Genomic DNA, 257,945 nt, shown 5'->3' on the forward strand with positions numbered 1-257,945 from the left:
CCCAGCACTTCGGGGTGCTCACCAGTGACATGCTACGTGCACGTAGTCCATGTCTACGGCTGGTGCCACAGCTGCCAACCTGCCACTGAGCCTATGAACACAGTGTTGAACTTCCTTCACGAAGTGAAGCCTTGGATGCTATCCTCAAATTAACTTTGATCTCCTAGGCTTCTGGGAAAAAAGCAAAAAGCAGCATCATGAGAATAATTTCCAGCTGGTTATCCACCTTTTGTCACCTCCTGAAAGATGCAGCTGTTCCAGTAAGGAGAGGTGTTTCATAAAGGTATCGAAACACATCACTGCACTCAAACTTGTGGTGAGATGTCTTCTCTGATGGTAGCTTCTTGCAGGAAGGGAGGAGCAGGGAAGTAGTCACTGAAAATAACCTGCCTTGGAGTTACTCCATTTCTCATCCTTCCTAGCTGCCTGCTTTCACATCCTAGAGCTGAGGGGAGGCAGGAGCAGCGTCTGCTGCCCATGCCCCTGCCTGCACCATCAGAAGCTGGGGCGAGCTCATCTGCAGCCCAGGTTCTGCTCCAGGTACGTTGTGGGCTTGTACCCTGCACAGCTCCTCCTTCACAGGGGGAATCAATCTTTAAAAGCAATTCACAAGGGTTTATGGTTAATTTTATTGCTGCTGTAGTATTTGAAGTAGTCTGAGGTGGAAAACACAGCTGGCAGGGTTTTGCTGGCTTTTGCCCTTGCAACTCACCAAACAACTATGTTTAGCATTTACTGCGTGGTTCCAGCCAGGCTGTATTTGTGAGGAGCGATCACACACCTTGTTTCAGGACCTGTCTCACCAACAGCATGATTCCCAGTTACCATGCCTGCCTCTGGGGAAGAGCTCTCACTCTACACACACCTGTTCAACAGTGGGAGAGATAGAAGTAGGTAACTTTTTAGAGCACTTGAAACCCAGTAAGAGCTAAGTTTTCACTTTGGCCTGTTCCCTTATTCCCTCACTATACGTGCACATGTCTGTGGAAGGTCTTGGAGGAAGCGATGAACTTGACAGGTAATTCTCAGCTCTCATGCTGCTAAAATGCAAATATATTGCTGTGACAGTCAGGTTGGGCTCAGTTCAGCTGCTGAAGGAGCCCAAAAATCACATGGCAAAGGGATAGGCTGCTTGCCGGGTTGTTTGCTGTTATGCCACAAGGTCCAGGAGTCTTCCCCACTGCTGGGAGACACGGAGCAGAGTGATGTGGGAAAGGAGGAGTCAGTCTGGATGCTGATGAAGCAGAGCTGGAAGGCAGGGTCCCCTGAAGAGGTGACTTAAACAAGCATGGGAGAGAGGGAGAAGGAAAAGGACCAGGAAACAAAGCAAATATGGAGCAGCAGGAGAGCTGGAGCTGGGGTCACATCGGGTATGTGAAGCACCAGGGCACTGCTGGGTGAACTGGGAGAGCTGGGAGGTGAATGAAGCAGGTGCCAGCTCCTACAGCGGGTTCTGACGTCTCCTGGGGGCTGAGGACATACCCTGGCTGGAGCACTCCTACTCTGGCTCTCAGCGTCCCCAGAGACACATTCCTGATGTGCGATGCAGGACACCTCCACTCCTGGGCACTGGCTGCTCATGCAGAGCAAAGACAGGGCAGCTCAGCACCGATGTGGCAGTGCGGTGACAGCACTAATCCCGGGGAAGAGCGTGCGGCCAGGAGGTGAAGAGCAGTGGAAACACTCCAGAGTCACATCTCTGCTGACTTGGCACCGCATGGAGAGTCCCTGCACCTGGGTGGGTGTGGAGGCACCTCAGGGCTTTGCCCTTTGCTGGAGGGACATTTCCTGGGGGTCTGACTGCTCAGATGTTGCTTTGATCATACCAAACCCTAAGGCAGAGGGTGAAGCTGCCTTGCTGTTTAAGCATGCTCCTCATGCAATGTGACAAGAGAAAAGTAGGAGGGAGGTAAAGCGGTGCTAAAATTGGTGAGACAGCTGTGGGCCGAGGAAGCCTCACAGCGTGCCGGAGCGGCAAATTACCGCCTAGCCTGGGAGGGCGGTGATGCCACCTCACTCCTCCTCATCCTCACGAGCGAGAGCAAGCCGTGGGACAGGGATGATGTGCGTGTCAGAGGCAAGCAGCAGCGGTGCCAAGGGATGAGCCAGTAACGGGGATCATGGTCTGCAGATGGTTGTGCTGCCCACGGCCCCAGCCCCCGAGGCTGCTGCCTGAGCTCCAGAGTCAAGTCGCCCAGGGACTCGTTGCTACAGCCAACAGCAGCAAAAGCCTCCACAACTCCTGATAAACAATGTCCTGGGTTCAAATGAAATAATTTCATATTGGCTTTGCAGGTTTTTAATCCTGAGCTTGTCTATTTGCCAGTGAAACACAAGGCAGGGAAAGACTCATATACAGATGTGTATTTAAATCATGTTTCAAACTTTTTGCTCTCCTTAAGATGAGAAAGCAGCATGAACCATGGACCATAGGCCAGGTGCTGTGTCTGGGGGCTCTGACCCAGGCTCTTGGTGTGCTGATGGGAATGTCCATGGGATGCTGGGCTCTGACACCCACCATGACACAGCTCCACACTGCCAGGTGTCTCAGCCCGCAGCACAGAGGCAGGGGGAGCCATCTCTTCCAGCCAACAAGTCTGTTGCTACTAACAACTTGAATTTTATGTTACTCTAAGGGTAAGAATTACTCAGCTTCTAAAGCTTGAGATGGCATGAAATTAACTCTGCTCTTAGACAGCTTTTTTAACTGAGTGAAAATGCAGGGAGATACAGTCAGCTGAGAAAATCCTGGGGCTCTGTAAGTACCAGCCAGCCACGGGTGTTGGTCTGTAAAAGCTACACTATATTAAATACCCAATAAATACATGTTTCTATTCTGTGCCACAGAGATAAGTGTTGCTTTCAAACATGACTTTAAAAAGCATCAAACAAACAAGCCCCCAAACAGGGGTATGGGCTTCCTGGCGTAGCGATGCCATGGAGCGACTGCAGAACCCCACGGCCATGGCATGCTGTGGCAAGTACAAAAGCACTGTCTGCTGAGGGAAGGCAGCAACTTCCAAAACCATCACTCCACCCCAGCATCCCAAAGGCTGTGCGGTCCATACCTTGGGCTGCTGCCTTCCAGCTGAAGGTCACGTGCAGCATGCAGGGCACACTGTCATGTTTTGTGGCTGAAAAGTGCCGTGCATCATGCCAGGCACTATGGACAGGAGCTGTAGTATCTCACTCTCCAGTATCTCTCCAGTGCAAGGCTGCTGCCATCAGAGCTGCAGCCAGCACTCGGTGTGGTTTTGGGGCAGTAAGTGCTCCCACCCTGTGGCAGCACACCCAGATCACGGTAGCCTTTCTGTCTGACAGCGAGCAAATTGTTCTCATGGCTGGTCAGGTCATTTCAGAAGCAAAGAACTGTGGTGGTTTGGCAGAAATACCCTGTAAATGCACCAGAAGTGAAATCTGTGACAAGCTCCTTTCCCACTCTGGATCATTAGTGTATAATACTCTAGCTCACATCCAAGCCCAGACTGCGGGAGGGGAGTGTCTCTGGCAAACCCCCTGCCTTGTGCTTGATGGATGGAGATGTCGAGAGCACTTCAGGAGTGGCGGATCTGCCTGGAGACACCATAAATGGCAATGATAAAGTCCCGCTGCCTGCCGCCGCGGCGCAGTGCAAACCCCGCGGGCTCGGGGTCTGCGCTGCTGCGGGACCGTCACCCCGGCACTGCCCCGCGGGGCTGGGGTGGGACAGAGCTGCCTGGAGGAACCAGCGGTGGTGGAAAATGTAGCTCACACAGGACTCCTGCCTGTGCACAGGTGTTAGCTCTGTGTAGCGTGCAGGTACAGCGTGAATACAACACTCACCGTGCGGGCCTCAGCGGGTGTGAAGCGTGCAGAGAGGCAGTACCAAAGAACACCCAATGCTGGCCAATGAAATGGCCATGCAGCACGAGGACAAACATTTGCTGACCCTGCTTGCAGCACTCTATTGTTTCCTCTGCAGCTTCAATGAACAGTTAACCTTTGGCATGGGGTGAAGCCATGGTGCTTGAACTAAAACGGCGCGAATGAACCTGAACAGTTCATGGACATCTGCTGTCCCCATCACTGTAATTCTCTCTTTTTCTTTTCAGAGGGACCTTTGGTGCCCAGCTGAGGTTTCCCCCACAAGCCAGCAAGCAGGCAAGGTCTGTAATCATGCTGAGAGGAGTTTTTGGGGCTAGGGCAGCAGCTGCATCCCACCAGGACTCATCCTGGCGCGTCCCCTCTGCGGCGTGTGCCACACAGTGCCACAGACAGGCAGATGCCCTGCGTGGGGAAGCCTCTGAATCGCCACCCCTGAGCTTGGCCCGGCACTGCCGTGCTCTTTGCCGGCCTCACACAGCTCCATGTGCCTGAGCACCACACGTCCGTCCTCTGCCTCGTCCTCTGCTGCGTGTTGAGCTCAGCTGCCTCTCGACGGCTCGCTTCCTCGTGGCCGCCCAGCCCCCCTGCTATTAACAGGATTTAGCTAATTAGTGGCAAGCAGGGCTGCTCTCCCTCAGCAATGTAAAGGGTTTACTATTTTTGTCTGACCCTGGATGTTTTTGGCTCCCGGGGGATTAAGGTCAGAGGGCACGTATTTATTCAGATGCTGGAATTCTGACATGGTTTTTCCATGACTTGGCTGGGAAGGAGGAGCCTCGCTCAGCGCTCCTGTCCCTGCTCTCCTCTGACATGCCCTCCTCCTCCTCAGCGTGGGGAGCCAGCCCCTCTGAAACCAGCCTGGTTTTTACTTTCACTAGCAGTACGGAGACTTGTGAAGTGAACCTCTGATTCCTAAGCACGAGTGGTGTCCAGGGAGCGAAGAGCCGTGCAGTCACTTCACTCAGTGCCCTGTTGTTTATCTGCAAGTAGGAGAGTTTATCCCAACGTGGTTTGGAAGCTATTACTTCCATCTGTTGCCTGAAAACAAAGATGCTGCCTTCTGGGATGATTTTATCTTCCTTCAGGAAAATTCTGCATGGGTGCAGCCCAGAAAACCTCCACAGCCTGAACTGAGGGTATTGCAGGAACCCCAGTACTCTGAGGTACAGCCTTAAAACAGTCCCAATACAGACACATCCCCCCCTTTGGGGATGTTTAGCCTGGAGAAGAGGAGGCTGAGGGGAGACCTTATCACCACCTACAACTACCTGAAGGGAGGTTGTAGAGAGGTGGGCGATGGTCTCTTCAGCCAGGTGACAGGAGATAGAACAAGGGGAAATGGCATGAAGCCGTGCCAGGGCAGGTTTAGATTGGATATTAGAAAACAATTTTTTACTCAAAGAGTTTTCAGGGCCTGGAACAGGCTGCCCAGGGAGGGGCTGAGTCACCTTCCCCGAGTGTTCAAAAAAAGGGTAGATGAGGTACTTAGGGATATGGTTTAGCATAGGATGGGAATGGTTGGACTTGATCTTTGAAGGTCTCTTCCAACCTTGTGATTCTGTGATTCTGTAAGTGAATCATAGTTTAGCCGATGCCTTGAAGCTGGACTGCTGGAAATGTTTTCATCAGTAGTTTTACAAACAGGGGAATCAAAGCATCCTTTAGAGCTGCCACTATTGGCTGCTGACATTTCAGTACGGATTCCCCTTGGTGCTTAACTGCACTTAGCGAGGGGATTAGCTGCTGTCATTTCATTTGCCTTCTGGTGGGAAAAAAATACCCATTATGAAGCATTTTCTTCTTGCATGGGGATTTTAACATCCATGTGGGCTATGGTAATACCCACTTCGTGGGGTACAGTAATCTCCCCTCTAGAAATGCACGTCTTGCAGAAAGATGGTGAGATTTGTGAAGAGCCTCAGGTCCTGCAGGAATTTCTTTGAGACTCTCAGGCTGGTCCCTGCTGTTACCCCTTCCACTCTGAATTTAAAGCTATACACATATTTCCATGTGTTTTGCTGGAGGGGCACAGCTACTGCTCACCTGAAGCAGCGGAGGGCCTCAGGACTGGTGATCCTGAGCATGGCCTGGCAGCAGCTTCCCAAAGGCTGTGGAACATGCTGGCTGGCCGGCCGTGCTCCTGCCTCACTGCGGGGATGTGCCACAGGCCCCATCTCCAGCCAAAATTCCCTGCAGGCTGCTGGCTGCAGCTCAGGCACACTGCACTGCCACGGCTCAGGGACACTGCACTGCCACAGCTCAGGCACACTGCACTGCCACGGCTCAGGGACACTGCACTGCCACAGCTCAGGCACACTGCATTGCCACAGCTCAGGCACACTGCACTGCCACGGCTCAGGCACACTGCACTGCCACAGCTCAGGCGCACTGCACTGCCACAGCTCAGGCACACTGCACTGCCACAGCTCAGACACACTGCACTGCCACAGCTCAGGCACACTGCACTGCCACAGCTCAGGGACACTGCACTGCCACAGCTCAGACACACTGCACTGCCACGGCTCAGACACACTGCATTGCCACAGCTCAGGCGCACTGCACTGCCACAGCTCAGGGACACTGCACTGCCACAGCTCAGGCGCACTGCACTGCCACAGCTCAGACACACTGCACTGCCACGGCTCAGACACACTGCACTGCCACGGCTCAGGCGCACTGCACTGCCACAGCTCAGGGACACTGCACTGCCACAGCTCAGGGACACTGCACTGCCACAGCTGAGACACACTGCACTGCCACAGCTCAGACACACTGCACTGCCACGGCTCAGGCACACTGCACTGCCACAGCTCAGACACACTGCACTGCCACAGCTCAGGGACACTGCACTGCCACAGCTCAGGCACACTGCATTGCCACAGCTGAGACACACTGCACTGCCACAGCTCAGACACACTGCACTGCCACGGCTCAGGCACACTGCACTGCCACAGCTCAGGGACACTGCACTGCCACGGCTCAGACACACTGCACTGCCACGGCTCAGACACACTGCACTGCCACGGCTCAGACACACTGCACTGCCACGGCTCAGGCACACTGCACTGCCACAGCTCAGACACACTGCACTGCCACAGCTCAGGGACACTGCACTGCCACAGCTCAGGCACACTGCATTGCCACAGCTGAGACACACTGCACTGCCACAGCTCAGACACACTGCACTGCCACGGCTCAGGCACACTGCACTGCCACAGCTCAGGGACACTGCACTGCCACGGCTCAGACACACTGCATTGCCTCAGCTCAGGCACACTGCACTGCCACAGCTCAGGGACACTGCACTGCCACAGCTGGGAATGTTTCCAGAGAGGTTTCCCCTCCCTCGCCCCCTCCGCTCTCGCAGCGTGGGGCTGTCCCCTTGCCTCGGCCCGGGCATGGACGTGCCGGGATGCTGGGAACACGTGGGAAGGGCAGGAGTTGAGCGGTGTGCGTGGGCTTGGGGCCCTGGGAGGCGGATGGGGGCTGTGCTGGTTGCTGCCCTGTGCAGAAGGACCCTTCCTTGGAGAAAGCCCTGGCTGGCAGCATGCAGGTGGCATCCTGCAGCCTTTCCACAGGGCAGCTCTCCCAGTGACTCTGGTGGTTCCAGAGACAGGGATTCCGCCCTCAAGTTGAGTTGGCGACTCACCAGCAGCCCGTTACAGGTTTCTCTTCTGTAACACCACTTTGGCTGAGAAGCTGCAGCCTCACCGAGTCTCAGCCTAGCCCTGACTTTCTGCCCATGCTAAGCTCACCTTCTGTGGCACAATAATTTAGAAATAATGACCCTTTCCCTCCCATCTTCCCACACAGCAAGGCACAGGGGTCAGTGAGCCAGTTCAGAGTCTTCTTTCCATCTTATCCACGCTGTAAGGCAGGCTACAACATAAAAATGATGGGGCTAAGAAGGCAGAGGAATATGGTACACATCCAACAAAACAATTTCTATATAGAATTCCATAGTGTATTAATCTATTTAATGAGTTTTCTAGATTAAGCTGAAGTCTGGGGAATTTTTATTATAATGCCGTATCCCATAAAAATATCTATGGTCCCGGGAGGACAGGCACCATGTTAATCTATTTCCTTACTGTTAGGTGGTTAGGTAACAGACTTTCTGCCGCAATGATACTGACACTGTCACTCCTTGTATCATTCCAGTAGAACCGATCCCATGCCTCAACACTTCCCCATCCCAGCCCCATGGCACGGTGCGAGCAGGGTGTAAGCGGAAGCGGCTGTGCAAGCCATGGGGTGTTCGCTCAGTACCAGCCCTGGTTTGAACAGGGCAGGTGACGTTTGTGTTTTCACACCAAGCCATGGTCTGTCATGAGAGGATGGAGAAGACCTTCCCAGAAGGAACAGCTCCCACCCCTGTAACAGCCCCAGGCTCTGGTGCTCTCAGGCTTCTCCTCCTGCAGCAAAGCACATGGGGCGGCGCATCCCGGCCCGGCTCCTTCGAGCCGCTTCCAAAATGCAGGGCGGGTGCACAGCCGGCGTTATGTCCCTACCCCAGCAGCCCTCCACTGTGCTTCATCACCCCGGCTTTGTGAAGAAAACAATTTTCTAGAAAATTCTGCATGCAGGAAAAGAAGGGGGTTTGTTATGTGGGCGTACCGGACAGCTTCTCTTGGGCAGTGAAGGGTTAGGAGCCCTGCGGAGACAGCGGGATCAGCCTAACCACGGACGCACGCCCAAATTACATCATGCTCCTAACTGAAAAGAAACTCTGAGAAACATTAAGTGGCTTAAATTATAAATGGATCCCTTCCCCGTGTGAGATGTGTGTCTGCACTGTTTGCTTATTACCTGGGAAAGCTGCAATTTCCTTGTGAATACACCTTGGGAAGGGGTTGAGCCAGCCCGATCGATCCCTCGCTGACCCAGTTCTGTGCCAGCAGCACCCAAACCCAGTCCCCACTGCCCCTATGCAGCACCCAAAGGGACACAGCCCCCCCACCCCGTGTTTCCCCATGGGATCATGAGAACCATCCAGACCCTTCCGGGGTGGTGGGACCCCTCTGCAGCACCAGCCCCCGGCCCTGGCAGCTCCAGTTTGGTGCTGGGCGGCATCATCCAGCGCGCCCCGCTGTCTGTCCCAGCAGCGAGCAGCCACGTGCTGCTTTAACACCAGGGCAGAATTTATTTAAAAAATAAAAACACCCCCTCCCTGGCAGCCCACTGCAGACGTCAAAAAACAATTTAATAATTTAAAATGACCAGAGGACAGGTAATCCTTCTTAGGATGAAAATCGTCAGCCTTCTGGGATGAGGGTTTTAAAAATGTTCATTAGGAAATCGCTTAGCACAAGTCATTAGTGTGCTGCCACACAGCTCGTCGCTCCCCTGTGGTCTGCTGGTTTTTCCTTTGTTTTTAGGAAAATGTTTGTTCTGCCAGGCAGTGAAACAAAATAAACGTTCCCCAGGGCAGAACCTGCAGCTGCGTGTGGTGCAACACCTATTTCATGGGAATATCCACACCCCACATGCTGTGGGGGGTTTTCCCCACAGAAAGATCTGAGGAGGCGTTATGTTAGTACGTTAGTTTCAGACCCTACAGAGGGGGGACAGGGGAAATAAGGGCCGTTTTCTGGCACGCCACAGCCAAAATGCTGTGCTCAGCAGCACTGCAGCCCCTGCCTGCCCAGCCCCTCCGTGGTTCTGTCGGTGATAACAGACTCAGTCCAGGAGCAGCGAGTCGAGGGGAACATTCCCTTGCCCCAGACATTGGTGTCCTTGTTAGCTTTCTCGGGCTTGACAAGGTTCGGACGTGGGACACTGGAAGCAAGGCCTGGTGCTCGTGTATGAACGCCTCCGTGCTGAAGCCAAGCCCTGGCACAACCACACGGCGAGCCTGATGATGGCTCTGGTGATGCTGGTCTGGATCGAGCCCCCGTCCCGCAGTCCTGGCAGGGACACAGAGCTCGGAGCGCTCAGGATGACCCAGAACCAGGACGGCGGCTGCGGCATTTACTGCTGTACCGGAACAAACCACCGCTCGGGCCACGCTCCCACCGAACAAACAGGCACCCGGAGCTGCAGCTTTCCAACGCGCAGGCCCAACCTTTCCCAATTCCTGTTGTTCCGAACGTGGCTTCCTGCCCCACGCGCCAACAATGCTGGGAATGGCGCGCGTGACTTCCCGGGGCACTGTCCTGTGGCCTGACACTGCTTCAGGGGGTCAGGGCCACGCCACAAACCCCGTCACGGCCTTCTGCAGGGCTCGCTGCACGTCACCGGCAGAGGGAACACCCCAAACATAAGGCCCGATTGATGTTTTAGGATTTCCCAGGAAGTGCTTGCAAGGTATGGCTGTTTATGAGCTGCACAAAGGTAAATATTTGGATGGCCTTTAGCACTGGGGTAGCAGGCCAGGTGGATCCACCCGGAGCTAAATCCTCCTAAGGGAAAGAGCTATAGGAACAGAATAAATATGGCAAACGTGGGGGGTTGGAAGGATGCACATCTTTTATCCTGCAGGAAGGTTAAAAGCAGGAGTTGCAAACACAGTTTGGGGGGAGGGTGGTTGTTAGCTTCTATAATAATATAGGAGTTAGTATATAATATATAATAGTTTATATATAACAAATATTTAAAAGTGAATATAATATACAATAATCCCCAGACTAGAGCTGCCCCAAGCCAGGACGATGCAGCCCCGTGCCAGCGCCGAGGTCGCAGCCTGAAGCCCCGTGGCACGGAGCCACTGAGGAGATGCTCAGGAGCCACACACTCGGTCCTGGTTGCTGATTGCCAAGCTGAGACGAAATCTGCGCTCGTCCCATCGAGCTGCTACTGCATCCCCAAGAGAGAGGTTCCTGAAAAGGAACAATTGGGGTTGTTTCTTGTTCTGTTTTTGAAGTGACCAGGAAAGCATCTTTCTGCAAGGGAGACGCTTTCTGTTTGCGGCGCCACTGCAGCAGGCAGGGTCCCAGCTGGCTTCTCTTTCTCAGAGGAACAGGCTTTTCCCGGCGGGTGGTGTGACATGGAAAGATGAGCTCTGTGGATGCTCCCTACCCAGACACACAGCTTGTCATTGTTCAGGTTTCCTACTGCCCTCCGACACGCAGCATTTACCCTGGCCGTGCCCCCCAGAACCCCAACCCCACCTCACGCCCGGGAATGGGAAGGGGACGCAGTTCTCATCTCACTGTGCTTTATCTTAACCCCACCAGGCTTAAAGCAGCTGCACTTGGCCAAGCCCGGCACATGGGACATGAAGGGAGGCTGAAGCTCTTACCCAGTGTGGCAAGCAGAAAGCAAGTACCAAGAGATGACATATGCTCAGGAATCACCTGCTTTTGTGTTTAATCAATCACTTTTCTGGTGTGGTTTTTCTCTGTGTGTATACTTGGATTGCTGATAGCCTTTTCTCTCCTGCAGGACTGTCATTCATATTTGTATTCCATAGAAACACATTGATGCTGACTTTTTTAGCCAGATCTATTAATATTTTCTAAATATTCTCCACTGACTTTGTGAATCTGAAAGTGCAGGACAAACCCCTACCCCTTTGTCCTGGTTCTGGCCAGGCCAGAGTTAACCTCCCCAAGCAGCCAGCACAGGTGAGCTGAGTTGGCCCGGGCTGTTTTCCACACCACCTGACACCACTTCCCTATAAAAGCAGCTGGTTGGGGAAGGGCCTGGCTTTGTTGCCTCTGGGACTGTCTGAGTGTGGCTGGGATGTCAGGTCAGTTGGTCGGTCGGTCGGTTGGTCCTTGCTGTCAGGCAGCCCTTTGTAATTGTTGGGTCCATAAGATACTCTGTGTTAGCACTGGGTGCCAGTGTAACTGACCATTACTGTTCTACATTCACGGTGATTTTTGTCAGTAAACTGTCCTTATCCCAACCTGTGGAGGCTCTGTTTGTTTCTCCTCTGGGACTGAGGGTCATGTGGTGTTCAGCCATGGGCTGGGGCTGAACCCCCACACCCTTAACATCACCAGCAGTGCCAGAGCAGCACTCTGCTGAGGCCAGGGCTAAGAAGTTGCCTATGAGAAAGCTGGGAAGAACTGTTCCTGAGGGCATGGAGTGACAGGATGAGGGGGAAAGGTTTTAAACTCAAAAAGGGGAGATTTATGAGTTGGATGAGTGGTGGATCCCTGGCCCAGGGTGCCCAGAGAGGTGGTGGAGGCCCCATCCCAGGAGACATTCAGGTCAGGCTTGATGGGTCTCTGAGCAACCAGCTCTAGTGAAGATGTCTCTGCTCATTGTAGGATGGGAGTAGAGTGCCTCTAAAGGTCCCTTCCAACCAAACGGATTCTGTGATTCCATGATAGTAACTCCCATGTGCAGGAGCTCAAGTGGTCAGCTTGGGGTGCCACTGGCATCACAGGGAGAGCTCCATGTGTCACTGCCAGGAGACACTTGTGTGCCAGAGGTGGGCTAAGTAGTTCTGCCTGGTTTGCGGGCTCCTCTGCAAGCCCATGGCAAGACAGGGAGAGATGCAAAATGAGGAGCTGAAGGCTCCTTTTGCTGTTACACTCTCCTGTGGTTTCACCAACACTGGTGCACAGCAAGTCCTTATTCAGGGTATAGGAGTCAGGAAGCAGCATGGGTGCTGCAGGGGAACCCAGCACAGGGCAGTGTGAAGGGCAGACTTCACTGTCATCAAACTTCACTTCCATCAGCTGCTGTGCCGTTGCTGGCAGCAGAAGCAGCGGCTCCCTTCCAGCATTGTGCTGAGCGAGCTGCCTGAGGAGCAGCAGCATGGGGATTTGCTCTGCTGAGGGATGAGCAGCGCAGGGCTGGATTTCCTCACACAGCAGCAGTCCCCATCGCTCGCTGGGGCAGAGCCCCCAGCTGCATGTTCATGGCTGTAACCCCAAATTCCCCTGGGCTCCTTCCCTTTGGAGCGGACATAAAGCGATGGGAAGTGTAGGAGCAGGTGACTGGAGAGGCCAACTGAAAGGAAATAGATTTTTCAGGATTTGGCTGCAGGGCTGCTTTTAAGGCTCTTGGGCTTTTTTCCTGCTGCCAGTCGTCCCTGTCAGGAGCAACTGTGGGACTCCAGACTTCATCGTGCAGTTCTGAGGTGCCCAGGACAGACATTCATTCATCCCAAGACCAATGTGTTGAAGGGCTAGAGGAAAAGGGTTGTGCTAAAGCAAACACCTCTGACTTCTACAGCCCTCAAGCAGCTGAAGGAAAGAATTTTGCTGGGGGCGTCAGTCTGCAATACCCGTCCTGCTCTGATTTCCTCCTGCATCTGTATGCTCAGCATAAACTAATCTCATCCCACTCATTGCACGGGTGTGCATTGTCTGTCCTGTGAATCGACTCTGCCACAATGCCGTGAGAACAGCAACAATAAAGCAGTTCTGGGCATGCTGGAGAACACACCAGTGCTCCTGGACATCATCTTGGATAAAAAAAATCAGTAGCTGCTTTTGATGGGCTTTTTTCAGCACACAGTGGTGACTGTCAGCGGGCTTGGTGCTGCTTGGGGTGAGCGCTGTTCCTTCTGGAGCATCATCTCACGCTCAGGGTTATGAAAGAGCTTTCAGGCAGCGAAAGATTACATTGCATTTAAGGGTTTTAATCTGATACAGTTTGGGGTTTTGTTGTTTTTCCTGCCAGTATAAAAAGCTCTTCATAAAGATCTAATAAAAGCATAATACAGTTAGTAAAGCCATAAAGACAGCGATGAAAGTTAAGTCAAATACGATTACAGAGAACTGCGTAACCAGCGTGAGTGCTGCCTCTGCTACCCCTCTGTGATGGGCAGGAGCAGGAGCTCTGGTACCCACAGACCTGCGTGATCCTGGGGAGTGACATGTCCCACCTGATGGTGATGGCAGACCCCTGACATAGCACCAGTAACTCCTCATATCTGCTTAAGGAAAATAAATTATCTGTGCCACTGACTGCATACTTTATTCGGGACAGAGTAAACCAACAGATGTTGGGCAGTGGAGCTTTCCCCCCAGTAGTGCCTCTGCTGAACACCCCTCAGTCTGCCATTGCTGTGCAGGGAGTGCTTTTCCTTTCTCTTCTGCTTGCTTTCTTCTTGTGTGTGAACATGTCAGGTTTTATCAGGATGGTATGTTTGATCAACTCGCCTTTGGTGTATCTGACTCTTCCAGGCAGGATCGTGGTGTCTACAGAGCAGCTGTATGCAGTCGTGTCTCAGGAGCTGCACAGAACCTGAGACCTCTGGTCCAGAGTAGCACCGAGTGTCTCTGGGCACGGCAGCACCCACAGGCACCGCTGTGGTAGCGCTGCGTTGCGGCGGCTGGTCGGTGAGCACACCATGGCATTTGGTGGAGCCTGATGTTCACAGGGACCCAACCGGAGCTGCAGGTCCGGCTGCTGGTCCCTGTGCACCGTGACCCACGGCAGTTCTGTGGGAGCTGGGGCTCCTTCCCTGAGCGCAGGGGCAAGCGGGAGGCGCCGGCCAGACACCCCCAGGTATTCTGGAAACTGGAGATCACCAGAGGTGTGGAACTTGTTGTGTCGCTGGTGAAACCCCTCTCTGCAAGCGTGAGCAGACAGACTTGTTTGCCCAGCACCTTGAGCCTGGGAGAGACTTGTCCACTGACCGTAACCACGCTTCACCGACTACGATGCCAAACAAAGCGGTTGTTGTGTAAACCACACCTGAAGGCCTGTCTGGGCCTTGTGTGTTCTCTGTCCTGTGTTCAGAGCCGTACATGGGCGCTTTCCACACACAGCCAGGAGCTGGGGACAACTACCGCCCTGCTGAGGAGCGGAGCAACCCGTTCATTGCTCTGGCAGGGTGATGCGTTGGCAGGATCAGCTTCGTTCAGAGTGATGTCTTCCCACTTGGTGTGATGGGCTGTTCAGGCCCCAGGGACCGTCCTCGTCACCCCTGACTGTGCCTGTATCACCTGTTGGCCTCTGCTGTCCATCACACTCCGTGCCACAGCACCCCCAGCTCTGCCTCCAGGCGTTGTTCTCCCCTCAGTGTCACCCGTTCGCTGCTCGGATCTCGCGTGGGTTTCTGTGCGGGCTCAGGCATCCCCTGCCCGCAGCACTGGGCGCTCTCACCATCGCCTGAACCCCGCCACCTCTCCGCACGCTTCCTAAACGAGCGCCCGCACGGCTCGTTCCCGTTATCAGCCACGGAGCGCTGATAACCTCCGGGGCCAGCGGGGCTGCGCAGCCTCGCGAAGGCCAATTTACCGTTTCGCCGGCGCTGCCCAACGCCCCCTGACAGCGGCAGCCCGGGCAGACTCTGCTCGGCTGTCCCGCCCCGGCCTGCACCGCACCGCCGTGCGCGGGGGTTGCGAGTACCCCTGGGGCCCGGCCTGAGACGCTCTCGGGCCGGTTCCCGTCACCGGCGGCCGCGCTTCCCGTGAGAGATCCCCCCCTCCGGCTGCCCGCATGGGCCGGCCCCGCCGCGGGAGGCAGCGCCCGCGGGCAGACCGGCCCCCGCCCCGCCGGGACGCACCTCGCCTCACCCCGCACCAGCCGGCGGCCCCGCGCGGGTGAGCGGGCGGCGGCGGGCGCGCCCCGCCCGGCGGGCGGCGCTCGGGGAGCGGTGGCCCGGCCCTCTCCGCGGGGACGGGCGGCGGCGAGCGGAGCCCCGCGGCGAGCGGAGCGCGGCGGCCGCTCCCCGTGGGCCCCCACCGGCGCCGCCGTTGCCCCTTTAAGAGCCGCGCGGGGCCGCTGTGACGTCGCGTGCGCACAGCCCTACCCGGCCCGCCCGCCGCGCCGCCAGAGCCGGGAGCGGCGGCAGCAGCAGCGGCGGCGCCCAGCCCTGCCCAGCCGAGCGCAGCCGGGAGCGCCGAGCTCAGCCGCGCCGCTCGGTCCCGTCCCGCCCCGTCCCGCCGCCCTGCCATGCGCCGCGGCCCGGCGCCAGCCTCCGCCGGCGGGAGCCGTCCCGGCAGCAGCGCGACGACGACGACGACGGCGGCGGCGGCGGGCGAGCGCTGAGCGCCGCGGCCCCGCAGCAAGCCGCAGGGCGGCCGGCCCGCCGCGGCGCGGATGTCCGCGGGCTGCCCGCGCCGGGAGGACTCGCCGCCGCCCGCGCTCCCCGCCCGCCCGCCCGCGCCGACGGGGCGGGCCAGGCGCCCCGCTCGCCGCAGCGTCCCGCGCCCGCCCCCGGGCTCCCCGCAGCGCCGCCGCTGCCGGCCGCGCTCCGCGCTTCCGCCCGCCCGCCGCCGGCGCCATGGCGGTGAAGGGGGCCGCGGCCGGCGCCGGGGTGCTCCTGGTGACGGCCAACGTCGGGTCCCTCTTTGACGACGTAAGTGCCGCGGCCGCGCGCCCCGCGGGGGGGACGGGGACGGGCGGGGGGGGGGGGGTGGGAGCCTGGGGTCTCCGCGGGCGGCGCCGCCTCCCCGCGCCGGTCCTAGCGCCGCCGCGCCGCCCCCTGCCCCGTCCCGCGCGCTCCGGTCGCGGCCGGCCGCGGGTGGCGGCGCCGGGGGGCGGCTCTGCCCGCCGCGGAAGGGGAGGAGGGGTAGGGGGTGTCCCGCAGCCGCCTACCGCCGGTCTGCCGGGGTGCCCGGCGCTTGCCGGGGGCGGGGCGGGGGCTCCGCCGTCTGGGGGATCCGCGGCCGTCCGGGGAATGCCCTGCGTCGGGAGCGTCCCGCCTCGGGGGGGGCTTCGGCGGCGCCGTGCGGGGCGGCCCCGTCCGGCGGGTCGGTCCCTGCAGCGTCCGGGGCCGAGGCGCGGGGCTCCCCGCTGCGGGGGCTGCGGCCCGGGCTGCCCGCGGCTCTGCGCGCTGGGACGCGGGAGCAGCGTCTGGGCAGCGCGGCGCGTCGGGACGGTGTCGGGGCATCCCTCGCGCTGCTGCCGGCAGCGCAACAGTTGGTACCTCCGCAGGTACGTGGAGCGGGGCGAGTGCAGGCTGGGGCGGCTGTTGGCAGCGCCGGGGGCGCGGCCGGGCTGCGAGTTCTCCTGGGCTGCGCCCCGTGAAGCCCGTTTCTGTCGTGGTGCGAGACGTAGAAGCGCTTCTGGAGCCGAGTAATGCCTGTGTGCTGTGTCCCAGCGAGGGAGCTCCGGGGGCCTGCAGTCCCTGAGGCAGGGAATGGGGCCTGAGTGTGTCGCTCTGGCTGCGGGTGTGCGGGGTGGTTAGCTTCGTGTACCAGCCCTCCACACAGGCCGTGAGGGGCACCCCAGTAAGCAGCTGTGCTCTGTGTGTGCTCCCTACTACCTTCAAACTTTGCTTTCCCGTCGCCCCTTGTGCAGCATCTGCCTGTGAGGGATGCTGCGTGGCGTTTCGTAGGGCCTGTGTCCGTCCCATCGCTGGAGCCTGCGGTGCCCGCAGCCTCCCGTGCAGGGCTGGGGGTCAGAGGGCTCTCCTGCCTGCTCTCCCCACCCAGAGGGGTGGGAGCAGATGCTCTGGAGCACTGCTGCTGAAGGGATGCTGTGCTGTGGGACCAAACGGCTTCCTGGTTGTACCTAGTTAGTGTTTGGGACACGCTGGCCTTCCCGGGGAAGGAGATGCCTGTTTGCTGTTCATCGTTCAGCATGACCAAAGAGGGGAACGCTGCTGCTCCAGCAAGCAGCTCAGCCTTCCTTGGATGGGCTCTGCTACAGGGTGGGCAGTGGAAGGACTAGTCTGAGCTTCAGACAGTGTGCTGCTGGGTCGTTGCAGTTGGAGCTGGGACTGGTGCCTGCCCGGCCAGGCTTCGGGAGCAGCGCTGGTGTGACTGGGGTGCAGTTAAGATGTCATTAACCTGGTGTGTGGACTTGGCTTCCGAGTCACGTGTTGGGGCTGTCGGCGACTCTTTCTGCTGGTTGGGCTCTTCCTGCTCAGTTGAGGAAAACGCTTCTCTGCTGTGGCCTGAAGCGGTTTCAGTTGTGAACGAGGACTTGTGCTGTGAGAGACTTCACCTGAGCTGCCCTGGAAAACCATTTCCCATTCCTTTAGCCCAGTTTTTCCATTTTCGACTTCAGGTTTCGGGTAGAGATGCCTGCTGTAGCTAAACACCATGTTTGTAGTTAGTTTTAGCTGGGCTCGAGGGTAGTGCAGAGGTGTGCTTTTCCACAGCGCAGAAACCCTGAGCGGATGGGATGGCCGGGTCCGAGCACCCTGCGCTCACACAGCCCTTCCTCCTGCTCTGGGGATACGACTCGCTGCGGGCCGGGAGCCCCCGTGAAGCATTCCCAGCACCCGTGCCCCCATCAGAGGCTGCTGTCAGCAGGCTGGGCTTGCAGGTTTCTGGATGTGGATCTCCTGCAGCTGCCCAGCCCCTCTGGGGCGTCTGCTCCCATTTCCACGCAACGGACCCTCGAGAACTGGCTCTGTGGTGAGCCCGTCTCCCATCTGTGTGCAGAAGCCTGGACACTGCTGCGTGGCAGCAGCATGATGGGTTTGGTACGAATGCTCTCGGCTTGGCTGGCACATGCTGTACCTGCAAATGCTCTTCAGTCGAGATCAGTATTCTATAGAAGAATAAATTAAATTGCTCTTTGGTAGACAGGTTCACCTGGGTGGGATAGCCTCTCCTACATCCCTGGTGTTGCAGACCAGGCTATACTTTTGCCAAGAGAAGAAAATGGCTATTTCTCCCCGCTTTGATTGGCAGAAGTGAGTTACCATAACACACCGGTTTGCCTCTGTTGGCCGTCCGTGCACATTAATGCCCAGGTACAGTGCTGACCTGGGAGCTCATGAATAAACGTTTTACCAGAAGGAAGGACTGTGCTGGGCTTGTCTCATTCCTCTAGTAGCTTCACTGCTTCGTTACAGATGGCAACACAGCATTAGGTCTACAGAGACTCTACCGAGCTCCACAAACACGCGTGTCTCATGAATATGAACATGTCTGTTCATATTCATGTTCATGTTAGGCATCTGATGTTTGGTTGGCTGTATAAACAGTTCTTGGTGTTACCACAGCAGACTCTCACCGACAGATGAAGATGGAGTTCAGTTTACCTGTGGGTCGGTTACTCTTTCTCTCTTCTCCCTCCTCTGGTGCCTGTGGCAGGGGAGTTGGATTAGGTGATCTTTAAAGGGCCTGCCAACCCCCATGGGTCTGTGATCCCAGCCTCTCCCCTCTTTCCCCCTCCTGTTCCCCTGCTTTCTCCGCTTCCTCTGCCTGCATGGACAAAATCTTATAGTTCTGTTTCACGGGGACGGCTGCCAGTCGGGCTGCCCGGCGCTGCACCGCACCTACGGGATGGGGTTTAAACCATGCCTGTGTGCCGCCTCTCTCCTCTCCCCATCTGCTGCTTCCATTCTTTTCTGATGCTCTCCAGGCAGCTGGCTGCTGTTGGGGCTGCCCTTGGGACAGAGCCCTGGGGCTCGGTGTGAGCTGGCGCTGGGGCCGGGAGAGCTGTCGGGCCGGAGCTCATCCAAGGGACATGTGCAGGTGGCCAGGAGAAGGATGCACTGACAGTGGTGAGATGCTGTGAGCCGCCTGTGTAACACTGGGAAGTGATGCTGACGTTGTCCACAGGACTCTGTTTGCGAGGGGGGAAGGGGGAATGTTGGTGGGGTTATGTCAAACGAGTGTGTCAGCACGGGGAGTGTTTGGGCCTCGTGCAAGGCGGTTCAGCCCCCGTGCAGGGCGTTACTGGTGCTGAGCGGAACGGCCGGGCTGCTGATGCACGGCAGAGCTGGTGGTGGGACGTCGGTCCTCTGCCCGGCAGGTACCCAGGCCCTCTGCCCCTGCCTCTGTCCCTCCCACCCAGCAGATGCCTGGGAGAGACCATGGGGCTGTGCTTATTGGGGAAATTTCCCTGACCCCGTGGTCGCTGTTGGTGCTGCAGGTGAGCTGGGGTTGCTCCTGCTGGCTGCAGGCAGCTGGGGGTCTTTGGCACTCGATTTCTGGTCCCATCTCAGAAGCTTTGTCACACATTGATGGGTGCAGCCACAGATAATAAAAAAAGGGCTTAGTGCTCGTGCTTGGAAGCTGTGTCTTGCTCTGCCTCAGGTTTAGGTGGGGTTCACAGTCCATGTTGTTTGGGCCTCCGGGTGTGGATCTTCAAGGTGAAGGTTTCCAGCATGCTCAGCAGATTTCAGCCACGCAAGTTCCAGCGTTTCTGCTTGGGTTGGAACAAAGTTCATTTCTTCTGATTTCCTTTGGAGTTGGAGTGCATGAGCCCAGGTCAGGTCCTTCTGGAAACTGTTCCTTCATACCGCTGAGCATACGTGGTTCCTCTCTGTGGGAGGCTGGGGCAGCCCTTTAAATTCTCGGGACACGCTTCAGCCAGAAGAGAAGTGTGATGATGCTGGGAAAGGTAGAAGCTAAACAGGATGTGTCACCTTATTAATTTAGACAGAAGGAGGGGAGAAAGTAGGTTAAGGAATGGCTGGCGTGGTGCTGGGGTACTGATCTGGGGGATCTTGCGATGAGCACCAGCCCCACGGTCCCAGCATGTGTCCTGTGCCAAGCCCCAGCCTTCACGTGGTGGTGCCGACACGGGGCGTGAGGCTTTGAGGCTTTGGCTGGCCTTGGCCAGTCGAGGCAGGTCAGTGTCTCCCGTTCCCATGCACACACCACTGGGCAGGGGTGGGGATTTGTCATCCCCAGCCCTCTTTGAGGCAGCAGTGGTAGCGTCTTGTTGCTTTAACTCTGAGTGCAAACCTGGAGTATCCCGTGCTGCCCTGAAGGGCTGATGTCGGTCAGTTGAATCTGAACTAGATGCACTTCCCATGATGATTTCTAAAACCAGGCTCCTCTTCTGGTGTGTGGTGATCAGTGTAGAGGGCTCCTTATCACACCTCATCTTGACTTTCTGGTCTTGAAACACTGGGCGTGGGTTTATTTTGATGCTGGATATCTGTAAATTTAGGTGGTATTATGTGATAATGATAAGGGTGGTTTTGCTTTCAGTTTGGGTTTTTTTCTGGTTCTTCCTCCCCCCTCTCCTCCCCCCCAGTAACTATTTGAAGTTTGTGGAATGTTTCAGTTGTGGTAGGATGGAAAACGCACTAATTAGGCTTTGATTTCTAAATAAACATTGAGACTAGCATGTTGCAGGAGCCCGGCCGCGGTGCAGCCGGTCCGGCAGACCCAAGGGCCCCCCGGGGTGTCTTCCCTGTGCTCAGCAGCGCTGGCTGGTTCCCCGGGGCGCTGCCCCGAAACCTGCCTGGCTCATTGCCTTCCTTTGGGTGATGCTGTAGAACCCCATGCCCCTGACCCAGGGCTTCCATTTTAGGAATACGTGCTCTGGAGTGATAACACACAATGCCAAGGAAAAAGTATTTTTCAGTGTTCTCTATTGTGGGAACCCTAAAAATAAGTGCTCCTGTCATCTATCTATTTCTGTGCTCCTGCTTGCTATTCTCTGGCTGTTTTTGTGTTCTCTTTCCCATGTTAATTTGTTGTTGTTTGAGTGCTGCTGGCAATTTCTTAAACAGTGTTGTTGCCTTCTGTTTGTTTGGTTTTCTATGGCAGCATCTCAAATCAACGTTTTTCTTACAGCTCCTGCTGTATTCGTGCTTATGCTGCTTTTTGGGAGGCTCTTGTTTTGCTGGACTCCAAACCCACTTTGCAGGAGATGAAATTCTGAGATAGGCCAGAGTTTGGTACTAGCTAAACCGGCTTGAGCTATGTGAGAATCATGGTGGGGAGGAGGAAACTCTCCCCTTGCCCTCTGCAGTGCTTGTGCATTAAAAAAAGCAATACTGGAGGGGTCTGTTGTGTCTTGAGAAGGAATATGCTGGTGACGTATTGCCAGCAGGACACAGCTGTTGGCCCAGATGTGCAGCCGAACAGAGCTGAGCCCAGCGTGACGGTGTCTGGCTGCTGAGCAGCCCTCACATCGTCTGCAGCTCTTCATCTGCTCTGGGAAATGGGGCTTTGGCTTCAAACTCCTCTGCTGCCTCTTGTTCTCTTCTGCTTGTGCAGCCAGGGCTGAGCTTGGGGCACGGGCAGCCACACTGGCTGGCTTCAGTGCCACGAAGGAGTGACACCAGCCCTAACGCCCGTGCTGGCCTCCATCACCAAGTGTGCTTCCCAGGGGCATGGGGATAACTTGCCTCAAAAGAACCCTGGGACAGCGGGGGGAGCATTGTCTCAGCTTGCAGCTCTTCCTGCATTTAGCCTTAGGTCGGTGATGATGTCAGATGTGTGTATGGAGAGTGAAGCCTGTGGCTTTAACAGGGTCTTCTGAAACCCTTCACAGCCTGCTTGAAGATGTAGATGTCCATGCTGATGTACAGCTTCCTAGGTGTTGGCTTCCCAGGTGGTTTGGCTGGTGGCACCCCTGCTTGGGCACAGTGGTGTGCCAGGGGGGTTATTCGTAAGTGCTGCGCCTGCTTGGGCAAGAGCATCCCCCCTGCCCTGCTCTGTGCTGTGGTACAGGGCTGCAGCTTCCCCGGGCCTCAGGTGGCTGCTGCCCAGGTCCTGCTCACAACCAGCCCCGTGAGGGGTCACAAGCGGTGAGAGCTTGGGGTGAGTTGCAGAGCAAATTCCCCTTTTTAACACAGATGAGGACCAAGACCCAAGGGAGCCATGTGCTAAAGCGCCCTCCTACCTCTGGAACTCGGAAACTCTCTTCCAACTTGCCAAAGAAGGCTGGAGCAGTAATAGTGGTGGCACACGGGGTGGGTTGTTGGGGTTTTCTCCTCCAAAGCAGAGTAGTATGCTTTAAAAACTTTCTCAAACAAATAATAACAAATTTTCTTTTTAGCAGGAGCTCTTACAATTCTCTGGGCGAAGAGCTGTAATTATGTGCTTCTCAGTGTTTAGTCTCCCTTAAGCAGGAAGCTCAGGTTATCTTGCAGACCATCTTTCCTCTCCTTTTGATTGTGTTTATCATTAACAGCAGGAGCCGGTGTTTACATGCGGAAGGAATAGTGGCAAAGTGCACATACAGTTCTCTGTTAATGTGGCTTGGTAGCAGGCAGAATTTCCACTTCAGCTTGTTGTGTTCCACAACCCCCCGGCGTATCAGTGTGATGGTTTGAGAGGATTTCATTCCCCAAATATTTGAATATGAAATTATGCAGTGGGAGCAGGGTACTGTGCTTGACATGGGAGTGGGAAGAATGCTCTGCATGTGAATCTGGTACCTTATTAACTTGTATGAGCACTCTCACACGGTTCAGATTTTAAAGGCTTTGTTGCTGTTTTAAAGTTCCCATCATAAATTTTTCTAGTACAGAACTTGACTTCAGAGGGAGTTGCACCTAGAATACCCTCGGACTGCATGAGTTCTCTAAAAGGCTGATCTGTTGTTTATTTGCCATCTCCCTGTTCTGTTACGGATTTCATCATGCTGTTTTTATCTTCCACCCCCTTCAAATTTATTTCCTCTTTTCATCTCAAATGCTTTCATTCCCTTTTTCGTTCTGTGCATGCTTATCTCGTCCTGAAAGCCCTCCCCTCATTCCTCATTTATTATTTAAAGCGAGGATGTTGCTGGGAAGAGCAGCCTTTCCACTTGCAGCTTTGCCTGTGCCTTGAAAGCCACCAAGCAGGGGAGTTGGGTTACCCTGAGCATGTTGTTCATTGCCCCTGGAAGCGGGAGCTGTGTAGCTGCACCAGGGACTGAGTGTGCACGTCCTTGGGGTGCAGTGGGTAGAGTGCCTGTTGAAGGCACAGCCAGTACAGCGTACCTCCAGTGTGGTAACGTCCATGGTCCCACAAAACCATGTGGAGTTTGGGCCTCGGAATGCTGTCGTGCTCCTTTGACACAACAAGCCCGTTGCTGCCTGTCAGAGGCGTCACGCAAAGGTTCTTCCCTACTAGGGTAGACCAACACACAGTTCCTTGGCACACGGGTGGGAAGAGGAAATCCAGTTCCTGACCTGCCTTGGGAGCTGGGCTGGCTGTGGGCGTGCGCCCTGGGAGCTGCCCCCCCAGAAGAGCAGCCGCTCTGGCTGTGGCTTTGCCTTGGCCTCTGCCCGGGGCTCTTGCCTTCGTTTGAAGCAAAGGGCAGGTGGGTCTGGCCACAGGCCAGCGTGTGCCGGCAGCCAGCAAAACATCTCTCTCGGTCTAATACTTCACTGACTATTGTCTGATGTTCTCTTTCTGCTGTCCTGGCAGAGAGTAGGAAATCATTGCAGAAACACAGACTTTCTGCCTTTGGAGAGCAGTTGAACGGCTGATCACAGCGTCACCAAGCATCACTTCATGGCTTTACTACTGTAGGGACAAGGGGGATCCCCCTGATGAAAGTTCCCAGGAAATATTGGGGAAAAGGTCAGGTTAAGCACAGCAATCATCAGACCGGGGAAGAGAACTAAAATGTTTCTTTTACTGCATTTTTTCCAGTGGTGTAAAGCCGTTACTTGGCATGGTCTCTCAGTGCTATTTTCATCCTTTGTACGTAATTTTTTAATGTAAATGTACAGTTTCCTCACTTTAATTTCTGATGTTATTGGAAAATATGTTAAAGCATTTACTGACAGCAAACAAAAACCATCGTTGCTTCTAGATGACATTTTGAAGGCGGATATAATTAATAATACTGTTTGCATTCGTGTCTTCAAGTTGTTAAACTCTTGGTTTCATGAGTCAGTCAGCTTAACAGATAATATCCTTGAAAGCAGAAAATTAAAGGTAGGGAAAGTAATTAAAAAAAGCCCTGACAACACTGATGGTATAGACAGATTATGTGCCATTCAGACTGCTGAGGTGGTCTGACTGTTGCCGGTAGCTCAGTGTTTACCAGTGAGCTCAGCTTCAGACCCATGTGCTGTATGTCGAGGCGATGGGGACAGCACAAATGTCAAGTTGCAGCAGGAAGAACTTGAATTTAAAGTTGTGGTTTGTGACTGGAAGGATTTCCACTTCAGGTTGTGGTTTGTCCTCAGTAGAACATCTTCTTGTGCCTTCTCCCAAGTCAGCGACAAGCTGTACCGCTTGCATGCCTTGCCTGACCGATGCTTGTAAACGCACTGCCATCCCTAGCTTGTCGGTCTCCTTGGTCTCCCTCGGTTTCATCTCAATTTCTTTTCTAACAGAGTTTGCAGTAGGAAGCTATTGTAAGGAGAGACTGTGATGTGACATGAAACTGTAGCAGGGGATAGGGAAAAAGCATCGGCTGGAAACAAGTGACTGAGCAGGAGCAGCGAGGCGATGCTGTGGTCACATGCCCAGGTGTCCTGGCTGCTGTGGGGCCTGGTGTGGCTGGGGCTCGTGCCAAGGCTGGGCACCAGGGAGAGGCCAGTGCTCTGCCAAGGTCTCTGGTCAACCAGCTTTAGGACAGAGGTGTCCCACAAGAAAGAGAAGCCCTGGCCTCTCACACGTGTGTGCTTTGAATTTGCCCACTTCCATGTGCACACCGGGGTGTCCCCACCAAGGCATTGAGGGAAGGATGGCCGGGGCCTGGGGCTGGAGCCAGGCCTGGTGCTGGTCAGTCGGGGGGCTGTCGCTGGGAGATGTGGCAGTGAGGTGAGCAGAGGAGGGGTGCCTGTGTGAGTTGGGGCACTGCACAGCCACAGAGGGTGGCTCGGTGTCCTCCCTGCCCACAGAACTGAATAGGAGACCTCGGCCATCCTGTGTGAGGCCACTGGAGAGAGTTTAAAAAAAGAATCTGGAGCTGCCCACTGTTCTTCAAGCCTGCCTGCTGCCTGCAGACAGCTCCAGGAGCACCAGCAGCCTGGCATCCAGTCACTCAGAGGGACCCCGGCTTGTTCAGTGCTCACAGAACCAGGACTGAAAGGTATTGGTTTGTAATGGATTGCTGCTGCATGTGCAGGAGCTGTGCACTTCTCTTCTTGGGGATGCAGGAGTAAAGTACACTGAATGGCACTGAAAAGAAGTTGTTCAGGAGTTTTTCTTTGCAACACAAAACACGTGGTGTTAAAAAAAGTAAGCACAGGTTTGGAACTGACAAAGCACAGGTTGGAACATTCCTGGCTGCACAGGGATACCGGTCACTGACACAGTTCAGAGAGGGACCGTGTGCCTGTTGGGCAGAGAAGTGGGGCAGCAGCTGCCCAGGACTCTGTCCCTCAGAACAACCTGGATAAAACGTTGCTGCTTCGGGACAAAAGGTGTTTTCCAGGCATTATCAGGAGGAAGTGATTCAGTGGTGGGAGTGCTGGTCTGGGCTGTGGAGGCCAGGGTTCAGTTTGCATTCAGCCATGAGCATCCTGCCTGACCCTGGGAACCAGGGTTTGCTTTTGGAAGGATGTTGTGAAGTTGACAAGGGTGAGATGGGCAGCCGTGGGGGTGTGCAAGGTGAGAGGAGCTCCTCAGCTGGAGTAGACTGTGCAGTGTTTCCTCCGGAAAGGCTGCGTGCCCGCGGTGAGCGGTGAGCGCCATGAGGGTAACTGGACAGTGCGCCTCGTGGGTGAGACCAGGGTGATGGTTCAGTCTTTCCCCTTTGGTTTGAGGAAGGCAGAGAAGCGCTGAGTAGTGACTTTTAAGGCAGCTTGTGTGGGCACGCACCACCTCTTGTTACTGGAGAGGTTCCTGGCTAAACAAAGCCTTGGTTAGCACAGGCTGTGTGAGCCTCCTCCCTAGCGCCAGGCTCCTGTGCATATGCAAGCTCCAGGGAAGGACAAAGGGAGCTCTGTGGATGGAAGGTTCGTAGGAAAGGGCTGTACTTGGGGCAGTAAGTACAAGCAGGGCGAGATGCTCCATCTCTCTTGGTTTTGGTGAAGCTCACAGAGGCTGTTACAGGATGTTAGGTAATGTCACCTTTCTTTAGAAAGTTCCGATCTCGTTACAGGGCGTCAGTAGCACGCTGCAGAAGGAGCAACCCAACACTGGCATTAAGTGCCATGGGAATGCAGCGTATCCAGACGTGCTGCCTGTGCTGGGCATGTTGCAGAGCTGCCTCTACTTGTTCCCCCTTCGTTTTCCAGGTCCCACTGCGTTCTTGAAAAGAGATATATTTATATATATATATATATAAAATTTATTGCCCTTGAACGTGTTGTCAAGCCAGCACATAGTAATGGATGGGTTCTTCGGAGCAGCCGCATGCCGTGCCGCTCGCACTGCAGTACATGCACAGTGAGCAGCAGGCTTTGGGAGCAGGATGTAATCCTGAATTCTTTGGTTACAGCCTTTCAAATGATCTTGTGGGAGCTTGTTTTGAAGCTGTGTTTTTGTTTGTTTTCTCTGGTGTGGCAAACTCTCTAATTTTAGAGGCCTCACCAATCCCAGTGGGAAAGGCAAAGCTCCTTTTCCCATAGGAACCTCTCAGAAATGTGTGCTGAACTCTCTTTGGCAGTGTTTATTTACGTGTCAACCAAACATTAAAAGAAATAGCTCAGAAATAACTCAAGTTTGGTATTCATTAAGTACCATCAGCTAGCATTAGCTGTTTTTTAATTATTTCAGAATTCTTGTTTGTTTGGGGATAGAATTACTGCTTTCCCTGGGATAACTGGGCAGTGAAGCCCCTTCTGTGTGGTGCTGGGCAGGCAGCTGTCGTTGCTGCAGCACCGGGTCCAGATTTGCACAGGGAAGGTTCCCTTTGACACAAGTGTTGGCTGTGTCTGACCTCACCATCCAAAAAGTCTTTTTAAAACAGCTGTTCAAAGTGGAAGCGTTGGTCTAGAATTCTTATCACCTTACTCCCTCCAGCACGAAGTGGAAGAACTCTTTTACTATAATTCTTTAAATGTATTTTTAACTTCAGATGTTGCCAGGCACACGATGGAGTCAGGAACTGGGTGGAACAGCTTGATAGGACCAACCCTCTCGCTTCAGAGAACTGGACGCAGCCCAGAAATCCTCTGCTAAAGCAAGTTTGTTTTTGTGAGCTGGAAATGTTGTTTTTCTGGGCTGGAAGGACAGACCTTATTCAGGCTTGGCTCCTTGCGAGCCCCTGAAGCCAATTCTCATTTGTCTTGTGGGACAGCAATTTTTAGCAAAAAGGAAGCGAAGCCCTTTCTCTTCAGCTAGCGGCTGAACGTCGAAGTATCTGTGATTTGCCACCTCTGTGCATATTTCACTTGTCTCCGCAAACAAAGATCTTTAACAGAGTTCAAGTAAAAGCGGGAAGGGAACTGATGCTGTGTGGATCCACTTGTTCGTCCAGGCTGGCTCTGCCAGTATTGTCTGACTGCAGTGAGCATGTGGGAAATGGGTTTGCCAGGGTGGGTGAAGCGATACATCCTCAGTAAGCAGGTGGCATCTTGGTGCAAGGTGTGTTGATTAGAGTGAACTTCTGCCAAACGAACCAGGTTTTCATGTGTACTTGAATACTCAGTGCTGTAGCGTGGAGATCCCCCTGAAGCAGGTGAAAGGCAGTAAAGGTACATGGGGAGACATGGGGAGGGTGGCTGAGCACTGGCACTCCGCTTGTGGGGCCTCCATTCTTGAAGTGTTCATAAGCTCTCTGGGCATGGCCAGGGTGACCTGCTTGAGCAGGGACCAGGAGACCTCCAGAGACCCCTTCCAGACCCTGACAGCGTGCAGCCACACTCTATACTCTTATCATCCTTGTCATTCTGTTGCTGATGCTGTTGCCTGTTGCTTTCCACTGCTTGCAGAAGACAGCTGCCTGCTTCATCTTTTTGTGGCAGATCTTTGTTCCCCTTTTAGCTGATTTTCTGTTGAGGATGGAGACACATTTCCAGGTGCTTTGAGAAGGCCTCTGGTCCAGGAGCTGGAGCATGTGCATTTGAAAGCAGAGCCTGTCCTGATTTCCTGAAAACTCGGAGAATGTGGACATCTTCTGTCTCTAAATCTTTCGAAAGCTTCCTCACGCGCTTTATTAGTGTGCTGGAACTGCTGTCTCTAAGCCAGGCTTTCAGCCCACATTGGTCTTTGTTTCTTGCTGTTCTGTTACTCCTCCAGCTGTGAATAACCATGCTGCTCCTGGCTGCGTTGGGCTGGGCAGCGGAGGGAGTGCAGGAGCTGGGGAGCAGGACGGTCAGCGCAGTGGATCTGCAGGCTCGCTGGCTGCTGCTGGCCGTGGCATTTACCCAAGTGAAGTAACAGGCGCAGGATGGGGCGCGGTGACGTAGCAGAACGGCTGCTTCGCTTACATGTCAGTGTTACCTGCTGCTGCTGTGTTTGCAGTGCTGCTGTTGGTCACTTGAAGCATGGCGATTCTGAGGAGCTGGGAAGAGATGTTGTCACGGTGCAGAAAGGAAAACGGAGTGTTGCTCTCCTGCGATTTTGTTGGGTCACCTGCTAAGGGAAGGCAGCACAACCTGCTGATCGCGCCTGCAGGAACTCGTGTGGAGCAGCTGGACTGTGGAGTGAAACTTCTGCCGGTGTTTTAGATGTCTCAGTGTTGCTTTTGAGAAGCGTGTGTCATGGGCTGTATGGAGTTGTCAGCCCTGAGCCCAGAGGCCCATGGCAGAGGTTTGCTTGGCAGGACCGGGCTCGCCTGGCGCGGTGCAGCTGCCCAGCCTCGCCGCCGGCAGCAGGGCAAGTCCAGACACTTCCCTGCGCCCAGGAAAGTTCCACCCCGGATCCCAGATTTGACTGCAGCATGGCTTAGCAGCTGTGTCCCAGAGCTGTGCCTCTGCTCTCAGCTGCCCTGTGCTCAGTGCCCATACTCCCAGGAAGCAGGGAGGCTGAAGCCTGGGGAGGGGCATGCAGCCCTCCGGGGAGGGGCCAGCAGGCACCAGCCAAGGCTGTCATGGCCGTGTTAGGGGGCAGGTGACTCCTTGGGGTGAGTTGCTCCATGGGACCTGAGAACAGTGCAGGCAGAGGTGGCAGGTTTCGAGGATGCTCTGGGTCACGGCCAAAGGTGAGGTCTGTGGGGTCTCTGGAGCCTGTGGATATTTGCAGCACCACCTCTCAACCTCCCTGTTCACTCTCCAAGCTCAATGTTTGAATCTCAGCTGTTCTCCTGCAGATTTTGCAGCCTTAGACAGCACTTCCCCAGCCACCCCAGCAAGTCTGGCTGCCGCAGAGGGGAGGCAGAGGGAGGGAAAAACACTTTGGCCAGCCCTGAGAGTGGGGCTTTGTGCCGCTGTGCCAGGCAGCTGCTGCTGTTAGTGTGATGGGCTGTCCGGTGCCGCAGTCGCAGGAGGACGGTGGTGTGGGAGGGCTGACGTCCCCTCTTTGGAGTGTCTGTGCAGTGCTCCATCACTGCCAGCCCATGGCTCCGGGGGGCTTCTGCTTCGCCTCTGTCTTGTTCTGGTTTCTCTCAGCTAACAGGCGGTTCCTGGGCAGGAATCCCATGGCACGGGGGGAGCTGGATGCTGGGGGAGTGGTGCTTCACCATGCGGCTGGACCAGGAGCAGCGGAGCTCACCACGTGGGATGTGCTGGAGGCAGATGGACGGTCTTGAATTTCAGAAGCGATTCTGAAGTTTCTGGGTGTTATAGGAGGGGATGTTCCCAAAGTCTTCACTGGAAAGACCCGTCATGGTTTTCCCTGGTCAGCCAGCAAACAGCAAACCCTCTTTGCTGGAGGAGTCTCTGAGCGGCTGCCTGAGGTTCCAGGTGTGGCTGTACCAGGACAGCCTGTGCAGGGCCATATTCTGAGCACAGCAGCAGTGGGGGACCCTGTTGTGCTGAGCCCCATCAATGCCTGGAAGGCTGCTGTATGTCAACTGGTTGTGATTTTTAGGTTCAGTTCCTGCAGCAAGGTCCAGAAGCAGGAACAAGGACTGGAGCAGGGGAGGATGGACAGTGTTCCTGTGAGAATCGCAGCCGCTTCACTGGAGTGTCACACAGAGACAGATATCTTAACCAATATCCTGGATGACACACATCTGAAATAAAAACCAACAACAGACCAAAAAACCCAGCCCACAAACCCAACCAACCCCACAGCACCTGACCAGCCCGGTCCCAAGTTGATGTTGTGTAGCCTCCTCCTTGGAAGGAATATTGTTCCTGGCCTTTGTCACAGATAAGACTAAACCTGTGGTGGGTTTCCTGTAGCGTTGGTGAAAAGCTAGTGTGGCTGAAGAGACTGTAAATGCCTGCACCACTTCACTGTGCTCCTCAGACGCTTGTTGGCAGCTGGAAAGTATGTTAGATAGCACTTTAACTTCATTTGCTTGAAATACTCAGATTTACATTTCCTTGCAGGATGCTGTCCTAGAGGGAAGCTCCTCCAGCCGATGGGTTCTCAGAAGGTTTGGTGGCATTTTAATTAGCTGTAGAATGTACAGACGTTATCTGGAGCTGTCAGCAGAACTGAAGCTCTTCCTTTGCCTTCGCAGCTCTTCTTTCAAAACCTCTTCATTAAATCTGTGAACTTAAAAGGTTTAAGAAAGTAGCTGACTGTTCTCATTAAATGGGTCTGTAAAGTGGGGAGATTTCTGAAGACTTTTTTTTAATGTGGGAGTTTCCAGTAATGTTTCTGAACTGTGACGTTCCTTACAGACAGCTTATGAGGCTGTTCTGTTCCATTTTCAGCAAGGAAAAGCATGACAAATGAGTGTTTTTCCTTTCATAGTATATTTTAAACTAAAGAACAGGAAGTTTATGGTGTCAGTAACAGATTAGAGGTGTTCACTGGCACTCTGGACTGTTTGCCTGATGCTTCAGACGAATGAGCTCCTTCCCCTCCTCTGCCCACCCTGGTGCATATCACTTTAGTGTCATTGTGTTGTGTAAAGTAACTGGGACTGTGCATGTCATCTCTCTAGAGCAGTAAGTGGGTCACAGTGTGGAAATGCAGTGGGTACACTAATAAACAGCAAACCTAGAATTGGGGAATTTGCTTTAGTTGACTTTTCCATCTCTCTCTGAACATCAGCTGTGCCTTAACGCAGGAGCCAGATGTGAGCTTTATCCAAAGTGTTTAACTAGCTGTGAGCTCAAGTGGCATCTTTTAATTCATTTGGGAGAGAGATGCCACCAGGTCCTGAGCAAGGGTGGCAGAAACCCAGCCCTCCCAAGCTGCTCAGCTCTGTATTTGAGGGGAAAAGGGCGTTTTCGGTTCTGCACTGGAACCCCTGAGTGAGAGCTCCTCGCAGTCAGTGTACCATCCAGAGACCCCTGAAAAGCTTGTGGTGAGCATCGCTTCCTTCAGAGGTGGGAGGCACACTGGGTGAGTACTGAGGGAGAGCACCTCTGCTGTTCTACCTGGCATCCTCTTTGGCTGGGCTGGTGAGTCTGTAACATCTTCCCTCTCCAGTTGCTGAGCCAAGACCTCTGCAGGCAGATTGGCCTTCAAAAAGCAGCACACAGAGTCAGTTATGGGATGTCACCAGTAAGAAGTACTGGAGAAGCCCTGGGGCTGGTATCTGCAGGTGCTTGGTAGTGCAGCTGAAATGCTGCTTCCATTGAATGTGACAGACCTCGTCTTTGGTTCAGAAACTCTCTGCATTGTGGCACTTCTGACTGCTATTCCTGTCTGTGTCAGTGCTGCTGGGACTGCTGCAGAAATAGTCAGAAAGCCAGTCTGTACCCTTTGTTTACACCTGCTTTTTATTCTGTGTTACCCCTTGTTACAGCATCGTGCAGGCAGCTTGGCAAACATGCTCAGCCTGTGCTGAAGGACCGGGAGGTTCATGGGACCGGTGGTGCCTTGGGCATGTGCATCAGGGAACAGGGTGATGGGGGCTGAGCTCCAGAGTTCAGAAATGTGGCTCGGTTGTTTGGGGGGTGGTGTGTGTGTTTTGGGTGGGGTGTTGGTTTGTTGGGGGTTTTTTGGTGATGGTGGCTTGGAGAAGGAGTTTTTGTTGTTTTGTTTGGGCTTTGTAATATTGTGGAAGGGACTGACTCTTGGCAATAGACATCAAGAAAATGCAATGTGTACAGGTGGTGATCAGTACTTCCCTGGGAACTCTTATTTCAGAGGTGCCACAAGAGATGGTAAAGCTCTTCTGTCCTCTTTTTTTTTTTTTTTTTTCCCCCCTGCTGGGTTGGGAAGGTAGCCTAGGCTCCATGGCAGTGTGCTTTCCTGGATCAGTGCTCTCCTCTCTGGCTGTCTGGCACCTTTTCTCCTCCTTCTGGTGCTGTCTGTGCTTTGAAAATGGATGAAACTCAAGTTCTCTTGTCTGAAGCTGTGTTGCAGAAATATTTCTGAAGTATCTTGCAAGATCTATCTGTTTAGAAACCTAAAGTGGGAGTAGCAGCTGAAGGGAGCTAAGTATGCATTTGTGATTATTTAAGCCCCTGTGGAGCCCAGTGACAGTACAATGTACAGCACAAGTGCATTGTAGATGGCAACATCTACTGAGGAGTCAAGGTGTAAGTGTGGAAAAACAGTGTGTGTGTAAAACCTTCCTGAAATTTGGTGGTGATGCAGGACCTGGAGCACAGGGAGTGTTTGACCTGGGGGAAGGGGCAGTGCAGATGCCAGCAGATGCAGCATTAACAAAGCTCGATTGACTTTCCGGTGCAGCTGACAGGTCAGAAGTGGCCCTGTGCTCGGTTACAGCTGCAGGTTGCTGGTGCTTTGTGTTTACACAGCCTGCCTGACAGTTCTGCTCTTTTCTGATGAAATGATGGGTTTTGTTTAAGTCATACAGGTGATTGTAAAAGTGAGATTAGCTCGGGAATGGCTGCACGGCCACTGAAGTGGCCACAGTCAGCGCCAGTGCCAAGAGACCCTAATGCTGTGCAGCTCAGTAGCTCTGCTAACGTGGCGTCTCCGAGTGCTGCCTGGTGCCGAGTGTGGTCTGAAGGGGAGATCCAGCATACAGCCTGTTCTGGATGCAGGAGTGGATGGTGGTGAGAACCAGCTCTCCAGAGCCTGTGCTCCTCGCGGGTCTCGGGAAACAGCCCCTGCGGGTGCCTGGCTAGTGGCACCGAGCATCATGCTGTCGGTGAGGTCGTTCAGCAGCTCAGTGGGCACACCGGTAACAGTGGGAATGCACCAGAGCCTGAAGTGGCCTTTGGAGCCGCTTTCCTTTGGGGAGATGTCCCTGGCTGGCCCAGTGTGGAGTACGAAGCTGATGCAGGGGCCTGATGGCTTTCGCTGCAGTGCTTCAGACTTGTTGCTGTGTCTTTACCTGAGCCTTCTTTACAAACACTGGCAGCTTCAGATGGAAGCTCAGAGGAGAGTGGTAATGTGTGAATTTGTTCTACCTGGTTTTGTTTAACTGAGTGTTCTTTAAGTATGTCTGTCATCATTGCTCAGTGAGGCCTCCTTAAGTCTCAAGCTGTGAGAAGTGCTCCTGCCATCTGTGAGACAGGTTTTTTGTTGGGTTCTTTATTTTTGCTTCCCCCGAAGTTTTTTGTCCTTCTTTTTTAAACTCAGAGCAGATGTTCCCAGCAGTTACAGGAAAGTCACCCCACTTCTCTCAGCAGCCACACAATGAAGCTGATGGATGCTGCTGGGAGCTGCTCCGTTCCCTGAGCCACAGCGTGCTGCCTGGAGCCCGTCGCTGTTGATGTTAGATGTGCTCCATCATGGAGCACTGGAGATAACAGGGAAATGAAGACACACAAGCTCCTGGATTTCTACCAAGGAACTCCTAATTTTGCTAGCTTAACAACAGTTAGAGCAAGTGCATCTGGAAATGGGTCTCTTCAACTTGTGAACGGGAGGGGTTGGTTTTAAGACCTTATTTAAAATAAGGTTAATGCTCTGCGAGCTTTAAACCGGCACTTAGCTGAGGAGGACAGGTCCCACGTGCAATCACTGCTGGTTATCTCCCCTCAGAGTGGTTTTATTTAGTCTTAGCCAACGTGTTGCTGCAGTGTGTTCTGTGCTAACACCAGTCTGTCCTGCCAGTGAGGAAGATGAGCTCTGTTACGTCCACGGTTCCCAAGGGGGAGGGCAGGAGTGCCGGGCCAGGCCTGAGTGGGCCGTGCTGGGCGCCGTCGCTTTGTAGCGGGGCCAGACTATGGCCAGACCATAGTCTCCAGAGGTGGTGCCAGAGGGATTCCTGACAGCGCTGGGGCTTGGCCGTGTTCTAGGTTAGACATGCACTTTTAATGGCCGTCCTTCAGCAAGATGCTTTGAAACTGTTACCTCAAGCTTTGGCCTTAACGTGAAGGCCTCAGTTTCTCATGTAACTCAGAGGCTCTTTATTCAGAGCCACAGAAGCTCTGTGAGGGTGTGCAAGGGGAGACTGGAGTGGGAGGGCTGTGGGATGTGTGTGGTGGTTCTTCTCTAAGCCTCACTGGTTGGTATGAGGCCGTTAAGTCCTGCACTGGTTTGTCCAGTACAACTGTTTTGTTTGTTGTGATGAGAGATTTCACATGAGCTGAAGCCTTTTATCTATGTGAGTAACTACAGTGGAGCCTCAGGCCTTTCGGGGAGAGCAAAACAAATGGGATTTTCCACAGATACAAAGAGGGAACCAAAAATAGCCATTTTCAAAGAGAAACTGCTCAGAATTGGGTTGAGGAGTAAGGTGGTTCAGGAAGGAAATGGGAAGCGTTTGAGTGTGGCTGCATGTGAATTCTCTCACCCCCTGTAGAAGGATAGCCCACAGAGGTGGTGTTTCCCTGTATTGGCAAATATTTATTGCGTGGGGTGGATTGATACTGTAAACAAAGTAGAGCACTCCATGAAATTGAGTGTGAGTTTCCATATGGAAACTACGTCAAACATAATCAAAGTAGACATGCAAAGTATTAACAGTTGTGCTTAGCAAATCCTTTAAGGTTTTGAGAAGACCTTTATGTGTCTGGATTAAGATGCTTTTTTCAGATACTCTCTGAAATAGGGCTTTTCTTCCCAAAGTGTGTTATTAGTTACTGGAAAAGCGCTTTGTGAAAACAGCCACAGTGCATCCCTGGGGGCGGAGGACTTGCCCTGTGTTAAAGCTCTGCCATTCCCCTTCCTTTCCCCAGTCCTCAGGAGCCCCTCTCCACGCACCGCATTCAGACACACTTTGTGGGGTTACTACAGGTAACGTGGATTTCCAGCTGATCTCCAGGCGCAGATGATGTGGTTGCACTGAGGGGCTGTCCGCAAGTGTCAGTGGATTCTTTTATTTATTTCCTGAACCATTTTCTTGGGCAACTTTAAAAACCTGATAGTCTGAGCTTCATGCTGGCAGTGTGATGTCTGTATTGTCTCTTGCCTGATTTCATCAGGGGTTGAGTGTGATGTCTCCTCAGGGCAAGGCTGTAATAGTAACACAAATAGGGGAGCAAGCTAGCTTGAATTACTACTCCACATGTCCCTCTGGAGGGGTGTGTATGTACCTGTATATGTACCTGACTGTGCAGAGGTGCAAAGACCGGGCAGACCGTTGGGTTGTCAGTGGTGGGGCACGGTCTTTGCCACCACTGAAAGTGCAGCTCTGTTTCCCCAAGCCCATACGGTGTAGCTAAAGTGTTGGCAGTGCTAGTGCTGCTCCATGGTAAAACTGACATACCGAGGCGGCTTTCCTGTCTGCTGTCACCTCCTGTGCTGAGGACAGGCAGTCATGGCCCCAGAGGGGAGCTGTGGCTTGCAGCCATCTTGCCTGCTGCTCCCCAGCACAAAGTCCCTCTGCTGTGCTTCCTTCAGGGAGCAGCCCCTTTGCTGCTCAAGAAAACTGGCGTTACGAGAAGAGGTAATTAACATCACTGGAAGATGGGCTTCCTGGAGCTAGCTGTGAAGTCCTGTTGCTGTTAGCTCAAAGGTGATGTGAAGGGGTGGAAAACAACATGATCTGGTATTCCCAGGAAACGGGAGACTCCTGCCAGCTTTGGCTTTGGGCTTGACATGGCATGGGCAGGTGCTGGCCACCGGACCCGCAGTGCTGGCCACCGTGGCAAATGCAGTCTCCCAGGGTACCTGCTCACACGGGTCCTTTGGCACTTGGGCTGAGACACTTGGTTTTAAAATGCCAGCCCTAGAAGTGAAGCCTGGCTAGTTCCCCTTCTCGAGAACGTTAGGTTTTGTTGTGTTTGTCTGCGTGGTGCCAGTAACAGGAAAGCAGTGTGCTCCCTTGCCCGGCTCCTGATTTACACTGAGAGCTGTTTGGGTTTGGGCGTTGTTTGGGGTTTTTCCCCCCAGTGTTGCATTGTGGGTTTTCTGTTGTTTGGTTGATTTATTTATATATCTCTTTAAAACACATTCTGCCAAGGTTGGTTTGTGCCAAAGTGCCTGTGGACATGCTGAGAAGTCCTTCTCTCTGGAAAGGGCTTTCAGCAGTATGTTCTGTGGGACATACTGCATCTCCACGAATCCTCACTGCAACTCTGCAGAGCGAAGCCCTGCATGGTTAGGTGCAGTGTTGTGTGTCTGAGACACTGGGGTGATAGAATTCTGTTGGGTGGAAAACAGCCTCGTTCAGACAAAGTTTGTTCATCCCACCAACTCGGCAGTGACCTGATGCCTGCTTGTTTCCCTTCTGGCCTTCCTCCCTGCTTTCTCCCACTCTTCATATCTTTACAAACACAGACTGTGCTGTGTGAGTCGATTCTCTCTGCTGGAGTGGCACAACCGAACGGGTCCATGGGGATAGCCACAGGCTCACGCTGAGCTGCAGCTGCCCTGATAGCAGATACTGGTGATGGCAGAGGAGATGGGATAAGAATCATTCCCAGGCTCTGGAGAGGCAAGTGGACCGGTAACTTGATTTCTCTTTACAAGGATGTGGTCATGAAAAGATACTGCTGAGAAGCCTCCTTCTTGCAGGGAGGGAGAGAAGAATAGATTCAGCCTGTCCTATGAGGCATTCCCAGTGCTGCTGATGTACCTGTTTGCCAGGTGCCTGCCCCATGTGTTGTGTGCATGGGCTCTGGGGCTCAGCATGCCTTTGGGTGCGCTGGCAGACAGGCTCTGTGGAGCTTCTCCCCTTTACCCTTTGTATGATCATCTTTGTTCCTATCTCACCCAATTAATTCCCAGCCATACTGGAGCCCTGGGCAGCAGCAATGCTTCCAGCTCTCCTAGCATCTGTTTTCTCTCAAAGATTTGATCTGCTGCAAATTGAAATACTTCATTTATTAGTTCTTCTGCATCCAATATGTGGGAACGTGGGTGAATTTATCATACAGCCTAGCTGCGATCTCATGGTTCTTTAACCTTGTGAAAGCCATCATGGAAGCTTTCTGTGTACTGAGAAATGCTTTTTGAACAAGAAAAAAGGCAGGCAGGCTGCCTGTTTGAAGTACTGAGGAATGAGAATCTGTTAGACAGAGCTGCAGCGTTCTGAGAGTCCATGGAAGTCCAGAAGCCTGTTAAACATCCCTCAGTGTTGTATTCCAACTTCTCACATGTGATACCCAGTAAGAGATTAATTTGAACATTTCCATTAGGTGTGGCTGGTAATGAACACACTGCTCAGGTTAAGACACCCTCAGCTCCTGCTGCTCGGGTTAAGTGACACTCTTGCTGTGGGTTGTGTGTGAACCATTTGGAAGGTGAGCAAAGAAGGAACCTTAAAAATGTGCCCCATGTGCCCGTGCAGAGCGGGTGTGTTTCTGAGGACACTGGGCTGGGAAACACTGGGCTGGCTGCTCCCTGGTCAGCACTGAATGCTCCTGCAGTGCCAGGGAAACTCTGGCTCTTTCCCAGGCATGAACACCCACTCGTGCTCTCTGTGGAGCTGCTGGGAATTCCTCACGTTATCATTGATTGGGGGGGTTGGATCGGTTGGGTTTTTTCCTCCCTTTTTCCTCTGGCTGAGGAAATGCATGCTGAGCTGTTTATGCTGGAGAAATGAATTAAAATGGTTGTTATTGATTATCTCCTTAAAATTCAACTGGTTAAAAGTCTCTTGAAATGGGTGAGTCTTTGGAAACCAGGCCGTGCATGTGGAGGCAGTGTTCTCTGTAGAACAGAGCGGTGACACAGGATGTCTGTTGCCCGGCCTCACCGGGAAGCACGGAGGGAGCGATGGGGCTCGGCAGATCCAGCGCTTTGCTCCGTTACCCCCTCCTGAGGGGTGTTTTGAAGCCTCTTGCTGATGGCTGGAGTGTTGAGCTGCCTGTGAGGCTGCCCAGGGAACACATTCATCTCGTGTGACTCTGCACATCTCCTGTGTGATGATTTCATTCTGTGCTTTGCTCTGTTCCTGTGGTATCACTGTATTGTCAATGTCCTCGTTTTACATTATAGCATCCTTTCTCTTAGCGTTTTTCCTGCTGTTCACGTATCAATACAGCAGTAGGGCTGCAGTTTTCAGGCCCTTGTGCTAAAATAGGACAGATCTTTCAGAAACACACAGATGACATTTTCTTCTTGAACTTTGAACAATTCCAAAGGGCTCAGCTGTGTGTGGTGAGGAACAGCCTGTTGCGGGTGTTCTGAACCTCCCAGCACTGCCAGGAGCCATGTGTGCCTGCAGTGCCTCTTGCTTCTAAGAGCTGCTGCCTTTTACTGTAAGGTAGGAAATGAAATTAATTCTGAATCGTTGGCTTGTCCATTGGGATCGATGGCTCATCAGCGAGATCGTGTATGGAATGTACTGGCACTCTAACCATGGGACACTTTCTGATAGAAAGCCGTGTTTTCTTGGGGGTTGCTGCTGTAGGAAGAGGGGATATTGGTAAGGGCTGATTTAAAAGAGAGTTACTGATAGCTACGGGCATGTTTATCTTAGTGGCTGTTCCCCTGGACTGGGCAGGGTGACTGCTCCTGGGAGCAGTGCTGCTGGGTGGGAGTGGGGGCTCCGTCTGGCTCCCCTCCCCGAGGGCTGGGCCCCCACAGGGTGAGCTGGCCTTGCTATCTGGAGCGAAGAGGAAGGACCCAGCTGTGGCTGCAGGAAGGCCAAGGAGCAGGCCCGCTGGCCCTCAGGGTGTCTCCTTCTGCCGTCCTGGCTGATGCTCCCAGGGGATGGTCACCAGCCCCACATGCAGTGGCTGTGGTGCTGGCTGGGCAGGTGAGCACGGCCGCAGCTGAGCTCTGGTCCTTGAGAGGACTCTCTCAGGGCCCCTCCATCCAGGCACCCTTTGAAGACCAGCTTCCCTCTCCGTGGGGACTGTGTTGTAGCGTCTCTGGGAACAACCGTGCTTCCTTATATGGAAGATGGACTTTGAGAAAGTGAAGTATTTTTAGCTTTCCCAGCGGAGTCGCAGCAGCTGGGAAGGTGGTGGGGCCAGAACAGCGTCACCAAAAACTTGCAGGAGTTACGAGGAAATCCACTCAGGATTTGGGTATGCTGGTTTCCAGCCTTACTAGGACCCTCCCAGCCCTCCCCATGCATCAGTGGAAGCACTCTCTGTCCCTGCTTGTGGCCCAGCAGGTTCTGGCTGCACTGCAGTGGCTCTGCACCATGGCGTGTGCTCCCAGGGCTCCGGCACCATCCTGCCCTGCAGCTGCATCTGGAGGGGATGCCTCATCGCTTGTGGCACGGGTGGGTTTGGGTCCCAGTGCTCGGTGCCTGTCTCTGCTGGTGGGTGTTGGGGAGAGGTGCTGTGCAGGGCTGCCACAGCCGGTTCCCCTCCTGCCCAGGGCTACGGGGTTTGTGTGTCCCCCCGAGGAGCCTGGCTGCTAAGCTCTGGGCATCATTTCTCATGCTGGGGTGCCACAAGTGTGTGGGGAAAGTGGGTGCTTTCACTGGGTAGAGGTACCACTGGCAGCTGTGCAGGAAGCCAGGTGCCTGGCCTGGGTGAAGGGTGAGGGTAGCCCAGGGAGCAGGAGCTGGGGGGTTACTGCGGGAAGGGGTGGGATTAGGGGCCTGCATTCCCCAGGTAAATGGGGGTATGCATATTGCTGAGGGGGCTTCTTCTCAGCTGCATGTTCAGGTTATCTTATTAACACTTAAATGTTTCTACTTTGGGATGTTTTTGGGAAGGTGAAAGGTCCTCTCTAACACAGGGATTATTCTTGTTCCTCTGATTCTTTTCAAACAAAAGTTTGTTTTTAATGTGTCCAGCATGTTAAAAAGCTAAAGCTGGGTACCAGCCAGTACCTGTAGAAATGATGCCTCTGATACAACAGTGCAGAATTAAACCCTAGGAGTAATTAAGAGCTGTGCTGAAGAGCCAGCCATCAGGACACCAGATAAAAATTAAAATCTGCAGTATGCAAAGCAGGGAAATCAGAGGATGCTGAATCTGAAACTTCCCACTGGGACTGGAGCAGCTGGAGGTCCTGCAGGCAGTTCTGGGTGGTGTGTCAGTGCTGGGGATGTCAGACCTCTTGCTGGCATGAGCTGTGCAGAGCCAAGGTTCATGTACAGAAGTACAGGCATGTATTGGACTAGATGATCTTTCAAGGTCCTTTCCAACCCCTGACACTGTGTGATTCTGTGTTTGGTCATGACCTGTGTGCTGACGTTGTGGGGATGGGTCTCTGCTGTTTGTACAGCTGATGAAAAGCTGTACACCCTCTGGTGTGGGGTGTAGCAGCCTCAGGTGCTGCTCTGTTCTATGTTGAGTGCTTTGTGTCTGTGTGAAAAGTAACGTTTATTGGGTAATGTGGAGTGAAATGCAAGATGAAACACTTCAAAAGCATTGGAGTAAGTCTCCAATCTCTTCATTGTTACTCTTTAAAAACTCTTCTAATTGCTATGTTTGCTTTATTTCCTGTGCATTTATTGCATTAAGCCCCACCTCAAGGTATTAGGAGGTTTGCAGTTAAAAATGCTGTGTCTTTGCAGTTGTATGTCATATTAGCAAGCAATGTAGCTTAGTACAAGTGGCTTTGGAAAGCATCAGTTGATCACTGGTGGTCGGAGTAGTACTGGTTTGATCTTGTGGGCCAAACGTCTGCTCTAAGGGCAGAGTGCCTCCTGCCTTTCAGTGCCCTTCAGAGAAGACGCTGTACGTTTCTGCTTATTGACAGCAAGTGGAAATAACCAGGAGTGGTTGTTTCATCAACAGAAGGTTGATAGGTAGGAATGTATTTTTGTGTGTTAGAGCCTTCAGAGAGTGAAGTAAAAACGTAATGCCACGTTTCTGTAGCTCCAGAGGAAAGGCAGGCCCTGGCTGCGTGGTGCCCATGTGAGCTCACACGAGGAGCATGGGCACGGCTTGGTCAGTGTGGGAACAAGATGCTCCGTTCTGGGAAGGGCTGCTGTTTCATGGCCCACTGAAGAGCTCTCAATAGCAGTCTGCTGTGCTTCACAACGTCCTTCTGTCCTGGAGGCGCGGGGCGGCTTCCAGCATCACCTCAGCTGGAACAGCAGAGCATCCCACGAGTAACCTGGGCTTTAAGGCTGCTGACTGCAGCGAGTTTGTCACCAGTGTTGTTGGAACTGTGAATAAAGCAGTAACCCTTAGTTATCTGAGTGTCCTAGGAAACTCAACTTTAAAATACAAATGAAGTTTTTGGTCTTTTTTAAACTAAATTTTTTTTCTTTTGTAAACGTGGAATGATGCTCTTGGACCCTTCCTGCATCTGCTTCAACAGTACAAATATCCAGCCTGAAATGCTAAATAATTGGAAGGAAAATGGATGTAATTAACTCTTGACCTGCCAAGGTGCTTGCCTTCTGAAGGCCTCGGAAGCCTTCACCAGTGATGGTTTTATTGCCCTTGTCTTCCCGCTCCTGTTCCCTGTGAGCTTTCCCTGGGTGTGAAGGCTGCTGCAGGCGCCGGGTGGGAGCGTGGTGGGCGCTGCCGCGGGTGACATGCCAGCAGCCCCGCGCAGCCGCTGCTGGGGCGGCTTTGCCGTGGTGTGGTCAGTTCTCGCTGCGGCTGGAACGGGCTTGGGACGCGGGTTTGGGACCGACCTGGCTCGGAGAAGGGAAATCTGTTTGGGGGCAGAAGCAGATCTTATGATTCGCGATTGTTGTGTGAAGGATACTGATGTGATTGCTGCAGGGTTTGATGGTTGATACAACATTTTCCCCCTACAGTTTACAGCTGTTGTGACGTTCCACAGACCAATCTAACAATACCCAGTGTTACAGGGTAATTGTATCTTCTGTTTTATGTGTCTGCTTTCTAGCTGTTCTTTCCTAAAGGCTGTGTAATCCCAAGTGTTCACGCTAATTCTCAGGGATGTTTTCTCTCTAGGAGAAAGCCAATTGAGTTGTCCTTAGTTATCCCAGCACTGAGTCCCAGGAGTGCATCCCGTGTCGGCAGTGCTCTCAGTAGCCGTGTCCCTGCACGGTGCTGCTCGGGGACAGTAGGTGTTGAGGTGCAGCCGTCGTCTCCCTCTGCCTGGCCTTGAGCGCTCCCCTCACAGTGGGATGCAGCAGCTCAAGCCCCAGGGATGCGGGGTGACTCCCTGGCTCAGCCTTGCCAGGGCAACAGCAGCTGCGGTGATGGCCTTAATTCTCAATCCCAAACGTTAAGGATGGATTTCTTCTTCTGCTTCTCTTGCTACAGTTCCCACCCACAGCATAAATAGATGTTGCCAGATGCCTCCAAGAGCAACATTAACAAACCCCCTGTGACTGTCCCTTTCAGCGTGTGCTCGAGCCGAGCAGTCTCCCACTGCTGCCTCGTGCTGTGGTACCCACCGAGGGAGCCTCGGGTCAGTGTCACACTGATGGTCAGAGAAAGCTGGAGGTGACTTTCCCAGTGTGACCAAGTACACATTAGCAATCCTTACTTTTGTCAGCCCAGCTTGAGCCTGAAGCCCATTTTCCTAAACAGGAAAAGAGCCATTCCAGCGCCGTTCAGAACTGTTGATACTAGGCAAAGTGCACTTCCTCATGACAGAGAAAAATAGAGGTGTTACCTCACTGCAAACAGGATATCTCTTAATAGTTAGGTTTAAATATACTGAATTTTCCACAGTGGCTTTGCATTTCTGGAACCACGAACACAGAATACGCTTTGGCTGTGGTAGTGCTGCTGGCTGGCTGTCAGGAGACCACCACTGACACCTCGGGGTGCTGCATGTTTGGGGTTTAGTGTTGGACCAAGCCTACCGCTTCGTTAAGCTGTCCACAGAATGTTGGTGGAAAATGGCTGTTGTGTTGTGGTGTCATAACTTTGTGATGCACAGGCAGGTGTCCTCACGCCTTACAGGATCTCAGGGAGCATGCTGGCTGTGGGCTCCTCGGGGGGGCTCCAAGAGCTGCTCACCCACCTCCCTTCCTAGGAGTCCATCCCTGTGGCAGATGCACCCTGGCTTCTAATTATAGGGGCTTGGAAATGGGAAGTAGGGGGAAGGGTATCCCCCCATCTGTATTTTCAACAATAGAATTGTTGAAAGTGAATGTTGTTACAAATGACAGTGAATGTCGAGCTGATAGTGGATGTTGTCACAGATCTGGTGACTTGGTTTATTCTCTTTAAGCCCCCCAGGGTAGGCAGGACCCCGAGCACATGTTCCCACAGCACCTGCTCTCTGTCCATTGTCCAGCGTGTCGGTGCCAGGCTGGAACACCCAGCTGTGTACGTACAGGGGCTCAGCAGCTTGGGGACAGTGCGTGTCACGGTGTTCTGGGGCAGCCTGCCTCCTGTGTGGGTCAGAGGTGTCACAGTACGGAGGAGCTCCAGACATGTTCTCTGGGAATGCAGTCTCTGTTCCTGGCTGCCCCCTGAGTGCGTTACTCAGGTGAGCATAGGAAGTGAAGTGCCATGTAATGAGGGGGGGCAAACCCAACCCCTCTCCCCTCTCAAACTCCGAGTTCTCACTGCTCAGCTCTCTTGATTGATGAGCGAGGGGCAGTCTGTCGTCCTCAGCCCTGCTTTTGGGGTGAGGGCCAGGAAGCTGAGCCTGCAATTGCCATGTAGTGTGTGCTGGTGTTTGGAAGTGTAGCGTGGGGCAAGAGGGGAAGGTGCCCAAGGCCTGAGGTGCAGCCCCCCAGCATGGGGAGGTGCCAGGCCATGCACCTACTCTGCAGAGCATGCCAGGGCTGCCTGGGGGCCCTCTGTCCATGTGGCCGTGGTCCCTGCTGGGAGCCCATGGTCGTGATGCCCACTGCCGTGCCGGTGGGAAGCCTGGCACAGCTCCTCTGTATCCCAAGAGCGGGCCTGACATCTGCTGCCCTGTGCTGGGGTGTGAATCCCACAGGGATTTTTGTTCCTATGCTGAGGGGTTTTCCATAGCTGTTAGATAAACTTCCCTGCATTGCAAAACATCTTGCTGACCTCATGAGCTGATTGGGGATCGAAGAGCTGATGATGTCATGGGGAGGCAAAGCTGGCTTTTGGCTCTGTGTGTAAGAAAACGTAGACACAGGAAATGCAGGTCTTTGTGTTTCCTTTCTGACTCCCAGAAATAGTCTTATCCTGGGAACGCTCTGAGAGAATTTTCCATAGTCCCTTACTTCTGTGTTACCACCTATTTAAAACCTAGTGAGATCAATCCGTTCTTCTGTGGGCTGTGTCACTGGGCGTTAAACTGTCTCCTGCTCCTGTCATGTGCTTTAAAGACTGACCCTTGCCGTTGGCCATCCCCACACTGCCTCCCACACTGAGTCCCAGTGGTACAGAGCCCATGGGGTCGATCCATGGTAAGGGAGCTGCAGTATGAACCTGGCAGTGAATCTGTGATCTCCAGCGCGTTCCTGGAGCGGTGCCAAGATTTGAGCATGGGGTATGGCAGGCCAGAAGGCAAGGCATGACGTTCTGTAGCACCTCCTTTGGAAATCCCCTGTTTCCAGAGGCGCTGCCCTGAGCCTGCTGCTGGGGAGTGCCCACAGCCAGGGGCTGGGGCGGTGGGTGCTGGTGTGTCCTGTTGGGGTGGCAGCACGGGGGAGCTCGGCATGCTGTGCATGAGAGATGGAGTTCAGCATGGGAAATACAGCCTCAGCCCTCCTGCTGTGGGAGTTCATATATAATTAAACATACGCATACATGCTGCAGAGATACACAAATGTATCTGTATATTAACAGTGCATGGGGGCACAGGGTGTCCCTCAGGTGTCCATGTGCAGTGCTGGGTGTGCTGGGGTACCAGCCCAGGGCCACACTCCTCCCAGCCCTAACTCAGGGTTTCATAGGGAGGGGGTGAGCTGAGACGGGGTGTTGCTGGGTGAGACCTCTGACAGGGGGAGAAGCTGCTACGTGTTCACCTGGGAAGTGCTGTAGGAGGATGGAGGGGTGCGGTCAGGTGGGATGCAGATCACAGGAACCTTGAAGGAAGGTTGCCTGGGGCAGTGAGCTGGGTAGCAAAGCTTGCTCGCCTTGTGCAGTAGGAGCTGAGCTCTTTGTTCCTGTCTCAACCACCGTGCTTCTTTAAATGCGTGCCAGTATTTGGCAGTATGGAGTAACTTACTCCTCACCCAGCTTGTTGTCCTGCTTTGCCCCTTATGATGTCACTGGCATGAAATCAGTGCTACTTACTGCTATGCATACATCCAGACGATGTTCTTACAAAGCACGGTAAATAAACTGGGTTTCACTCTTAGAAAATGAGACCCTGTTGTGCAGCAGTCATCCAGCACAGCACCGTGCAGCCTGTCAGATCCCCACTTGCCCTGTGAAAAGAGTTTCTGTGCATGGGGCTGGAGTTTGAGGCATTCCTGTCCTGTCCCAGAGTGGCATGGGCCAGCTCTGGGGGCAGTGGGCCCAAGCAGTGGATGCAGTGTCGGGGCCAGGGGAGCATTGCCAGCCCCCAGCCCAGCTGGTCAGTGCCAGTTCTGTAACTGCTGTAATGCACTGAGTGCCGGGGTATTTGGAGGTGACTCGCTTTCTGGTCGTTATACTGCAGGGACCATCGTGTGCATTGTGTCACAAGCTTCTTCCTGTACCCACCAGGGAGAAATCCCTATTTCCGTGGAGACTGAGGTATTCCTCTGGCCTCTGGGAAAACGGCCGAGTGCTGAACAGTGGGCACGGCTGTGGGCAGGAGCCCTGTGGGCTGCACTCAGTGCCCGGTGAGTGCCCATCGGCTGCTTGCCCGTGCCGTGCAGTGTGGGTGGAACAGCAGCCGCCTGATTCCTCCCCTGAGCTGCTCCTGTGAAGGGAGTTGATAAACTTGAGTGGTTTTGCTGTAAAAATGTGTTTAAATCTCTGTGCCTTTCACTTCCTGGCTGATGTGACCCCTCCTGGTACTTGGTGAAATCAGTTGGGACCCGGACGCTGTGGGGTCTGAACGGGAGGTCACTGTGGAGGCAGGAACGCTGCAGCTCCATCCCCAGCTCTGTTGGGCAGCCTTCCACTGAGTAGTGCAAACCCCCGAGTAATGCTGAGAATTACATCATCCCTTCGTTAGTGCTTGTCCTTAGGCTGTTTCAAGGGAAGTTTCTTCCCTAAAGATGGGAAAACTGTGTGGGGAGTAGTGGGAAAGCTTTGGAAGGGCAGTGGGTCGATGAAGCTTGCTGTGACAGCTCTTCTGTCTGAAACACCAGCTTGGTTTTTGGGAGCTTTTACACCACTGACTGTACTTGTTTGGAAATAACTTAATTCACTGATTAATCTGCACGCCTGCAAATGCACAGTCAGCTGGATGGCTTTCTTTGAAAAATTGGTTAATGATATATTAAAATGAAACTTTTCTTCAGGCAGTGCTGGGGCTGCTCTGCCCTGAGAGCAGTGAGAGCTCTGTTGCTTAACTCTGAGGGTGGTCCTACCCTACCATCCTGGCTGCTGTGCCCACAGTGGTGATGAGAGAAAACGGGTCTCTGAAATTCACTCTGCCCTGCTCCACTCCAGTGGCATGTGACAGTGTCATTGGGAGACAAATGGAGATGGGATAGGTGTGTGTAAACACTCAGCGTTCAGCAGGGATCAAAGGCCTGTCTGTAAAGGCAGAGGGGAGAGCCTGGCGTAGAGCAGCGCAGCATCAGAGCTGGGAGGTTGGGGTGGGAGCAGCTGCGGTGAGCCTGCCGCCGTGCAGAGCCGTCTCTTCTGGGAAGGGTGCCTCTCACACACTACCTGTCAGCTCGTGCTGAGCAAAGCCTCGAGGTTTTACCATATACGGTACGACCAGGGACAGGCCAAGCTTCGGTTGTGACCCCTCTTGTACTCAGACAGCCTTTATTTGGCTTCTTTGGGTGGAAGGAAATACTGTTGGACTGGATCTTCAATTGGACTTTAAGTAGACATTTATTTCTACACATTTGTTTTTGATGTTTGAGGGTTGTCTGAGCATCCAACTGGAGGTGTAGGAGCTCGGGAGGTGTCTGTGGCGGGGGCTTGAAGTTTGTGCAAGAGAGGATGTCTTTCTGCAGCTAGAGGAAGAGCTCTGGGGAAGGTGACAGTGATGAGCCAGAGCATTGCTCAGCCTGTGGTACCCGCTGGGGAGCTGGTGCACCCGGGAGCCTCACAGCAGCCCCTTTCTCAGGGGAAACGGCCCCACAGATGGGGCAGCTCCCAGGGCAGCTCAGAATGCTGCCTGCTTGGCCTTTGTGGTGTGGGCCAAGCAGTGCAATGGCTTAAGGCAGAGCTGAAGTCAGATGGCACTGCTCCCGCTGCGGGCTCACCTGCGGAGTCGGTCATGCAGATCTCTTAGGTTGTGTATGGCTTGTTACAAACAAGGGGTTTCACTTTCACAAGCCAAGCAGCAAGTGTGTTGGCTGAGAAACCATCGGCCTGGGGGTGTGAGGAGGTGTGCAGAGGATGGGGACACCAGTTATTTTGTGCCAGTGTTTTTCTGCAGCGTGTGCGACTTCCCACAGTAAAGAAGGTGCAGGCAGGTCCTGCCTTGGGTGCTGACAGAGCTGGACTCAGCCTGTGTGCATGAAAACAAGTCCATATACCCATCGGTGTGAGGAGGAGCAGGCAGGTAAAGGGGTAAGGCCAGGGTGCTCGCAGGCCACGTTCTGTCTCTGTGCTTTGGTTGCTTTGGGGTTTTTAGAATGAACTTTAAGCAGCAGTTAGAGAGGAATCCTTATCTGTGCTGCTCGTTAGCCTGCAGCTTCGTCATGCAGCAGAGTGTGTGCCCCGTGGCCAGGCATCCCTCCCACCGGCCTGTGCCCCTGACACTGCACACAGCATTCCTGCTTCTGTTGTCTGCCTGGTGCTTCCTTCCTTGGGATCTATATTTAGTGTCTGGACAGTCTCTGCTGTGGCCCAGGCCCGGAGGCAGTTGCCTTTCAGGCAAAAGGAAGCGGTTCTCTTCAGGGATAAGAGTGAGCGCAGGGCAGGATTTCCTGTGGAAACTCACCCACGTGAGAGACGACTTTTACTTTGAACTTAATGCTGAGAAAGGCCAAGTGAAAAACCTGGACAGCTTCAACCACAGGAGATCATCTGCTCCCCAGTAACCCTGCCTCTGTACCCCTGTGCCCAGCCTGAACGGGCCCCCCGGGAGGGTGGGCACAGGGCTGTTCCCCAGGCATGGTGGAGCACACGTGTCCGTAAGTGACAGGGTCATTTTTTTGCCTGTTTACAGTCACTCAGTGCCACGTGGCTGGTGTTGAGGGCAGCAGCTCCAGCATCTCGGGTGTCCTAGTGCAGCTTTGTGCCATGTAGGGTGGGGGGAAGGCTGTGGAATCCCTCCACCGAGAAGGAAATACCGCCTCTCCCGACAGAATGGTGGGACAAGCTCTGAGAGCAGGGATGGTTTCCTGGGGAATGTGGTCTCTTTTCCTCTCCCTGATTAAGGGCTCCAGAAATAGCCCATCTCTCAGGATGGAGTGACTGAAAGGCCAAGCTGTCCAGTTGTGATGGGATGGAGCAGCGTGGCTGTGGGGCTGCAGCCATGCAGGGTCAGGATTGCCACCTGTGCTGGGGGACAAACTCCCTTCAGCTTTGCAGGCGAGTTGTTGCAGCCTAGGAGTCTGGGAAGCTGGGCACCTGATTTGTGCCCCCACTGGTGGGTACATGTGGCTGAGGCCGGTGGGATGCGCAGTGTGGTCTGTTCCCCAGCGTGTGCCGGGGATGTGTGTGCAGCAGTGCTACGGACAGCTCTCCCCATGCCCCAGCCCAGCTGTGTCCTCATCCCTGCTCACGCTTGTTTGAAGGAGTGTTGCGACACCAGCAGCATCTCCAGCTGCCTCCTCTTGCGTCACCTGGTTTGAGGAGCATGCTGGACAATGGAATAGCTGAATAAACGTGTTTCTGCACAAAATGTTCCTGCTTTCCTGATGAATGCTTTGTCCTGCTGTGTCTCTGAACAGAACAGGGGCAGTACCATGCTTCACCTGAACTAGCCCAGAGTGTGCTGGGAATACGTGGTTAGTTTCAGTTCTTGCAAGCTCCTGAGTCAGAGGCTGATGGAGGAGCAGGGCCGAGCTGTGGGCACTCTGTACCTGCTGAGCTGTCTGTGTGCGTGATGGAGAACGCGGATTTCCCCATGGGCCTGGCAGCAGGGACAGGCGCCTTGCCCACCCTGCCTCACTGCCCTGCTCCTCCGCACCTCCCAGAGCACTGAGAGTCACATCAGAGGCCAAGCAATGGGACTTTCTGTATGAGATAGCCAGCCTCCTAATGGACTTCTTGTCTTCAGCTTAACCTTTTTTTTTTTTTAGGACTTCTCACAGCCCTTGTGAAGGTAAATTCCTGGTGGTGCTCACGCTGACGTTGTGTGGAGACGGGTGGATGGGTATGCTTACAGCTGTCAGGCTGAGAGATACGATGGTTGTTCTTTATTTCTCCTTTAAAGCAAATTAAAGCTTTCCTTTCTGAAGGAAAGTTACTACTTTGGTCAGGATTCCCCAATCTAATCTGGCAGCAAACAAGTGTGAGCAAGACACTGCTCTGGTGCCCAGTGAGAGGCAGCAGGCACAGGCACGACAGGTTCCCTCTGTGCCCCAGAAAGAGCTCATGCACCATGGGGTGTCTGGGCAGGAGGGCTGCAGGGTCACTGTCCTTGGAGAGGCTCAAAACCCCATACACATCCCTGCGGAGCTGCTGGGACAGAAATCCCCGAGCTGCTGCCCCCTGCCTGGGTCTGATCCTGTTCGGCTGCAGCAGGTACTAACTGAGCTTTAGCTCCCGTGTTTGCATCACCCTCCGTCCTTGCCCAGGACTGGCCAGGGCTACAGAGGGGTCAGGGGCAGCTCCTGCGCCAGCACAGCGGCCTTGGGCACGTCCCAGGGTCATGGAGGTGACCGTGACCCAGACCTGAGTAGGCACAGATGGCTGCAGCGATGGGCTAGCAGCCGGCTGGGCTATCAGCCTGCCTGGCGTCTGCCCCTCCGCTGCCCGGTGGCCTTTCTTCACTCAGCTCAGGGGCTGAAGGAAGGAAGGAGGCGGGCAGAAGGATTGCTGCAGCCACAGCAGCACCTCGATGGGTGCCTCCCCTGCACGGTGGGCTGCATCTGGAAGCTGCCAGGAGATACCCAACTGCCTGTCTGGTTTCAGAATTTACACCTTCTGTAGCTGGCCCTGGCTGCCCTGCGTGGAGGGGGGTGTGAGGGGTGCTGGAGGGTACTGCTCGCCCCGGCCTTGTGTGATGTGGGACAGGGGTCCTTCCCCACGAGTCCCCCCTGACAGCCTGGGTCCTGCTCTTCTCCCTTGGGTGTGACACTGTGACACTGCAGCAGCCTCATGGGAATTAACATCATGCAAATCAGGATTTATAGTGTATTTCTGGTTTTATTTCGTATTTATTGCTTATTTTATTCCTCCGTGAAAGCCAGTAAAACTCCATTTCATACAGTGGGGTTTCTGGAGGGGTGGGGGTAGAGGACCAGGAAACATACTGTGTGTTTGGGGATTTTGGTTGGTTTTCCACTTGGTGAGGACTGAGCTCAGTTGTTTCAAGGCATAACCTGACTGTGCATCTAGCCCTTGTGTGCAGGAGCCCTGGGGCTGTGGTGCTGTTCAGGGGTCTGTACAGCACCGGGCTGCTCTATAGTCAGGGCCCAAACAGCCTCCCTAAGACTGATGTAATGCAGTAGGGACTCAGAGAAATCAGAAGCCTGGGCCTCTAAAATCACTGTGCTAACACTGCTGGATACTGACGTTTCCAAATGGATACCAGTGCCCTGTCAGAAGGTGTTCAGCTCATCAGTGTGCGTATCCTCTTGAGGAGGGAGTGTTAATCTGAGCAGCTGACAGGCACCGCAGTACACCAGCACCTGTAGCTCATGGATTTCAGCTCCTGAGCTCTGCTTCACCAAAGCTCCTGACTGCTAAAGTGAGCATTTACATGATGTTACTTGATCTTATCCCACGGAACACAGCCTGCCTGTATTAGCTGAAGGCAGTGTTTTACACCGGGCTCCTCCTCTGCAGTTACTCAGAGCTGCGTGGCTCCGCAGGTCTCACTGGGCTGTAGGTGTAGGTGGGACATGTGATACGTGTGTCCTGGAATGGCTGATGTGTAACCCTGTCCCCAGTGCGTTTATTTCTCGTACTGAAGGCACTGGGAGGCCCTGGGATGTGCTGCTTCAGTATGCCAGCACAGCACACACATGAGAAGCTGTGCCCCATCACAGGGTTCACACATGACATCTTCAAGCCTCTGTGAGATATACCTTCCAGGAGGGACCATTCTGATCCCTGGCTGCAGTAGCTGCTTCCACTATTGTCTTTCTTGTCTCATCAAGTTTGTAACTATGTCGCTGTCACAGCCTGGACATCTCAAGATGGGACATCTCAAGGCCGGGCTGGATGGGGCTTGGGCTGGGGGGTTGTCCCTGCCCGTGGCAGGGGGGAATGTTTAAGTCCCTTCCCGTGCAAACCAGTCAGGGGGTCTGGGTTCTGGTTTTGTTGTTGGGGGTGGCGGGTTCTTTCCTTCATGTCACTTTTCAAAGTTCATTGGCTCAGTGATTCTTCTGGTGGGATCTGGGGAGATGGGCACCTGATGATGGTGTAGGCTTAACTTTTGAGACTAGATCCTAAAAACGGGGGTGCTCAGTATGTCATGTACATTTAAAAAAGCACTTGTAGATAACAAGTAGTTATCCCCATATTCAACCTGATGGGAGTTTTAAAGACATAATTTAAAACAAGCAAAGAAAGAAACCCCACAGATACATGGGACAGACCATGGTGGGGTGGTTGTGATTGCGAATGTTGCCAGAGCTCTATTTTATCTATCCACGTGCAGGAACAGATAGACTTATTTAAATGCTCTCCTTCTGCACAAGGTTTGTTTTCTTCGTATCCTGATTTCAGAAAGGCACAAAGTAATTGAAAACTGGAATGTATTAATGTGGTTAATCCCTGCTATTTGCTAACAATTACAGTTTGTGTGATGCTGTAAGTACCGGGTGTGGGATTAACTCTTGTTGTTAATACTCTTAATGCTGGTTATTCAAATATCCAGGAGCCTTTAATCTTGCAGTAAAATGTCAGTAATAGGAGTTAAATTCGAAGCACATCAGGAGTTTGCTAGGGCTGGGATTGATGGGATGCCTGGCTGCTTTTAATCTGGTTTCTGCAGTTCCAAGTTGCTGCTGGTGGGTCCCTTGGGATGTGGCCTCAGACCAGCCCTTGGGGCTGTGCTCAGGCCTCTGCTGCCCTGGTGCGTGTGCGCTCACAGCCATGGCGGGAGTAAAGCCATCCCTGTGCCATCCACCTCCGGAAAACACACTGGTTGGGCGCGGTGTAACTTCCCTTCCCCTAAGGGTGTACCTGGGTGTGTGTAGCCCTGCACAGGCCTCGTCTTACAGCTGTCGGATGCTGTGTTACGTTTCACAGCTCTGGCACTCGGAAAGTCTTGTTGCTCTGTGTAGTGTAGTCGCTAAGAAAACTACCTGTAATTTAACCCTGCCAAAAACAGTTCTGAAAGAATGTGTATCTTCTCTTAATTACAGCAGGGGAATCTTGTAATTGGAAGCTGAGCTTCATTAGTGCTGTGCGGAGTCTTTCTCTTTCATTCTCCAATGCTGGATGCACTGTGGAAGGGGAAAGGCTTTGGATGGTGATAATGCTCTGTGTGGAGTGTCTTGTGTGCATGTAAACACACACATGTGTATATCTGTTTGTGTATATGCACACACCTTCCCCAGGCCTGCAGCTTCACAAGCCTTTATTTGTATGTATCTGTGCATCATGAGGCGTTCCCAAGGAAAAGAGGAAATATGGGCTCTTCCCCTTTCTGTTTGCAGCCCACGATTGGCCAACTCGCATTATCTCCGTTGCCCGTTAAGATGCTGTGTGATACGGGTGGTGAGGCTGGGGAGAGGCTGGAGCCTCTGGATGGGGGGGATCAGCCCAGGGTGTAGCATTCATGAAACCAGCCCTATCAGTGATTAACACTGTGCTCTGGGTCACTGGCAGCCAGTGCTGGGAGAGGCGTGGGTGGGTGCCGAAGGGCCGGGGGAGCGCTGTGCGCTGCAGGGATGGCTCTGTGCTTGCACTTGCTCCCTGCTCAGGCAGCAGTGATGGGTTTTCCAGGCGTTTGGCAGGCACAGCCTGTAATTGACTGCGAAAGCCGGTAAGGAAGCATTAGCAGCATAAATCTGGCAGCGCTGCCTATGGAGGAAGTTTGGCGCTGATGACCAGAGCATTAAGCACCTCTCTGTGAAGGGTTTTTCCAGCACCCACACTGCCAGTGCTGTGGGGAGGAGCAGGGGGTCCTGTTACCCCGTGTCAGCTCTGCCTGAGGGGTCCAGTCCGGCTGGCAGCATCCGTGCCCAGCTACTGCGAAGCCTCCCTGGCACTGCCACCTCCACGGTGCCTTTCTGTGACAGAACGCACAGCCCGCAGTGCTGCTGCTTCGCTCCTGCCCGCCGGCCGCCTGGGCAGTGTGCTGGGCGTCACCGCCGGCATGGAGGTCCCGGCACAACTGGGCATCGTGCCCTGGTTTAGCATCCGCTCCACAAAGCGCTGCAGCACAGGCTCTGTAATGCTGCTTTCAGCAGAGACACACGCAAACAGGTTTGAGATGGGCTGCTGGGCAGAGTGTCCGGAGCAGCAGCATGGACAGACAGACCCTGGGCTTCTCTGGAGCGGTTTGTTGGGTGGCACCGATGGTTAGCGAGGAGCTGAGCGAGGGGCCGACCCTGTGCAGGGCTGGTGCTGTGCCAAGGGCTGTGTGCAGTGTGTGGTGCTTCCTCTAATGCTCTGGTGCTGCAATATACCTTGGGTGCAGTTTTATCTTAAACTTGCGAGTTACAAATGGTATGTTACATGCTGTGTGGGGTATGTGAGTCAAACTTTTTCCTGAGCTTTACTTGCTCACATGAATGGTGGGTTGCTCTTGCTTGCTGCTCTTGAATCATCCTGTATGAAATGCAGGTATTGTTTGCCCTGAGTTAGGTGACCGATTTCAAGTTTGTCATGTAAACTTTAGTTTTTTCCACTGATAATGAGCATTCCTTCCCTTCCATCCTACCCATCCCCTCTGTCCATCCTCCCCACCTTCCTTTTCTTTGAATTACACTCTTGGCTGGGCTCTTTTTTTTCTTATCTCATGGAGTTTAGGAAGGGCTCCCAGGTATCCACACTGAGAACCTGAGATATGGCTGCTGCTCAGGACAGGGAAGGAAACTCCTGATCCTGAGCAGCCTGTTCCTGCCACCCCCTCGCTACCATGCTGTGCCCGTGGGGACCTGCTGTTCGCCCTCCCTGCACTGTCCGGGCACCCTCTCCCAGCACCTGTGCCTGTGGAGCACCTGGCTGCAACCAGCTCCCCGCCTCCGCGCCAGCATCTGCACGGCCCAGCTCTGACCCGGGCTGAGGAGCCCACTGCTGTGCGGGGCTGGGCGGCCCAAGGTGCCGGGCACGGCTCTGTCGAGTGGCACTCCATGACAGGGACAAATGATGCAATTTTTCAAATTAGAGAAGCTTTTAAATGGGCTTTATTTCTGTTGGGTCAGGCGAGGATGGGTGAGGGGCTCAGCTGCTTCCCCCTCCCTTAAGGGGCAGCAGTGCTGCCTACCACACTGTACATTCCAACCCCAAAATATTCCAGGTTTGGGGATGGTTTTGACAGGAGCTGTTCTCCAATAGAAAGCGCTGGTTTTAATCCATGTCAGTCAATGTCAGCTGCAGTGGGCACCCACCCCCCCCTGTGGTTCCGGACGCTCCGTGCCCAGTGCTTGTGCTGGCACCCTGCTGCAAGGCAGCCGCCCAGAGCCCCTGCCCAGCGCGAGTGCCCACAGTGAGGCTGAGCCGGGCCTCCCTGCTCTGCACCGTGCCACGGCAGGACTCGCAGCCCTTGGGGATACCCAGCCTTACTTCCAGCACCGGTTCCTTTCTCTGCCTGTGGATGTGTTCGCCCGCTCCCCACAGAAGAGTCCCCCACAACTTCCCCTCGAGTCGGAGGGCTTACGTTGGTGCTCTGCTGCTTCCTCCCAACACAGACTCGGCTGGGTGTCTGTGGTCTCCCTCCCGCTTGTGTTCATGTAGCTGTCTTGCTGCGCTCTGCTGGGGGTAGGATGCTCGCTGGCGTGCTGTACGTGAGCGGTCCTCACTGCTCCGCTTCCTGCGTGCCAAGCTGCGCCTTCGTACCGCTGAGGCTGCACCAGCACCCCGGCCATTCAGGAGCCAGGGGCTTGGCAGGACTGTCTGCGATAGATAGTACAGGGGGTTTCAGCAGTGCAGGGTGCCATTGCTGAGGTCTGGTGCTGGTGGCAAGTTTTTCTTCTGCTTTTTTAAGCACTGCTGTGGCATTGGTCTCACCCACTGAGGCTGCTAAGAAACAGAACTTGTTTCAGCTGCTGTTCATGAGATGTCAGCTCCAGCCATGCTTCAGTCAGGATGTTTGTGATTGTTTGTTTGTTCTGGGGTCTTCTCATAATCTGTTACATTTGTTTCAAATTCGGTGAGGTCCTGAAGGTTTGGAAGATCTTGGGAGCCCTGACAGCACGTGTTACTAGTGCTTTTCAGGAGTTAACAGGCAGCTTTTCCCTCTTCCCTGTCTTGTGTTGTCAGAGGTGAGACTAATTTTGGTCTTGGTATCAACTGTAACGTGTGTGTCTCTTATCTCTGGCTCCTCTGAAGAGATAGGCGCTTGATGAGAGCTGCATCACTTTCTCTGCAGTTACGTCACTCCTGATGTGTTCTTAAGCTGCGGCCAGAATAGTTTGTTTACCCTGCGCTGTGATTGCTTTGGACTCTGTCTCCAATGCTTGAGTGTGCTGCTGGGCTGGGAACGTGGCTGCGACGCCCATCCCTTGGTGTCTGGTGCAGCCCGTGGCTGCTGCTGTTGCAGAGGTGCCGGTGTTGGCACAGGGTAGCTGGTAGGCAGCCGCAGCCCGTTGAAGCACAGAGCCTCGGAGCAGGGGGTGCTCTTCCAGCCGGCGATGCTGGTGACCGGAGGCCCAGGCTGCTGGGGCGTGTGCTGGTGGGCGCGCAGCTTCGGGCCAGGGCTCTGTTATCTGCCTGAGAGCTGCTTTGCCTGTGCCCTGCAGCGTTCCCCGCGGAGGCTGTGAGCTGCATGTTTCCTGCATCACTCCACAGGAAGCCCTAACTGCTTTGGTTTCTTTCTGCCTTCTCACCGTGTATTGTGTGTCAATTCAGAGCTGCTCACAGAGGACATAGCAGGGAAGGCAGACAGTGCAGAGGGCGGCTGCGGGGGTGGAAGGTGCTCAGCTGTCAGCAGCACAGGCTGGGCTGGAGACCAGGAGCTCATTTCCAATGCCCCTGTTGTGCAGGGACCTACCCAGCACCGTGGCAGGCCTGGTGCTGGCCTGGATCTGTCCCGTGAGGCAAGGCTGGGCAGCAGTCCCTTCCTCCTCCTCCTGGCTCCTCAGTCCCTAATGCCTGCTGCTCCGAGTACTGCCGCCTGCCCCGCTCTGTATTTCTCTTCTCTCAGCCTCCCAGGGACTTTTCTCTGCCCAGGAGCAGAACTGCCCAGACTTTGTGCTGAAGGACTTGGCATCCAAAGACTCATTTTTTCTGCCTGTGCTAATTGGCCTGGATATATTCTGTTATTACTTCCCCAGTGCATTTGTTTCTTGGCCTTGGTGACTGCCCCTCTCTAGGGTATAATAGCATCAAGATGGGGCTGTCATTTTTTATACTGCTACTTGGGAGAGCTGTGGGCTTTCAGAAACACTCAGGTGACTCTGGCTTTGTGTTTGGAAGCTGCCTGTGCCAACCTGTGTAATAAAAACATGGTGTTCAAGTTTCTTCCAATTTGGAAGAAACCTGTGTTTTTCTGTAGGCGTCTTCCTTACACTCAGGAGTAATTCTTGTGTTCCTGTTTGGTCCTGGTTGGCTTGTCTACACTGACTTTGAAATCTGGTGGAGAAGTAATGTGAACATAATGTGCAGTTTAATCATATTTTTGTTGGTCAGCTGGGAACGGAAGCGCCACAGTAACAACACCTGTTTGATGTGGGCTCTCTGGAGCGCTGTCTGTACAGTCAGTATTCGGAGCATAGCAAAGGGTACTTCCTGTTTGAAGGTAAGAGAAGACTTCAACCCAGTCGATCTTTGACTGTAAATGTCAAGAAATTGCCAGTAAACTTTTAAAGGTGCTACAGGAGACGAAAAACCTTGATCTGAAATGTTAGTCTAAACAGTTCCAGTGGAATGGTTGTGGTAGTCGTGTCGATGGACCTGAGTGAGGCCTGGTGCTGGGTAAGCCTGGCCAAACAGAGCATGGTGTAGAAAAATGAGGAAAAGCCATCCCTTCCTGACTTTGAGAGTGGCCTGGGACAGGTTGCCCTGGGAAGTCCCCTTCTCTGGGGACATCCCAAACCTGTGGTCCTTGATGGGATCCTGTGCAACCTGCTTGAGGTGACCCTGCTTTGGCAGGGGTGGGACTGGGTGGTCTCCAGAGGCCCCTCCAGTCAGGGATTAAACCCAAATCTGGCAAATGCCAGGGACAACAACTGCTATTTCTGACTTGTTTCCAGTCAGAGGACAGATGGAAGGGATGAAGGTGGCGCCGGGTGCTGCCTGGGACTGCATCCTCCGGCTGTATGACTGTGGCACGGCCACTGTGCCGCTCTGCGGTGCCAAGAGACCTTTGGGGCTCACGGCTCTGGGCAGTCTGTAGCCCACACAGGGCTCCTAGGACTGTTTAAGTCAGACACTTAGATTTGTTTGTACTTTCTGTTCAAGTCAGCATGCAGCATCCACCCAGCCAGTTCTCCTCTGTGTTCATTGTGGAGCCCAGTGGGTTTTCACAAAATGAGCTGAAGTTTTTTCTTTTAGCTTAAATAAGGAGCCCATTCTTAGCTAAAAATAAACTTCAAAAAATAGAACCTGCTTTCTATAATTCATATACTCTTTTCCATTTCCCTCTGAATGAAGCTTAAAAGAAATTTTCCAGGCTGTTAATTTGGTTTCATTTAGTTCTCTTTGCCTTTTTTTCTCCTTCTTTTTGAATGAGCGGCTTCTTACCCCATCTAAATATATTTTCCTCTTTTCAAAAGACTTCTTCCCTGTTGGAATATATTTTTGCAACAGGCTTAAAGCTTTCTTTAGGCTGTTGGGTGTAATTTCATAGGAATGGAAACGCTGGGGAGAAAAGAGACTATTTGTATGTTCATTTTGAAAAGCCGCTTGTTTTCTGGATGTTACCAGCTCATGTGGTGTCCATGTGCTCCCAAGCTTGCTGCTCTTTCATACAGGTCTGGCCTGTGCAGTAACCAGTGTGACACAAACAGCCTTCAGATGGAGACTCGCTGGAAGAGGGATGGTTTCATGGGCTTCAGGGCTCTGGGAAAAGGTCAGGGCGGCTGTGAGTTGGAGGGAGCAGCAGTGCGCAGAGTGTGCCCTGATGGTTTAACACGATCCCACGCAGTTCTGCAGCGCACAAGTGGCGCTTGTTTCGGTGCGTGGGGCCTGTGTGTGGCTCCCAGCCAGAGGGGAGATGGAGCCGTGGGAGGAGGCCGGGCCGCGCTCCCAGGGCTCTGCGCGGGGTGTTGGCTGGGCACAGCCTGGAGCTCAGCGAACTCCCCAGCTCTGCCTGCACTAGGCCAGGCGGCCTGTGCGCGTCTGCCCCGCTCGGGAGCACGGCGCTGAAAGCAGGCAGAGGCTACCATGGCGCCGTGCCGCAGGCTGCATGCTCCCTGGGTGCTGGGCGGTGCAGCTCAGGGCCTGGAGCCGTACGGCGCAGGGAAGATGGTGTGAGAGGAGAAAGAGACCTGCTGAAAGGATGCTGAGGCCTTTTTCTTGCCTCTGACGTCGCCTCTCTGAGTGTTAGCGGAGCCTGTTGCTCCTTGCCGGTTCCCTGGCACATGAGCTGCGGCTGCTGGGTGGGCAGGGAGATGGACCCCAGCAAACAGGGCTGTGCTGGGCTGCAGTGGGAGCCGGGAATGAGCAGCGGGTTTCGGATCAGTGAGCGGTTCTCTCTGGGTGGGTATAAAGGGATTCAGCACTGAAGAGGACAGGGAAAAGATTAATTTCAGTTACATTACAAAAAGAATGAGATAATTTAATGAAGGACAGTGTGGAGAGAAAGGATGGGAAGAAGGCCAAAGAGTCTGGAAGACATGAAATATAATGTCCCTATTTTTAGACAGAAAAATAAGAGGAAGATAAATTATCTTTCCCCTTGATTGTTATCTTCAGTCCTTCAAAGCTTAAAATTATTTCATTTATGTGGAGCTGACTGGGGAGGAGTTTGATGCAGAGTGCTGGACTGCAGACTGTGGGGAGGGGGGCATGGTGGTGGGGCGCAGGATAAGGAGGGGGGCATGGTGGTGGGCCGTGTGGCAGGGCCTTAGTCGCGGTCAAGAGGAGCAGGAGCACTTGGGTCCTGTGGTGCCGGAGCAGTGACCAGCAGCCCGAGCTGTGGGCAAGTCATAGCAACCGTGGGTTTACCGAAACCCCAGCCCTGGGTGGAAGAGTCCTTGTTGCAGTCCCATGACCTCTGCAGCACCTCAGCTCCAAGGGGCTGGATCAGTATCTTCCAGTGCTGCTTCTGTTCCAACTGGTGTTTGTTAACACAGCTTCAAACCTTCCCGCGTGCTGCGGGATCCCAGGAGGGGTTAATCTGCGCTGAACAGGCACAGAATGAAGCTGCTGTTGTGAGGAGCTTTTGCCACCTGCTGTCACCTGTTTCAGAAAGAAATCCCATTTGTGACCTGTGGTGATCCAGTGGCCCCTCACCGCTGCCCTGTGACAGCACAGTTAACAGCCCCTCACAGAGTCTCCTCAACATCCCTCGCTCCCAGAGAGCAGGAGGAAGGGAGGAGGCAATTGGGATGTTCCTGCAGCTCTCGGCACCTTGCTTCCCCCACTGTACCTGGCTTAGTTCTGGAAGTGTTTTTATAAACACAGAGACTTTGTGCCCTCTTGGTAATTAGCTTGAAGGGGCACATGGGCAAGCAAAGTCATAAAGTTGGGTGTACCTCTGAGTGAGTGACCTGAGCTTGCTTTTCCTTTCTCTGTTTGAATGCTGGCCTGTGCCAGCAAAACCAAAATGCAGTGGATGTCAGGAGGGGTTGTACTGGTGGTGGGGTACAGGGCAGTGCTGAATTCTGTTCATCTGGTGTGGGTTGTCCCAGACATGGGTGGGATGGTGTCCTTTCCTCCCGAGTTGAAGGCCGCGATGCACTGAATGAAAGTGCACAGCAACTCCACAAGGACAGCAGGTAGTGACTGCGGGGTTAAGGAGACAAGACAAGAAAGCCTGTTTTAAAAACAAGCAAACCCCCAAACTCCAAAGCACTGCTCCTCTGTGTGGATCCGTTCGCAGGCTGCTCCGTAGGGAGCGCTGTTTCCCCTGTGTCTCCTGGATCGATGGAGCGATGCTCTCTCCATCTGTAGTGTGTCACCCGAGGATCCCAATGCCGTGATGATGACAAGTAAATAACACTGCCCATCTCGTCCCGGGCTGGGCAGTGTAGGGGGAACACCAAATGCATCGTGGGCTCATGGGGCTGCAGGACACGGAAAGGTCCTGTGGTCCCCAAGCTGTGGTGGGGTCGCTGCTGATGGCTTGTAGAATGATTAGAAAAATAATAAATCCTGTGCTGTCTTCCTGCCTTTGGGTTAGGAGTCAACTTGAAATCACGGCAACCCCTGGTTTGTTTCCTGCTTTTCTTATAAAAGCAACAACAAAACCAACAGTCCTTCCTGACTGTGGTGGACTGTCTCCCTAAGTTGGAATGAGTAGAGAAAGGGTTAAGTCACTGAGCAAACAGCACTTTAGAGGGACTGTTTTATTGCCTGCCTGTCTGCCTTCAGGTTTTATTTCTGTCTGCAGCTTCCTTATTCAGGCTTGGAGTGATGCTGTCGGGCGTGGGGAAGGGCATGGCTAGGAGACGTGCAGGTGCTGTTCTGTGTGTTCATTGATGTAGGACGTCCCTGGGCGCAGGCTGGATCCATCCCGGTTGGGCTCCGACACAGAGTGAGGGGCCTGGCCCTGTGCCACCAGAGCACTCACAGCAAACACTGAGTGAGTTCACTGCCAGGAGAAGAGATCGATCCCAAGGAGTGGCACGTTCACTTTCTGACCAGTGATTCCTGATGAGTGTGTGACCCAGGATGGGAGGTGATGGGTGGCAAGGGGCAGATGCAGCACGTGGTCTCCCTGACTCCTGGGCTGACCCCTCACACAACCAGGTGGCTGCTGGAGGCTTTGGGACAAAAACCTTCTTTTGTGTGAGGACTCAAAAATCTCTGTAGGAGGCTGTGGGCGAATCCTCACACCAGGTGCCATCAGTACAGATCAGCGTACGTTAGCAGGAGTGTGTGCAGGGATTTGCAGGACCACTCTGGTGGCAGAACAGGCGCTTCATGCTGGGGCGTTTGCCTCATACGTGAGGTGCTGGGGGAGGATGTCAGAGCATCCCTGGCTGCCAGCGCCCTGTGCCCTGCTCCAGGCCCACTGCTCCTGCTGTGTGTGCAGAGAGCAGCCTCTGTGGGGTCCATTCCCAGCAGGAGGTAGCAAGCACCCAGGGGTCTTGCTGGTGAAGATAGAACTCAGCAAATGTTCCTCTTTAACGCGTGACAATGGGTTATTTTCCCTCGCAGGTGTGTCTGGGGCGGGCAGAACTTTGTACTTGACACAGTTTTGCTGCTTCTGTTTTCCTAACTTCTGTAGCTTCTCCCAGTTTGCCCTTGAGAGGAGCTCTGACGTGCTTAGGCATCCCACAGAAACACAGTTGTCCCTCTGAGTCACATTGTTAGAAGTAAATCCATGTAACCTGGATTTCAGGTTGCCAGAGCTGGGTATCAGCAGCTTATGAGAGTTGCTGATGCCCGGCCAGTGAGTGTACTTCTCAAAGCACATGTTTCAGTGTGTGTCAGGTCCATTGCTCTGCTTGATCTTGTACATGTACAATACTGGCTGGGAGATGTGAAGGAGAGCTCTGGCTGTTGGAGCTCCGGGAGGAGCATCCTCACGTTTGTACTTGTCTGCTAAGTTGTGGGGAAAAAACCTCCCCATTCAAGTGCACTGAGGAAAGCAATAAGTATCAGGGTATTATAAAAATAAAATACTCCTATTCTTAATTAATTTTTGTATTTTGTTTTTCAGCCGGAAAACTTACAGAAGAATTGGCTCCGGGAATTCTATCAGGTAAGGTAAAAACAGGACTTTCTCATGCAGCTCTGTGCACATTTGCTTGTTGGCTTAATTAATAGCATAAAGATCTTCTGCTTTGTCAAGTCAACTGAAGTTGTTATACTTTTTTATAGTTTAAGCCAGTCCTGAAAAGGATGTCTCTCTTCTGGATTTCTAAGTAATGATTATAAAGATTCAGTATATAAATACAACTTGTTCTCATTGGCAGTTTTCTGCCTAAATAGAGGTTTGACACTTCATAGAAGTGGCTTTAGTTTGGCATGAAATGGTCTCTGGACTCTCTTGACTAAGAAATATATTTGATTAATTTTATATTTAAAGAAATCTGTGTGTAAGTCCAGTTGGTGTCCCTGAAATGTGCTGGTCTTGGTGCTGGAGCACAGCAGGACACTACTGCTTTCTGCCCCCCCTCCGCCCCCTGCAAAAATGCTCCTGTTCAGGCCCTGTGAGCGTGCTGAAGCCGATGCTGCATTATCCTGGTCCATGCTTCAGGTGCAGCTTCCTCAGCATCAAAGAGCCACTCTGGGGCCTCGTGTTGTTGCAGGGAGGACCTGTCCAACTTGTGTTTGTGCAGAGACCTGTCAGTGTGCAGTAGGAGATGAGCAGCAGCATCCAGAGGAGGTGCTGTCCCTTCCCTTCCCCGCTGTGGCTTGTGTCGTGTTGGCCGGGACAGATGGAGTCTGAGCCTCCTCTGTGTGTTTTTACATCCCCCCCACAAAAATGGTTAAAGCAACAGTAGCCTGATCGTGGAGTTTCAAAGTGAAACCGTGCTCAGAAGAACCCATCAGCAGTACTTAATTTCTTGCCTTTCCGTACCTGTAATTCTTTACCTGGGCAGGTGCCTGGTGCAGCCCGTGACCTTTCCTGCGGCGCTGTGAGACCCAGCACCTCGCTTCCTCTGTCGGGTGCGGTGGGTTTGCCGAAATCTGAGGTGCACCAGTCACCCCGATGTTCCTTGCTGCCTGCCAGCTCCCCAAACCAGTCATCTGTTTGTCTGTCCTCTTTTGTCTTGATGGGTTACATGGTGCTCTAGCTGTTGGGGCTTGCTCAGCTAAATCTGGTTCAAGCCTCCTCCAGGTCTCCAGGGAAGAAGCAGGGTACACTCACACAGGTAGAAACTCTTCTGTTCAAGGTCGCTGGGTGTTTTTCAGCATCACAGAGCTTGTTTACGCAGCTTTATCAGGGAGACTCCTCGCGTGGTTGCATGACAGAAACGCCTCAAATAGCTTGTGGAAAACAGGAAGAGGAGGGAAAAGGATGAGCTGCTAGTGTCCTGGAGCAGGGCTGCTGGTGTGTAGCTGGAGGGGCTCTGCCGTGGGCCCGTGCATGCCAAGTGGGGGTAGGAAGAGGAGATGCATTAAGATTCCAGTGAAGTGTGGCTAAACCAGACCTGGCCCCATCCCACAGCTGTGCGGGGTTCGCAGCATCCATCTCCCCTCTCTGAGCACCCACCCACGTAGCTGGAGCCTGAGAAACCGTATTTAAGATGAGAAGGGAACACAGAAGGGATAAAACCCAATGTTACCGTTCCTGCTCCTGGCTGGCAGCAGACCTGGCATCCTCTGCATGCTGATGAGCAGGGCAGCCTCGACCCCTTCTTCCTCCCCACAGCAGCGTGACTGTGTGTGTTCCCAAGCGCAGTAGGAAGTGGAATACAGCTTTCTGACAGCTCCTGGGGAAGGGAGCAGAGCCCGTTCCAAAAGCACACAGACCCCCCCGGCCCCGCAGCAGCCTCGCAGGCGCACACCCCGGGCTTGCCTTTCGGGTTGAACCCTGCACGCCGTGCCCAGAGCCTCTGCAGACTGAAGTTCATCAGAAGGACTGGAAAATGATTCTTCATACTTCTTCGTAAACTCGAAACCCAGATAAACCGCAGACCACAATGTTTTTCCATTCTTCTGAGGAATCCAATTTGCATGTGTAGTTGTGTCAATACAGTTTGCATAACTTCTGAGGATGGAGTCCTTCTGTGAGCAGGCAGAATCATCTCCACAAAGGAGGAAGCACAGTCGCCACTCTAAAGTGCTGCTAGGCATTAAATCCACACTGGAAAGGTATCTTTGAGTCAATGTCAAGGAACATATCAGTGAAGAAGCGTTTTGGGGGCTTGTTGTTAAGTTCCCACAAGTTAAAGTGAGGTATTTCAGTTGCTGTGATAGCTGAATACAAGTCACTTAACTGATGTATTATCACTGGTTACATGCTGAAGGCATTCCTCAGAACGTGGGAGCATATGGAGGACTGAAATAACATTCAGATGCCACATGCTTAAACTTTCAAACTTCTGCCATTGATCTACAAGTATCCTGTATTATTAACGTGAGAAATGCAGGAGATCTAGTGCTCTTTTATTAGAGAGTTTGTCCAAGAAATACAAACAGGAAAAAACACTTTAAATAAGCTTTTGGGGCAGTTTTTAATGTCAGCTCACAGCGTAGCAGCCTGTGAAGTAGCATGGTACCTGGCTGCTGCGTTGACAGCACAGTTGGTACAGCTGAGCAGTGATGCCCTGATCTTTTCCTGGGATTCATCGGGCTCCAGTCTTGTAACAGTGGAGCCTGGCGCTCCGGGTGACACTGACTTTGTAGTTTAAAATGGATTTAACTACCAAATACTGTCAGTTCACTGTTATTTGCTGTTTCCCACCCCTCCTTCCCCAGGAAATATAAAACAAGATGAAGGAGGAGTTCAGCTGAGCTCGGTTCTGGGTATTTATAGGTCTTGGCTTTCGCGTGCTCCCCGGGGAGGTGGCGGTGGAGCCTTTCCCAGCACGGGAATAGACAGTGCCCTTGATGTGCTGCTGACAGCAGGCTGCTGGGAGGAAGGGTGGTCTGGATCTCAGACTTGCTGGTTTCCCATCACTAAATTTATAGGGAAGCCTTTCTCCTCACTGTTCTGCTCTTTCCATTCGATCCAGAGGTGAGTACCTGGTATTCATTTTGGGGCCTCGTTAGTGCTTTTCCATACGATACAAACATATTGTAAGGAAACAGATAGAAATAGATGTTCTGTCTTGTCATTGCATGTAGACAAATGGGAAGGCTTGAAGCCAGCTAGCTCTGCAGGCAGGAACAAAAGGGAAGCCTGTGTTCCTGGCAGTGCTGCAGCTGGGAGGATGTGAGGGGCAGGCAGAGGCTCCTCTGCCCTGCTGAATGCCTGGCAAAGGGACTGGAGCACAGCATCGCCATGGACCCTCCCCGGGCGATGGAGGAACACCACGCTCGTTATCTGCTGGGGGTCCTCACGAGGTTAACTTCTAAGTCAGCGTATCTCAAATTGCCTGTAAAGCAGGAAGAAGCAAAGGTGAGGGCTCTCCTCCCACGTTCCTCTCTTCCTCCCCCTCCCAAAGGCAGTGTGACGAAGACCTGTGCTCGAATACGTGTGCTTGTGTGACGGCAACTTGGGGAGAGGCTGAACCTCCCCGAGCCTCCTGCCTCTGGGTCGGGGTAGGTGATTACTTGGACACATAGATTTTTGTGAGCATCTGTTGTCAAGTGGGGATGCTCTTCAGAAGGAGACAGAGCATCTGAATTCGTGACTTGTGTGCTCTGGCACCAGAATTCCTAAACTTTGTGTTTTCAGCTTTCCTCTGTGAATCCAGAAAAATACCTGTCCTATATGAAAGCGGAGGATTAATTGATCTCCTAAAGTTAAGCTTCAGGACCTTGCTGTCTTCAAATACGGTGATTTGAGACCTACACCAGCAGATATATATTTTTTTTCTTCTTCTATATAATCAAGTTTTGTATGCTATTGCCTCTTGAGTTAGCATCACTGAGCTGATTTTTTTTATTGGTAGACATGAATAAGGTGGCCAGGAGTTTAATCTCCTTGCCCTGTCATGTTTTCAAAGTCAGGCCCCCTGAAAGAGCTGCTGGCCAGGGTGTTCCCAGCCCTTCTCACTGAACCTGACCCCACACCACCCCTGCTCCTGCTGTCCCCTTCTGAACCCGACTGCCCCTGGCACGTGGCCTGGGGTCTGGGAAGGTGTGGGGGGTGGACAGGGTGTCCTGCTGTGGTACAGCCCGGGGCAGCAGGACCACCATAAGCCAACCCCAGAGCTGGCAGCTCCTTTACAACTTGAGGACCACAAAGCCTTGGAAGTTGAGGGATGCCCTGTGTGCTAGAGAGCCCAGTGCTGCGAAGGGGTGGTGTGGTTAAGGCAGCTGGCCACGTTGCTTTGTGACACGCTGAGCTCTGAGCTGCAGGGGATGGTGAGTGGGTATACTGACCTGCTGCCTGAAACGTGCTTGATCCGGGGCTGGGGCTAGGGCAGAGCTTGCCAGAACAGATTGAATTGTTTCTTAATTTCTGTCTCTGTTGCTGCAGTGTGGTCTGTCCTCTGTGTGAGGAACCCGGTCAGACTACAGGAAAGGTTTACATACCCATCTGTAGCTGCAGAGGCTGCAGGAATCCCCTGGTGTGTGGTGCTGCTGCCCCCGATAGATCCAGATCCATTTGTAATACGGATCTCGGTGCAGAGTGGAGCATGGCGAGTGCAGGCCCGTGCCTGGCAAAGGTGCGCTGGGTTCCCGTGGTGTGGGGAAGCTGAACCGGCTGGTGGGGTGAGGTGCAGCAGGAAGCTGTGGCAGGAGCTGCCCCCGCTCCGCTGCGATGCCCAGCGCTGGCTTTGGTGGCAGCCCATGCTTTGAGCGGGCTCCTCTCGGCCCCTCGGGAAGGCGAGTGGACCCCGAACCGGGTGGCAGCACAGGGGGGCCCACGGGCACCTTGGCAGCATCTCCTGTGCCGCAGTTACAGTGCAGAGCTGGTTGTGGTAGGGAGGGGGTTGGCAGCTGCAGACGGGCTGCACATAGCGTTAAAGCACCGGTAAAACCATTTCACAGGTGTCCTTCAGAGTCAGAGCTCCCTCTGTCCCAAGTCTGAGGCTTCTCTCCAAGCTCGACTGTCAAAATCCCTCTCAAGCTGCTGGTCAGAGCTGACTTTGTTGAAACCATTGTGGCTCAAAAGAAGGTGTGTTTGTGTGAAAAGGCAGAGCCCTGTATCACAGAGAAATCTTGGGTGGTGTCTGTACCGTCACACCCGAAAATAGAGCAACAGCTTGGCTTCAAATGTGGTCAAGAGAAAAAGGTGGTTTGGGTCAGCTTTTACAGCGTGCTTTGGTTGGACCTGATGTTAAGGAAGCACAATGTCCTGTGATGGACTGCCATCCTTCTGCGGCGTTACCCCACTGGTCACTGGCTTTCATCCAGCACAGCTGTAGTTTTTAGTAATATGCATAAAGTCTTTATATCTTCCCTTTCTTTAAAGAGTTTGAGTATAGAACCCCAGGCTGGTTTGGGGGGCGGCCCCTCAGCCCCCACCAGGGTGCTCTAAGCCCCACCCAACCCGGCCTTGAGCCCTGCCAGGGGTCCCGGGGCAGCCCCAGATTCTCTGGGCACCCTGTGCCAGGGCTTCCCCCCTCCCCGGGAAGGATTTCTGCCTCCCAACTCCCCTCCAGCTGCCCTTCTGCAGCTCAAGGCTGTTCCCCTGGGCCTGGCCCTCCCTGCCCTTGGCACCAGCCCCTCTCCAGCTTTCTTGATCATAATATTTAGGACTCTTGATGATCTCTGTGGTAGCATAATCAGTCATTTTAAAAGCTGTGGACTTGCTGTCTGTGTTTTGTTTTGTTTTAGACCCAGTAGTAAGACAACCGGAGTTTGCAGACGCATGACGTATGAAGCAGATGCCATTTGTTCATGTGAATGCTTTTGGCAGCCCTTGTAGCTCCTTGGTCAGAACACGCTCTAGGCCAGCAAAAGTTTTGGAAGGGGTGGGAATTGTATCTTCAGTGGTTTTATCAAAGACTACTTTTCCTTTTCTCAGTTAAAAAAAATACAGGGCAGAACAGAAGCTGTGGTTGGAAGATAAATGCCCCTGAAGATAGGGAATGGTGCAATGGGATAAAATAGCCATGAGAAAAGATACCCAGCCTCCTGGGCATCGTGTTCAAGGGAGGAGAACAAACCAATGGCAATCACTTAGCTAAAATCAGTTAGATACCCTGTGGGCTATTGAGGATAAGGCAGTTTGGCTGTGGGGAGTGTCTTTGCTTGGGGGGTGGTTGTGATTTGCTTGCCCAGCTGTTGGGTGGCTGCAGCTGTGGCCCAGCCCGGCATGCACGATGTGGGACAGACAGGGTGGAGAGGCACAAGGTTGTGGGTGTCTTCTGGAAGAGCGTAATATGTCCCGTGCTTTGCTTGCCCTGTTGGGCTGGAGGCACCTGAAGGGATTTTGTAATGGCGAGTGGTCCTGCTCCCTGCCTTAGGAAGGGTGTCCTGAGGCCGCTGTGCAGGCACGGCTTGTTAAGGCACTGCTAAACGTGGTGTGGGCAGCAAAATCAGTCTGTGGATAGGAGACTCATCTGCCTGCTGCTGTGTAACTACCCCAGCACCAGCCCAAGCCCTGCAGAAGGAACGGGGTGGCTCAGCATGTGCTGTCGTGCTTTGCTCTCCTGCACGTCCATGCAGTGTCAGGCAACTCCCAGCAGCAAAATCTGTGCTGGTTAGAAGTGGAAGCAGGCATTATGGGGAGAGGATGTTGCAAAATCCCAGGGTTTGCAGAGTTGGCTCTGGCTCGTAATGTTCAAGGCAGAAAATAGAAGTTGCAGTTGAAAGCAACCCGCTGGAATGAAGATAAAACTCTTGTAAGGCGAGTGCGTGTCGCGTCCTCGATGATCAGAAACGGCAGCGAGTGGGGGTCAGAAACTCTGTCCTGGGGGCAGAGCTCAGCTGAGCCCTCGTGCTGGCTGGCGTGGCTCACCTCCTCCCTGCCAGCCCTCCGGGCAGGTTGGTGTCAGTTCAGCCTCCTTTCCTCTTTCCAGCACAAATTCTCTTACCCCCGAAACCAGGAGAGAAAGTGCCTGCTGTGGGGAGAGTGAGAACTGATTGTGAGAGTGGTGGTTTGGAGAGTTTCGGCTGCGATGGGGAAGAGTGTAGCTGAACAAGAGGGTGGGTGATTTGACGAACTAGATGTTATGCAAATTATATTCACATAATATGCAAATTGGTTTATTGTTCCACTTGTGTAAAGTGCTCGGTGCCCAGTCTCACAGCCTGGATGTCAGTTTGAAGGGATAAAAGGCAGGGAAATGAGGAGCTTCAGGAGCATCCCAGAAGCTGTTTGCAGGGGAGGGCCGTAGGAGCACGCAGAAAGGGCTTTTGCTGGTTTGTGTATTTAAGGTTTTGTTTTTTCACCTCCTCCTCCTTCCCCATCCCTTCAGCTGCGCAGGGCGGGAGGGGGTCAGCAGCTGGAGTTACTGAAAACTTTGACTAATTTTAGTGACTTTCAGTTTTTGTAGCATTCAGGGCAAGCAGCTTTAGATGAAAGTGTGGAGACAAGCTTTTTCCTCTAATGCAGTTTCCGTGTTGCTTAATGTCTTTAAGAGGTATTTAGAGCCTTTACTTGTAGTAATACAGAAGTTAAAAGTTTACCTGAAAGCTAAAGGTCATCTTGGTACTGCCGCATGGAAACTTTCTGTATGGCCCTTTTTAAAGAAAGGAGGAGGAAAAAACCCCACCAGCAAAAAACCAGCCACTCAGAAAGTTTGGTCATTAATTACTTTAGTGGACTTAATCCTGTTTGTGTAACTAGGGAGGGTGGTGGGCTGAACTGCTCTGTTACAGCCGCTGTGGGTTCAGCCCGTGGGCTGTCCCCGGTGGGTGCCTGTTGCTGCCTGGGCGCGGTTGGGCCTGGCTGCTGCGTTGGAGCCGCAGCCCGAGGGGAGGGCAGCGCTGGCTGCGCACACACGGGCTGCCGCGCGGCCCTCCGCGCCGAGCCCGCGCTGCAGCCGGTCTCGGCAGGCGGGCTGGAGCACGGGCTGCCCGGGGGACGTGCCCAGGCTGGGTGGGTGCCAGCCGGCCGGCAGCCAGCCCGGCCCTGACATCACGGAAACTTGTGGTATCCTGTGCCTGCCGCCAGCAGAAAACGGGGCTCAGGCGCTCGCCACCTCCCTCTGTGCGCCGAACAGCTCCGAGCCGTGACTTGGCACGCTGTCCCAGCCAGCACGGCAGCTCCCGCCCGTCCCACCCGCGGGGGAGAAGCAGGAGGTGGGGGCGAGCGGCCTGCGCCGTGCCTCCCTGCGCCCGGCCCTCCCCGCACATCCCCGCAGGCGGTGCGGGTGGCAGGTCTGCGGGGGTGGCGGCGGCTCTTGGGGAAGAGCAGCCAGAGCCTCCGTCCTGCGCGGTGCGCGCTGAGCCGGTCCCTCTGCGCGCGTTCCTCTCGCTGTGGTGTGTTAGCGCGTTAGCGCAGCCTGTGCTTGGAAACGCGCTGCCCGGGCTCAGCCCTCCCGACGGTTTCAGTCACATACACCTTGTTAAAGAATAAAGGACCCCACCCTGCTTAAGCTGAACGTTTCCATGTGAAATGCCCCACCTGGGATTTGGAGGAAATATCCAGAAAAAGTGATTCCTTGTTCTGTAAAAGAGAGTTAGAGAAGAGTTCATTTCTGATCTGGCAGTGAGCGGCCCCAGCAAAGGTGTGCTGCCTGCTGGCTTCGGAGCAGAGGAGGGTGGCGGTGGGCAGGCCCCGGAGCTCGCCTGGAGACACCAGCCGTGCAGCAGGCAGTGATGGGCCAGGGATGCTGGGAAGCTGGGGTGCTGTGCTGCAGGGCTGGGGGAGCCCTGCCATGCCTGGGAGTCTGGGAGCCCCTGCATGTCACCCCACCGCTGACAGGATGGTGGAGAGCACGGAGCTGCTTTCCCATCTGGCTCCAGTGGCCCTTGTGTTACTTTGTAAGGGCTTAAGGAAAAACGCTTTGACAAGTCTTGCAATGACACAGCAGTACCGTTAACAGAAAGGGGCGCAGGATGCTGGTCGGGTGGTTACCTCTGCTACTGTACCCGCAAGGTCTCGTCTGCCCTGAGTTGCCGCTTAGCGTTCTGTTGCATTAAACACAACTAAAATGCAAGCAGTGATTGCGAGACGCTGACCTTCCTGGCGTGCGATGCGGTACCGAAGGGGTCAGCTGTGGGTGCTCCATGTGCTTTGCAGCCCTATGGTGGTAACCCCTTCGCACAACCTCCTCTCTCCGTGTGAGGACTGTACGCCCTCAAAACACAGCTCTGCCTCGCAGGCACTGGGGAACACCTCTCCCTTCTCTCGGTCGATGCTGGGGCTGCTTCCCTCACACTGTGGGGGCTTTTAGAGCAGAGGTTCCCTTGGCACAACCTGCCTGGCACCATCCTGCCATAGGGCTGAGTTCAGCCAGTAGTGGCAACCCCCCTTCTCTCTGCTCAGCTCTCCCTGTGATCCTCTACCCGCATCCCAGAAAAGCAGCTTCTAACTGTGGCTTCCTTTACCTGTGTGTGCCTAGCCAGAAGCTGAGAATAACGTCTGACTTTGAAAGCATTCTGCCACTGCAGATGCAAACCGAGGTCCGTGTGGTCGCGCGTATGACCTTCAACCCCTGGCAGCTCTGGGATTTCAGCTCTGAAGTATTCATTACTCATTATTATGTACTGTTTGTTCTCTCATAACAGTCAAAAACTAGTAAAAGGTAATGAAGCAGAGCCAATTTGCTCTTAGTTGGAGGGTATTTATTATACAGGAGGATGTAACTAATATTCAGGTATGTTTTTGTGGGTTAAGCTGCAAGGAATGCCACGGAGGCCTCTGGCTGCTCTTAAGCAACTGCAGATTCCTCATTAAAAATTGGCTTTTGAAAAAAGCTTGTATTTTTTTTAATACCTGCTGTGATTTCAAGCTGTCAAGGATTTGAATGCGAACAAAACCCCTGTGTCCTGCACCACAGTTGGGGGCCTGTAAAGGTTTCCTGTTGCAGCTGCTGCAGCCAGGTGAAGTTGTTGGGCAGCGTTTTCTCAAGGCAGGACTCCAGGTTCAAGGTTGCCTGTTACTCATCGCTCATAACTGAGAGAGAGCTTATGCCTGCATCGTCTCTGAAGCCATTTATTTTACTTTTGTCTTACCAGCGTATTAGTTCTTTAAGCTGCAAAAGAAAGAGATCTTAATGAGGGGAGCTGCTGCAGCAGTTCACATGGATAACACAGTGTGGTCTTGCTGTGTTTGCAATAAGCAGTTACTCCATGTGTTGCTTTGAAACAGCAAGAGTTGGGAATGTTTGCTTTACAAGATCAGTTACAACTGTTTTCTAATTATGGTAATTTCATAGAGCTAAGCAAGTAGATACGATCAGGACTTGTGAGCCAGACTGACTTGGAGCAGTGAAGCACATGGAGAGCTGGAGCTGTGTGCTGTTTGGGGATGGACCGCACGTCAGCTCTGTTAGGGAGTTGGGCTTCACGGGCTCTGTTTGGCTAGTACTTATCTCCAAGTCAGTGAAGAAAATGAGCCAGCTGATTCAGCTCTGTAGGGTGCTTGGTTGTTCATTGCTGACGGGCTGTGGGCTGGGGGTCCCTTAGGGCAGTGCTGCCCCCTGCTTTGGACGTCATGCCTCCCGTTCCGCAGGGGAGCGGCCGTTGTTCTGCAGGATGGTTTCTTACAGCTGCTGTGAGCTGGACACTGCACCACAGGAGGAGCAGCAGGGTGCCCCTCGCTGCCAGCGGCCTGTCCCAAGGCAGGATCGCAGCGTGCTGTAGGTAGGCAGAACCACTGTCGGTGAGTGGGCTGAGGTGCACAGAGATCCACGGGCAGCCTGTGGGAGGCAGCCGGTGCTTCTTCCTTTATGTAGTAGCACGTGACAGGCGCTCACCTCAACATGCTTCACTGAGCAGGTTGGTGTCAAGATCTGTTTCGATGATGGGGAAGCTGAGGTGCAAAGAGGATGTGACTTGTCTGAAGCCGCTCAGAAGCCAGCAACTGTTACCTCCTTTGTGTGGCTAACTGAGCTTAGATGGGAAGTGCTGTAACTTGCTGTGCCACCATGTGCAAGCAGTGTGCCATATTCCCCTTGGTGGTGGTGAACGCTGCCAGCCTTCCCGTGCCTGCTGGGGAGGGCATGGGGCGGCAGCTCCGGGCTCCAAAGGACAGCAGTGTCCAAGGGGTGGTGTGCCAATGGACCTTGCTGTTGGCTCATCTGGGCAGGCACGTGCTCCAGAGAGCCCTTTGAGCAGAGATGGGCAGTGTTGTCCACCAGTGCTCAGGGTCATGGGTGGATTTGCTGCCCATCCCTTACACTGTGCATCCTCAGCTACGCTGCTGTCGTGAGAAGATGGTGGCTAAAAGCAGAGACTGATTACTGTCTGCCTTTTGCTGAGTGGAAAGCTGCTGCATTTCCAACTTTGCCAGCCTTTAGTTCATTGCCTTTGAGCTTGATCTTCTCATGAGATTATTTGTGCAGTCAGGAATGAGGAATTTTGCACCCTGTCATTGGGTCAGATGACAGTTTCTCTCTCTGTGATTTTGAAAGAAACTTGGAGACCCTTTTACAGTGAAATTAGTCGCTATTGATTTGCATCATTAAAAGCACGACAGCAAAGGTTTATCATGCCCATCCCTGTGCAGGGTGTCAGCATGTGGTGTCTCAGCCCCAAACAGTGGCTGCGCACCATGCATAGCTTGCTCACTCCTGGAGGAGAAACAGCCAAAGCCCCTGTGCATTGGCATAAGGACAGTTTACTGAGGAATCTCTGTGACAGGGGAACAGTAACAGCCCTAGCAAACTTCACTCTCACCTGGTGATAACACAGAGCAAACTGCAGGACTGACCCGCTGCCCAGCCGCACTCAGACTGCCCTGGAGGCACCCAGGAGCAGCACCCCTCCCCGACCAGCCCCTTTGATGGGGAGTGATGCCAGGTGCTGAGGAAACAGCCTGGGCTAACTCAGCTCTCCTGGGCTGAGTAACTCAGCTCAGCTGTGCCAGCTGCTGGGGAGGGGAGCTCTGAAACACAGCACAAAAAAGGAAGAAAGTGAAATACAAGTTGTGGAGGCTCAGTATGAACACAGAGACGTTGAGGATGTGTTGTTTGCAGTGCTGAATGATGCATTACATATAGGAATATAAAGTTTATTAGGACAAAATAATATTGAATGTGTGTGTAATGCAGCAGCAAATGTATAAATACTGTACCTTTGATTTGGTGGTTCTGGGCTCTGTGGTTGGTAACTGCATCCTCACGCATCAGGTATTTGAGGCACTTCTGTTACACAGGGAAACACTGGAAATAGCGTGATGGATTTACCTGCTTCCTCTATTAGATCTGTGTGTATATACCACAGTGTGTGTCACTTACATACTTCTGCAAGTAAGATACTCCATAAATAACAGCCATGAAATGTGACAGCTAATCAGTGCTCTGTCCTGAGCTAATCTGATATGTTTCTGTAAGAGTCGGGAAAACAAACACAACAGAAAAACCCACTTAATTTAATCCAGGTGTCTGGATGCCTCTAGCTCCCTGGCAAGAGGTGCTGCTGGTGCCAGGTCCCCTCGGAGGGGAATTGGAAGAGGCTTTGTGTTTGGTTTCATGTCCAGGGAGCAACTTATTCAGAGTTCACAAAGAAAATATTAGCTATAAATACTTGAGATAATTATTGTGTGGGGTGACTAATGGCTCTTCCTTCTGTGCCTGAGGAGCGATGCTGCCCTCCTCGCTTGTTAGTGTCCTGCCAGACACCTGGCTGGGGAGGAGCAGACGGTGCTTCTGAGGCAGCTGCTGGAGGGGGCAGGAGGCTGTGTGGAGAGTCGTGGTGGCACCCGAGGCGGCTGACGCTCGGCTCTGTCTTTGCAGGTTGTACATGCACACAAGCCCCACTTCATGGCTTTGCACTGCCAGGAGTTCGGAGGGAAGAACTACGAGGCTTCCATGTCTCACGTGGACAAGTTCGTCAAGTAAGTGACGGGAGGGAGGGAGGGAGAGAGGGCGGCGGGGCCGGGGCGCGCGGCGGCGGGGGGTCAGCGGGGCCGGGGCGCGCGGCGTGGGGGGGTCAGCGGGGCCGGGGCGGGCAGGGGCGCGCGGTGGGGGGGGTGAGCGGGGCCGGGGCGGGCAGGGGCGCGCGGCGGGGGGGGTGAGCGGGGCCGGGGCGCGCGGCGGGGGGGTGAGCGGGGCCGGGGCGCGCGGCGAGGGGGGGGTCAGCGGGGCCGGGGCGGGCCGGGGCGCGCGGCGGGGGGGGGTGAGCGGGGCCGGGGCGGGGCCGGGGCGCGCGGCGGGGGGTGAGCGGGGCGCTCCGCGGCCCCAGCCCGAAGCCGTTAGAGGCGCAGCATGCGTACGCTGCACTGTTGTTGGGGTTCAGCGTGTGCGACGCCCCGGCCGTGTGCGGGTCAGGGAGGTGCGGAGAGGCGCGGGAGCCCGCTGCGGTCGCGGCCCGGCACGGTGACCCTGCGCCGCACGGAGCGCGGGTACCTCCCGGGCGGAGGCCGCGGGAGCAGTGACACAGCCCCGGCCTTGTGCGGGCGGGGCGAGCAGCGCCCCCTGCGGGCGGCGCGGGCCGGGGCCCGGGCCCGGGAGCTGCGGGCGCCGCCGGGGCCGCGCCGCACCGGGCCTTTGCCGCAGCCTGAGTCTCCCCTTGCTCCTTCAGAGAGTTGCTATCGAGCGATGCGATGAAAGACTACAACAGGGCTCGAGTGTACCTGGATGAGAACTACAAGTCACAGGAGCACTTCACGGTGAGTCCCCGCAGGCTCGCTCGCGGGCTGCAGCGCATCCCTTGTGCTTTGCTGGTGAGGGGGTGATTTTAATTGGTGCTCCCATCGTGATGGCTGCCCGTCCCTACTAGGAGTGTTTGCTCTGCGGGGTAAGTGCTGGTTCCACAGGCGTGTGTCTGGTCAGAAATCTGGAGGACATCAGGACAGGCAGGAAGCGTTTTCTCTGGCTTAAAACCATGGTCTGAGGTCAGTGACCTGTGGTCTGACCCCAACAGCCACCTCGGTGCATCACAACAGGCTCCACTCGCCCGAGGTGGTGCCGGCTCTGGGCAGTGATTAGCTGGGGACAGGGCTTGGCGGGTGTGCAGAGCGTGTGTTCAAGTCGCTGGAGGCTGCTCACAGGCTGCTCACAGGCTGCTCACAGGCTGCTCACAGGCTGCTCGCTCGCCTGCGGGGGCACGGGAAGAGCCTGGGCACAGGCCTCTGCTAGTACACGAGTGGCGTTGGGGTATATGAGAGCATGCGGCAGAGTTGCCTTTGTGCAGAGCAGAAACCATGGTGCGGTCACTGCCCGGACTGTACAGCGCGCGGGCAGCTCTGATGGTTGCTGAGGTGACTGCCAGGTAGTACAAGAAACAACAGTCTGTTAGAGGCGAATCAGTGAGATCTCCCTTCTCTGCAGGACAGCAGCTCCCCCTTCCCGGGGTGCTGCTCGGTGGCAGTGGGCTCTGAGGAGCCCCTTTGCTGGGCTCGGTGCTGCCTGGGCTCAGCTCCCAGCGCATCTGCTGATGCAGCCCGAGGCAGCAGCTGGGGCACACAGGGATACCCAGCACCCCCAGCATGCACGTGCATCCTGGCTTGGTAGTGTATTACCACGGGGAATGAGAACCTGGAAGGGTTTTTATTTACTCATTTTTTAATGGCTCTGGCTGGGAGCCCAGCTAATGTGGACCTGGAGGAGAGATAGCAGGACTCTTTCCACTTTCTCATCAAAGAGGAGAAAAACAAGATGATCAGCTTTACTGAGCCTTAGTAGGACCAGTCTTGTGCCAGGAGTATTGAGAGTCGATGCTGAGGACGTTCAGGAAGCCCCAGTAGATGAAGGGCAGTAGGACAATGCTGTGTGCTAGAGGCTCTTATAGCGGAGAACTGCGTCCAGACAAACCTCGCTAGCGAAGAGTCCCTGGGGTCTGGGCACAGGGCTGTGGGGCACCTGCAGCCAGCACCTCCTGGTATGGTGAGCAGAGCTGTTGGGCTCTGCACAGCCTGATCTACTTTCTGCAGAGGGCTGGACCCCATAGTCTCCAGCGCTCCCTTCCAACCTAGCCTTTCTGGGATTATGGGAAAAAGGGGTGATTATCTCTGATCTCAATGTGGGAAACACGGCATAGAGGACTAATGCAGCCTGTAACAAATGTTGTGAGGTGGTCACAGTAACTCCTTGTGTGGAATTTCGTTTGTTTAACATGACGTACGTGTATTTTTTGATGTCACCGCAGTGGATAGAAGGGCTCTCGGAGAGGGTGACAGCAATCCTAGGTGTATAGTATCTCTGCAGAGCTCTGTGTTTTGAAAAGCTCCTGGTTGAAGTAGCAGGGTTTCCTGTTCCACGTGCTAGCATTATTTTCCTAGGCACTGCCGTTTCTTGCAGTACCCCACAGTCACCTTTGTAATTCTCCCTTTCCTGCCATAAATATTACTTTGCATATTTTTTTCCTTCTCATCCTGTATTTGTCAAAGCTAGGCCTTCCTGGAAAAAGAAATCCTGTCAACAGTCAGTAAAGAGGAAGAAAAGGGCTGCTTGCACCAGGACTGTTTTCCATGGAAAGTGTGCTAACCCAGCATGAGCTTTTATTACTTGATCAAAGGATTGAACTAGAAGCTGTAAAGATACAAACAGGTTTGCAGAGATAGGTGGTGGAGCCTGCTTGTAAGTAATGCTACAGGCAGTTGTAAGGCAGTGTTGAGTGGCTTGGAAACAGCCCCATGGCTCTCAAAGGGTGAGAGTCACCAGGAGAGGACATTTTCCCTAGGGGCCCTTGGATCTCTTCTGCTGTATTAGTAACCTTGCAGAGAGCTTTCAGGTGCTGTTGGTAGATGTGTGTGTTGTTCAGGTGTCCCTGGCAGGGAGGGGACTCCCAGTCTGGGAAGGATTCGGGGGTTTTGTTGGGCAACCTAGAAACGAGCTGCTGTTGCTGTGCTGGAGCTCCAGGAAAGCGACCCTTTGAAGCCCCACCACTGGTGGAGATGGAGCGTGAGGGAGGTGGTGGGTCTGGTGGCCCTGTCACAGACAGGGGGGCTCTGGCATCCAGTTCTTGTGTGAGAACTTCTAAAAGCAGAAGGAAAGGAAGGTGACTCACAGAATGATGTCTCTGACTTTTTTCTGTCTGCCCTTCTTCCCAACCCATAAGAGCCTTCTAGAGCTGAACCAGCTCAGTGTGGAAAAGGGGAAAAAACCCAAAGATAAGCAACGATCCAATTACACTTTATATTACTATCACCAGGAGAAAAAGCAGCGTGCTAGAGGAATGTTTGATCCCTCCCTTGTCAGACTTTTTTAGTGGTAGTGGCATGGAACCAAAGCCAGAAATCCCAGAGGAGAGAGGATATACCTTCATACTGAGCTTCTGGAACAGCTGACTCCTTACAGCCTGTCCCTCGACACTCAGTGCTGACAGTCCTCACACGTGGTTCCTGAGCCTGCTGTTGGGAATCAAAGGTCCATGTCAATGACTCTTGACAGGCATGATTTGACCTGTCAGGCCTTCAGCCCCTCTGCTCGGTCGTGTGCAGTAACTCCTGCATGGGGTGTGACAGTGTTCACAGGGATTTCACCACTGTGGTGTGTCCATTTAGGGTAAAGTTTTTGTCTTATCTCCAGTGTGGTTTGGCTTGCATGATGTTATGCATCTCCCTGTTTCCTCATTAGTTCTGTTTGATTGCAAAGCTCTAACTTCTGTGGGCTTTTTTCCATCCCTTCTAAGGCACGGACTTGGCAGCAGGTGGTAGCCCTGTAATTATTCCATTATTACCTCTCTGTCTCGGAAACATAAACACTTATCACATATGTTGTTGTATAATGCTCTTTTCTTTAGAAAGGGAGAAGCCCAAGCAGTTGCAGTTTGGCTAACCTTTAGCCTTGCTGCTTTCATATCCCCTTTTCTAGCAGCTCTGGCATCACTCCTGCTCGGCGCGCTTGGCGTGGCTCTGCAGAGCCACAGCAGGTCCTGCTGCCCACAGCTGCTCGGCATGGCTGCGCCGGGGCGACAGCCAGACAGGGGCTGTTTCAGTAGCCTGTCCCTTCGGGTCTGCCCCTCGGTCCCAGGCCAAGGCAATCCAGGGGGTGTGGTGTGAAATTAAAGGGCAGGGTGACAACAAGGTGTCTCTCACCCAGTGATTTGGTTTTGAAAACTCTGATTCATTGTGTATTCAGGATTGAAGTGCATTTCACATCATCCCAGGCACAAGTGAAGTCTAACAGCAGACACTGTGTCCCTTAGGGTCATGTATGCAAAATCTGGTATAAACCAGGTTGGGTTTAGGTTTGGCATTTGTGGGGAGAGAGGTGGAGGTGTCATGATGAGAGAGAAGCCTCCGGTTGGGTTGGGTTTGCTGCGGGTGATGGGAATTTGTGTGGCTCAGAATGTACTGAACAAGGTGCCCTCTGGATGAGCAGTGAGTGTGTGGCTGGTGGGAACATGCTGGTCCTGTGGCAGCTTGTGGCAGGTCTGGTCACTGCTCAGCCCCAACAGGAAGGGCTGGGGGGTCAGAACTAGGCAGTGACTCCTGACCCAGGGCTTTGATTAAGGCGAGCAGAGGTTTCATGGGGCGGGTGGGGCAGCAGATGAAGAAGTCCCTATCACACTTCAGAGATGCCCAGTTCTACCAAATTTAAGAATGACCTGAAGATGAATCTCTTGGCAGAAAGCTGCTACATTAGAGCTAATGCTTATCAGCCCTGGGGAGGTGACAGCACCGGAGTTAAGTGCTCCCAGCAGTTATGGATGAGGTTTGTGGGTGACGACCTCTGCCAGCGTAGCGATGGCTTCCTGGAAGTTTCAGATCAACCAAACAAGCAGTGCTGAAGCTGTCCCAGTTAAGACTGGAAATACTGACAGCAAACCAGCGTGGACAAACTGGGTTGTGTGCTAGCCAGATGTGTCCAGATCGCCAGATAGGTTGACAGTGATTTTAAAACGGCCTCCAGTAAACCTCCTGTTTGAAACCATGATGCTGCTCTCAGGTGAAGTGTAGGAAGGAGATTGGGGTTTCTGTTAGAGAATGTGTAAGGAGCGAAGGGAGAAGGCAGGCACAAGAAGGCTGGGACAGGTAGAAGTGTGAAGCTGAAAGTGGGTATTATTCCTTTTCTGGTGAGTATCACCAATGGGCATCACTCTAAGGAAGCAGGGCTTCGTGGTGTCGGTTTCCCAAGGTCCCAGCATCTACCTTTTCTGTTAATCACATTGTGTTTCATCTAAGGGGTAAGCCATAAACCTCAATGTTTTTCTATGTGAAGAAGTACTCAAAGCTAGTTGGGTTTGACAGACTTTTGCCTGCTGATACTTCCCAAATAGCTGAGTTAATTGCGAATAAGGTGCTTTTATTCTGGAACAAGAGCGTTCACACTGCAGCTGAAGAGCAGCCAGCAGTCAGTTGATGTTTTCATCAGACCCATAATTATTTTTATATGAAAACATATCCATATAATCAGTGAAATTTCTGTGTTGTAATTAGATCCAAGCTACTTCTGTTTGGTGCCCTGTATTGGTTGATTTGTTGGTGCCCTGTATCTATCAGGCTCGGCCTGGTGGGTAACCTTGTAATGAACTAGATGCTGTTGGGCTGTATGTGTGAGGTGCTGGATCTCCAGCTTGCTCATCCTAGTAGCAAGTATCACTTGTAATTAGTTCATTACTTAGCAGATTTTTTTCTCAAAAGACAAAAAGAAAGCTCCTTTTGTGAAGGAGCGTTTCTGAGGTCAGGAAGATGTGTTAACAGCACCCAGCCCATAAACCCCCAGGAATGTTCTGCACTCTAAAGCTTAAACAGTCCTAAAAGTTCTCAGTGGTGCTACAAACAAGACAGATGTCGTTCTGTTCAGTGTGTTACTGCACCTGAAGATTACATCTGCTCATTACTGGGGGAGCAGTAAAGTTAATTTTTGTTAGATTAATGATGTTTGAGTAATATTTTTGGTGGAGCTGAGTTCGAATAATTGGCTGTTAATTGAAAAAGGAAATTGGATTGGATTTATCTGGCCCATAAATCCTGCCAGCGTTATTGATGGGCCTTGGAAAACACCCGCCTGTTCCCAGAAGTGAATGGCGTGCGCTGGCGCTGCCGAGCCGGGTACCCGCGGCCGGTGGGAGGGGGGCAAGGGCAGTTAGGGGCGGACGCGTAATAAAGCGACCGAGCGTCCGGGATGCGCTGCCGCCGGTCCCGGCCCCCCCCCTGCGCCCCGGCGGGTCCCGGGCGGGTCCCGGCCCCCCCCCCTGCGCCCCGGCGGGTCCCGGCCCCTCTCTCTCGGCCGCGCGGCTCGGAGGTGGCGCAGTACCGCAGAGTGTCCAGCAGGGGGCGCTGTAGCCACGCTGTGCCCAGCGCGGCGCCGGCCGGGGCGGGGCCCTGGCCGAGGGGGCTGCGGGAAGGGGCGCCCCCGCCTGCCCCCCGCGCTCCTCGCCCCGGACCTTTGCCGTGCACTCGGGGTGTTCATAGGGGTGTCTCTGGAAACGCGCCGAGGGGCTCCGGTTCTGGTCGTAGGCTTCTCCCCCTGTGCCGTCCCCTGACCCGAGCTGCCGCCGCCCTGTGACTCCAGCCTCGCAGCTGCTGCCCCGCGCAGCCCTCCGCACCGGCCCAGGGGCGTCGAGGCCGCAGAGCCGGGACGCTCCTTCCCGGGCTCAGCTCCAGAGCTCTGGCCCTGGGGGGCCGCCCGGGGGCTCCCGCCCTGGCCCCTGGCAAGCAGCGCATACGCCGAGCGCGGTGTGCTGCGTGGCGCTGGGCTCCCGCAGCGCTGGGCTCCGGGCGGCAGAAGCCGTGTCGGGCAGTGGGGCTGCCCGGAGCCCTGCGCGGGACAGGGTGGTTCTGCAAGGGCAGCTGTGACGCAGGAGGGGCCCAGGGCTGTCGCTTGGCTCTCCTAAGCGTCCTCCAGGGACCGATCCTTTGGGCAAGGAAAAGGCCACACACGCCTTCCTCAGAGCACACATGGAAACCTGAGCAGTTTTGTCATCACCAGCCTCCACACATCACCTCTAACCAAATGTTTCCCCTGTCTCGTGCCCCACTTCCCCTCCCAAATGGGTTAGTGTGAGCACTTCTTAGTAACAACTTTCTTAAGCCTTATGGAAGTCCTTGGGATTTCTTCTTGGCGCTCAGGTGTGCAGGGACACATGTTCAGTGCTGGTGGGCTGTGCCAGGGTGTCTGGGGAGGGCAGTGCCGGCGTCTGGGAGACGCTGCGCAGCAGTGACCAGTTTTGTCTTGGGGCTTTGTGCCTGGATGTGTGTTTAATTTTTGCTAATTTCATCTCCTAGGTGAGAATAAAAGGAGTAAAGAATAGGTTAGTCTTGCCTGTGAACGCCCCTAAACACCAGAAGCAAATCTGCATAAGTGCCTTCAGTGGGCCGTATGTGATGGAGAAGGGAAAGTGCAAAAGTCAGGCACAGACCCCCCTGTTAGGAAGATCCGGGGGTGCGAAGCAAGGGGGAGCCCCCCCGGCATGTGGGGTCTCTTTCACTGACAGTGTTCTGCTTTGGTCGGCCTGCGATGAAATGTGTGTCTGGGAGTGGTTTGAAACCCACACTGCAAAGTTTGACCTCTTCATTAGCTTTTATATTCCTTTAATTGAACAAAAATAAGTTAATGAGCCGAGCTGGTGAATGTAGAAGTTAATCTCACTGTGTCTGCCAAAGGCATGGCAAAAATGGCTGTATCAGTGTTGTCATTTCGTGACAGGGACACGTAGCTGCAGCCACCTGAAATTAAATCTCCTGCTTAATTTCTTAGGGAACCGAGTCACTTGTCAGGTAATTGCTTTTGATCTCTTCTGGATGGGAAGTGGGACCTGGAAGGTGTCGCCACAGCGGCGCCTTGTCCCAGTTTGGACTTGTCTTTTTTCCTATGCATTTCTGAAATTAATCTGTAAGACATCTCTGGATTTGTTCCTGCTGTGAGGAATTTCGTGGCTTGTCTTCCACCTGTTTTCTGACACCTCTGTATAATCGTAAGAGGAGGAAAAATCACAAAACAGTGAGCAACATCATGGATCAGTAGCCCAATAATGCAGGCTCGGGTCAATTCCTTGTTTACAAATGCGCCAGTGCCAAGGAAATTGGTGATGTTGCAGCTTCTTTATACATAGAATCATACTGGTTGTATTAGCTATGGATTTACAATTTATATGGAATTACATTTCCTATGGGCTGTGGATTTTATATTCAGAACTTCTACCGCAGCTGTACAACAGAGCCTGCACGGTTAGGAAGAACGTGGGGTTACTGTGAGCAGTAATGATGTGTAACTGGTTTCTGTAGGAGCCCACAGATCTGAACATCAGCTGTAACATTTGAAATGAAATCCCAGGCTCTGGGATCTGAACACAGGGGAAATCAACTACTGCTAAGCTTTTAAAAGTAAAAAGAGAAGCAGTCTTCCTAATTGCTGTTGGAAAGGTGAGGCTGAAGCAGTCAGACTGCAGCTGTCACAGCAGCCCAGGGGCTGTCGGGTGGCTCTTGGCAGGAATCTCCAGCGTGGGACTTGCCAGTGTCCGCGCGGCACCGAGCCCTGCAGTGCTGGTGCCGCCGCTCCGAAGGGTGCAGCTGTTGGGGTGCAGCTCCCCAGTCTGGCCGCAGCTCTGTGGCAGCGCCAGGCCGAGGAAGGCCAGCCGTGGGTTCCTGGAGCAGGGGGTCCTGGCACAGGGCACTGGGGCAGCACCTGGCCCCAAACCTTCCTCGCAGGCTGGCAAGCATGGGGCTGTGGCAAGTGGGGCTCAGTCCAACTGAGCCGTGCTTCCGGGCTGTGCTGGGGGGAGGCAGGGAAGGAGAGGGCAGCACAGGTGATGCTGACCCTAAGAAGGCTGGCCTGGGCCTTTCTGCTTGGGCCCCGTGCCCTCCCTTGCTCCCTAGAAGCACAGGCAGGATTGTGTTCCCCGTTGTGGAGTGTGGTGGGGGAATAACTGGGGCTCCCACGGGAGCTGGGCTGTGGATCAGGAGGTGCTGGGCTCCGGATCAGGAGGTGCTGGGCTCCGTGGGCAGCTCTCTGCTTTGTCCTGGCGCTGGATCGGCTGGCTGGGGATGTGGTGACCTGTGGCACTGCCGTGCGCTGCAGTGGCAGCTGCTGAGGAGGGTAGTGATGGAGAGCTGCTCTCCATCCAGCCTGGCAGCCTGTTGCGGGCTTGTTTGTTTCTGCCTTGTTGCACGTTTAATTATTGTGTTTCTTAAAGTAATTTGTCCAGAGGCTGATGGCAGAAATCATTGTTTGGCTCAACACAAACCTCCAAACTGTTAGTCTTCTCAATTATATCCCATTTATTCAACAACTCTGCCTTGGGCAGTTCAGTCATGCTACAGAGAGAGTCCCGAGGCTTCATCCCCAAGTCCTTTGCAGCATTGTGTCTGTATGCCCGATGCTGGCCTCGCACCACGGGAGAGGACAGGCACACTGCTCTTTGGGGGAGGGTGTTTCACATCAAGGATCGCCCAGTGTTCAGGAAGATGCAAAATGTCTAATGGATGGGGAAGAGCAGTAATGAAAAGCAGAGCTACCTGCTGAAACAGTTGCAGATCTGGCACAAATGGTATAGTAAACGTTGTAATTTGAAGTTTGCAAAGCACCACATGGGTCACTTTTAGGAACTTGGGGGCTGAGTCACCAGGTTTTGTCTTTCTACAGAAAAACCCCATTAAATAGAAGTTTGCAGCATGGGGCAGTCAGATACCTTGCTGGCCAAGGGCAGGACCATTTACACATCGCTCCAGCGTAGCCACGATTTCATTAACAGCTCTTGTCAAGTAATGCCTGTGAGGAATTCTGTTTGTGTGAGGGAAATGTTTGATTTGGAACAGCTCTGACTTTCCAGAAATGATGTGAGATTGGAAAATGTGAAAATAATTGCTTAAGAAATTATGAAACGCCGTTTAAGGAACTGGCTAATGTGTTTGTCTGAGGCACTGAATTAATTCTTCAATAACAGCAGCGTGACTGGGTAGAAAAATAACATGTACACTATTTGCTGATATAAACTAATGGGTTTATTAGTGTTTGAAATAATGGCATAATGCAGTGTTCATAGCTGAAGAGAAGGCAGTGCCCTCGCTCCTGAGAGTCCTGCGGCAGCCAGGCCTCGCGGCACAGCTGACCCGCTCCCCATTCCACACAGCCTCGGGCGTGCACCCCAGTGTTCCCAACTGGGCAGAGATGGGGAGGAGGAAGAGGTTTTCCTCTGTCAGACTCCTAAACAGTCTTGGGATCCTCACGCAGATGGGAAAAGGCAGGAAGCAGCCCGGTTTCCCAGGGCAGGAAGGCGGATAGAAAGTGCACAGCGCTCGGAGGGGCTCTGTGAGCAGGGTATGAGGGCTGCAGGCAGCGGGAGGAGCTGTTGAGGGACCGACGGGGAGGCAGCAGCATCTCCTTCCATGCAGCCCCCAGCTGTGCACCCCAGCGCCCTTCAGAGACAGCATGCAGAGGCACCACGGCCACATACTTCCTACTTTCTTACATTTAACCGTGTTTGCAACGTACAGACCCAAACCAGAACCCTTTGACACTGAGGAAGTGTTTCCACTTAGTTTTAGAGGTCTTTCCAAGTGTCTATTGATCAGTGTTCTCTAAGAGCACAGAAATAATGTGTCTAATTTAACTGGCCACATGGAGGAGTATAGAAAAAACATTAGTTATCCCTTGAAAGGCTTGGAACATCGATAGGAGGACATAACATTAATGACTTTCCTATACACGAGCTTCAAAAATGGCTAAATGAGGAAGAAATTACAAATTTATTTTCCTATAATTTCAGCAGTTGTCTTGTTTTACTGCACCAGTAAAGCATTAAGCAATGAAATGTCACACAAGGAGTATTTTCCTGATAATTTGTCTGACATGCAAAGCATATGAAACAAAAGAGGGAAAGATGGAAATGTGGGGTTTAGTCATTTTGACAAATGCAGTGATTTTTGCTCATGAAGTCTGGCGAAGTCTGCCGCTTCTGTCCAGATAATTTCAGGTGTAGCTGTGCTCTAAGTGGCTCACTGAGCTTTTGTCTCAGTTCTGTCCTTTACCCCGAATGCAGCTTGCTTCCTCTGTGGTAATTCATTAACATAAATCAATGTCTAGCAAAACATATTCAGTTCTCCAGCCTTTGGTAGGTTGAATGAATGGGATAAATACCAGGTCTCCTGAGCTGGGCAGTAGAAGCCCAGGCTGGGAAGGGCTCAGTTGTTCTCAGTTCAAAACTAACCTGATTCTGAGTGAACCAAGATAATCCAGAACAGGAGCTGTGGAACTGACTGGCATCGCTCCAGGATTGCCCACAGACCCTTCCTAGGGCAGTGTCCATCAGTCTGGTGCAGGGTGCCCTCCCTCAGCGTGAGCTGAACCTGGACTGGGTGCTCTTGGTGTGCAGAGGGTGGATAAAAGCAGCAGGCAGCCTTGTGCCCTCCTGGCTCAAGGGCTGAGGTTGTGCCTTTCTCATCATCCAGGGTTAGTGCCGCGGCGTTACCCCAAAGGAGGCTCCCCATCCGCTCGTGGGGATGCTTTCTGTTTCCCTTTGCTAGAAGTCATTCCTGTACGAGGGTGATGAGATGTCTGTTGTTCGTCTGCCCTTAAACTGGAAGGGGTCTCTTTCATACCTTCCTCATGAGAGGCATGGAAAATGCAGCACTAGGTGTAGTGATTGGCAGCCTGTGAAGTGCCTCATCAGTCAACACACGTTATGCACGAGGAGGTGATTGAAAAAACAACCCAACCACAAACCCCTAGACAGATTCACTTCTCTTAATGAGTCTGTGGAAACAAGTAGATGTGGGGACACTCCCGTGCCCCTGGAGCAGGCTGGAGCAGCAATGGCTTGCAGTCTGAAACCAGGGTGGGAGGTTGGGTGATGCCTATGGAAGTTTCCCAGTTGGGGGTTCAGACCACAGGATGAGATGGGGTAAGGGGAGAGGGCATGGAGGGGCGGGTGGTGGGTGGGAATGTCAGAAACAAGGTAGGGAGGGTCAGAAACTGCACAAACCTTTAGGATGGGAGAAGGCAAAGTGAAGGATAACTGTAATGGAAAAAGCAAACAAAACTCCCAACTTTTTTGCAAGAATTTGCATTCAGCTAATTACAATAATGGCTTATTAATCTCAGGCTCAAAAGGCTGCAACCTAAAATGTTTTGCATTCCTGAAAAGGTCTTCAAAAAAGATGGAGCATTGACTGGCTCCATTGTGAAGGCAGCTGAAGTTATAAATCCCAGATTCAAATACTGCTATGACTTAGTCCTGCGTCAATTGTCATTTAAATAACAGGGCTGTAACTTCAGATCATTCTAAAGCTCCTTGTCTCCTTGGGACCTGGTTACCTGGTAAGAGCTTGGAGACTGCTCACTGTCATGAAGGAGGCACCAGTGACCAGGTTTGGATGCTGATGCAGAGTGTGCCTGTCTCAGGAGAAGCAGGAGAAACACCCCCGTGCTCCCTCACCTTTCATTCCGGCCCGGTAGCTTGGTTTGGGTTTAATGCTGGTGCTGGGTGGAATCAGCAGACCCAGATCCCCCCCTGAGGTACACTGGCATGGACAGCAGTGCTGTTGGATTATACGGACACCTTCTTCTGACACACCACTTTTCGGAGGAAGCTGCAGGCTAATCCCCCAGTTAATACGGTACAATGGCAACAGATAATACACTGATGGGCTTTGGGGGGTATGCAGAGAGGGTTTAAGGCTTGATGACAACAAAGCACCAAGCAACATCTGAGCAGTGTGGTGCTATTCTGGGTACCTAACAGCGTGTTTTTAATATTTAGATTACAACTTTAGAATTTAAAAAATATGTTTCCTCTAAAACCAGCAGAAAAATCCCAATATAATACAGAAATACAGGCCAGGATTGAGCGTGGGGAGAAGAGCAGGCACAGGCAGTTATGTACCTCTATTTCAGATGTTGCTTTATTGTATTTCCAGCTGGCTACCCGAAAATTGAAATATTGCTGAAGTGCTGATGGCTTTAAAACTAGAATTAACATTGCTTACTGGTGAGAGTGAATTTACAGGATACAAGCTGCCCTGCACTTGCTTCCGTACGAGCAGAGTGTAAATCCTTGCACTGGAACTCTCCCGCTAACTGCTTAATTAGATCTCACTTCAGACCTCTACCCAAGGTGTATATTTCCTAAGACTTGCCCTGTAGACAGAGGAGCCAGGACCACTTCTGGTGGTACCTATAGGTATCTTTGGCAGTGGTGGGAGAGCATGGTGTGTATGCCAGATGCTCGACGTTTTATGGGTCCGAACAAACCCCAAACCAGGCTATGGAGCTGGGGACGTGTTGCTTGCAAGTGCTCCCTACGATTCCCAGCGTGCTTGTGGTCTGCTCGGCTTCACTGCCCCGAGCCACGAGCCAACAAAGGATCAACCCCAGAGCTCTGTGAAACCCCTGAGAGACTGCAGTGTTTAAGAGCTTTTCATTTACAGGACACTGTGCCCCAGGCCAGTAACACGATGCGTCTTTGTACTGGCCCAGTGGGAAGGGTGATGCTCCTATATCAGGATAACAGCGTGGGGCAGCCTGGAGAGCTGCCCAAAGTCTGTGCTCCCTCAGAGTGTACCCAGAGTGGCCTGTGCTTTCCTTGGGGCCTGGTTCCACGGGGCCTGGTTCCATGGGAGCTGTCCTTTATAGAGGGGGTTTCTGCGCTAAAATGCAAACAGCTGTTTTGTGGTGTCAGCAGTGGCTTTCCAGGGATAGATGTAAATGTGTCGCTTGGAAATAGCTTGGAGGCATCAGTTAGTCCTTGGTTTTGCGTTGAGGTTCCCTGACGATGAGCATACAGGGTCTGTAACTGCAGCAGGGTCTGTGTGAAGCAGCTACGGGGCCGTGCTCACCTGCCCAGGCAAGCTTGTGTCTTCTGAGCCGCGCCAGCTGCGAGCCCCGCACCCCTCATCCTCCTGCACGCATGTCCCGTCCCCCACCTCTGTGTCCCCGACTGGCATACCATAAACCTGCAGTTAACACTCTTCTGAGAAGAAGACATTGCTTTGCCCTGGGAGGATCCGTGTCACTGAGCAGGGAGTTCTGAAGCCCTGAGATGGTCTGTGAGGGTGCTGGTAGGGTCGGTACATGATGGTGGGAAGGAGGGAGCTGTTCCAGCTGGAGTGAAGCTGCTCTGACAAGGCAGGATGCAGTATGTGCCATTTTCTTCTGCCCCTGGCGAGGCAGCACATCCTTAAAGTGCCGCAGTGAAAGAGATGTCAGGGCAGCGGTGCGCTGGCCAGGCCCATCATTCTGCCTGCCTGCCTCCATCAGCCCCAAGAGTGGCGATCGATAGAGCCACTGGGGCCCAGAAGCGATGCCTCTTACCACAGGAGACCGTCCCTCCTGCTCCCCCCGTGTGCTCGGGCCCTTCCAGCCACCAGAACAATATTTTGAAATTTATGGAAAATTAATTACTGGTTACAGATGTGCCCTGGTCTGAGGAAGGCAAAAACGAATGGATGCACTTAGGATGAGGGACGTAATCCGCTTTATGAAACCGATTGTCTTTTGCTCTGCTCCTGCCCTCCCTTTTCCTCTCCTCTCCTCTGCTGCCCCCTCCCCCTTCCGTACGCCGGATAAAAGACAGGCCTGATAAAGTGAGAGAAACAAGATTGGTTTTCTAAGGGCACCAGGCCCTTCATGATCAGCTAAATCATGGGCTGTCTGGCTCTCTGGCTGGGTGATGACCTGCTCCCTGCGCCACGGCACTTGCACCCCCCTGCGGGATGTTATGATGTGCACCCGGGCGGCTGCGGGGGGCTGCAGTGAAGGTGAAACTGTCATATCGATCTTTTTAGCACTAAAATATGAGCCACTTTACTCCGCTCCCCGATGCTGTGATGTGAAAAATAATAACTCGGATCCAAATTAAAAATATTGATCTCTGGAAGGTGTTGAAAGTAAATAAACACCTTCCGAAGTTTTCGGGTCAGCCAAGAAATGGTATTCAGCAATAAATGTGTCGGCGTGTCAGAATCCAGGGTTCTTGATCTGTTTTTCCTTTTGAATTGATTTTTCATTACTTACTTCCTAAAAGTGTTGGAATTTGGTCCTCCACCGTTAAATCCCAGTGTTTGGGCAAATTATTTCTTTGGGGCTTATGAGGTGCTCCTAATCCACTCGCTCATTGATTGATTGATTTTTGACTCAATAAACTTGCATTACCCTTGCTTTATTTAAGGCTTCCATCATAATTTTTTGTACATTTAGGCCTGACTTTTTTATTTCCTTCTAACAGATGAGCTGACATTGGTCTATCAAACATGTGGGAAAACAATTGCCACAAGGTTAATTTTATGGCCGGCTCCATGCATTTTAAGTAGGTGCCAGGTATTTTCCACTACAGGCTGATGAATGGCAGTGGAACCGCGAAGGCATAAGAATGAACAGAAGCACTGTAACAACAACAGGGTCCCCATATAAATGCGCCACAGAGCACAGGCATTAAATGGATTCTTTTTGCCTCGTGGGTTTAAGTTCATTTCGCATCCCGGCAGAGGTGGGAGTGCAGCGCTGTCACCAGCCCGCTGGCTGTGGCGCTGCTCAGGCACCGACGCTGTGGCCTGAGGGATGGTGGGGGCCAGCGCACTTCTCAGTGGAAGCCGTGAAACAGGGGAAGAGCATCTTCCAGAAAGCTGTTTCTCTTGCAGACTGGTCGGTTTGCTTTTACATACCAAAGCGTTCTTCAGGAACAGATGCCTCTCTGCCTCTGTTCTGGGGCTCATAGGAACCTGCTGTGTAAGGCGCTGTGAGGAACAGCATGGCACCGGCTCCGCTGCCTGAGCCAGTAGAAGAGGAACAGTTGCGGTGAGGAGGAGGGAGAGGAGGCTGGTCAGTGCTGAGGAAGGGCGCTAAATGGCCCTCCTAGCCATTGGGTCGTTGCTGCAGAGCCTCAAAGGTCTCCCGGCTGTCCTGGAGTCAGCCCTCCTGCCGTGACAAGTTCCTGTACATGCAAGCTCACACTTTACATTGCCCTTCCTTAGGTTTACTACCCCGTGTCTGGTGGCTCAGGTCTAGTTAGGCTCCTGTGTTCCTTGTGTCTCGTACAATTAAGTGAGGAATAAGACTAGAGCTTCATCAGTTACTTCACAGAGCTGATGGCCTGTTAGTCACTGCCTTCGTCCCTGTGTAACTGCATTTCCTCAGCCGGGTTTTGCTTTGTTCCCATCTCCTGCTAACAGCCAGAGGCTCCCTGGAAGTAGCCAACAGGTATTTTCAGTCGAAGTCTCTCAGATGTATCCCTGTGCAGGAGTTGATTAAAATTCCTAGGGTTCATACTATTTTTTCCCCCATTTTTTAAAAAGCCTGTGTCTGTGTGCCTAGTGTTTGTGTGGCTGGGCACAGATGTCAGCTGCCTGGCTAAGAATACCCACCTAAGGCAGTTTCTGTGGGTTTTGTGTTTTGGATAGATCTGTTCATTAATTTTTCCTTTTAGACTTGATGGGCAGTGAGCTTCAGAGCCGTGTGTCAGTCCCTGAGACCTTTCTGCTGCTGAGGCTGCCAGCTCCATGGCTCCTGCAGCGTACGTGTGCTGGGAAGTGATAATTACAGGGGATGAGGAGGGTCATCAGTCATGTTGGACAAAATTTCCAGTAAGGTTCTAGAGATGAGGAGTGAAGCCTTGGATTTGGCAGGGTACCCATGAGGCATCTGGCACATGGTGGTCGCTGCTGGGCAATGCTGTCGGCTGTGTGGAGGCTCATAGGGATGCTCGGAGAAGGATGTTTTTAGTGCCCACAGCTGGGATCCAGGGTCTGCCACAGACTAGAGCAGTGGGAGACCTAGAGAAGGTTTGTAAGAGACAGGGTGGATGTTGGAACTTTGTTACCAGATGTTGTCACTGAAGTAATTCGTGTGGCAATCACATTTGTAAGTGCGTGCCAAGACACTGATGTCTGTGCCTGCCTGGCTGCACAGAGGACTTGGGATCTGTGAAGTTTTGCCTCTGAGCATTCCCTACTCGCATGGAAGTGCCCGGTGGAGCAGCGAGCCCTAGTGGGGCATCTCAGGGCAGTGGGCGTGCAGCTCCAGCGCAGAGCACGTGGGCCAGCGGGGATCAGCCGGGCTGTTCCCGGGCTCTCTTCTCCAGAAACAGGGGTGAAAAGTGGTTTGTTCATGCACCGGAGCCAGCGGTGCCTGAGATCCCACCCTCAGCTTGAGTAATCTCTGGGAGGGAGCTTCACTGCTTTGGATCGCTCTGGGTCTCAGGGCTGGCACGGCTGGCTGAGCTGAGAGAGGACACCCAAGTGTTAATTGGCCGAGGCTGCTAATGGGAGTGGGTCTCTCTGTGATACCCAGCAGCCTCTGTCCTGCATGTCCTTCTCCTCTCTGACTTGTTTCTGCACAGAGCTTCTCGATCTCTGCTACTCACCACTGGCCACTCAAATTCAAGTTGTCAGACTGAACATTTTTAAGAATTTCTAGGCATGATGTATATCGCTTGTTGTGCCCCAGAGCTTCAGGGCACGGGGCCGTGGAGAGGAAGAGGGGCAGGAGGCAGGCAGCTTTCAGTGCTGACGGTGCTGGCAGTGCTTCCTCTTGCTATTTATGAGCCCTGGTGTTTGGAGAGGTGTGCTTTTACATGTGGATGTGTCTGCTCTTTTAATCGGAGCGCGTGGGCTGCCGTGCGTTGTGGCCCAAGCTGTGGGGCACGCGACACAGCAGAAACAGGGCTGGGCTGGAGTTCTCGTGCTGAAATGCTCGCTGACCATCCCCAGCCCACAGGTTGCTCCTGTGTCTTGGAGGAGCCATTCTGTAACTCGCAGTGTGTTTTGTTTGCTTTCAGATCACTTGTGATGAGAGGAATGGGAAAAAGGGGAGTGGATTTCTCCTCATTTCAGTCTTGGATATGTGGCTGGTAAACCTGATGGTTTCATGTCTGCGTGTGCTCAATAGCACAGATCCCCTATTTGTTTTCAGGGACAAAAAGACATACAACAGATTTTAAACCCCGCACAGACCACCGTACACTTTGGAGTGGAAGCTTCCTGGAGCAGGTTGTGCTGGCAGTTGCTGGGAATGACTTTGAGTTGGTCATGCTGTGGGAGGAGAGGGCCAAATCCCTCTCTTCCCATGGCCCCGTTTTGTCTCAGAAACTAAAGAGAGTCCCACTGCGTGTTTGGGTATTTCTGTAGATTTTCAAAAGTCTTTCTATGGAAAAGGATAATTTGAATTCCATCACCCTGATCACAGTAATTCTTTGGTCTGAGGATGTGTAAAGAGCAGGAGCAGCTGCTGTAATGCTGTGTCATTACCTTAATGACCTCACATTATCCCAAGCAAGCTTCTGCTGGGTATGGTATTAAACACCAGTCAATATCTGTCTGCCTGTTGCTAGCTGTGTTCAGTTTGTCCTTTTAAGTTAAGATCAGTGTTTTGGCCAGAGCATCTTTTAATTCAATCACTTGTCACTAGACTTTCTTAAAGAGTAAGAAAAATATGTAAGTGACACGTTGGCACAGGTCTGACCAGGCTGCATGTGGGTGAGCCGTACATCAAGGGGAGAGACAGATGTGATTGAATGCTGTGTCAGAGTACCACGTGTGGGAAACAAATACTCTGCAAGGAATCCATCGGTGAGCCAACTGAAAAATTGTTAAGCTTTTACAGAGCATCAAGGCTTGTTAGCATTTTGTGACAGAAAGCCACTAGAGCAGTGACCATCAAAAGAAAGAGCCAGCAGTCACTGTGGCTGATGGCGAGCGGAGCCTCATGGCTCCGGTCCTGTTCTGCTCTCTGTAGGGATGCTTAGTTCTCGTCCCCAGCTCGCTCCCTATCCCCAGACGCCGGGGAATGTCGACTGCCACTGAGCCTGTTCTCTCAGTCATCGCAGAACCGCTCCCGCTGCTCAGTGCAGTTGTGCTCAGCGAATTTATCACATTTCCTTTTTTCAAAGCAGAAAAAGGTGGTAAAGTTTTAGTAAGTCAGGAGACGTTGTTCTTTTTACAAAAGACTAGTTTCCTTTGGGTGTTTGCTGAAGGTGCTGACCCCATGATGGCTGGGCCTGGCAGAACCATCTGCCGCCTCACAGAGAAGGGTCTGTTTGCACGAGACTGTAGCTGTGTGAACACCTTGTGTGGAACACCTTGGGGAGAGGCTGCTCGGGGGAGAGGCTCCACATCGCCCAGGTGAAGGCCCCTTCTAAATGAAGCAAATGCACGTAGTACATACGGAGATCAGATGAGATTAATAATCTATTAACAAACTTGGGTTTTGTGTATCTTCTCACAGGATAATAAAAGCCTAATAGAAAACAATAGCTGATGCTGAGCATGGTACTAAAAAGTTACTTTCAGTCATAAACCAATGCCAGTCTGCTCCCAGCAATGTTGCCTTTGTTCCTGCAGGCCAGTGTTGTTTCTCTAAAAGCTTATGGAATGAAACTGTAGAAGCAGGATGAAGCTGAGTGCTCTTCCCACCTTCAGCAGTACAGAGAGGTTTAATAGTTCTGGGCTGATCTCCCAGCAGTAAATTTTACCACTGCTTTCTTTTATTCTTAAAGCACCAAGATCACTGATAATTAATAAGCTTTGTAGAGCAAATGCAGGTCAACATCCGTGTGATAAATGGAGCTATTATTTTACATAGGGAAACAATTAATTTGTTGCTCCATATGGTCTGATGTCCATTAACATGCCCTACTAGTAATGCAGAACGGAAAAGCTGTAAGAGAGCGTAGGTGGGTTCTGGTGGTGTTGGAAGGAAAGGGCTCTGATGCTCTCTTCATACACTTGTTTGAACTTGGTAGTTTTCTTCCTCTCTCTCCAGTAACGAGTTCCTCCTTTGCTCAGGTTAGGCAGCTGTCGTCATCTTCCCTACAGCGGGATCGCATTCTGCTGCTCTGCCTTCACAGGGGGAGCAGCGGTCTCGCTGTTACTGCAAATGCAGGGAAGCTTGGGACGAAGCAGCCGGTTTACTCCATTCCCTGAGCAGGTCACTTCTTTCTAACACGTTCTGTTAGCAAACCTGGAGTACCATACAGCCAGCACTTGGGTCTGAATGCAGCTGTGATGCGTTTTAAGATGTCAGTGCATTTACTGCATGAAAGTGTCAACAGCGACGATGTCGCTGTGGTGTGAGAGCACCGTTACCTCGGATTTCACAGTGTTGTTTAAAAGCCCTCCCAAGAGGCCTGTCCCATGCCTCCTGTAACGTTTCCTGGAGAGCAGTACCTCGCAGTCACACCCTGGCCGTGCCCCATGGCACAGCCCAGCCTTTGTGTGCCTGTCACAGACATGGGAACAGAAGGAAGCTGTGCTGGAGAAGCCCTGGCTTCGCTGGTTCAACGTGTCTTCTCATAGTTTTTTTAAGACAGCAATTTGGTTCTGTTTTGATGCACGAGCTTTAGAATTTAAAGTCTTCAGAATTATCAGAGCAAAACGTAACCTTTGGTTTGTCTCCAAACTTAAAAAACCCAAACCAAACAGCCCATTGAGCGTGGTCCCCCACTTCTGCACGTTGTTGCCTGAGTTTTGACCCTGCTGCTGTTCTTTCAGGAGAAAACATTGTCAGTGAGAGCCAGTGGAAATCAGGAGTTTAATTTGGACTCTGCCACGCCAGCAGCTCTGGTGTCCAGGGAGTGAGCAGGGAAACATCAACTCCACCAGCTTGCCTTAATTTTCATTCCAAAATTCTGTTTGTGCTGGAGTAAATGAATTTAATTAAAAACCTTCCTGTTAAAGTTTAGTTGTTTTTTTAAATTTTCTTAATTATTGTAAAGAAAATTTAATAGTCTTCGGTGACCCTTTCAGGGTTCCTCTTCTGACAGTTCATCCAAGGAAATACGCGATTTGATAGATTTTCTGATTAAATACTTGAGACACCATAGCTGTTTTAATTGTCCTCAGATACATTTTTCTTGCAAGTCTGTGGCAATCTGCAGTCCGCTTTTAAGAAACACTGATTGATGAATTCTGCTGTAATTTAAAGTAAAAGTTAATAAGACAGGCCTACACGGATCCGATGCAAGTTATTAGACCTGCAAGGCACTTTAATATATGCCATTTATTATTCAAAGAAGTGCAAGCCAAAAATGTTTCATGTGCACTAATAAAAATTCAATATAATTATTGCAGAGAACTTCAGGAAATGCGAACAGTCAGACAAACTGAATTTATTAAAACAATGTCCAGTGACAGGAATGCTGATGGACCCTCTCAGGGCGGCCCGCAGAGCGGCCGGTGCCTCTGCCGCAGGGGTGTTGTTGCTCCTTGAACCTCCTTTGCAGAAGGAGCTTGCTGCTGTTCCTTATCGCTGAATTAAATCCATGGCATTTGGTGTTTCACTTCTGCTATCTGCTTCAAAATATCAAATATTGATGGCTCTGTCCAGCGTTCTGCCTAAATTGCCGTGGTTTTCTGTGTCCTGGAGTCCTAGAGATGAGCTCAGCTAACGATGGCCTGGCTGCGTTTTCCACTAGTCAGACTTGAAATCCAAACCAAATCCTATGGCTGTCTCATAAAGTTTAAGGTTTTTCTATTATTAAAATCTTCCTTTGAAATAATAAATGACCAGATGCTGTCACGGCAGGGTCTAGAAAGGCCAGCACGTAGAACGGGCTGAGATTTCATCTGAGCGTAGTTGAGTTTTATAGATCTATTTATGAGATCCAATACTGTAATGATGTAATTTTACTTGTCTAATAAATGTAGCTGTACAAGCAAAGGATGGCAAACATTTCCATTGTGACCAAAATCCTTTAAACTGCAGCCGCTTTGATCTTAGAGCTCATGCTATTTAATAAATGCTGGCTATTCTTCTAACAATCACAATTATTTAAAGGGTTTTCAAAAGGGATAGAGCAAATCAAATAAAACAATTACTGTTGTATCTCATTCTGAAGTTAAGTGTATTTTTTATGTGGGTCTTGTTTAGTGTCTCCTCCCAGTTTTCATCCATTATCACAATAATTGAGTTTGTAGCTGGAATTAAATTTATCAAATTGTGTTATCCTCTTTTGAAATTGGATAGGTATCCTGGCAGTGGGAGCTGGAAGTTAATCTGCTTTGCTAAAGCCTCCAGTGGCACAGCGGCAACAGGATTGAGAAGGCTCAAACATTTTCCTGTCACCCTGGACACGATGTAATTTCTCCTCAATCCCTTGTGCAAATAATGACATTTGAATCGAGCATTAACAGGCTTAATTACTTTAAAATTGTCATTTTAATTTACACTGATATAGTATTGATCATACAAGCAGAGATTAAGCTGTTCACTGGAGCAGATGATGGGGAATTAAACATTAAAGGGTCCTCGTGGGGCTGAGAGGCCGCCCAGAGAGTGCCAGAAGAGGAATGATATTTCTCCGTAATGAACTGGCGGCATGCAGGGACATGAATCTTTGCCCTACTGGAAAAAGGGAAATAATGGGGTTTGGGAAGCATTTGCAGGTTATTCATTCGCTGCCATGCACCAATTCTCCAGTGATTCATCCACCTCACCAACATTTATTTATCTAGCAAATTCAGGAGCTCTGACCTTTCTGCTAAGTACATTTAACATAAAGCGGAGTGGAAGATTTCAGGTGTAACTTTTCACAAATATTAGTTATTGTTTCTCATTTCTGACTGATATCAAAGGGAGTTATTTAATCTGCCATACATACTGGCGCCCGTTTGCGCCACTCACGATGATCGCGCAGACTTCATAAAAAGGCCTGAGTACTGGGGGGATTAAAGGAGGTCTTCAAAGTCCTTGACCTCATTTAGCTCTGCTCCGGCTTTCTTCTTTGGTAAACCTGAATTAAGGTTAATTTACAGCAAGCTGACACCAGTTTAGGTGGCAGATTAAACAGCGCATAACATTAAAAACAATGACTAATGACCGTAAAACCTGTAACCTCAAAATGCCGCCGCTCCTGCACGAAGCTCGCTTTGAATGTCCGGGGAGGTACCGGGGCAGTTCAAGGCCAACACTTTGGTTTCAGTGGTTGGCATTCACCAGTACTTTGCAGGGTGGGTAGGGCACAAACATCCTCACTGTTTGGGTAATGTGCTCTTTAAAAATTCAAAATTAAACCTGGGTGGTCAATTCAACAAAATTAGTGTTTTCATGTATAGCAAGCTAGTATTTTATTTTTCCCTGTCTTCAGCCAGCAGGTTGGCTTTCCCTTCGGCCTCACATTGTAGTTTTATCAGGGAAAGCCATCCACAGTAGCATGGTAAAGCGGGATGCGAGACAAGTCCAGATACCTGCAGTCATTACAGTTTAAAGAACCAGAGTGTCTACTCTCTGAAAATCGTTGTTTTCCCTTTGAGAGGATGTAGGTCCAGATTGCAGACCCTGGCTTCAGGCTGTGATCCTGCTCTGTTGATAAAGATGTAAACTCACAGGGAAATCAATCACCATCGATGGGCTCTGTGGGTTTGTCAGTGTAACTTTCCTAGGGTGTCGTTTCTCTCAGGTGTAACAAAGGGACTGTCCCTCAGAAGTGAGGAAGATGATGCAACACCAGAGGCTGAATTTTCTTACTGCATTTTTTTGCACTTTAATCATGCAAAAGCATTGAACACAAACGTAATCTGTGAGTACATCTGCAAAGGTATGTTTCTAGGGTTCTGAAGTGTGTAGTGATTATATGTGTGTGTTGGGGTTTTTTCAAAGAAAAGTTTTCTTTGAAAGCTAAGGAAAAGTATCTTTTTTATCCGAAAGGATCTTCTGATTGGTTTTGTGGGGGAAGGTGTTAGGGTTTGGGCTTTCTAATTACACCCTCAGGCACGTAACTTGTTGGCTCCCATCACTTGCTCTTGGTTTCGGCTGCTGATGCAGGTCTGGTAGATTATGTTTAAAAATACTACCTTTTTTTGGTTTGTTTTTGTAATTGCTGCGCGTTTCCTGGTTTCTGTGTTTCCCTTTTGCAGTCCTGCGTTTGGGCTGCTGTTTCCCCCCAGATGCTGAAGCGAGTGAACACTGAGCCGTGTAGGTCACGGCTGCTGTCGGTGCTTGCGGCCTGGGCACGCTGCGTGCCAGCGCCCAGCCTGCGGCCTGCGCACGGTGCGAGGCCACGCCGGCCCTGCCCGAGTGGCTGGCGCTGAAAGCTGCACTGCTGCAGTGTGGTGGAGCTGGAGGCAGTCAAGCTGCTGAGGGAACTGAAAGGAACCGGCAGCGTACAGCTGAGGTGGATGACGGAGGATGTGTACTGTAGAGAAAGCAGCTAGGAAGACTGATGAAGCCTCGCAGGGTCTGTGTTTGTACAGAGGAAAATGTCCTTGTGTGGTGGGGACAGGGCTGAGTGACACGCACTGAGCCCGTACAGAAAACCTGCTGTACGTTTCCAGGATGTTTTGTGTTTCCAGTGTGAGCATCCTTACGAGTAACATCAGAGTGATACCTGTGGCAAGAGCGACGTGCGCCCAATCGTACTTCCAGCTGCATCACCTGATGACAGTTACTCTCACTCGGTACCGTATCAGCACAGTGTGATGTATGGAGGCTTTCCCTTATCTTACACCATCATGTAGCTTTCAGTAACTGAGACGAGTAATAGTTTTCAGATCAGATCTTATGCACTTGGGAGATGTCCATCTGGCCACTCTTTGTTGTCTTGGGCTCTAGGTAACATCCTTGTTCCCCTTGGAGGAGGAGCATAGTTCCCGTCTCCGTTTCCCACAGGCACTCTGTGTGAAGTCTGCCTCTGTGTACATTTCCATCATCTTCTTGCTCAGTCATAGAGAGTGTCTGCAGGCAGTGGAGGAAGACCGGAGTTCATGCTACTTTAATACCATGATTTTGGTGTTTCTGAACAATTTTAAGTTTAAATTGTATTCTTGCAGGATATATTAAAATGTGTTTGGACAGATGCAGTTATGTACATGGTACTATGAAGTTCTGTGCAGAGACAGCCCAGGCAGTGTTACACACTTGCACAACAGTGTCCTGCGCTGATTGTCTCCCCAGAGGAGCTCCACCTTCCTGCAGCCACTCAGGCTGACCTGAGCCATGTAGACCCTGTGCACTTCCAGGGAGCAAAGAGTCCACCTGTCTCCTTGGGCACATGTTTGCAGAAAATGGGTAAGAGCCGCCCTCCAAGGTGCCCAACCAGCTCACTTTCCCCTGGGTCTGCTCCTCAGCCTCCTCCAGGTCTGCTCCTCTCCTTCCCCTGGATCTGCTCCTCACCTTCCCTGGGTCTGCTCCTTGCCTTCCCCCAGGTCTGCTCCTTGCCTTCCCCCAGATCTGTGCCTCACCTTCCCCGGGTCTGTTCCTAACCTTCCCCCAGGTCCGTGCCTCACCTTCCCCTGGGTCTGCTCCTCGCCTTCCCCTGGTTTGCTCCTTGCCCACTGCGCCGCTGTCTGTAGGAGCTCTAAGCCCGGGTTGCTCCAGGTGGGCTGCATGTTTCTGTTTTAAGAAGGTACCAGTCTATCTCTGGTCCTTGGGTAGGCTAATGCATCACTGTAGACACTGATGCAGACATCTGAAATATAATTAAATGGCAGGAATGCTCTATTTGTCTAAACAAGACAAAGCACAGAAGGGGTTCATTTGACTTGAAACATGTAATTAGCATAACCCTTCTGGATGCTTGTTTTATCATTTGCAATACAGTAAAAGATGGATTATCTTACTGTACCTTTTGAATTTCATTAATAGAATTGTTTTGTCCACTTGATTAATACGTTCCCTCAACCCCAGAATAATCAGATTGAACTAGGTTGCCTTCTTCCTTTTGACTTGTAACATCCTTATTTTCATACACCAACTTTTCACTAAGGCCCCACATAAATTGGCCTTCAGTGTGTTCTGTCTGAGATGCGTTTCATCACACATCCCCTCCCGAATCTCTCCCCTGGGTGTAGAACAGGTATTCTGCTGTTTGCCTGGATTCTGTAAGCTAAGTAACTGCTGTCTTCCGAGTTCTATCAGTGTGGGGTGTTCTCAGCATGGTTCCATGGACGAATCAGCTCTCTGGTATCCACATAGGCTACAGTCTTTCAGGTATTTTAGGTATTTTTTCACATCATAGATCCACAATTTTGAGTATGTGAGCCTTAAGACATTACAGGTTTGTTTTAATTATCACCTTAGTTTTCTAAAACAAACCAATGACACAAAAGTGTAAGCCTTGCTCTTCTCATGAGTGAGTTTTGAAGGTTTTCAGTCCTGTAATGATGTTAAACATTCATGTTTGCGATTCGTCAGGCTCTGCATTACACCAGTGACAGCCCAACAGCCAGATGGGTTTTGTTGCACTGACAACTGAACCTATTGAAAATGATGTTTCTTTTGTTGAACGCATGTGTTTTTAGGATATTTAGGAGTAAAATCTGTTTAGCAAATCTTTCCTAAGTCCAGGGGAACTAAACTAGGACTAGGACAGGAACAGTCAGGGTGACAACTAAAGCCAAGACCATGGATAAAAAGCTCCCCTTGCCCCTTGTGCTCAGAGAAGCTATGTTTCCTGAGCTGGCCAAAGGGGAATATGACCTGCTGCGTTCAGGGGACCTTGCCCTCAGCCTGCAGAAATCCCCTGGTGCAAACTGCAGTCTCTGTGTAGAGGATCGTGTGTGAGGATGTCACTGGAAGCTGTCACTGTCTGCACAGCGCAATACACCTGCTCTTGTGAAGGTGTCCCTGCCCAGGGCAGGGGGGTGGAACTAGATTTGAGGTCCATTCCAACCCTTATGTGATCAGAACCCCCATCCCCATCTCCCCTGTGCCACAGTGGGTGGAAGAAGGGAGCCAAACCCTGACTCAGGTGCAGTCTGCTAAGAAGGGAGGGGCGGGGGAAGGTGCTTTAAGATCTGGCTGCACTTCTCATCACCCAACTCTGGTGTCACTAGGGGTGCAGGGCAGGGCCATCAATTAGAGAGTTTTCTGGCCTTTATGCTGTGCTGAGTCTGTTCTGCTCGTGACGCTGACTGTGGAATGATCTCTCCTTGTCCATATCTCACTCCTGAGCCTCTTAATAGATATTTTCCAGCTGAAAAGGGGAGTGACAGAGCAGCTTTGGTAGGCATCTGGCCTCCGGCCACAGTCATGCCACCGCAATATCCACATCTCTTTATGTGTGCGTGTGTGCAAAAATACGTGAACACTCAAAATTTCTGGGCAACAAAATGTGAATGAAACATAAACTTAGGCTCCAGGACTAAGATTTAAGTTTCTGTCTACCTGGGTCAATGTTTGAGGTTACTAAAGTGTTTGAGTCATTGAACTTTAAGACTGCATTCATCACAGCTTCCTAGACTAATATAAATTTCTTCCCATTAAGTCAATAAGCGTGGTTACATCAGACAGCAGTTCTGTCTAGAAACTAAGATTAATGTCCATCATAAAAGTGACATGAAGAGACAACTCGTTTGATTTATATGGACTATTTTTGTCTTCTCAGTTTAAAAATAAAATTCAAGTTATTACTCCTATAAATACAGTTTTCTTTCCTGCTTTTCTAAAACATTTTTTTCAAATGGAGGCCTCTCTTTAAGTCAAGTACGAGCGTATGAAAAACCCTTTCCTGAGCTGGACTAACAGTGAACTGACTGATATTTCTCACTTCTTTGGAAGAGCTGCTTCCCGCCTCTCCCTCCCCTCTCTGTCATCCCCCTCCCCAGTTTTTTAGGCTCTTCAATTCATCTGCTGCGGCTTTCATAAGAAAGTATATTCCTATTCAGAAAGATAAATTGGATTTTATTTATTTGTTCTCCAGTTCAGAGGTGAAACTGCAATTTACAAGACTGCAGCAGCACAGTGCGTTCCTGAGCCATACTGTCACTCTGGCTTTGGTGGTCTGAGCTGTTGTCCAGGTCACCTCCTCACCCATGGTGCCACACAGTGCCACGGCATCCATAGCTGCCATTTCACTGACATCACACTGGGTGTGAACACATCTCCCATTAATGCCACTGAAAGCTTTAGGAAAGTTTGGCCTCAGCTGCAGGTTTGAAGGTTTTTGGTTCTCATCTCCTACCCTACCTGTTAGCAGGCTTCAAAAAACATGTTACTGAGCCCTGAGCTTTGTTTTTACAGTGGTCTTTGTTACGAATGGAACAGCTGTACACTGTGCCTTAGGATGCTGTGCTGTTCTTGAAGTGCTTCAGTATATCTTCTTCATCATTTATTAGCTCAAAGCTAGGAAATGATGGTGATAGGTGATGCAGTGTGAGCAAGGCAGGAGGGACAGACTACTGAAGTAATCTTAGGCTTGCTTTTCATATAGTCTGTGGAGACTTTTGTGGAGATTTTATTTGTTTTTAAAAATCAGGCATGGGCATTCAAATGCCACCTTTGTAGGAAAGCCCCCTCCCAAATTGAGATGGTAAGAAACCTTTGGGCAGAGCTGCATTACTGTGCCTAGCACACCACCTCGAATCCCTCTGTGCAGTTCAGCAGCTGAAGGTTCACCTGGGACTGTGAAAAGTAACGTGTCAATGGCAATGGAGAAATACAGCTCCAAGCAGGATTCGGCAAACCTGTTTCTAGCAGTGTCTTCCTAAAATCTCTGAGGTGTTTTCTTTGTGGAGTTCTGGAGCAGGGCGGGTGGCATCCTCCCAAGGCCTTCCTACCCTCAAGCTGGATTTCTGCCTCGGGACACACTGGGAGCTGGGTGCCTGGGCAGGTGGCAGATCAAGGCGCCTCCATCGTAACGCCTCCTTCGTCTTGGTGCTGTCACCAGTAGAAGGGGATCAGAAGGTGTGAGCTGCTTCTGATTTACTTCTGTTTATCTGGTGTCTGTCCGACACAGGAGTGGCCTTGCAAAAGGAATTACATGTGTAGGGACAGAGAACATCATCAGGCGTCTTGCCCAGATGGGTTTATTAGCACAAAGTAACGTCTTTAGGATTCCAAGGCTGAGGAGACACCTTTGCTTGAAGGCCAAACCTTTGCTTGGTCTTGGCTTCTTGCTGCCCATTCTCTGAGACTGGTCTGATCCTCCAAATCTAAACCAAGAAGGAAGCAGTAGGAGTAGGCCACAGCAAACCACATTTAGTCAGGCTTCTTAGGATGTTAAGACAAAGATCTTTAGTTGTGCTGTTTGCTGACTCTTGCCAGTGAATCAGAGGGTAACAGCTTCTTGGTTTTTCTGGAGTAACTCGGTTTGCTCCAAATTTGTCAAAATTTAAAGAGAAGAATGCTGTTTGTCTTCAGAGGAATGGAACCTGCTTGTCTGGAATGAACTTCAAGTGTGCTAAAGATTGTTTTAATTGTAATTAGTCAGGGACACATACTTAACACATTATATGTGCAAACCAGGTATCTGAACAATTGGGGATGTCGCTATGGCTGTGTTGGGGTGCAAAAGGAATAGTGGTGTTTCATAGGACATCCAGCGCAGGCTCCGTGCTGGGCCGGGCATCTGTATTGCAGGCCCCAGCAGCTCCTTTATTTCTCCAAATCTGGGTACAAGCAGAGTACTTACAAACGCAGGGAGCGTAGCATATTACTGAAATGCTGAAAATCAATTAAAGCTTTTCTGTAATTGTCCACAGCCATCGCATGCGCCAGTTGAGTGGCAGTAGGTAATTTGTAAACTGTTAAGGTTCATTGTTGGCCATCTCTTAGAATTGATTGTCCTTTAATTAACTTATATCTATCGTGCATGTAATGCGATTCCCAATAAAAATTACAGAATTTTAATTGAAATTGAGAAGTTCTGAAAGGTAGAAATAGAAATAATTTGTATTATGTATGTGCATACTCCAACTGAGGTGGACATTCTGAAGAGGTTTTAAAAGCAAGGCAGGTTTTCCACATGATTTAATTATCAAGTGACTTGACTGAGTATTTAGATTAGAAGAGTATAATTTGGTTTATTTCATAAAGAAAAGCTTTGTATCTTTATATCCTTATTGATTTGCCAATACTGTTTAATGAGTTTCAGTTCACAAAAGTTGCATTAGTCAAAATCCATCTTTTGAATTGGTAAAAGCAGCTCTATTTTGGAAATAAGACCACTTGACGAAGGCGCTGAGCATAGTTTAAAATTAATTATCACAAAGTATTGCTCCTACATGTGCATGAATAAATGCAAAATGGTAGCAGGCCTTCTGTTACTTTAGTGTAACTATTGCCTGTAATTCCAGGAAAATTATTTTCAGTAATCCCGCTGTTTTCTTATGTTCACTAAGCCAAATCTGCTGGATGAATTTTCATTTATGCTCTTAGATTAGTTTGCATACACGGAATTTATTTTTTTTTTAGTATCCTTCCCAACTTAATTTTCAGTATTTTTAATTAACTTTGACATAATAAGACTAAATCATGATGATATTGCTGCTTTGTTTTATATCAGTGTACCTTTATGGAATCAACGCAGCCAGTGGTGAAAAGGGGGCAGGGACTTACCTAATCACATAAATCATATTGCTCTTCATTTCCATGAAGTGAAGCCTGTTAGGAAATCCTGGGCTGGGCCCCTTGTTATTAGCAATAAGAATTTAAAACCTCAGAACATGTGTCTTTGTCCCTTGCTGAAATGGTGAGGAGTGAAGCGAGACAGTGAAGAGTCCCGGCGCCGCATCAGTGGCGAGACCTTTCCTCTTTTTAAGGTAAAATATGTGGCAATAAGTTGGTAAAAGCCAGTTTCTGTTTTCAAGTATGAGCAATTCTCGTTGTTTAGTACATAACTATGGTTACAGAAACAGGCACTGCAAACCTTACTCTTTTGGTGTCCATGTTCAAGTTTTCAGACTTTTTCTGCATGTTCCAGGGAAGCCTGAGTACCGGTTTAGGGAGTGTGCTAAGAAGAGGGCTACAAGTGCACTCCCCTCAGCCCAGGTACCACTGCCATCATGCGCTGCAGTCCAGGGGCTCCGGGTTTCTCCTGTGCACATCAGATGGCTGCTGCTTTGCTGTCCTGTGCTGGAATTCCTAACACAACAAATACAGGGCATGAGGGTGTGTGTAGGCTTTGCGTAGGTGTGCGTAAGCTTTGTGTAGGTGTGTGTGGGCTTTGTACACCGTAATCATGAGGTTTGGACAGTGGTGACAGTTGTTTGCAGAGATCTGCTGAGTGAATTCCCTGCTCACTGCAAGGGTGGGACTTGATGTCCTCTGAAGGTCCCTTCCAGCCTTACACACTCTGTGATTCTATGGTTCTCTGAGTGTACACGTCTGGCTGCGAGGCACGATGCTGAAGGAGCAGCTCTGTAAGCTGCTTTGCACAGAGCTGCACAGTCTGGACCCAAGTACAGTCTCCCGAGGACTCAGCCGCCCTCCGCTCCGCTCGCTGGGCCGAAGCTGTGCCGGCAGTGTCAGGCTGTGCCGGGGCTGGCCGGAGGTGGCTTTGGCAAGCCCATGCATGCTGCAGCCCTCCTCCCACGTGGTCGCAGTGGGGGCAGCATCGGGAAGGCTGAGGTGAGACAGACTGTGCACAAGACATGGAGGGTGCTCCATGCTGAACCTGGAGCAGAGTGTCTCACGGCAGGGGATGTCTGTGCAGGGCGGCATTCTGATGGGGTTTGCTCGACCATGCGGTTGTTTTCTCACATGGCATGTGGGCCTGTGCGTGGTTCTAGGTCTGTGCAGGGTTCTAGGCCTGTGCGTGGTTCCAGCTCTGACTCTGACGGCCCCAGCACTGTCAGCAGCAGCTTTCCTGGACTGCAGAGTTTGTCGCTGACAGCTCCTTGATTTGCAACCGCATTACGCTTCTGACTGCAGTTGTTTAGACAGGCCATTGCACAGGTACCAGATCTGTGTATCTAGCACAAGAGTAGCAGAGTTTAAATTATTAATCCTAGCTTCTCTGCAGCTCCAGTAGTTGCCTTATCATTACATTTTCCTTCCTCATCTCACGCAAGTAGGCAAATCTGGTGACTGGAGCATCCTCAAGGTTGATGCCCTTGCAAGGAGCTGTTCTCTCCCTCAAACCTGTGCCCCTTTTTTAAGGCTGTCTTGTTACACTGCGGTTCATCTTTGTTATGGTAATTTTAAAATTTAACAGGTTTATTAATCCTGCAGAATTTATTATAGCCAAACATGAGATATTATTAAGTTGCTATTGTACGAAGCATTTACCCTCGCTGTTGGAATGACTTGTCCTCTGCATTGGCAGACACAGAAACATTCATTTTGTTTCCTAATTAGGAGAGCTGCAATCAGGAACCATGACAGAGTTCAGCTCCTCAGTGTACAGCATGCCAGGTTCCATAGTGCAGGCTTTATAAAATTCTCTTTAATTCAGGAACAGAATATCATTAACTTTGTAAGTGGATGAATACAATGGACAAGCAATTTAATTAACTTCTAACATTGGATGTTGGACAGGAGACAAAATGAAATTATGCACATATTTCTTATGCAGGCAGTCAACCTTGAAAGGGGCTTGATTGTGATGGGTCAGACAGGGGGACAGCTTTGTCCAATTATTTGATGTTTAGTCCTAGAATATGAAATTTGAAATTTGGTACTTTGTAAATCAATCATCTCTTATTTTGAGGCAGTTACAAAGGTTCTTTGAGATACAAAACATCCGCCAGTGACTGTGACAAGCTAAATACAACCTTTTACCACATAGTACTTTCCTGTTCGGAGATGACCTGCATAATACTAAATGAAATGGGCATTAATGCCTCCTCATCAAATTGAATTTGCTGTCTTGAGTGTATTATGTAAGAATATATCAAGAAAATACTAAATTTATGTAAAGCTTTAAAAATGAAAATTATTTAGTGTTATTTAAAGCTTTAAAAATTAAAATTACTTAGAGTCAAGTAAATGTGGTGAGTCACCCAGCCTACCAGTTTCCTACAAATGAAGCACTTTTTTTTCCCCTGTAAGTAAAGGAAAGATACAGTAAACTGTTAAACATCCAACAGCCTCTGTTGTCTGATGAAAAGCCATCCACATTGCATCCTGGATGCGGCAGCGCTGCCAGAGGCAAATGGTGCCTTGCACAAGGCAGCGGGGCAGGGCTGGGCACAGGCTGTGACAGCTCGGCGCAGAGCAGCCGCTGTGCCAGGCTTGCAGGCCGTGAGGCGTCCCTGCAGAGCCGGGCTCTGCGCACAGCTCACCCACACCAGCTCTGTGCTGCGGTTTGGCTGCTGGCACAGGAACCACTGGACCGTGGGAGCAAAATGAGTGAAAGAAAATGCCTGGGGCTTCTTTCTGGGCTCACGTATTTGCCAAGCTTTGGTTCCAAACTAGTCAGGATTTCTGCCCTCACGGATGAGTGGAGCGTTCCCAGAAGGATATTCCATGTACTCAGTTTCTTAGTGTTATCAGATACCTGTGACTAGTCTAGGGTAGTTTCAGTGCAGTCAGGATCTGCTCTGCCCAGAAGCAGTGTTGCCCTTCAGCCTGAATAGTTCTGTTCATTCATTCCCTGGTACTGCCCTTACAGGTGGTTTCTTTGCAGCTTTCCTTTGTTTTGCTGGGGTACAGAGCCAGCCTCCTTCAGTCACTTCTTGTAGGACAGGATCTTGTTCTCTAATCCTGATGGCCTTTTCTGTGCATGGGAAGCCTTTCGCATGGGCGCTGGGCATTGTCGGTGTGCTTCCCAGTGTCACACCATCATCACACTCCATGGCTGCAGCAGTGCTTCCCTAGCTACGAGGGCATCTCACATGCCTCCTACTGACATCACCTCTGCCTTTCATGGCTGCCTCCCTTTGCCATTTCTGTGGTGCCCTCCTAAAATAACTACAAAACCAAATCTGAATTAGAATGCAGAATACAGTTTGCTTCTGAAAAATAACACTCTGCACTCCGGTATTGCCTTCTGCAGGCTGAGCCCCCAGCCCAGGTGCTCACAGATCATCAACTGTTGCCAGTACCCACTGGATAAGCCTGGCTCTTTGTGCGGTGTTCTGACTCTGCTGGTGGTGAACTGATTGGGTAGTGTTTCTGACTGTCCATGAGGTTTAACGCTGAAATAGCCGTAAAGTCTCTAAGCACTTAACTGTGTATTCCTGTTTAGGTACACGTGCTCATTCTGTCTGATGTGTTTGCAGATAGGAATTGGGTTATATTTCTATCTCTTGTGACGCTGGCGAGCAGAGCAGCGCAGTGTGTTTTGCTCTGGCTCCCAAGCCGCCGGCGCAGTCCCAGCGGAGGTGCTGGCTGTTGGACAGCACACGCTGCTTGCAGTCAGGTCCATGGAGAAGGTGCTGGGGCAGCATTGAGAGAACGGCCCTGAGTGACGCGTCTGAATCCTGTATTCAACAGCCTCCTGCTCGCACTGGTGCGGAGCCAAGCTGTGTGCCTCTTACCCTGATTGGGGGCCTCTGGAGTGCTTGTGTAATAGCAATATTAAATAACAGCGTGATTAATGACTTTGTGAAGGTTCTACTCTGAGTTTAGGAATATTGATAAGTGGCCTTTTTTTGTAACTGCTCGGCATACACACGCTTCCCTTAACTCGTGTTGGCTCCTTGGGCTGGCCATAGTCTTGTTTTAAGAAAGAACAACCTCTGCATGATATTTTTTTAATTGAACTCATTTGTAATTAAGGTATTTAATCTCTTTGGAAAGATGTCAGTATCAAAAGTGGTATTAAATATTCTTTGTCGGTGTGGTAGGTTTCATGCAGATTAGTCATGTACTCACCAGACATGTTTGTACATAGCTCAGATTTTTTCAGTTATTTTTTTTTCTTTTCTTCTTAAATTCTTCTACTCCCAAAGAATCTTTTAAAATTGAATATGATTTTCCATTTGCTACATTGATGCAGTAAAGAAATTATTGAGAGAAGCTAGTAGAGGTGGGTCATGTTAGCTGGAGATCACTCATTTTGTTAGTCTTCAGAAGAGGGAAATGAAAGCTCCTGGGACTTTGTTTTGTTCCTGACAAATGTACTGTTGATGGTTGCTGTTAGTAGAGAGACCTCTCTGAGGTATCTGTAAAGACCAGGTCTGCAAACAAGTTATTTTTTATGATGGCCTTTTGATTAAGAATCTAAATGACTTGAGATTTAGGTATCTTGGAATTTTTAAAACAGGCGGAAAATAAGAATAAGAAGGAAAAGAGTGAGGGAGCAGTGCTAAATGTTAAAGGTACGTCTGGTGCTGCTAAACTGCAACTTAACAGGAAGGATTGTGGCGTTAAAAGTAGTTGAGTATGTTTAGAAATCACACTGCGCGTTCTAACATCTGTAAACACCGAATATGTGAGGTTATTCAGCTGGCCCAAAGCAGTCAGAAGCATAGCTTCACTGCCTAGCTGCAACAGTGCGGCTGAGAGAGTAGGTTTGAAAAATCAGCAGGTCCATAAATTAAGTAGATTACAAACAAATTAGAGTTTAAGGCAAACCCAGCATGTGGAAATTACTCCAGAAATGCAGAAGTACCTTTGCAGGTACGGGACTAGTATAGTAAACAAATGACCAGGATTTGGGCAGACCTGGCGGTGGATACCTCTTTGTCCCCCACCAGCTGTACCTGCTGGCTTGTGCTGTTGCAAGTCTCCACAGCTTCAGCAGCATTGACTTCACTGGGAAAGGGTCACTGGAGAAGCTGTTAAGACACTAGCTACTGTGCAAGTGAGTTGTGGCACTGCAGGTTGCCTATTTACAACATAGGTGTGTTTATGTTATGATACATAACGTTGTTTCAGTTTTTATAGAGTTAAGAAGGTCTTCAATACCAATCATGTCAGTGGCTTTACTCAAGTGAGTAATTCCACTTGCTTTAATGAGATTATCACCTGTAACCAAGCAGGTAATTTTTAACACAGACCACATTACGGTACGCCGAGTTTAAGTTTGTACATTTCGAGCCCACTCACTTTTACACTTTATTAAAGGTGTAATTATTCAACTGCTGTTGAAATTAAGCTGATACCCGTGTTTGAGATACAAAGCTGCTAAAGGAGTGCGTAATTGTTTGGAATGGTCTGGTTCGGCCCCGGCTGCTGGACGTGGGGTAGCCGAGGCCTGTTTGGGGGGAAGCTCAATAGCAGTTTAATTCTATGTACTTTAGCTGATAAGTCCAATTCAGGAAATGATAAATTGCTGGACACCTAATTTGTTTGCAAATAAAAAGTGATAGACTGCTTTATAATGAGCTGATCTGTGTACCCAGCCTATTTTTTTTTAACCTTGGATGAATAATAGAGGCTTAGTGTTAATTGAGCCATGCTGGGTAAGTAGCCTAGGGACGTGGATGCTGGGTGCATGCCTTCACGGGCTCAGTGCCGTTACTGTTCCCTCTCCAGAGTGTCGGAACCAGCCTGTCCCACCATGGCAGGCCTAGCCAAAGGAGCTTGGTTACGGGCAGGTGTGGCCAGACGTGTCTCCGACCTGCGGCAGGAGCCCCGCGGCCTGTTCCCGGCTCAGTGCTGCGGCTGTGCCCAGTGACAGGGTGCCCGCACCTCAGCGCAGCCGCGCCCGGGCTGTCGGGCTGGATGTGGCCGTGGGCCCCGCCCGGGGCGAGGGGGCTGCCAGCCTGGATGTGAGCCCGGGGCCCGGCCCAGTGTGCGAGGCTGCCGGGCCGCGCAGGCCCCGCCGCCCCTCGTTGGCCCCGGGGCGGGGCGGGGCGGACCGGGCCGGCGGCGGGGACCTCAGCACGGCAGCGGGGCCCGGCCGGCCAGGCGTTGGTCGGGCTTGTGCTGCTGCCGGTGCCTGCGTGCGGCCCGAGAGGCCGCGGCGGGAGCCGGGGCCGGCGCCCGACCCGCCTCGTTTTTTTCTGTTTGAAGTATCTCCCGAAGTTGGTCGCGGTGCGGGCTCGCCGTGCCGCGGTGGCCTCGCCGTGGCCTGCTGCGGGCTCGCCGTGCCGCGGTGGGCTCGCCGTGGCCTGCTGCGGGCTCGCCGTGGCCTGCTGCGGGCTCGCCGTGCCGCGGTGCGGGCTGCGGCAGCGGATAGACTCGGCAGCGCCGCTGGCAGACTGACGCCGCTCTTCATGCCCAGGTTTATAAACATGTAAAATACATTTTTAATTGTTGTTAGCAAAACAGGCAGGTGATCAATAACGCCAGCGTGACAAACACGCTGCTGACACCCAGCGCGGCCAGGAGCACGGGTGGGAGATAAGGGCTTCCTGTCAGCAGTGCCCGCGCTCATTCATATTCAGACATTGTCATGAGCCGTGACAAATGGATTCCCTGAGCTGTATTGATAGAGTAGGTTAAACATTGAAAAAGTTGGGTTGAACTTTGACTTTAAATATTCATTAAAGCTAATTATGGATTTTATGACTACATGAATTACAGTTTCTGTGTCATCATTGGCAATTTATTTTATATTTATTTAAAGCAATCTTTATGTATTAACTTTATCACATTTAGTGAGGTAATGCAGTAAATGTTTACTCTGTACAGTAATTAAACTTTTATTCAGGTATTTCCTTTATGCATTAAATTTCCACAGTTGAAATGACGCACTTTAAAAACAAATTAATGCTGATTAGTTGTTAAAAAAATCTACAGCTGTTTAAATCTTCAGACTCTTGTGGCAAGATTTCTGTATGATCAAAGGAACAGTGTTTTTAGTAACGCTGGATGTGTCATCCCTCAGAACGAATTTAGTTATCTTGCCATCAGTGCCATTTTTCCCAGATGGAATAATGAAAGAAATTTCCAATATTGCACAGACTATTGCTATGGAACCTAATTAAAAACAGAGACTGTTTAACTTCAGTCGATTAACAGGGAGAAAGTTTTTCTCCATAGTAAGTTACCTGGGCAATATGGACAACTCTGCTCATGACCATGTGCTCCAGTAAGTTAAATGTTGGGATCTGTTCTGCAGCTGTCGGTACAGTTCTGTACCCACATGTGGGAGGGGGCAGGCACGTCTGTCAGTCCTGAAAAAAGGCATTTTGTTCCTAACAGTGTTGCCATGAGATAATCAACTGCCCGGCCTCTTCAGCAAGATCCCGAGCACTTCCGCAAGGGCCGTGCTCAGAAAAGCTTTCAGGAGCTCAGAAGTGTTTGACTGTGTACTCTGCAATTAGTGCTCTGATACTGAAAGAGTTTCTGAGAGTTCACAGAGGAAGCTTTCCCTGGCCTACCGTAGGCTGTTGTGTGCAGGTCTGTGTGATTTTAGGAGTGTTAAAGTGAAGCTGTTCAGTTACAGTGTACAGGGGAGGCAGAAGATCATCAGCACTTGGTTTTCATGTTCTTGTGCTGTTCTGTGCTACTTGTAGGAGCTGAAAACTGCAGTTGTGCATGGCTGTCCTATCTGACTTCTCAACGTTGATGCTTTCTGCTGGTTTAGGCAGAGTTTGTATGCCTATATAAATATATCCGTCATTCGGAGCTGCCGAGGCTTCTAATCGGGACAGACTCACCAAGAGGGTCAGGCTTTTGCCCATTTGCTGCTTTGCTGTTCCACAGTCACCAATGTAGAGGTAGCAGAAACTGAGAAAGACAATACATAACACGACTGCTGAGGTAAAAGCACCTGCTGACAGAGGGCATGGAATTTGTGATAACAGCAGAAATGATCAACTGAAATAGTCCTTAAAAGTGGCAGAAATTATAGTTTTCTTTCTCTACGTTTGGAACTTTTCAAAGCTGAACTGTTTGGGGTGGTTTATGTTTTGTGATGTGTTGCTGTGTTACGTTACTGAGATCCTGCGTGTTCCACTACTGCTTTTCCCAGAGAATATGAAAATTGTAAATGAGGAGATGAAGCAAAGTTCTAGACTTTGAATTAACATCATTTAACTTCACTGTTAACCTGCCGTTCTATGAGAAATAAGTTGCAGTAGTGTAATCTCCTCGAGGGTCCAGGCTTTAGGACCTGAAGGAAAGGTTCTTTTTGCTTCCATGTCATTGTGTGAGGGCAGCAAATTGTATAACTGCTCTCCATCATCTAACATTTATGTACATAAACCTGATTAAGGCTACAGCAATGCGGAAGATAGAGATAACTGCAATTTCCATTCCATTATAGTTTTGCTTCTTTTCAGTGGTGTGTTTGGAATTACACAGTTGAAGCCTATCTTAATGTTGGCCATATCAGTTCCTGAAACTGAGCGGTGTTCCTTCATCGCTATCAGAGATTCTTTGTGCACAATTGGTTGACACTCAGTGCTGCTGATGTAGGCTATCAGACCAAAATTTTGCTGCATAATTCTTCAAAATTAGTTTCTAAGAGTGAGATTAAAAGTGTAAGAAGTCAAGCAGTGGGCAAATCGGGATGCTCAGAAATAAAGGTGTAGCTTGAGCACAGGTGGCAGCACTGGTTTTAGTAGAATTACAGCATCCAAATAAAACAGAGATTTTAGAGCATCCTGATTCTTCTTGGTTAATTTACAGACATGTACAGAGAAACTTCATATTTGATATCTTGCAGCCTGGATCTAAATTTTCAACTGTCTTGAAAAGTATTTCTTCCTGACTTGGGTAGTTTACTATTTCCTACTTGTTTGGATGTCCTTACATCCTCACCTCAGCCCTGGCAAGGAGAATAGAAGGAAGAGAGTTTACCCTGAAGGTGGTCATGGTTGGAAATTGGCTTACAAAGGGGAGGCAGTGTCCAACCCTGAAGACTTCTGGACCTCACCGGGGTGATGCTCTGGGCAGCCCAGCTGTCAGCCTGGCTTCAAACAGGGCTGGGCACCCCAGAGGTCCCTTGCAGCCTGCCTGATTCTGAGGAAAAGGAAAGCACCCTTAAAAGCAGTATTTAGATGTTTAACCATAGCTTGCCTATGATTTCAAGACTTTTGTTTATCTCTCCAGGAGACAAAATATGCAGTTCTCTACAAAAACACTTTCTGTAGCCATGCTGGTGTTCAGGAATAATCTGCTGTTGTTAAAAGCCAAAGGCCGGAGCACAGTGAAAGTTTGGCTGAGACAGAGCTTTTCCTATTGCTAATGACAATTTCCTCAGAAATTAAGTATCAGGTGGCAATGTTCTTATCCTGTATCAGGATTTATTTTGTTTCTGGCAGTGTGTCCTTGTTGCAGGACAGTTAACCTTGAGTCCCTTACAAGAGTGTCTCCTGCATTTTCTTTCTCACCTCCTCCACGTTATAAAAAGGCACACCAAAGACCTGCAGGAAGCTGTCTGGGTCGCAGGGAAGTGTGCTCATCGATTAAATGTGTGACAGTGTTTTCTGTTGGATGGACTAATATGTCAAGGAGATGGGCAGGACCTCATGTTTGTGCTTTTGACAAATCAGCAAATGTTTAATCTCGGGATGTGCAGTGTCTCATAAATAATGCAGCAGTTGCTGAACCAAAACACTGCTCTGCCAGGAGGGTCTCTGTCGTTATAGGAGGAAAAGACAAAATGAAACTAAATCATCCTTTTTGTTAAATGCTTTGCTGCTTTTATACTTCTCAATAGGACTTCATCTAGTGGCAGGCTGCTTTTTTTCCCCCTTCAACGTCTGTTGAGTGCATCAGATGTATTTAAAGGCTCATCAAATTCTCAATTAAAATTTATACATTTTAAAATACTCTGCTATAAAGTCTGTTTACACTACTTTTTCCTTTCTCACTTGGTTTTCCTTTACTGTCTTCTAATGTAAGTGTCCTCTCAGTAACTGGAGGAAAACGGTGTATTATGTGACTGTGAAGAAGTAAAAGCAAGCAGCAAGCTCATGGTATGGGTGAAATCTTGGCAACACCTCCACACCTTCAACGGAGCGAGGAAGGGACCCGAGCACCTCTGCTAGCAGCCATCCAGCCCACAGAGGTTCTCTGGAGAAGGAGCTGTGAGGACAAGGAGTGGAGCAAGAAAGCAAACAATCAGCAGTATTAAGGATGCTTTGTCAGGACAGGGAAGACATCCATCAGGGGTCCTGGGTGCCTCTCCTGCAGAGGCTTTTAGGTGCGAGTCAGAACTGTCAGGCATGGCCTAGATTTGTAATTTGGAAAGGCTGTAAGTCATGGTGGAAACACCCTTTCCCTGGAAATAGGGTGGTCTTGGTGTGTTGCCTGGCGTGTGCCTGCAAGAGCTGTGCTGGAGCACACAGGTCCGTGCGGCGCTGCACTAGCTGAAGGATGGCGGTCTCTTCCCCACGTACTGAGCCACACAGCCCTGGCCCCTCGCCATCATCACGGGGTCTGCATCGGCAGGGTGGCCCTGGGCAGTTCACCTGCCATCTTTGGAACCACTGCCGGGCTTGATGGGCTCTTGTGCCTCAGATCTCCACTTCTGCATTGTGCCTGTGTGAGGGGCTGGTTGCAGCAAGCTGTGCTGTCCCTCTGCAGTGATGGGAGTGCTTGGAGTGCAGTGCCAGGCATTAGCGCCTGTTGCTGCTGAGTTCTCTCAGCCCCTCCTTACATACCTGGGTGCCAGAAATCTGAGAGTGGGCACCCAGAAAATGAGGGATACGGAGTGATTAGCTGTGGGAAGATTGGTGGGGACATCCTCATACCTCATGGGAACTCTGTGCCAGAGAAAAGGGTCCTGAAATCCACAGTAGGCCGACTGCCAGCCTGAGGCTGGGCCTGCGTTGTGGTCAGAGATGGCATTGTGGCTCTCCACCTTGAGAGCAAAGCACTGGTGCCTAAGGGGTGCTTCACTGCTGCCTAGGCAAAGATGCTGCTTAAACAGCGGAAGAGGATTAAGATCTCAGAAGTCTTCAGAAGCCAGGAAGGTGCTTCAGTATTTGTGAGGAACAGGTACTAATATTTTGCTGAATGTGGGTGGACTTCAGTAGGCGCTTGGAATCGATCTGCTGAGGTGGGAGTTTATTTGCCTTTCTGAACGCAGCAGAGATTACTTCCATGTTTACATGCTTTACTCCATTGTGGACTAATCATTAAAACTACAACAATTCTGTAGTTGGATGAGGTCACTGTTCTGAAGAGCACTGAAGAGAGCCGTTGCTCAGGAGTAGCTCAGCAGAAGGTGTTGCAAAATCAGACTTTGCCTGGTTAGTGGTGGGCACTACATTCCACTTAGAAACACACTGGTTTTGCCAGTGGCAGGAAATTCCACACGTGTTCAGACATCTGAGCCCCTCTGCTGTGTGTTTGTGTATTGTGTCTCTTGGGGCCAGCTCTCTGTGGGAAAGGGATCTCCCCAGGGCTTCACATGGAGCTGGGAGCAGCAGTTGCTCTCCAGGCATGGCCAGCAGAGATGGACAGAGTGCACTGCTCCGTCACTGTCACGTCACCTGCACAGGGGGAGCAGTACGGGCAGGCACAAGCATTCCCAGCACTCCTGTGAGATCCAGAGTGCCAGGCCTGCTCTGCCGCTGCCAACAACAGTCTGCACGGCTGGATAGGCGGGTGGAGAACCTGTTGCAGGCCCTCAGAAGCTGTGGAATCTCTCAACCCATGTCTTGTTCTGTAGTGCACAGCCTCCAGAAGTATTTTGTTTTGCTCTGAAAGTGAAGCAGATGTCAGGCCTTGTTAAAGAGTTCTGGGGATGGGCTGTTTGTCCCTGTTACTGTTTGTATCCATCTTACTGTCCATCATCCGTCAGCTGGTAGGGAACTTCTTTATAATGGCTTATGCAACAATGGGAATGAGTAGTTTATAGATCTTAGAAAATGTAAAAATTAGTAATTCTATGTATTAGTAGTTAATTTCTTCTTCTTTTTTTTTTTTAACTGGAAAGCATGATTCTGTTTTTGGTTTAGTTAGCCAAAGTAGATATTTTAATAATTTCTTAATTTATTCTTGTTTTCTTACAGGCTCTAGGAAGTTTTTACTTTCTTCATGAATCTTTGAAAAACATCTACCAGTTTGATTTCAAAGGTAAGTGAAGGAATGCTGTTAACTGCCAGTTGGCTTCCCACACCAAGGCAGCCTTTCCATCATCTTTCCTGGCACTTGTGCCTCGCGGTTTTCTCCATGAGGAGCAGACTTCTGTATAATGCATGCAGGTGCACTGGTGCCAGACGTCACTTCTCTTACCTCTTATAGACCTCTTAGAGGAAGTCAATGAGCTGGCCACAGGTTGGAAGCTGTTGCATTAATCATTCCCATGCAGATGGCCCTTCGGATCCATAGAGATCCCTGATGATTTCAAAAGAGCTCTGAGTGGCCACAAGGTTCTTCCATGTAGATCAGATGTAGGACCAAGACCTTAAATGTCCAGCAGTGATGGCCATTTTGCAAAGCAGCTGAGGTAGATTTATGGCTTAAATTACTTGGGAGCAGTGCAGGTCACTAGGAGGGTGTCATTGTTTTTAACCCACATTAATCCATTAGATTGGAGGTCTTGCTAAATCTCAGAAGTGTAAAAGTAGGTACATACATTAAATATATGAAATCCCATAGAAAATTACTGAATGCTTCCTGAGGTGTATGTGGAAAGGAATATGTAAAATTTATGTTACTTCAGTTGAGAAGTGTCTGTGTTAAACACAAAGATCTTGGGAGCTTCATTCAGCTTACTGAGCTGAATCACATTTAATACTACATCTGGCATCCCACTAATTGGAGACACTGTTGAAATGGTGGTAACTGTGGGGTGAACTAGTTGTCTTAATTACATGGATTCATTAGTTTTGTTCTCAGCAGAGACGGATTCTCTCTGCTCGTGTAACTGGGGGTATGGGGTCTCCCTTCCCTGAGATATTTGAACAGTAGCTCTACGTACATAGCAGTTGGCGAGCCAGCCAGCTGAAGTCCTCCTGACATCCTGATCTCCAGTAGCAGAGGCAAGTTCAGCTGCAGCACCATGGGCAGTAGGGAGTAGGTGTTACTTCTGAGAGGGATCCCATGGCTGCAGGGGCTTCTCAGGAGAGGCCATATCTCATCTTCCTCCCTGAGCTGAAGGGTTTCTCAGGCACTGGGCAGTGACAGAGGATGTTCCTTATCAGAGGAATGGTGTGCAGGGTGGGTGTGCTGGAGGAGGTGAGTGTTTCAGGAGGAGCTGGGTGCCAGCCCGGTCCCTGGGTCTGCTGGGACGTTGGTGAGATGGGCACAGAAACATGTGTTTGTGTCTGAGATGGCAGCGTTCCTGACTGCTTATTGCCATGTGAGTGGCTCTGTGTATCAGTAACTCCTCAGCTGTGTCTGCACACGGAATTCCTGACCCCACAATTCCATCGCACCAGCGCTGAACATGGGTGGCTACTCTCTGAATGCTGCCTAAGGGTCCCTCCCACTGCTCACAGATGGGAGGTGTCCTGTTCTAGCAGCATCTCACAGGGCAAAATGACAGCTGGTTTGGGAAAAGAGGGGCTTTTGGGGTTTATTGATCACTGATTGACAGCTTACTTGCTACGGTAAAAATGTAAAATTAAAAAGCAGTGAGGAAATGGAAGGAAGAGCCATAGAGGGAATAAAGGAAAACCAAGCAGGAACTTGTTCCAGAAAAAAAAAACACTTTAGATGTTTGGTGCTTCGTTTTGCACAGCAAAACCTTAGCAAAACCAGGTTTGGTGTGAACCTCACACCTGAAGATGTGTTGGGCTCAGCCATCGCTTTGAAAGAAAACCCTGTTAATAACAGCCCAAGGACAGCAGGTGGGATGCTCAGTCGGTGCTGTAAGTCACCCACTGCTCTCTTAATGTAGAGCAGAATCAGTCTCCCAGTGTAGTGTTGGTAAAATATGGCCCTGAAGGTTCCCATCTTTCAGGGGAAATGTAAAACTTCCCTCTTCTCTCATGACTATTGACATTTTCACAGTGTATTAAGCTCTTAAATCAGAGGAAAAATCCAAATGGATACAAACACTCTCTGCACAAAAATCATTATGAAATTCTGGTTCTACTCAAAAGCATGCAAAAAATGGATGTTTATATAGAGTTCAATATCCCTGTAACGTCACAGTGTCTCTTCAGAATTCAATGCACAGTCGCATCTGGCTGCGCAGAGTCTTTGGAAAAAGGATTGTCTCTGTTTCTCAGTTCTTGGGCAGACACATCCGAGTTACAGAAGGAGAAGGATTTTCTCCTGCAGCCTACGGTGTCGTTGCCTGTGTCACAGGCTGTGTTGGATATTTTTACAGGGCTCAGAGGCCCAAAAGTTGGCTTGTGACTTCAGCACTAACAAGCCCTGTGCTCGGTAGGGCTGTCGCTCGCAGAGGGGTTTGCTGGCCGGGGTACTAGGCCAGCTCCAGTTACCACTCCAGCTTACAGCAAGAGTCTGCTTTTCTCTGGGGGAAATGGGAAATCCCATGGGAGTGGGTTTGCTCGGAGATAGAGGAGAAGTCATGCTCCTTTCCTCCTGAATTTGCCTCTCAGCAGTGATGTAGATGAATCCCTTGCCTGCGCTTAGCCGCGGGGTTGAGGTAAGGCAGCTGATGGCACAGTGCCCCGCTTTGCCAGGCACTGCCCTTTATTGTGGTTCCCACAGCAGGAGCCTGCAGCCTGTACAGTGCTGCCAAACGCTCCTGTACCCTGAATGACATCAGCATCTTTTTGCTGACACTGTTAAACTTACTGAGAGAGGCACATCCATCCATGATCTACTTAGAATGATGCCACATCAGTTTATCAGGGTATTTGTTTAGTCTTCCTGTGGGAGCCAGATCTCAAAGTGATTGGCACATAAAGAATGATGCTTTTCCCCCCACCCCAAAGATATATTGCTACATTACAGTAAATGCTTCCTCAGATTATATAAAATATTTTATCCAGACAACTTAAAGTGACAAGTTTTTATATTGCATGGTATTTTCATTGGATATCCAGTAGAGCTGGACAGTTCAGGGCTCTTGATAATTGCTTGGGAGTTTCTCTTAACGCCTTCCTAGTCAAAACTCAGTGCAGTGGGTAGTTCTGGCTTAACAGTGGCTGTAAGGAAGCTGCCCAAATGCCTGTCAGAGGAGTTTGGTAAATTAAGTCAGGTTCTCACCTTTAGACATACCAATACATTGTCCTGACCAGAAGAGAGACTCAAGAAGCAGAACCTCTTCTTCATGAGCTGTATGGATCCACAGATTGATTGTTAAGGCTGAGAAGTCTGCGTGGTTTCTATCTGCTGTAACCATTCAGTATAGACTTTGGAAAGGGATGTGCTTTACCACTACATCTCCTTTACAAACACAGCTTTAAATTCACATGCGACCTTGGGGCGGCCACGCTGGTAGGTGGGAGCTCCTGAAAGGAGAGCACGGTGAGGGGAGAGCCAGGGTCCTCTCAGCCGTGCCCAGGGGCAGGACAAGAGGCAACAGGCACAAGTTGAAATTCCACTTTGGTGTAAGGAGAAGTGTTTTTCTGTAAGACTGCGGCCAGATGCTGGTCTGGACAGCTTCCCAGGGAGGCTGCAGGGTCTCCTGCCCCCCTCCCCCCCCCGAGGGACCTGCTGTGAGCAGGGCTGGACCAGAGACCCCAGAGCTCCTACCAGCCCCAGCCATCCTGTGGTTCAGTGTTTGTTGATGGCTTTTTTGCCAGTGAGTGCTGTCAGTCACTGATGTTACAGATACATTTGCTAATGACATTTTGTATCTCTTCCTAGCTAAGAAGTATAAAAAGGTTACTGGGAAAGAAATCTACTCAGACACTTTAGAAAGCACACCCATGCTGGAAAAAGAGAAGTTTCCACAGGATTATTTCCCTGAGGTATGTACCATCCCATGGAGCATTCCTGGGTGTTGGGTTTGATTCTCATTTGCTCTGATTGATTACACGAGTGTAAATAAGGCCAGAATCTGGTCTTGGGGTTTTTTGGGCTTGCTTTGTCAGTTTCTTGCCACCTGTAACATATATTTTAAGTCATTGCATGGATTTACCATATTCAGAGGGAGTTGTTTGGTTAGTAGGAAATCCTCCTGAAGGATGGAGACAGCGATGAAGAGACCTGTGTGTTTCAAGGCAAAGAAGCAGCACACAGTGCCAGTTGCAAGGCTGTTGGAGGGAGACTCACTCCTTGGCAGGGCCAGAGCGACTTTGAATGGATTCTGTTTGTATTCAGTGGCAGCAGCTCTGGAATCACAGTGGCAGCAACACTGGTTTCCCTTCAGTACAGCCAGGTGCTGCTGTGGTAACTGTCAGTGGGGAGGGAGGGGATGGTTTCTCATTGGTACAAGAATACATGTAACTTGTCAACATGCTGGTGCTCCCTGTGACGCTGCCCTGGCGCTGCCTTTTCTCCTGGTTCTCCTCAGAACTGGGGAGTGCCCCATGGCTGATGGGGGAGGTCTTGTCAAACACAAAAACACAAACACAGCGAAGGGTTTTCTTCCACTGCACCTGCAAGGGCAACTGCACCTGCAGACAGCCCTTGCCAGCAGTTCTCTTCTTTGGTGGTTACTGTAATTTGCTAATTTTTAGTTTCTTAGGAATATCTTCTAGATGGGTGTTTAGTGATTAGCATTTGCTACAAGCTAAGTGAATGTATTTGTGGAATTGCTGTAGTATTTTGGGGTCAAACAGGCACATTAGTACTTCAATATAAGAAACAAATAATTTTAGAAATTAATTTAGAACATGCAAATATACGTACTTGGAGATATTTATGTAGTGCATGTGGGCTTGGAAGAGCATTGCGTAACTAATTACAGGGTTGATGGAATGCAAGTTACTCTTTTTCTTGACTTTGATATTAATTCTTTATATATTTGTGCAAGATTTAGCCAGGATTGAGTTAATCTTCTTCATGGTAGCAGGTCGAGGCCTTTCCTGCTCCTCACCCCAGCAGCGAGCAGGCTGGGGATGCACAAGGAGTTGGGAGGGGACATGGCTAGCAGAGCTGACCCCAGTGACCAGAGGGATGTTCCACACCATATGACATCATGCTCTGTATATAGCTGAGGAATCCAGCTGGGAGGTGGGATCTCTGCTCAGGAAGCAGCTGAGCACTGGGAGATTGCACTGTACATCACTTGTTTTGTGTCCTCTCCCATCATCATCATCCTTGTTATTATCACTGTTTTTGTTATTCTTGCCATCTTTCCTGCCCTATCTTTATCTCAACCCCTGAGTTTTCCTTTCTTTTCTGTACCTTCATGATTCTCTCCACCATCCCACTGCAGGGTTAGGGGCGAGTGAGCAGCTGCATGGTGGTTCTGCCTGCCAGGAGGTTAAAACATGGCAAGGTTCTGTGCCTTGTGCTGGCAGGGAGGCTCTTGCCATCTCACACACTTTAAGGTTACGTGTTACATCATTCTGAAGGAACTCCAAGCAGTTACTCCTATTTATTTTCCTCCTCCATCAGCAGTAAGCTGTAGCTGGGTGATTGACAGCGCACGTCGGGAAGGTGCGGTGCTGTTGAGTGATTTGATTGTAGCACCAGGAGCAGGGAACAGCCGTGTGTGAGCACTGCCATCACGCCCAACAGCAACAGGCCAAATTATGGATTGTTCATTGCTACCCAGGAAGAATTATTCCCATCGTTATTTCACTGCTGTTGTTTTATCAAGAGACTGGCAAATTTGTAATGTGTTCCGCATCGTTCATTGCCGCCTCCTACACCAGCCATCCCTCACAATCTCCTGGAGATGCTGGAGTCCAGCAGCTTCCACATGCGCTTTTGTGGGCTAGGAAATGTGTTTGATTCTTGTGGGTGCTCAGGGGTCAGTTGTTGCCACGCTGGCTTTTGGAGCTGTAGCTTCTGTACCTGACCTGTAGGTGCAGGACTCGGGTCCAGAGCCCAGGGACAGCTAAATGACTTCTGAGGACCTGATACCTTCATCTTCTTCCCATTGGTTCTCTTTCCTTGAGTGACTGAGCACCGTGTCCTGGTGGTGTCAGGGGTCTGTGTAGAGGAGGATAAATATGAGCAGAGAAACTCCACAAGCCCTCAGAGTTAAGATAGGAATGACCCCCTGAGTCACCTCGGCAGTTCAGTCTGTTCCTGCACACAGCGCAGTTCCCTGTAAGGGTGATGCAGCAAGATGTGTGGAACAGCCAGAGGGTGTTCCTGTTTCATTTCAGAGCTGCACACAGTGGGAGACAGGAGTGACACGGGCTCTGCAGCACTGCAGGAGCGCAGATACCGGCAGCATCAGTGTTTGTAGTTCCCATTTCCATGCTCACTTGGCATGTGGTGTAGCCTAGACCAAGCCAGCATATTTTTCCTGTGACTTGAAAAGCTAGAAAATAATAGTGATGATTCTTGCAGTGCACTGTTTCTCATTTGGGACTGCAGACCAGGGGGTCTCTCAAGCAAGCACGAGCACAGCAACATCAGGAATCCCACAGTGACACAGCTTTGCTTCTTATATCATAGAATCAGATAATATCCTGAGTTGGAAGGGACCCATAAGGATCATCAAATCCAACTCCTATATATGTTTCTATTTTTAAAGCTAAAATTCATCTCGTTGCCACCTATTCCCTTCCCAGCCCAGTGCTGGTAGTAGCAGTGCTAATTAGAAGGCCACAGAACAGTGTATCCTGAACGGCTGTGCTGACACAGGGAAGGCAGAGCAGCTTGCCTGCCCACACATTCACATGCCCTTGTGTGTTTTAGCCAGACTTCTCATATCACATTACCAGGTTTTGTGTGAGAAATGGTTTAAGACTGATTTCTTTTCTTTTTATTACTGCTGCTTAAGGATGATCTAAAAGTAATTACAATGATTGAGGCATAATGCAATTCAAAATAATTACAGCCCACTGCATATAAAACTAACAAAACTTTCTGTCTTGATTTATGGGTCCTCTTGGCTGGGCACAGGACTCAAATGATGCCTCTGGGAGCAACACTCCAGATAATGTTAGGCCATTTAAAAAAAAGCAGATTTGTGTAGTCTATCAGGCCTGAGTAATTTTTTTTTCCCATAGTGAGAAATTGGTTGTTATCATAGATCACAGATACTGCTCAAAGCTCTTATGAAAGATGAATTAATTTCACTAATGCTTTAATGCAAACCTTTCATGGGGAAGGCTGTATGGTGATAACCTTACTGCGGTCTCTCCTTTCTCAATGATGATTTATGTTGTGTTTTAGTAGATGAAACTGCCTGTATTCACAATCCATCTGCTGGCTAAAGGAATCCTATTAACAGAGGATCTGAGAAGAGACTTAGTACCGTAAGGTGAAAGATGTGGCATCCCCTTCCTGGGACATGGAGTAGGAATTCTTTTTCCTATTTTAAAATGTAGATACCTCTCTGGGAATGTGCAGATGATCTATATCATCTCTGCCTGGTTTTGTGCTGGTTTACAGATGGCAGATCAGCTAGTGGCTATCTGTTAACGTCAAAATAAAGATTGCTGCTTTGAAATCTGCAGGAAGAAACAGTTTTCTCTTTCCTCCTTCCAAAGCTATAGCTCTCCTTTAAATTCTGTTTCTGATAGTTTCTTCTTTCCAAATACTGTATTTGGAAATACTAAAGCACCTCAGTGATCCAAAATATTTACGGCATGTTCTTCAGCTGCAGGGTACATGTAGTGTGAAGGATGATGTTTTTATGTTTAAGTTGCTAAATGGTGCTGGGCTGTGTTGAGTCCAGAGCCTACTGACTTCTGCATCTGAAACAGACAAACTATTAATAAGTGAATTATTTACTGAAGTTAAAGGAATTAAGTACATGTGTTCAACTCAGGAGTATCTAAAGGTAATTTAGAGGTTGGGGTGGGGGAATATACACTTAACACAATACAGCAAGTGTCAGTTAATGATACAGAGGTGTAGGTGTCCTTGCTGCATTCAGCCTGGGCTGGGTAATGTTCTCCAGTCTCCTGTGCTGGCATCTTCTGGGGCTTGGTAAAAGGCCCAAACCATCAGGATTCTATTCCTTACCATTGCTTTTGTAACTGCAAAATAATAATTATAATTCAGTTGCACAGGAACTTCTTGAAGGGGATCTTAATTGGAAGAGAACGTGGTTGAACGCTGAGTTAGCAAAGGGGGTGCTACGGGGTTGGGGCTCTGGTTTGGCCGCTTTGGGACGAGCCACGTTACCTTGCTGCTGGCAGCTCTGCGTCACGTTACCACTGTGCTGCTGTTGCCTTAATAGCATGAACTGTGTTGTAATTATTTACTTTCAACGACTGGTTTATAAACGAGGGTTTCAAATGGCTCTGTGTTCTCAGAAGAAGGGAAACAAGCTGCAGAGTTACTATCATCTTTTGGGTTGGGAGTCTGAAATGCGCATCCATTGTTTGTACTCCTACCAACCCTGACTTCTGTGTCAAAGAGAAGAATTCTTAGAGACTGAAAATATCTTTGAAGAGCTTACTGTAATACAGGAGGAAAAAAGAAGGTGCCTTGTTTATCTCTGACAGCAGATAGGAAGTGTGAGAAGAGGCTGGTAGAAGAGGCTGGCAGTCCTTGCTGTGCTTTCACACATGTACTGTTATTTGCAGTTGTTTTTGGCAGTGCCCCAGACTGCAGCACTGCACTCCAGCTGCAGCAGGGTCAGGCCCCTCTGACTTTGCATCCCTGTTCCTCCATTCCCCTTCGTCCACCTAGCCCTCCAAGGGTGCCACGAAAGGGAACATGGGACAGAAAAGGACCCCTGAAACCTCTGCCCCATCACGTGTGTGCTCGTACCTATTGCTTTCACTGCCATTCTGCCAGCTTGACTTCTCTTACCAATAAATACTTAACTCAGCCTTTCTCTCAAAAGCTGCATATTCGTGACATTTCTGTCTTCTAAAAAAGCATTCCTAGTGAAGAAATGCGTTGCTGCTTCACTGCTGGACATGTATAGGAAGAAGCTGCAGCAATGATGAGTTGCATTTCCCATCGTTTTACATATAAAAATAGCTGGAGCAAGTGCTGTATTTATCACATATTTCTTTATATTTGCTGACGTTGTGCAGAAGCACTTTAAATGTGCTCTTCTGATAGATACATTCTTCCTAAACTCTTACTGTATTTTCTGGTAACTAAAGGGTAATGAGAGCATTATGTGAAAAAGCAAATTATCAAATTACTGCACTGCATAATAGACTTTGTCGTTAGAGAGATGGCCTTCATACCCTTAACTCTCACTGCACTTCTGTTGGTGAGTGCCACAGATACTTTCATTTGCAGACTTTAAAATGTGAGTAATGACTCCTGAGAATCTTCAGCAGTGGAAGTATGACAGTGCTGTGAGAATGCTTGATCGTGTCCTGAGGCCAAACTGGACTTGAGTTCCCCGTGTGCTGTTCTGAAGTACAGGGAGTTAGAAAGGTGCTGGGAGCAGTTTGTGGGCAAACTCCTGAAAACACAAGAGCGTCAACACTTCAGTATTCATCCTTTAGGGAGTCATCTTGGGGCAGGGTCTACATTCTGCCTGTTTTCTATGGAAAGTTGTAGTACACAGCCCTCTTCCTGGCTAGTTAAACATGGAGTGTGCTGTGAGTATGTACGTGAAGCACAAGGCTTTGAGGGGGTGTTCTTGCCGTGGGCACGTGGGCCCGTTACTGCCGAGCATCGCTTGGTGCCTCAGTTGTTCTTGCTGCTTCATGGAGAAGGTTTCCTCCAGGCTGCAGTGTTCCTTTAAGCAGCTGCAATTACATTGCAGTCATTGCCACTTTAATATGTCTTTCCCTCGCGCCCCTGCTTTGTATGGCTGAATAAACCCTTGCTGGGTCACTATTTAATTTGATATGGTCCCTCTCAGTAAAATGATGGAGAAAAGATGAATTAAGGCTCTGTGCTAGTCATTATCAATCATGGTTTGTGTGCATTACTTATTGCTCACAGTGCTTTTTGACATTAGCCCTCTATAACCTCTCTCTTCATGTTAATGTTGTCTGGAGGTCCTTTTACCCAATGTAGCAGAGGTTATTTATGTAGGTGGTGTTTCTTGGGGGTTTTAAAAGGTCAGCACCATCTCCTGAGAGGACTCTATTCACAAAGAAAAGGCTGGTGCAACGTTACTACAAGTTTTCAAATCGTGATTTTTTGATTATTTTTATTAAGGCTATCTAATAGAAAGGTGTTGGGATTTCAGTGACACCTACTACACCTTTGGTGAAATAGCCTGCAACCCCTCCTGTTCCCCCAAAACTAGTGTGTGCCAGGCATGGGGAGGAGATGCCAAGCTCCTGCCACACATGCTGTGTTTCACCATGTCGTGGAGTACAAACTGTGGTGCAGATGCCTCTCAGTTGGCTTGTGTCAGCGTCAGCTCATGAGCCTGAGTGAGGCAGCAGTGCTGAGGGCTGGGCACTTCATGCTGGTATCGCTGGTGTTGGTGGGGTCCTCAGGGACATAGCCAGTGTCCTGAGGGATGGCCAGCTGGTGAAGGGGACTGTGATTCACAGCAGGACTCCTGGCCTCAGACACTTGGTTGCACACCCTTGAGTTACTGTATCTGCCTGAGCCCCTGGTGAGAAAGGGATCCAGCGCGAGGCCGCTCGCTGCTGCCCTAAAGGGAGAGGTTCCCCAGGGCTGGGAGGCATGAAGACCGCAGCCCTTTTTAGGAAGGGTCCAGGTGTTTTCTCCTCGTCATGGGAAGGTGATGGTGCACATCTTCCTGGGTGACCAGTTGCATGGACAAGGGGAGCGCTGTGGGAGTTGCGTGCATTGACTCTAGAAGGTTCTCTTACTGCCTCCAGTTGTTGATGGGTGTGCTGGGTAGGTGGAGTACGAGGTGGCTGGAAAGGTGGCCAGCCACCAGGCTCACCAGGTGGTTCACAAATTCACTGGTTGCTGGGGGTGTTCCTTGGAGGTGGACACTGGGATCTGTACCATTCAGCACTTTTGTCCACAGCTCGGATGACACGCTCAGTTTTGCAGATGATAAGTTGGAGGCACAGTCAATATGCTGGAGGGCAGGGCTGCTACTCGGTTGGCCTTCAGCAGGCTGAGGGAGGGAGTGGTCTGACAGGAGCCTCATGGAGCTCAGCGAAGGTTAATGCCAGTGTGAATTACCCCTGGGATGGGGTAACCCCACAGAGCAGTACAAGCTGGAGGTGACTATCCAGAAAACAGATGTGATGGACAGCAAATTGAATATGAGCCACCACTGTACTTTGATGGCAGGGAAGGCCAACAGCATGCCAGGATGTGTTAGGTTCCAGGAAAGGGCTTCTCCATCTATTCAGGACTCCAAGGCTGTGTCACATCTCCAGTCTCCATTTGGGAGCCCCTGTACCAGACAGACATGGGAAACTGAAGCAAGTGTAGCAGAGGCACCTTGGGGACTGGAGTGTGGGGTGTGGGAGGAGAATCCAGAGAGCCTGACTGTGCTGCCAGGAGCTGGAGGTGCTGGGGCACCATGCTGCTGGGTGCTGTGTCCAACTGGTGGCTCTTGAGGGATGGGGCCAGGTGTCTCTGGAGGGTGTGCAGCAACAGAACAAGGGGCAGCAAGGGAAAATCTGGCTGAATCTGGGAAAGAATTTCACCATGAGGGGCCCAGATACGAAGTGGAGTCGCTGTCCTTGGAGATGCTCAAAACCCAGCTGGAACTGGGAACTGGCTCCAGGTGACCTGGTTGGCCCTGTTTTCATGTTACATCTTTTGAAGTCACAGTTATGTTGCCAGGGAGGAAAACAAATGAACAATGACAGCTTGATGGAAGACGTTATCTTGGGCCACATCATAGGCCTGGAATATTTCATTTTACATTCTATCTATTGCTCTTCAGTAATTAAAAGTTCAATACAGTTATTTTTAAGAATGAAATGACAGAGCTACCCTTTTTTTGATTGAGATTAGATTTAAGCCCATTTTGAATGCTTTTAGCATTTAACTTTTTTCATGTTTTACTTTTGAATAAACGTTGACATTTTGCCAAATCCCAGCTTGTGCCTTGTGCTGTCGTGCTCATGGCAGAACCTGTGAGCAGAACAGACCTTACTGGGCTGTGGGGTTTGTGGTTAAGCCGTGAAAACCAGACTATGGGGAAGGTTTTGTGTGTTAACCCTCCTTCCAACCATTCCCTGATTGATTATTCAATGAAATAAACACTTCAGAGTCTTCTTGAGCACATTCTGAATGCAGAAGAACCCCAAGAAGTACAGGAGGGGTGTTGGCTGTGGTTACTGTGCTTGTGCCTGAGGAGGGGAGGTGGGAGACAGGTGCCTGCTCTCTGAAGGGTGGGGAGCAGGCAGCCCACTCAGATTTTGCTTGGCACTTCACTGTCTCAGCAGCCTCTGGGACTTAAGAGGACTGTTTGCAGTGAGGTGGGTAGACACATCCAGCAAGTCTCTCCTGAGGGCAGTGCTCCAGGAGAGCAGTACCCCTGCACGGGGGATGCTCAGCTCTGGCTGGTACTTTACTCATAGTCAGGAGTTGCAGTCTTTTGCTACAGAATCATTGCTCTCATTACTTAGGCCTGTCTGGTGCAATATTCATTACCAGGAGCATTAGCCTAGCCCCACATTCATTGTTAACAGGGAATAAATAGGATGCAGAATCATGTCTTTTTTGTAGGAGGCTGTAATTTATGACAGGGGCTGAGGAGTGGTGCTGAAAAACCCCTTTTGCTGTATCATAAGTGCCACACGTTGGCAAGAGCTGATTTGTGGCTTTCTCACAGATGGTGCAGTTTTGATAAATGTAATGTTTTACCATTATTTAAATTCTTCTTAACTTTTATAGAAATATTGGGTGGGTTGGCTCAGCAGGAGAAATAGCTTTCTAGCAGATCTCATTCATTTTAATTTGATGTAAATCTCGGGTGACATTTTACAGTTCAGGTGAAATTACAGAGAAGCCCAGACACTGGTGTGTAGGCAGGAAGAGTTTGCTGGTTTAGGCTCAGCATAAGTGCAGTTGTAAAGCTTTCCTAATTGGTGATCTTTCATCTATAAGCAGCTACTAGGGCTTGTATTAATTTTACACCGAAGTTTGTAACTGCTGCAGGACCAAATGCCCCTGTATTTCCAGGATCCCTGAGAGACACAGTGTGTGTTTTCCAGGTGCCTCCACGTGTCCTGCGTGTGGCTGGGCTGTGGTTTGTCCTGTCTCTGTGTCAGTGTGGTTCACAGAAATCCTTCACTTATGCTGACAATTCTTACTTCTTGTCTTTCAGTGCAAGTGGTCCAGGAAAGGTTTCATCCGGACACGATGGTGTATTACTGATTGGTAAGTTGCAGCTTAAAAGTTACTTCTGGTGATGTGTGCACTGTGTGTTTTTGTCAGCAGCTGTTTGAGAGATACTCATACCTATAGATCGGCCTGTTCATGCACCAGACAGGTTCCCAAACCACTGGTTTGCCTCACTGTGTATTGAACACATAATGCACAGCATGCTGTAGGTGTGGCAGCAGCCTGGGAATGTTTGCACGTGTATCAGAGGTGAGAAGCAGCAGTCAGAATTGTTCTGGGATCTTAGAGAAAGTAGGATTGCTCAGGTAAAGCCCGGGAGTGCAGACAGTGTTGCACCTTGAGAATTCAAAACTGCGAGTACAATGCTGGGAGTAATTTATTGTAGAAAAGGCTGGAGGGAGGAGAAGTCTAAGGTGGTTCATTATTCTCTTACTGAGAGGTGTTAACAGCTGCACCCTGTGAAGGGCAGGAGGGTGGGGAAGCATGGTAATTCTGTAATTGGGTGCTGCCCAAGCCTTTGATAGAATACTGCACCGTGCTGGGAGTGCTGTGCGTGGGGCGGGCTGGAAAAGGAGCAGGAGAGTCGAGGGCGGTCGAGTGGGAGTTAAAATCTGGCTTGCCAGATGTGGGAGTCTGGCTGCTGCCTGGGGAGGGGGCAGAGGCAAGTCCCTGCGTACAGGAGGAGGGTTTCCCTTAAGGACAGGGAAGGTGTAAACTTGCCCTTTATTAGCAAGTTTAAGGACAAGCAGCTTTGAGGCAGATGGGGCTGAATAATGGATACCTTCACACGGGAGGTGAGCTCATGGTGTGGGGTCTCTCCTGGTCCTACAAGGATTCTTTACGTTCATGCATCACACACACAGGAACAGACATCTTAAGCCTTCACCTCCAGATTAGGTTTTGTAGCCATGTGCTAATTGCATATCTTAATATGAAGGTTGGTAGGACTACTTTGTCATCACAGTGAGGTGGTTCAGAAAGAGACACTCTGCCCTGTAGCCAAAACCAACCCTTCAGTGTCTCTGGAAGAGGCCTTCGTGCCGGATGCTCAGCGAGCTGTGGGTCTGTGTTGTGTGTTGGCTCTTTGGCTGCTGTGACCCGCTGTGCCCTGACCTGTCCCCTTCCTCTGTCTCGGCCTGAGCATCTCCCTGCACACAGCTCAGGGGTTCACTAGATTCCTCTCTCTGCCAAAGTCTGTGCCCATTCTATCGCTGGCAGGCTGCAGACTCCTTTTTGAGCATGAGGTACGTTTGCCTTCTCTGTACCTCCAGGCTGAACTCCCTCACAGGAGATGTTTCTGCACAGGGCTGTTTGTTATCTGTAGATTTTCCATAGAAATCACCTGGTACTTTTCAGAAATCTCTTCTCTCAGACTTTGGCCAGCCCATGAGACAGACCCTGGGCAGTCCTTGACCCAGCGTGTCCCTCCAGGAGGACAGAGCTCCCAAAGCCCTGGCAGCGCTTCCCCCATGGGGTTATTCCGCCCAGAGGCGCTGGCTGCAGGGGTGCTGGGGTAACGGGCTTTGGCTGAGCCAGCCTGCAGCCTGGTGAAAGGATCGCTGCCTGTCTGATGGCTGCCTCACCCTGAAGGAGTAAAGGATGAGTTAATACTCCTGCCGGTCACGTCAGGAGACAAAGATGGGGAGTTGTACTGATTTTCAGTAATTCATCACCCAGGTGCTGTGAGGAACAGCTGAGGGACCTGGGGTGGTTGGTGTGGGAAGAGGGGGCTGAGGGGAGACCTGCTTGCTCTCTGCAGCTCCCTGGAAGGAGGGAGCAGCCAGGGGGTCGGTCTCGTCTCCTGAGGAACAAGCAATGGGACCAGAGGAACCGGCCTCAGGTTGTGCTGGGGAGGTTTGGGTGGGAGGTGAGGGAAATGCCTTCCCCCCCAGGGCTGTGGGGTGCTGTACCAGGCTGCCCAGGGCAGGGGCGTCACCATCTCCAGGGGCAGTTAAAAGCCAGGAGATGTGGTGCTCAGGGACATGGGCAAGGGGTGGGCTGGGCAGTGCTGGGTCAGCGCTTGGGCTGGGCCCTGTAAAGGGCTTTGCCAACCCAAGGGCTCTGTGATCCTGAGGCAAAGTCCGAGTTAAACAGCCTGTGTCCTCCTCCCGACTGGAAGCAGAGCACTGATTGACAGCTGTCATCCTGGCATTCCCCAGATAGGGACAGATTAGTTGCAGTGGTATGGTTTACCCTTTCATGCCAGTAGAATTCTCCTGTCAGGAGCTTTTCATTTTGTTTGTTGCAAAGCCACAGTTCTACCAAGTATTTGGCCACAGCTTTATAAGCTTGAAGTTGTTTGTTTACACATTTTGTTTCAAACCTGTTTCAGTGGGAGGGTGCTGCTTGATTTCTGTGACTGGAACTGACAGAGAGCTTCATGTTTGCATGTTATGTGTATTTTAAGCAAAAGCCTAGATGCAGTCTTACCTGTGGATGAATTGTTGAAAGTCTGTTCATAGCCTTTGACAATTTTCTGATGATGATAACTTAATTTGCAGTCTGTGTGAGTAAATATTAAGGTAACATAAGAGAGAACTCTGTGTTACTGTGCTGATGCAACAAATGTTTTTTTCTTTTATCCTGAATCTTTTTTTTTTTTTCCTTTCTTGTCATAGTGCCTTTGACTTGGTAAACATTCATCTTTTCCATGATGCTTCCAATTTAATTGCTTGGGAAACAAGCCCTTCGGTTTACTCAGGAATACGGCATAAGGCTCTTGGCTATGTGCTTGATAGGTACGTATTGGCCTTTACTAGCCTCTCTCCTCTTCTGTGTTCACAAGCAGTGCATAAGAGATGTTTCAAAAGCCACACTCAAAAATGCAGGTTTTTGTTCTGCAAACTGAAAATGGTCTCTTCGTACTGGAGTTCTCCAGATGGTGCCGATTACAGCTTAGTGTGTGACACTTGTTAAAGCTAAAGTACTGAGGTTGGAGAATTGCTCTGAAGTCGCCAGAGCTCCCAGAGCAGAAAGCAGGTTTATTGTTCAAACGTCTTAGTGACATGAGCACCTTTCCAGTCTGCACAGAGCTTCCTCAAGCTGCTGTTGAGGTATGTTTGCAGCTGCAGGCTGAGTGCTGCGGTTGGAGGGGTCTCCTGTTCATCCTGCTCACAGCAGGGCTGCCTCAGCACCAGAGCAGGCTGCTGGAGGCTCATTCCCCAGAGATGCTCCACAGGTCGTGATCTGCGGCTGTGCTGGGCCTCCCGTGACTGCTGCAGCAGCGTGGAACCTCTTCTCCCTGACACCCAGCCGGTTCCCCTTGGGGCAGGCAGCCCATCGCCCTCGCTGCTCAGTGTGCAGTGCTGAGAGCAACCTGGTGCTGTCCTTCCCGTAACTCCTGTATGGATGAACCTGGCAGCAAATTGCTTCCATAGCCACCTTCTCTGCAACCTGACCAGCCCTGGCTCCTTCTCTCCCCCTAAGCCATGAACTCCGCCAGCACTAAACCCCGTTTTAGTCTCAGTCCTAGACCAGTGCAGTAGGCAGACTGTTTTCAAGCACTAATACAGCATTTGTGCACGGTCATCACTGTCGCTCGTAGCATCAAGGTGTATCATGCTGTTACAGAGCTGATTATGTGAGGGGTGCTACAATACAGAGTCCCAAAAAATCCCCCCATTTACAGCTGCCCTAATTAGCTGTTACAAAGTCAGAAGAAAAGACAAGTGTTTCTGGAATAAGGAAAAATTATTTCTACATGGGCATGTGTGTACGGGCACAGGAACTGGGTGTTTCTCGTAGGAGACACTGCTTGGCTGCATGCTTGCCTGAGAAATGGAGCTTTAGAGCCGTGGCACACACTGCATCCTGCAGCAGGAGATGGTGCTGAAAACAAACTGCTGAGGCTGGAGGAAATAAAAGCCGAGCTGAGGGGAACAGAGAAGGGCCTGGGAGTCGTGGGAGTCACTGCACAACACAGCTTAGCCCGTGGCCGGGGGGCTGAGGGCAAGGACAGGTTGGATGTGCCTCTTCCTTCTGGCAGTTGCTTGCTGCCTTCCCTGTGTGTGGCAGAGGCGAGTTAAACCACAGTCTTGACCCAGACTGAGTTGTGCACTGAAAAGCATCCTTGCTTGTGCAGGGTGGTCATTTTCCCTGTGTAGGTGTTCCCTGGGATGGAGTATAAATGCCTTTTAATCACATTCTGCCCAAATCTTACGCTTTAGCCAGAGACTGCTTTTCCCTCCCGTACGGAGGAGTGCTCTTCCCATGCACCCCAGCAGAGGGCTGAGGAGGAATTTCTCCAAAATAGGCTTTTATTTACACTTCTGGGGGTGATGCAGGGATGAGGAGAAGAAATCCAGTGTGTCTTCAGTCGCATCACTTCCAAAACCTGTTAAATCCTTAGAAGACACTGGGGCCCTTGGAAGGTTTGCAGATAAGGCAGCGCTCAGTCGTTTTAAATGAGATCCCTTATTCAGGGGACGGAGGTGCAGTAAGGCCGGGCTCTACCCTCAGAGCAGCAGAGGCCTCTGTTACCCAGAGCAGTGTGGGAAAGGCCTGTTTTTATTTCATTTTTCCTTGGCTTTGCTCGAGGCAAGCCCAGCAAACCTATATAAGCCTTTTGCATTATTTATTGCAGGCTTGTTTACAGCATGCAGTGTGCTTCATTAGCTAATTTTGGCTTTGGACCTCCCACGATGCCCTGGCAAGGGTAGGGCAGTAAGACTGTAGTGTTATGTCAGCCGTGGGTCAGAGATGTCACGACGGTATATCATTAAACGGTGACACTGCCAAAACCTGCCCCAGCTCCCCTGTCCTTGGAAAAGAAACGCTGCGATTTCGGGCTGCACACCACCGCCGTGAGCCCGCATTCAGATGAATTGTTCATTTTGAGAGCGCAGCCAGCCGCAGATCCGGACCTCCACAGTGAAATGATGGGCTGCCTGGCACAAAGGGGGAGTTCTGTAGGAGCAGTGAATAATGGGAAACCCCTTTCATCGGCATTGCTAACCTTTTGGCAGCCACCAGCACACTCTATTCTGATCTGCTGATTGGGGAGGACAATACACTGAAGCTCACTCTGAATGAATGCTACCACCAACAGTGTCCCCATTCAGAGGGTTTTGGGAACCATCTTGGACCATTGTCTGCCATCCCTCCTTCAGACAGTAGGAAAAGGGAAAGTGAGAGCGGCTATAGGGGGAAAAGTACTTCTTTTCTGGGCTTTAATCTCTCTTTAAAGCTTCATAGATCTACATTTCCAGCTGAGCTACTGGAACTATGCAGTGTCAGATAAATACAGAAGAGAGAGGTTTCAAGCTGAGCTTTTAAATCCCCTTATCTGCATGAACTAATAATGCAGATTTAGTGCTGTTAAAAACAGAGACTGATAAGTCTTTGCCTTTAAAGCCTTTAAACTGCTAAAGAGCATTTAACAGCAATGCAGTTCAAACCCGGGGAACAATGCTGAGAAGGAAAACAGTTTAATGAGCTAAAGCCTCAGTGAATGAAACAGAAACACCTTCTCACAGTTGATTTAGGTCGCTGTGGGAGTAAGTGAAAGCGCGGTGCTGCTCAGCCTGCATCTTCATAACCGCAGTGAAGGACAGCCTTTCATGTGGGGAAAAGCTATCGGAGGGCTTGGAAATACAAAGGAGCAAAGCATTTGCAAATAAAGTTCAAATGCATCGGTTTCACTGTTAAAATCCTCGGGGAAGCCGGTTTCCCCAAAATTCCCTTAACTGCAAGGTTTTCACACGCAGCATCTCTGGGGCTGGAGACTGGAGGGGAAAACAAAGGAGAAAGTGCCGAGGATGGTTTGAAGTAGTGCGAAAAGTTTTGTCCTGAGGGAACCTGTTAATAATCACGGCAGCATGCTCGGGAGTAGACAGGTTTAATTGCACCGTGGTGTTCTGAGGTGAGTTGGCTGTAATGGTGTTAGAAATTCCTCCATAGCAGGAGGAATGCAGCTGGGTGTGCTGTCAGGCCTGGGGTGAGCCTTTGTCGTTCAGCAAATGTGAAGAAAATGTGGTGTTTGACTCTCTGAGTTGGAGTGATGCTCTTGTTAGGCAAGTATTTCCTTGTACACTTACAAATACGTGTACATATGTATATGGAGATAATTGAGGGTGTGATGAGTCTTTGTCAACGCCAGTGTGCACCAGACTAAATGCTCAGAAGTTGGTTACGTTCATCCAGCCACACACAGACACAGTCAGACCTGAGTTTGCTTTCCAGCTGAGAATAAGAACACCTGCTTGATATTTTGTGGCCCATTTTGGAGAGTTACCACAAGCAATTAGCCCTGTTTGTGTGGTACTTGCATTTCAGATTCTCTGAATTTGGGAGTTTAAGCTACACATGAGAGTAAGAAAGGAAATGCCATTTACATATTAGTTCAGCCTTTCATAGATCTGCTGTAATTAATGTTTGTGTATATGTCATATTAATGGATCCTACTGCCAGATCAGTCATGTCCTCTAGAGACTTTCAGGGTAAAGGTGTCCATGAGATTCACTGTCCAGGCAGGGGCTGCAGGATGAGGCCCTTTAGAAGTGTCAGAAGAGAGTCTGCGAGGGATAGGGACGTGAGATGTGAGCCTGATACTGTGGTTCTTGGTGTGCCAGCCTTTTAAACTTCCTGAAATTATCTAGAGCATTCAGATCCATAAAATGAATGTGTTTTTTTTTAAGAGAGTGACAGTGCTCTTCTGTTTCCCCATTGAAACGTTCCCTGGCCTAGTTCAACAGAAACATTTTTACATTACAACTGTGAAATCTTGGCATAAAGCTCCCCTTTGTGCCCTTCATTATTTTCTCACAAATATAGTCCATTGTCACATAGCTGAAGTTAATTTGATCAACATTGGGACATTTAACTTTTATGTCCGGTCAAAGGAGCTGTTTCATGCTCATTTTGGGTATTCAAAAGAAATGATTGCCAGAAAAATAATGTTACTATTAACAATTCAGAGCAATTAGTTTCCCAGGGAGAGGCGATGTGATGCACCGGCTCCACACAACTATTCTTTGTCATTTTATGGATGCTCATCAGTCAACTGTCACATCTTCTCAAAGACCCCTCCAATCTAAATGTTTCTCTTTGGGCTTTTCCCAGAACTAGCAGCTGAATGAGCAAAAGAAAAGCCACTTAGTTTCTAGGCAAAGGAGAACTTCACTCTAAGGATCTGGGTCATTTGGGAAGATCGAGGAGTAGCTGACTTGGGGGGGGGGATTTTTTTATTCTTAATTTATTTATTTGCAACAGTGATTTTAACACCAAGTGAAAACTGTAATCGTGTGCCTTCAAACGCTGAGAGGAATTTCTGTGTGTTCAGATAGAAAGCGCTCCCAGGGCAAATAAACCTTCCACCCAAATGTCTGCTAACAAAGGTTTAAACCCTGGATCACATTCAGAAAGACAGCTTTTCATTAACCGCCCTGCGGCTCGTCTCATTAATATTCAGTTATCCCCCCTTTAAACTAAGGTTAAGTGCTCTCAAAATTAGCATGTTTGTATAATATGCTCTTTAAAGAGTAAATCCAGCAAAATTGTCTTGTTACTTTCGACCTGTCAGATACAAAGAGGCGTTTTCCTGGCTCTGCTCTGCTGGCTCAGCCTTGCCAGGCTGGAGCAGTGTCAGGAATTTAACTCTTGCATCCTTCCTCTTTACACAAACAGTTATTTTAAATTTTTTAATTAAGATTATATTGTTAGCAGGAAATTAATGTTGTGCTGGTATGCCTTGTAATGGGAAATACAGCCCTTACAGGGGATCATCCCTGTAGGGCAGAATAACTGCATTTCTCCTATATTCACATCATAAACTAAAGGTCTGAAGAGAAACCTGTGTCCACAGTGGCAGGTTTGGGGAAGGATGTGCCATGACAGGTTGGGGGGAGGATGTCCCGTGGCAGGTTTGGGGAAGCATGTGCTTGGAGCATCAGCAGTGCAGAGCCCAGAACTCGCCGGTGTGACACAGGGGGTCTCCCTTAAAGAGCAGCGTGTAAGCGTGAAGTCACCCTCCACGTGTCCACCTGACAGAGAGGAGCTGCGGCTCTGGAAGGAGAAAATGCTGAAGTAAAAGCTCCCAGGTCTCTTGGGGGGCTCCCAGGGTTCTTCTCCCAGAATCAGGCTGCCTGTCCTGTGTGCGATCTCAGCCGGGGAGTGCGGGTCTGCTTGTGGGCTGGGGGCCGCCCGGGCCCCCGCCGCCCCTCTCAGGGGCTGCCCCCTGGGCTCCTCTTTGCCCGCCCCGGAGCTGCCTCAGCTGCTGCCGTGCTCTGTGCTGGAGTGTAACCGATGTAACCCCGGGCAAGATTGGATGTGTCGTAAAGTAATGCTGCTCCCCGGAGGGGCTGTGTAATTAGACACAGGCAATTGGAGAAAAGAGAGAATGCCTCTTAAAAAAGAAATAGCTGCAGATAACTTGTTGCCTGCTTGATTTTGCGCTGAAATGGCTTTATATGAGAATGTGCAGAGTGCTTCACGTTCTCATTGAGTTATATTTCTCTTTTTACTGTAATTTGTTCCTTAGAGAGTCTGAAGCTAGATAAAGAGCAGTCATTAGTGTCTAGCTAAAGGTGACACTCACATCAGCATTCATTGCGGTTTGTGTCTTTTGAAATGTTCTATCATATAGCCATATAATCTTCCAGGATAGCTGTGATTCAATTAGGAAGAATCTATATGGGCTGTTGATCCAATTTTTATTCATTTGCCAAGAAATGGAAATAAATTGCTGCTGTGATTTTATTTACAATGCTCACTGTAAGATGATGCTCTGAGTTGATAGTTATAAAACAGAGGAATGGCAGAGAAAGCTCCACTCTGCTTCCCTACCAACCTGTGGGCAGTCGGTGATAACCACCCTAGAGCAGACCTCCTCCCCTGGGAGGGTGGGAGCACAGTGGGAAGGGGGCTTGGGCTCTTGTTCTGTCCTGGGGACACAGATTCTCCCTGATGGGGGATAACCAGGAGTGAGCCACAGCATCTTGAGCCACCATACAAGTAGTTGCAGACAGGCTTGGCAGACGTTCCTCCTGGGCTGGCAGGTAAATGGCTGTAACTGCCTCACCTTTTGTGAAGCTCCTGTATCTTCTGTCAGTGTGTGGTTTGTGAGCTTGCTGCTAAGATGATCCGTGTCTCACTCCAAACAAGGAAGTTATCAGATACGTCCACTACCTCTGTGTCCACTGGAATTCCTTTTGTTTGAACCTGATGTTGACAGCCCTGATACTTGTAATCACTGTGCTCCTGTGAGAGGGGCTTTCCCTTCCCTGTAGCCCTTCAGGTGCTTCTGTCATGTCACCCCTCCTTGATTTCTGCTCTTGGCTCAGGAGCCCGCTGTAGTGTGTGACCTCCAAAGGCAAACAGCTCCTGTCACCCTCTTGGGCTGTGGCCATGGGTATTTTGGGTTGCAGATCCCCCAGCCCCGCTGTTCCCCAGGCAACTGATGGAGGCTGCAGGTTTCTGTCCCCAGCAGCGTGCTGTAGTGGGACATGGCCAGTGTGTGCCACCTCCTGCCGTGCCTGTGCCCACGCGGCCACAGGCAGAGGGTGGGCTGGGAAGGGCGTTGGGTGCCAGTCTGGGGCGATACCAGCCTGGTGAGATTCCTTACCTCTCCTGCCACCGTTCCACGATGAACTGCTGAGACATGCAGTGCCTCTCCTGAATTTTCCTCCATTTGTCTCGAACAAGCCTTAGAATCAGGAGAGCTTTCACACCGAGGAGAATCACTGAATCCTTAGAGCTGTCTCAGCTGGAGGGATCTTTCAGATCAAATCCAACCATCAACCTGACCTGCCAGAACCACCACTCACCCATGTCCCTACGCACCACAGCTGCCCATCTTTTACATCCCTCCAGGGATGGCTTTTCTCAGCCTTCCTGAGCTCATGGATCAGTATTCCATCACTGCACACCCTGGTTGTTTTCTGGCCTGCTGTTTGCACGTGTAACACTGGGTGAGGGCAGGGTTTTGGCTTTGCACCACCACATCCAGGCACTGCAGAGCAGTAAGCAGGAACTGCCAGGACCCTGTCTGCTGGCAGGTACAGCAGCTGCCCACTGCCTGCTGTGACGGGGCCCTGACAGCACCCAGGAGTGCCAGGAGCTACGTGGGAGGATTTTAATCTTCCACAGTAAAGGAGGATGCAGAAAAGGTGCAGGTTTTCTGGCAGCTTCTTGTTGTTTTCTCTTACATCAGATGAAGACCAAGAAAATGTCTTTGTAGCATAACACCACCGCATTGTATTCTCCTGTAGCAAAATTGACAAGTACTTACATCATTATACATGGCTGCTATTTCATTAGGCGAATGTCAGTGTCAGGTAAGATCATGGTTTTGTCAATATAATGAAAATACCAGTCAAGTGAGGAAAAAGTCACAATTTTCCAGCTCTAAAAATTGATTTTTATTGCTCTTCTTGTAATCCTTTCTTTGGATTAAGTATTTATTATTGATGTGGTCTTTCTTTTAATCTTAATAGCTGCTGACATTGTAATTAATTAAAAAATACAATCTTTTTGCCCAAATGGCACTATATTGAGATTAAAAGTGAACATCACATATTAGTTAAACAGCCCTGGCAAATGTCTTGAGTGCTAAGATGATTGCCTAAGCTTCTTGACAATTCCCTTCATCTCACTGTATGCTGCTTGACCTTTGAGATGTTTTGGTGTTATTAATAGGTTTTAGCTATTCTATCAGAAATAAGAGGGCACAAAAATATGATAAACTTTATCTTTTTAATGACAGTCCTCCAACACTCCAGGCATGTCAATGAATGCACTCACATCACACTGCCTCTTGTGAGGCACATGTAGGCAGTGACCAGGGGACTTCTGCTCAGCATCACTGGAGGGTGTCTAGAATTCACCTCTCAGTGTGTGTTGAAGGAGGCAGTGGTGTGAGCCAGGTGAGGGAGGCGATGCGTGGAAGGGGCGACCAGGTCCTGTCTTTGGAGCTTTCCCAGAACCTCTGCTAGAGGTGCGTCCCCACAGACCAGTCCCTGAGGTGCAGGTGTGCATGCTGATCTCTTCAACTAGAACTTGCAAGAGAAGAAATGAGGGTAGGAGCAGCAGCAGTCTGAAAGGCCACACGGCAGTACCGTGTCTGGTTCTGTATAAGCCCAGAGTAACACTTCCATTCTCTTGAGAGCCTTAACGTGGCTGTGGCAGAAGACAGGTTTCGCTGTCATTGTTCCTTGGCTTTCCACCAGAAGTCATGGCAAGAATTGTTATTACCTCTGGCCTTACAGATGTGTGGAACAGAGAGTGCACAACCCTCTTAAGGAAGGTGACCTGCTGCCTCCCCTTGGCTCTCACCCACCCCATGGCCAAGTCACTTTCTGCCTTCCTGGGTTTATAGGCCCTGTCTAAACATCCCTCTTCAGGGTAGGATCCTCTCCTGGCAAGAGAGTGTTGGTTGAGCGTGCTGTAGGAGGCAGGTGTCGCTGCGGGATGCGTGTGGGGCTGCAGAGCCCCTGTCAGTGCTGCCTGCACACCGGGACCCTCCTGGGGACCCTCCCCGCAGCCCCACGGTGGCTCCTGCCAGGGTCTGCCGGCTGTGGCAGCAGACAGCCAGGATGCTGATGGCCCCACTGAAACAGTATGGAGAGGATTCTCTGCCCCATGCAGAGCCACAGGCCCGTGCCATGGGCAGCAGATTGAGATCAGAGCACAGCCCAGCACTAAGCAAGGTTGGTGGTGGTTCAGCCCGAGGAGCGACTGCTCACCAAGGCTTGAGCCATCTCCCCTCTGCACAGTTAGTAGTGACAGTGCTGCTCCTTGGCTTCGGGAAGGACGCTTTGTCCAGGCAGTCACATCTCCTCTGTAACAGCAGCCCTGGTCCCTTCAGTTCCTCAGTGTGATGTGCACAATTAAAGAGGTTGTGGGAAGGAAATTCCGTACCCCAGAAGTTGTAGGAGAAATGCAGAACCACTCATATTAGCTCATATTGGCCAGTATTTCGCTTAAACACATTCAGTTATTATAAAAATTTGCTTACTGAATAAAATATGGCTTGACCCCTGGATTGTTTCTTCCCAAGCAACGTGACAGTGTCCCTCCTTCTCCCCCATTCAGCTGCTTGGCAGAGCCGCACGGTTTCTGTTTTGTTTTGTTATGTTATTGTTGTGTTTAAAAAAAAATCAACAAAAAACCCCTCAAGCCCCTCCTTTCAGCGGTGTCGAGTTAGGATGAATTGGCCAGGGAGGCATGTTTATAGACTGTGTGAAGAACTTTGTCTTTGTGTGGGAATGCTGGTGACACTGGTATGGCTTGCCTGAATGAACTGCGATGACGCGGCTAATAAGGTGTCCCGCTGAGCGCTGCGGCAGCCTTTCTCAGACCTCCCACTTAATGCCATTCAGCTCCAGCTCAGTGTAGCTAATTTTTCCCATTCCCTCAATTCTTTAGGCCTCCTTACAAACAGAAAAGTCAACTTTCACACCGAGGAGAAGATAAGTGCTTTAGGAAATAATCATGTAAACAGAATGTTACCTTCTGACCTGATGCTGATACCTTGGTCTGGGACAAAACCCAGCTGGCTATTGCATTAGACATGGCTATTAAAGGAATAATGCTGCTGATCCTCCTTACAAAGTGCCCTGAGAAATGGTTTAGCCAAATCACAGTGCCTCTTGTCACACTGAATCATGTTCAGCTGCTCTCTTCCATGACCAAACCGCTGATATTTAGCTGCCGCCTTGTCTTCTTTCTTGCCACAGTATGGGAGGGGGGAAGCAGGAAAGCAAGGGAAAGCCCGTCATGTTTCTGATTGTCCTGTTGTTTCTGGCTGAATCCCAGCGCTTCAGAAATGTGTACAGTACACCATACAGCTTTTATAGAGCGGGTGCATTTCATTTGCCTTTAATTGTAACTACTGTACCTAAATGACAGAATTATGTAAAGGATTCCAGTAACATGGGATAATTCCAAGCAGTTCCTTCTGGTGTTCTGTGTAGGGACTGACATTACTAACTAAGACCCACATTTCCAGTAGTATTGAGAAAAGGAACCTCTGCTTCACAGTCAGTTCAGTCTTGGTGGGAATACGGCCTCGGGATCTCCTAAAAGGCTTTGGCAAAACTTGCCTTTCAGACGCTGCTGTCCAGACTGAGAGGTCTGGCTGCCTCCGAGTAATTTGACATATCTGGGTTCCCAGACCAAACCCTGAGCGTTTGCTTTCCTGTGGCATTTGTTTGACTTCTCGTTAGCTTTGACCATCAGACGGGTCCAGCCGGCCCCTGCTCTGAGCTGGGTACCCCTTTCCACACCAGCAGGACCAGTCCAGAAGGCTTCCAGTGTGGAGCCTTCAGTTTAAAATGTAGATTTAGTTTGACATTGGCAAAATAATTAATGTGTTCCAAATCTGAAGAATCAGATCCTGTTATCAATTAACAGCTCTGTGCAGAGCTAGGATAATGGAAATCATCTAGGGCATTTACAGCCTTTAAAGGCCATCTAGTCCAACCCCTGAAGTTCACAAGGCCATCAGTCAATCCAGGTACCAGTGTGCATTTTTTCCAGTCATCCTGATAAGGTATTTCCTTGTCATGTTCTAAGTGCAATAAGCAATGTCTTCTGGAGCAAGAGCAGAGGATAGAAGAATGAATGTGTTCTGCCAGCATTCCAAAAGGAAGACTTCCTTTTCTGGAAGAGAGGGCTCTAGTCTGTTTAAAGGTTCTTGGTTTGTCTGCATTCAAACCCTGGATGCATCTGATTGTCCATCTTCTCTTGATTGCCCTGCACAGGTCACAACACACGACACAGCCAGTTAGGGCATCGATGACCTTCTGTGTGCTCTCACAAGCAGAGTGGTGGAAGAGAAGTATCTGTAGCTTCTCTGCAGTCATGAGCTTTCTACCTGAGCTGCCTGTTTTGTCACAGGCCATTCAGAAAAGTTGTACAGGGAAGAAGAGAGCCTTAAAGGATGTCGGAGCTCTTCAGGATAATCTGGTCATCCGCAAGTAGGAGTTTAAAGGAATGGCAGTAGGTCCTCCCACTAAAAGCATTCCTTTAATGCTGATGACACAGGTTGGCTGCTTCCTTTTTATGTGATTCGGATTTATCACTCCGTTGACTGATTCATGGCAACGTTTTTCCAAGGCTCAGTTGATTCATGGTTAAAGGAAGGGTATTGTTACAGAAACAAGTAGCAGAGTAGAACCACGCAGATTCTGAAGCCTACCCAGCTGATTTGCAAGCACTCATTCTTGTTAAAAAATAAATAAAACCTTTGAGTTCTCATGTACTTGTACACAAGATGAGCTGTGTGTATTTGGGGCTGGGACGCAGAAACAGGACTCTGCAGCCCTGACACTGTCACTGTGTGTCCTTGGTCCTGGTGAGACTCGGAGTTTGGCAGGACACGGTTTCTACCCAGGTCCCTCAGAGCCAGAGGCTTTTCTTTCCTGTTCCTGGGGGAGGAAACACTGCTGCACTCTATCACCATCTCTGCTGCTGACCTGGAGTCTTGATTTTAAAAGAAGAGTCTTGTGCCACCGATGTGGTGGAATTGTGAGCAATTTCAAGTACTTCAACACAGAGTAAGAGTACCAGGTGCTGAAATAATTGTGAGGTTTGGGGACTCCTGAACTTATAATGAGCTCCAATGGCAAGGACAGCAGGCTACATGTAAATATTGAGTCCTGTAAAGCATGCTTTATTGGTAGGTGTCCTACATCACTTACTAAGTGCATATATGTGTGTATCCCTTGCTGTACTGCTGGTGGTGGGTTTACTGCACGCCTCAGTTTCACCACCTGAAAAGCAGATACAGCAGAAGCCGCTCAGAGCATCGTCCCTGAGAAGTGACGTTTGGGCTGTTTTCCTTCAGTCTGTCATGAGACACTATTCCTAAAAGGTCCCACAGGAGAAACTGCAAGGGGAGCAACTGGTTAAAATGACCAGGTTTGAAGCTCGACATTGATTTATATGTGTGTTTAAATCAGGTAACATGCAAGACTATGAAATGGCTGAATTCTAATGAATTGATCGGAAGCAGACTAATCAGCTGTTTTGTTCTCCAGTTAGGAGACGTTTTCACTGGCTATTTTTGGAGCAGTCTGTTTATTTGGAAAATCTGTCGTTGCATAATGCGATCACGGGCATCATTCTTACAATATCAATTTGTTTTAAGGGGCCTTCTCTAGTCCTTGATGTCATTCCTGCAGTATCTGTCATTTCTTTGTCAGCAGCAAATGGCAGTGAGCAAAGCCAGGACCAAGATATGAATCAGGGAAGTTGGCAGCGAAATCGGGTTTTCTTACCTGTAAGTTGCATATCAGATCTTTCAGTGATGGTGTGAGCAAATCCTGGTAATGTGAATGGTTTAACTTTTAAGTTCTCATTTTCCTTTAACGTGCCATGAGGGCACTAATCAAACTAATGTTACGTTCAGGTCAAGAGTGACAGGTTCTTCTCGGTGCTTGGTGGGATCTGGCAGTAGGCAGTATTTATTAACAGTACCTGGAATAATTTGTCAGCTGAATGGAGGATTTGCAGATTTTCCTACCAGTAGAGGGTAAGTCTTTGCAAGAGGTTCTGCTTCAAATGATCACTACCTTAGGTCCAAGGCACATTAATTGTTCAATAGAATAATATTCTGTACGTAATCGATTACAGCTGACTAAAACTATGAGATGATTATAAGAGGAGCAGCACTGCCTGGCTGTAAATCCAGTGTTGTATCTTTCTCAGTAGCTTTGGAAAGTCCAAGCAGATGGACAGTGTATTAAAGCCTTTAAAGCTGTTTGAAGCAAATGCCCCCTTGCTGGGCAGTGCTGTTCCAGGAATCCTGCTCGCTGTGCATCACTCTGTAATCCTTCAGCCACCTAGACGGGTCTCTGCCTCTGGCTGGTTGGGGTTTCTGTCTCAGTAATACTTACGTACCTACCTATATACTCTCAGAACGCACTCAGCATATTACCTTGCATCTGATCCTTCTTAGATACGGTACCTCCCGTGCATCACTCCTGAGTTTTGTAGTTTCTTTCTGTGTACGTTCTCTGCAGCTGTAGCAACTCACTTCAGGCATTGCATACCTTCCTCAGCTACTGGAGGAAGTTAGTGGTGTTGATTCCTGTTCGGAAATTAAGCATGGATCATTCCCAAATGCCAAGATCCCCAGAAACACATAAAATTGCACATTGTTAGGAGGGACAGATAATTGTTGTTGACAATAGATAAGCTAATAATCTAATAGCGGCTTTCAGTAGTGGACGATTTGAAAGATGAGCAGTAATTCTGTGTTTTCATGTCTAGTCCCGAGCAAAGGCTTGAGAACAAAGGCCAGTCTTCACTCCACATGTGGAAAGATCACCTTTGAGGTGTTAGCTACAACCTCTGTGAAATCTGCTTTAAACAAGAAAGAGAACTGCAGCTGAGGCAGGAAACCCCACATAGATCAATCTCTGTTGGCTGTGATGATTAACATTTAGCCCTATCATGTCACTTCTCATATGGAAACTGTAGAGTACTAACAAACACTGGTGAACATCATGACCACAGTCTTGCAGAGAAGTAAGCTCACTCGGCAAGCTCATTGCTGATGGACAGTTCCCATTCTTAGCTGCCCAGTGCAAAGCCACGCACTCAGGCTTTGCTCTGGCAGGGGGTTGAACTGGATGATCGTTTGAGGTCCCTTCCAGCTCCCAATGCTCTGTGATTCCCTGACTCTGAAAGGAGCAGAATGCCTCCGTGACGCCTGCAGCGTGTCTGTGATGCCCAAATGCTGCTTCCGCATTACGTGTACCTACTGCTGGAAAACTTTGTTTCCTCCAGACTGGGGAAGGAAACACCTCATTTTACCAGGGTCAGAGAGAGAATTGCCTAAGCAACAAACACCAGCCCAAATCCGTGGTTAATACATTGTTTGGTACAAACTGGTGGTGTTGATCGTTCCGATGATTATTTCTAAGATTGTGCTTACAAGCTACATGTATGTATGCATGCTTGCCTGTACGTAACACTGAATGACAGGTTTGTCTTGTTGTTTGGTTTTTTTTCCAGAATTATAGATCAGCGGTTTGAGAAAGTCTCGTATTTTGTCTTTGGAGATTTCAACTTTAGACTGGATGCCAAAGCAGTAGTAGAGGTAGGACTTTTATTTTTCTTCTGTTGTGTACCCTACTAGTTTTTATTTCTCAAATATTTTTTCCTCTGGAGAAGCTGTGACTCAATGAACTCATCTTAATAGTGACACCAGACATGGCTTAGAGCACTTCTAAGGAAATCCGACAGAAAGTAAAAGCCACTGCTGTGAACCTGCTGAAGCAGCTCAGCCCACGGCTGATGGGCTCCGTTCTTTCTCAGTAGCAGCGTGTAAAGCCAGTGCTGGCTGTAGGTGCCAATGGCTGCAGAGGCCGAGGTCCTGCAAGTAGAAAGGAGAAAACGTGGGTACCCTGCGGAGAGGCAAGCTGCAGCCCTCACAGTGCACGGGGAGTCTCTTCCTCTGGCAGGCCTGCAGACTGTTAGAAATCTCTGCGAGCTTCTGTACAGGGCACCATGTTTCTCTTCTATGTTGAGGACTTTTGTCACGTTTCTAGATCAATCTTACAGTTGTTGCCTGCAAGCAGAGCAACTGCTGGTTTGTGTTTCTACTCTGCGGAGGAGAAAGAGAGAAATTTCCGTTGTAGAATTCCACACTTTAAAAACACAAGCAGACATTTGTGCAGACCCTTGTGACAGCAGCATCACAGTGTGGAAGGGTGACTGGAAGATTTGTAGGAAGCCAGAAAGAATGCAGTAAACCTTCTCCATTGAGAGTTCACCAGCTCTGCTGCTGAAGCTCAACTCCAGGTAACACAGGGTCAGAAATAATACCGAGACTGAAAACCAATTTAGTCTCGTGTTTTTTCCACTTCAGTTCTCCGAGATAATTTGGTGTCTTTCTCGTGTCCTTGAGGATAAGCATGTATCTTCTAAACCAGAAGCTTTTATTTTGTAAACCAAGCCACGGCAAATAAGTGGCCTATGTGTCAAAGGCTGGCTACCCTCATAAAGGCGCAGCGCAGTTCTTCCTCATATGATGGTTAGTCCTTCATCTGTTGAAAAACAGAAGTTTGACATGGCAGCACTGCCCATGTACCTGATAACATACTTCTTGGAGTTCATTATACCTTGCAATATGTTAACCAACAAACTTAAAGCATAATTGAAAATAAATTCCAGTCACTGATTTAGAATCTGTGGCTTTGTGCTGCATATGTTAAGGACTAAATCCTGCTCTGCTACACTGTGGTTCCCGTAGTTATCATCAGTGCTTATAGATTACTTGGGTATGAAGAAATATGCTGGGGTTTTTATTCACTGGTGGTGTAGTATTGTTATTGAGCATGCTCCTGTCTGAGAGCACCTCTATCAATCACGCTGCTGCAGAATTACCTCCTGCACCCGGTATTGATGAAGGGCACTATAAGTTTTTCCTAACTTACTAACTGCCTAGCAGTTTGCAGGATTGAAACGGCAGAGAATGCTTGCTTTATTACCAATAGATTGCTTCCTACGTTTATATCTGCGAGTTTCAAAGCAATCCACTTCTAAAAACATAATGTCACTAACCATAGATGATGCATTCTGAGGAAATGTGGGGCAGGTGGCATGAGTGCAGGGGATTCTCAGTCCTGACACAGTACCTGCCTTACAGACGCTTTACCGATGCAAATTCATGTTGTTGCATGTGAGCACACAAGGGGTAATTTGAAAATGACTCAAATTAAGTTGCCTATTCTTCCTAGATAAGGTGTATGCGAGCATGTGTGTAAAATCATTAGAATACTACATAATTTGAGAACAGGCATACCCCATTAACCAGAACTTTGCCCAGCTGCATTGCAACATTAATCAAACATAATTAAAGTTGATTGAGAAACTTCCACTTGTAAATTACACATGTGTGTAAAATCATATTGTTTTGAGGTCTCGTGCATTTGGTGCGGTTTATGAACTGGTATGCCAGAAGATCCAAAGGATTTAAGAAATGGTTGCCTCATGTCGTTTACTGCACAGAAGTGATGGCACAGGCAGTGTGTCTCGGACAGCATCTTAACACCAGGATAGTCATGAATGAATCAGTGGTAGGTGTATAGCACTCTGTTTTGACAATAAAGTTTAGGCTCTTGGGAGACACATCAGTTTCTGAAGTAGGATTCGGAAGGGCAGAATTACAGGCCACCTCTAGCAAGAATTACTCTCAATGGGAGCTAATGGTTTGATTGTATATAAGATATATAAGATCCAATCCCAGATCACTTCACAAACTGGTTCATAAACTGTGTTTCTCAGTGGTTGTGCCATTCTAAAGCTGGCGGAGGGCAGAACGCCATGGCTTAGTAGGGTCAGCCATTCAGGCCTGTGCTTCCATAGGCCCTCGTAGAGCCTGGGCCCGCCTGGCCTGTACAGGCGGCCCATGCAGACAGCTGGTGTCAGCCATTCTTGGTTCAGCAGTGGAGTTAATACCAGGAATTTTAAGCGTTAATCCGTTGACCTGTCATCATCCTATATTTTACTAATTTTATTTCTGCTTTTCTTGTTGACCTTTTGGATTCCCTCTTGAGACAACCGTGTGCTGAAAGCTTGGACACTAAAATGCTACGAGCTTTACATGTGCTATGGAAACGTGGACTTGCTTATACTGAGCACAAGGACTGAAGTGTATTTCTAAAGGATAAGCCACTGAAAGGGAGAATCCAAGAGCTCTTTTACATGTGGAGTCCAGTGTGCTCGATTAGATGCCAAAATGTTGCACTTATTAATTCATAATTAATAGACAATAAATCATTAGTATATAATGTATTAAACATTTTATGGGAGCCTTAATCTAAAGTGATATTGATTTCCTTGCTAGGAAAATCTGCTTTACTGTTGTTAGAGTAATCCGGGGAGGGGATCAATAAAACAGGTAAAGACTTCTGGCAATCCCGAGATCTACGTGTGCATTAACAAGTGGATTGTCCAGAGGGATAAACTGGCAAGAAAGAAATAGAACGTCTGTAGCATAACAAGCGTGGCAAAATAGTTGTTCACAGCAGATTTGAATTATGGTATGAGCATAATATGTAGGCTGGCATGATGATGTTCAAAGAAATACCTGTGGCTTGGCCATTTAAAGCATTTAAAAGCAGTCCCCAGCCTGAAAAGGGCCAGCTTTCTTGGGTCAATGTGTTGTTCAAAACACAGGGGTCATGAGAGGACCTGAAACCACAAGAGAGGTGTTTTCCTTTATTTCAGACATTTATATGGCCCCAGGTATGTGCCTGGCATCAAGGACATGGGGGTCTCTTTTGTTGCCAGATTTTTGCCAATGCTGCCCCACATTGGCTTTGGCTGCGAGATATCCTAAGGTGTGCTTGATGCCTCTGACCCCTTGGGAGAGACTAAAGCCCCCAAGAGCGTTTACCTGAAAAGAAACACATGGAAGTGTATTGCTGTAGTAATAAGCCTCAGAAGTTTGTCTTGTAGCTAAATCCTGTTTGTTTCTGTAGAAGGTGGTGCTGTAATTTTTACAAAAGTTCTGCTCTCCCTGTGTTGTAAAGACAATACAGATAGGTCACTGCATTCATTGTGGTTATTGGAAAAGCACTGCAAGTCTGTAGTAGTGTGTGTGACAAAGGTAGGTTTTCTCTTTCTGGAAAATTATCTTCTGAAATGGAATTGAAAGATTTGATGAGGTGACTTTAAACAAATCAGCAGCAGTGAAGTGTGCTGCGCACTGAAGTTAAATAATATTCCAGAAATGTAAAAATTACTGTGAGTTGGTGTTTTGGTTCGTCAAAACAAGGTAATGGAGTATATGCTGGGAGGCTCTGAAATTAAGCAAGATCAGCCGGCTATCAATTTAATAAAACTAGGGTTCTAAACTCTCTGAAGCACATAAGGGAGCTGAAGTTTGTGGAAGTGTAAATGAGGGGGTTATTGCAAAGAACTCAGGAGGACAGGTTCTTTTTGTGTGATAGGAGAAATAAAGAAGTGAAGTTACTGTGAGTGAACACATGGAAGAAAAAAATTAATCTCTTCTGTCAGTCCCTGAGAGCAAGCAGCTTATCCCCCTGCTGCAGCCCGCACAGGGTTTCACGCTGCCATGGGTCCAAGGCCATTCTGATCCACACTTTTGCCATTTTTTATGGATATATATTTAACTTTTTAAAATTGAAACCATTTATTAGCAGTTGATATTTTCTGTGAATCCTGCAAATGTTTCTAGTCTAAATGTGGAAGCAAAAATCGCTCCCATAAATCTCCCTTTGCCTCCTCATTCATGTGGATCTATGGATGTGCAAGTGGGAGGGTTGTGACCCCTGTCAGTAAATTTGCAGGGCAGCCTGCACACTGGCATCCCCTGTGGGCTGTCATTTTGAGTCCTTATCGTGCAGAGGTGCCCCTTCCCCTTCGTTTGTTGGGGCAGATGTATAAAATAAGAGAATTGCTGTGTTCATTAGCCCTGGCACTGTGCTGGAACTTGGTGGCTGAGTCGATGCATCAGTCTGGAGCTGCCTCCTCCCTCGTTTGCCCACAGCAGCCCAGACCATCACTGTCACACTCTCAACCAGTTGTCCACTGAAATTCTTACCTATAAATCTTCTTAATCTTCTTTGACCACATTAGCAAAGGACGACCAGGCTTATTTTAACTGATCTGGAATAAAAACCTGTTTCTGGCAGAGGCTGCTGATTCAACAGTTCCTTAAGAGTTCCTTGTGCTTCAGAAAAGAAGGAGGATAATTGTGTGCTCACCCATTCCAAGAACTGCACTTCAGGAATGTAAAGTTCGGCATGCAATCTGCAGGTCTTAAAGAGAAGGCGATACTCACCACAAAATCCATTTCCTCAGGGCAGACCATAGCCTTCACTTTTATCCAGAAAAAGCACTTGTTGTTCTTCCCTCAGTAAAGAGCGTTTTGTTGGGGTTGACAGTAACTTGGTGGGCTGGAGAGGGATAACGTGTACCATATATGAACATATAGGTAAAAAACATACCATATAGAGGTGGTGACAGAAATGCTGTTTCTGGATTCCAGTCATTTGGCCTATGAAAAGCTTTGAATCTCTATCTGCAAAGCAAGAAGCAAAGTCCTCATCTTCAGATTAGGGGTTTGTGGGGTGCATACCTACCCTATCTACTTAATGCGTTATGTTCAACCAAGGTATTTCCTTTCCAGACTTCTGCCAAGCAACCATTTGATAAGCCATAACTGGAATTGCTGATTAAATGTTTTTTAACAGGTAATAACTACTTATAAAGTGGCCTGCCCAGCTCCATCATTCACTTGCATTGTGCCTCTCTGCCACCTCTGACCACTTGACTTTATATTATCTAGTAAAATAGGAGCGACTTCATTCTAGCCTGACTTTTCAGCTCCTACCGTATTCCTGATGCTACAGCAAATCACATAACCTCATTTGACCATATGGTCTTGGCACCATACAACACTTTTTCCTTTTGAAAAAGACAGTGGTAGCATCATGTCTTTTAATGGTTTTGCTTGTGCCAGCAGAAGATCCAGGAGCACTCCATTACTGCTGCCATGTGCTGGTCTACAAAACGTGGACCTCATCCCATAAGGCATATCTCCCTCTCTCTTTTGAACAAACATCTTTTGTTCAAAATATAAAAGCTGATGAACAGTTTTTTCTAAGTAACTGGCTGAGATCTTAGATCTGAAGAAATATTTTAAGTTGACCTTGTTTCTCTATGCAGTCCCCTGTTTTGTGCAGTAGCAAGGACTCCAGACAACAAATGACCCATTAGTAATTGTCATCAAAAAGATTAATAGCTAATTAGTCAATTAGCACTGATTTGGAAACCTGATTCCCAGTTAGGCTGTGGAGATGTGATTACCTTCTCATCTTTATAGGTGTGCTTCCCCAGCAACAAATGCTTAGCTGGCAGGATGAGGCTCTTGCTGTCTGCTGCAGTATTGATGTCATCACTGACCATCTGGGCCCCTTCTCAGATGCAAATATATAGGCTGGTTAGGTGTGGGGGTGTGTTCAACACTAATTTCAGGAGAAATTAGTAATGTTAATTGTATTTAAAATGCTGACATTGCATAAAGAAGCAAGTGTATGTGGTCATGGGCACAGACAGTTCTGCCTCCCTATCCAAACCCAAACTAGACAATGTCTTTTCTCGGCAGCGGTGATGTGCAGATGTCTGTAGCTACAGGTACGATCTCAGCTGCATCCATTTAATTCACAGCCAAGTGGTAAACTCTTATGAGTCCTGCTGAATTCCTCAGCACAGGACAAGTGAACCATCTGCTGTAGCAGTAAACAGTGTAACTCGGCATCTGAAGCCTTTTTAAATCCTGTATCTTTGCAATATTGTTCTCTTTAACAGTTTATTTTAAGAGTATTTTCAGAAAACAAACTTCTTATATGACATTTCTTCTAGCTATGTGATGCTTGTCATTTTAAGCATTTTATAATTCCCATAGCTGCAGATTTCATGTTTGTTTCCATATAATCTGCCCCAATGGTTTGAAATAATCTGGCAATTTTGGGTTTTGTAACCACAAATACCATGCCATTTAGTATGGCAGAAAATGTGATTACAGTTGGAAAATTATTAAATTGGAAAATGTTTAAAGTGGAGATTATGCAAATCGTGTTCTTTGAAACCATTTCAGGATAGTAACAGCCTTGCACAGAAACACAGCTAAAGGAAAGTACATTAAAGCTCATCAGAGTTTACACAAGGACTGTGTTGGCCACAGTATTTATGAAATAGTGATGTTTCAAATCTTTACTAGGGGAACTAGAAAAGCAATATGTGTTGGAAGCCTTTTCAAGTTCATGGGTCCTGAGTTACATTGGAAATCCCTAAATTGGTTTTATTCTTCTAACTAGACTGTGAGCCTGTGTGCTAATGTTGGTTCATATCTTACTTCCACCTTCAAACATACTTAACCATAGAATACATGTCATGTAGTTTGGAAGGAGCCTCTTGAGACCTAGTCCCAGCCCTGCTCAAGCAGGGTCATCTCAGTCAGGTTGTTCTGCACCATGGCTGGATGAGTTTTGGAATATCCCTGAGAATGGAGACTCCACAGTTTTTCTGAATTTGAAGGTTGTGAGAAAGGATGTGGACAGGAATCGCTGATGTGAAATTACTAACACCTTGGATTAGGAAGAGTAACAAAGGCTGATGTAATGTGTTAGATTATTTTATTCTCCTTAGAGATGTAAAATCTGTGAGGTGAAGCTGATGTCTTCTAGATAGATTATGGTCTGCTGTGTGATGCCAGAGTAGATGCTGAATATGCACATAGCAATAGATATTTTCAGGTGGTTTGTGCTAGCTTGGAGGCTGATGCAAGGAAAACTTGTCAACAGCTAAGAAGCCCGTTTCTGCCTATTCTGGGCTTCCATCAGTGTTGGTAAGTCTGACCTGTCTTTCCTCTTCTTTGGGGACTGAAGCTGATAAACACATCTTTTCAGTTTCACACACCATGTCTCAGCATCGCAGTTGTGCCCCTAAACTTCTCAGAAACCTCTCAGACGCCCATAAAAGCCCTCTAGATACTTCTGAGAGGAGGTGTGTGTCTTTAGGCCAACTGCTGTGCTGAACAGTTAATTGTGGAAAATGATTAAAGAACAGACCTGTAGCTTTTACAGCAGGGCCAAATGAAGGGGCACAGGTACAGCAGCTGCCCCGGGCAGACCCCTACTTACAGAGGTGGCCCATTAATTCCAGCTTGACTAAAGCTTGACTGAACAGGACTGTCAAACTCAGTATGTCCTGTCGAATCTTTACAGAGTTAGGAAGGAAAGCTGCTGATATAGTGCTGCAAATCATGCAGAAGAGCCCTTTTTTACACATGTGAAAGGGGTTGATCTCTCTCTCTGCTGTTCCTGTTTGCTCCACAGTGGCTGGTGGTTTAAACTGCAGTAGGGTCCCTTCCTCTTTCAGAGAAGTGATATTAAGCCATTCCTATAAGAGAAAAATGACATTGCTTTATTTCTGAGATAAACGTGCATATCATCGTGGAATAAATTATTGTGGATAGCTTACAAGCTTCAGATCTTGTTTTCAGTCTAGTTAGAAATGTACTTGAGATCCTGGATGGGTTCTGTCTTCTCAAATAGCTCATTGCAAATAACTTTGCCACATAAAGATTTAACGTGTCTTTACAAGCGACACTGACTCTAGGAAATTTTGGAAACAAAATCCTATGAAAATGAAAATGTAATAAAGACTTATTAAATTAAAATGCATAAAACTTCAGGTCTAATAAGGACACTTTTATTAATGAATGTAAATTGCAGCAACCCATCTGAGGCACCTGCTAAATGTTCATTATAAATTACTCTCATAGACATTGTGATGAGTTTCATATTGTAGCCAGACTTATAAAAGCATGCAGATTACTTCCCCAAGGGACTGTATATTTACTTAACAGTGTAGTTAATTGCAATTATTTATTTTCCAGTGATCGCAAATGGTTTTTGCATTAAAGATATATGTGGCTATTAGGAATTATTCAATTACCTCTCAGTAGTCTAAGTCAAAACTGAGCTCGGATTCCCAGAGGTGAGTCGGCAGTGTATTAACTCAGGATGTTCCTCAGCTTCCTGCTGGGGCCAAGTCTCTGTCGTCAGGAGTCCTCTCAGCGGAGCTAGCTGGAGAAATACTGATTGCCCATCTCTTTGGCTGATATTCTGACATCTTCCGTTCCATACTGATGCTGCCACGCTTACTGGCAAGATTCATAGGAGGTTAATTAAATCCATCTTCAAAACAACGAGGGGCCAATGAGCCATATCCTCATTGCAATAGTAAATTAAACGATGCAATTGTTCCTGCTTCCATCACGGGGAAGGGGAGATGAGTGAATGAAGGGCTCCCTGGCCACCTCCTCTGGGGCCCTGCGGGGGCTCGTAGCATGTGGTCGGGAACCTGCTTTTAATTTGTGGCTACAGAAGAGACGGCACTATTATCAGCAGGCAGAGGGCCCGCTCAGCAGCGCCATGTGAAAGATGACACTGTTTAAAAACTAAAAGGAACTCTATTCCCAGAAGGGCTTAGTAGCTCCTCCTGTTTCAGATGCAAATTAATACAAACACAGTTACAGAGCAGAACAGAAAAGATGATGCGTTGATCAAATTTGGCACCGCTTGGGTGTAATTAAAACATACACAAATTAAATACAATTATCTTGTGCTTTCTAATAGGGCTGAGCGTCATTAAACTAATTAATAATGCAGTCTGTAAGCCCGGCTCCGCTGCTGTGATTGTTCAGAGTGTATGTTTTATGCCTTGCGTGGCAGCAACTGGCAGCTGGGAGGCTCAGCTGGCACTGGTGACGGCGGGTGACGGCAGTACCAGCAGCGCCTGTCTCCAGGCCGCCCGGCCCAGCGCCCGCTGCCACACCTGCCATTCACCACCTAGCCAGCAGGATGGGGTGGGCACCGGGGGCCTGAATCCCTCTTCCCGCTGCAGCCAGGGGCCTGCCGACCTGCAGAGTGTGGGGGCTTCTGAGGATAAACAAGCTCAGCTGCTGGATGGCTCTGGGTTGGGGGTTAGTCCTGTGTCAGGAAGGGTGGAGAGCACAGGAGGAGGCAGCAGGAGGCATGCAGCTTTCCTCAGGGATACCTACCAGCACAAGGCATGCTCCTGGCAAAGCAGCCAAAGCTGTTGAGGGGAGACCTTGCAGCTCAGCTCAGGCCGGCTGATTCAGGAGGCTGAGACGCTGTGCAAATGTGCGTGGAAAAGCTGGCTTACAGTTAGTAAGATGCCAGTGCCAGGTATCCAGTGCGACCTTCCCAGGTTCCACAGTGCTCATCATTCTCATAGGGCTGCCTGTTAACTTATGCTCGATGCCCTACTCATTGAGAAACAGATCCTGAGATTCACTTGCCAGACCTTTTGACAGTGCCCAGGGTCTCACACCTGTAGCATGTGGAGCGTTGCAGTGAGCAGGCAAGGAGTGCATCACTGCATGCTTGTCTTTAGGGTACCAGTCCATTGTTTTAAGTCAGGGCAGGAGGGCTCATCATGCTGCAGGGGCTGGGGCTAGGAAAACACGCATATAACTAACCATTAATCATACCCTGAGCCAAAAATTGCCTTTATAAAGGCAGGTGTAATTCCAGTAATTAAATGGAATGTTGTAGTGCATAGTGGAAATCTGTAGCAAATACTTAACTAAAGCCACCTATTAATTTTTCTGCTTATATCTAGTATAGAAACTCATCAGCTCAGCAGAGGCACAGTATCACCTGTGTAGATGCCGTAACGAATCCTTTTCTCCATCCAAGAATTCTGTCATTTTAGAAGAAATAGATGTACCTGGAGAGTAACACATTCTTCTTGCACTTTGGTTTATTCCTGGTTGAGAATAGAATAGGATAGGATAGGATAGAATAGAATAGAATAGAATAGAATAGAATAGAATAGAATAGAATAGAATAGAATAGAATAGAATAGAATAGAATAGAATAGAATAGAATAGAATAGAACATCCGTAAAGCTCATTTGTGCTGGGCCAGTATGGTGAGTCTGACAGCAGACACCTGTGTGTCGAGACACTGGTTTGCTCTTGCTTTGAATCATGTGGTGTGGAATTCAGATCTTGATCGTTTTGTCTCCTTCATAGTTAAGGCTGAACTGTTGTGTAGTGACAGATACAAATCTTTACATTCCCTTGGCTTAGGTTTTTGTACAGAACAATGGTACAAGAGCTTTCTGGGCGAAAGGCAGCGGCTGCAACTCCTTTCACAGAGGCACAGTTAAAGCAGCATCTCCCCACAGGACAAGCCGGGTTGTGTGTGAGCTGCAAGACACAGCATCGCCCCATGGCCGCCGTCACACCACAATGCTGCTTTATGGCCTTACAGTGGCTGAAAGCTGCTCCGCTTTGTTCCGCTCCACTAGAAACTCAATGTCCTGCTTTTCTAGTGGATAGGAAGAGCTTTCCTTCAGAGTTTTAGGGTAAAAAAGGTATTTATTGACTCCACTGCCAAGGAGTTGAGGCGCAACTGTTTGATCATTGGCTGATGGCCCCAGGCCCCCATCACGCCTTGATAGTGGCCTGTGTGACAGAAAGACACTATTGTTATCAGTGGTAGCACTCAGGGATGGAGTCTCAAAAGAATTTCAACTTTTTGACCTGTTAACAAACTTTTTTCATCCTTTCTTTTTAAGATCTGGGTAAATTTGCCTTAAATAAACCAAGATATTAGTAATGTTTAGTGGAAGTCAGCCCAGTGGCTTGGGCGTGCTGCACCTTTGTCCTGGTGATGCACCACCAAGGAGGTTCTCTATGTCCTGCGCTGCGTGAAGCATCCCTTAGCTACACAGTCTGGAATCAAAGTTGTTTCTCCTTGCACAGAGCCCAAAGGCCTTTCCTTGGGAAGGGTAGGAAGGGGGTGGGATAGGAGTTCCTGCTGGTAACTGATGCCTTAGCTCTCATGAAACTGTAGCATCTCATCCCTGTGTTATTTAAAATCTGATGCTGAACTGCGGCCTTCCTGCTTCCAGGAGAACTCCGGTAGGATGTTATTTACAGCTACTACAAGCTTTTACAAAGCTCAATAGTATGTAATAATTCAATATGTAAAGCCATTAAGGGGTTAAAATGAATTTTATGAAAAGAGATTATAGGATCTTTATCACATGTTGTTTATCTGATCAACAGTTAACAATTTAAGACAGTATTATCCTAGTAAAAAGAAGATTTGTTTCAGATACTGACATAAACATCCCCTCATAATAGTGGCTTTTCATTTACTGCATTGCAATGTACCATAAGCTTAAAGGCACAACAGCTTCTTTGTGCGTCTCAATAATGCTTGTCCAGAGTGATGTCAGTCAATTTTTGACCTATACAGTCTGATGTTATTCTCAACAATCATAGAATAGATTTTTTTTTTCCCTTTAGTGAGTGAAGAGTAGGCCAGTAAAATCCTTGAAAATTATCATATTCCGTTATGGTGCCTTCCTGTGGCAGAGCAAGGTGTGTTACCCACAGGGGCGTTTCTGCAAAGTGGCTGAGATCTTTCATCTGGCTTTTACTGGCTTTTTTTGTTTCCTTGGATTTCTGGGTTTTACATGCTGCTGAGTAGTTAGAGGACCACTTCTTCGTGGCTGACTTTCCAGATACTCTTGTAACTCGCCATTTCAGTGGGATAAATAAGAGCTGACAGTTAAACAGCACTTTTAATAGAGGTTTTTAAAAAAACACATACACGAAATGGGATCTGGTAGGAGCAGACCCAGAGTGCAGCCTGCGTTACGGCACTCCGGGCGCCACAGCAGCCTGTGAAGAGGGGGCAAAGGGCCAGCGCTTTTGGGACATGGTTCCTCTGCTGTGGAAAAGGGCCTGTAGAACGGGCCGGGGTTCATCTGAGAGGCCTGCCGTGGCTCCGGGCGCAGGGCTTCGCCCTCCCTGTTAGTGCACTCTCCAACATCCAAGAAGTCTGCTGTGGATTCCAGTCCCACTGCTGCTAGTTGTGAAACTCCTGTCCTCAGTGCCTTCTAGTGAGCCTTCAGGGTGGCTCCCAGGTCACCTCACTTCATGGAGACACCAGAGGGGTGCACGGACCAGGTGAACTCCATGGCAGTCACGCTGTGTTTCGATGATGCTGTTCCCAGATCTCTAACACTTCCCTGGAAATTGAGTAAGTTTTAATTCTTTCTTTGTTTTTGGCTGCACACAGTGTAACTGTAGCACTGCCATTAAGTTTGCACAAACTTAACCTGGGTAGAGTTGGGCTTCTGTGTGGATCCCGTATCTCCCCCTCTCTGTCAGCGGGGGGTTTTGAGTCGTGGAGTCCCTGCAGCCCCAAGTTCCCCTTGGAGAAACTGCTCCTGACCGTAGCTGCCACTGCTCTTTCTCTGTCCTTCCATGGGACCCACAGAGGTATCACAGAAGGTGGCACTGTGCAACCCAGTCATTGCCAGCATCGAGTAAAGTCAAGTGTGTGCTAAATGCTTGAGTGACAACAGCTGAACTGAGGCGAGCCAAAGGTCCAGAGCATACAAGAGATTTAAATTAGAGATTGCCAAAGGGGGATGGAAATTTGTTTTTTTCTGTCTGCTGGGTATTTTACGTTATATAAAATGAATACTAGATGATAATTGCCAGTCTGGTGTCTTGTATTGATTTAATTCAATAAGCAGCTTCACCTCCACCTTTTGCATGCACTTGCCTTAAAATATATGCATTATGAAGACAGTGATTCAAAGTCTTTAGGAAATCAATATCAAGACAGGATTCTGTTCTTCAACTATTGACAGCAGAATAACTCTAAGAAACAATGACAAATAATAAAAGCAGGGATAGACAAAATTAAGACTATAATTTTCTTGTAGTTAGGCTTTACAGAAGTCTCAAACAGTAACCTCATACTGCACGTCATAGAGTTGTAGAACAGTTGGGTGGGCAGGGCCCTCAGACCCCCCCAATGCTCCCCTGTCACAGGCAGGGACACCCCCCAGCCCAGGGTGCCCCAAGCCCCATCCAACCCGGCCCTGAGCCCTGCCAGGGATCCCAGGGCAGCCCCAGCTTCTCTGGGCACCCTGTGCCAGGGCTTCCCCCCTCCCCGGGAAGGATTTCTGCCCCCCAGCCCCTCTCCAGCTGCCCTCCTGCAACTGAAGGCTGTTCCCCTGGGCCTGGCCCTCCCTGCCCTGGGCACCAGCCCCTCTCCAGCTCTCCTGGAGCCCCTCCAGGGATTGGAAGGGGCTCGGAGCTCTCCCCAGCAGCAGCTTCTCTTCTCTGGGCTGAGCCAGCCCAGCTCTCCCAGCCTGGCTCCAGAGCAGAGGGGCTTCAGCCCTCGCATCATACCCGGGGCTCCTCAGGACTCACTCCCACAGCTCCGTGTCCCCCTTGTCCTGGGGACCCCCGAGCTGGGGCAGCGCTGCTGAGGGGTCTCTGTCCCAGAGCGGAGCAGAGGGGCAGAATCCCCCTTTCCCAGCCCTGCCAGTCCCGCTGCTGGGGATGCAGCCCAGGACACAGGGGGCTTTCTGGGCTGCCAGGGCACGTGGCTGGGTGATGCTGAGCTTTTCATCAGCCAACCCACTCACAGCCGATCTCCTCAGGGCTGCTCCCCATCCATTCTCTGCCCAGCCTGTCGCTGTGCTGGGGACTGCCCCGACCTTGCCCTTGGCCTTGCTGAACTCCACGCAGTTCACAGACCCACCTCTCCAGCCTGGCCAGGTCCCTGTGGACATGCTTTAGCAAATACCTTGTATTGACCCTTTGCTGTCTGGATTTCAGGCTGGAAATCTGTGACTACAGAAATTAAAGGCTGGTTTTGCCAATCCTTTCTGTACAGTTGACTGTTTCACTTGGGTTTTTTCCAATAATTTGCAGAGGGTTTTTCCAGCCGTGAGTGTGCTGGGAACTGTGAACAGATATAAGGGTGTGTGCAAGCTGTTACCATTAACCTTGTTCCCACCTTTGATAATTTCCTTAGAACTAAGTAAAACTTCCATCTCAGCCTGTAATGTGACAGTATTTAAACCGAGCTGCTCTATGTGCTAATCTACTGTGGTTTTATAATGGTAATTTTAAAATCCTTTAATACTGGCAGCTGAATTTCCTGCTTCTTGAGTATAGTTCCAAGAAGTTAAAGGATGTCTTTGATGGAGTAAAATACATTACAGTTAGTGCAAATTGTACTGGTTGCTTAGTTGATACGGTGCTGAAATCCATTTGTTGCAGGTAGTGGTACTGTGCCATACAAGTCATACTATGTTACTAACATTCATCAAGAAAGAGTCCTTCTAAAACACCATTGCAAACCCTGGTGTGCTTTGGTTGTCTCACTCTGAAATGTGTGAAGGTGGTCCAGAAGTGGTAGATGATGAGCAGTGAGTATCCACGATGTAGATAGGGGATTCCAGTATAACTCTCCCGAGCGTTACCCACTTGCACATCTCACTGAACAACCCAACAAGGTTTGTTTTCGTTTCCATCTCCCATTTTTGCAGTTTAACAAGTCCACCTTTGGATGTCAGTATGGGGCATCCAGGGAAACATTTGAGCTCTGCTCACATGTGGCAGTAGGGGACTCAGAGTTGATGCCTTCCTGGAGTGTCTTGGGAGTCTCTTTACCTGGACATGTTCTGTCTGACTGAAGAAGGGAGGAGAGCTCTGAGGCCCTGTGCTGAGCGATGTGTCCTGGCCGTTCGATCCATAAGGGGAGCTGGTGCTGCTCTGCCTCCTGCTCGTGACATTCACTTCAGGCAGACTGATGGGAACAGGTGTGTGTGCATGTGTAGGAGCACTGAGCAGAGTCACCCAAGGTGAAGGGCTCGGCCCCAGCAGCCATGGCAATCATGTGGCATGTAGAATTAACCCATCTTCAGGTATGTTTTGATTTTACATGGGGCTGCAGAACTGGTGTGTGGAAATCCAACAGAGGTCTTCAGTCCATGTGTTGAAGGACGATTTGACACGAGAGAGGAGTAAGGCACTCTGGCTTTTAACCAAGACCCTCGGCAGATCTGGGTGTCGAAGAGAAATTACTTTCAGGGGTAGTGTCAGGTTTGCTGAGCTGGGCTTCCCTAGACCATTGAAGTTCACTGGGACAGCCCGGGCTAGGAGCTCGGAGAGGGATTCCCAGGAGTTGTGGGCGGCTGCGGTCTCCACATTCTGTCACGATTACAGCAGTGCTCCCATTCCTTTTGTGTCCGAACAATATTTAGAAGGCCCAAACAGGCAGTTTGAAATGAAAGCTCATGCATGAGAAATTAGCCACAAGAGTGATTAATAAGAGGTTGATTTCTTGGGAGGACTGCCCAAGCAACTGCTGAATGTCCTGTGTCTCACCAAGCACTCACGTCTTTCTGAAGGTGGTTTTAGTAACCGAGGTGCCATTTGCTCCAGCTCTGGAGCAGATGCTGCAGCGTAGTGGCCTGTGGTATGTGTGATTAGACTGAACAATTAGCTTGATTTTTAACTACAAATTTCTTAAAGCTTCCTAAGTAGGCTTAGATATCTTCTGTCTCAGATCTTCTATTCATGAAAATTATTTCTGCTGTTTGATGCTGGGAAGCAAGATACCACTTCTGTATCTTCTTGCCATATGCATCTCACTGATGCTAATACTTCACAAGTTAAATCTGCACCTGACCACAAAGAGCTGATGAAATTTTTCTTTCAGTTACCCTCTGTGTTCCTGACAGGAGACAATCAATAGGTAAAATCTATGCACATGTGCAGAGTTCAAGTGAGGGCTATCCCAAGCAGGACTTAAGCTATGCACCCGCCTTTGTGCCAAATTTTTCAGGGGTTTTTTTCCCCTCCTGTAATGAATACATGTATTTTGTGCATTGGAGCATGGCACAGGGCCTTTTGGATGGCAGGGCTCTCCAAGAAAGAGGAAGAGAGTTTTAATCACAAAAGCAGAAACTTCAGTGAGAGCAGTGATTCTGCACTTTGTTTCATTTGTAAATGGTGCGTATTGGCTTTTGTGAGCCAGGACCCAGGCCCAATTCAGCACAGCGCGTCACTGACTCTTTGCGGGGGGGCTTTGGAGCCTGGAATAGCTACATGAAAAGAGAGGGACATTGAACGCAATTTGTCCCAACGGCTAGCCTGAGGTTTTTCCCAATCAGGATTCTTTCAGCATATTCCTCTTTGTTGGGCTATAAGCAGCTTTTAAAATAATAGCATTAGCCTATATTTCAGGACTTCTCTGGGTGTTCCCAGCTCTGGTGATTAGTTACAAACGAGCCGTGCGCGTATTGTCACCTCCTAATGGATACGGGAGGCTTGTAAACCAAGCTGAGGTTTGAGCAATTTGTACGTTTCAAAATGAGCTGCAGAGTTCATTGAGAAAGAAAAATGCATCATTGAAATTCATGGTGCTGCTTTGGGTTTCTTTGCTGAGATTTATCATGGAAAGCCATATTGCCTTCCCTTGGCCTTTATTTGAAGCGCTTCAATACATTGTTTTTAAGGTCCATTTCTTTTACAAGCTCTTCCTTTCAGCTTGCTCAGGGTATCGGGTCCTATGAACATCTGTTTGTGCCTAAAACCAGCCAGGACCTGGACTGTATCCTGCCTCCCTACTCCCTTTTGTTTCCCGGGGCTATTGTTTCCGATTTCATGCTATCAGAGGGGCTGCATGTTTTCCTGTGTGAAGTTGTCAGAGAGATAAAAGCACAGGAGCAGGGTCACATTTCGAGGGATGGGCATGAAAAATTGGTAAAATGTATCTCAAGGGCCACCCACCAGACTGGCCTGAAGAAATTCAGGAGAGAGCAGATTATCATCTTAAAGTTGTGCAAATTCCAGAGTGGGATAAGCAGTGGTGGAGTGAGTGTTTAACTGGCAGAAACCTCTCTGGCAGATTTACACTTAGCTGACTTGCTTGCTCCTCTTGGGTAGCTTGAGAGACTCCAGTTGGACTTTGTTAGAAGGACAATACCCTCGTCTTCATTATGGTGCCTGCCCCAGTGTCTTCAGTACGAGCAGGAGAGGCCAGAGGACTTCAGTGTGGAGCACCTTTCAGCCGACATCCTTCACTGGGGGAGAGGGAAGCAGTAGGAAGGTGTTTGCCTGTCCAAGGTTACCAACAGGATACAAGGCCTGCAAAGAACACAGTAATGATAGAAACACTGATAGCACAGCTTAATTAACGATTTAACACGTTTGCAAGGAAGAGAGCGTTGTACTAGGCTTGGAGCTCTGATTTCTAACGCTGTAAACCACACTCAACCAAAACCTACTTACCCTTTTGTCTCCTGCAAGTTCCAGAAGTGGGAGCCTGGCTTTAAAGGATGCAGGATAGGTCAGCTGGTGGCAGGAGGGGAGAAGAGCTGCAGTGAGACAGTTCAAGAGGGCATCCTCTCCCCTTCGCATTAAACAGGAGTAAGAGCTTACATCTGTTTCTCTGCAGGTGCTACAAAGAGTAAAATGTCGTGTCCATCCCTAACACAGTGTCCGTATCGCTGCCAGGGTCTTGCCAGCTCATGTATCATAGGATCTTTATTGTTTTCAGTCAGGTCTTGACTAGATGTAAAATGAAGAAAATGGCTTTGGTAGTGTGGGTTTAGGCCAGCGATTCAGCAAGGTGGTTACTCTTCCTTCAGGAGGCTGTACTTGTAGTTTTGTTACAGTGCATGACAAGGAAATGATTGAGAAATGTAGGCAAGTGACAGATAAGGGATGCCAAGCAAGGCATTATCTTGCTGCCATGTAGTTTCTGAGTTAGGAAGTGATGTGTGTGGTACAAAACCAGAATTTAAAGGGAATGTATTTTTTCCCATAGCTTTTTCCCAAGGATTAAGTCAATAATTTTTTTCCTAAATGTGTAAAAGATTTGCAATTTAGTATGAGAAACTAAATACAAACTCTGTTTCTGTTCAATCTAGGAACATTTTTGGCTATGAAAATCAATGGGGCACTAATGCATGGGGGTTTTTGCACTTCTGTAGTATAGCAGGAAAAATACTACACACATTTTAGAAGTATGGTGATTACTGAGTTTATATCCTTGTGGTAGTGGTTTTAGAGATTAATTGGTTTATAAATAGAAAGGAACAGATTAAGAAAGCGCAGCCAAGTGTTGAACAGTTCCATAGGTGAGTTTGAATGAGGCCACCACATGAATATTTTAAGTGAGAATATTGCTTCTTAGCATCCATATTTTACAGCCTGTCGTGGCTTCGGGTGACTTTGGACAGGTTTGGGTGTACAGTGCCAGGGCAGCTGCCCTGCCTGTGCCCGTCCTGCATGGAGCTTCCCGCGGGACTGGGAGCCATGTGTCCCTGTCCCTGCAAGGGTTCTGCTGCGCACAGCAAGGCTGCCCTGAAGGCTGAGGGCACCTGCAGCCCAGCACCTGTCTGCTCTTCCTGAGGGTGGGCAGCGAGCCTGCCTGTCCTCGGACGAGGTCTGCCAGCTGAGGTGAGCGGGTGCCCCTGCAAAAAGCCACACGAGGACAGGGTCAGTGTGGGGAAGAGAGTGGGGGGGGGGGTTATCAGCATGCTGACACCCACACTTTGCACCTTACGTCACATCAGGCATCACAGGAAGGAGTTCCAGCATCTGCTGTGTGTGCTGCTGGCAGTGTCTGTTCCTGCTCTCACAGGTACACCTTTTTTTGAAATGATGGCCTTTTTGTGCCAGCAGTTTCCTTTGGTGTACCTGTCTGATTTTGGACGGGCAAAAGGATTGACTTTGCTTCGTTTTGTCTCAGCAGGGAAAAGAACAAAGGCTAGGGTAAAAATTAATAGCACATCTTAAAATCCATTACAACATCTCCCTTTTTTCCTGACTAAAAGTGAGTGAAAAAGGCCTCTCTAGAGGAAATAAAGAAGAAGTTATTACAGCTTTCACTTTTTTGTAGAGTATGAAAAAGCTTTCTGTATGTTAAACAGTCTTGTGGACATCTGGCATGATTGGTTTTAATCTGCTGACTAAAAAAGTCAGGATTAAATCTTGCTTTACACCTCTTTGTATTGCAGTCAGTAAAGTGACAGAGCTGCTCTGAAACAATGGCACTACTTATTCCACCCAATATGCCATGTGGTAGATCACCCCCTTTTTCAGCACCACTTCTCTGCAAAGACAATGAAGCATCTGGTGGGGTTTTCCTGTGTCCAAGATATTTTTTGTCAGTAATTTCACTCAGCCGTTCTGCTTAGCTCTCCCTTGGTGCTACTTTTTGAGATGGGGTTTGCCAAACCCGGTGGCAAGAGGTCAGGAGGCCAAAGTGATGAATTTTTATGTGCCTGTTTCTTGTGTTTCTGCTCAGTCATGATTCTTTGCGCGCTGTATTGCCTCTGAAAGGGAGCCACAGTGAGCAATTTGTCCTCCTGGGCTGGAGAGAATGGGGAGGCAGATGAGTTAAAGTAGCATGTATGACTCCGGACAGAGATGCACACAAATGTTTTCTTATGGCAGAACAGAATACTCCTGTCACTATTCAGCGTGAGAGGGGCTTCGGAGATTTGTAGCCTGTTGGCTTTCGATCAAGTGACAAATGAATTTAACAGCACTTAAGGATACAGCGAGAAGAATAGCACTTCACTAACTAGTCCACAGCTGTTGGCTTTAAAATGATGTTGCGTTAACACTTTTGAACTTGCATTTTTCCCTCTCTCTGCGTAATTGGGAGCTCTCTGTATTCCTTAGCATGTTTGAATCCTGGCTTGCTTTGAGGAAAAAAAGTGTTCACCTGTGTTTCAGAAGCTCTGGGGGATGTGCTGTCTGGTTGTTCACCCCTGTCCCCTCCAGACGCATCGCTGGTCCTTGTCAGCAGGAGGACCACGGAAGCAACATTTCTGGCAGAGCTTTTTGTCCTCTGCAACACCCAGAGCTGTGAGCCAGGGATCGGCACCCACTGCTGGGTGAAATCCCTCAGGGTCCCCAGCCGGTGGTGTGGAGCTGCTGCTCCTCCACATCCTCCATTCCTGCTGATGAGCACTGTTTTGTTGCTGATCAGACTCCAAGCTTTGGACCCGTTCGGTGTCTGGAGGGAATGCTGACTGTGGCCCTAATGCACAAACCCTTTGTTCTCACGCCATCAGAAACTATGCCAAGTAGGACACAGCTACCGTACCGGGGAGGTGAAGAGAGGTGGTAGGAAGCACCCTATTTCCTGCTCCCCACATTGACCACCTTACCCCACAGCCAGGTTTTTGTCTGTTTCTTGTGTGTGGTCTGTGTGTCAGACACTTACCAGCCCATCACTCCATCTTACTATTTATCAGAGAGAGTACAGTAACCTTGGGTCTACACCTTGCACACTGCTTTGCTAAGAGATCCTTCATTCATTTCATCCAAAAAGCATGCAGTTTGATGTGGGAGTAGTGCTCCTGGAGTAGGTGAACACTGTGATGGCTGGTGTCATGTTCAAGAAGCTTAAGCCTGCTGTGTGTCTCCTGGGGCACCTCCACAGCCCCGCAGCCCAGTGCCTCAGCATTTTCAGAGTCACGGTGCTGCGACAGGAGTGGTGGCAGGAGAGGAAGACAAATCATGCAGCCAGCTTTGTGGCTCCCTGAGCTAGCTGAAAAGGATTATTCGAACTGGCTGCTTGGCCAACACAGGAAAAACAAGAGAAGTATGTCAGTACTTCTCGAGAGGCTCGCACATTGTGTGACATTATGTGACCAAACACCATGCACACAGCAATGGACTGTCCCGATTCCTGTAATTACAGAAAGCAAATGGTTGTCTTTGAGAACTCTCCCAGGAGTCGTGATGTATACGACTGGGAAGATGGGCAGGAGAAGGGAAGGGATTTTTTTTGCAGATTGCTTCAAAGCTCCTGATCTTCTGGCGGTGTGGAGTTTGTCCAGCTCTGACCGAAGTCCTGAGTTCATTTGAAACGTATGACCAGTGTCAGCATGTGGATCCAAACTGGAGCTTCACAAGGGGCAGGGGAGGCCTCTGCCTGGAAACCACACAAGGGCCTGCAGAGCCTTGTGCTCCTGATGGATGGAGGTGCCAGCCAATTTGGGATCAGCTGTTAGGAGTTAACGTGTAGATGTTTGCTGATCTCAGATGTGGAGATCTTAGTTGGGAGGAGGAAGCGAGAACCCAAGAAGATGTGGAGCCCGAGAGGGGTCAGTGGGAGAAAGCAAGAGGCTGTGCAGGGGAACGCCTGTGCTGGGAAGGAGCTCTGTGCTGATTTTTGCTTCTCCAAGATACACCTTTGCAGGGAAGAGAAACTAACAGTAACACCAAAAGAAGTCTTTAAAAAGGTCCCTTTAACACCAGTATTGAAAAAGAAAAATAGTTATGAAGCAGGGGATTGTTACAGTGAGGTCCTTCCAGGAACAAAAGGCTCAGCGTCCAGCACCTTCTTCAAGCTTGGAGGTCTGGGGGAATCATAGTGGCAAAGGCCTTTCACACCTACATCAAATTATTTCCTGGGAACAGAATTAAAAAGGGACCTGCTGTTGCCAGCAGCTGTTGGCACGGAGGAAAGCGGTAGCAGCAGGGCACGATTGGCAGTCTCGGGGTGTCTGTGGACCTGGGGAAGGGCCCTGCGTCCTGCAGCCATACGGCATCCAGCCAGCTGAGGCTGGGCTGGAGCCCCCTGTCTGCCGTCCAGCACGGCCAGGCCGCAGCCCACTGCCTCCTTCACAAACACAGGCAGAAATCTCACCCACTCCTGCACAGGTAAGGGTGTCTCCTGGTTTTGGTCAGGATAGAGCTAACTTCATTTGTAGCAGCGGATGGAATGCTGTGTTTGAGTGTTAAAATGGGAGCAGTGCTGATAACACCCTGATGTTTTCAGTTGCTGTCAGACAGTCAAGGACTTTCCCAGTTCTTCATATTTCTCTATTCATGAGAAAGGAGGGGCAAAGCCAGGACAGGTGACCCGAACGGGCCAAAGAGAGTATTCCATGCCAATTACGTCCTGCCCAGGATATCGGGGGGCTGATGGGAGGAGGAGCGGGGCGGCTCCGGGATGTGCGGTTTTTGGGGGACGGTAGAGTTCTGGGATGGCTCTGGGTGGCACGGCCTGAGTTGTGTGGTTTGGTGAGAAACTGCATGGTGTATCAACAGGTTCATATTTTTTTGCTCTAAAGTCCTGTTAGCATTGTTATATTTTATCTTTCTGCTATCTTAGTAAACTATCCTTATCCCAACCCACGGGCCTCTTAGTTTTTTGGTTTTGGGGTTATTTGCCCCTTCCTTTTCCCTTCCCTTGCCTCTCACACCCCCCTTCCCTCTTCCCCTGCTCTTTTCCTTTAAGGAGCAGGCAGCTGCGTGGATCTCGGCTCTCAGCCGGGGTAAAACCACGACAGGGTGTAAGAACTGGGTGTTGTGCATAGCGGTGGCACAGCGGGCAGGAACAGGCCGGTACCGGTGCTGTGGGGCAGGGCCTCTGCCACGACACGGCACTCTCTGTTCACTCAGTGCTATACCTGGGGAACTAATGGCAGTGGGTTTGGGTTGCCTCCTGATACACTTGGACAACGTTGTCACGAACAATCTAAGTTTCTGGACAAGAAAGTGATTTTCATTATGAATTTAGTGCAGCTAAAGTGAAATGGAGCCCGAAGACGTGCAGGTGGTTCCCAACAGGGATCGTGGGTCTCAGGGATGCAGGTGATCTTAGGGAGAACGGTGTCACGTTTAACTCGGGTTTTTCACTTGCCAGTTCTGTTTCTCTTACATCACCTGATGTGGTGACTCTGCTGTTAGTACATTTCCAGTACAGGCCCCTCAGAGGCAGGGAGGAGCCTGAGCAAGACAGACGTTCCTGTTATTCCCAAAGTAGCAAATCTTCTACCTCGCCAATTGATTCAAATACAATTTGCATCCAGATAATAAAAAAAAGCATTTGATTATCCTAATTTAATAAGTGTCAGATTGATGTGGGGTTTTGAGCAGCATTTCAGAAGTATTTCACTGTCATAATTGGATGATACATGTACCTCTGTTCTCTCTAACCTGCCAGAATCCACAGAGTGTGTAACTAGAATAAAATGAAAGATCTTAAGTTTAATTGATTGGGTTGCTCAGGTGCTCGAGGCCTTGCTTCAGCTGGCTCGTCTTAGTCTCAGGCTCTGTGCTTCTCTCCTGGCACTTTCAGCAACAAACACGTCTGGCTTAATCCATGCAGCTCACTGGAAATGGCAGTTGCGACTATTGCTGAACCTTTTTAATTATAAAGGAGCAATGAATATATTGTTTCTTTCTTTTTTTTTTAGAAGAATTCAAAGTAATAATAAGCCCTAAGAAGAATATTCAGGTAATTGGGAAAAACAATACATGTGTTTAGAATCAGTAGATAGAGGCAGAAGGGCAGTTTGAGTCTGTAGGTGTTTGGATACCACTTCTTTTTTCCCCAGAAAAACTTGTTGAAATAATTACAGGCCAGTGGTAACGGCTCACACATCAAGAGATGTACTCAGAGTCTAGAGGGTGTTCAGAGTGCAAAGCAGGGGTGCAAAACCAGGGAAAATCCTGCTGTAATTTTCAACAGAGCACCACTGGCAGGAAGCAGCAGCACAGCTCTGAGCTGCTCAGAGGGTTTCTGTACAAATGCATTATAAATAGCAATTCTGTGATCACAGAATCAGTCGGAGGGGTTGGAAGGGAAGAGATCAGCGGATCCGAACCCCAAAATATATATAATACATGTCATAGAAGTGTGTTTGTGTTTTATGTATATAACACAATGGTTCTCATAACTTTATCCCTTCTTACTGTGCAGAAATTCAGGCTGAAACATGTCATGTTTGTCAGTACATGAGAGCAGATGTGTTTGCAGGCCATGTCTGTGCTGGGAATCAGAAGGCTTTCAGTTCCTCAGGGCTGAACTTCCAGGTTTGCCCCTTGTCACTATAAAAAGCTTTCCCTCCCAGCTTTGTGTAATGGCACCATGTTACTGTGATCCAACGCAGTGATCAGAGCAGTTACTGCTGTGTTTACCATTCAATGCACATCAATTACTGCAAAATACTTTTTAAAACACCCTGCGAAGCCTCCACCTGTGTGCACAGTGTGTGTGGAACGCGAGTGAGACACATCCCTGTGTGTTCAGCAAAGGCTGAAGGCTGAGCACTCGCAGCCCCATCCGCTCTCTGTGTCCTTCTCAGGCAAGGCCTGTTCCCAGAGAAAAAAGACTTTAAAAAAAGACAACGTGGGTAGAGGCGTTTGGACATCTGACTTCCCGTCTCCTGGCTCTGTAAAGGGGTACCTTGGAGGGGACACCCCGAAAGAAGCAGCATGTTTTCATAGCATTCTGGTTTTCTTTGCCAGCAACAGACAATCCCTTCACCAGTGGCCTGGGCTAAACAGGCACATGTTCCCCAAAGTTTTCTGCTTGGGTGACTACGACTGTGTAGAGATTGAAAGGAGGAGGAAAAAAAGGAGTGCTGCGGGTTGTATGAGAAACGAACCTTTGCCCAATCACTTTTTGTCCGGGAATAAGGTAACGTTTTGTGCGTGTGACGTCTGGAAGCGGCGGGTCTGTGGGTCCCTCCTCGGGGCTGGTTCTCAGGAGTCCATCGCCGGCTTGTTTCTTTTGGAGCCGGCCTGAAGTTGCGAGATAAAGCAGCTCAGGGAAAAAAATGTTCTCAAGCAGATGCCTTTAAAAGACAGAAATCATGAATTTCTTGAATCGCAACCACTCTGGGGGTGGCTACAATGACTTTTTGACAGTGACAGTAACTCTGCCTTGTCTTTTCGAGCCCTTCTTTGGCCCATTCACTCTGGAAAGCTGCTTAAGCGCACTTAAGCGCATTAGCATTTGGATGCTCGGGGACCGTATTGACCCTCATTTGGAAAGTTTAAATGAGTGAAAGATGGAGCGATTTGTTAGGGCTTTAGAAACCAGCTTTAGAGAGCGGCGGGTTTTCCGCTTTGGCTTGTTCGGGTGCTTGTTCTAATCTGGTGCGCTGCTTAAAGGCGACCAGACTGATTTGTGACACATGAGCCCAAAGCCTATTTTTTGGGGTTTGACCCGATTAGCTAATCTGTGCTTTGAATTTCAATAGCGGGTCTGGGAGGGAATGGCTCGCTGCTGGGTTACCTCACCCCGCGGACACAGATGGCAGAGCCCTCATGACGTGCCCGATGGATGGACAAAAGGGAAGAGTTCTTAGTTCCTGGGTCTGCGGGAAGCGTTCCTGGCTCTGCGCTTACAACCCGTGCTGCCAAAGGCACAGCTTCCTGATGGGCTGGGGAGCTTCTCCTCCTGCCATTCAGGCGGGGTTCGGTTTAACTACCTGCTGCCCCATCCGCCCCCTCCTCAAGGCCTCCCCAGACCCCGTAGTAGCCTGCAGAGCAGATGAAGTTCTCCAAGGCAGCCTCCCTGTGCCGCCGTGCCACTGCCGCTCCGTCCCCGAGAGAACTGACTCCACAGACACCTGTGGCCGCGCCGGTGCCTCGAGCCTGCCAAGAGCTGCAGAGTAAAACCCAGGATGGGAGCTGGTAATTATGGACACGGCACTGCATTTGGTAGGGGCAGGAAGGGATGAAGAGCAATGTGTTAGGAAAGGGCATCATTTACTCAGTAAGGTGGGGAGCCGACACCAGCTCATGGACTTGAAGAAAAAGGCCAGGCTTGTGCTTTATTTTTGCTGAATCATGCTCCAGTTATCCTTCAAAAACGGGATTGCACAGCTTGTAGCTCTTTTCTTTGTACTATGGCAACACGTGGGTGCCTCTATCGAGGTTCATTTTTTAATGTCTTTCTATAGGATGCAGGCAAAAGTCCCTTGACAGATTGTTTCCATTCTAGCGCTGGTGACCTCAGCTGAGGTCTAAAATATTTGGCAACAGATGGGTTTATTTTTAAATACATGTTTAGCATCTCCTCCAGAAGAAATTTGGAGTGGAAAACTGAGAAGTGAGCTGTAGCTTCATGGCAGTGTGTCTGATCGATACCACATTTCTCCTAATGAATCCCAATATAAGCATTTGTATTCATATTCTTATTTGTATTTGTGAGAGAAGGAAGCATGTAGTAGGATGTGAAAGTCTGTTACCCTGTTACCACAGAACGCACATGTACTATGTGTAAAGAAAATCTGTGTTTGGTCAAAAAGGAGTGGAACGGACAGGGTGCTGGACTGACTCCTTACTGCAGGGAACAGCAAGAGGCTGTGGCACATCTTGGCCACATCTCTCTGCCTTGAGTAAATACCAGTGTTTTCTCTGTTCCTCATTCTGTCTTCAGCCTGGTGGTTTCCAGCAACCAGGGGAGATGGGCTGGGGTAGCATCACACACCATCCTGTACTGTCACGTCCCATCCCGTAGCATCATACCCCATCCCATAGCGTCTCGCCCCATCCTGTAGCAGTGCCCAAGCTGGGTAACCGCAGAGCCCTGTGGCTTCTGCCTGCCCCACATGTCCTGTTCCTGCGTTTCAGAGTACTGAACATACGTAAAGCTCCACTAGAAGTGGGGGTTCAGTGAATCTGAAGGTAGTTCTCAGTGAATGGATGCCTGACTACCTGCTCTGCTGTAGGCTCCTGATTTTCACCCGTTACAGTGTGATGGAGCTAGTCCTTCAACCAGCGTGTTCCGGATTACTCTAAGTCAGCTCTGATTGTTGTTGAAACCGGGCCCCAGCTGGCAACTGGCAGGTGAACTGAGGCCTGACAGTTCCTTGGAACTTCATTCCTCTGTGCCTGATGGAGTGCTGGTTTATAACACATTTCAGACACATGGTCCTCACAATACCTGGGATGATGTTGTCTCTTAGAAGGATGGCACATGGGGTATTCGCTGCACAGACTACACTCTGAAAGTGACTATCAGATTAAGTGTTGCTCAGACTTCTGAACTACATGTGGAACTTTAATTTACAAGAAGTTTTTTCAAATAAGAGTTGCCCAGCAGAACCGTCGCGCCAGCTCCCTTATCAGCCCTTACCAAGGTGGTGCAGGAGCAGGCAGGGCTGCGGGTCCTTATCTGTAGGAAGTGGCTTTGGGGATGTTTACAGGGACTTTGTGATACAGTGTCAGACCCGGGAAGGAGCCTGTGTGCATGGTAGCCAACTCCATGGGCAAGTGCCTTATGTGATTGATACTCTCTTAATATTGCGTGTTCCTCTCCAAACGATAACTCAGCCTGCTGGTTCAGACTCATGGTGGGTGGGAGTAGATTCCACGAGCGATGCTTTGCTTTGTGACCTACAGCACATCCCGCTTTCAGGGGGGCAGTGGCAACACGCAGATTGATAAGGGTCAGTGAGATGTGGCCTGTTGTTGTGTATAAACCGTTTCCCCTTTCTCCCCTCAGACACTATGTGCAAAGGCCACGATGCAGACGATCCGGGCAGCTGACACAAATGAAGTAGTCAAGCTAATATTTCGTGAATCTGATAATGACCGAAAGGTAAACAGCTCAATGTCCTCTGTACCCCTGCGCACACAGAAACACTGTTGAATGGTCACTTTCTTCCCTACAGAGCATGAATATAGTTGTTTCAAACTGATAACTTCAAGGGAGGGGAGGGATATCGACTGTCACACCTAATGCCCAGTTAATTGGATCTTTTTAAGCGATGGCCAGTCAGCCAAAGGGGCAAGCTGACCAGGAGCTTCAGCCGTGTCGCAGCATCCTGTGGTTCTCAGGGGCTGCATGTCTCTGGCAAGGTTCCTTCCAGGGCTCTCTTAGGCACCTGAGTCCAAGCGCTGTGCCGACCTTTCTCTTCTGTTTTTTCTCAGGTCATGCTGCAATTAGAAAAGAAGCTCTTTGACTATTTTAATCAAGATGTGTTTAGAGATAACAACGGCACTGCGGTAAGTTCATTGCTCAACACTTTTGAAGGGATAAGTTGGAAACCCACATACAAAATGCATTTCTCCACCAGCCCTTTAGCCTTACCAACCTTCCTGTCTGCAGAAAGAGAACAGATAATTCATCTAACACAATACACAATACCTGTTCCAGATTTCCTCCTCAGCCAGTGTTTGTATGTACAGGTTCTTAACTTTGGCAGCTATTTACCTTCTTAGAAAAAATTATAAATTAAATATAGGTGACAGTTCGCTTTCCTTCTCTGTCCTTTGGTCTGCATTTCTTCATGCATCCTGTTTCTCTTCATTGTGCATCAGAGTGACTTAGGAAAAGTCCTTAATGCAAAGCTGCTCTGGAAACACCTGGGTCTTCTGAGTGTACAAAGAGTAAGAGGGATACATGAATACATAGAATAGAAGGCTCAAACCCTCAGCAGACTGGCACTGTTTGGGCAATCATACAGGGCTTCTGATGAGGAGAAAGCAGAGGGGGAGCAGTGATATTCTGATTTGTGATGAGGACTACAGTTTTTCTATGGAGAACGGCTTTATATCTGCTTCAGGGTGATTTGATTTCAACATGGAGCCACTTCGTTTTGGAAAATCTCTGTATCACTGCTTGCAGCTTTCTCAGTTTCATCTAAGGCTCCTGGGAGCTGTCTGTCCAAAGGAAACCCATGAGACATCAGGAGAAAACCAAACAGTTACACCCCAGGAGTGTGGATGTTGCATGTGGGAGCTGTGTTGTGGATTCAGTGCCAGACCCTCCTGTGGAAACTGGCCCAGCTTCAGTGAGGTCAGAAGAACTTCGCTTGCGTGTGTCCAGCCTCAGTCTGCATAAGCTGGCAGCAGTGTGTGCTGAGTGTGGTGAGCTGTAGGAATAGGGCAGGTACTAAGAAAATAGGGCAGGAAGAGCTATAGGAATAGGGCAGGCTGCAGCAGACAGAAAGCCTTCAGAAAGCGCCGTGTGTGCTGCAGAAGCTGTGAGTGTCCAGGTCGTTTGGCAGGCTGGCAAGCTAGCCAGGTTCCCCTTCTTTCTTCAGTTCTGCCCTCAGGGTGACTGAATTTCACCTTCCTATCCTCTGCCCAAAAGGATTCCCTTTTTGAGCATCCCTTTGTGTTTGCCCCAGAGCCCAGCTCTCGTTTTGCCCCCTCTGTACCGGTGCAGTGTCCCAGCTCACACCGTGTGTTGCTGCTGTCTGTGCAGGGGGGCATGTGCACAGGACCCATGACTCTCCCCCCACCCCCCCTTCTCTCCTACCTACGGCTTCTCCTCTCACTGCTCATATAGAACCAGGTTGTCAAAGGGCTGTTTGCACGGATCCAGGGAAGGAGGATGCAGAACCCCTTGTGTGCTCTCTGGGTTTGACCTACACCTAGGAGGTTAATTCCACATGAGAACCCAAGATCTTGCTCTTCCCTTGAGGTCAGAAGGTTTGATGAGTCAGATTCAAGAGGAGAGCAATGATGTGTTTCTCCTTCCTGCATCCGTTGGTGCCCACGCTGTCCCCTCTGTGGCGTGTCCCTCACACATGCGTGGATGCTCCGCACGTGCAGTGTCTGTAGGCAGCAGCTCTTCAGAACAGGGTGCTGTGAGGTACCAGGGTTTGGTTTCATTATTTCCAAGGTGGATGCATCCTTGGGAAACACATAATGTTTCTTTCACTGATGTTTTTCATTTGAGAGAGATTGAATTCCAATCCCAATTCCTGTTCCTGTACTAATCCCATTCCCTGTCCCAGATTTTCCTGTAGGTGCATTACTATTACAATTTTTTTAGCTTTATTACAAACCACTCAGGTGTTTGCCATTTTCACTGGATCCCAGCACGTTTCTGAAGCTGAGCAGCACTATCCTGGCTGCTGCCGTTCACCACGTCCTGCTGGTGTTTTGGATGCCTGCTTTGCATCCGTGGCCACGCTGCGCAGGGGCGGAGGCAGCAGCATCCCACTTAAGCACATTCCATTTCTAAATCAGCAGTCATTTCATTCATGCATCAAGGAGCGGGAAATCTTCCAGATCAAACATGGAAGGGAAAGATAAACGATATAATGAGCCATTGGAGATAATCTAATCTTCATGGTCTAGTTAAACACGCAGCACCATGATCACTAAAAACAAACTACCTATCTAAAAGGATAAATGTCTCTGTGCCGAATTCAACCCAAAAAATCCATCGCATCCTTCATCAACCGCCGGTCTTGTACCAGCCTGACAGAAATTTAATTCAAGCTGGCTCCTGAAAATAATTATTGTATTTTAAGAGTAGTAATCATTGGTCGGGACATGATTGAATGTGTCCATGCCTATTGACTTTTTCTATGATTTATAGCTTTGTTTAGTCGATATTCCCATCGAAATTGTATAATTAATTATAAGTGGGGCTGTCAGGTCTGCAGGATGGAGTGCCCTGATGAGTATTTGGGAAGATTAAATTTTCCTTAGCTGTACCAATGCAAGGCTTGGGAATTTTCACAGCACGGCGGCTGTTGGATAAAGATGTTTTCTGTGTGTTTAGCAACTGCTTTAGCTCAAAATCCATTGATTTTTCTGAGGGTATTTTTTTTATCAGTGTGGTGTCTCTTCAGTAACATTGGAATGTGTACAGATGTGACAAGACCTGACAAATATTTATTATCAACAGGCTACTTTATCTTTGTCCATGCACAGTTATTCTCTCTTTTTTATGTTGTAATCAACAAAAAGAATCTTAGGAAATATTTATAAAAATGAGATTTTTTTAATGAAAAATCTGATACAGATACAAATTACCTGCTAGGCAGAAATTCAGTTTAAAATGCATGCAGCAGTCTGTCAGGCCTCATCTCTCCAGACTAATCCACAGCTTCTCCAGACTTACCTGTAGCTGATGCCAGAGTCAGCGTGGCAGCTGCCTGTGCTTATCGCCTCGAGGTGCAGCGACCATCCTGCATCGTGCTGTTTCAGAAAGGGACACACAGGTTTATCCAGCTGTGTGGTGACAGCAAAGAGAGAAACCCTGTTTGAACAGAGCTGTAGCAGTAACACAAAGCTGTGTCAGTGCTGAATTCCTGAGTTTGGAGCTGTGTGTGGAAGTTGCAGTACATTGGCTGGACCAAGGCGTAGCTCCCAGAGCCACCACAAAGCAGCTGTGCCCGGGCACGGGGAAGGGTTTACCAGGTGGGATGAGGAGAGAAGCCACACGCAGAGCTTCACCTTGGTGTCAGGCAGATTCCAGTTTAGGTCCTTGCTTTTGGATCAGGAGGAGCTGAGCAGCTCTAGCCCTTACACTGGGTACAGCCACACTGTGCTGTACAGATGTCGTGCCCTCCTGCTCCAGAGGCTGCCTGTGAACGCTGGGCAAAGAGCAAATGAGGCTTCTCCCTCTGAACTGGTTACCCACACCCTTCAGAGGCAGGAGTCCCAAAGTGGGAGCTGCAACCATATCCCAGCTGCTGCTGTTTTGTGCTCCTGCTCCTCACCCACACAGAGAGCAGAGGAGAGGACTCAGGGAGCCCAGGGCCTGTGCGCTGGCTTCCGGGTGGCTCTGTGGTGCTGTCCGCTTCTGACCTTAGGCTAGCTCAGCAGTGTGCTGCTCACACAAGGCTTGGCTGTGGCTTTGGATTTGCCAGCCCTCAAATGATAGAAGTCAACGTGCCGGTGCTTTCAGGAGAGTGGCGGTGTGTGGGGAGCTCTGAATGTGGCCACACTTGGAGTTTGGGGTATTTTTCCAAAAATTCCTTCATCACTTTCAGTAAATCAGCCTGTCAGTGTTTGTTTCAGAATGCCTTGTGTTTAGGTAGGGGTTCCCCCACAATTTCAAAACAAACAAAAAAAAAGCAAGCCAGAGATAATTATTTAATGAAAAAATTATAGTCATGTTATTGATGAGTACAAAAGAACAAGCTAAGTGCTATTCCTTGAGTAGTCAGTTAAGTAAATACATAGTAAGAATGTAAAAACTCTTAATGACTAGTGAGGAATGTCTTAATCATTAGGAATCATTTAATGATCTTTAACCACAGTCTGAAATGAGAAATGGTGCACACGTTCCTGCACGAACCACACTAAAGAGTCAGTCCAGATAGACACCAACGTACTGCCCTTGAGACTGTGACCACAGCTGCTAATAGAAGCAGTGGGTGAGTTGTAAGAGTTGAACCTGACTTCACTCTACTGCAGTCGTCATCTGCTTTGCCTGTGGATGCTGGTGGGAGCTGCGGACTGATGAGACAGCAGTGCTCGCACTGGTTGTCCCTGCTCCCCACTGCACTCGGGCAGCGCCAGCCCCGCTTGGGCACCTCGCCCCTCGCAGCTCTGTCCGGCTGCTCCCCGGCCGCGGCTGCGCAGGGCGGAAGGGGTGAGGGCAGGGTGCCAGCCACACGCAGCCCCTGAGCCATTGTAGGGTTCAGAGGACACTGTGCTGGTCGGTTCCCAGTGTCACTCCCAAAACGGTCAAGATAGGCAAGAAAGCAAGGCCAGTACCCTCCAGCCTGGACAGGGATTAAATGGAAGAGGTTCCATCGCTCACTTGAATTGTTACTGCAGGGGGAAAAGGCCAGCAGAGCCCCTCACACTGCTCACAGGGCTCCTCCAGCAGTCCTGTCGCTGCAGAGAGCAAACAGCAGGCCTCTCTGGAGAGCACCTTCTCACACAACTTCTGTGTGTCGAGCAATGAAACCAGCCTGGGAGGGTGGGGGGTTCCCTTCACTCCCTGTCTGTTTGGCTTCAGCTGGTACAGTATGAGAAAGAAGTTATAATGGCTGTAAAAATGGATGAAGCTGTAAAGGTCTTGTTCTCCTGTGCCAAGCAGTGATCTAAAGTGCTTTGTTACTGTTCTTACTGTTAACTTAGAGGTGTTATTGCAAACAGTTCAGGCAAACATACTTTTAAATTGAGTACTTTATTTGTGGGCTTTTTTAATGTTCCCAGGACATCCTGAAATGATATGCAAATTGAGAAGAAAGGTTTAGTCCATGAGAGAGCTTTATTAAGCTTTTTGTGAGAATATGTGTGCTCAGGAAGGTTAAGGATCTGGCATCACTGAAAATGTATTAATCAAGAGACAAGGTACAGCACAATGCACTCTTCCCAATGGCCTTGGCTCTGACCCTTTTAAAGATAATGGGAATACTGTCCACTAAGAACTAGATTAGGACGATCAAGTGCATTTCATCAGGGCTTGACTTGAACCATGATCCCAGAGGTGAAAAGGCAGAGGTTTATCCACTGAGCCAAGCAGCCCCTGTCCAGATAAAATCTTGAATATGATGTATAAGGGCAAATTAGGATAGAGGAAAGAAATTGATTGCTTAGGACCATTGTTACCTAGGACTGGTCATAAGGAAATACTGTGCATCCTGAAACTGCCTCTTTTATTTAAGGGGGTCACCTGAGATGCCTGATTTTCATGAAGTGCTGTTAGGAAAATAACTTTATGCTCTGTTCCTTTACTCACAAACAGGACTCCCATGCCTGGAATTGCATGAGCTGAGGTTAGTGGTTGGTTGATATGCCACTGAATAAACTCCAAAATGAGTAATGCCAGAGATAGGAAATAGTATCAATTAATTGCTCTCTCTGACAAATATAAGTGTAAAGCCAGACTGCAAGCAGAAGCCAATCCAGACGTGCTGGGTTAGCTATTTACTGCCAGCTTCATGTTCCAAATAAACGAACTCGTCCAGTGTAGAGCTGCCCACATCACAGAGTTACCAGTCCTTCACGAGCCTTCGCCCCCCGCCCTGTTCCACACACCCCATTGCAAGTCCTGGGGCCAGTTCAGGTGCACTGGGCTGTAGGTACCTTTTTAGCTACCAGTCCTGGTGTAAGCACAGTCTAAAGAGCAGGCCCATCATCAGTATTTGCTGCCTGTAAGGCAGCCTGCAGTCACTCAGTGTGATCTGCTGACGTGCTTTGGCCTGGACACCCTTCTGTATCGCTGTGGGAGAGGCAGGGTGGTTCTCTCCATCATCACCATGTCTGTGCATACACAGCAGCACCCTACTCTGGCTTCCATACCTCGCTGAAGTCTGCAGCAATTAGATAAAGGCAGAAAGGTGCTTAATTACCTTTTTTCACCCAGTCTCTGCTGCCGTCCAGTCCTTCTGCATTCTCCTGGTGCCTCTCTCAGCCTCACGGGGAGGCCTGCGTGCACACAGGCGTGCAGAGAGTGAGTGTAACAGAGCAACCCCCAAGCAAAGAGTGCAGCTAGAGGTGGGGTGGGGGGCTCTGCTGCAGTGATGCAGAGGGACGGGTCCCAGTCCCAGTCTTAGGGCTGTTTGTGTGCTTCCATTACAGAGGTGTTGAAAGAAGAACAGCGCAGAAAGTGGGGCTTTTACTGCTGAGTTGGCTGTTTTATTCTCTGCCTGTACTCAAGTTTAGTCTCCTTATTGCATACAACCCAAAGCAGGGTTGTGTGCAAGGATCCACACAGGGCATTTAGGGAAACACAGTTATACACAAAATCCTCATGTGTGAAGTGTCTAAAAGGGCTGCAGCCTCCTGGGAACAGGGAAGGGTTGTCGTTGGCAAAGTGGGGAAGCACCGTTGTGTCCAGTCATTGCTGTGTGTGCATTACTGACTAGGAAATGTCCGAGTCCTTTAAGCTCTTGGGATGTCTCCTGAGAGGGGGGCATGTTGCCAAAACGAGGAGGAAGCAGCATTCTCCAGGGAGTGTCCCCTGCCAGCCAGAACGGTGGTGGCACAGGGATCCTTGCGCTGCAGAGCTCTGCTGACGCGGAGACACGCGTGGTGCCAGGTGCCCACGTCTGGGCAGGGGTTTGTGACACTCCTGCCATTCCTGATGTATAACACCTTCTCAGACACACACACACCCCAAGCAGTGCAAGTGGTACGTTTGCAGTCAGTAATTTTGGATTTTTTCTGTGAAACAGGATTTTAAATTAAGAGAGTAAGAAAATGAAGAGCTAAAATGCATATAGTAACAAATCGTTTTGCCCAGTCTTTGCTGGAGGGGTCAGCCCTTCCACAGCCCCTTCTCTGAAGTCAGGAGGCTGCTGAATCACTCTCTAAATATTTTCCTTTGACTGGAAAGCTGGATAAAATCTCTGTATTTCCAAAGGCCCTTGGAAAAATCGTGTGCTACACAAGACTGGCAAAGGAGGTTACAGTGACCAGTGTCCACATATTGTAATTCTCTAAGGTCATTTCTGTATGCTTGCCTCTCCTTTTTGGTCTGAAACTTCATTTCCCTTTCACAGCTGTGAATTCTCCGGTGGGGCCTGCAGATGGGTTTGATAAATGCTGCTAATATCACCTTCTGATCTACCAGTGCTCTGACTTTGGGCTGTAGGTCTTGATGAGTAATTGCCGTTGTTCTACTCCAATGACTGAATTAAGTTGCCCTGTTTTCAAGGGTTCATGCCTGTGTGGTTTCAGCCGAGGTAGCCCGCTGCAGCATGCCGATGGACGCCGACCTTCTAAGAGTGACTCATGGCTTTACACTGAAGCCAGCACAATTACCCTGGTTTCCACATCCGCCCAACTCTTACAATCCTTTGATTACTGTCAGGCTACCTCATAACACAATTTAGCACTGCAGATAACGGTTATCTTTGGCTGAAGCACGCGTTGGTTAGCCACACATAGCCCCATGAGCTATAGGGGCAGTGAATCTAACACCTTTTGGCCCCACAAGCTATAGGGAGAGGGAACTGCAGCCCATGCTCCAGCCCCGGGGCGAGGGAGCTCACGGCAGCCCCCCAGTTAGGGCTGCAGGGCACCAGGACCATCAGCCCATCAGCCCAGCCCCACTCCAGCTCTTGCTGGGCGGCACAGGGTGCTGCAGACGCTGCCAGTGCAGGACCACAGGCCCTGGCATCACACCGTGCCAGCTGCTTCACCCTTGTACGTACCCACATTCGCGGGTCAAGGTGCTGACAGGGAAAAGGGGGAACAAACCAAAACTCCCCCACAGTGTCTGCAGACAGCTCTGTTGGCTGGCACAGCAGCAGTGCCAGTCATTTTCTTGGGGGGTGATGGGCTTGTACAGGCAGCAGCCCTGAAGGCTTTGGATGGCACTCCCATCAAATGGGGACTGTCCTTTGCTGCATATACAGGGGCTCATTCTTCAGCTGCACAGAGAACTTCACTGTGACCAGCCCCATGCCCCATCAGCAGCTTGAGGATACAAACTAACTCAAGCATTTGGCTCATGAAGTTTGCTAAACAGAAATAACAGAACTTCAGGCTGAAAAATCCTATCAATAAAGGTAACCTCTTTACAAAGATAGTATCCTGCCCTGCAAGGTGTTTCACCCGGTCAGAGGCCAGCGGATGTGTGCTGCATGCCTTCTTATACATACCATGTGTATTGTCTCTGTGTCTCATGGGGCACTAGCTAACTATAGGTGTGTTACTCGTACTTGTGGATCTGATTTTCATTTGGGAGATGTTAATCAAACATTCCTGTTGTGCTCTTCACTGGACATCATAGAGCAAATATCTTGACATAATGTCAGCACCTCATTGGTTACAGCAGATAAGGCCTATGCCTCACATCGTTCTTGATATCATTTATATGCAAATACATTGGTGAAATTGAGCTGGGGGAAAAAAAGAGTCTTCTGAGCTGCCTGGGATGTATAGTTCTGGAATTAACTTCCAGCCACAGCGGTTTAAAATTGCTCAAATTACCCCAGCACCTCATGTAGCACCTTGAAGATTTGCTTCTTAAGGATGATCTTACAATGAGTAAATGGAATGGAACAATATATTGATTTTTAGGCTTTGACCTTAATTTCTTTGTCATTTTTAATGCATTTAGAGTGATAGACATACTCATGTTTACTGTTAGAGCAGTTATATTATTCACAATGCTGTTTAGTTTACAACAGGGAGATAAGTGAGAAATGTGTGCTGAAAATTGCTATGAATGGAGAGTGTTTGGGGGGGGGGGGGTAGTACAGTGTTAGATGCTTTAAAATAAAGACACTGCCCCATGAAATTCTGACTGCTGCCCAGGATCACCTGGCCTATGTTAACTGCCTTTAGTTTGTGGCAGTGCCACGGAGCTCCAGACACCCTTGTGCCTGTCATAAAGAGAACAGAATTAAATTATGCCCCTGTCAGGTCCTGTTCCTTCTCTTCCTATGATGCGTTGAGGGAAGGTGGCATTTATAAGGGAAAGTGGCATTTGTAACTGTTTGTGCCAAGGCCTAGTGAGCACCCTGGCTCTTCACCGGTAAGCTTGTATTTTGAGGTTACAGCTCAATGAGAACCCCAGTGCTGAGTGCTGGGAAAAGGTATTGGCCAAACCGTGCTCTCCTACTGAGGAATGAGCTGGAGTTTTCTGCAAACATACAGTTCAAATCTCCATCATCTCTCACCCTCATCTCCCCCTGTCCTCAGCACTACCAGGTAAATAAAGAAAGGCTCTTGGGTAGGCTCACACTGCTGTACTGAACATGAGAGTCACTTGTCACTGCTCTTCTTACGAGGGAGCAGACGTCTTGTCTGCATAGTCTGGGGACACACTGGAACAGAGGGGTACAGACACTGTAAAATGGTCACTAAATATCTAGGGAAAAAACAATCTGTTAAATAATCATGTAAATGATAGCAAGAAATAAAACTGTGTGTAACCAATGTATTGGAAGTATTTGACTGTTTAGATGTGAGGATAAATAGCCTGCAGTGAGCGCTCCCTAAATACTTCTCTGGGCCTCTGGCTGGGCCTTGACATCCAGCTGGCTCACTGTGAGCTTTTGGCTTGTCATTCCAGGTTGGAGATGTTCCTCTACCTGGGGACTGATAGCTCAGCACACAGTGCAGCCTTGTTCCTAGGATCTGTCCTCTCACCAGTGCCAGCAGCCCATCTGCATAGCACAGGCACAGTGAAACAGCCACTGCACCAAGTAACCTCCTCAGAAACGTCTGTGGATGGTAATGCAGGTCTGTGTGCTCAGTCCTGCCAACCTCTGAACGTTTCATTGAGTTTGCAGATACCATCACAGCAAGAACAATCCAAATGTATAAAACTTTGACAGCCCAAGCTGGTGTGAGAGGACAATGCATCCATTTAAAGTGGCCAGTGCTTGGGATGCCCATGAGTAATTTATACCATGGTGTTCTGTGGAGCTTTGTTCTGTTGCACGGTCCTTGCAGTGCTCAGAGCTCAGAAATAGAAACCTCTTCCTCTGGCCACTTCCATTTCCCTGCTCTGATCTGGTTACTGGACAGAGGTGGGAAAAAGGTATTTGTGCTGTCTGCATAGGTGTGTGTGTCAAAGAAAAGCCTCAGCTGGGGGTGGAAGGCTTTTCCTGTGATGGATGCACGCTGGGTAGGTGATACCTTTAAGCTGGAGGCACTTGGAGCCGGAAAGGGATGGCAACACTTGCTCTCATGGCCAGGTCATGTGTGTGCATTGTGGCTACACGTCAGTCTGTGCGTGCTCACACACAGGATCACGGTCTGGGGACCTGCACGATGAGCTGTTACTCCCCAGGTGTTGAGATTACCTCAGTAAGGGTAGCAGCTGGGCCCCCACGGTGTTTTTGGGGCTGAGCACGTTGTCAGGTACATAGCACAGAGATGTCTGCATATCCTTCTCCAAACTCCTCGGATGCTGGGGCGTTTGATCAGGCATTACAACACCTACAAACTACCTGCAGTGTTTGCGTTGTGGAATCTTTCCCAACACACCACCAGAGCTCGGTGTGGGATGCACTGGAGCCGGGCAGGCTGCCTGTCACTTGGCATCCTCACGGAAGGAACATCCCGGCGGCAGCTCGGTTCCAGTTGCTGGAGGAGGGCGGACGGCGGAGAGGCAGCAGTGCAGGTGGCTCAGGTAGCTGCTTTCCACATGGGTAATTAATGTGTACAAGTAGCTGCTAATTGCACATTTCAGGAATGATTTATGAGGTGGTGGAGGGGAAAGAGGGACACAATCTAATTTCTTTGGGAACCTCTGCCACTCATACAATGGTATCAGCACAGCTGTGCGATGGGATGTGATTGATGGAGAGCGGGCAAACACGCTGTGCTGCGCGGGATGACACGCTGTCAGAGCAGAAAGTGGCACTTAGTGCGACAGCCAGCACCGCACTGATGATGGGCTTTGTGTCTTTTAACTCCCTAGTTCACCGGGCCTCAGGCTCAGCACCAGCCCTGGCTCTGAGGTGAGGTTGTTATGTCCATCAGAACAATCACCGGTTTAATGCGGATGATTGTCATTGACAAGCAGGGCTGTGTTTATGGCCAGAGGACTGCAGGTATTTATTTCCTCTGTAGAGGTCAGGGGAAAACAAATGTGGTGAGGACTAATATTTATACAGGACATGAAATCTGGGGTTATGAACATCTCTGTGAAATACCTGCTTCTGGTAGCATATCTCGGCTGCTGCCTGGGAACACATTTCACCCACTGCCACGTACCCCTCCTTCTGCTATCTGACACGCACCACCCAAAATCGGTGTACAAAACCACTGCTTGTCTTTGCTTAGGAAGAGTGATGTGCACATCCTTGTGTTTATTGTACCTTCTTATCTGAGCTAAAGATAATATAAAGCAGTATGATTCTTTTGCTGGCATTTCTGTGGGCTGATTAGCATATGTTTGCTGTACTTTTTAATACTAGTCTCGTTTATCTTTGAAAAGATTGCTAATAAAATCTGAAGAGATTTAGCCATCTTGACCTAGGCAGTGTACATACAGGTCACTGCTGTAAAGAGCTGGTGGTACATGTTTGGCCACAGTGAAACAATGCTCTTGCATTATGAACACTTTTTTCAATGAACTGTTTGTGTCAAAATAGTCCTGAGTGTTTTGCTCTGTGTTCATGAACTGTTACATGAGGGGTATAGATACCTCAAGCTGTGTAATAAAGTCTGTGTTTATTTCCTTTTATGTAATGTAGTATTTTTAGATTGCTTTGGTTCAACATTAAAGAGTGAATGCATTTATTTCTATCTTTTATAGCTTTTAGAATTTGACAGAGAGCTGTCAGTCTTTAAAGACAGATTGTATGAACTGGACATCTCATTTCCTCCCAGGTAAGACTCCTATATAATCCATTTATTTACCTAGCTGGCTAAGACCCAATTGCTGCTAGCTCTGCAGGTGAGATGTGAGTGCTCCTGTACATGCTGTAGAAACGATGATGCTCCTCGTTCCTCTCGGAAGCATTCAGCCTCCCCAGCATCCCCCATCACTGCATATGCAGCGGCAGCGCAGCCCACATCCCTGTCATGCTGTAGCTCATCCTTGGGATTCAGCTGCTCCTCCTTTATAGCTGCTCTTCAGACAGATCTGGTGGGATTGTGTGCTGAGAGGTGTGTAGTTACTTCTAAGCACCTGACCGGGTAAGCTGTTAAAATACTTTATTGCAGCCATAAAGGCAGTCGTTGCCTCGGGCTGTGGAAAGCAGAGGGGCAGCGGCACTCACCAGGAGCAGAGTGGAAGCAGAGTCTGTGCCATCGCTTGCCGGGGATCCAGGAGGAGCATCAGCAGAGGGGACAGGACCGTGGATCCTGCTCTTGCGGTGTCACTGAACACGTTACATACCTGCCAAGGCTGTTAGAGTAATTTTGCCTTTTCAAAACAGGTGCCTGGTTTTGATCATCTGTATCCCTTAGGTCAGTTTTATCCATGAATAGACAATATTGCTGCTGTACAAACCCAGTCCTGCTCAGGAGAGATCTGTGTGGCACAGTTTTAAACACGTGTGGCCCCTTTCCAAGAACGAAGAAGTCAAGTCTCACAGTTGCTTTGAAGGGAAACAAATACCACATTTGCAGACAAAGTTGAAGTTCAGAAAATCCCAGATAAAAACATATTTTTATATACTTTCTTTAAATAGATACAATATTCTTAAATATTACTCTTTTGTCCTTTATGGACAGATAGTAAAGTATGATGGTTTGGCATACACTAAGAAAAAATTTGGAAAGCTTGCCTTTTTGCTATCATAATCTCATTATTCCTCACCAGCCAGCTGCGATACTGATTATATTGGTCCCTTGGGGCAGTGGAAGTATGCACGGAGAGGTTACCGCCGCTCTAAATTGTTCTTATTGATTGAGGATGATAACAGAAGACCAGCAGCGTGTACATCTCTGAGTGTGTTTCATTAGCTGTGTACCTGGCCAGGGCAAAAAGGAGGTGAGGAGAAAGAGGATTTATTTTACCAGAAATACTCTTCTACTTGATGTCACCAACATTAGTGCTCTCAGCCCGGACAAGGTTTGGCAGAGATACAACACTGGATGAATGGTTTTTCAGTTCTTCAGACCTTTCTGTCAGTGTGGTTTGGTGTCGTTCCACTCTCAGGCAAAGATCAGGACATTGGTGTGAGCAGTGGTGGTATCTCAGCTCCATGTTTTTTTGTCTGTCTGTGAAATGAAGTGAACATCTGGCCATGGTCTAAGCCCCTGAAAAGTCCCTGTAGGCAGGTATGTCCAAACCTCAGTAGAGACTTGTGTTACTGTTTAGTGGTTATTTCCTGCACATCACAACCAGATTCCTCACAGCTACCAAGAGCCACGCCCTCTGAGCTGCAGCCAGTAACACAAGAGCCTTCCTCTCCTTTACCTCCCACCGGAGCAAGGAGCAGTGGGAAACCTCCATGAGCGAATACAGATGGAACACCACTTGATGAGAGCCACTGGCTGGGCAGGGCAGCTCTGGCTCTGACAGGTGAGGCCTCGGGCCAGCACTGGGTCTCTAGTCAAGGGGACCCCAATTCGCAGAAGCAGCCAGAAGAAAGCTCTAACAAGTTATCTGGTGAGAGACAGAGACTAGGGCGATGAGACAGGGCTTTGGAGAAGGGATGACTGAGTGATGCTCTGGAGTGCTGCGGTGTCCTGGCTCTGGCCAGGCTGAAGCTCCCCTCCCCAGCAGCCAGCACAGGTGAGCTGAGTCAGCCCAGCTGGTTCCTCACCGCCTGGCATCACTCCCACATAAACTCAGCTCACCTGGGCTGGCTGCTTGGCTGGTGAACTCAGGTCTGGCTAGAACCAGGATGTAGGGGAAACTGGTGGTGAGGGGGACTGTAGGGGGTGTGGGATGGCTGCAGGACATTGCTTGTGGGACATGGTAGCAAGTTGATTGTGTCCTTCCCAAGTGATGCTGAGTAGCTGGAAAAGCATTTCTGGAGTCCCTTCCTAGTGCTGGTGTACAGCAGGACTGACAGACAGACAGCTGCTGGATGCTGGAATGCCTCACAATCCCTGGGAGTGCTGCTTCTGCTGAGGGTGGCCTGGACTGAGCTTCAATAGTACTAAGGTACAAACTGCGTAAAGAGCTAAGGAAACCTTGGGGGTGGTGGAAGATGTTTGACAGAAGGATTAGAAGTTAAACTGGGAGTAAATGGGACGGCTTGTGTGAGCTGAGACTGGGAGCTGCTGAGGCCACTGCAGAGCCAATGGCAAGCTCTGTGTGTGTGGACAGGGAGCAGGAGTGAGAAGGGGCAAATTAAATATTAGTCAGCTGCATTTGTACTCTCTGCTGCCTCTGTATCTGAATGCTTCGACACAAAGCATTAACATCCAAGTGATGTATTTCAGTACCATCAGCATTTTAAGCTAATGTAGCTACTGTAGGAGTCTGTTACTGCCTAGAACAAAAACAATTAAAGTGCTGCACCAGAGATGAGACCCTGGTAAAAGCAATGCAAGAAGGTGAAAATGTTCCGTCCCAGAAAGCCCTGTGGATGAAACACACAGGGTTTTTACTTTGACTAATCAATGTAATAAGTGAAATGAAATACCCTGCAGGTAGGACATAAGCATCCTCTCTTCTCCCTGCCCCTGCCTGCATGCTTGCAGGCTTAGGAAACATCAGGAGCAGCTCCACAGCTGTATCATCAAGGTTTCGATGGCAGCTTAGCTGCTCCCAGCTCCTTCCCGGTCAGGTTTGCTTTGTTTACTTGCAAAACTAAGCCAAATCTGCCTTGTTTTGATTTGGAGGCACCACTGATATTAGAGGTTGACTTTATCTCTCCCTTGTGAAGTTTCCAGTTGTGGCAGCTGGGCCCTGGCAGTCCTTACGCTGCCGTGCGGGATGTGATGGTCTCAGGTCCTGCGTGTCCCTCACTCCCCCAGTGACATTTTGGGGGCTTTCCCCCATGGGCATCTCGACTCCTGCTTCCCATGCACATAGTCCTTGCACAGGCACCACGCTTGGTGAGAAGTCCTGCCTCAGTGCAGTACTGCAGCGCTGAATTCAGGGTGGTTAGAGGAGCTGCAGGGCAGCGGCCTGGCTCTGCTCATGAACTGAGCACACAGGTTTTCCTGGAAGAAGTGATATGATTTATTTTTCTTTGTTCTGAGATAATGACCACAATGTGCTATTAACTGCAAAACCAGGTATTGTGGATAGGCAGAGAGCAGTGGGTTTAATGTAGGACATTTTCTTTTCAACTTAGAACCTTTCCACAGATCCAAGAAAGAAATTAAACATATGGCCTAAAGGTCTTGGTTTCACTGCCCAGTCCTTTTCCCTCCATTTTTCCCTTATTATTTCTTTTCTTCTGGAAAATAAAAAATGAAAAATTTATACCTTATCATGACGTAGCTGCTTTTCTGTGGTTTGTCTGTATGAGCTTAGTATGTCCTTGTCATGTATCCAGACATACCAGATTTTATGTCTTTAACCGAAGGAGGATGTGACCAGGCCTGTATATTTAGAAATGGCTTCCTTAAGCCTCTTGGTGCCCTTAGCTGGGAAGGGTATGGTGCATCCATTTGTGCTGCAGATGCATCAGACAAAACCCCTTTGTGGCTGGAGGGAGAGGCAGGGAGCACTCGGGCTGCTTCTTGTGCCAGGCTTATGGGCCTAATTACTGAGCGCTGGCATTGAGAAGGCAGTGGTAAGCAATTGTAATGATAACCTTGACGGAGTATTTCAGATCTTGTTTTATACATGATATCTTAATTATGGTCCATTGATTGATTCAGCCTAGGAATTGCTCTCTACTTCTGTTCCTGATCCATGGTGTTTTGCTTTTCCATCACGGGATGCTGGCTGGCAATTGAAGACAGAGTATCCTGGTTAAAATGGCACTGAATACACTCAGCAGTACATTTCACATATCAAAAAATGGAGGATCATTCAGGCCAGTTTTCTCCTTTATCTTACTTGCTTCATCATTGGTGTTGAACAACTAATTGCCCAGTTTGCACACAGGGCTCTGCAGATCTACACCACAGTTGCATTCCTGTCTTACCAGTAAATTTTCCCTCTAAAAGCAGGTTTGAGATTCAGCGCACTCATGAGATAAATGGAAAAGGTCACATCCCTTTGAGTTGCAGCAGACTAAGTTACTTATAAATTCATTTTTTATCAGCATAAACTGTTTATTCTCTGGACTTTATCGTGAGATCTTTCTGATAAGCTGCCACAGCTGGCCTGGGCTGCAGTGTTACCCCTGAGCCAGTGGCACTGCTGTGCTCAGTTGCAGCTGGGCCAGAATCTCACCCTGTGTGGTTTTTGTGGTTGTTTTCACACTGCTGCTCAAGCAGCGTTACAGTGTGACCCAGGAGAGGCAGAAAAGTGCTGCACCACTGCTTACCTGTGCTTCACCTTCCTTCCCGGTGTGACACCAGAGGCAGCCTGAGGTCTGAGTCGTGCTGGCTGGGGAGCTGACGTGGCCAGTGCTGGGCAGCCCGCTCCAGTCCCCCATCAGAGCGCTCTGTATCAAACGAAGACCACTGGTTGTGTAGCAAAACAATAAGCAAAGCCTTAGTTACACTAGCAAGTAAGAAAATGGACTCTGCTGGGTATTATGGTGAGCGTGGGAGAGGGAACACCATTCTTGAGAGGAGAGTCTTGAGTTACACCAGCCCTCACCTGCACGTTCCTCAGCAGCGAGCCCAGTCCCGAGCTCCCACGCCATGGCCCCCAGTGTCAGCAGTGCCATCACACACTCGTGCACGTGTACCAGCACACCTACCGATCTCCAGCAGTGCAGGAACCTGCTCGCGCCCAGTGCCTGACAGAGCTGGTTTTCTCTATTACTATTCCTCTCAGTTATGTGCAAGTATTTCAGAATTTAATTTTAAATTTGAATCTGTGATTCAAGAAATGAGGGTAAACACAGGGCTGCTCTGGACAGGGTTTGGAGCTTTGGTGTCCCCAGCGCTTATGCTCTGGGAAAAGAATGGATTCTTGCATGTTTTAAATGAAAACTGAGAAGTCCTTCTGTTGTAATAATCTGAACAGAGAGGACATTTGTTTACACTTGTGTTTTGTTTTATCTTAATACGTTGGCATCTTTCACAATTAACTGTCCCTGGCCCTCAATTTCAAATGAAGCCATGATAGTCCACAGGTGTGAGTTTATACTGGTAAGAACTTTAGTTAAGGATCAATCACTATTCTTTGCTCTTTAGATCAACCTTCTTACAAGCAAGACGCTGTTCCCAGTTTTCATTCTCCATTTGTATTACCTTCTCCTGAAGCACCGTAAGTCCCGTGTGCTGTCACGACACGGGGTGGTGCTGCTGACTGGTTCCAGTTTGGAGGCAGAGCCAGCGCCTGAGCTCGGCTGCTGGGCGCGGGCTGCTGGTGGCCAAAGCTGTCCAGGGCTTAGGGAAGGTAACACAGAAGATGTTAGGAACAGAGGAAAACAAAACAAAGGGCATGTTTAATGTGCTTTCTCATAAAATACTCTATTTAGAGTATGAAAAATACAGACTGCTTGTTAGAAAAGCCCCTTGAGATCTTTCCAGGCTTTTTATGGAGGGACTTAAAATTCTTGAGCTGTCAGACCTCCTTGGGCAGTTTGTCTTTACACGGAGGTAGCATTTCCTTATGAGCTGGAGTAGAAATTCTTGAGTAATTTTCTGACTCTAGAATGCTGTAATGAAATGGGGATGTATTGCAATGCTTCTCTGATTTTTTCTTCTCCGATTTCATTAGGCTCCTCAAAATCCACATGCTGTGACCTCTTCTGCAGTTACTTTCTTTCCAGCTGATTGTAAACGAGTTCAGGAATCAGAGAGCACATAACTCTTAGCACTTCTTAGAGAAAACATCTCAGGAATCATCACTCACCCGGCCTGGCAAAAAAATAGGTCTTTGTATATTCCCAGCTACCATGTCATGCTTCTTAATACCAGCTGTTAAAAACTGAACCTCATATAAAGGTTTTCTTATGTTCTTTCTAGTTGTGTGCTAAAGGTTCTTAGAAGTAAAATTTTTTATGTCGTAATGACTATCAAATAAAAAGTTAAGTTTTTAATCCTGTAGAGTGGAGACTCAGTAATGAGGCAAGAATGCTTCAAAATATACATATTTTTTTAAACTAATGACTTCTTGCTTGTCTCTAAGCAATAGCACAAAGAATTCTGTAAAGAAACTGAAATACAGAGGCCTCTTCCCCCACCTCTGCTGCTCTGTGCCGAGTCCAGGCAGCTGTGGAGGGAAGCAGAACGTTGCTGCACAGACATCTTCTCACTGTTGGGTGTTCAGAAGAGCGCTGGAACCAAGCTGGTGCCCCCATAACAAGTTAATGCAAATTCCCACTGCTGCCTGATCCTTGGGGTGAGGACCCACCTTTGTTTAAGCTCTCTGTGGGAAGGTGTGGTATGTTGGCCACAAGGCTGCAGAAAAGCACCCTGTACCCACGCTAATATATCTTTGTAGTACTGGTTTGAACTGCTAATTAAATTCTGTAGTCTTGACTTAAATTCTATATTTAGAAAAGCTATTTTCCAAGCTTTACAAGATATAATGACCACTAAAATTCATTGCAGGTTGAAATTTGTCATGAGAGATTTCAAAAGAAGCAGCAGAATGCTTACTTCCCTCCCTTGGGTTCAAAGCACCCTGTCAGGCTGTTGCCAAGGGTATTTTCCTGCCTATGTAGCATATCGACTTGGGGCTATCCATCTGGTGTACAGCAGGCACAAGGGCAAAAAGGGGCAGTACAGAGGCAGAGGATGCTGTCACCCTGCAGCCAGACACCCACCTGTACGGGGAGCGGGCAAGAGTTTTGCTCTCCGGGCTGCCTCTGCAGCTCACAGGAAACAATCGCTGCACCAGGTCTGATAAACAGTTCTAGGAGTGGAGACCGGAGCCTTGGTGTGGTTGATAAGGTGGCAGCTGAATAAGGATTTCTAGAATTACCACCTGGGCCTTAGTTGGGGGTAAATTAAATTGAAGATCTTTATTTTTTCATCTAATCCACATCAAGATCTTTTTTCCCCTTTGGAATCAGTGGTTCACTTGTAAGTTTTCAAACTACTGAGCAATGTGCAAATGACATTTGTTGGATTTTACATAAATACATAAATATTTCCAATCCTACATTAATTTCAGTACATATAGACTGTAATTATATATAAAATAATAGGTCTATGAGAATTTATCATCAGAATGTGTTATAGGTATAAATTGGATTTGTAGATATAAATGAAATGGTATTAAGGCAACACAGTAAATTCATGTTAATGTATACGTAAGCGGGTTCCTGCAGGGCCTTGATATGAGTGTGTGAGTGGTTGCCACCCTCAGGACTCTTTCCAGTCAGCCTGGTCTATGGGAGAAGCCCACGGCCACCTCTGGATTCTCCCACCAGCCACATCTAAAAACAGTGTTTCTGTACCTGTGGAACTCAACAAATCTACTGGTCCTCTCCAGTGCAAAAACTGTGGTTCAGAGTTCCTTTTAACTCGATAAGCATGTGAATCATAGAATCATAGAATGGTCTGGGTTGGGAGGGACCCCAAGGATCATAGAGCTCCAACCCCCCTGCCACAGGCAGGGCCACCAACCTCCAGGCCTGGAGCTACACAAGGCTGCCCAGGGCCCCATCCAACCTGGCCTTGAACACCTCCAGGGACGGGGAATCCACTACCTCTCTGGGCAGCCTGTTCCAGCCCCTCACCACTCTTTCTGTAAAAAACTTCCCCCTAATATCTAATCTAAACCTTCCCTCCTTTAGCTTTAGTCCGTTCCCCCTTGTCCTGCCATTATCTGCTCTTTTAAAAAGTCGAATCCCCTCCTGCCTATATGCTCCCTTCAGGTACTGGCAGGCTGCAATGAGGTCCCCCCGCAGCCTTCTCTTCTCCAGGCTGAACAAGCCCAGTTCCCTCAGACTCTCTTTGTAGGGCAGGTGCTCCAGCCCTCTAATCATCCTTGTGGCCCTCCTCTGAACCCTCTCCAACAGTTCCACATCCTTCTTGTATTGGGGGCCCCAGATCTGGACACAGTACTCCAGATGGGGCCTCACGAGGGCAGAGTAGAGAGGGACAATCACCTCCCTGTCCCTGCTGGCCACTCCTCTCCTCTCCTGATGTGCCCAGGTCGTACTGGATGTGTGCACGGCAGAGCAGCATTCTGGTGATGCAGGGAGCAAAGCCCCAAGGGAGGAGCAGCTTGCTTATTCTGGTGGCTTCACCCCCGGGGAGCAGCCCCAGCATCCCAGCACAGTCCTGTGCCTCACAGCTGGGCTCACCAGAAACCGGCCAAGGGAGAGTCACCTGCCAAAACCAGCCATCTCTCCCAGGCAGCGGGGAAACAGTCGAGGTTAGCCTCTTCAGAGGCCCTTCCTCATGCGGCCTCCCATGGGCTGCGAGCAGAGAGGCAACAAACCCCACTGCCTTCAGCAACAGCAAACCCTCCCTTGATCCTTCTGAGATGTGCCAAAAGAGGGGGCCAGCTGGAAGAGGAGCAGCAGCTTAGCAAGAAACAGCAGGCTGCGAAGGCACGCTCCTGCCTGCAGAGAATGTACAGGCCCCTTCGTTCCTCAGGCCCTGCTCACCCGTTCCCGTACCCCGCTATTTTGGGGCCTTTGTGTAGTGAATGTTCATGTTCTCATCTCATTGCCCTCTGTAATCTAAAGTAGCCCATGGCAACCTTAGCCTTTGGAGACTAAATACAATTGAGAATTTTAAACTCTGTACGCTCTGTCACTCACGGCCTGAAATGCCTGGCCGTGAGCAAACAGCGTAAGGCTGGGAAACAGCCTCTGGTAGTCAGCAACCATTGCAAAGGCGGTAGGTGTGAAAAGAGAAGGAACGACGTTGTGGTCAGTCAATATACAGGTGGGCATTTGTTACCTTTATCACTGCTCTCCATTAATTATTATAATTATTCTTGTAGCTGTTGTGTAGCAAAGATAGGAGCTGACTTTAGCAAGAGTTCACACCCACCTACAAGGTTTGCTTTCAGATAAGTCTGCGTGCAGAGTAATCTCACGTATTAATCATTCTCTTAAAGTGACCTGTTCTTGTTTGTTGTTGCATTAGGCTGTCATGTAATTTACTGGCTGGACATATGTTTGTGTCCTGCATATCCTCTGAGGTATTTGTCTCGAGCAGGCCCTCTGCACTGGCAGTATCTTGGCTTTGATGCCCCTCACCAGGAGACGGGCTGAATCTCATTTACTCTCAGAAGAGTGTTTCTCCTTTGGACTCTCTGGCTCTGGTCCCTTCTACTGCCAGAATCCCGTTTAGCCTGTAATCTATTTATTCTCTACCCTTGTCTTTTGTCCCCAGACCCACCTTTATTCTGGTAGGCTGCACAGTGCTACAGTTTTCTGGTCTGATTTGCACAAGGAGTGAGCTGCTCTGCTCTGCACAGACCAAAGCCATTCTCACTTGTGTTCACTTGTTCCCTCCCTTCTGCAGACACAGTTGAGCACAGTCCTGCACTTTGTACCCAGCCCTCTGGTGCCATTGTACAGGGCCCAGTTGTTACCCATGGGTGTGAACCGGGAAGACAAGATGCTGGTTTTGGTTTTGACAGGCCTGCCAGTGCCCTCACCAACTGCCCCCCATGCTCTCAGAGCACACAGGTCTGCTGCCAGGACTGGAGCAAACAGCATTCCCCTTCTCAGAAACTCGGCAGCGCCCAGCACTGAGTGTTTGGCACTCAGATACATTAATCTGTTGGAACCCTAGATAACTTTTATGCTTGCTTTATCAGTCACTTTTATAAGGCACGATTTTTCTGCCAATTAAGAAGTATTTTCCACCGAATAGAATACCTCCTACTCATTCATGTGCTGTAAAACAACTTTGAGGTATCAGTGAGGCATCTTAAGTTGCCACGGTGTGATTGTCTGGGTTCTTCCAGCATCTAAGGCTGGAGCAAAGAAACAGCTTCCCAGCTGGAAGCAAAAAAGCGAGCTGCCATTTCCTCCAAAACAATGATAATGTTATAATGTAAATGATCTTCACTCAGCTTTTAGCTCCATTTCTCTGCTCACATTAAACCAGTACAGCTCTCACATTTATTCTCAGTAAATTTCTGAATTAAAATCAGGTGTGGGACTGGGTAGAGGTACCCAAGTGAGCAGTGCTGTTTGTTTTAAGGAATTGTAGCAAAGGCAAAGAGGGAGGAAAGTCAATTAAGTAAAAAGTTTCAAGGGCTGGGCATCACTGTCAGGTGAGGATTACAAACAGTGCTGCAAGCAGAAAGCAAAGACTGTTCTAAACAGACTATGGTCCTTGCTGTTAGCAGGATGCTCATTGCATCCTTGTTGGAAAGACTGTTGGAAAGTGTGGCAGTGCAGAACCCACTCCCTGTCCTGCCTGTTGCCTCAGCTTTGCAGTAATTTTTTTCCAGTACAGGCATTTGTAAATTGTAGTCCTAATTTGCTGCGAGCCAGGGGCATTCCCAGGAAAGCATTGTAGCTCGCTCACAGCCATGTGCAGTAACATCAGACTTGCACTGAAACAAGCCAGCACCAGGTTGTTCCCAACAGCCCAGTGTCATTCATCATAACATCACAGGCCCAGCAAGTCCATAAAAAAGAGCCAGAGGAAGACAGCGTCTCCTGAACCTTTGTGTTTTGTGTTGTGTCCAGAGTTATGGCTTGAGTCCTGCTTGTCCTCCTCACCCTTTCTGCTGGATTGCCCAGGAGGTCCCCCCTTTTTGTTGTCACCTCTGACTCGATTGCTGGGTGTGATCACCATGGTGGTAGTGTAGCCTTTACAAATGGCAGCTGTGTAACACATTGTACTTTAACTACTGTGTTTGCAGGGCTGTGTTTACCCTCCTGATGTGGTGTGAGATGCCTATCAGGGCCAGTCAGCTCAGCAGAGCATCCTGAAGGCTTATGAGTAGTTCAGTACATATGAAGCAGCTAATTCAATCCAAACAGCAACATGCCTTACTGCTTGGCTTTAACTATCTGCTGCCTGAGATGAGCATATGAAGACAGATGACATGGGGTCATTTGTTGGGAAGAGAACTAGGGAACCCACATCTGCCTTTCAGGGAAACACAAAGTGGTAATTCAGCTTGAGAGGAAACTAACGATCTGGAAGGGGACAAAAATGATATGGTCGAATGGCATTTTACTGAAACCACACTCACACAGTGTGAGCTGGGACCCTGTCAATTAAAAGTATAAAAAATACTTTTCTTTATATCTTTGGCCTTAGAACTTTCAAAGCGCGCAGAGCTTGAGCTAGCAGCCTCCATTCACTGTCCTTGAGGCAATCAGAAAGTGTCACAGAGCTAGAGGTAAGCTGGTCTAGCCTCTTTTTAGAAAACCTGAAAATAGGAAAAATTTTACTTATGGAAGGTGGTTGGGATTCCTCCCCTTATGAAGTTTTCTCTCTATGTGTAAATAGAAAGGTTAACAGTGAGGACTCATACCTGAGTTCAATACAAACCAGACCCAATCAGAAGTGGGTATAGGCTCTTCTCATGAAGAGCTCAGTTTTCATTGATACTTTGTAATTCTATCCCATCTCAAATATTTCATATTAGAAACAATTCAGTCATACAAAATGTGGGGACAATTAACAGATGAAAAAGCTGGTTTTGAGTAGGAGGTACTTCCACTCCCTGAAACACGGTAAATTTGACTAAGCATCGGCATGGGTCTAGACATAGGAAGCAGAGATTTTCAGAATCGCTTTTATTGTGCTAAAAAAAGATAACACAGCTTGATTTTTTCCCCACTGTTGGCTGGTGGGTGTTGTCAGACTTCTACAGCTGTCTGGGAAAGCAGAATCCCTAAAGCCAGGCTGGGGCACACTCACTGTGTGCAGGAAGGGCTGGAAAGCAGAACTGTGCAGGAGAGGCAGCTTTCAAAGGCTGCCGAAGGGAACTGTTTCCTGTCAGAAAGTACCTCCCACCCATCTCAGTTACACGTTGCATCCCTCCTTACACCAGAGAAGAGTTCACTGCCTTGGCCCCGACTGGACACAGTTGTTGAGGAGACATTGCTATACTGTGCTGTTGGCTTGCGAGTCAGGACACTGCTCACAGGTTGGCTTATGGTGTCAGAAGACTTTTCACCCTACACTAAGTATTTGTGTAAAGGTGTCCAGCCATCCTTGGTGACAGTTGTCACCAGCGGTAATGTTACTGATGCTCCTGGCAGTTCCTTTTCCCCAGGCAGTTGCCAAGTGGCTCTCTCATCCTTACGAACTCTGGTACCGGCAGTTCACTGGACAGCCTGCTCCTTATTAACAGAGCTACAATTCCTCCAAGGGTTTGGGTAAATTCTGACCACACTGAGCATTATATTCACAATGTCGCTTTAATTAGTACCTATTGGAAGTTTTACTCAGGAAACCCACCTGACAGTAATCCTTCTGGGTAAATAAAACGAGCCAACCGAAACAAAAGTGTGTGTGGCAAGGTGGAAAGGCAGCTAGAAGGAGCATCTGGAGAAAGAGAAATCCTGAACAACTGCAGAGTAACAGTACGAGCCTCTGGCCTGATGCTCCAGCACTGCCTGTCCGTCAGCCAGAGGCGCATGCAGTCAGAGTGTATTTGGCATAACTCTGCTGGCTGGTGTGAGAGAACAGCAGAGAGTAAGACTGAGTTTGCCTTTACTTACTCAGCTAACATGAGTGGTTAAGGTTCTGAACTTCAACATTGTTCCTGTGTCAAACAGTGTAGAAAAGTTGTTCCATGTGGAACTCCTCTTTCTTCATTTGTATTTTTAGATACATATAATACAGTGTATGTAGAAAAGAAATGTAGCCACACTGAATACTCCATTTAGGAAGCGTAAACAGCCTTATCTAAAGCACCTGTATGCATTAGCATTGCATGTATTTAGCTCTTACATTCAGGTGGTACCTGGAGGTATCTGTTATGTCATCATTCTGACATGGGCACTTGGTGCTCAGTTTTCCTTTCACTGCACAAGATGAATTGTGATTGAGGCAGAACGTGACTGAGAAACGCTGCGTAGTCACAGGGCTGAGAGCTGGGTCTGCCTTTCCTCTGCTGCAGGCACAGCTCTGATGGTCAGGGCTTGACAATGCACGCAGGGAGAGGTGCTGTGATGCTCACCCTCTGGGAGATCCCCACCTGCGGTTTTAACTTCCGATTATTTGGCGGCAGGGTGTATGTGCCTGTCTGTCTCCTCTGTTGATGGCTTATACTGCCTGTTTTAAAGTCCCATCAGCTGGTGGGAAGGCATCTGAAAGACATACACCACCATACAAGGCACCAGAGTATCCGCAGGGGAAAAAGGCCGTAGGCATGGTCCAAGCAAGGGAAAGCTTTGGAGTTGACAGGACGATTCAGTTCTGGAAGCAGACTCAGTGTTGTCCTTCCACTGTTCATGTAACTGCGGAGCAGGACGATGGAGACTGGGTTGTCTGGGAGGCCTTATTCTGGAGCACTCTACATTTGGCAGTGTGTTTCGTGAAAATTTTTTCAGTGATTATTTCAGAAACCTCAAATAGAGGTTTTACTTGCAAAAGTCTATTTAAGATAAGTGGCACATAGAAACTCCCAAAAATTCGGAGTTGTATTTAGCTATGACCACTTTTTGAGACCATCTGCCAAAGAAACCTGCTTATTCCAAAGAAAGTAACTGCTACCCCTTTGGACATGGAGGAGGAGAGCAAATGGGGCTTGGGTTTGGGTTTTTTTTTGAGTGTATCTAGTTAGGATTTTTTATGATGTCTCTGTCAGAATCTCCATATGAATGGGACTTGCATAAGCCAAAGAGGCAGGGGGGGTGAAGAACTCAGTAGAGTACAGCCAGACCTGATGCTCCACGCTCCAGCCTGAAGGAAAGGCGCTGCTGTATAAAAACAGCAGCTTGCCCCGCTTAGCTGTATTAAATTATTACCTACAGATCATTCTGTCTGGGTAACTTTTGCAGCATTTATTTTCATCTCTGTCCCAGCCATTGGAAATTTGATTTGTCAGAGATATTTGTAAACTCCAGTAACTTCCTGACTGGGTGATCAGCACTAAAGACCCTGAAAAATCGTCAGAAATTTTCACCCTGTAAAAATGTTCAGATCAATAAACCAAATTGATAAATACCATTTCGCAGCATGCAGGCTCTCAGATGAAGTACTCCAGCATGTAGCAGTAACAGATCATTCCAGGTATGGAACATGAAACTGTAAAAGCCATGCAGTTAACGCTGTAAAAGGGAGGACTGTAGGAATGTGATTGATTCTTACACCTTATGTCATAACAAGTAGCTTCAGTTATATGGGGTTCCTGGGCAACTAAAGGGGTTACCAAAAAAGTCAACCCTTAAATTACAGACAAAGAGCTTCCACCATCAGTAGTATTACATCATCAAAACACTTCACAGACGCTCAGAAATAAGCTGTACTTCTGTATGTCAGTGAAGCAGCAAATTGAATTCTCATAATATGTTTTGAAAATGAGTCTTGTTAGGTTTGATGAGGTGGAAAAGGTACTGAGATCACTGGTTTGTTCCAAGACGTTCAGCACGCTTTTCTTGGATGTGTGCCATGGCTAATCTTTTTAATGGCAGTGTAGCTTGTAAACCCATTTGGCAGAAAGCTGTATGTCTCCCTTTCAGAGCATCACGCCAGGCAGGGTGGTAAATAAGTTTCTCTTCAAGCATGCAAACCCTTTTGTTACAATAGCAGAAATTTTATTTCAACACACACGGGGAGAACCTTGGCATTTCCTTTATGAATTCAGTGATGAGCAGAGTAAAATGTAGTTGTCATTTTCAATACACCCATAGGTATCCGTGTAGGTACTACGCTGTGGTGCTGCTCAGCCCCACCCCAGTGGGATGGGGCAAAGAATCAGAGCAGTACAAGTGAGAAAACACGTGGTGTCTAACAGAGCTGCTTTTTGCTGGTTAAATTTCTTAATTAGTGGTTGTTTAAGCCAGAGGTTTCAGGCTGCCTTGCAAGATGTGGCTGAGGACTGTGCCTGTGGTTTGTCTGCAGTTACCCGTACAGCGAGGACTCCAGCCAGGGAAAGCAGTACATGAACACGAGATGTCCAGCCTGGTGCGACAGAATCCTCATGTCCCACTCAGCCAAGGAGCTCATTCTGAAAGTAAGTACAGACCTGCAGCCACCCTGCTGCCTCTCGTGTGCATCTTCAGCGAGGTTGGTAGGGCTGATATACTCCTGCTTGCCCTTGAATTGTCAGCTGCCTGCAGCTAAGGCTGGCCCAGCTGGAGACAGTGTATCGTGGCCATCACCAGCTGCCAGGCCTCAGCGCTCCTCGTGGATCTGTCCCGGTTAACCCGACAGCAGTTCTGAAGGCACGAGCTTTCACAAATGCTTCCTTCGGTACCTGAGCTGCCAGTGGTGGCTGCCTGCCATCTCTGCTCTGCTGCTTCTGTACTGGGATGTTTGTGAATGTGCCTGCTTTAAAAAAAGAGTAACAAGAAAACCCCCCTCTCCCAGATCCCCAGTCCATCCCCCAGTAACATCAGCACAGCAACGGCCTTACACGGGTTCAGCACAGAGGCCGACCAAAGGAACTAGGAGTGGCTGTGGGCTGAGGAGGAGTGCTGGGGGAAGAAAAGCTTATAGAGGAACAGCGAGGTGCCTGAGCTACAGGCGTGGTCGGTACGGGTTCCCTCTGCTGCTGATGGTGAGAACTGGAGTTCCAGGAAGGTCCCAGAACCTTGATGGGCCCCATCTCCTTTCACTGTCTTCTGAACGAAGGCAAGGTGCTCCAGCCGATAGGCTGCTACCTGGGGTGCAATTAAGTGCCTGGATTCCAACAGTATTAGAGCTTTAAAAACACAACCATGCTCATTTTTGGAAAAGTTCCTCTCAGAATTTTGTCATATAGAGGTAATCTTGATGATGCTGTTTAATCTATCCAAGGTTAAATGACCTAAAAATAGTTCAGAAGCCTACCAATTTTCCTTCTCCTTCATTTTCTCTCTCTCCTCCTTACTGTGCTCTGCTCTCCTCCTCTCCTTGGAAGCACTGGCCAGGTCAGCCAGCTACACATGCCAGCTTACGCTGACTCTTTTTTCCTGTGTGCTTGTTCTCGGCAACTGGAGACCCGTCCTGTTTACGCTGGCTATCGGCTGTTCCTAAAGGACTGAGAACACATCAGGAAATCAGTGTCTGATACCAGATCTCACCCGAGCCCTGAGCTCATTTTTCCTGCTCTGCTAGCCGTGGCTGGGAGCGCGATGCAAGAACGAATGTGCTGTGACTGTTCGGCACCGCTGCGTGGAGGTTATCTTGCTGGCCAGGTCTATGACTGTCTCAATACATAACAGACTAACCAAACCCAGCATCGCTCAGAGTCATGTCTGTCTCTGTACTTTTGTGCATAGCTAATAGGGTTTAGTGGGAGTGAATTGCAGAAAATAGTATTTGAAAATAAATCCATATTCTGCAGCTTCATGGCGCTTTTTTGGGGGCTTAAATTAATCAAACCCTTGAAACTTGCTTTCCTGAAGTTCATAAGCTCCCGTTTCTCTCTCTCATTGGGGTTATTTATCTCATGATTAGACTGTTTGCTTTGCAGTATATAACTCACTGAAAGGCTAACGTTTTTTTCCATAGCTACTCAGAATTCAACTTGATGCACTTCCTCACACATTTTAATGTGTAGGAAGTATCGGCACGACATCTTGGAAGCTTTGACTGGAATTCCAGTCACTGCATGGACCACAGCCTTTAATTAAAAATATGTGAAGGAGAATAGAGTCTTTATAGAATAAAATATTAACCTCTAAATCGAAGTAATTTTATATTCTTATGCATAAATATCGTATGAAAAAGTGAGACTTTACCCAAAATATTACAGATAATAATACTTGGCGCTCTGAAATTCCTAAAGAACAAAGGATTAAAACCATGGAAAGAGTGGCCAATGAGGGAGGATTTTTTTTTTTTAAGCTATGAATAAGGAGATAGAAGTGTACACAAAGGCTTGAAGAGTGTAAACAGCACAGAGGGAAAGGAATTCTTTCAGATTATCTAGGGGGGATATAACTTGGATATAATGGGAGAAAATTAAACAGAGGAAAACAAAGTTAAAGCATTAAAGAAATTTGTAACTGTGCGGTCGCTTCGCCCAGTTCGTAGTCCTCATGCAACAGAAACCGAGCCTGCTGGATCACCCAGAGCTTCCGTTTAAAAACTGGGTATGGTTTTGCCTCTGCAGCTTTGCATTTGCAAGTGATGAGTACAGCGTTCGGGACATCCCTGCAATGCGTATGCAGAGGTACAGCTGTAGGTGAGGCCAGACCGGCACGGTGCCTTAACTCAGGGAGCCTGCACCAGTAAAGGAGTTAGCTTATCCAGCCCAAAACCAAGCTGTGATTCTGGCCCATAAAAGTTAATTAAAACACTCAGTAGAAAAGAATGCTGAGCTGATAGAGGAAAGGGCAAAACGACCTGACAGGTTTCTGTGGTGATACACAGTGAACAGGGTTTGCCTCACCATAGAGAGTTTATTCCATTGCAGAATTTATTCCAAGCCTTAGAGGGAACTGTGAAGGAAGTAAAAGCAAATTCTAATTAACTGATTGTACTGTAACGCATCCTTAAAATAGCGATGTCTATCTGTTTTTTAAGACTCTTTGGCTGTAACTAGCTATTGAAAATTCTTAGGCAGGTAATCATTCAGCTGTATTCATTTTTCTCACAGGCAAATAAAGAACTTACTCTTCTGTCTTAGAAATTCTGTGTTTTATTTGGAATAAAAATTGTAGCCTATCTGCATTTTAATCCTATCCAGAGGAAGGACAGCAAGCACAAACTGCCCCACTGTACAGTGCATTCAGCTACACTGTAGGCATTACAGATTGTACAGACATGGGGCTGTAAACAGCTTTCATGCAACATCATCTATCATGCTATGGTCGGTTACCTCACCATCATGTTATTTTATGCTTCCTGAGCCCTAAAACACCAAAGGTTGCCCACTGCTAGGGAGCTGCGTTGATGCCTGATAGCATGAAGTAATGAATGCTCAGCCAAGTGTACATTGTTTCTGCTTGTGCACCGCTGTAATTTGTTTATCTGTCTAAAGATTATGCAGTTGAAAATCCACAATTTTATGCTGCCTTTGTAAATTATCAAGTCGCTTTTGATGAATGTATCCCCACTTCCGATGCTAGTGGCATTATGATCTTGAAATATTGGAAAGTGCTCATGCATACAATGCAGAAGGTTATGTTTTTATATTTTTGGCAGACAACCGTGCTATAAAGTAAATCTGACCTTAAGCTTCCTTACTGCATTAAAGATAATTCAGTTTTAACTTTATAGTCCTAAATGCTACTGTTTATATAAAGTTATTGCACAGTCAGACTTGACTGATTACAGATGAGAAAGTCCTGACTGCTTCATACAAAATAAATTAGTATTGCCAACTAGTTTAAAGCACGTCTGTGGTTGTGTTAGAGACCTGAGAGTGTGCAGATAGCAGATTTAATTAGCTGATAGGAAACACTTAGCATAATAAGAAATTGTCCTGTATGGCAATGTATTTGTGTTTACTCCTGAAGTGCTGTGCTAGAGAATCAAACCAGAGTCTGAAAGTCTCGTTCCCTGCAAATGGCAGAAAGAGGAGTGCATTTTATTATTCATTAAGCCAAAATGCTGGAAAAGTCAGTGTTTAAGGATAAAGTTCAACATGGGGCAAAATGAAAGCAATTCGTAATGGAGACTGGAGGAATGTCATATTCCCTTTGCTGCTGGTTATCTTAAAATCACTTAATGCTTTTTTTCAGGTGGGGGAATGTATCTCATAGAAATCATTAAAGATTATACTCATGAGTTGTAAATAACTCGTTCATCTCTCTCTTAAATTCACCTATACAAAGAAATTAAGTGCTCTTTCCAGGCAGTGTGAGTGAAACAATATAGATCCCACCTGATTCAGTAAACATTGTGTGGGGTTGCTAAAAAAGGACTGGTCAGACCTGCTAGCTGCGTTTCACTGGCAGAAGGCTAGAACACAGGACCGACATTGATATTCTCTGCCAACTGTCACTTGTCAGAACTTATGGAGGCCCAAGAACTGCAGAGTAGATGTGGTGATTTACATGGACAAATGGCACAGATCACTGCCAGCAGCACCGATTCAGCAGGGTGTTCCCCTGGAGAAGCTAAAAAAAGGTGCCTTACTGCCTCTTCATTCAGAAACTGGTTTGAACTGTTTGCATAACTTATTCCCACATTTCTTTCTGTTTTGGTAATCTGGAGAATACTTGAACTGACTAGTGTTTAACTGTGGCTTCTGTTTTGTTTTGGTTTTTTTTAACTAGTCAGAAAACGATGAGAAGATAGTAATATATGACCACATTGGGCCAAATGTCTGCATGGGGGATCACAAGGTAATTCAATTACACATTTTAGTATTGTATCTTGCACAGCTTTTTTATTAAGAAGGAGAATGCATGCACTGTTTTCTGTTCATTTATATTTAAGTTAAGTATATCTCTGTCCTGTTTTTAACTTAAAGCCTCAAAACTGTTTTAAACCTGAATTCTGTGGGAATCAGCCAGTGTATTAGGTACTTGTGTGGAAGCAAGGAAGGAATAGGGTGATGATGTGTGCTAGAGTGAAGGCATGGTGCAGTACAAAAGGAAGAGCAGCAGTTAGTCTGTGCAGTTAGGACTATTCTTGTGAAACAGAAACAAAGATGTTTTCCTTGGGTTGTCAAAATCACTTCCAAAACATAGTTCCCATTAATTTGGTGCCTCGCTGCATATGAGCAAAATAACATGTCAGCAGTTCCAGGCTCAGGCAACAAGTGAGAGAAAGGCTACAGAGTTACATAAATGCCATTCGTTACAGTGAAGAGAGATACATTAATTTTATAAACAGCCTTCTCTGCTGAGGATACCATGTGGGAAGCTAACTTAGAAATACAGCAAACGGAGTATTTGCTTTCCTTGAAGAAAGCTGGGTGAGGAAGACGAGGTGACCTCTGAAAGCCTGTATAATGACTATATAAAACCTATTAATAGTAAATTACAAACTTGCAAAAGCTTGTAATCTGTACACCAGTCACACAGACAGTGCTAAGGCTCTTGAACCTTATTCAGTGATGGGTGGTGAGTAAATGCGTGCATACAGGTAAACCCAGCTTCACAGATACACAGCCTATACTCACAGTCAGCGTTCTCATGTGGCAGAGCATTGTTTTGATGAGGAGTGATGCACTTAAGAGACGTGTTCCAGAATCACCCATCTAGTCAGATTTTAAGATACAGGAGTTGGAAGATACAGTGAGATGGAAGTTGTGTGTCAGCAGCCGAGGACAGGCAGTTCGAAACCAGCAATTTCTGTGCCTTTCTCACCCATGGACTTGACACGGATTTTTTAGCCTGGCACTTTGAGTGGTGCTGATTCTGTGGTGATGGGGAGTTGTGCATGGGACTCAGGCTTCTCTCAGAAACCGCAGGCAAATTTTCCCCTCAATTTTGGTGGGAGCAGAGGTCTGTAGGGAGATGGTGCAGTTCTCTTGTGCGTTTTGCAGTTAGGCAATTAAAAAAACAATTGCAATGTTTTGTTTCCAGTCATAGAGGAATCTTTGTTATTTGCTACTGAGTGTAAAAAATAATGTGTTTATATTTCAAATGTGTAACTTCTATTTTTCCCTGACTTGCTGCAGCCTGTGTTCCTGTCCTTTCGAATAGCTGCTGGGGCAGGTAAACCTATTGCAAATGTGCACAAGTGTTGTGTCGTGCAGTGATGTGGTGGTAAATATCATTTTTTTCCCCTTTACGTTTGTATTTCCTACATCATTTCCCCTGTGTTTATTTTTCTTTTTAAAAAAATGCCAATTCTGCAACAGGAAAAAGATGCCTGCGGAACGAGAAGATTTTCCGTGAATCCACACTGTAGCAGGAGGGGAAGGGATGCCCAGTGTCCCAACACACATAACCCTACAGCTGTATTGATAAACCAAGTCCCGAGTGCCACATTTTTAGACTGCTGATCGTACACTATGCTTCAGCATCTGGACTCTGTTCGAGAAAAGCCTCACATACCTCACTGTCTTGTATGTTCATGTGACATCAAGTAGAAATGTGGAATTATTTTTTATATATATGTCACGATTCTGTTGCCAAAACTCTAAATAGACAGCAGAGATATTATGTATTTTAGATTTCACAACCTTCAACTTTTAATAAGTGTTTGTCCATGTGGAAAAGATATTTCAGCATATTACATACTTTTAAAGATGTCATGCCTAACATTATATATCTTTACCACTTTGGGGTTTTGTACATTGGATTGTATAGATAGAGATATCGATGGTTTTAAATGGTATTTTCTTTGTCGACCAAGGCATACGGTTTGTGTTTTAGTTTTAGCATTTTGTTTTTTCATTTTTATAATTTTTTTCTGGTTATTTACTATACTGCCATGTTACATGGTTTTTGAATTTGAATCACACAGCAGCTGCTTTCTATACATACATATATGTGTGTATATATGTATGTATGTGTATATATACACAGATATATAAATAATTTATAAACCTGACCAAAACTTACGCTAAATATACTTTCCAATATGAATGCTTGAGAGTGCCATATCAGCAGTTAGTGTTGGAGTCTTAGCAGGTTTAGTTCCGTGTACATCAACAACCAACATTTATATAATAAATAATATATAGCAGTGCCATCCTGGATACAGATATATAGCATACTATATAGCACATATATTAGTAGTTTCACTTTGTTACTCCTATAATCCCTTCTTTCTATGTAATATTAAGGATTGAATGTGAAGTTCTTAGGTAGGTTTGGGTGTAACTTTCCAGAATTTTGTAAACTGTTTTTGTCCGTCTTTTGTTACTGTTTTATGGTGCCAAGTATTCTATATTGAAACAATAACAACATGGGAGAAGAAAATAATAGTCTGCTTCAGGTAGCAACTGCATTGGACACAGACTGTATTCATACAGCATTAAAGGAGAAAAAGAGACTGTAAATTTTCCTGGTTAGTAGCTGAGCGCAGCCGACAATATAATCTCGTTACCAACATTTCTCTCCCACCACTAAATACAACATTAAAAGGTGATTAGGGAGTCTGTTGATGAAACACAAATGTATGTTTTATTGATTTAATTTAGAACACTACAGAGTTCATGGACTGTGTGATGGCATTAGATTGATGCTTGATTTCGGTATAAATCACTACCATTGGAAACTGTTTGATGTCCACTTGCAGGATCTGTCCTCAGCAGCACGGCCTGGGGGTCGGTGCTGTTGCCCAGCGGGCGTCTGCAGCCCGGTGTCCTTCCTGTGCCACCTCGCATTATAACCACGCAGTAACTCTACTTAAGCCAACTCAACTCATGGTAACTTCGAAGGCCTTTAGAAACGAGTACTCTGGTTCTCAAGCAATAAAAACTGATCATGGTGAATGAGGCTGTGTCCGTGCCATTAATCCGGCAGCTGGGGACAGCGGGGCTGTTATTAAACTCTCACCTTTCTTACTAATGAGCTACCTTCTGATTCCCGCCAGCTCTCAAGGGCCGCTCTGCGCACGGAACACTCCGACAGGCCCCGGCCCCGGCGTTAGGGAGCTCAGCCCAGGCCGAGGGGAAGCCGGGCCGCGGCCTCTGCGAGAGCGCTAAGGCGCCAAGCAACGCAACTTTACGAGCTGCTCACGAGGTCCCAGTGCCCAGCTCAATAAAACCGACACCATAAACTCCTCGGTGATTATCTCTGGGCTTAGGAGAGACCCCCTGCTCCGCCAGGCCGGGGCTGAAGCCTGATGGCGGGCGGAGCTGCGCGGCCACACGCAGCCCGACCCGGCACTGCCGGAGCGACTTGAGGGGGTCTCAGATTTCGCCCACGGAAATTCGCATTCGAGCGCGGAGCCCGGGGGCGGCTTCCCGGGCGGGGCGGCGCTGGCACGGCGAGCCGGGCCGCGGGACGCTCCGAGCCCGCATCCCGGCCGCACAGCACCGGCACGGCCAGCGAGCCGGCTCGGCGCACCGGCTCTGGAGCCCGTCCGAGAGCTGCGGCTGCTCTCGGCCAGGCTCGGTGCTGCGCGGGGGCCGCGGCTTCGTCCCCGGGTGGGCGCGGGCGCGTTGCAGAGCGGAGCGCGGCACCCGCCGCCGAACACCGGTTTCCGGGACCTCAGGACGCGGCGCGGTTACCGGGACACGCGCGGGCAGGTGCGAGCGATCCGGCCCCAGCGCGGAGGGTTCTGTCCCGACGCTTTCCCGGAGGCGCCGGCAAAACGGCTCCGGGGCTGCGCTGCGGTTTCCGCGTCCCGTCGCAGTCAGGCTCAAAGCTGAGGGAAGCTTCGATTTACTCCGTCTGTAGCCGCAATACAACCCAAGCGAGGTCTCGCCAGCCCCCGGCGTTCAGTGAGTACGGACCCGCAGCCCCCCTCCCTCCCCTAGAACAAGGCGCTGCCCTGACAGGAAGGCGACGGGGTGCCCGGCTGGGAGCGAAACGCATCAGCGGCAGGACCAAGCCGGGGCGTCCGGGGCGGCTACGTGGCGGGGAGGCCCCGATACCGGCCCCGGTCGCGCCGAGGAGCGCGGGGTGCGGCCGGGACTGCCTAACAGAGCCAGGGCTGGCCCGGCGCGCCCGCACGGAGGCCGCCCCACACGCGCGGCAGCTGCGCGGGGGCACGAAGGGAGCCGTGCGGGGCCGCGGCCCCGGGCAGCACTGGCACCGGGCCTCGAGCGCTGCGCGGGCCGCAGCTCCTGCTCCCCGGGGCCTGGCCCCGCCGGGCTGGCGGGCAGAGGCGGGACGGCCGCTTCCCTCCAGGCGAGGAGCCCGGCATTGCCGGCCCAGCCAAGCTGCGGAAGGGGCTGCGGTACGGCGTGGCTGTGTTAGGACAGGCGCCGGGTCTCGCACCCGCCCCGGGCTGCCGGAGCCGCCCCGTTCCGGTGCACGGCGGCCGTGGAGAGGGAGCGTTTCTTCCATTCGCTGGCTGCCGGGCAGGTGAAACCGGGCAGGTGAAGCCAGGCCGGCCCGCAGCGCGGCCGCTGCGTTCGCTCAGGCAGCTGAGCACTGTGTAGTTTACACACGGAAAGAACGCCCCGTTCGTTAAACCAAAAGGCGAAAAAGGCGGCTTGACAACGAAGCCGCCTTTACAGCCACCAGGCTGCAGCCATGCCCGAGCGGAGAAAGGCAGAGCCCTGCGCAGCGCCGGGCACCTGAGCGGCTGGGTCATTACCTCGGTCTCCGAACGGGCACTCTGCCGGGCGCAGTCTGAGGCTCACGGTCGCTCGGTAGAGGTGAGGGGTGAGACGGAGCTTTGGGCCACCACCGGTAACCTCTGCGAGTTGTCCTTCGGGCTTTCTGCCCGGGCAGCGCAGTGGGACGTGTCCTGCCCCCGCCGCCCCCTCCCGCAGCGGATCACGGAACATTGCGGCGATCACCAGAACGTTTTTCTGTGCCAGGAACCGGCGCGACCTCGGGCCCTGCACACGGCAGGTTCCGGCTGCACGCTCGGCCCCTTCTTACCGGGAGTCGGGGGGCGGGGGGGGAGGGTACCAGCTGGCGGGTTCCCGTGCGGCAGCGAGCCCGGCTCCCGTCGGTGCCGTCGAGGCAGCCTCCGTCAGGGCACGGGACTGTCCAGGCTTGACCCGCCGGTGTCCCGCCGCAGCCAGCCAGCTCTGCCGCCTCCCCGCCTCCTCCTCCCCTCTGGCGGGGCCAGACACCCCCGGCTGCGGCCGCCGACCGGTGGGTGGGCGGCGGGGGGGGGGGAGCGCGATGATCCTGAGGCTGCGGCTCGGCGGGGCAGTTGTGACGGCCTGGGCGGGCCCGGGGTGCCCGGAGCGGGGAGATGGCGTCCGGCCCGGCTGCCCACCCGGCATCCGGGCCCGGGAAGGGCGGACCGACCCCCGCGGCTGCGCTATGGTAGAGGGCCGGAAAAGCGCCCGGGGGCGAGGCGAAGGCAGGCGCCGGCCGAGCGTTCCGAGCGAGTCGGGCGAGAACGGCCCTGAAAAATGAGGAACTGGCGAAGCCTCCTCCAGTTCGGCAGCCCCGAGCGCCCCGGAGGTAGGCAGGACGGGGACCGAAAGCGGGTAACGCGGGAAGGAACGTGCTGAAGGAGAAGCTTGTTAAATAATTTATTGATTTATACAAAGTCCTTCCAACCCGTGTGGAGACATTATTTTATCCCAAAGTAGAATCAAGCGTCCATTTTTCTCTCGTGCTTTTTTTGGGTTGTTTTTTCTGTTTTGATATTATTAAGCGTAAAATCCAGAGGCAGGAGAAAAATCAAACCGCCAAAACACCGAGTAGAGGGAGTGAAAGAAAACAGCCGTTTTTACACTAGAAATATACATCACAAAAAATCTGAAATTTACTATATACAAAGTGGCTGAGCTTGGATTTGGCGACCCATACAAAACGTAACAAAATCTGATTGTTAGGAGCAGGAATTCGGCAGGAAGGCTGAAAGAAAGAGGGGCAAACCTTAAAGGGACACAAAACGAAAACCAAGGAGTGGGAAAAAAATTCCTCTGAAATTTACACCGATGAGAAGGAAAATAATTTCATAACTTATTCTGTAAAAAATATATACATTTCACATACATCTTAGGCTGTACAACACACCACTTTAAACATCCAGTTACACTTGGTCTCCGTGGCCGCCCCACCGCGGCGGCGGCGGCTCGCCCGGCCGCCCGCAGCAGCCGTCGGTGCCCGCGGCCTCACAAGGTGTCCGAGCTGGTGCTGCAGGGGCTGACGAGGGACAGGTTCGTGGATTTGTGCTTTTTCAATAGCCTCGTGATCTTTTCGTCGTCTGAGTTGGGGTCCAGGGGCTTGTTGTATTCGTCATCGTCCTCGTTGTCCGAGCTCTCCTTCAGCTTCTCCGTCTCCGAGTCGTGCTTCTTCTTCGCCGAGGCCATCTCCGCCGCGTGCCGTTTCCGCCACTTGGTCCGTCTGTTCTGGAACCAGACCTGGGCACCGGCACCGGGCACGGCTCAGCCCCGCCGCCGCCACGCGCCCGGCCGACCGCCCCCCGACCCGTCCCTTCCCACCCGCCCGGGTCCGGGCGCGCCGGCGGCACCAACCGGCCCGGGGCGAGGCCGCGGAGCGGCGCCGGGCGGCAGCGCGGGGAGCGGCGAGACGGCGGCGGCCCCGGGGAGGGGGCTGCGGGGACTCGCTTGGGTCGCCCGCCCGGCGCCGCCGGGAATGTCGCCAGCCGGGACCGCGCGGCAGCAAAAGCGGCGGCTTCGCGGGACGGGAACGGAGTGCGGAGCCTAGACGCGTTAGTGGGGTTTGGGTCCCGGTGCGCCTGAAGCCTTCGCTAAAATAATTGGGGTGGTTGTGCACGGTAACGCGGTGCAAATTACTGAACACGGTCTCCTCCAGAAACCCACCCGCGGGAAGCGGCTGCCTGTGGGGGGGCTTTTTGGGTGGGGGTTTTGTCGTTGTTGTTTTTCATATATCTACCTCGTATTTTTCTTAACGATTTTCTTAAATCGTTGGCAGCACAAAAAGCCCTCAGCACAGGAGTTGCGTAGGACGTGGCCTAAAATCTACCCCGTATCCAAATTAGATTTAAATTATAAAAGACTTTCAAAAGTCCCTGTACGGTGTTAATGGTCGCTGAGAATTACCGCAAAGGCGAAGCGTGACAGCGCTGCCCGGGCAGGGGGCGGGCGGCGGGAGACCCTGCCCGGCCCGCGGCCTCGGCGCGCCCGCGGGACCTACTGCGGGACCTACCTTCACTTGGCTCTCGGTCATCCCTAAGGAGTAGGCGAGGCGCGCTCTCTCCGGTCCTGCCAAGTATTTCGTCTGTTCGAAGGTTTTCTCCAGAGCAAAAATCTGCTGCCCGGAGAAAGTCGGTCGCGAGTGTTTCTTCTTGCCGTCCTTGTCCAAAACCATCCCCGTCTGAGCTGAAAGCGGAGGAGAAACAGCTCCGTCAGGGACGGGCCCTGCACTAGCCCCGGCTCGGAGACGGGTCTCCGCCCGGCGCTACTGGGGGGGGGGGGGGGGGGGGGCGGACCGCGACGGGGCTGCTTCGGGGGTCCGCCGCCGCTGGCTCCCGGTCCGCGGACGCGGCGGGCCGAGGTGACCGGCACCGGCCCACCTCCGGGCCTGCCTTCCGAGCTCCGCGCCTGGGGCTCCGCCGGGTCGTCCGCCCCGTCTACCGCGCTGGCCCACCGGCCTCCCGGCGCGTCGCCCGGCCGCCCGGAGGGGCCGGCCCACACCTCCGGCCAGAAGGGCCGGGCCGGAGCTGAGGCCGGTTGCCGGGGAAGCACTGCGGGCCGCGCTCCCCGCCGGAACCAGCCGCACTTACCGGGACAGGCGAGCCGTGGGTCTCTCCAGGGAGAGCCCTGCACCACTCCCGGCCAGAAAATGGGCGGCCGCCCCGGCAGCTCCGCCAGGGGCTTCGGGTAGCGGGAGACGGCGGCGGGGTTGAAGTACATCCCCGCCGAGGCCGCCAGTCCGTTGATGCGGGGCAGCCCGCCCAGGAGGTTGCTGGCGGTGCCCACGGGCCGCCCCAGAATGTCGCTTATTCCGTGCGGCGTCCCCAAGGGGAGCTGCGTGTTGAGTCCGCCCAGGGCCGGCGCCTTGAAGCCGGAGGGGTTCTGCAGCGTGTAGGGAAAGAGGGAGGTCTTCATCTCGGCCATGTTGTGCAGCGCGGCCAGCGGCGTACTGCTGAGGACGAACGCGCTCTGGCGATTAGCATCCATCTGCCCCACCGCTAACATTTGTGGTCATCAACGAACGCGGGCCCTTCTCCAAGCACGCCGGCAGCCGCTCCCTTGTAACCCCGCGTCGGGAGCGCCAGCCGCGGGCTGGACGGCTTCTCCACTCGCAGGCTCAAAGCAACAGCAAGTACCAAAGTTTGCTGGGAGGAGGAGAGCCCCGGCGTTTCTACCCCGGCCCCCCGCAGCTCGGCGACACGCAACGCGAACTTCCAGGCTGGAGCACTGTGAAACCTCGGGGCAGCACGGCGGGTCGGCGCAGAGCGAGTCCGGGGGAAGATCGCGCGGAGCGTCCGCGCAGGCTGCGGCTCCTGCCCTCCGTGCGGAATCCGGCGGGATGAGGCGGGGGGAATGGGGTGGAAACACGACACACGACGGCGAGACCGGCGGCGCTAGGCTGGGCTCCGCACCGCACCTCGGCCGCGAGTCCCGGCAGCGGGGGACCCTCCGCGCCGCGCCCCGGGGCGCAGATAACCGCGCGGGCACCTGCGAGCCCCGCGCCCATTGGGTGGCCGCCTCCCCGCGCCGCCGCCGCGGCCCAATCGGCGGGCGGCGAGCGCCCCCCACCCCGATACGTCACGGCTGGGCCGGGCGGTCCCCGGGTGCCGTGGGAGCGCGCGGAGCCGCACGTGGCCGCGCCACGACCGACGGGACCTCCCGCCCGGCTCGGCCCGGCCGCGCCCGCCGCGACACCCCCCGAGGTCAGCCCGGCCTGCCCGGCTCCGCGCCCGGCAGCTCGCGTCCCGTGTCCTTCGGCCCGCGGCGGGGTCCGCCTGCGCCCGAGAGGGCTCGGGGGAGGGCGGCCCGCAGGGCCTGCCTAGCGACGCTGCGGTGCGGCAGGACGGCGGGAGGTGCACGGGCGGAGCCGAGCGGTACGGCCCGTCCCGCTGCCCGTTCTCTCGGGCAGTCAGCTCCGTCGTGGGCTGCGCGCCCGTTCCTCCGCGCGGGAGCCGAGCGTTTAGAGCGCGGTGTTAGAGCACAGTTATGTACGGGGAGTGACCGCTTCGTTCAGCCGTGCGTGGTGCCGGTTTTGAAGCGCACCGGCACCGGAGAGAGTGTTCCCCGGGAACTCAAAGCCCTGGTCTGGGCAGGGAAACAATGCCTCTCACCTCGCCGCGCAACGGAGCTCGTTCGCACAAATGAGATGACCGCGGGTGTTCTTCTTAATCGAAAACGCGGTTATTTGGCAAGCGAAGAAGAATTCGGATTTGAGGGTTTTATAGAAAATAATGACGGAAGCGGGGGGTCGCGATGCGTCCTTCGCCTCGCAGCCGCCTTCTCCTGCGGGTCTGCTGCGTTGCTGACCCGCACACACGAGCCGCGGCGAGCGGGGAATTAAAACTTCTCAGAGCGTTCGCCAAGCAAACACGGATCGACTTCATGGCGTCAGAACAGTTACTAAAACGCGCGTTCCTTCGGAGGTAGCTATGTCTAACGTCAGAACCGTTTGCGAGTGAATAGGGCCGCGTTTAACCCGAAGCAGCGGCCCTGATGTCACGGCAAATTTGGGAAGCCATTCCTCGGGCTCGATCTGTGATCTTTATTTTCAGTCGCTGCAACAGTCTGTGTGTCTTGTAATACACGTCCTCGTGAAAAGCTTAACGTATGACCGTGAGATTTAAAACGACGCTGCCCTAAAGAAGGTTTAATAAACGACTTCATTGCTTTCCCCTCTATCTATTGTAAGCAGCAGCAACAAAGGCAGCAGTGACCGGCTTATCAAGCTCTCTTGACTAAGCCCGCCAGCTCTCTGCCCAGTGTCATTTCTGCAACGCCTCCGTATGTTGGGAAGGAGTTGGCAAGTGCCATCTGCTCCCTCCTCCTCCTCCTCCTCCTCTTCCACCCTCCTCCTTCTTCGGCCCGGCTCAGGCTCACGGAGCCCCGGGAAGCTGCTGAAGACGGCCCGGCACGAGCGGCCCCCGGAAAGCCGCGGATCCGTCCGGGGGGCTGTGCGCGTACCTCTGTCTGTCTGCCCCTGCCGGGATCCCGCCGAGGCGATCCGCGGTCTTCCCCCGCCCCCGGTGTCGGTGCTCGGGACGGTGGGGCACAAGCCGGGCCAGCAGCGCCCTCCCGCTGGGCACGCCGCGCCGCCCGCGGGTTTTCCGCCTCTGGACGCGACCTCTCCAGCACGGACCGTTTCGGGCCAGGCGCTGACTCAGACGCTGCGCGCAGGCAGGAACGACCGTTCCCCGCAGCAGACCCCGCCGGGACTCCGTTGCCTCGCACGGGACCGAGAACACGGGTAAGAGCGCGGCCTCCGCAACCCCTGCGCCGGCGGGGCGGGACTGGTCCCCCGCTGGCTCGCGTGGAGCCGGGCTGCGGTCCCGGCGGCGGGGGTGAGCCCCGGACCCGCGGCGGGGCGGAGCGCAGAGCCCAGCCGGATTGGGCGGGCCGCCTGCCCGTTGGAAGCGAGTAGCATCGCCCTGCTCCCCCGCGGACACCGGAGGGCCCATGTCCCGCCCCACCAGCCCCCGGCCCTCTCCCGCGGGACGCTTCTCGGCTCCGCCGCCGGTCGCAGCCTCCGGCACCCGTGGCGGCTGTGTGTTTCCGGAGGCACCGGCCCGCCGCTCCGGGGGCGCCCGGGTCCGGCTGCAGGCGTCCGGCAGCGCTGGCTCCGTGCGGGTCCTGAAAGGGCACGCCCGACGCTGGCCTTCTGGCCCCGGCACCTGGCTTCAAACTCGAGCAAAAGCAGTGCGGCCGATCATTTGCGTCTGTCATCAGTGACGCTTGTTGCGCATTAGTGGTACGTTTGTCTTGTGCACTGACTTGCCTGAAACCCAGTACCCCCCTTCTTCCAGGTGGAAGCACGCGGGGTTTATCTCTGCAGCCCCGATAAAACTGCTTTTGCGTCTTTTCTTCCGACGAGCTGGGGGGGGGGGGGGGGGGGGGGGGGTAGCGCCGGCGCCGAAAGAGGGTTCCCCGCTTCGCTGCCCGCCGCCCTCCGAGAGAACCTCCGGAGGTCCCTCCGGCCCCACCGCCCCGGTCCCTCCTCTCGGCCGGTCTGCCCCGTCCCGCGGGGACTCCCGGAGCGCACCTGCTGGGCTGCGCCAGGTGCAAGCGCTCCCTACTCCCGTGTCGACTGCAGGGGCCGTGACTCTCTGGGCCGGTGCAGTGGCTGGGCAACTCCTGCCACGGCTGCGGGGCGGCAGCACCGTGCGCTCCGCTGCTCCCGGTGCCGGAGCCGGCCGGCTGTCTTGTCCGCAGCCCGCGCCCGGCAGCCGCCGCTCTCGCCGTAGGGGATCTCGGTGAAACAAACCGGGGATGGGCTGCTTGGGAAGCGGGCCGTCCCGAGCAGCCCGCGGCGCGGCCGGGTGCTGGAGCTAACCGCCGCCGGTGCTGGCGGGCATCACTGCCCGTCAAGCCCGCTGCCCGCGGCCGAAACCGCTTTGGCAGAGGAGTTACTGGAATGGAAACGAAACGGCCCGAGACGCTTCTGATTACGCGCCCGTTCCAATGTCGGTCGGGGCCCTCGGCCCGGTGAGTCTGGGAGCGCTACGGCCCGCTATGGCCTGTGGACGCGCCGCTTGCATTTCACAAGACGCCGGTTCCTGGGGGTTAATTTCGGCGGAGGAAAACGGGCACGGGCCGGGGCACCTCCGGGGTACCTGACCGAGCCCACCCTGCCCGGGCCCCGCCGCGCCTTCCCCGCGGGGGAGCGACTGTTCCGGAGCCCGGCCTCTGACCGCCGCCTCCGCCGTCCCGTCGCGGGCTGGCGGCGCCCCCTGGCGGCCTCGGGCGGCGGGGGCGGTGCGCGGGGCGGCCCCGTCCGTGTCCTGCGTCCGTCCCGTACCCCCGCCCTCTGTGCCCCACCCCGCGCCGCGGTTCTTGCACCGGGCGGCGAGAGCGTGTCCGGTCAGAGACCGGCACCGGGGTCCCCGGGGGACCGGGCGCAGCGCCGGGGCCGTCCCACGGGCAGGACGCGCTGCGGTCGGTGACACCGACACGCGGTTCCGTCGGGCTGTTGCCGACGGCACCGGCAGCGTTTGTGATCGTGTTCGGATGCGGCTCCAGGCCGGGATGAATCTCTACCGTCTCCAGCCGGTGAGCGCGGGCTGCGGCCGGGGCTCTGCCGGGGCGGGAGCGGCCTTTCTGCACCGGGCACAGCAGCAGAACTGATGCTCGTGGCGTCAGACTCCTCCGAGCCTTCTGCACCCCGACACGTCCCGCATGGTCACACTGCGGGTCCCGGTGTTGAACGCTGCGATACAGGTAACGCCAGGCGAGCCCTGCTTAACCTACCCCTGCTTCTTGTGTGGCTGTTGTTGGGGTTTCCATGCCTACGGCCAGAGCGCCTTCTCCTGCAGCCTCTGACCAGCGGAACCTGTGCGACCGGCTGTGTCAGGAAAGAAAACACACCACGAGTAGGAATAATCCCTGATTTACATTCATTGGGTGTAAACGCGTGAAGGGATCCTGCTTTAGCGGGCGTTGGACTAGATGATCTCCGGAGGCCCCTCCAACCTCCATCTGTGAAATGCATGTGGGGTCTGTTTCACTGCATGGGCCACAGAGGAGTGGGGTGCTCAATGCATCAAAGCGCCTCCCACCGGGCTGTGTATTATTCCAAAGTGCAGCTGTAAGTGTGACTGGGGAAAGGGGAACTAAAGACAGCTCTCCACACAGGCTTCCTTTTGGGAATTGTTCTGATGCTGGTGGAGGAAGGCTGGGTAAGGGAGCTGTTCAGAGCGTTACTGGCAAGAGAGCAGGAAGATCCATACTGAGGGCCTGTAATCACACTGCCTGCCTGCACTCCTGACAGTATGCATGCTGCTTCTTCACAGCATACCTAAGAGATCCTCATGCTTAAAAACGAGGGGTGTTTTGGGCTAATAATGCAGTTACTAGAAAACCAAGTCCTTTTAGACTAGATGATCTCTGTTGAAGCATCTTCACAGGATGATGTACATTCTGGGATAGGCTATATTTAATATTTTTCATTATGATGCTTGGCACAAAAAGTAGGAATATGCTAATGGTGCATCAGTATAGAGGAGCACACAAGAGAAACTGGATGACCTTGACAACAGTGTAACAGAAACGTGGAGAGATGTAAAAATACAAAAGTGAAGTTATTACCTTAGAATACAGTATTATTATAGTACTGTACTTACAGAGCAGCATTTCAGACTGCTGTGGCAGGATTTAGACTCACATTGAGGACAGAGATTTGCAGATTGTTTTCCCCCATAGGATTGAAATTGCAGAGAGTACAAATGCTGTGATGGTGCATCACAGCTGTCCTGACTGAGCCGACCGTTTAAGTGTTTGTCCTCCTTCAACCTCAGCGTGCAGATGGGTGACGTTCAAGACAGATGAAGAAAACCAGTGATGTCATAAGATTTGACCATCTGGGAGGAGAATCCCTTTCTCAGGCAAGCTCTCATTTTCCCATTCCCCCTCTTATTGTACCTGCTCACTTGCACTGTGCCTGGTCTGTTCTCGCTGTGGCAGCACCACAGGGACTAGGGCAGCCGTGGAGCAGGGACATCAGCCCCTGACAGATGACATGTGGAGATACTCTACCTGTCAGAGCACCTGAGGGCTTCAGGTGTGTGTTGATGGACATTGATATCCAATGATAGGACAAGGGGCAGTGGGTGCAAGCTGGAGCAGAGGAGGTTCCATGTGAATACAAGGAGAAACTTTGTCACTGTGAGGGTGACAGAGCCCTGGGACAGGCTGCCCAGAGAGGCTGTGGAGTCTCCTTCTCTGGAGACATTTAAACCTGCCTGGACGTGTTCTTGTGTGACATAATCTAAGTGCTCCTGCTGTGGCAGGGAGGTTGGACTAGATGGTCCTTCGAGGTCCCCACCAACCTAACATCCTGTGATTCTGAGAGCCACTGTTCAGCCACATATACCCAGCAGTTCTGACATGGGTGAAGGCTCATGGCAGCTCTGTCTGCGGGCTCCAGGACGGCTGTCCTGGGCCCGGACAACATTGGCTCGAGTGTGCAAGGGAGAGGAGCACACAGCATGGGTACAGAAAGAACCCCAGGGCACAGAGGAGCCGGTGGCCATCTCAGCTTCCTCTGCCTCCCTCCCACAGCCTGCACCTTGATGCTCACAGGGACAGTTAATGAGAACCGAGTCCCCTGGCAGAATAACCATGATGAAGACCCGAATGCACAGGACAGAAATGTTGCTGGTGGGGGGTGCCTGACTGCCAGAGAAGGAACACGCACAGAATGTGAGATGACCAGTAAAAGTTACGGATACTGTGCTTTGCCACTGAAGGGGGAACACATCTGCAGAGGAAACAGTTCTTTTCTTTTCTGTGAGGTCCAGCTGAATCATGCTGTTTGTACACACACAAGTGTCTGTTTCCATGATTGTGGGAAAATTAATTCTCAAAAGAGACAGAAAGACAAAAGGGCAACAGTGTCTCCTCATGCAAGAGCCTGTGCTTAAGGTGCTTGGGTTTTTGTTTGCAATCTGTCATTTTAAGCAAAGCTGTAACGAGTATCTCAACAACTGTCTGGTAGCCTGTATTTTTATAGCTTTCTAACACAATGCTCCTAATTATATCCGGAAATTGGAGGTCTGTGTTACAGAGCTGTATAAATACAGCCCCTCGAGCGTTCGGTTTGTTCTAACACTACGTTTATTTTTCTAAGGCTGGAAGGAATCTGTTCCTAAGCCTTCTGTCGTTCAATGACAGATTAACAATAGGTCACCACAGAGTCTCAGTGCCAACAGATAGTTATCCCCCGTGGTGTTTAAGGCCAGGATTCCTAATTGGAAAGTTTGCAGTCTCAGGTCCTTTGCCGGTGATGTTTCAGATTTCATTACAGCGCGTTAAGGACCTAATTTGTAACCTGTGTTATAACCCAGGGCTGCAGTTCCCCTCCACAGAATCCCGTCCCGTTCTGCGAAACCGAAAATACACCCCCTCCACACCCTCCTCTCCCGTAACGGAGGTTTCGTATTCTGTCACCACCCTCCTGGGCTGCTGCGGAGTCAGCAGCTCCGCACTGCAGCGGGGTGCGGATGCCGCTCAGCCCCTCAGCATCCTCACCTGCGGCCGCCTCCCACGCACCCCTGCCCGGCAGCCCCGCTGTGTGCCCGGGCAGCTCCTGGGAGGGCTCGGCCGGGGCCGGGGCCGGGCTGGCTGTCGCGACGGTGCACAGGGCTCAGTGCCTGTTGTAGTTTTTAAGCGCCGAGCCAAGGATGCGGCGGCGGCGTGGGGTGTCTGTTGTGCGGGAGATCTGCGTGAGGACGGGAGCCTGTCCCGCGGGGTTCTGTCTGCGGCACGGCTGGAGCGGGCAGCGCCTATCTGGGTACCCGGTTTTTCTGATGCTTTCGGGAAGCCGGGACGTGTCCTCTGTCTCCTCGGAGCATCATCCCCTTCCGCAAGCTTGGCGGCCGGAGCAGAGGCAGCGGCTGGCCGGGCTGGTAGGAGGCGTCCCCGTAGCAGCGCCGAGGTAAGGACAGGTCCGGGCTGTGCGGCGAATCGAGCCGGGCGGAACCGCGCCGCCTCTCCGGGCTGTCACCGAACGGCGATCGGGTACTCGGTACCGCTGTCACTGCGGCGTTGGGAGCCCCTTGTCAGACCGCGTATCTCCCTCAGGGCTGTCAGAGGGATGTTCACAGGCGGGGGGAAGGAGGGGGGTGACTGGTGCAGAGCAGAAGTCGGGATGGTCATAGCCGGGAGGGTTCTCTCTGCCCAAAAGCTGGCGCAGGGAGCGTGATGACACCAAGAAGATCTTTTCTGTCGCCTCTTAGGCTTTCCCTTCCCAAGCGAGAGGTTAATTCCCGACACCTCGGGCAGTATTTCCTTGTCATACTGGTTCCCATTTCCTGATGAGTTTCGGAGTCTTTTTATGGTTTGCCTGTTGCAAATAAACTGTTGTGGCTGTGTGAAAATGTTGCCTGGCTTTCCAAGCTTAACCAAGGAGCTTCATATAAAGCTGTTAAAGAATTTTACTTTTGTTTCCAAGCTCCTCGGGGCTCCTTTTGGTCTAAATGTTGGAAGTACCTTTTCTGTTCCCATTCCATGCCTTCCTGGGAAGCCAGCTAACCTCAGCTATCAAGAACAGAAATGAACACTGCCTCAGTGTCCTCTAGAAGGAACACAAAGCAGAAGTGTTTTGCAACACTGTGCCTTTCTTGGGTTTCTGTCTCTTTTTAAGGCTTTAACTTCGTTTTGGGCTGGAGAGAGATGTGTACATAAATACTTTCAAAGCAATTCTGCTGAAGGCGTTAGAGTGGAATTTTAATTCTTTTTTGAAGTATTGTCAGGGAGTTTTCAACCCCTCCATGGGAATTCGTTGCTCTGCTTTCGATTTTAAGCAAAAAAGTTCTTGGAAGCTCTGAAAAACACGAATTGGATTTAAGGAAATTATTTGACATGTTAAACTCATCACCCATTCCTGTAAATATGGTCATGGGTGGAGAGTAGCATGGACATGATTATGCATAGCTGGGGCAAGAAATCAAATGATATCTTTGCAGGTGAAACTTCTGAGCAAGGTAAGACAAGTGTTTATCAGCACTAGTTTTGTTCTATCTGTTGCATCTGAGGAGAGGCTCTATTAGTGGTGACAAGGTGGGCAGTGTTTTTTTCAATGCCCTTTTCAAACTAAGGGGCTGTTCCTCCCCCGGGAGAGCTGGGAGTCCTGTCATGGGTCTGTGGTTGACGGAATTGCAATTGCCAGCAGCACACTGGTGGTGCTCAAGGTCCCAGGCCTTCAATTATATATATATATATACACACACATATAACCCCCCCTTTTTCCCTGTCTGGAAACCCTGTTTTACCAGTTGATTTTCTTCTGCCAGTGGCTTAGGTTGTTGTTAGTATTGAGAGCACTGAAGAGCGTTGCTGCCTTAAGTCCAATCTGAGTGTCCCCCAGCTGCCTCCCCCTCCCTCCTTCCTGCTTGTCTCCACTCCAATAGTTTATCCTTTTAATGAGAGCAGGCTACAAGTTATTCTTTCTCAGTGAGATAAGCCCTTGTGAGCTCTATTTTATCTAGCCAAGACTGGGAAATCGTTTGCCCTTATTTGTATTAAAGAGGTGTATATACTTTACCGCAAGTCATTAGTGCTGTACAGAGGTTGCCTTCCCATCGACAGCCTGGGTGGGGATTCGGAAGTAAATTGCCAATAAATAAAGAGTGTGCTTGTAAGTGCTATTGATTCTCCCCCAGCCGCAGGGAAGCGGTTTGTTAGCAAAACTCTTCGTGGATGTGCAAGTGAGGTCAAAAAGAAAAAGTAATTAGTGATTACTGCAGGCAGGGTGAGGCAACTGGGGAAGGACAGCGAGTGAGAAGCTCAGGCTATTTTCCTTTGAAAGTTAAAAATGGAAGAGCAGTTCCTCTGGCCACCCTCAGAAATCCTGGAGGCAAGTGTCAGGGAACAGAAGGACGAGCGCAGCCTGTCAGGTCACACCACACTTCAGAGTGGTAGGATGGTTTCCCAAACCACCACGAAAGGAACAGAATACTTCATTTTCACAGGGAAGTGTCGTTTGCTGGTGGGATTCAAATTCTGTCTGTCCCGCCTGGGTTTGGTAACAGTCTGAAGTTGCTGTTTGGAGCTGTTTGCAGGCAGAAGGAGCCGGGGCAGCTATGAGGAGGACTCGAGTGTGGTTATAATCTGAAGGACAGTGGAGCCCTTCCCAGGGGAGCTGGAAGAACAGATTATCTGGGTCCATGGCTACTACAACCATGGTGCTTGCTCCACCTTCCATACTTGTTCCCTATTCATCCAGCTCGCTGACAGTGGGTCTCACTTACGGAGCTGTCCTGCTGGAAGATGAGTGTGTGGGCAGCAGGACGAAGCTGCACTGCCCCAGTGTTCTCTGCTGCAGCCATGCTCAGGAATACGGCTCCATCACCTCCAGTGTGTGTGTTCCATGAGGTAACTGATGCTGGTGAACTGGTGGCTGCTCCTTTAGGAGCATCTCAACAGAGTAACAGTGATTATAATCTTAGAGAATCTTTGGCAAACCTTTTAATTGGGGGTTGAACAGAGGCTTCTCCTGGTGATGTGCTGATCTCCCTCATGTTTATTTAAAGACAGCATGATAAACCCTGGGCAATCAGCAACCATTTAGTTATATGATGCACAGTGATCCTGAAAGTGGAGGGGTGGCTCAATAAAGTTAATTTTGTATGGCTACTCTTTGTAGCAGAAAAAAAAAATTACTGGACTGATGCAGTCCTATGTCTCCAGGAAACTGATTTCTTCAGGCCAAATTTCTTCCATGAGGGTGGAAATGCAATTCATCACCAAAGACTGAACACCAGGAATATATTTTTGGCAGTGACAGCCTTTGGAAGGCTTATTAAAAATGGTGGTGTGAATTCAGAAAGTTTTGGGTTATATGAGAAATTTATCACACACTGTTTTATTGATGCACTTTTCCCCACCATTAAGCCAGATTACATGTGAGCATATTCAAGAAATTATACACTGTCTGCACTAGCTTGATTTTGATGATGTTAGTTGTGAATTCCTTGTGAGACTTGTTACATTTCTTACATGGCTATTTAAAAAAGAACAAAGAATGATTTTTAATAATCTGTTGTTCTCAGAACACTCAACAAAAGAGCCTTCCTGGAAACAAACCCGCCTGTGCTGTGCTTTGCCTTCCTGTGTGACCACCTTCTGTGTTGGTCCAGCCTGCTGAAAGGTATTGTTATTTACTGAGCGCTCCTAGTAAATACAACCGGACAGAAGGGAGCTCGCACCACCTGAGGGCACTGTGATACTGTGTCGTTTGGGTTTAGAGACCAGCCCAAAGAGGCAGGGCTTGAGCTGCTCCCCATGCTTCTTCCACTTAGGATTACTATCAACTTCCAGAGCAAGTGTACCTCAGAAATGAACAAAGGCGCTTTACAAAACAGGCCTGTTGTTGTAGGCAGGTATCTTGGAAACAAGATTACCCTCCTCTTGTGTCCCTGCTGTTGTCTCCCTGTGCTCACTGTCGGGCGATGGTGGCTCCAAGCCTAACGCTGCTCTTTTAAACGCTGCGTTGCACGTGCGGCAGGGACGTGCTGCAGATTTGTCTGCCGACATTGGCTGCCTCTTCTCTGTATCCAGAAAAGCCCGAGGCTGCTGCAAGGGCACTGGAATGGACACAGCGCACACCCTGTGTCTGTGTGCTTGTGTCACTGCACTAGAGCGTGGCACAGAACAGGGAGAACTCAGAAGCTCCCGATCTGGCTTATGGCCTCAGTCCTGCCAGGTTTGCCTCCTGTCCCCTGTCTCTTCTTACAGTGACATCTCTCTCTTTCCTGGCTGCTTTACCTTGCCTCTTTCTCTGCCTCCTTTCTAGTAATTTGATTTCACCATGCTGTTGTTTTCCCTGCTCTCTAGTGCATGGAGAAGGTCACCAAGCATCATTCAATTCTGAAGAGCTCTGCAAAGGACCAGAGTTTCTCTGCTAGGAGGCTGGTGGGCTCCCAGACCAGGCGGCCTCCAGCGCAGGTCAGCGTGCCCCAGCTCTGACAGCATAGGGTCTCAGCTCTCCTAATGCACATCCACTTCAAGAACATCCTAGGGCCCTCATTCTCTTTCTGCAGGATGAAACACAGTGACACCTTCATGTCAAACTACACATCACTTCTGTATTTGTTAGAATGATAACCAGGTGCGCTCCCACTAGGAAAAAGCCTCAGGACCAGTGAACTTCTGTGGGAGGTTTCCATAAGCTCTCTTTGAGGAAAAGAGGCCTTTGAATGTGTTCCTGGCCACACTGGATTTCTAAACTATCCATCCAATTCCATAGTGGAAAAATGCTACTGTGATTTCCTGCTTTTAGACTGTGCTTTAGAGTGTAGCAGATCTCAGTGTTTGTTTAAGAGCAACTCATCAGTCGAAGAAACGGTGTCCAAGGATGTAGGGTTGGCTTCCCCTGGGGTCTGCCCAAGCAGCTAACATGGCCCCATGGTGGGACTAGTTTGTTTTGGTGATCCTGGAGTACATTTAGTGATAGTTCTATAGATAATATATTCTTCAATAAGCCAACTAGCCTGCACCAAATAATACTTGTCATGTGTGCTTGCTGGTTGGATGACGAAGGAATGCATCTGTTTCTTTGGCACTTGAGGCCAGAAGTGAATGAGCTGGACTGTTTTTCTCCATAACAGGATTTCTTGGTAGTGCTCGTGGAAAATTACAGGTTCTGTCATATGAAGCACTTTTAAAACATGCTGGCATGACTCATGTTGAGGAATTATCCTGCACTGAGGAAAAATTAAAGCAATTAAAGGAGTTTAAAAATTCCATGTTCAAACAGAACTCTGCCTTTGAAAGTCACGGTGTGAACCCTTTATCATCAGGTCTAAGTTCTTCCAATTAAGCAATTCCAGTAAACCAGAAAAATACAAAAATATCTTTTGTAAGTAGCCCTGTTGGTTTTTATGATAAAAGTTATCTTTATAGATACTTCAGTATCTTGAAGCAGCAAGATGAGGTTAACATCTTGCAGAGGCTTCCCTTCCTTGAAGTCCGACCAGACCAACACCTGACTTTCTCACATGGAGAACTGTACATCTCCTGTGTTCCCGAAATCTGACCGGGGGGGTTCACTCTTGTGTAGTGAGAGACTGAATGATTGTGGAGAAGACCTCTGGTATGCTGTGAAATGTGACACACGTGCAGAAGGAAGGAATCACTGAATTCTAAAGCCCTGTGGAAGCAGAGGCACGATGCAGGCTCGGCAGTGACTGGGCATGCTGTATGTCTGTCCAGCCTCCGTTACCCTTCTGAAATGCTGGTATGGAGAGAACTTTAAATGCTGAAAGGCTGGGAAGAGGAGTAACTGTTCTGAGGACCAGTGAGCCATACAAAAAGTTGTGCATTTTATTTCAGGGGCACGAGATGGCACTCACTGGTGAGAACCCCTTCGATACAAGGTTTGTTTTTAGTTCAGAGGCTTTACTTTTTGGCATTAGTTTTTTAATTTTTAGGTATGAGGCTTTGATGCTTTAGTGTTTAGTTTTGCGTCAGTGTAGTTGGAAAAATGATGTTATAGCATAATTTCTGGGGTTAAATACAGAAATAAGCCCAAAACTATCAACCAAGGACACACTTATAAAAATCACAGGGAAAATGTGGAGAGAATATAATCTCAAAAGCACGGCAGAGAGCTGAGATGAAATCCTTGCAACAGGAAGACAATAGCCAGACACTGTCTTCTATGCGTGCTAAAAATAAACCCTCAGCAGGTTTGCTGATGCAGTGTCAGGTATTGATAGAAATGGAGAGGTCCAAACCCTTTCCCAAAATTGAGAGAATGGCAGTTAAATGTAGGAAGTGTGAAGGTAATGATGCAGCAGTACACTAGTAATATTTTAGTATATATTTTAACATAATATTTTTTTTTCCTTTTGCTCTATAAAAGGTTTTAGGAGGAAATACTCAATGTTCCATAGCAAGTATTTATTGTATGAAATAAATATTAATGCAGCTTTATTCCTAGTAGGTTTTTCCACATGTGGTATTAGCAAACACTTGTGATCCTGTATCAGTAGATTTTATCCACGTGCACACTCTATATGTGAAATCACGAGGCTCCACTTCACATTGACACAATCTCATGTGTGCTTTCTATCCCCTCATTAATTTCTGCTTGTTTGACATCCAATTTGCCAAATGAATGATGATGGTAATCCTTTCTTCTGTGCTGTTGCTTCACCTTACTCCACACTGTGCATTTGGTTTTCTGGGGCCACTCCCCCGCCCCGCTGCCCCTTGCTCTGCAGAGGTGGATTTATTTATACCAATTAAGTTAATTCTGTATAGTTCTGCAACTAAATCACATGTATTAACTGTATCTTGTAGCCACTTTATGCAGAACATAAGGACTCTGTTGATGGTACAGAAAAGCTGTATGGGCTGGAGTTTGGAAGGAAGAGTTGCTCGCTGGAACAGGGGTTAAAAGCCTAAGAAGCAGGAGCTATAAGAAGATATGTAAAGGAGGGTTCAAAAGAACCTTCTCAGAGGACAAGGAGGAGTGTTTTGTTTTCTTTTTTTTTTTTTCCAAACAAATGTTTATAAAATGGCTACTTCAATAGGAAAGGTGATTAGGCTGGCAAATTAGATAGACATCTGTAAATAGGAGGAAGGCAGAAAACTCCATGCATTTTGAAGAAAAATCTTTTCCCGTAAAGACAATATTTCTCTTGAAGTAATGGGATGATACAATGCTGTGGATACATTAGGGTATTAAGTGGAAGGTGACAGTTCCTCTCTGCCTAGTGCATGCCTGTTAGTGCAGTTAATACAGAAAATGAAATGCCTTACTCAGTGAACGTGTACTCAACATAATGTAGGAGACAAACTTATGCTATCTGCAAGCCTGACAGTCCACTCAGGCCAGTTCCAAGGTACAGGTCACATAACTGTGTTGATGCTAAATCAGATGAGACATCTCTTTACTGGCCATTTATCCAGTTGCATAATGTGGTGAGTTCTTTCCATGAGTTAAGGAGCTTAGTTTGTGCTGGACTCCAGTCTTACCCTGACTCTTCTGAGCAGATGTTCATCTGTGTCCATGGCAGCCCATGCTTTTTACATCTCCCCATGATCAGAAATGGTGATGTGCTGGGGTACAGTACTTCTCATAGAGGAGTCAGCAAAAAAAGGGCAGTTATCTTTGTATGCTGCCTTACACTATGGCAAAGTCAGTGTTAGTTCAGCCTACATCCTCCTTAGGAAAGCCTAATCTTCTCTCAACACACCTTCTCTTTGTGTTCCTTCCCAAAGCACCCCTTGACACAGGGCGGTGGAATTCCATGCACAGGGTGTCTCAGGCAATCCAAGTTTGTCTGCATGTTTTCTACTTGCCCTCTGAAGCTGTCCTTGCTGTTCTGAGCCTGAAGGATGGCTCAGCAGACTGCCAGCTACAGTTCCAGAGTGTATGACTCTTGTAGGCTGGTGATCAGCTTTGAGAGCTGCTGGCAGTCGCTCTCCAAACAGCATTCTTCTGCCCATCTCCTAGGTGCTATGGTCACTAATGAATGCTGCAACCCCTGTCCTCCCACAGCCAAAGAGAGAGGCAGTGGCTCTTTGGTACATCCTCACCAATTCCCTGCATCCCGGGTTTTCTCTATTAAAGCCCTGACTCAGTGGGACTCGATTTTGGTGAAAGAATTTAATGGTATTTGGGTCAGTCCAACCCCTCCTTTTTATGGTCTGCAAGAGATGCTGGCTTTTCATTTAGGACTGCAATAAATATCATGGTTTAAAAAAAAAAAAAACAACTCTGAACAATCTGATGCACACAGGAATATATATGTAGGGAGGCATTTATGATAAGAAAAATAGTGTCTCTGAATTGAGAAGTGGTTGTTCTTTCTTCATGGAGCTCTGTGCACAGTGCACAAGTGATGTGTGGGCTGGTTTAGGGACCACCTCAAACTCAACAAGGCAGGTTATGGTTTCCTGTTAAGTGGTATCTCAGAATATTTAGTGGGTTTTTTGTATGTTCTCAGCAATAAATGCTCTTTCTATTCCAGTACAACTATAAAAAAATTTTAAAGAGAAAAGAAAAAATTATTAGCTAAACCTAATTCCAATGGACAAGAATACATAAAACATGCTGTGCTATCAGAAAGCTCCAAGCTAGATGGAAGATGAGAAAATGAATTGTGACTGACTAATTCTCTGGAAATATCTGCTTCAGATTAAATGTAATTAAGTGCATGGATCAGTGATTTCAAGTAACAAAATTATTAGGATACAGGGACCAGTCCCATTCCACTTAGAAGTTGCTCTGATCTTGCATAAGTGTAATTTCAGTTGCTTAATCACTCAGAATGGTGGTTTCTCTTTGGGTGTCTCTTGCCCTTTTTTTTTTTTCCAACTGTTTCAGCTAAAATGATGTGATGCTGACTTGAAGGTAAATGTGAATCACAACTGAGAAGCCGTAGAGTTTTGGTTTATACGAAGCTTGTCAAGGAATCATCACCTGAATGTTTCTTCAGCTGTCACAGGTCTGCCTTCAGCTGCTGCCAGCACAAGCTGGTCAAATTGGGCAAAGTCAATTTCTAAAGAAAAAAAAGACACTGGGCATATTTTGGAAATAAAAAAAGGTAGAGAGTGCAGGGGAAGCTTCAGGAGACCACGAAGTAGTGGGCAGGAAGGGGCAGATATACTCTTACTAATCTCCAGTATTGCTATTTAGAGCATAGCCACATATTAAGTAATGTAGGATCAAATCAGGGTCAGCTCTTGAAATCTGTATTTGCGATTAACTTTCAGTAATGGCCTGGTTCTTATTCTGTAAAATTCTGTCTGTTTGAGGGTTGGATAAGGTGTTTAAGCAATGAACATAATTCTGCCAGCAGAATGGCATGGTACAAACAGGTCTAAATGTCAGTAATCTGCAGTCCAGCCACCTACCTGAGACCCTCATAATCAAACCAAATTCTGACATTGTAACTGTCAATGAGGCTTTTTATTTCTCTAACTTGGAAAATACTGTGTCTGTCAACTCTCTGAGTATTTCTGTGCCTGTGAGACTCTTTTTGTTGCATTGTCTTAGAAGCAGTCCTACTTCAGTCAAGTCAGAAATAAGGAAGTATTAACTGACGTAGTTTTTAATCATCACAGGAGCTAATTTGACTATTTTCTGGTATGTAATGAATTTGAAATTCCACACTTCTGCAGACATGGAAGTTCTTTATAAAAGCCCACTGTAGGCATACAGAACCTTCTCAGGCAGTCTGGCTAGAAACGGCTGCAGCTCCGTGTTGGGGAAGACAGCAGGCCTGCCTGCGGCCTAGCTCTCTTCACCGAAGACACAGGTCCTGACAATATTCTTGTGTTCCCATGAGACAGAAAAAGTTACTCATGCTGAGAGGAACTTAATAATCACATTCTCAAAACACAGTGGCCTTGATGACAGGGGTACAGGCTACCCTAAACCAAGAAGTAGTTATGGGAAGGTGCTTGGGAGTAACGTAACATGTTAAGAACCAGCCATAATAAGATGGTAAAAACAGATGGTGTGCAGATGTTTTTAGGCATCAAAGGTAAACTAACGACATTTAGCTATAAAGATATGTTTATCAGAACTTGTTATAATCACTAACCAATCAGTGGGGTGTAAATGGTGTATGTAACCAATTAGCAGTTTTTTAGCTTGCCACATTTCCAGTAACAAAGGTATAATCTGTGTGATTTCACCCAATAAATGGCTTCACCTAAAATTCATACCGAATTGCGTGTTGCTCATTGCCCACATTCTCCACAGCTCCAAGCCTCAACAGCATCCTCAGTGACTCCTGTGCAAGGAGGAAGAGCCACAGCAGCCTGCTTGAGGCAAACCTTGTCACCTAAAACTAAGGGGAAATGCTCATGCAAGCCACCCCAGTCTTGCAGACTGAGTAAGAATTTTGTTTGCCTGTGTTTATACTGTAAAAATGAGAGGAGAGAAATAGTAAATTTGAGATAAGGCTTCTCTGGATCCACAAGTGGTCAGTCAGATCCTAACAGAGCAAACATGGGTGTTGATCTGCATCTGAACAGAGACAGGATGCCAGTGCATGTACATAGGTCATGAAATCAGGTTTAAAAAAAAAAGAAGTGCAACAAGATGTTCAACACATAAGACTTTAGTTAGGTAACTGCTTTTTGAGACTTTCTGGTTCCTTCCTTCTTCCAAGAGCAGCTGCCCCTCCTAATCACTTTGTGGCAACTCACATTTAAACCCAAACAAAGCTTTCATGGAACCAATGCGTTTCAGAAAACATTATGGTGCTATAGGGAAATGGAGAAGATGTCAAGAGCCAGCCCCAGTGTTACCTTAAGCCTGATGATGCTCTGTTTCCTACATCAGTGGAGCAAAAACCTAGGACTTGATTCAGGCCAGGTGTCAGCAGGGTGGCTTATCTTTGAGGAGGTCCTGCCATGTCACAGCTGTCTGTCCTCACGGCTTGTCTGTCCTCATGGCTTGTCTGTCCTTGCCTGCTGCAGCCACCTCTTTCCCTGAGCTGTGGTCCAAAGTGTAGGGAGGGCAGACAGGAGGGAACACTAGGAAGGAGATTTGTCCTCTGCCCCCGGGGAGCAAGTCTTCTGCTGGGTTTGTTGGGGATGGGGTATTTAATTGACAGTGAGTCCTTGGTAAGGATAAGGACACAAATCTGTGTCCATCCCCGGAGTGGCAGAACTGCATTAGGCCTCTGCTGCTGAGAATCCCCGAGTCACTCTGACCAGTTCAAAAATATACTGAAAGTATTCCATGGGAGCAGAGAGCCTGCATCCTGGAGGAGTCTAAGCACTCTGCATCACCAGGCACATACCTTTTAAAGCTAAATAAATAAATAAGAGCTCCATTAAGGTTGTTTCCAAGTCAAATTTTGGCATAGTAAAATAGATGGCTGTCTTAGCTGTACTTCATCAGAGCGGAGCTTTTTCAGTCAGTGCATGCATAACTCATTTTCAAAAGCACTCATGATCATTATTCATTGCAGCTTGTAAGAAAACATTGCTGTAAACCCAAAAGTGAAGACTTTGTTTAAAATTATTTATGGCACTAAATCAGCATTATGATACAGTTTGCTTAGAGCATTTTGTGGTAATTTAGTCTGCATTGGGAATAAGCATAAAATTAAGGGCCATGTTTCTTGTTTGAAAATTAACTATCACTGAGCACTTCTAATCAAGCTTTTCTACTGTTAAAGGCCTGAAATGCATATATGTGTGTTTGTATTTTCCCCAATTATACATTAAATCTGAAGTACAGAGGAGAACAAGATTCCTATCAGTCCCTCATGCCTGGGGTTTGCATCAGGCAGTCAGGAATCCTGGGGCTGGGGTGGCTCTAAGTTCTACCTCTGTATGGCTGCATATTCATGATGCCAGGTTTTTGGTAATGAGGGTTGTGGTTGTGTGACTTATCCCCGTCTCTCTGGTCCAGGCACTGTTGGCAGCAGAGCCCCATACCACCAGGCTCTGTCTCCATGATCTCACCTGTGTGGCAGTGCCTTGGGCCTCTCTCTTGTTCTGGCTCCGGTGCTGTTGTACTTTCTTGGGGACATTTTGTCCTAATTTGCTGATAGAACCTACTGTCTGCATTCCTTGTTTTTACTGGTATTACACCTGTGGCTCCAGTGAGCTATATATAAACATGGTGTATCTGGGGGCAAAGTAGCTAAATGGACTTTCTTCTGTGTTTGTCAGCCCACAGGACAGCTTTAGAGCAGGTCAGCTAAGCCCAGGAAGGAAAGAGAACAGAGTGTCATGTTTATCACTGCTGCTCAGTAATGGCTTAAAGCTCAGATGGAGATATGCAGTGTTGAGCCTTTGATAAGAGTTCAAAAGTCTCAGTGAGCTTGTGACTCTGGATGCAAGCTTCTTGGCTTGCTATGTAATACTCCTGCAGGTAAGTACTTTGTCACTTGAATAAACACAGGTTTTTTGGCTTTTCTAATGTTTCCTTTACGTGTATTTTTTCTGAATAACTGGCTAGTTGCAAAATGTAACTTGATTTTGTTTTCATCATTTTCTTCTGGGTGGGAATGTTATATGTAAGTGATGCTTAGTTTAATGCAGACATTGAATGTTTTCTTAGACCAAGCCACGTGTTGTCCTCAAAGCAGTTATTTTTGGGCTGTGGGACCAGCCTAGTTGCTTACCTCAGGGGTAACAGTGCTGTCAGTTTGATTGAGGCTCCTGGTAGAAGATCCACTGGTCAGTAACAGTCCGTGGAAGGCTTCATGGGGCTTGACTGGAGTGTTAACTATTTCAGTGTTTTAATCTGCAGGGACTTTTCCTGTTCTTGTGTTTTTTTTCTCTGAAATTCCTTCCTAACAGGGGATTGCTTTCGTAAGACCTTTCCAATCTGGCCTCTTACACAATGTTTCATTAGTCTGTGAAAATCAACTTGAAAAACTTCAGTGAGAGAAATTTCAAGTTATGTTTACATTGAAAAGAAAATGTGAGGAACTTCTTGATCCTGAAGATAAATCCTGTAAGATGCCCACAACAAAAGATGCTCCACAGCAGACAGATACATAGATGTGATGTTATGGCAGATTGGGATTTAGATTTTTTTCTTTTTTCCTTGGGAATCTCTGGGGTAGGTGCTAACACTTATAACACCATCAATCTCTCATAATGAAATTTAGCCATGAGAGAATAACGGACTTGGCCCCAAACAAGTATAAATAAATCTGAAAAGAGGGCAAGGTCATGCTATGTTTGATTTATATCACACTAATGAGACACCATTGGCTGGATAGTGTCTCTTACTGATTTTGTTTCATCAGAGAATTGCTTTGGAAAACTACCTGAGGAACTGGGGACAGTGCTGAGAATCAGACCTGAATCCAGAGTGCATAAATGTTGAAATTCAGATTTTGAGTATAAAGGCAAGAGATGTCCACTATTTCTCACTCAGTGCTGATTGTGAACATCTAGCGAAACAAATAGACATTACCAACTGCATGCTGCTCCAGAACAGTCTATATTTAGAAATGACAAATTCATAATACACTGATTTCAGTACCACACTTGCAGGTAGGAGTATAAATACCACAGAGAAATTGGTTTTGAAGTTTTGGTAGAAGCATGGCAGAGATCTGTACTAAGCTTTCATGCGTTGGTGACTTTCCCCTTCTTGGTGTCTTCAGGAGCTGCTAGCAGGTGGCTGCCTGGAGGGAATCAGTGTCATGAACTGAGTGGGTTGTTCTAGCTGCATGGTGGCCTGAGTCCCTGAGACCTGGTGCAGGGCCAAAGGGTAGGGTCTTCCCACCTGTAGACTGTGGCCATGAGCAGCGGCCAGGAACAGCCTGGCTACCCCAGTCAGGTGCAAGAGGGTCAGCTGGGGCTGAGGGGGCAGATTCATGGCCTGCCCTCGCACTGGGCCCTGCGAGCAGGCCAGAGTGCCAAGGAGCATGTGTGTGGTGGCTCACTGTCATTTTCATATGTGCATCCAGGACCTTACAACATATGTACAGCTGTGAAGGATATTGCTTATGGGCTGTCACAAGGGAAGGCCATGCATGTACTCTCAGCTGTGTGGGCCTGGGTTAGACTGGGCCGTGCAGGCCAGAGAGGTTAGCTCTATGGACACACCTGCTTGTCACACTTGTACAAGCCCTGTCCCAAATCTAGATTCTTCTCTTAGGCCTGCATGCACTTACGATTCAAGTTCTGACACCTACAAAAATACAAGCAATAAAAAAATAATGACCACCAAATAAGTCATATGCTCAGCATAAGCTGTGAATTCCTGAATTGCAGCCAGAAGTGTCGTCCTGGATCCAAGATTCTGTCTTGGCTCAGTTTTGCTGGGAAGTAGCTTTTAATAGGGGTATCAGAGGGAGATTTGAACAAACATCTTTCAAAGAACTTCACTTTTCAGGCATATTTGGACTTGGAGTCAGTATTGTGGTGCAGGCCCATTTCTAAAGGGCCTAACACCAAACTGATTTCCCAGAGCTGAGGCTAGCCTGGCGCAGACTGAAGCTGTGAGTGCCAGTGACAGCCTTATCCTTCCTGTTTGCTTTCCCGACTTCCACAGCTGCAATGAGACTGTCAAGATGTCTGTATGGACTCTGCATCTGCTTCATTTGGAAATGGAGCAGATCACAGGTCACGGGACGGTGTCATAAAAATGTTGAGGTGTTGAAAACAAAGAAGCTATATGAATGAACAGAAATTATTTGGAGTTTGGGTTGTTTCTGAGATCTTTTACTCAGTTTTTACTGGACACTTAATTGATCAACAAACTTGTGAGCTAAACACTTCTGAGCATGCAGGGATTTGTCTGCTGTGTCTGTGTGTAACGTAGAACTGCCTGTAGTGCTCACATAAATCTTTGTGAAACCAGTTTTAAAGCTGTGTATCCCTTACTGCCTCCCTTGAACAGGTAGTAACAAAAGGAAGTGAATGTGCCCCTCTTACCAGGAGAGCAGGGCTGCAGGGTGACGAAGTGTCATCGCTGCTGCAAGGACAGTGAGTCACCTCGTGACCTGCTGCTGTCTGAGGTCTCAGCATGGACTTTGCCGCAAAAATTAATTTGCAGGTTAAATGTTGAAGAGTATGTGATGGTTACAGAAGAAATAGAGAGGGGGTTGTTTATTTTTGTTCTGCTTTTTTTGTTGTGGTTAGGCTAATTGTTCAGTGCAGAGCCAGCTCAGGCCTTCCCAAGGATACAGGGAGGGCTGACTGCTGCTGTGCCATGGATGAGGACAGATTAGTGTTTGGAGAATGTTCCCAGTTTGGTACCACTTCTGCCTTACAGAGTCTCCTAGGATGGCCCCAAATCTTGACTTTTAGGCAAAGATGAAACTAGTCATGGACAAGAGTGAAATGTAAATATGATGACAAAGGCAAAGCTGTAAAGCATCTTCTGACTGTAACTGCCTGAAAGGTTTTGTCTCAATCTAATACCAAGTTCAGGGCAAACACCACATACTGTCTTCAGGGGCTGCGAAACAGGTGAAATGGATACGATATATCTAATAAACTTTAACAAATAATGGTTATTAAGACTAAAGATTCTCATGTACATAATACCCTTCCAGACAGTGGGATTTCTTGCACACTTTACCCCTCTTTCCCCTGAACAAGGACTTCATAATAGAAAAAGCCTCTTTAAGAAATAACGTGTAAACAGGTTTTTTTACTTTGAGCCACCAGGTGAATGTACTGGACAACATTTCTTGCTGATTTTTGGGGGGAATAGATGACAACTCATGAAAAACAAATGATTTAACTGTTCTTTTGCTCATGACAGTAGCATAGTTAGCTCTTTAAGTGAGTATTGACATTGTTAAAACAATTCTTTACTGTAGTGTTAATAGATTAGCATCACGTGGAAGCAAGTGGGTGAAAAACTCAAAAATCTGTGGAAAAGCTTCTGTAGCGACAGAGGAATAATTCCTGTCAAAATCCCTAAAAGTACCAGATTGGTGTCTTTTAACTGCTTTATCCAGGGAACGGGGTTTAACCATACTTTGCAGAGCACTATGCTGTCACAATGAAACATAGTTTTACCTGCTCAGACAGGGCCCAAAAGGGCAAGGTATTGTTAGCATGTCTGAAGCAAATACAGCCTGCTAACAGATTTTTTTTTTTTAATTTGGAGTAGTTTCTTATTGATGGTTAATAGAAGATGTTTTGTTTAGCTACCAGCTTTGTTGCTTATTGTTGGTTACTGAAATTGCTGCAGCTACGCTGGTATCTTGTCCAGTGTGGAACACCTCTTTTGTACACAGTGTTTATTATTTGGCAAAGGGGAATCTCTACTCCAGTCCTTTTAATGAGCAAGAGAGCAAAGCAATTCCTGCAAGTCACTTGAAAGGGCAAGGACAATGTTATTCCGTTCTGATAGGCGAGTAGAACAGACTTCAAGTGTGTCATTGCTGGCTTTCAGGAGCTGGGGGAATAAAAAACTACAGCTTACAAAAAAAAATATGGAGGAAATCCATTCATTAGGGATAAAAACCCATCTGGAGCAGCAGAGCGGCAGGAGGCTGCTGGCAGAGAGGGGCAGAAGGTGCTCTGAGAGCTTCTCTCACTCATCCTTGCTCCCACGCTGGCTGCACAAGACTCGGCTTTCCTCTGAACCAAACTTTGTTTCCTGGACTGTTACTGGAAAGCAGAAGTGTGGAGAGTCTCTTCACACTTCTACTGGAGACAGCAAATCCCCCTTTCAATCCTGAACAATCTTTACAGATTAGAAACTCCAGCATTATATGGTATTATTTTTGCTGGTGAGAGAGAACAGAATGGATGCATCCAGAGCCCCTGCAAATGAGTCGCTGCTGCCCAGTTCCTCTGGTCCAGCCAGATGGGATCCCTTCCGTCGTCCCTTGGACTCCATCCAGCCCTGGCACTTCAGGCTTCTGGCAGCAGTGATGCTGGTGGTGACCTCCCTGTCACTTGCTGAGAACCTGGCCGTGATCTTGGTGACTCTGAAGTTCAAGCAGCTGAGACAACCTGTCAATTACGTTATAGTCAATTTGTCAGTGGCTGATTTCCTGGTCTCTCTCACTGGTGGCACCATCAGCTTTTTAACCAATCTCAAGGGGTATTTTTACATGGGATACTGGGCTTGTGTGCTGGAAGGATTTGCTGTCACATTTTTTGGTAAGCTTGATTTTGTTTGTAGTTGCATGTTCTTTTCCTTCAATGTATTCCCCAGCTCCCCGTGACTTTACATGTCTCTGGTGCTTTCTCCAGTTACAAATGTTGCGTACTGGATCTCATGTGTGAGTGAATAACACACACAGGACAGAGATAAAGATATATCAGAGGCTTGCTGCATGTATACTGATGACTGAATATGTTTAATATAATGCGAAAAAGCTTGCTAATAGAGTACCAGCATCGTGGGGGTTTGGCAAAACAATGTCAGGGAAAATAAAATCGTTATGTGTAACTCTTTTCCCACTCTGTTTTTAGGTGTGTGCATGTATGGATGAGTAAGAGGGAGAAAGAGCGAGCAGCTGCTCTGAAAGTCTGGGAAATACCAGGGCACAGAAACATCGTATGTTTGCTGTGCCCCAGTGGCTCTGAGGATCTGCCACACGCCTGTCACACTCACCTCTCACACCTACATCTTCTTCTGACTCTTTTTTTCTTTGCCTTCGTTTTGCTAACTAGACAAAAAGAATTAGAAGTACTGGGAAAGGGAGAATCCCCACCACATAGTTCCCTGTGTAAAGGCAGCGCTGCACAGCAGAGGGGAAACTGGTTTAAAATGGGTCATCTACCTACTTGAGCTAGGCCTGCCTCCCTGGTCCTGCTTCTGAAGCCTTCTGACTCCATCACTTCTATAGAGCAAACACAGTGCTGATCTCCAGCCTGGAAAGGAGCCTCGGGTTGCTCTCAGCCTGAGCTACACAGGGGGAGTGTTGGGGAGGGACAGTGGCATGTAAGCCACGACTCACAGAGAAAGGTCAGGCAGTTTCAATGCTTTGGTGGCTGATCAGGTGATATGTGCTTCAGAAACTGATGATTTGATGCTGTGAGCAGCTGTCCATAGGTTAGAGTTTTGTGACAGTCTGAAATATGACTGTCAAGGATAGCATGTTGAAGATTACCCTAATTTGTTAATATGGAAGCTGCACATAATTTGCAGCTTTTCAGAGTGCAACTGAATGACAAAAAGTCATTCAATGGTGCTGTAGCCATTGTACTGTGGACTGACAAACTAGACACTACGAAAATCTTCTGCTCTTAATAAATATCAATATAACACATAAAATGCACATCCTTCCACAACTTGGTTTGATGGAAAAGGTGCCTGGTGTGGTGGGTGGTCAAGCACTGAACAGGCTGCCCAGAGTGGTGGTGTCCTCTCCATCTGAAGGGATACACAAAACTCATCCAGCCTTGGGTCTGGATGACCTGCTCTATGGCCCACGCTTGGGTCTGTGCTAGGGCTCATGTCCTCGATGACCTCCAAGATGCCTTTCAACCTAAACAATTCTGTGATTCTTTGATGTGGGATGGTGTTTGCTCCTCCGTGAATCTACCCATTGTTGATGCTGACTGTTTCCTTACTGCAGGCATTGTTGCTCTCTGGTCTCTTGCTTTGTTGGCCTTTGAGCGGTACATTGTGATCTGCCGTCCACTGGGACGTACACGCTTGAAGGGGGAGCACGCAGCCCTAGGGATTGCCTTTGTGTGGGCCTTTTCCTTCATCTGGACCATTCCACCAACTATGGGTTGGAGCAGCTACACCACCAGTAAGATTGGAACTACTTGTGAGCCTAACTGGTAAGTCCACTCGTGCAGAGTACAGTAAAGAAATGAAATTGCAGCTCAGGACATCCCAGGAGCAGGGTAGTTTAGAATAAAGCTTAAAGGTGATGTACATCTCTGCAGAAATTGATGTAAAGAAAGCTGTAGCCAAGCTGAGAAAAAAATTGCCAAGAACAGATTTAAAAAAATCCTTCTGAACGGAGAAGATTCCACCTCTAGTGAAAGTAACCATCCTGTGCCTCGTCCTTCTGGTCAGGATTCAAAGAGGAGAGAGACAGATTTCTCAGAAGCCTGGACAAAGCCTGGTCTGACCCCATAGCTGGCTCCCCTCTGAGCAGGATGTTCGGCTACATGTCCCTTCCCACCTGCAGTGCCCTGCTGTGCCTGTGGCCCTACGGTCAGGATCCTGTCCCAGCCCAGGGCTTTGTCTGGTGATAGGGGTGAGAACAGCTGACAAAAATACCCGTGATAAGAGGGTATTAGTGTGTATTAGTAATACACACAGTGTGTTGTGTGTTTTACACAGGTACTCAGGAGCTCACACTGACCACACGTACATCATTGCCTTCCTCACCACCTGCTTTGTAGTTCCTCTGTTGGTGATCTTGGCATCCTATGGCAAACTGGTGCACAAGCTAAGAAAGGTGAGAAGCAGCATTTACAGCTAAACTGTTAAAATGTGTATCTGTGCAAACAGTGAGAATTTCTGTGGTCGATGTTCTACAACAATCAGACAAACAGATCACATTTCCACTCAGTTCCGTAATTATCCTGACATGCTCACATGCTGTGGTTGGAAAGTGGGCAGTTTGCATTGCTCAGCAGTACATCTCATTAACTAAATAACATACAAATGAAAGAATGTCTGCCTCCTAAAGCCACTAAATGACTCAGTGCAGGTTTAGTTACAGCTGTACTTTGATTCAGACATGTTTCTTAAGACTCAAACACGGTAAGTCAGAATTTAGCTTTGAAATTTTCAGTGCTGTGTTACTCTGTAAGCTACATGCAGAATAAGATGCAGCATTTGTGAGTAATGTCATGCTGTTTAGTAAAAGACTTGAGAAATGCTTTTGCATTTTATTTAAGGAGTATGTTGACTCAGTCCAAAAGAGGGCCAAGTGTTTCCCCATGTCAAACACGAACTTTAGCAGAGGTGCAGTGCTGCTCGCAGCACCCATGGTGTGGCAGCACAGTGTCTGTTGGTGTGAGAGTGGGGACATGAATTAAAGGATGTGGAGATGCTTGAAGAAAATCATTGTTGGTGCCTAAGATAACTTGTAATGAATGCTATGATCCTGTTACTCTGAATATCAAGAACCTGTAGCAGTGTAGGATTTGCCAAGCATCCAGCACTGCGATGAGTCTGCCGTAGTGGTGGCTGATGCGCTGCTCAGGTGCTGCAGGAGGTACTTAAAGAAGGACATTTCCTTCCGCTGGGACAGCAGCTTAAGAGCCTGTGAGCTAAAAACAAAGCAGGTGAGCTGAGGAACAAGGGAGGCATTGAAAGAAAACGTTGCTGTCAGTCATAGCAGAGGCCAGTGAGTGGTCTGTCCTGCCTGGTCAGGTCAGGATGTCTTCTGGAAGACTGATCTGTGCTGTGTAGTGGGGCCCAGCACTGGCCAGGGACCACTGTGGTGTGATCTTGCCAGTCTGTTGTTCTCACGCTTCTCTCAGTTACTCAGGAAGAGTAGCAGCAGTATTAAAGCAGGTCACACTTCTCAGTAGCTGATGTGTTTCTCACTCCCCTTGCAGCTCCGTGACAGACCACACAGCCAGGCAATGCTGGGGCACCAGCATTGTGTTGTGGTCCTTGCCCAAGGTGACTGCACCTCTGCTGAAGGGAGGCTGGACTGCTTGCTATGTAGGTACAGTCTGTATGAAAAAAAGAAATGTCATATATTGGCAGGGAATATCTTAGCTTTGCCCAGCACCTTCACTGATGCCTAAGAACTTGTAGGTATTATGTTAAATCATTGCTACTATTGATTTTGTTGCATTTATTGTGTGTTAAAAAAAAATCCAACATGAATTGCAACTTTCTACAGAGGTAAGGACACTCCCTGCCCCTTCCCAGGAGGTGCTGCTGTACCTCTGTAAGTACTAACTATGTTAAACTATGAGTGCAGTGCAAGGGTTATGGGTAAAAACCATCTCCATTCAGTTCTGATGTTCCTGTGGGAAGCTAAAAAGGCCACAATACATAAGAAATTACTTTTCTCACAGATGGAGTTTCAGGTATGTCTGCAGTGCCTTGGGGTGGGCTGCTGCGACACCCACAAAGTTCCCTGAGCTAGAGTAACTTCTGTGGGGCTGGGGAGCAACCTGTGCCATCGCTTCAGGCCTCATGACTTGCAGAAGCTGTCTTGGGGGGGTGTCTTCAAGCTGCAGATGTTCCTGACACACAGGGACTGCCCTAGTAACTGAGTTTTGTTTTCACCTTGGCAATAAAAATATGGAGAGATTGAAACAGAAGAAAATTGAATCATAAACAGTATATAGTAACTCCTGCCCCTCAGCAGCAGCACCGACACGCCCTGTGGTCCCCAGCAGCATCCTGGTGTGCAGTCGTGCTCAAGGAGAGTTGGGCTTTCCTAGCATGGCAAGTGAGTCACTAAATCCACTGGCTGGAGTTTTTGGTGTTTGTTTTCTAGACTCCTCTCTTTTTAAAGGTGTCAGATTCACAAGGCAGGCTGGGAACCACCAGGAAACCTGAAAGACAAGTGACTAGAATGGTGGTTGTCATGATCCTTGCCTTTCTGATCTGCTGGATGCCCTATGCCGCCTTCTCTGTCCTGGTCACTGCCTGCCCCTCCCTGGAGCTGGACCCTCGTCTGGCAGCAGTTCCAGCTTTCTTCTCCAAAACAGCCACTGTTTATAATCCCATCATTTACGTCTTTATGAACAAACAGGTACTGTATGCTGCAAAATGTCTGTAATACTCATACTTTGTTATCTTTATCTTACTTTGTAATGGATTCTTTCTGCTTACCTACGTGTTTATTAGCCTTGCAATATCCAACATTTAGAACTAAAAAGAAAGAAACCAACCCAGTGTGTATCTACCTACTGGAAGATGGATTGAGTCTCTGCATCATTCAAATATGAATGTCAGTAACCATTAGGCGTAGATATTATAAAGGAAAATCAGTCATTATTGAACATCAGTTAGTTTTCTATTTGCAAGGTTGCATATTTTTGGAATTCTTTAGGAATGCAATGCCAGTGACCTGATTTTGAGGTGGGCTGGAAATTTCCAGTGACATGAATCTGTGTCAGGGAGCTGCTGTGTTTGTGGGTGTGTGCAATAAACAATTTATTTATTAATAAATAAATAATAAATAAAATAAGAGAGAGCACAATAAAAAAAGCAGAGAGAGCTACAGCTTGTTTTGGACGATACCCTGATACCCCAATGCCTGGCAGATGTGTGCTGCTCTCACCCTGCTCACAGGCACACACAAAATGGAAACACACTGTCTGGGTGTTAGTAGTCTGGGTCTTCGTAGAATGTCATGATTGCTCAGCTTTTGAGCCCTTCATGGTGGCACAGGGAAATAGATTTTATGGGCCTATTTCTTTATATTCCCAGCTGTCTCATGAGGGCATGTCTAAGGGTTTTTAGCTAGGACACAGACTGCTTTTAGTGGTGTTTTGAAATTCCTTGTGAACTTGGATTAATTATTTTTTTCCCCCTAACTTTCCAGTTCAGGAAGTGTCTGATTCAGATGTTCAGAAGAGTCCAGCATGACCCCGACATCAGAGAGGGCAGTGCTAACCCAGGACAGGCGAGGCAGCGCCATGTCCACCGTGGCAGGATATAGCACCGTGTCTAAGAGGAGAACTGGGGATGAACTCAGAAATTGCCAGTCTTTTGCTCAGTTGGCAGCTTCACAGAACAAACTCTGCCCCATGCAGGGTGGAAGATGTGATCACTAATGTAGTGCTACAGATTATTTCCTTGTTGCCATCACTTAATACAAAAACATGTTGTTAGTGGGGACATGATGCTTCTGGGACACCGGCTTTTGAGTATCACCTGGGCTCCTGAGTGGATGTAAGAGTTTCTTGGCTCTGCAGGTGCAGCCAAACACCCAGCCATAAGGTGAGTCCCTTCTTCCACTGTGTTCTTCTGCCCAATCCACTGTCTGCTTGCTCCTGAAAATAGCCTCAGGGAGGCCAGTGTTGCTGGCAGTAGCACAGCAAAGATAAGGCAGCTTTATGCTGCTGCTCCTTGGTGAGCTGGACAAACACACAAAGAGGCACATGGGGTCAATATGCCAGTGAACAGATAACTAATATGTAGCACACAGCTGACACAGTTTCAACCAGTAGAGGTTGGAGGAGGAATGAGTCTTAAGTGGGTTTTTTTAATTTGTTTGGGTATTTAAAAAAAAAAAAAAAAAAAAAAAAAAAAGGCAGAGAAACCAGAGGCTTCTCTGGACAGACTTATGTCTGATCCTGATGGAAACCTTATATTGGCCACTACTAGCCACAGCAGGTCAGACAAGCCATGGAGACTTCCAAGCACCATTTTATTGAAGCCTATCAAGAGCTGTTTGTATTCTCTCTCTGCAGCCCTTTTTTGGCAAGAAAATCTGTGCTTGTGGCAACTTTCCAAGTGAATTAGTTTGGACTAGATGATCATTGTAGGTCCCTTCCAACCAAACTGTTCTATTAGCTCATCTTTAGAAGAGGAGTTAGGAGGGTGTAGGAATGTCCACCTGTGTACTCCAGGAATGCTGGAGAAAGGGCCAGTAGCACAGCTTAGCGCTGTGAAGCTGAGCTTTGTGAAACAGGTGGGTTTTCCCCTATGTGCCTGCCCTGTGCAGAGCTGAGCTCTGTCAGGTTCTTTAGACCACGTAGCTCCATGTGAAGAATATTTTTTTCTGTTTCTTAATAATTCCAATTTTCAGCAATCAGTGGTTAAAGAATGCAAATATCATGTGTGTGATGGACCACATTACGTTGAGACTGTTTGGTGTCTGTACATTTTAGTTTCTTCACTTCTGTGCTAGGCATAAGCACCAGCCCAGCCCAGTGTGCAGCAACTGGTGGCACCACACTGTGTTCCCCTCTGAGGAGCAGTTGTGTCCTGGTCCCTTCAGTCCTTGTGTTCCTGTTTCTGCCTAAGTCACATCCTACTGCTTTTAATTGACCTACTGATCCTGCCACGAATCATTAGCTGGTTGTTACACCTTTGGTAGGAGAAGCAAGGAGTGCAGCATAAACAGGAAAAGGAGCAGAAACCACCAGCTTCCCATGGCTGCACTCCAGCTCATGTATTTAATTCACAGGATGGCATGCAGCAATAAGTAGCTTTAGCAGAGTGTCACAGGCAGAGGTAACCCCAGACTGGGCTGTGAGTGCAATAAAGACAGACTCCTGTTTTAAACAGCCTTCAGTGAGATGTTGCTACAGCCTGGCATGTCAGATACTGACTCCTATATAAGATCTATACTTAACTGAAGGCACCTTAGAAGAAAAGGTACCATCTGACTAGATTTAAATGCTTTAATATAAAACATCATCAGTTCTAGGTAAGAGAGTAACACAGTGACAGTCGAAACAACTGTTGCTCCATAGCAGTACAGAGGAGCTGCCCGCTGTGCAGCCCGAGCAGCAGGGACACCAGACAGAGTGTGGTCAGTTTCACTTCAAAAAAATTACAATTTCTTTACACAGAATAAAGACACTTTTGTTTCTACCAGATTCTCCTTCTCTGTTTATTTTGTTAAGTTACAGTTTGAAAAACTAACTGTATTGCCCTGAAAAGGAGTGAAAGGCTCCCTGAGTCATCTGTGTTCAAACCTATTCCCACAGCAGCACCTTGCTGAGCTGGAAGGTCACAGTGACACCATTGAGAGTCTCTGGGTGAGGATTAAGGGACATACAAATAAAGGGGATGTCATGGGAGTTGACCTCAGGCAATAGTGTATCCGACACCCCAAACACGTTAAAAACAGTAACTCTGTGTACCTGCTTTAGGTATCTGCTGGCGACTTATTTTTCATTAAATACAGAAGAATTGTTCAATGAGAGCTTCCTTGAGTATATAGGTAAAATGCAATCTCTTCAGCAATTTATGTCAGCCGTCCTTTACTTGTGTAAATCTTTCTCTTAATCCCTTTGGCCCAGCTCTCCAGCAAGGGGCAAGGCCTCAGGAAGGAAGCACTGCACAGGTAATGCCTGGGAGTTCCCAGGAGCTCTCTTTCTTTAGGCAGTCGGGTGACTCTGGCATCCTACCCCAACTGCTGCAAGCCAGTGAGTTACTCTACAATTAACACATCAGCTGCCTAGGTGAGGATTCACTGCAGGGCAAGCTGCGGGCTTCGCATTCCGCTCAAGTTGCACAAGGTGAGTGTCTGTCAGAAGGTGATTTTGGTCTTGGTGCTCTTCAACTTCTGCAGTGCTCAATCTTCTTCTGACAGCCACATCCTTCCATGATTCAGGTGCTTTACCACTAATCCTATGGGCTTTAGAGCAGAAAAGCAAAGAGAGATGTGCCTCTTTTAAATGTTTTGGAAATACAGTGGGATGGGAGGGGTAAAGTATTCAGTTAGTCTTCGTATGTCTATTTTTGTGCTTGGTAGTTTGTTAAAAAGGTGAGGTATGATTTGAAACTAAAAATTCTTGCATTTAAGACTTAGATTTTCTCTTTCAAGGACATGTTGACCTAAGTTAATCACATGTTAATGGTATTAGATGTATTAAATCATAAAGAATTGGCAGAAGTGTTAGTATTTAATTAAAAGCAACAGAATTATTCTGTTTCATGAGAAGGTGAGGATATGTAGAGTAAGCTCTGTAGTACAAACTAGAGCATCAAAACTTAAGCAATGGCAGAGAAAAAACCCACATGTAAGTAAGAAAGCCTGAGAAACCTTAGAAAAGAGTAAGTTAAAATCTGGTAACTGGCTGTATCATACTCACAGTCACTGATGATGAAGTGTTACTGGTGAGCCTTTTAGACTATTTTGCCAAGGAAAGCTAGGTTTGCACCCAGGAATTAATTGAGGACACCAGTTGGTAAAGCTTGCCAAAGACAGTGTTATCAACCCACAGAAAGTGGAAACACACCACTGAATGCACTAATGGCCAGTATGAGGTTAGACACAGGTCAGTGCACCCTCCTGTGTGGTGGGGTGCGGAGTCAGGCTTGAAATTACTGCCCTCAAACCATCGGGAGGAAGGATGTTCATAGGGCAGTGCTCACATTTCAGCCACAGAGCAAATAACCTTGACTTTTTATGAGGAAATGGCACAACAGGAGCAAAACAGGAATCCTCAGACTGAGAGAACATGTATGAGGACATTAAGCCCTGTTTGTTTTATCAAGCACTGGAAAGAGATGGCAGGACTGTCTTCCCAGGTTAGGTACAGGAGTCCCCACTTCCACCTGCTCTGCAGCAGCCCCGGATGCCTGCCTTCAGTCAGAAATTCTAACATCATGTTATTCTCTGTCCAAAAACCAATTGTCACACATTCCACACACACACACACACACACACACACACACACACACACACCCCAAAACAGCTTTGAGATGACCTTCAGAAAAAAATTTAAACATTTTAAAAAAATTTGTACTTTTTGGTTAGTTAAGTTGGAAAGCAATAAGAAAACATGGACACACTCCCAACCCCCACCCCCTTTTCTTATACATTGTTAGAGGCATAAATTGTTGCTGTTACCTGGATGACAGGAAAGTAGTGAAGTAGTGACAGTCGGTTTTTTTCTTTCCACAGAGAATTCTTTGTCAAGGTGTTCGTTAGCAAGATGAAAAGGCATTTCAACTTTTTTTTTTTTTTACTGCTCTGCTGTTACTCAGCTCATTAAAAAGTGTGACAGTATTTAGACACTTAGAAGATAAACATTTAAAGACTTCACAGTCAACTCAAATTTAGAGCAACATTGTAGAGATCCCAAATGGCATCAAAGAAGATGACAGACAATTATGAAAAAGCAAGTTAAATACATGTTGAAGATGGTACCACTGACAGGACTAACAACAAATGAGTGGTAGTTCAGACAGATTTGTGGAGATTCTTGCTTGTGAAGACAAGAAACTTCTACACACTCTGCACTGCATATGTCAAAGGGGTTCAGCTGCACTGTAGTATTGGCCAGAAGGAAAAAATGAGATTAGAAATAACAATGGTAATTTCAGACACGGACAGGATATTTGTGACATAGTAGAACAAAGGTGGTTCCCCAGGTCTGAGGAGACAGTTTTGCCATCGCTGACACCCGGATTGGGGGCAGCAGGAAGAATAGCTTACATTATGCAGGAAAAAGTGGACTGACGGTGGAGATATGAGGAGATACAAGTCTTACGTCCTGAGTGCCTGGTCAAGGAGTAAGAAAACAATGTTTAGCAGAGCGCCATGCAGTGCAGGATGGAGGTTGCAACCAGTACCACAAAAACAAGTGGGAAATGTAATCTGGAGAATTAGGCTTACAGATGTTAACAGATGTTCATGGGGAAGTAATTTATCCAGGTGAAACGTGTGGAAGTCAGGCTGTATAATCTGAGCCCCCGAAAGAGAACAGTGCTGATGACACAAGGTACGTGGGGATGGTGCGTTGCACCCAGCAGCTCTATGGAGGTCACCCTTTCTGCCCTGTCAAGGGAAGCAGGCAGAGAAGCAGAAGGCACTAAGTTGGTAAAGAAAGCACATGAGGGAAATGGGGATTAAACAAGCACTCATCCACAGTCAGTGTGGACCAGTGGAGTTGAGGTCAAGGTATCAGTAGTTTATTGTCAACACAGCATTTTGTAATGGAGTTACAGAAAAAACACCCACATGACCTGAGTTACACACCAGGTTTCACCATCTGCACCCAGCTCCCGGTATCAAGCTCCATACCAGAGGTTATGGAGAAACAGTTCATGTCCAATTCCACACGTAGTGCACAGCCTAACCACCACTGCGCCAGGCTGAACTGCACTCCCTTCACACTGCCCCGCTCGATTATGTTCATGGGTGTCTTACATCATGTTCCCACCCTTTAGACAAACGCTCTGACATGCTTCAGGCACAGACAATGTAGGCTGCAACAGGGTGATATGAAAATTAGTGGTTCTGGACAAATAGGAAATTAATATTAGAGTCTCATTAGCCTTCATTTCATTTGGAGAAGGAATTAATTACTCTTAATAGGTCCACAGAGGCATCCCAAATGCTTTCCTGTCATCAAGCAAAGCCTTCACTGAACAACAATGAATCATTCTCATAAAACACGGGTTGTCAGTAATATTTCTCACTGTCTGTAACAGTTATTTTTCAGTTCCTTGTAAGTGTTTCCTGCCAAGGGCCAGATTTTGGTTGGTTTATTAGTATGACTAACAGTGGGGAAAGCCGGTCTCCTGAGCAAGACCCAGCTTCTTGCCGTCTGCACAATGAACAAGTGGGGGTTGTTGTTAACATTTCCCTATTCTCCAGCATTAACACTCCCTGTGCAATGCTGCCTCTGTAAGAGGGTCCCATCTTTGATACAAACAAGGAATAATAGAAGCAGGGGCAGTTTTAATGTTGAAATATTCTCAGTAGTGCAATTCAGGAGGCCGATAACTTTTTTCCTCCTTGTCAGTCAGAATACTTTATAAACCATGTCAACCCCTTGATAGTAATTCAACCAAGCACACAGTGTTACAGAGTCTTTCACGTAACACAGTAACAAAAATTTGAGAATTACACTCAAAAAAAGGGTGAGGTCGTGGGCTCTTTTTCTGAGTTTCACCCAGTGAGTGGAGAGACCTCTTGCCTCACGTGGTAAGAGCACAGCACGACCTTTTACATGTACAAGAAGGAAGTGAAGTGCTACAGATCTTAAGATTTCATCACTAAAAGGTACAAATGCTGCCAGAGTCACTGTGCCCACACTTGGTGAGCTGGATAAATATTAAACAGCCTCTTGTGTACTTGAGTTTTTGTTTCACCACCAAGATAACACCTAGAAATCACATCCCTTGTCTGAGAATGTTTTATAGCATTATCTACAGTTTACAAAGCAAGGAATGACCATTACACTATTATTCTGCTTTTTGATTATTTATTAACGATGCAACCCAGGCAAAATAACTGCCCTTCCTACAAATTTCTCATGGCACTGGGGATGATTACTTTGTGTTTTTGCTTAAGAACATCACCAATGATCCATCAATTCACTTGTTTATAATGGAAATTGGTTTGTTTTTAAATATAAATTACAGTTGCCATAAGAGTTACCATTGCATTATGAGGTCATGTTGGTTCCTTTGGGTTAACAGTAAGAAAGGCACCAACACTCAAGGCTAGATTAAATGGTTAATGAGTTCTAACTGAATTAAAAGCTATGGAAAAGGCAATAGCAATCTTAGGACCCTTCTGATGCTGGGAGTAACAATACAACATACTTGTGATGTTCTCCAGGTTGCCCTTACGTGCAGGGCTCTGACCCCACGCACAGTAAACCTTTGATCACAAGAAATGCCCTTCTGAAGGAGGCAGGGTTTTGTGGGATCCATCAGTGACATGAGGTGACTTGGCTAAGCCTAAGTAGGTCCAGCATTCACACAGGCTTCGATGCTCCATGGTATTATTCCTCCACCGCTATTCCAACCTGTTTCCACAGATGTCCATTTACTCACAGTCTAGCTGAAGGAATAAAGTAGCCAAATCCTTTTTTATTTAATTTTGACCTCAGTAGAAATGATTACCCAGGAAAACAGTCATGAACATTAACAATAATTCCCACTTCAATTATTGAGAAATATATTTAAATGATTAGTGAAGATTCTTAGAAAATGTATTATAATGTTCTTTATTACAATACTTCATATTATAAATTGTACTATTCTTTCTCTTTACTACATTTATATTGAAGCTGCTTTCCTTTTCCTTGTCACAAAGAGTTAAAATCTGCAAGAGAATTTAAGAGCCTTTCAGTAATTTGGCACATCAGTTTTAGCTCAGCTATTATCTAGCTGCATCAAGATATTAATGTAGTCATCTCTCTTTAGTCTCAATGAATTGCTATAAAAATGTCAAACAATTAAATTATATTGGCCAATGCAGCCCAGTTTGATTGAGTACAGATGTAGGCCACGTCCCTTGAATCATGCTGATGAAGAAGCAGAAAGCCTTGTAGAACTCCAGTGCAAATTTATTTCAATATACATTCCATTTAGGTTTCCAGTGTCAGTACTTGCAAAACTAATAACCAAAAAATGCTAAATAGGTATTTTCATACGGAATAAAAAGTCAATGTCATTCAGGACAAATACTAATGAACTCGGAGGAGAGAAAGAAACAAACTATAAAAGCAGCACAGAAGCCAGTATGGTGGAACAAACACAAACACTACTCAGATGTGATCAAACCAAGGGAGCAAAATGAACATCTTACTTCTGGGAAGAATTCCAGGGCTGGAAGGGACCTCAAAGATCATCAAGTTCTACCCCCCCTGCCATGGGCAGGGACACCTCTCCCCAGCCCAGGCTGCTCAAGGCCCCATCCAACCCGGCCTTGAACATTTCCAGAGAGGAGGGCAGCCACCACCTCCCTGGGCACCCCATGCCAGGGCCTCACCACCCTCAGAGTGAAGAATTTTTTTCCTAATATCCAATTTAAATCTACTCCCAATTTAAAACCACTTCCCCTCATGCTATCACTACATGGCCGTCTATAAAGTCCCTCCCCAGCTTTCTTGTAGGCCCGTTCAGGTACTGGAAGGTGCTGTAAGATCTCCCTGGAGCCTTCTCTTCTCCAGGTTAATAGTACTGCTTAAATTTACTCTGCCTGGACCAGAAAATACAACACAGGAAAACAACCGGTGTAAAAATAACAGATACACCTGATTTTAAACTCAGTGTTCAAAGTCAGTAAGCCTGTGGACTTCCCTTTTTCCACACATACCACATGTGCACCCAATTGCACATGCACCCTTGCCATGGAATGCACAGAAAGGTACAAGTCCTTACAGGTGAAGTACCTCTTAACCATCCAGTGTCCACATGGACAATAGGTAATGGAAAGCTGAAGCTACACTGCTACCACTTAAGACAGAGAACAGCAGTGTGGATGCTGTCACTGTGATATGATTAATAAGCATGATCTAGTTGCCAGTACCCAGTCAGGTAATAAAACACCCATAATATATAGTATTTTTTTAAGTCAGTACAGTTTATACTGGTCCAGGAAAATTACTAGCTGCACTCTTGAAAAACCCAGTTTAGGGATTATTTTATTGCAACCCTCCTTGCAGTGTGGCTGCTACTGACTTATTTCACAGCTGACAGACTTGTGCAAAAATAAAGGAAAAAAGATATTAGGCAATGATGGCCCTGATTTTTACTTCACTGTTTTTATCCGTAGCTTATCTCAGTGCACCTGTAGCATGGGAAAGTTGCTGTGTCAACTCCTGAATTACTGAATTGTTGAATATGGGTACAGTAGACCCATAAAAACTAGAAGTCTGAACCATCCATTCTGGTAAGAAACTTGTTTTGTGACAGTAACTTTAAAAAAAAATAATTAAGTCCTCAAAAAGGCTAGAGGGAAATAGAAAACATTGTCAAAATATTTTCAGGCTTATGTTCAGAGAACAAACCCAAATTCCAGTTAGTGCAGCCCTGTTGGAGGTTCTGGAAAAGCTGTTCATCTTTGGGACATGTAGTTTCTCCTAAGAATTTCAAATGGTACATGTCCATTGGTATATGACCATCGGGAAAAGTGGTAAGTCACACACACAGAGGAAGAGATACGTATTCACATAGGAAGGCTCCCTTTTGACATCCCAGTCCTGGGTAGCCTTCAGGTCAGACAGAGTGCCAAAGCAGGGGCCATGAAAGGAGGGGTCAGAAGGCTTAGCTGTTTGTAAAGTGCTGAAATGCAGACAAACGGCTTAAGTAGTCATCAGAATGTAGCTACAGTCATCTCAAACCTGCCCTCGTGTCCCTGCCTACCCACACCCACAGCTATCAGCTGCTGAGTTTGGCATCTGCTATACCACATCCCTTTGCAGAGTGGGGTGACAGACCTGCCTAAGGGGCTGGCTCTCCTGGCTTTGGAGAGCAGCACGTGCGATAAGAAACCCCCATGATGGCTTATGGCAGTTTAATTTCACAGCAGTTAGACCAGGGACTGGTGACAGAGCTGCTCTTTTTTCTGTGTTTTATCGTTTTGTAGCAAACTCGCTGCAGTTCCTCCCCATGGACCATTTAGCACTACAGGCTTTTCTTGGACAGCTACCTAATACTCAAATTATGTTCTTGTCCTAGAATATTATCAATAAATTCACCGTGGGTAGTTTTTTCAGCTCACATTTTTTAGATTACATAAATTTTAGCTGACCAATTCTTTTCATGCTCTAATATATTATGAAATGCCATTTCTGTTATAAAAGCTAATTGATAATGTGATTTGTTATGTTGCTGAGACATAATTCAGAAAGTTATTTTAAAGCCATTGATACATGGAATAGCACTAACTGTTTAATATTTCTTGTATGAATGGATACAGTGCAAGGGAACGATGTGGTGCCATGTAGATGAAATATTCTCAGAAGCTTTTATTCCTGTTGTTTGGGCTTGTGCCAATGTCTTTCTACTAGAGACCTCATACATACGAAGCTATATCTACTGTAATTTATTCCTTGGTCATTAGGAGGACTTCTTCCTCCAAGCTGCTGAACAATATATAATATTTTAAAAATTAAGAGCTCACACTCAAAGAAATGGAGAGCATTCTCTAGAGTGCTCCAAAAAGTATAAAAGTGTTACTTATTTCATAATTTTTTTAAAATATGTATTTAATAAAAATAATTTCTTGAGGGATAGGAAAAAAATATTTCTTGCTCTTCTGAGATTCCATCTGGAGAACTGCACCCAGTTCTGCGGTCCCCGGGACAAGAACTGTTGGAGGGAGTCCCAGTGAAGCCACGGAGAGGATCCGAGGGCTGGAGCCCCTCTGCTCGGGACAGGCTGGGAGCTGGGCTGGGTCAGCCTGCAGAGGAGGCGGCTACAGGGAGACCGAATTGTGGCCTTTCAATACAGAAGGGGTCGTACAAGAAAGATGGACTTTTACAAAGGCCTGTAGTGACAGGACAAGGGGCAGCAGCTTGAGCTGAAAGAGGACAGGTCTAGAATGGCATTAAGGAGGGGAATTGTTATGGTGAAGGAGGTGAGATACTGGAATAAGTTGCCCAGGCAAGTCCTGGATGCCCCATTGCTCTGTCCTGTCTTGTGGTAGGGTAGAGTTAATTTTCACAGGAAGCTGGGAAGGAACATGGCGAGGACAGGTGACTCAAAGTAGCCACAGGGGTACTGCATACCATATGACATCACACTCAGCATATAAAGGGGGCTGGCTGGGGAGGAAGGGTGGCTGCTCCGTGACAGGCTTGCATTGTCTATCACCTGCTTTGTATATTCCCAGTATTCTTAATGTTACTGTCCTCTTCCTTTGCTGTCCTAGTAAACTGTTCTTACACTAACTCAGGAGTTTTTCTCCCATGGAGGGGAGCAGGGGTGAGTGAGCAGCTGGCTGGGGCTTTGCCACTGGCTGGGGCTGTACCACAACCCACTGGAAGTGTGCAAGGCCAGGTCAGATATGGCTTTGAGCAAGCTCCCCCATGGCAGGGGGTGTGGACTAGGTATTTTTTAAAGTCCCTTCAAACCCAAACAATCACAGAAGACATTTGAGAACCCCTCTGTTTTTCTCTTTTTTCACTGCCACTCTCCCCTAATTCTAGATTCCACCTGAGCAAGTGCTGCCTTACAATTCTCAGCTGATGATCAAATGACTCAACAACAACTGCAAACGTTTCAGTTTCCTCTGGTGAATATGCCCTCAAGTATCTGTCATGTCCCATTTCTTGGAACAGAGTTGGCTGACCCTAAAATGCTTAAGGGAGAACTGTCTGCAACAGCTTCTAAATTGCAGAAGATGTTTGTATGTGTAACAAAGATGTGAATTTAGGATTTACTTAGATTCTTAAGTGTCTGGACTCATTAAGAATATTACACTGTATTTATCATTAAGCAGGGTGGTTTTAAGTTTCCTAACTAAAACTCATATTGTCCTCACAGGGAAGCCCTTGTACCTAAACTTTCAATCAAAATCTGAAGAATAACAGAAAATTTTCAGCTTTCAGTTGCTTATTCAAATCAGGTTTGAAAAAAAGACATTTTCTACAGCATTCATTCCACCCTTCCTTTGCTTACTTCCACTCATATATACTAACAGGCATTCTGTACTCTGAAACTATCAGCTGAGCTGCTGAATCCTTCCACTGTATAAAAAGTACGTTCTCCTTTGTTAAACTGACACTTTGCATTTAAAAGAAATATAAAAGACATTAATTCGTCTATACTCCCTTTCTTTTGAAATAATTCAAAATTCTGCTATGTATCTTTTCCTGAAGTGACTGCTTTTGTACAGTCATGTCACCACACATTATTACAAACATATAAAGGAAAATAAGGTTTACTTCTGGTACTAATTACTAGAGAAATTAACTAGATGTGTTTGTATGTCAGCAAATGCATACTCACTGTCACCTACAGTATGTCATCTACTCATGTAGTCCTACTGCTATTAATGATTGTACTAATTGGCCTGTAGCAGAGTAATATGGAGAATACTCTCCTAATACCCCAGGAAATTTGATTACAACTACACTTCATGGCCCTAAGTAACTTATTTTTAATGCTTCAGAAATGCTACTCAGATATATTATGGAATTATGCACACCATCCACTTTCAGTATGCTTACCCCAGCATACACTGTCTGTCTGTAGGAATTCTGCCACAGTTCCTCTGGTTAGCATTTTCAGTATCTTACTCTCATCAAATAAAGGTCTGAAGTTTCCTGGATAAGGCCATTACTCTTTATCAATGCTTCCTGATAAAGTAGTGCTGTCAGACTGTAAAGAAATTTTTGGTCATATTCATCCATCTTTCTGACAGAAGTTGTTGCAATGTAGTTAGGGCTAAAGTATCAAACACAAATAGGAATATTTTTGGAGAAAAACACTTTGGTAGATTAAGTTATTTCCATCAGTTTCACAAATAAAACCATGGCAGTAAACTATTGAATAAGCCTACTGTACCTGGATATTAATGCAGTACTGCAGGTTTTGTCTGGGATTATTCTCAAAGAACACAACTGTCATTTCTGAAGCACTGAAACTTTTCTGGACTTTACTACTCATGAAATTTCTTATTTCAAGAAGGTGGAAGTTAATACAAAGTAATGAAAACCATCAAGCAGACAAGGCTGCATGCTTCCCATCAAATACACTTCCCCACCCCGCCCCAGCCCAGCATATTATGCTACAGAAAGAGACAGCACTAAAAGTTCCAAGTAAAAATGCCATTCACAGCAGGAAAATATAATTTCATAGCAATGAATGATGTGGAAATTAATCTACGAAATGAACAATACAGTGGACATTGGGAAATGAAGAATTTCCCTCTGGTTGAAGTAGGGGAGGTCCAGGAGCAGCTCAAAGGGATT

At 49.2% G+C, this 257,945-nt stretch overlaps 3 protein-coding genes across 3 annotated transcripts; 2 read left to right on the forward strand and 1 right to left on the reverse strand.

Annotated features, from left to right (window-relative positions):
- The first annotated feature begins 15,925 nt into the window (after positions 1–15,925).
- INPP5A (inositol polyphosphate-5-phosphatase A) lies at positions 15,926–209,050 on the forward strand. Its single transcript, XM_084264317.1, has 16 exons — positions 15,926–16,072; positions 62,514–62,555; positions 75,208–75,308; positions 75,995–76,082; positions 117,744–117,807; positions 121,462–121,565; positions 130,865–130,917; positions 133,500–133,619; positions 147,838–147,922; positions 175,488–175,583; positions 175,916–175,990; positions 187,908–187,981; positions 203,081–203,192; positions 207,388–207,456; positions 208,740–208,827; positions 208,923–209,050. Exons 1-15 carry the CDS (start codon positions 15,998–16,000, stop codon positions 208,818–208,820), a joined length of 1,239 nt encoding a protein of 412 aa, XP_084120443.1. The 5' UTR covers positions 15,926–15,997; the 3' UTR covers positions 208,821–208,827; positions 208,923–209,050.
- A 4,714-nt stretch (positions 209,051–213,764) lies between these two features.
- Positions 213,765–215,774, reverse strand: NKX6-2 (NK6 homeobox 2; the record flags this gene model as incomplete). Its single annotated transcript, XM_084264963.1, has 3 exons — positions 213,765–214,013; positions 214,783–214,955; positions 215,360–215,774. 3 exons carry the CDS (start codon positions 215,772–215,774, stop codon positions 213,765–213,767), a joined length of 837 nt encoding a protein of 278 aa, XP_084121089.1.
- Positions 215,775–239,461: 23,687 nt separating this feature from the next.
- Positions 239,462–245,266, forward strand: LOC311192228 (opsin-VA-like; the record flags this gene model as incomplete). Its single annotated transcript, XM_084264652.1, has 5 exons — positions 239,462–239,822; positions 241,247–241,457; positions 241,969–242,086; positions 244,115–244,354; positions 245,150–245,266. The coding sequence occupies 5 exons, from the start codon at positions 239,462–239,464 to the stop codon at positions 245,264–245,266; spliced, it is 1,047 nt and encodes a 348-aa protein (XP_084120778.1).
- Positions 245,267–257,945: the final 12,679 nt, after the last annotated feature.

The sequence above is a fragment of the Gallinula chloropus genome, assembly GCF_964237585.1.
Source record: "Gallinula chloropus genome assembly, chromosome: 5".
Lineage (NCBI taxonomy): Eukaryota > Metazoa > Chordata > Aves > Gruiformes > Rallidae > Gallinula > Gallinula chloropus.

Bases quoted from the DNA above. Each gene is read 5' to 3' on its own strand.
- INPP5A (XM_084264317.1), top strand. From the start codon at position 15,998: ATGGCGGTGAAGGGGGCCGCGGCCGGCGCCGGGGTGCTCCTGGTGACG. The intron at 133,620-147,837 runs GTACGTATTGGC...TTTTTTTTCCAG, and splicing joins CTTGGCTATGTGCTTGATAG to AATTATAGATCAGCGGTTTG. The intron at 207,457-208,739 runs GTAATTCAATTA...GACTTGCTGCAG, and splicing joins TCTGCATGGGGGATCACAAG to CCTGTGTTCCTGTCCTTTCG.